This window comes from Coffea arabica, chromosome 7c (assembly GCF_036785885.1).
Source record: "Coffea arabica cultivar ET-39 chromosome 7c, Coffea Arabica ET-39 HiFi, whole genome shotgun sequence".
Lineage (NCBI taxonomy): Eukaryota > Viridiplantae > Streptophyta > Magnoliopsida > Gentianales > Rubiaceae > Coffea > Coffea arabica.
This window is the reverse complement of record NC_092322.1, coordinates 26,391,279-26,679,636: the sequence shown is the minus strand read 5'-3', so window position 1 is coordinate 26,679,636 and position 288,358 is coordinate 26,391,279. Positions and strand designations below refer to the sequence as shown.

Here is a 288,358-nt window from a genome sequence, read left to right as displayed (position 1 = left end):
GGACGTATGAAGGGTTGAGAACCTTTGTATATTCGATCTTTATACTCCCTTTTGGGATGGCAATGTATATAAGTTCCGCTTTAAGTTTGGATCGCTGCCCTATTTATTCTTGTGATTTATTCCGATTTTAATTGAGAACTGTAGTGAATGACTGAGTCCCGGCGAGAGCTGGGCAGGCGACCCGCCGAACCCTGGGGTACACCCTAGGGGGAGGTGGGGCCGTTACAGAGTTTCTCACACCTAAATACATACAGGCTGGAGTAGATAGAAAGCTGCATTCACTTTCCTGTTTTTACTGTTTCCTTTCCCGTAACAGCCCACCAAGTGGGTCTCATTACCTACTTGATGAGAGAAAATGGGATGAGTGAGTTGAGTTTGCATGTATGGGTCTAAAACACTTGAAGCACGTTTGAATACTTGCTGGAAAAATAAACAACCAGGTTGCCAAACTATTCTTTGCATGTTTTTTCCAGAATTTTGCATGATAATCTTTCTAAGTTTTTCTGCTTGTCTGGATGGTGGTGATTATGTAGTTGGTTGCTTAGTCTAAAATTGTGATGTTGGGTTGAAAAATATCTAATCAAAGTTGTGATTTAAAAATCTGAGTTTGAAAGAAAATGTAGCAGGTCTTGTTGCCAAAATCTTATGCTCATATGTTGCATGAAACTTGCATGAAATTCTTTTAAGGATTGCTTTGTTAAGAAGTGTTTTAGGCATATTTCAATTAGAGTTAGCTCAAAAGTTTTGTTTGTCGAAGGATTATGGATGAAGCCGTGGTTGGAAATTGTAAAGGATCACTTTTGGCATGCTGAAAGCTCTTTTGTTGTAGCATAAGCTTGCTCTGTAGCTTTTGCATGAAAAATCTTTCAAGAATTGCACTTTGGCCCCTCAAGTCTCCATTTGTTCCACTGTGGCCCAAATAATTGTAAAAATCAATCAAAATTGATCCCTCAAACTTTCTTTTTTCTTTCAATTGGATCCTAATTTTGTGAATATGGACTGTTTTAGTTATTTAAATGCTTTTAGTGGTTCAATTTCATATTTACGTGTGATTATTTGGGATGCCTTGACCTTTTCTTTTATTTTTGGAGGGTAAATAAGTCATTTCACTCCATTAGGGCCCCAACTCAAGGTAGGTACACTCTATTCTTTATTGCTCACTTTATTTGACCCTATGTGCCTACGTGACTTTACATGTTAAACTGCATGTCCTCTTGAATGTTTTTATTTATTTATTTGCTTTATTGGCTTTAGTTTTTGTATATTTATTTTAGCTCAATTTCAATCATTTGAAAGGCACTTGAATGCCGAGTTGTAATAGTTAGGGATTTATTTATTTATTTATTTATTTTTATTCTTTCCCCTTTTAGATTGTAGTAGGGCCTCCCAAGTGTAATAGTTAGGGCTTTATTCGCGTTATTTGTTTCGAGTGTGCTTGTGCATGCCTATGTGCTATGTGTTTAATTGGTTTCCCTAGGCCTTTGCATCTAGATAAGCATGCTTATGTGCTACGTGCTATGTGAAACTATGTGCTTTGCATGTCTATTTGCTTTAGTTTTATATCTGATCATGTGGATGAATGCATGTCACCGTGGCTAGTCCAATGCTAGTCATGGTCTTCCTGTCAAGCTCTCACAAGTCCAATGCTTGTAAATGAGCGTTAGTAAAGGGTTAGTCCAACGCTAGACCCAATAGGGCCGTCCCTCTTTTCTGCTAGTGTCATATCTGCATGCTTTCACTACATTTCATTCATTTTTCCTTTTAGTATTTCTCATTTTGCATGCTCCCCTAACCTTTTCCCTACACATTTAGGGCTACATTCTCATTTTAGACTAGCTCATTTGCTTGCACAGGATAGGGAGTTACCCCTTGGATATGGGATATGGACGAGTTTGGCTTTTCTAGTCTTAGCACGCTCGTATTCCCTCTATTAAGGGGAACATTGAAAGTCACGAGTATAAGTCCCCCGCACCTATTATGATGCATTCCTTTAGGTCATACACATTTGTATATTATTATTTTCTTTACTTTTTCTTTCTTTCGAGTCTCATGACTTGCATTATTCGTGACTTCTTCAAAGAGTCTTTATTGGGCGTCACAATTAATGTGATTGGTACCAAGTAAGTTTTGAAGATACATTTCGACCCCTCGACACCCTCCTAGGTCTAGGGTATGCATTCATATAGTACATCCAAATGTGATAAATCTTAAGGGTAAAATAAGAAAATCTTTGACTAAATCGCGCAACTAGCCTTGGTTAGGTTGAAAGGGTGCCTTGGATTCTTATCCTTGCCTTCCCTTTCTTCAAATGTGACTCCCGAATCTTTTTCTCTGATTTTCGTAGACTTGGAGTCGCTTAAAAAGGGTTTTCTACTTTTTTCTTTAAAAATTCATTTTTTGGTCTTAACTCTATACCAAGTGGCGACTCCATTTTTTCATTTAAAAAAAACCTTTTTAAACTATATTTTGGGTCAAATCGTCGCATTTTCAAGTCCCATTTAGACCCATATTTTTCATTTTCTTTTTAAATCAAAAATTCATTTTCCAATAAAAAAAATTGAATCAAAAGCCATTTTTCAAAACTCGTCCTTTATTTTTCTTATTAAAAAATGGGGCGCGACATTTAGGTGATAAAACCCTTCTATGAAATCCATTCAAACCTCTCTCTGGTATCATCATCGATGAACTTGGGCAATGTGATTGGCTGTTCCTCAGTTCGTTCAGTGGGTTTCTCTCTGGCAGTACGTTTCATTTTTCTACCGCGATTCTTAGTCCCTCGAGGTGATTTTTTAGTGGAAGGCTCCATAGGTTCTTCATCCCCCTGAGTCTAGTGGTGCGTCCGACACTAGCAAAGCGACCTCTCAATCATACCATGATGAAATGTAGGATGATTTTGTTGCAAAATGTGATGAAAATGTGTGTGAAATGGACTAAGTTTGCAATTTAGACTAGAATGAATGCTCGAATCTATCACAAATGGGTGAGTTTTTGAAGTTAGGGTTTCTGAAGAAATTTGGGATCAGTTGGGTTGTTGATAGTTAGAAAGGAGTTTAAATGATTATCAGTTCGTAAAAGGGTAGTGATGGTATTGGTGAAGTCAATTTCTTGGAACTTGTTCTGAGAAGAGGCGAATTTGAATTTTAAAAATAAGGAAAGGGGAAAGGGTGCATCTGAGACAACGGTTGGATTTGAACTAAATGAAGGAGAATGCTTCTTTATAACACTCCTCTTTTGAGTGTCGGATAGCTGAACGAAGAAAAGCGTCCAACACTACCGTCCGATACAAATTTTTCTGAAAAATGGCTTAGAACACTGTCGGACATCTGTTCATCTGGTATCGGACGTCCGATAAAATTTGACCAGAGAATTTTTAGAAATTCTTTTCCAAAATGCCCAATTTTGTTCTAAAAAATACAAACTGACCTAGTGGTAGGGCTTTTGTAAGAATATTAGTAATTTGATCTTTTGAACAAACATATTATACACAAATTTCACCCTTTTGGACAAGATCACGAATGAAATGATGATTTATGTCTATATGATTTGTCCTAGAATGTTGAATGGAATTTTTTATCATATTTATGGCACTTGTATTATCACAATACATAGGCGCACAGTCATACACTAATCCAAAATCATTCAAAGTACTTTTCATCCACAACAATTGAGCACAACATGCATCGGCGGCAACATATTCCGCTTCGACCATAGACAAGGAGATAGCATTTTGTTTCTTACTAAACTATGACACCAAGCAATTACCATGAAAGTGACATGTACCACTTGTGCTTTTTATATCTATTCTACATTCACCAAAATCAGCATCCAAAAAGCCACATAAGCTAATTTCATGACACTTAGGATACTAAAGACCATAGTTCAAGGTTTTCTTCAAATATCTAAAGATTCTTTTCACAGCAATTAAGTGAGATTCCTTTGGACAAAATTGGAAACGAGCACACAAGCAAACAGCAAACATAATTTCAGGTCTACTTGTAGTTAAATAAAGTAAACTATCAATCATATCCCTATATTTCTTCTCATCAATTTTTATATTTTCTTCATCCTTGTCAAGTTTGGTAGATGTGCACATAGGCATTCCAATTTACTTTGAATCTTCCATTCCAAATCTTTTGAGCAATTCCTTGGTGTACTTAGCTTGATTGATGAATGTACCTTCTTGAATTTGAACTACTTGGAGCCCGAGAAAGAAATTCAACTCTCTCATCGTACTCATCTCAAACTCATTTTGCATAATAGTGGAAAAATCCTTGCACAAACACTCATTAGTAGCACCAAAGATAATATCATCAACATATATTTGTACAATTAGAAAATCATAGAAATTTTGTTTAGTGAAAAGAATGGTATCCACAATTCCCCTTTTAAAATCATTCTCAACCAAAAAACCACTTAAACGTTCATACTATGCTCTTGAAACTTTTTTTAATCCATACAAAGCTTTTGAATGTTTAAACACATGATTTGGATATGTCTCATTTTCAAAATCGGGAGGTTGGTCAACATAAACCTCTTGATCGATAAAACCATTTAAGAAAGCACTTTTAACACCCATTTGAAACAATTTAAAATCCTTGAAACATGCAAATGTCAAGAACATTTTAATTGATTCTAGTTTAGTTACGAGAGCAAATGTTTCATCAAAATATATTTCTTCTTCTTGAGCATACCCTTTAACTACAAGTCTAGCCTTATTTCTCACAATTTCACCTTTGTCATTCATTTATTTCTAAAAACCTATTTTACGCGAATAATAGGATGATTTTGAAGCCTTTCAACTAGTGCCCAAATTTTGTTTTTTTCAAATTGATTTAGTTCATCTTCCATGACTAAAATCCAGTTTTCATCTCTCAAAGTATCAACAACATTTTTAGGTTCAAAATGTAAGACTAAGGCAAAATTATCCATCAATTGTTTAGAGGAGGAATGAGTTCTTATCTTTTTGGATGGATCACTAATAATAAACTCCTTGTGTGACAGCCCCACCTTACCCTAAGGCGAACCAAAGGGTTCGGCGGACCGCCTGCCCAACTCTCGCCAGGACTAACAGTTCGGTATAGAACGAGCTAATACATCCCGAAACTTACCAACGCGGGTAAAAAATAAAAAATAAAAAATAAAATCGAAGTCGGCTATGAATAGTAACCGACCCGTCAGAACCCAACCAAATACCAAGCAAACATTCCCATCTTGAAACTTAACATTTACAAGCCAAAGTGGCATACAAAAGTATTCAAAAGTGGATACATGTCTGGTTTGCCAAATCAAAAGGAAAACAGTTCCCAAAAGTACATTTAGGATTTTAATACATGAGCTATACAAAAGATATGTTCAACTAGCTCAATTTGGCAGCCATTTGTCAAATCCAGTCCAAAAGTATTTATTGAGCTTGCGCTCAATGAGGTACCAAACATATAGCAGAAAAATCATGGCATTTCACATTTAACAAATCAGATACACATGCCAGATGTAAAGTAAAGTAACTAATGATTCACATAGGAAGGATACAGGTGGCTCTCAGGAGCCAAATTTCCAGCGCAGTACTTGATCCAAACCGGTTGACTCTCCGTCAACGTATATAGAACCAATGCGTCCGTAGACCCACTTCGCACCGAATTCCGTCCACCAAACACCCCTTTACTGGGCTCGCTCACCTCAAACGAACAAAAATGGTAATACTCGAGTATACCCGGAATCAAGGGTCTCAATACCCAAAGATCCCAAAACAGACTACCGTGGTTCGTTATCTAATCGTCCAGGCCCTTGCCGGCCCGACTCGAATACCTTAGCCACAGGATTTGAGCTCATAGGTCACAGAAATCCGAACAGATGCAGACACAGATAACAGATTCAAATTTTGCATAGTAAATTGGCATATGAACAGACAAGAGAACGAGTGTGATAAAGTACACCCTCGTCTCAAACAAATAAACAGATTTCAGAGCAGAAATCAAGTTAAACAGCAATGGAGGGGAGTGGTACACTCACCGGCTCAACTTCAAAAGTTTTTACTTCAGATTGGCCTTAATCGCCAAGAAACCCTAAAATAATCAAAATAAACCAATTGAAGGTTTCATATCCAAAATCGAGTAAACGGAATGCACAATTGAGGCTCGACTACACGTCGTACGCCTTGCCAAATAAATACTAGTGCAAGGGTGGAAAACATGATTTTCTTGGAACAAAAAGATAACATGAAGACCTAGGTGCCAAACAACCCAAAAGCCTTTCATTTCTATCAAAAGGCAAATCCAACTTAAAGAACCAAATGGCCTAGAAAATCGGGCAGCACTTCCCCTAAATTTCTTACTTTTCCATCCATTAAGACTTCATTATTTCCTCAAATCAGCCCCAACATCTCACACAAAAGTCATCTCATTTCCCAAAGCCATTCACTAGGCTCAAAGTAAAAGTTAACTAGGAAATGACCGGAATAAAAGTAAGCCTTAAAACATACAAACAAGTACAATGAGACTCGATAACTGATCATAAATCAATGCCAAATATGACCCCAATAGGGTTCCATAAACATATACAAACATTAGAGAAAACCAGAAAATTCGGAAATGCAATTAGCTTTGGCCTTGAAAAAACAGTTTTTGACCTCTTTTTGCGGTAATGGCACCAAATGCCCTACGATTATCGGATGAAGGTGTAAGACCCACCATTTCGAAGCTAAAAGACAGGGTTACAACATCACAGAAGGTCAGTCAACCCAGTTTTGAGTGCAAATAGGTCAAAAATGCAGGATACCACATCAAAAACGTAAAACAGATTCACCAAAACGCATTCTAGCGGAAACATCATAACTCAGGCTCTACAAGTCCAAATCCAGAAATTCCAAAACCAGCTGAAAGCTAAGAAACAGGGCTAAATTTCATCAGAAGGCTTCAACAACCAATTCGGAAGAAATCCGGACCAAAACACCCAATTACAGTCGCAAATCCCAATTTCAGGTAAAACCAGAACAGCAATAGTAATTTCGACTTATCTCACTCTACGCTACTCCGATTGACCTAAACTTTTGTAGACACATATAAAATATCATTCCCTACAACTTTCATGTTTTGAGCTAAGGCCAATTCGGCCTCTATCTATGACCTAAAATTTCGGACAGAATGTTTATCACAAAACCCTCACTTTTCAATTTTTGGTCCAAAACAGAAGTTTGTTGCAATTAATCACTTTTCCCACCTCCTAGAGTCATTAAACATCATTTCCAATCATCATACATGACCACATAATCATGTTCATATTAAAACAGAAAAATTCCCAAAATAATAAAACTTCATCATTTCAACCACAAATCAAGAAATAATCCATAAACTTGCATCTTCTACTTTCACTAAGCATGATTTAAGCATCAATTAAAGGAGGGGGGTGGTTCTTCACAATTTACCTTTAAAACAAGAGAGAGAGAGCTATGGGTCACCTTAACCTTCCAAATAACTTCACCAATCACCTCAAAATCACTAAGTGGAGGAGTTTTATGGAGCAATTGAAAGATTAATCGGTTGATTTGAGAGATTGAGCAAGGTTGGAGACCAAAATTGTGGAGAGTTTTCTTTCGTTTTTACTTGAAGAAAATCGGCCAAGAGAGGAGAAAATAAGAGGATATTTTGGCCAATTTTTGATATTTATTTGGTAAAGGTAAAGTTATGAATTGTGGTCAAATGGCAAGACTAAATCTTATGGTGACACTTGTCACATTTTTAAAGCAAGTCTATCACTTTGTTCCCTCTCACATCAATCCAAATAGCTTCCTCTAATTATCTCTTAACACCCGATAAAATAATTCCAGTATCCAAAACTTAATCTAGTTGGCCGAAATTTTCCGAACTTTTCACACTAGTGGGTCCCACGTCCAGTACACGCTCTTAATTTCTCAAAATCTATTTGATACTAGAAAAATCATCTAAAAATTATATTTACTCATAAAATTTATCTAGAAAATTTTCCGGATACAGAAAGTGCAGAAAACAAGCCATGAAAATGCGAAAACCTAGAAAATGCAAATTACGGGTTCTCACACCTTGGAATGATTTTGAACAAACTTTCAAGCTCTTGGAAGATTCCTAAGTATACCAACATCTTTGTCATTTTCTTCTAATGCTTGATTCTCTTGAAGATCATTTTCCTTTGAATTTTCTTCTAATGAAGTATTGTCTTGATCATGAATTGTGAAGTTCTTAAATCCTTCTTGAACACCTACATCATTATCCTCACAATAACTCTTGTAAATATCATCATTAGATTCATCAAATGTAACATGTATGACTTCTTCTATAACAAGAGTCCTTCTATTATAGACCCTAAATCCTCTTTTGTTTTCACAATATCCCAAGAATATACCTTTATCGAATTTCTAATCAAATTTCCCAAGATGTTTTTTGATATTTAAAATAAAACATTTGCAACAAAAAATTTTGAAATATCCTACAATTAGCTTTTTACCAAAAAATAACTCATAAGAGAACTCTATTCAAAATTTTCCTAAGAAGTTTTGTTCAAAATTGGTTTCAAGACAACTCTACTCATTGCATAGCAAGCCGTATTTATGGTTTTGGCCCAAAACTATTTTGACAAGTTGCATTCACTTAACGTGGTTCTTGTGGCTTTTTGAATAGTTCTATTCTTTCTTTCGACAACACCATTTTGTTGACGAGTTCTTACAATTGAAAATTCATGTGTAATACCATTGTGATCACAATATTTCGAAAAATCACAAACTTTAAATTTCGAGCCTTTATCACTCCTAATCTTAACAATTTTTAAACTTTTGCAAATAGGGAAACAAAATTTTGTGAAAATTTATTCAAAATTTTCAATTTATTTTTACAAAATTTTCCCATTGTCACAAAATTTATTTTTACCAAAAAATAACTCATAAGAGAACTCTATTCAAAATTTCCTGTTAGAAGAATATCAGTATTCTTGTAGATAATATTAGTAAGGGTATTCTTGTAAATGGTTGGCTAGGTTTGTATTTCTATAAATACTACTTGGTCACTCATAATACAGTGACTAGATGTTTTCCTCGCAAGATACCTGTTAACATGGTATCAGAGTTAAAGTCTTAGGGTTAGGGTTAAACATCTAGCAAAAGCATTGTTCATCGCGGCACCGTTCATGCGTTACTGTTCACCGGGGGCACTGCTCACGCCGTTACTGTTCACGGCGTACTTGTGAGAACCCTGAAAAATAGATATATAAATTAGTGCATATTTCATTTGCATTGTTCGATAACTTCTAGCATTACTTTTAATTGTTCACAATTAAGTGTGTAAAAATAGATTTAGGTGAAAAATAATACACTTTTCCAAAGTCATGAAATTTCTTGGTTTTATTTGACTAAATTAATATCTTTAGGGTTGGATTAAATTTTCGCCTTAAAATCAAATGTTAGATTTTTATTACAAGGTCAAACTTGATTTTAATAAGAAACTAATAAAGTAAGAATGTTGGGAACCTTAATACTAATTTGTAATCTATAAAAATTCGATAAAACGGTTTAAGGTATACCAAAGTATAGTTAGGCCATTAAATCATACTTGAGGAAAATCGTTGATACTAAGTTCGAATCTAGATTCAAGAAGAGGTTAGAGGGCAAAGTGAAAAGACCAAAATGACCCTCACGATCCCCAAAATCTCCACTCCACCACAACCTCATCATGCACGGCCAAACACTCCCTCTTACAACCTGTCATTGCCGCCCACTTAGCCAATCAAAAACTCCCTAACTCCACAACTCTTCTCCACTGCAGCACACAAAGCTCGGCCACACTCCAACTGAGCCAACACCATACAACCCTTTCCATTCACAGCCCCAAACTGAACAGACAACCAAGGCAGCACCGCAACATCCACCAATCAAGACCATCACCACTTCTACAAGCAAAACAATTCGCACACTCCACAAATTCTGTCCACATATATTTCAATAACCACGGCAATACTTCACTCAGTCCATTCCACATACCAAAACACCCCACCTTCACTTGGTTATCATCGACCGAGAGTGAAGAGAAAAGCTTGAGCTGCACCATATAGCCGAGAGTGAGGGAGGAAGTTGAGAGCTGCAAATTCCAATTCTGGTGCTGTCCGCGAGTTGCATTTCCCCTTGTCTTGTCCGTAAGCTGAGGGAGAAACCAGAGAACCATCACCACCTTCGATAACCTCAGACCAACATCACAACTGCAACCTTAACCACTCTGCACCTCGCCAATTCCAGCCGCAACTCACTGAACCAGGACCACTACCCTGTCGCGTGCTTGTGAGCCGAGAGGAGGAAAACATTTTCCAGATTTTCGTGTGAAAGCTTGACTAGTTGTGAGGTAATTTCTGGATCATTTTAGGACTAATCTGAGGTAGTTGGAGTTATCTAGTAATATGTACGTGATGTTTGAGCATTCCGAAGTTGAATGGAATCATTAGAAAATTCTGTTTTGAATGATGAGGTACCATCCGAAAGCTGAGATGATAACGCACTCCAATTCTGATTTCCTGTGGTGATTTGAGCACTTAAGTGGATTTAGTCAAATGAAAATGTGATGATTTCTATTTTGCATGCTGATTGTACCTTCGGATGGCATAGTGAAGGCCTACAAAGAAAAAAAAATTTGGTTAGCTATAAAGCTCCTGCCGTGAGCCTGATGCACTGTTTTATTTTGGCTGCTGAATGGGTCTGAATTTGGACAATCTGAGCATGAATGATGTTTATCTAACTGGATCTAGGATGATTATTATGATTAGGGTCATGCATAAATTTAATTAGCCTGGATTACTTTGGAAATAAAAATGAAATAGAACTTTTCACATGCAAACTCATTCGAGTGTAGTCTCACCTAGTTCTGGATTTATGAATGTGTTTTGCTGTTGCCGAGCTGATTTTCTGGTCTGGATGTTAGCTAATTAACTCAGCAATTGTGCATGTGAGACCTTAAGGGCAATAAAAGGCTTTAATTAAAGAGATATTGGATGATGAACTAAGGAGCTTAGAAAAATTCTGTTTGGTTGGGGAATGATTCTGCCGAGAGAATGGTTTGGAAATGCAACTGAAATTCTGTTTTAACCAAAGAAAATCCTGTTTTAGAACCATTGTTATTGCTGGAAATTTTGTTGATAACCGAGTGGTATCAACCAGAATTTCAGTTGTCTTTGGAAATTTTAATAGCCAGCTAAGTGTTTGATTGCTGAAATTGAGTCCCTAGCACCATGTTTAAACTAAGGAAAGCTTGGATTTTTGTAAAACTTTAGCTGCTGGAAATTTTGTTGATAACCGAGTGGTATCAACCAGAATTTCAGTTGTCTTTGGAAATTGTAATCAGTTTCTGGAATTTTATTTTATTTCCCTTGAATCATAATGGGTCAAAACTGCATGAGAGATGCAAATTTTAAGAGATACAAGTTGGGTAGCAATGTGATATTTAATATATGGGATGGTCTAACCAAAGATATTTGCATACCAATGCTGGAAATTTTCCTTGTGATTGCCAAAGTTTGAGTACGAATTTCCAACTTAAATTGTGAAGTTATTTCTTGAAGCTTAATGCTTGGAAACACATGGAAAATGTTGATGTAATGTCTGTGACCCGATCCTATTGTGATATTGGAAGTGAATTGTTGAAATTTATTTATTTTTTTTCCTTGAGAAAACAATGTGTTAGAATTGCTGACAGTGGGCTCTATGAATTCCCACCTTTGAACTATTGGTCAATCTATTGGAAAACTGTTGATAGTGGGCTCTATGAATTCCCACTTGAATAGATGACTGAATTGCTGAAATTGTTTAGAAATCTGTGCTACTATTTTGTGAAACTGTGAGTTGATATAAGTATTGATTACCAAGTGCTAAGTATTGACGAAGCCTTGGTAAATTCTCCTGCTTATGTTTAGATATAAAATTGTTGGAACACAGGGCTAAGAATTGACGAGCTCTAGTGTTATTACTGTTTAAATTCTAATTGTGCAATATTGAGGAAATGTGATTTTGGATTGGAATCGAAAATGTGAGGAGTTGTACCGACCTTGTGACTCCAAGTAAACGCTTGACTAAGTAAATGAAAAATATTTTGCTTTAAGTCTCGAACGGTACAGATTTAGCATCGTATTGCTAAACATAGTGTCTACTATTTTTGCCTTAGAAACTTGGGCAACATGACTTTTACCCTTAAGTTAGACTAGCCTTATTAATTTGGGAAAATGATTTTTCCAGACTCAAAACCTTAGTTTTGTTTCAAATTCCTTCCTTCTTTATAAATCATCTAAGACTAGTTGTAACTAAGGAAAAGTTTAAAGGGTGAGTCTTGATCACCTTAGCTATATGCATAGAAAACTCGCTCGGCAAGAAAGACCTTATTTCCTTTTAACAAACAGCTTTAGCAACAATTGTATAAGAAACCTTACCCTGAAGCCTTAACAATAAATTTTGCAAGCACCGCCACTCAAAGGAACTTTTTCTCAAGGTATACTCTTAGCCTCGATAGTACATAGCTTGCCGACTTATTTTAAGAAAATAATCATAGTATTTTCTTCAAGAAAAAGTATTCCAGAAATATTATAAGAAATATTGTACGGTTCTCACAAGTTCGATTCCAAGTAAAATATTTTGAGAAAAAGTAAACTAGCATCATGCTAGAAAACTCTACATGTGCAAGCCAAAAGTTTCAATAGAAAACTTATGGCTTAAATTCTGATATTCTAGGATTTTACGAGGACGCGGAACTCGATCCTCAATCCAATATCTGAACTTCACTCGTGGTGAGTGTCCCTGCTTGTTCTATGTTATGTGGTTAAGCGCTTTATCAATCCGCTATGTGATAATTGTCAACATGCAATAAATGATTTTGATCCATCGAAGTGAGCAGTGTGTACTTTATCGCACTAGCCGTTCGAGTGGTGATGTGTGTGAAATATTTTCTATGAATCTAAATGTAGTTACGTTGTTGGGTGAATCCCTCGACGCATGAATCTGACTACTATGAATCTAAAAGTAGTTACATCGTTGGGTGAATCCCTCGATGCGTGAATCTCACTACTACAACTAAATTCTTAAACATAAACGCAGCTACGTTGATGGGTGAATCCCTCGACGCGTGAATCTGACTGCAATCTAAAAGTAGTTACATCGTTGGGTGAATCCCTCGATGCATGAATCTGACTACTACAACTAAATTCTTAAACATAAACGCAGTTACGTTGATGGGTGAATCCCTCGACGCGTGAATCTGACTGCAATCTAAATGTAGTTACGTTGTTGGGTGAATCCCTCGACGCATGAATCAAACTACAATTACGTCGTTGGGTGAATCCCTCGACAAATTTATTACGGGTATATCTCGAGTATACTGCGTCGGTAGATGAAGTTTGGGCCCAAAGCAGAGGTATGAACGGTGACGGGTTAGGATTAAAATAAGTGTATCTACATGGAAATTAAGTAGGGAAAGTTGACGGAGGGTCAACTACGATGGTACCGGATCAAGCGTGGAAAATGGCTCCTGAGAGCCCTTGTATCCTACCTTGTGCTGTTACACGCTTTCCTAACTGTTTCAATTTGATTTAAATTATTAACCGCTGTTTAATTTATGTGATTGCATGTTTTGGGGCACCACTGAGCTTTAGCTCACCCCACGTTTATTGTTTTCCTTAACAGGTCCTGGAAACTGAAAGCTGGATGCTTACTCATGTTTTCCTTTTGGATTGTATTTGAGTATTACAACTTATTATGTGGACTGTAATGTGTTATTTGAGATAATGCACTTTTCCTTTGGATTGCCACTTGAAGCTGGAAAACGTGTAACCTTAATTTGATTACTTAGCTTGTAAGCTGTATTATGGAATTATGCATTTTATCCATACAGATTGCGATGACTTTGTACTTTGGTAAGTAGCACGTAGGACGTTTAAGGGCCTCGACTGGCGATTTTATCATCGCTATCTTTGAAGATAATGTGGCTTTAAGGATGACTCCATTCGAGAAAACTTGTTTTTGGTAATAGATTAAGTTATCCTTTGAAAGGATTTGGGCTAGAATGCTTGCGTGAGTCCTGGCGAGAGCTGGGCAGACGGCCCGCCAACCCTTTGGTTCGCCTTAGGGGGAAGTGGGGTCGCCACAGTACTGTTCATGCCGTTACTGTTCACGGCACACGGTTCACGCGTTCATCTCGAGTTTTGACCCGTTCTTTGGTTTGACGTGTTATTCACTATGGTTGAAAGGTTTGTTAATACGGTTACCACTGACCAAGTTGAATCAAATTCTTCAACACATGGGTCCCAAAAGACTGTTACTATATCCGAGGAAGATTATGTTAAATTCCTACAGTATCAAGTTTCAAATCACGCATCTCTTCCCTCTGCTTCTTTAGCACAAAAAGGTAATGACTCATGGATTATTGACTCCGGGGCTACTGACCATATGTCAGGTACCTCTAAAAATTTTTCTAATTTTTAAAAGTCTACTTCCTTTTCTTATGTTACTTTAACTGATGGATGTGCCACTAAAGTTAAAGGATTAGGCACTGTAGAAGTTAACCCATCTCTTCCGCTGTCTTCTGTTCTTTACATACCCAATTTGCTCTTTAATTTAATGTCTGTTAGTAAACTCACTAAATCTCTACAGTGTTCAGTTATTTTTTCTCCTGATTTTGTTGTCATTCAGGATTTGAAGACAAAGAGGATGATTGGTGGAAAGTATGAGCATAATGGTCTTTATTTTCTCAACTTCAATGGTCCGATTGCATGTCCTACTACTGTTTCTCCTCTTGAAATTCAATGTCGTTTGGGTCATCCGTCTTTACAAAATTTGAAAAAGTTGGTTCCTACTTTGAGTCAGTTGTCTTCGTTAGAATGTGAGTCTTGTCAGTTAGGAAAGCATCATCGCGTTTCTTTTGCACCTAGAGTCAATAAACGGGTTTCTGAACCCTTTATGCTAGTTCATTATGATGTTTGGGGTCCTAGTCGAGTCGCTTCCAAGTTAGGTTTTAAATATTTTGTAATCTTTGTTGATGATTTTTCAAGAGTTACTTGGTTTTATTTAATGAAAGATCGTTCAGAACTATATTCCATTTTTTGTACATTTGTTATAGAAATAAAGAATCAATTTGGTGTGCCTGTACGTATACTTCACAGTGATAATGCGAAAGAATATTTTTTTCACTCCTTTTAATACCTTCATGACTAAGTTCGGTATTATTCATCAGTTCTCTTGTCCTCACACTCCACAACAGAATGGAGTTGCTGAAAGAAAAATTGGACACTTAATCGAGGTTGCTTGGACACTTATGCTGCACATGAATGTGCCCAAATAATTTTGGAGTGATGCAGTTCTAACTGCATGTTATTTAATTAATCGCATGCCATCTAATATTTTTGGAGGCCAATTACCTCACTCCGTTCTTTTTCCTTATGAATCTGTGTTTAAATTACCTCCTCATATTTTTGGGTGTGTGTGTTTTGTTCATCAGCTTGCTCTTGGGGTGGATAAATTAGATTTTGTGACGACCCCACTTCTCCCAAGGGCGAACCCAAGGGTATCGGCGGGCCGCCTGCCTACCTCGCGCCAGGACTCAAAACTTAAAACAATAAAAGCCAGAAACTTCAAAAGAGTTCTACATACAATCCCAAAAGAGTTATAATTACATTCTCAAAAGTACCTGCTCACACTATTACATCCTTATAATTACCACCAAAACCAAAATGTAGACCCTAAGGAGGGTCCTTATACAACCACCAAAACTAAAACAAAAACAAACATACTATAAGTCCAACTATTACAATCAAACCTAACTATGCTAGTGTGTGTGCCAAAAGTCCCCGCGTCGGTCCCTGCTAAGGAAAACAAAAGGAATGCGGTAAGGTATATGCTTAGTAAGTAAACAGGGGCAAAAGCGTAAATTTCACGTAACAACAGTGACATAGTTGTAGACACCAAATTTTTGGTGTAATTTCATTTACTGTTTATTTTTTAATTTTTATTTATCATGTTAGTTTTATTCGATTGTTAGTTTTTAGTTCTAGTTTTATTTTTATTTTTAAGTTTTAGCATAGAATTTCTTGAAAAAAAGAGGAAAAAAGAAAGAAAATTAGCATTTTGTTAGCATTTCTGCATTTATTTTTTATTATTTATTATTAGGTAATTAGTTATCTATATTAATTAGTTATTTAAAAAAAAAAAGAAAGAAAATATGTCGCGGCATGCACGCTGCAATTTTTTGCAGCGTGCAAAGGACAGCCACGGATGCCCTTTGGAAGGCTGGATGTGAAGGCAAGGGTAAGCCTTCATCCTCACCATTCGGGAGAGGGTTTAGTGGCCTTGAGTTCCATATAAAAGGCAAGAAGAAAACATCAGCCGCAAGGGGACAGTAAGAAAAAAACAGCGGCTGCAACTCTAAGAAAAAAGAAAGAGAAACTCAAGAAAAGGGGAGGTTTTAGGAGGTTGGGGAGTGGCGAGCAAGAAGGGATCGAAAGAAACGAAAAAAAACTGGGTAGAGGGCTGGAAGGAAGATTGGCGACGGCGGAGGAAGACAGAAAAACATCTGGAAAAAGGGCCGAACCAAGAGAGAAAAGGGCCGAACCAAGAAGGAAGCTACGGGCAGAAGAAAAGGGAAAGCCAGACGGGCTGAACTGGGAGAGAAATCCACCGAAAGGAAAAAGAAGGAAATCCACGAGCGGGTTCTGGGCTGTGAAAGCAGGAGAAGCTAGTGGCGGCTGAGTTAGAGAAAGAATACAAAAGGAAGGCTACGGGAGAAAAGGAGGAGGCTGCGGACCTGAAGATTGGAGCTTCACAGCCTTCCATCAGAACTTGGAAGTTGGATTCGGTGAATCTTTACTCATCCCAGTGTATCCACGATGGTTTGATTCCAAAAGACAGCAAAGGAGGTAATCCTAGACCCTTCTCTCGTTCGTTTCTTCTCAACTAGAACATGGGTTCCTTACTTGTTATCATGGTTGCTATCGGCTTGGCAGGCTGCATTTGTTAAATAATCATAACTGTGGTTTGACAAGTTCCCTATTTGATTGTTAAAAAAAAAAAAGGAAAAGGAAATGAAAAGTTGGAAACTTTCACGGCTAAGCTCACTTTTGGTGCAGTTGGTGTTTGTATTTTTCTTTTAAAAGAAAAGTCCTTTGCCGTTTCTTTGTTCATGTCGGACAGATGCATTCATTCTGTCCTGCTGATTTCCTTTTTGTTTGCGTGATTCATCCAGTAACCTGTTGAAGATTTTTGGGTGCAATTTGTTTGAACTCAAAATATTTTTGTCAAACCCAGTTTAGCTTTGTTTTGTTGCAACGATTCTGCTCATGACAGAATGTCCAAGTTTAGATGGGCCCTAGTATTAAACGAGCGGAAATCTGGTTCCTAGCCTGTGTCTTTCTGTCATCTAATGGTGCATGATCGAATCTGATTAGTTAGTGTTTGTGTGGGTCCTTGATATATTTCATTAACTGAATCTGAAACGCTGGAGTTCGAATGAAAAATGGCTAAATGAAGTTGCCGTCTTTGCTCTACTGAAGGTAGCCGAACCATTTGCATGAACCAAGAAGATTGCATCAGTTCCTGTCATGTTTTTTGCTTGTTTGATGTTAAAAGTTTTGGCCTGGTGGTTTAGTTTCACATTATGATTTTGGTTAACATTTTCTGTTTTGAACAAAGCCGTGTTTTTGGGCTTAATTCTGCATTTGGAAAACGCATTTACATCAGCCTTCTTGTTTGGTTGAAGAAGTTTGTTCCTTGATTAAATTTGTTCATTCGTAACTTACATGTAAAATCAAGAGCTTTGTCCAGATTATGCTAACTAAGCGATTTTGAGACATTTATTGGTTTTGAGTTAATGAATCCGTGAGCTTGTTGCATTTGTTGGGTGAATTCGCGTGAGTAGAGCTGCAAAATTGCAGCAGGGAAATTTCAGAAGTAAAGAAAGCTGTTTCAGCCGTTTGCATGCATGAAAATTTCAGGAAAATTACACTTTGGTCCCTGAAGTCTCTTTTGTTTCACTTAGGCCCATAAGATTGGGAAATTTCTTCAATTTTGTCCCTTTACCATGCTAGTTTTCCTTGGCCTGTTTTTGTTTGATTCATGGATAGACCTTTGGTGAATTTTAGAATGAAGTAAGAAGATTTTAGTAGTTTTGGGAGCTCATAGTTTGATTTTTCGTTCGATTAAGATCATGACTAATTTTCTCGTTTAACTCTAATGAATTGTGTCTCCATGTCATTTTTGAGAAGTTTAGTGATTACTTTGATAGATTTTACTCTTGAGTCACCATTTTAGTTTAGAACTCGTATTTCCAATTGGATTTTGTCCACTCTAATCTCTTTAGTTTCAATGTGCTTTTTATGGAAGAAATTCATCAAAAATGATTTTTCAATCTTTCTTTTCTCTTTCAATGGGATTCTAATTTTATGATTCATGGGTTGTTTAATTGTTTAAATGCTCTCAATGTGTCAATTTCGTGTTTTAGGTTGGTTATTTGAGGTGCCTTGATCCATCTTGTTCCTTCTCCCTTCCAGTTAGGTCCTAAGGTGTTTGCATTTGAATCATTAATTGATCTTTATTATTTTGGGGACCTTTGAAGCTCTTTGATGATTCATTTTGACGTTGATTGTGATTGATTAGTGGTCGTTATTGGGTCCTGGAAATGCAAGTTTAAACCATTCATGGACCTTCATTCACTCTTGGATCCTTGAAATATGATGTTTGCTTGGACTTTGTTTTTTTTATTACTTGGGGATCTTTTAGTTCTTAAATGTTTCAATTAGGTTCAAGTGTTTGAGTAATGCTTGCTTTTGGGATTTTAGTAGATGTTATGCTTGGAGATTGGATGATCATGCCTTTATTTTGGGCTTTAATTAGCTTTTGGCATTCATTGAGTTGCAATTGAGGGAAGATTTGATGATTTGGTGGATTCAAACTGTTTTGTTCATATCTTATCACTAGATTGGTGCATTAACCCCTTTGTTTTGATAGTTTTTGTCCAAGTTATCCCGTTCGTTAGCACAAGTTAAGCCTTGTCTACTTTATTAGCACCACAAAGGGGGGAGGTATCATCTCTTTTATCTTTTTGACTCTCCAATGTGATCCAACTTGTTAAGTGTGAATCGCATGCCTAATTTGCTTTCATTACCATTCTTTAGTTCCATTATTTCATTCATTCTTGCTTTTATTAAATTATTCTTTTAAATAGGGTATGTGTACACCTCTTGGCTTGTAATAGATAGGGCTTGGAGGAGCATTCAATGAAGACCTATCGAAGTCATGTGCCTAGCTAGCAAATGTAATAGTTAGGGCTTTAATTGTCTTATGTGTCCTGCATGCTTAGTTGCTACGTGTTAATTCGCTTTGTTAGGGCCTTGCATCTAGTCGAGCATGCTAAATGTTATGTGCTATGTGTTTATGAGTGTTTGGCATGTCTACTCGCTTTCCATAACCATGAATGAATGTGATGGATGAATGTACGTTTCCGCTAGTCCAACGCTAGTCGGAATTCATAGAATGGGCTAGTCCAACGCTAGACCCTTAGGGATTTTTCCCGTGAGTCCATACTTGCATGTGTCACCTCATCTCATGCATTTTTTCTTAGTTTTATCATTTGGCATGCTCCTCTAACCCTTTCCCTTTCATTTTAGGTTTTGCATCTCATGCTAGTTATAGGGACATTTGTTTGACGAGTCCCCTTTCGATGAGGGAAACGAGCGAGTGTGGCTACAAAAATAGCCTTAGCACGCTAGTTATCCTTTCTAATCAAAGGGAAAATTAAAGTCACAAAATTAGGAGACCCCGTACCCGACTTGATGCATTCCTCTAGGTTCATACATTTTCATACCATTTTCTCACCTTTTCATCCATTTTTTACTACTTATACCTTTTTCAATTCAAATGACATGTCTCACACATTGCACTTATTTACTACTATCATACCCTATTTTCATCTATTTGCACACAAACACTCTTACTTTCTCACTTGGCACACGTACACTTTCTTGCATATGCACACATGCACTTTTATGACATTTGCACACTTCCACTTACACACTCTTGTTTTTATCATTTTTTCACTTCACACAAACTCACATTTTCACATGGCATGCATTCATTTCACTCATTTTTTACGTCATTTAGGATTACGTGTGACCTCTCCAAAAGGGTCATTATTGGGCTTCACAATTAATGTGATTGACACCACTCAACCTTTGAAGAGAAATTTCCCTCATGTCCCCTAGGTCTAGGTTTTTGCATTCATGTAGTACATCCAAATGTAATAAATTCTTTGGTTAAAACAAGAAAATCTTTGATTAAATCACGCAACTAGCCTTGGCTAGGTCGAAGGGGTTTGCCTTCCCCTTCGTCAAATGTGACTCCCGAACCTTTTTCGTTGGTTTACGTGGACTCGGAGTCGTTTAAAAGGGGTTTCTTACTACTTTTTCCTATTTTTCTTTAAAAATTCATTTTTAGGTGACTTGGTACACCTTAACTCATTACCAAGTGGCGACTCCGATTTTTATTTTCAAAAACCCTTTTTAAACTATAATTTTGGGTCAAATCGTCGCATTCTCAAACCCCCATTTAGACCCATTTTTCTTTTAAATCACAATTCATTTTCCAATCACAAATTGAATCAAAAAATACATTTTTTAAAACCATTTATTTATTTATTCAAAAAATGGGGCGCGACAATAGTAAGAGTAAAGCAAAAGCAGAAAAGTAACATCACATAATAAGGATACAGGTGGCTCCAAAGCCAATCATATGCCATGCGTGATCTCCTGCCGACACTCCGTCGACCACATTTAATGGTCCGTAGACTTCACTTGTACACCCACCGACACCTTATCACCCTCACTGGCCAGTCACCTCACAAACTTGCCCGGGCGAACGAAATCACAAACTTGAGCTTAAGTCACAAGTTCGGGTCACAAACTTGGTCCACATACTCGGTGAACCGGATTCACAAACTTGGTGACCTCCAACCAGGTTGGACTGAATTCGACCAAGCCCTAACCGGCTCGAATAGTCCATCTAGGTCAAGAGCTCGCCCCAAACTCACAAACTTCACAAAATTATTCAAAATCACCCCGAGCCACAAGCTCAAGGGTTTTAGTTCCAAAATTGCTCATATACACAAACCATGTACAGATATGTGCGCAAATTAGGGTCTAGGTCGAGTGCGATAAAGTACACCCTCGCCTAGGTACCCTCTTCATACAAATCGAAACACATAAGCAACGAACACACAAAAGCGGCCTGAATACTTACTCAAAATACAACAGTAGTACTAAAGCAAAATCGCTTCCCGCGTGTTCGCTAGTAGTGGGCCCCACCGGCTCCGCCTAGCTCACCACTGTCTGAAATAGAAGATTGTGTCATAATATATCACAAACGGCCACTAACGTACTTAAAACAAGCAAAACGACAAAATTGGCACACGCAAGTGCGGAAACGACAAAAAGGGGCACACGCGCGCGCGCGGAACGGCAAACGGGACGGCCAAATCTGCCATCTCAAACCGTCTTGGTCAAATGTTAGGCTAGGAGTGTCGGATCAAGGTGGGTGAGACACCGTTTCGAAGCTAAGAGGAAGAGCTACAACTTTAATTTAGACATCTCAACCCAGATCTCAATAGGTATAGGTCAAAAATGCACGAAATAGTGCCAGCTGTTTCATTACGGTTACCAAACAGGCCCTGTTTGCAAGGCCGTAACTCACGGCTCCGAAATCGAAATCAAGAAATTCCAGAGGCGTTAGAAAGCTGAGACATAAGGCTAAAACTTTAATGTTTTGGTCAAGACCTGAATCCACTCAGAACAGAACAAAAATTGAGTGTCAAGATACCCGTCAGAACTGTCCAGAAACAAGGTAGTTCTGACGATCAATCTTGTTTGGGTCATAATGGAAGCTACGGAACTCGGATTTCGACGCACTTTATACCGTTTCGAAGCCAAAACCAAGATATACATTTCTTATGAAGGGATCAGCACCCAGTTCGTACATGATCAACACGGAAAACCCCACGATCAGAAACTAAAATTCAAAACGTACACAAACTAATGTCTAAAACAGGCCTGAGGGTTTTGTCCATAACTCAGGATACTCTAATCCGTTTAACCTGAGATTTTACAGGCATATTCAGGACTTAAGGGTATACAATGTTGAAGAAGGCTACTCAGTTCAATTTTGTGAGAACCCGTAAATTCCCTAATAATTTTCTAGGGTTTATTCCTTTAATGGCATGTTTTCTGCATTTTCTGGTTTAGGAAAATTCTCCTGATGCATTTTATGAGTAATTATAGTTTTTATATGAATTTTCTAGTATTGGAGAGTTTTCGAAAAATTAAGGATGGATAACGGACGTGGGACCCACTAGTGCGATAAGTTCGGAAAAATTCGGCCAATAAGTTTAAGTTACGGATACTGGTTGAAATTTATCGGGTGTTAAGAGATAAGTAGAGGATGTCATTTGGATTGGTTTGAGGGGGAACAAAGAGATAGAGATTCATTAATTAGGTGACAAGTGTCACCATTTGATTGGATGGACACTATTCACTTTTTGACTTTTTTACCAAGTGATTAAATATCTTAAAATTTCACAAAAATCACCATTTCTTCTCTCTCTCATGGCCGAACCTCTTGCAAGGAAAAGGAAGAAAACTTCTCCAAGTTTCAAGCTTCAAACTAGCTCAATCTTCCATTCCAACCGATTAAACTTAGAATTGTTCCGTAAAATCCCTCTAGTTGGTGCTAGTAATTGATTTGGTGAAGTTTTTTTGAAGAGCTAAGGTGGTCTACATCTCTCCCTCTCTTGTTTACTTGGTAAGTGGTATATGAACTTCCTCCTACACTTAATGATGTTTAATTTGTGCCTAATGGGAGCTAAAGTGATGGATTATGTGATTTATTTCTTGGTTTGTGATGAATTGGTGAAGTTTTTATTTTTTTGAGGAATTTTCTGGTTTAATATGATCATGGTGTTGTGGTTGTTTATGATGGTTGATAATGAGGGGTAATGACTATGGTAGGTGTGAATGATAGATAATTGCAACCAATTTTGGATTTGGAAGGAAAAGTGAAAGTTAGGGTTCTATCATCCCCAATTTCTGTCCGGTTTTATATCATGTGGTTAGATGCCGAATTAGACTTTACTCAAAACATGAAAGTTGTAGGTATTGATGAGTTTGAAGTGCCTGCAAAATTTCAGGTCATTTGGATGAGTGTAGAGTGAGTTATGCCGTTTTTACTGTAGCTGTTCTGTTTTGATCAGAATGCGAAAACTGCGATAGTAATTGGCCCTTTTTACTGGAATTGGTTTGGATTTTAAAGTTGGTGTCTTCTGATGAAATGTATCTGAATGTCTTAGCTAACATATGCCTTTGGAATTTCGGCATTTGGACTTGTATGGACTGAGATATACCGATTACAGTTTTCTGTGTTTTGCAAACCTGTTTTGGGAATTCTGGGTTAGTATTTGGCATATTTGACCTAGTTGTGTTAGGAATTGGATTGAGTGACCTTCTACATTGTTGTAGCCCTGTTTCATAGCTTCGAAACGGTGGGTCTTACACCCCCATCCGATAACCGTAGAGAATTTTACACCATTACCGCATAATAAGGGCAAAACAGTTTTTCTATTCGGGGCCAAGACTAATGCTATTCCTAATTTCTGGTTTGCTATCATGCTTATTTATGCATATGAGACCCTATTGGGGTTGTGTTCAGCATTGTTTTATGACTCCTCGTCGAGTCTCTTTTAGGGCTTGTTTTCATTTCGGTTGTTTCCTAGTTAACTTTTGTACTTGTACCACTTTGAGCCTAGTGAACGGCTTTTGGGAAATGAGATGAATTTTGTGTGAGATGTTGGGACTGATTTGAGGATAGAATGAAGCCTTAATGGCTGGAAAAGTAAGAAATTTAGGGGAAGTGCTGCCCGATTTTCTAGGCCGTTTGGTTCTTTTAAGTTGGGTTTACCTTTTGGTAGAATGAAAGGCTTTTGGGTTGTTTGCGCCTAGGTCTTCATGCTACCTTTTCGTTTCCAAGAAAATCATGTTTTGCACCCTTGCACTAGTATTTATTTGGCAAGGCGTACGACGTGTAGTCGAGCCTCACATGTGCATTCTGTTTACTCGATTCTGGAAGTAAAACCTTCAATTGGTTTATTTTGATTATTTTAGGGTTTCTTGGCGATTAAGGCCAATCTGAAGTGAAAACTTTTGAAGTTGAGCCGGTGAGTGTACCACTCCCCTCCATTGCTGTTTAACTTGATTTCTGCTCTGAAATCTGTTTAATTGTTCGAGACGAGGGTGTACTTTATCACACTCGTTCTCTAGTCTGTTCATATGCCAATTTACTATGTAAAATTTGAATCTGTTATCTGTGTCTGCATCTGTTCGGATTTCTATGACTTATGAGCTCAATCCTGTGGCTAATTTATTCGAGTCGGGCCGGCAAGGGCCTGGACGATTAGATAACGAACCACGGTAGTCTGTTCGGGGATTTTTGGGTATTGAGACCCTTGATTCCGGTATACTCGAGTATTACCATTTCTGTTCGGTTACGGTGAGCGGGCCCGGTAAAGGGGTGTTTGGTGGACGGAATTCGGTGTAAAGAGGGGTCTACGGACGCGTTGGTTCTATATGCGTTGACGGAGAGTCAACCGGTTTGGATCAAGTACTGCACTGGAAATTTGGCTCCTGAGAGCCACCCGTATCCTTCTGATTTGAATCATTAGTTCCTTTGCTTTACATCTGACATGTGTATCTGATTTGTTAAATGTGAAATGCCATGACTTTATTGCTATCTGTTTGGTACCTCATTGAGCGCAAGCTCACCCCGTTCTGTTCCTTTTGTTTTCCTTACAGGAAAAATAAATACTTTTGGACTGGATTTGATAATCGGTTGCCGACTTGAGCTAGTTGGACATATCTTTTGTATAGCTCATGTATTAAAACCCTAAATGTACTTTTGGTCCGTTTATCTTTTGGATTTGGCAAACCGTACATGTATCCACTTTTGAATCACTTTGGTATGCCCCTTTTGGGAAGTATATGCTAACTTGTGAGATGTAAATATTTGCTTGACGTTTGGTTGGGTTTTGACGTGTCGGTTCCTCTTCATGGCCGACTCCGACTTTGTTTTTTCTTATTTTGTGGATTCGACTGGTTTTCACGCGGTTGTATGACCCGAAAAGTATTAGATCGCGCTAATCTGATCCGTAGTCCTGGCGAGAGCTGGGCAGGCAGTCCGCCAACCCCTTTGGTTCGCCTTAGGGGAAAGTGGGGCTGTCACAAATTTCTTGTGTAACTACGTCAAAAATGTCACATACTACACCAGAATCGCAAAACAGGTTCACAAACCGTATTCTAGTACAAACATCATAAAACAGCCTACATAAGTCCAAATCCAGAAATTCCAAAGCCATATGAAAGCTTAGAAACAGGGCTACATTTCATTAGAAGACCATAACAACCAATTCTGAAGCAATTCTAGCCAAAACAACCAATTACAATCGCAGTTCTCAGGTTCGGGTAATAACAGGACAACAAGGGTAATTTCGACTTTTCTCATTCTACGCTACTCCGATTGACCTGAAATTTTGCAGGCACCTCTAAAATAACATTCCCTATAACTTTCATGTTTTAAGCCAAGGCCAATTCTGTGAGAACCCGTAAAACCCTAATTATTTTCCTAGGGTTTATTTTTCCCTTAATTGCATGTTTTCTGCATTCTCGGGCTTAGAAATATTTTCCTGGTAGATTTTATGCGTAATTATAGTTTTTAGATAATTTTCCTAGTATTGGTGAGTTTTTAGAAAATTAAGAATATATATTGGACGTGGGACCCACTAGTGCGAAAAGTTCTGAAAAATTCGGCCAATAAGGCTAAGTTTCGGATACTGTGTAAAATTTATCGGGTGCTAAGAGATAAGTAGAGTGTGTGAAATGATTGATGTGAGAGAGAAAAGAAAGGATAGGAATGCATTTATGGTGGTGACAAGTGTCACATAGCCATTGGATTTGACATAAGAAGTATTATTCACCTTTTGATTTTTTTTTTGACTTTTGACCCAATTAAGTAAATATCTCAAAAATTCACAAAATTTCCATTTTCTTACCTTGTGTTGGCCGGCCCTCCAAGCTCCAAAAGGAAGACAAAACTGTTCAACATTCAAGCTTCTAACAAGTCCAAATCCACCAAATCAAGTGTTTAACTTAGTTTTTGCTCCATAAAATCTTACCTTCTAGTGATAGTGAGTGCTTTAGTGAAGTGGTTTTGAAGAGCTAAGGTGTCCACAATCCCTATCTCTCTTGATTTCTTGGTAAGTGATGCTTGAACACCCTACTACATCTAATGATAGCTATTTTGTGCTTAATGGTGGCTTGAGTAGTGGAATGTGTGATTTATTTCTTGATTTGAAGCATTTTGGTGAAGTTTTCAATATTATGATGAATTTTCTGGTTTAATGTGAATGGGATGTTGTGGCTATCTTTGATGATTGGGAATGGACTATAATGGCTCAAGTAGGTGTGTTTGATAAGAAATTGCAATTAATTTTGGATTGGGAGTGAAATTTGAAAAGTTAGGGTTCATAGACCCCTAATTCTGTCCGGTTTTAGATCATAGGGTTAGAGGCCGAATTGGACTTTGCTCAAAACATGAAAGTTGTAGGTATTGATGTCTTTGAGGTGCCTGTAAAAGTTCAGGTCATTTGGATTAGTGTAGAGTGAGTTATGTCGAAATTACTATAGCTGTTCTGCTTTGGACAGAATGCGAAAACTGCGTAGGTATTTGGCTATTTTGGCTGGAATTGGTTTGGATTTTGAAGTTGGTGTCTTCTGATGAAATGTATCTGGATGTCTTAGCTACCATATGCCTTTGGAATTTCGGCATTTGGACCTATATAGACTGAGTTATAGTAATTACAGTTTTGTGTGATTTGCAAACCTGTTTTGGTCATTCTGGTTTAGTATTTGGCATTTTTGACCTAGTTAAGCTAGGAACTGGATTGAGTGACCTTCTACATTGTTGTAGCCCTGTTTCTTGGATTCGAAACGGTGGGTCTTACACCCCCATCCGATAATCGTAGTGAAATTGACGCCATTACCGCAAAGTAAGGACAAAACAGTTTTATTTTCAGGGCCAAGGCTAAAGCCATTGTTTGAATTTCTGGTTTGCTATAATGCTTGTATATGCTTATGAAACCCTATTGGGGTTGTGATTGGCATTGTTTTGTGACTCGCTATCGAGTCTCATTGCATTTGTTTACGTGTTCTAGGGTGTGACGGTGGTTCACGACATTCTCCTGACGGAAGTGCATGAAATAGCACTTAATTGATTGGTGAGTATACTACTCACTTAAATGTTATTATGTGGCTTTGCTAAATGTATCTGTGATGCCTTGAAGGCTTACTTGGATATTGGAATTGATTAAGGTGAGGGTGTACTTGACCGCCCTCACCCCTTTTGATAGTATCACTGATTGTCCACTGTTTCACTGTCTTACTGAACTTGATATATGAGTTATTGCATTCCATTTTATGGAAACTGATTTGGTGTTGTTTGGACGATGTCCAACGACCTTACTGTATTACTGAGCTCAACCCCGTTTGGTAGTCAATTGGATCGAGCCGGCGAGGGCTTGGTCGTGAAGATTGAATTGCCACGGGGACTGTACTGGGGAACCTTGTGGTATTGAAACCCTTGGTTCCGGTATACTCGAGTATTACCAAAATGACTGAATGGAGTGCGGGCCCGGTTGGGGTATGATGGGTGGAAGGATTGGAAGTAAAGGGTGGTCTACGGTTTGGTACTTTTAACATTGACGGAGGGTCAATGAGGTTGGGTCAAGATTGCAAGCGTGGAAATAGGCTCTTGAGAGCCGACCGTATCCTTTCACTGATTTGCTTTACTTCGAAATTGCATACTTGAATTGAATGGTTATGCTTATGTGATCTTAACTGTTACTGTGGTAGTTGCTCACTGGGCTTTAGCTCATTCCGTTCCATTTGTTTTCCTTACAGGGATATAACTACTTTTGAGAATGGATTGGATAGTCAATTGCCAAGTTGAGCATGTAAATGTCTTTTGTATAGCTCACGAAATGAAACCCTAATATGTATCGGGTTCATTTCCTTTTGATAGGCAAACCGAATATGTACTTCCATGATGAATGATTTTGGTAGGCCGTTTTGGCTTGTAAATGTTGAATTGATGTATATATATGTTTGGTTGATGTTTGGTTTGACTTCGGATCAAAACGCATTTCAAACGGAAAAGGAAAAAAAATTGGCGAGGATGAACAGTGTCGAATCCGGCCAGGAATCCGGCCAGAAACTGGCCGGATTGAAGGCCGGATTGCTTGGAAAAAAAAGAAATCCGGCCAGTTGCTCTCTGGCCGGTATCCGGCCAGACAATCCGGCCGGAATCTTGGCCGGATTGCCGGCCGGATTGAGTGGGAAGTTTGAAAAATTTTTGAATGCTCTCGGCCTTGTATCCGGCCGAAAATCCGGCCAGATTCTGACGTGTCCTGCACTATTCATTCCGGCTTCGATTTTCGTTTTTTTTATTTAGTGATTTTGACTTGTTTGCGCGCTTTGGTATGTTTCGGAACGTAATAGAACGACGTAAACTGTACCGTTAGTCCTGGCGAGAGCTGGGCAGGCAGTCCGCTAACCCCTTTGGTTCGCCTTAGGGGAAGGTGGGGCTGTTACAAATTCGGCCTCTATATAGGACCAAAATTTTCGGACAGAATGAAGAACCAAGGAACCCTAATTTTCCAGATTTCTTCCAAAACAGAAATTACTTGCAATCTTCCACTTTTTCCACCCTCTAGAATCATTATATACCATTTCCAATCATCATATATAGCCATACCATCATGTTCATATTAAAACAGAAAAATCCCCAAAAATAATAAAACTTCATCATTTCAACCACAAATCAAGAAATAACCCATAAATTTGCATCTCATACAACCACTAAGCATGATTTAAGCATCAAGTAAGGGAGGAGGGTGGTTCTTCATGACTTACCTTTAAAACAAGAGAGAGAGAGCTATAGGTCCTTCTACCTTTCCAAATCACTCCACCAATCAACTTACTAACACTAATAGGAGAGGTTTTATGGAGTAAGTTCAAGTTTCAATGGTTGGTTTTGATGATTTGGAGCAAAATGGAAGCAAAACTTGAAGAGTTTCTTCCTTTCTTCTTGAGAGAGAGAGCAGGCCAAGCTTGAAGAAAAATGGAAGATATTTGGTAAATTTTTGGTTTTATTTAGTAATTGGTAAAAGGTTGAATAGTGGTCTTATGTAAGAAACAATACTATGGTGACACTTGTCACCTCATTTAATGACTTGCCTAACTTTTTTCTCTCTCTTCCACCTATCCACTTGATACCTCTAAATATCTCATAACACTCGGTAAATTAAATCCAGTATCCGAAACTTAACCTAATCGGCCGAATTTTACCGAACTTTCCGGACTAGTGGGTCCCACATCCGATATACGTTCTTAATTTCTCAAAAACTAACCGATACTAGAAAAATCATCTAAAAACTATATTTACTCAATAAAAATTATCTGGGGAATTTTCTAATAAAGAAAATGTAGAAAAAAAAATGGGCGATTAAATAGAATAAACCCTAGAAAATTTAAAAAAATTCTTGGGTTCTCGCACTCATTCTTTCGGGGCATCACAGATTTTCGTGCCATTAAGTGTATTTTCTTAGGATACGCACGAGCGCAAAAGGGGTATAGATGTTACAGTCCAATTTTAAATCATTTTTTCACTTGTGCTGATGTTACTTTTTTTTAATCCACTCCTTATTTTATGAAGCAAGGTATGTCTTGTGAGTTAGACCAGTGTTCCTCTTTTTCTTCTCCTGTTTTGTCAGTCCCTTCACCTTTATTACCTGAGTTATCTAGTTCACCAGATTCCAGAACTCGATTATCTCATCCTAATCTTCAAGTTTATTCTCGTCGTTCCATGGTTGAGAAAACTCCTGATATGCTACGCACTTCACCAATTAACTCTCAATCTTCAAATCCAAGTATTACGCCCTCCTGTGAGTCAGATCTTCCTATTGCTTTACGTAAAGGTAAGAAACATTGTACTTCTCATCCTATTTCTAATTTTGTCTCTTATTCTCGTCTCTCTCTGTCATATTTTTCTTTTGTTGCTTCCCTTGATTCGGTATCCATTCCTATAAGTCTATTACCCATGCTCTCAATGATCCTGGTTGGAGATTAGCTATGCAAGAAGAGATGTTTGCTTTGGAGAAAAATGGTACTTGGGATCTTGTTCCTCTTCCTCTGGTAAGCCGATTGTTGGTTGTAAATAGGTGTACACTATAAAAGTACAATCTAATGGTTCTATTGATAGATTGAAGGCTCGTCTGGTAGCTAAAGGATTTGCTCAGGTGCATGGAATCAACTATTTCGAAACATTTTCTCTTGTTGCAAAGATTACCTCTATTCGTCTTCTTATCTCTTTGGCAGCCACTTATAATTGGTCATTGCATCAGTTGGATGTGAAAAATACATTTTTACATGGAGATTTGGAAGAAGAGGTATATATGGAACAACCTCCTGGATTTGTTGTTCAGGGGGAGAATCCACGGTTGGTTTGTCATTTGAAAAAATCCTTACATGGATTGAAACAGTCTCCAAGGGCTTGGTTTGGCCGGTTTAGTAGTGTTGTCATGAAGTTCGATCTGACAAGATGTGGAGTAGATCACTTTGTATTTTATCGGCATTTTAATTCTAGTAAAATTTTATTAATTGTTTATGTGGATGATATTGTGATTACAGGTGATGATGTTGTGGGGATCCAAAAACTTAAATCCAATCTGCAGGCAAACTTTCAGACAAAAGATTTAGGTCATCTACAGTATGCTGTTGGTTATTGAGGTAACTCGGTCTAAATATGGAATTTATTTATGTCAAAGAAAATATGTACTCGATATGTTGAGTGAAGTTGAGATGTTAGGTTGCTGACCTGTGGATACTCCTATGGATCCCAATGTGAAATTAGTAGGAGATCAAGGTGCATTACTTGATGATTCTAGGCAATATCGAAAAATTGTGGGTAAATTAAATTATCTCACTGTAACGAGACCTGACATTTCGTTTGCAGTGAGTGTTGTGATTCAATTTCTTGATACCCCTCGTACTAGTCATTGGGATGCTGTTATACGAATTTTCAGGTATCTTAAGAGTGCTCCTGGAAAAGGGTTGCTATATCAAAATCATGGACACACTGATATTGAAGGATATAGTGATGCAGATTGAGTTGGTTCTGCCTCAGATTGAAGATCGACCACAGGATATTGTGTGTTTGTTGGGGGTAATCTAGTGTCATGGAAGAGTAAGAAGCAAACAGTTGTGATGAGGGGCTCAAGGCTGGTCAAACACAAGTTGCACAAGCCATTCAAGTACCAAGTGGTCCAGTCACAAGAGATCGTGCCAAGAAGATGCGTGAATCTTTACAAGCCCTTGTGAGTACAATCCAAGGCCGCATTGGAGATGATTTAAAGATTATTGAAGGCTTGGAGAATGAAGATTCAAAACTTTACACATTGCTCCAAGTAGAAGACCCTCCAGCGCCTGTTGCTAGTTAGGCGTGCCTCACCTAGTGGTCACGCTTAAGGAAGAGTTAAGCTAGTTCTATTAATTATCTTTTTATAGTTAAATATTAGTTAAAGTCAGTCCATTAAACTCTTAAGGCTGGCCGAATCCTTGTCATTAATTAGTAGGGTTAGTTTAGTCAATTTTGGGATTAGGGTTAATGCTTGTAAAGGCTATAAATAGCCTTACTTCCTCCTTGTTAAAGGGGGCCCGAAATTACATTATATTTGTGAGTTTATTCACTTTTCTCTTCCAAGAGAGCTTTGCTTGAATACTTGAGAGTTTCTCTTGAGTTATTCAACTTGAACTTATCAACCAAGTATACACCTTGATTGTGGCGTTCTTCTATCCAGATCGTTGGTTCACTAAATCGTTAGTTGTTGGGTTGAGATTCATCTTAGTTCATCAATTCGGGGTTTAGAGGGGTCATACGTGCCGCCTTTCCAACTTGATTGTTCGTCTAGATCCGCGCATTCATATCAGTTGGTATCAGAGCTAGTCGACGACATCAAGTATATCCCATTGCATCTTGTAAGTTTTCCTTAAAAAAAGAAAATTTTTTTTTTCCGTTTCTTATAGTGTCAAATTCTGGTCGTTTAGGAATTCCATAAGCGGCTAGGGTTTCGTCTTGGTTCTTGTTGTTTATCCTTGTTTTCGTTGATTGTCTTGAATTTTCGTGTTTGTTGTTGTCCGCAATTCATCCATCGTGTGTCTTGATTTCGTGGGTCTTGTGTCTTGTATCTTGAAGTCTTGAATTCATATAGAGTCATCCAAAAACAACAACCAAAAAAAAAAAAAAAGGGTACTGTTCATCGGGTACTATTCACCCGAAAACACTGTTCATCCGAAAAAGAGAGGAAAAAACCTATTTTCTGGTTGTGTCTTGATGAAACCATGGCTGACCTTGAAATTTCCTAGCGTCCTTGATATTGTGGGGATTGAGTCTTGAAGTTCTTGGGCTGCAAAATTGATATCTTGAATTTCTTGAAGTTAGGGTTTTGTAGTTTCTTGAATTTTCGTGGGCTGCCATCAAGTTTTTTGTTGGATATTGTTGTTCAAACTCCTGAAATCTGGAAATCTTGATTGAATCTTGAAGTTCTTGGGTGGGAAAACAAGGGTTCTTGAAAATCTTGTTCTCAACCTTTTCCAAATCTTGAACCTTCAAAACAAAACCAAAGTTCTTGGCTCAAACTTGCGGCTGCCTTGCTCAAATTTGTCACAAAAAAAAATTTTTTGTTTCTTGTGTGCATCTTGATCCGAATTGAAAAGGAAAGAAAGATCCATCTTGCAAAAAAAAAAAAAAAAAAAACGACGCAAGAAAGAAAAAAACAAAACAAAACAAAAACCCCAAATCGGATTTCAAGAACAAGAAATAGTTTGCTTGGGTGGCCTAGCCGAACTTGGGTTGAAAGAACAAACCTTGTTGCCTTCAATCTTGAACTATTGGTCGCATCTCTTTGTCCACGAAATACCAGAAAACCAGCAGCCATTAACACCCCAAAACAACCAAGAAACCTTGCTATTAAATAGCCACAAAAGGTGGGAAGATAAGATAGGGTTTCCTACTTTGTAGCCGCCTCTTGCTTTTGTTTCTTGATTGTGGTTTGTGCCAACTGCCCAGCCGACCTTTGGTGCCTATTTTATAGCATTTCCAGCCAATAAAAACGTGGTTTACGAGGCCCAAGAGTCCTAATCAGTTTTGGATTCCACTTGGTAGTTAACTCCTAAAATTAGCTACAACTTTCTTTTTTTCTTGTTTTTGTGGTTTCTTTTCTTTTAGGCGGACAGCTTAGAGTTTTTTTTTTCCAGCATATTATACATTTCCTTTTGTGTCTTAGAATCAGTCAAATAACCTTCAAAAAAATCACAGCCTTCATCCGCCACACTTGGGTATAATTTGGTTCAAGTTTGATTGAATTTCTTCAAGAAAATTCTGATTTCTTCAAGAAAAGCAATCTAGTGACTTGAGAAGTGATTGGTGAGATCATTAGAGTGTTTTCATACACTTGAGTGAAACACGAGTGTGAGTGATATACTAAGGGAGTGAGTGAGGTATTATTTCCACTAACCCTATTTTTGCAGGAATACCTCAACATGTCCGAAGGGAAGGAAACTACTCCTTTTGATATTAAACTTGTGATGGAAGCTATGACTGATAAATTGCTCAAGCTAATGAAACAGGAATTAGAACCATTGCATGAGAGGATGGATAGTCTCGAACACTCCCAAACCAATTCTAAGTCCAGGAGACACAAAGCACCAACCCGTTACTATGAAAGTTCCAACTCCGAGGAGGAATATGGGTCGAGGACATGGAAGAATAAACACCGTAAAGCTGGTGTGGATCCAATCAAAGGCGTTAAAATGCAATTGCCTACTTTCCAAGGCAAATCCGACCCCGATGTCTATTTGGAATGGGAGAAACGAGTGGAGTTGATCTTTGATTGCAATGATTACACCGAGGAGCAGCAAATGAGACTTGCAGTCATGCAATTCACCGACTACGCCATAGTGTGGTGGGATCAAATCACTACTGGTAGAAGACGAAGTGGTGAATACCCTATCACTACATGGACCGAATTGAAGGGTGTCATGAAAAAACGCTTTGTTCCTAGTCACTACCACCGTGACTTGTACCTCAAACTTCAAAATTTGACACAAGGAGCCAAAAGCGTGGAGGACTACCATAAGGAGATGGAGATAGCCATGTTAAGGGCCGACATTGTCGAGGACCGGGAAGCTACTATGGCACGATTTTTAAGTGGATTGAGGCCTGAAATAGCGGATCAAGTGGAGATGCACCATTATGTGGACCTCCATGATATGCTAGACAAGGCTATTAAGATTGAAAGGAGGCTCAAGAGGAGGGGTCCAATTCGACACAATTCCAACTTTCAAGCTGGAAATTGGAGGAATCAACCCTTCAAGAGGGAAGTCAGCCCCTCTAGTGCATTCCCCTTGGCCAAACAAGGTGGGACAACCAAGGAGTCTCTAAGGCCGAATGCACCTTCCTCAAAAACACCCTCGAGGGGCGATGGTAGGCCTACTCATGAGGTAAGCAAAGTTCGATACTGAGATACTAAGTGTTTTAAGTGTCAAGGATTTGGACATATTGCTTCCCAATGCCCAAATCAAAGGGTTATGCTTATACTACCAAATGGGGAAGTACAAACGGATGAGGAGGATGAGTGTGAGGACATGCCTCCCTTGGTTGAGGATGAAGAGGAATTTGAGGAGATACCAGCTCATGGTAAAGTTGGTATGGTTGCAAGGCGAGCTCTAACTACTCAAGCTTGTAGAGATGACCTTCAACGAGAAAACATATTTTACTCAAGGTGCCATGTGATGGACAAGCTTTGTAGCTTGGTAATTGACCCAGGGAGCTGTACCAATGTTGCTAGTGCACTCATGGTGGAACGATTGACCTTGCCAACTAGTGATCACCCCCGACCTTACAAACTACAATGGCTGAATAATAGTGGTGAGGTACGTGTTCATAAGCAAGTTTTAATTAATTTTGCCATTGGTAGATATAAAGATGATGTTTTATGTGATGTTGTGCCTATGCAAGCTACTCATATTATTTTGGGTCGCCCGTGGCAGTTTGATAAAAGGGTCATTTTTGATGGATTCTTGAATAAGTATTCCTTTGTGCATAATACTAAAAAGATCACACTTGCACCTCTTACACCTCAACAAGTGCACGAGGACCAAATTGGGTTGCAAAAGGAATATGACATGCATTGTGACAATAAAAAGAAAAATTTGCATGATACAAAGAGCAAAATGGCCGAACCATCTTCTCATAAAATTGACACTTCACATTCGGCCATTGAAGGGAAAAAGGAGAGAAAATCCATCATGCTTGCTAGAACTAGAGATGTGCGAAAGGCTTTGCACTCTAACCAGATTTTACTTATCTTGTTTTGTAAAGAGTCTTTGCTCTCTAATGAACTTGGTGCTTCTTTGTGTGACGCCCCACATCTCCCTAAGGCGGACCAAAGGGTATCCGCGGACGCCTGCCTAGCTCACGCCAGGACTCAAGCAATTCCATTCAATTTCAAACCGAACTAATCTCTTCGATGAGAACAATATGAATACAATAATGCGGAAGCGTTCAAGCTTGAGAAGTCACCTAAGGTATAACCAGTACATCGGTAAATCATGCAACGACTTAAATTCAAAGTACACATCAGGGCCCAAATCTTTCAAGTTTACAATTTCCAAAAGTACAACCCAAACCAGGGCCTAGTCAAAATATATAACAGGAGTCTTAACAAAATTACAACGGATGGTTTCTCCATATTTCTCCAAGAGTCGGTCCTGTTAAGGAAAACAAAACTATAGGGTGAGCTAACGCTCGTGAGGCCAAGAACACACATGCAAGCACTTAGTCAAATAACAAACCCAAATTTAATGAATAAAACCATGTCTTTTCAATAATCAATTATTCAAACAGGAAAAGTAATCAGAAACAATTCAAGGATATAGTAGCTCTCAGGAGCTAAGTTCCACTCGATCTGCCGTTGTCATTCGTATACCTTCCCGCATTGACCCTCCTGTCAACCGGGTCGGTATTTCCATTTCCGTAGATCACCACTTACTTCCCTCCGTCCACCGTACACCTCAAGGGCCCACAAGTCTATTATTGGGCGATACTCTACAAGTATGCCAAGCAAGACCTCTTATTAGGTCGAGCTTATAATCTCATGGCTCGTTCGAATCCCCGACCAAGCCCATTGCTGGCTCGAGTCTAAGGACGGCCTATGAGTTTGGGCGTCCCCCATTCATTTGAAAGTCGAGGAGGTTCACTCCAACGACACAAGCATTCATGACATAACATTGCATTTCATTCATTCATTCAAGACATTCCATTCATTCATTTGAAATTAGAACGAGTGCGATAAAGTACACACCCGCCCTTATTTTTAAAACTTTCAACAAATATCACAATAAGCAAGTATCAAATTCATACACTTGACACTCACCGAGCAATTCAACAAGAATTATTTTCCGGAAGTTCAAGTGTCCACGGTGAGATCCTCTTGAAGGTCTCCTTGTGTGCCTGGCAAATTAGTAGTGGATAATCACACAATTAACCCACTTATCAAGAAAGATTGTACACTAGTACAATCTAAGAATTATTTTGCAAAAAGGAACCTCAATTACACGTAAATCGAGGTTCAACTTGCCTTTTATCATGTACAATATTATTTGAGTTTTGATCATGAAAATCGTAAACAAAACGTTTAAGAACATCAAAAGAATAAAGAGTTTTTGAAAACTCTATTTCTTTGAAATTGGAAAATTTTCCAGTTTTATGATGAATCTTTGAAAAATCATAACTCGCTCGGTATAAGTCGAGAATTGGAAAACTTTATACCGTTAGAAACCTCTTAGAGAGTACTATAAGTTCCTAGAAGACACTTTTCCATGAATCGAAGTGGAAAGTGATCAAAAATGGGCTTGAAGACGCAGCTTCAGGTTACAAGGCAGAATTAAGTTGGATTTCGGCCAACTTTGAAAATTCGGCACGATTCGCACGTTGCAAACCGGCCTCTGAAATTTTCAGCTCAATTAGTGTTGCAAGTGAAGTGTAGGACAAAACAAGAGGATCAAAAATCGGAGTTTCGAGCACCGAGATACGGTAGCCCGAAGTTGAGCAAATTCAAGACTGGATGAGGATTTTCCAGATTTGAACCTCTAACTTTAGTAATTCAATTGGGTATCGAAACGAACTTGAATCGGCACCAAAATTGGCAGTATTTCAATACTATATGGAAAGTATCTCTCTATCGAATTTCGGGGAAAAATACCTTCGGCAAGGTAGTTAATGAGCCAACCGAAGTTCAAGAAAATTCCTAAGGCATTCTGCCTTTGACTTTCATTTTCCAAATTTCCAATCGTTTAACCAAGAAGGTTATCCAACCATGGTTCATTTGTAAAATAAGGGTCTAAGATACACCCATAATAACTTTGGTAAGTGTTTAATATCAAAAACATCAACTAACAAGTTCACTCCAAGATTTGGTTCCAAACCAGTCCAACATTAGGGTTTTTCCAAAACAGAGCAGTCCACATGTTTCAGTCACAACTCAGTCATTATAGCTCGAAATCGAGCATGGCTTACGCCGTTGGAAAATACATTCATAGGACTAAAATATCACAGAAGAAATCATTTCCAAATTCGGCGCCCATCTGGTTCAAATTTGGGCATCAAGTTGCTGCCTGAACACTTCATTCCAGATGAACAGAGCAACAGGACAGCGAGCTTAAAACATTTGGTTCGGCTTGGTCACAAAGAATCAGAACGTACATTATATACCAAATTAAAGCTAGGAATGTCTAGTTTCAAACGCCACCGACGGCACATGATTTCGACATCCGAGGACAGAGTTATAGCCAAAATACTACTGCTGGTCAGAGGCATACGCGAGACAGTTTCCAGATTTGCTGGTTTCGAACAAAAATTCATTTGCCCATTCAAACCTCATTATTTTTCAATGAAATTTTTCACACATCTAATACATCCTACAAACATCCAATTCAAGCAATTAAACCATTAAAAATTGGTCTGGAAATGGCCGAACATGGCAGGGGCAAAATCGGAAGTTTTAGCTTCTTACACCCAATGAAGTTCCTACTAATTACCCACCACTAATGCATCATTATAACCACTAAACCAACAATATAATCACCATCAATCATCACATCAGCAACAACAACCCAAGTGTGGGAATTCCAAGAGCCCACAATCACATTTTTACACCATAATCAAGTAACTAAGTGCATGCATGAGCTTAATCTTGCTATATAACCTCCAAAAGACAAGAATTCATGGGTTGATCATTACCTCTTCCTTAGGTGTGCAAGACCAGAAAATTTCGGCCCTCTTGAAGCTCCAAGAAACCGTGAAGATGCAGCCTTTTGTTAGCTAAATGTAGTCTCCAAGTGGTTTGCTAAGAGATCTCCAAGTTTGGTGTGATTTGGAGGTGATTTGGGGTGGTTTTGAGTGAGGTTAGTGTGCAGAATTTTTTGTTGCAAATGAGTTAGAGAGAAGGGAGAGCTTGGCCGGCTGTGAGGAGAGAGAAGAGAGAGTGTAATTCTGATCTAAGTTAGCTTCTCCAAGAAGATTAAATGTGTGGTGAAAAATTGCTCCAAAGTCAACTCTTGTGAGGCTCGTTTGGCACGTTTTTAGGCTCGATTTTCTCGCGCGTTTGGTTCACTAGTGCACTAAACCTCTAATGCACTCATGTTAATATAAATATTATTCACTCTTAATTGTCTCGAAACAAGGGTCTAAAGTTCCTCAAATAAAGTCGCGCGTGTGAAAACGCGCACCGCCCATTTTACCGCTATAACGCGAAACTTTCGAAAAATTCTTATAACGATTGCACTACTAACTATCACTTGAATATTTATGCTTAAAATTACCTATTTTAGGACCATGGTACAAGTCTCCAATATTCCAAGCTTATTGTGCTAATACGCGGATAAAATCTCCAAGTACTATTTACTATTTTTACTAAACGCGCTCTAGGAAATTAATTTTCGAAACGAATCATTTTAAAAATATAACGAAGTTATATTACCATGTATTTAGGTCTAATAAGACTAGAAAATATTCCTTGGAAATAAAATCCAGTTAAATAATTTATTAAGCCATAAATTAGGCATAAAATAATAGTTTTTGCGAGTCCTCACACTTTGCCTAGTGCTATTGCTAACCTTTTACAGGAGTACCAAGACGTATTTCCTGAGGATATACCTAATGGGTTGCCACCTTTGAGGGGAATAGAACATCAAATTGATTTCATTCCTGGCTCTTCCCTTCCTAATAAGGCACCATATAGGACTAATCTGGAGGAAACTAAGGAGCAACAAAGGCAAGTAGAGGACTTTCTTGGTAAGGGCTGGATTCAAGAGAGTCTAAGTCCTTGTGCTGTACCTGTCCTACTTGTGCCAAAGAAAGATGGAGGATGGAGGATGTGCACCGATTGTAGAGCCATAAATGCCATAACGGTAAAGTATCGCCATCCCATACCTCGATTAGATGACATGCTTGATGAGTTACATGGTGCTATTATATTTACTAAGATTGACTTGAAAAGTGGTTATCACCAAATACGCATGAAAGAAGGGGATGAGTGGAAAACAGCATTTAAGACAAAACATGGTCTGTATGAGTGGTTGGTCATGCCTTTTGGCTTAACTAATGCACCTAGTACCTTCATGAGGTTAATGAACCATGTTTTGCGTTCTTTTATTGGTATATTTGTGGTAGTCTACTTTGATGACATATTGATCTATAGTAAGAGTACAGAAGAGCATGTTGTGCATGTACGAATGGTCTTAGATGCACTTCGAAAGGCGAGCCTCTATGCTAACCTTAAGAAGTGTACTTTTTGCACTAATCAACTTGTCTTCCTAGGTTATGTTGTGAGTGACCAGGGAATACGAGTTGACCAAGAAAAGGTGAAGGCCATAAATGAATGGCCAATACCAACCAGTGTAAGTGAGGTAAGGAGTTTCCATGGCTTGGCAAGCTTCTATAGACGCTTTGTCAAGGATTTCAGCACCATTGCTGCCCCACTTACAGCCATTATCAAGAAAAATGTGCCATTCCAATGGGAAGAAGAACAAGCTAAGTCTTTCCAATTACTTAAACACAAGCTCACACATGCACCTGTATTAAGCTTACCTAATTTTGACAAGGCTTTTGAAGTAGAGTGTGATGCTTCTGGTATAGGTATTGGAGCTGTGCTCATTCAAGAGGGGAAACCAGTGGCCTACTTTAGTGAGAAGTTGAATGGTGCCTCGTTGAACTACTCAACTTATGACAAGGAATTGATGGCCTTGGTGCGCGCTCTCCAAACTTGGCAACACTACCTCCGACCTCGGGAATTCGTACTCCACACTGATCATGAATCGCTCAAACACATCAAATCACAAACCAAATTGAGCAAAAGGCATGCGAGGTGGGTGGCTTTCATTGATAGTTTTGTGTTTGTCATCCAATATAAGGTTGGAAAGACTAATGTAGTGGCTGATGCACTTTCTAGAAGGTATACACTAATCACTACACTAGACACTAAGTTGCTTGGCTTTGAATTCATTAAGGATTTATATGCAGCTGACCTAGACTTTGGTGAGATTTTCACAACCTTGCCACGAGTTACTCGTGAGCATTATTCTATGTCGCAGGGGTTCTTATACTACAAAGGTAAACTATGTATTCCCCTGTGCTCCATGCGACTTTTGCTGGTTAGAGAGGCTCATGGTGGAGGCCTCATGGGACATTTTGGGGTGGCCAAGACCTTGTCAATTCTCCAAGAACATTTCTACTGGCCTCGCATGAAGAGGGACGTCGAGAGGCATACACAAAGGTGTGTCACTTGTCACCAAGCAAAATCAAAGGTACATCCTTATGGACTCTACACTCCTTTACCCATCCCACATGAACCTTGGGTAGATTTGTCTATGGACTTTGTCCTTGGATTACCTAGAACTAGACAAGGGCATGATTCCATTTATGTGGTAGTTGATCGTTTCTCAAAGATGGCTCACTTCATTCCTTGCCATAAAACTGATGATGCTAAACATGTGGCTGATTTATTCTTTAGAGACATAGTGCGTTTACATGGGGTACCTCGTACCATTGTTTCTGATAGGGATGTAAGGTTCCTTAGCTACTTTTGGAAAACTTTGTGGTGTAAACTAGGGACTAAATTGCTTTTTTCTACTTCTAGTCACCCACAAACCGATGGACAAACTGAAGTGGTTAATCGGACTTTATCTACATTGTTGCGAGCAATTATTAAAAAGAACATTAAATCTTGGGAAGATTGCTTGCCTCATGTTGAATTTGCATATAATCGCACTGTGCATACTTCTACTCAATTTTCACCTTTTGAAATTGTTTATGGATTTAACCCTCTCACGCCTTTAGACTTGTCTCCTTTACCTATTTCTGAGAGAGTTAACCTAGATGGTAAGAAAAAGGCTGAGATTGTGCGGGATTTGCATACCAAAGCTAGAGCTAATATTGAGAAACGTACCCTTCAATACATTCAAAGTGCCAACAAGGGACGTCGCCAGATGGTGTTTGAACCAGGTGATTGGGTTTGGATACACATGAGAAAGGAGCGTTTTCCAAACCAAAGGCGCAACAAACTACTTCCACGGGGTGATGGACCATTTCAAGTTGTGGAGCGCATCAATGACAATGCCTACAAACTTGACCTTCCAGGTGAGTATGGAGTACATGCTACATTCAATGTGGCTGACTTGAGTCCTTTTCATGCAGACGACGAGCTTGATTTGGGGACAAATCGCCTACAAGAGGAGGGGATTGATGAGGGGCTCAAGGCTGGTCAAACACAAGTTGCACAAGCCATTCAAGTACCAAGTGGTCCAGTCACAAGAGATCGTGCCAAGAAGATGCGTGAATCTTTACAAGCCCTTGTGAGTACAATCCAAGGCCGCATTGGAGATGATTTAAAGATTATTGAAGGCTTGGAGAATGAAGATTCAAAACTTTACACATTGCTCCAAGTAGAAGACCCTCCAGCGCCTGTTGCTAGTTAGGCGTGCCTCACCTAGTGGTCACGCTTAAGGAAGAGTTAAGCTAGTTCTATTAATTATCTTTTTATAGTTAAATATTAGTTAAAGTCAGTCCATTAAACTCTTAAGGCTGGCCGAATCCTTGTCATTAATTAGTAGGGTTAGTTTAGTCAATTTTGGGATTAGGGTTAATGCTTGTAAAGGCTATAAATAGCCTTACTTCCTCCTTGTTAAAGGGGGCTGGAAATTACATTATATTTGTGAGTTTATTCACTTTTCTCTTCCAAGAGAGCTTTGCTTGAATACTTGAGAGTTTCTCTTGAGTTATTCTGTGAGAACCCGTAAAACCCTAATTATTTTCCTAGGGTTTATTTCCCCTTAATTGCATGTTTTCTGCATTTTCTGGCTTAGAAATATTTTCTTAGTGAATTTTATGAGCAATTATAGTTTTAAGATGATTTTCCTAGCATTGGAGAAATTTTAGAAAATTAAGAGTAAATAATGGACGTGGGACCCACTAGTGCGAAAAGTTCGAAAAAATTCGGCCAATAAGGTTAAGTTTCGGATACTGTGTGAAATTTATCGGGTGTTAAGAGATAAGTAGAATGTGTGAAGTGATTGATGTGAGAGGGAAAAAGAAAGATAAGAATGCATTAATGAGTGTGACAAGTGTCACAATATGGTTGGTTGTGACTTAAGAAACACTATTCACCTTTTGACAATTTTTTGACTTTTGACCACTTAAGTAAATATTCCAAAAATTCACAAAAAAACACCATTTTCTTACCTTGTGTTGGCCGGCCCTTCTAGCAAGAAGAAAGAAGAAACTTCATCAACTTCAAGCTTCCAATTGGTCCAAAATCCACCAAATCAAGTGTTTAGTTAGATTTCACTCCATAAAACCTTACCTTCTAGTGCTAGTAAGGGATGTAGTGAAGTTTGTTTGAAGAGCAAAGGTGTCCACAATCCCTCTCTCTCTTGATTTCTTGGTAAGTGTTGCTTGAACACCCTACTACCTCTAATAATGGTTATATGATGCTTAGAAGTGGCTTGAGTGTTTGAAAATGTGATTTATCTCTTGATTTGGCTTGTTTTGGTGAAGTTTTTATTTTATTGGGAATTTTTCTGGTTTAATATGATCTTGATGTTGGGGGCTTGTATGATGAATTGTAATGGTTGGAAATGACTCTAGTGAGTGTGAATTGTGGTTAAATGCAATCAATTTTGGATTTGGTGTGAAAAATGGAAAGTTAGGGTTCATAAAATTCCAATTCTGTCCGGTTTTAGATCACTGGGTTAGAGGCCGAATTAGACTTTGAATTAGACTTTGTTCAAAACATGAAAGTTGTAGGTATTGATGTGTTTGAGATTCCTGTAAAATTTCAGGTCATTTGGATGAGTGTAGAGTGAGTTATGCCGTTTTTACTGTAGCTGTTCTGTTTTGATCAGAATGCGAAAACTGCGATAGTAATTGGCCCTTTTGACTGGAATTGGTTTGGATTTTGAAGTTGGTGTCTTCTGATGAAATGTAGCTGGATGTCTTAGCTAACTTATGCCTTTGGAATTTCGGCATTTGGACTTGTATGGACTGAGATATACCGATTACAGTTTTCTGTGTTTTGCAAACCTGTTTTGGTGATTCTGGTTTAGTGTTTGGCATTTTTGACCTAGTTGGGCCAGGAACTGGATTGAGTGACCTTCTACGTTGTTGTAGCCCTGTTTCATAGCTTCGAAACGGTGGGTCTTGCACCCCCATCCGATAACCGTAGTGAAAGTGGTGTCATTACCGCATTATGAGGTCAAATACGTTTTTTGTTAAGGCCTAAGTTAAAGCCATTTCTTAATTTCTGGTTACCTATGATGCTTATATATGCATATGAAACCTTATTGGGGTTGTGGTTGGCATTGGTTTATGACTCGTTATCGAGTCTCTTTTAGGGCTTGCTTTCATTTCGGTTGTTTCCTAGTTAACTTTTGTACTTGTACCACTTTGAGCCTAGTGAACGGCTTTTGGGAAATGAGATGAATTTTGTGTGAGATGTTGGGACTGATTTGAGGATAGAATGAAGCCTTAATGGCTGGAAAAGTAAGAAATTTAGGGGAAGTGCTGCCCGATTTTCTAGGCCGTTTGGTTCCTTTAAGTTGGGTTTGCCTTTTGGTAGAATGAAAGGCTTTTGGGTTGTTTGCGCCTAGGTCTTCATGCTACCTTTTCGTTTCCAAGAAAATCATGTTTTGCACCCTTGCATTAGTAATTATTTGGCGAGGCATACGACTAGTAGTCGAGCCTCACATGTGCATTCTGTTTACTCGATTCTGGAAGTAAAACCTTCAATTGGTTTATTTTGATTATTTTAGGGTTTCTTGGCGATTAAGGCCAATCTGAAGTGAAAACTTTTGAAGTTGAGCCGGTGAGTGTACCACTCCCCTCCATTGCTGTTTAACTTGATTTTTGCTCTGCAATCTGTTTAATTGTTGGAGACGAGGGTGTACTTTATCACACTCGTTCTCTTGTCTGTCCATATGCCAATTTTGAGTGCCTATCTGAATCTGCTATCTGAATCTGCTATTCTGTATATGTATCTGAATCTATTATCTGTGTCTACATCTGTTCGGATTTCTATGACCTATGAGCTCAATCTTATGGCTAAGTTATTCGAGTCGGGCCGGCAAGGGCCTGGACGATTAGATAACGAACCACGGTAGTCTGTTCGGGGATTTTGGGTATTGAGACCCTTGATTCCGAGTATACTCGAGTATTACCATTTCTGTTCGGTTACGTGAGCGGGCCCGGTAAAGGGGTGTTTGGTGGACGGAATTCGGTGTAAAGAGGGGTCTACGGACGCATTGGTTCTATATACGTTGACGGAGAGTCAACCGATTTGGATCAAGTACGGCGCTGGAAATTTGGCTCCTGAGAGCCACCCGTATCCTTCTGATTTGAATCCTTGGTTCCTTTGCTTTACATCTAGCATGTGTATCTGATTTTGTAAAATGTGAAATGCCATGATTTTTCTGCTATATGTTTGGTACCTCATTGAGCGCAAGCTCACCCCTTTCTGTTCCTTTTGTTTTCCTTACAGGAAAATAAACCCCTTTTGGTCTGGATTTGACAAATGGCTGCCAAATTGAGCTAGTCGAACATATCTTTTGTATAGTTCATGTATTAAAACCCTAAGTGTACTTTTGGGGGCGTTTTCTCTTTTGATTTGGCAAACCATGTGTATATATTAACTTTTGAAAACTTTTGTATGTCATTTTGATTTGTAAACGCTAAAGTTCAGATGTGAATGGTTGTTAGCTATTTCGGTTGGGTTCTGACGGGTCGGTTACTATTCATGGCCGACTGCGGATTTCATTTTTTTATTTTGGGTTATTTTACCATTTTGACTTGTTTACGCTCGTTTGTAAGTTCCGGATCGCTATAGATAGTTCTGGTCTGCATCGTTAGTCCTGGCGAGAGCTGGGCAGGCAGTCTGCTCACCCCTTTGGTTCGCCTTAGGGGAAAGTGGGGCTGTTACATATTCAACTTGAACTTATCAACCAAGTATACACCTTGATTGTGGCGTTCTTCTATCCAGATCGTTGGTTCACTAAATCGTTAGTTGTTGGGTTGAGATTCATCTTAGTTCATCAATTCGGGGTTTAGAGGGGTCATACGTGCCGCCTTTCCAACTTGATTGTTCGTCTAGATCCGCGTATTCATATCAAGTTGTCTCCAAATCAAGTGCAAAATCTGAAAACCGCGTTATGGCTCACACTGTGTGTGAGTTGGTTTGGTTGAAGAGCATGCTACTTGAAATTGGGTTTGAGCATAAACAGCCTATGAATTTAGTGTATGATAATCAGGCGGCTGTCCATATTGCGTCTAATCCAGTGTTTCATGAAAGGACAAAACATATTGAAGTTGATTGTCACTTCATTCAAGAGAAATTGCTTGACGGAGTTATCAAGACATCTCATGTACCGTCTGTAGATCAATTGGCTGATTTGTTTACCAAGAGTTTAAGGGGCTCTAGGGTGAAATACATTTGTAACAAGTTGGGTGCTTATGATATATATGCTCCAACTTGAGGGGGAGTGTTAGAAGAATATCAGTATTCTTGTAAATAATATTAGTAAGGGTATTCTTGTAAATGGTTGGTTAGGTTTGTACTTCTATAAATACTAGTTGGTCACTCATAATACAGTGACTAGATGTTTTCCTCCCAAGATACCTGTTGACATTTCCCAAGATATTTTGTTCAAAATTGATTTCAAGAGAATTCTATTCATTGCATAACAAGTCATATTTACGGTTTCGACCCAAAAATATTTTGGCAAGTTGTATTCACTTAACATAGTACTTGCGACTTATTGAAGAGTTCTATTTTTTCTTTCGACAACACCATTTTGTTGAGGAGTTCTTGCAATTGAAAATTCATGTGTAATACCATTGTGATCACAAAATTTCAAAAAATCATAAAATTTAAATTTCGAGTCATTGTCACTCCTAATTTAAATAATTTTCAATCTAATCAAATTTTGAACTTTTACAAAGAGGGAAACAAAATTTTTGAAAGTATCATCCTTGTGAGCAAGAAACATCACCCAAGTGTATCTAAAATTATCTTCAACAATGACTAAATAATATCTTTTACCACCCAAACTAGTAATTTGTGTAGGACCAAACAAATCAAAATGTAAAAGCTCCAAAGGTCTTGAAGTAGAAACACATTTCTTAGGTTTAAAAGAAACTTTGACTTACTTTCCAAATTGACAAGCATCACAAACTTTGTCCTTTTCAAACTTAATTTTTAGCAAACCTCTAACAAGTTCCTTTTTGAAAATTTCTTTTAACAAATCCATGTTAAAATGACAACTTCTATGCCACAATCAAGGGTTTTCATTTGAAACTTTAAGGCATTTAAAGTTAGAAAAATCAACATTTTCAAGAATAACTAAATAGATGTCATTTATTCTTTTTCTTTTGAAAATGATATTAAACTTTGAGTCAAGAACATGCTTTTTGAACAACACAAATAAATTTCTATCACATAATTGACTAATGCTTAGCAAATTATAACTCAAATTAACAACTAAAAGAACATTGTGAACAAAGGTTTGACCATTCTTACCAACATCTCCTACTCCAATTGTTTTGGCTTTGTTATCATCTCCAAATGTCACTTTTTCACTTGATTTTGGATTGAGAACTTGATGAATTGTGATGGATCACCGGTCATGTGCCTTGAACATCCACTATCTATGAACCATTTTGATTCCTTAATGATATTCACCAAGTTCACCTACACAAAAGTTCACAAGATAACATTTGGTACCCTTTATGTAATGATTGAAGACAACCTAAGAGGGGGGTGAATTAGGTTTTCTAAAGTCAGCTAAGATATAGGTCACTCTTTTTCAAACCTACCATTCTTTTCTCAAAGACCACACAAAGGATCAGTTTACAAGAAAGCACAGGTGTTCGTGTGATGAAGAAGTGAACAGTTTATATAGTAAGCTGTAGACGAAAGTAGAGAAACAAACCAGGGTTCAAACTCCACTGAGTTTGAACAACACTTTTTATAACAAGCTACTTCAAGTTGAACAATATTGCAACCAATTTCTTGTGTACAAGGGAAGGATCACTTCCTTCTTACTCCAAACCTCACTTGGTCAAGCAAGGAAGTTTTATAAACACTCGGATAACCTTCACAATGCTACACTATTGAAGAAGTTGTGTCACACTTGAAATGCTACAAGAAAATTGCACATGCTAAGAATACAAATGTTCCTTTGGAGTATTCTAACACTTGAAACACTCACGATCTGATGTAGACTTGATGTGCAAAGTTATTTTGAGGTGGTTGACTTTGTTCCTTTTATAGGAGACCAAGAAATTCTTCAATTAATGCTGTCAACGGATAGAAGGCATCTGAAAAGTCAACTAGCCGTTGGTGCTGTCGGACGTCCGGTAGTCAGTATTTATGCATCCGAGCGAGGTCAGTGAGTTCGAGAAATTTCTTGAACCTCTTAGGACGTCCGATCCCCTCTCACCATGCGTCCGAGGGTAAGATGAAGACTTGGAGGTTCCTCTTCAATTTCTTTGGACGACCGATGTGTCCAATGTGTTGCGTCTGAAGTGCAGCAACGCTTGTCGGACGTCCGATGCTCAGGTGTTGAGTGTCCGATCGTGATCAGTAATCGTAGAAGCCCTGGCTTGTCTTCTTTGAACGTCCGAGTCTGAGTTCTTCATACGTCCGAAGTTACTCAATGGATGTCAGACGTCCGATATTCTCCTTTTGTGCGTCCGACATCTTCCTCAGCACTTTTTACCCTTTTTTATCTTCTTTTTGCTCTAAGTCCTCAGACCTGTTTAGTGCCATTTCTGAAAAGAGTCTCTACAAAAAGTATTAGTAACATCCGTTTATTTTGTAATCATCAAAAGATATGAATTGAGATAAACAATCTCCCTCTTTTTTATGATGACAAAACACTTGGATAGAGCAAAAAGAAAAATAGACACACGAGCTGGGATTACAACTCCCCCTAACGAAGTGCATAAGTATACGAAAAGAAATGCAACTCCCCCTAAAATTGACTTCCCCTAACTAGTTTCTTTACACCATCAGTGCTAATCCAATTCTCCTCTTTTTTTTCATCACAAAAGCAGGTATGCCATGTATGATCGATTTTGATACCAGCAACATCAGATAACATCAGCACGATCCATCAGAAACATTAGCAACAAAAAATTTGACAACAAAAATTTTTCAATCAGATAATATCAGCAAAATCCATTCATGCTCAGCACAATCTGGAATCATCAGAAACATTCATTCATAACAAACACATCCATTCACAGCAGATAACATCAGAAACACTTAGTCATAACATCCATAAACATTAGAAAACATCCAGTTGTACAGACCAGAAGTACAACTCTTAGTACATAGCATACGAAAAGTTTGCAATGCAAAAGATGAATTATAGTCCTAAAATAAAGTGCAGTGACCTAGCAGTGCCTAGATAGTGATTTTAGATGATCCAGGCCTCCTCCTGGCCAGACGAAACTGTTCAGGGTCCACTTCTTCCTCAGTTTCTTCATCGTCTTCTTCATATGCCTCCTCAGTTGCTGGAGTATTGCTTTTATCCTTGGGCTGAGAGCTGGAAGCTGGTGTGACCTCAGTACCAGTACTTGACCCTGTGGGCTCAGGTCTTGGCTCTTTCTGATGAGCATTTTCATTATTTTCAGGTATTGGAGGCACAAGAAGGTTCCTTTTTTCAATGAAAGAAGATTGTTTGGCAGGGCTCATGGTCATCATGAGACCATCTTCAATAAGCATAACATGCTGTTTGAGGTCTTCAAGCAAGGAGATGAACTCAGAATTGGAAGAGAAGGACTTGTTGGCAGACTTTCTAGGATGAATGGTGAAAGGAGAGACATAGTTTGACTGATTACGAGGAGTCCTAGGAGTGACAGGGGTTTCATGAAAGTTTTTCCTTTTAGACTCAGCCACAGTCTCCTTATAGCATCAATGGCCATAAAAAAATCTCAAGTTCTTCCTTTCAAAATAAGTTTTTGAAAAAACTGTTGAAGCACTGTCTTTGGGTGATTTTCAAGAAAAAGGTATTTCAAAATGGGCAAAGATAGGGGTCAGAAATTTGCCATAAGATAGTTTCCTACGACTGTCTGTGCTAATTTTGAGCAAAAACTTGCACATCACAAATCCAAAGTCAATGTGGATTTTTTCAACAAAATAGTAGAAAAGATAGAGTTCCATTTTGTTTGCATCTGTTCTATGGGCATCTGTTGGCACCAACAGATTTGAAATGATGGTGAAAATGATTAGATTCTGAGGACTGAGATCATCTAATCTTGCCTCAGCAGGAGTATTGAATTTGGTTTGAAAATACGTCATGAGTTTAGCATTGTAAAAATGATGGTAAGCAGAAGGAAATTCCTCATACGAAAAGAAATTTGCAATTTTTCCTTTGTAACCATCTTCAATTTTTGTTTTCAAAATGGAATTTACAATGTCAGGTGTTAATGTGATGTTCACAGAGTTGACCCTAGAGATGAGTTCTGTGTGTGAGTTACTCTTTCTAAGATTAGCAAAGAATTGATAAAGCATGTCAGGGTAAAAGGTATTAGGAATGGTCAGAATATGAACCCATTTTTGGAATTCAAACAGCTTAATAACAGGGTTCAAGATCAAGCTTACGAAATTCATAGGGAAGGATGAGCCGTTGAGTGATGAACCCCTTTTGAGAGACCAACTCAAATCTGTCTCTGGCTTCATCATCAATGAATTTTTGGAGAGGAGTAGGTTCAATTACGGGCTGAGATACTGGATCCTTCCCAGAACGTTTCCTTTGCGAGGTTTGTGTGGCAGATGACCCAACATTTTGGGCCTCAGTTCTTGTCCTTAGAGATTTCCTGGTGGAGGGTTCAGGTGTTTTCTGATGATCAGCAGATTACTTTTTCTTGGATTGGGGAGTGCTCTTCCTTTTTGCAGTTCTTTTTCTTTTTCCAGATGATCTTGTGACAGTTTCATCATCCTGGGTAGCCCGTTCTGGTTCCTCATTTCCACCAACTGTGTTTCCTTCAGAGTTCTGCTTTTCCATCTGCTCATCAGATGGTTCAGCAGTTGGAGAAACCATTTTTCTTTAGGCAGTTTGCTTTACTTTACCACCACGGGTCACAATCTTCTTTTTAGGTGCTTTGGTAGACGGTTCCACAATTTCAATGTCCTCATCTCTAAGCCTAAAAGACCGTCCGACACTAGTAGATCCTCCTCTGATTCTAACCATGATGCAATGTGGATGTGTTTTTTGATGCAAAACGTGGTGTATAGAGGAAGAATGCAGTATGAGCAAGCGAGAATGCACTGAAATGCCGCAAGGAGAGAGTTATGAGAAGTTAGGGTATCGCATGTGAATTGGGAATAATGGGGTAGTTGGGGGTTAGGAGTGATTTTTATGGGTGGTTAACAGGCAATAGAGGTGTAATGGCGTTGGTTGAGTCAATTTCTTGGAACTTGATTTGAGGAGAGAGGAATTTGAATTTTAAATATGAGAGAAAACTGAAAGGTTGCATCCGAGACCGTGGAGGAAAATGAACTGAGGAAGATGGGTAACTGCCTTATAAGGCTCAATTTTTTGAGTGTCGAACGTCCGAACGAAGTGAAGCGTCCGACACAACAGTCCGAACCAGTGTTTTTCTGAAACGGGACGAAGAACACTGTTGGACGTCCGTTCCAATTCATCGGATGTCCGATAAAGATTGACCAAAAACGAAACTTAGAATATTTTTTCTGAAACGCCCAGTTTTGTTCTCAAGAACACAAATTGATCCAGTGGAAGAGCTTTTGTGAGAATATAGCGATTTGATCTTTAGAACAAACAAACTGAACACAGATTACCCCCTTGGAAGCAAGATCGCGAATGAAATGATGCTTTATATCTATGTGCTTAGTCCTAGAGTGTTGAATGGGATTTTTTGTCAGATTAATCGCACTAGTATTATCACAGTATATAGGTACACATTCATATACTAAATCAAAATCATTCAATGTGTTTTTCATCTATAACAATTGAGCACAACAAGCACCAGCAGCAACATATTCAGCTTTAGTAGTGGACAATGAAATAGTATTTTGTTTTTTACTAAACCAAGATACTAAGCAATTTCCAAGAAAGTTGCATATACCAGTAGTACTTTTTCTTTCTATTTTACAACCACCGAAGTCAGCATCAGAGAATCCACATAAAGGAAGTTCATGACATTTTGGATACCACAAGCCAAAGTTTAAGGTTCCTTTAAGATATCTAAAAATTCTTTTTACCGCATTCAAGTGTGATTCCTTTGGAGAGGATTGAAATCGAGCACATAAGCATACAGCAAACATGATATCAGGCCTACTGGCAGTTAAATAGAGTAAACTTCCAATCATACCTCTATACTTCTTTTCCTCAACTTTTGTACCTTCTTCATCTTTGTCAAGTTTGGTAGATGTGCACATAGGTGTTCCAACAGGCTTTGAGTTCTCCATTCCGAATCTTTTCAGCAGCTCCTTGGTGTATTTTGTTTGATTTATAAACGTTCCATCTCGGGTTTGAACCACTTGGAGTCCAAGAAAGAAGTTTAATTCTCCCATCATTCTCATTTCAAATTCTTTTTGCATGATGTTGGAAAAGTCCTTGCACAAGCTCTCATTAGTAGCACCAAATATGATATCATCCACATATATTTGCACAATTAAAAGATCTCGTGAGCTTTGTTTTGTGAAAAGTGTAGTATCTACAATGCCCCTTTTAAAACCATTTTCAATCAAAAACCCACTCAAATGTTCATACCATGCTCTAGGAGTTTGTTGTAATCCGTATAAAGCTTTTGAAAGTTTAAAAACATGATCTGGATAAGATTCATTTTCAAAGCCAGGAGGTTGGTCAACATAGACTTCTTGATCTATAAAGCCATTTAAGAAGGCACTTTTAACATCCATTTGAAATAATTTAAAATTCTTGAAACATGCAAATGCTAGGAACATTCTAATGGACTCCAGCCTAGCTACAGGTGTAAAGGACTCATCAAAGTCTATTCTCTCTTCTTGAGTGTATCCCTTAGCCACCAGCCTGGCCTTATTTCTAACAACCTCCCCTTTATCATTCATTTTGTTTCTAAAAACCCACTTTGTGCCAATGATAGGATGGTCTTGTAGTCTAGCAACTAGGGTCCAAACCTTTTTTCTTTCAAATTGGATTAACTCTTCCTCCATAGCTAAAATCTAGTGCTCATCATTCAATGCATCAACAACATTTCTAGGTTCAAAGTGTGATACTAAAGCAAGATTATCTACTGGGTGTCTAGAAGAATGAGTTCCAACCTTTTCAGATGGATCACCAATTATAAGCTCCCTGGGATGGTTCTGGACAAATTTTCAGGTTCTTGGAAGATCATTAGGAGTAGTGGTATCACTGTCATTCACTTCTCCAGCTGGACTGTCTTGAGTATCAGCATTCTTTAAATCAATTTCTGGTGAAGCAGAGCCATGATCATTGATTGCTAACTTCTTTAATTCTTCTTGTACACCTGTATCATCATCTTCACCACAACTCATGGAAATGTCATCATTAGATTCATTAAAAGTAATGTGCATCGCCTCCTCTATAACCAGTGTTCTACGATTATAGACTCTGAAACTTTTGTTTTCACAATATCCCAAGAAAATTTTCTCATCAGATTTCTTGTCAAACTTTCCAAGATGTTCCTTGATGTTCAAAATGAAACATTTACAGCCAAAGACTTTAAAATAACCAACAACCGGCTTTTTGTCAAACATGAGCTCATATGAAGTTTTGTTCAAAATTGGTCTTAAGAGAACTCTGTTCATGGTATAACAGTCTATGTTTATGGCTTCAACCCAAAAATACTTTGGTAAATTGCATTCACTAAGTATGGTTCTAACTGCCTCTTGGAGAGTTCTATTTTTTCTTTCTACAACTCCATTTTGTTGGGGGACTCTAGCAATAGAGAATTCATGTGTAATGCCATTGTTATCACAAAAATCTGGAAAGCCACAAAAATGAAATTCAGTGCCATTATCACTTCTAATTTTGATAATTTTCAAGCCAATTAAATTTTGAACTTTAGCAAACAGTGATACGAAGTTCTTGAAAGCATAATCTTTATGTGCAAGAAACATCACCCATGTATATCCGGAATAATCATCAACAACAACAAAACAAAATCTCTTACCACCAAGGCTTGTAGTTTGTGTAGGACCAAACAGATCAAGGTGTAAAAGTTCTAGTAGCTTTGAAGTAGAAACACATTTTTTTGGTTTAAAAGATACATTGACTTGTTTTCCAAATTGGCAAGCATCACATATCCGGTCCTTTTCTAATCTGATTTTTTGGAGGCCTCTAACAAGATCCTTTTTAGAAATTTCTTTTAGCAAATCCATATTGAAGTGACAAAGCCTTCTATGCCATAACCATGGGTCCTCATTTGCTACTTTGAGACATTTGAGATAGGATGAATCAATTTTTTCAAGAACAACTACATAGATATCATTAACTTTTTTTCCTTTGAAAACAGTGTTGAACTTTGAGTCAAATATGAGACATTCATACTTCTTGAACAATGCAAACAGATTCCTATCACACAATTGGCTAACACTTAGTAAATTGTAGCTCAGATTGTCAACAAGAAGGACATTGTGGATAAAGGTTTGACCATTCTTACCAACATCACCAATACCAACAGTTTTGGCTTTGTTATCATCTCCAAACGTTACCTTTCCACTTGATTTTTGCTTGAGTTTAATGAATTGTGATGCATCACCAGTCATATGTTTTGAACATCCACTATCAATGAACCATTTTGATTCTTTGGCAATGTTATCCAGGTTCACCTACACAGAAGTCCACAATATAATGTTTGATACCCATTACTTTTTGGGTCCTTCATGGTTAGTATTATGTCTAACAATCCACTAGCATCTCATTCCATTTCTCATGTTTTTCTTAACATAGCAGTTGCTATTCATGTGACCAAATTGACAACAAAAATTGCATACAGTTATTGGATCAATCAAATGAACAAGTTTAATGAATCTGACTTGCCTTCTCTTGTAGATATTAAACTCATTTTTACTATAATTCAATCTTGTCTGATGAGTGTGTTATCTAGGTTCACCTACATAGAAGTCCACAATACAATGTTTGATACCCATTACTTTTTGGGTCCTTCATGGTTAGCATTATGTCTAACAATCCACTAGCATCTCATTCCATTTCTCATGTTTTTCTTAACATAACAGTTGCTATTCATGTGACCAAATTGACAACAAAAATTACATACAGTTATTGGATCAATCAAATGAACAAGTTTAATGAATCTGACTTGCCTTCTCTTGTAGATATTAAACTCATTTTTACTATAATTCAATCTTGTCTAATGAGTGTTAAGATGAGGTTTAGTGTTATTCTTTTGAAGACGGTTCTGTTTCATATGTTGTAACAATTGGCATATGTCATCCATCCTCCTTTTTAGGTTGCATTGTTCACTTCTGAATGTGTCACAGAGATTTGTCTTTTTGTTAAGTTCAGCAAGCACATCAGCTTCAATCCTTTTCAGGTTCTCATTTTCGTGCTTAAGACCTTTGTTTTGTCGAAAAAGATTTGCATTATCTTGTATTAAAAAGCTAATTTTCTGTTTTAGTTCCTTGTTTCTAACATAGGATTCTTTTAAGCTATTATGCATTTTTTCTAGAAAGGAATTAACATCAACATCAGATTCACTATCACTATCAGTTTGATAATTGCATTGTGTTACCTCTTCATCTCCAATGGCCATGAAAGCCACTTGAGCAGATTCCTCTTCTTCCTCAACTTCACCTTCTGAGTTGCAATCATTCCAGGTGATCTGGAAATTATTGAACTTTGGTTTTCGTTCAACATTGTTTTCCTTCTTTTTCTTCATTGGACACTCATTTGCATAGTGTCCTAGTTGGCCACATTCGAAACACTTATCAGTCTGCTTCTTGTTGAACTCCAGTTTCCCTTTGTTTCTAAAGTCATTAGACTGATTTGGGAAAGAATTGCTGGATCCGTCTTTCCTGAATCTTCTCTTGTTGAGTATTCTTTTGAAGCCTCGTGTGATGAGTACAATATCACTGTCATCACCTTCCTGTCGCGCCCCATTTTTTTATAAATAAAATAAATGGTTTTAAAAATGTATTTTTTGATTCAAGTTGTAATTGGAAAATGAATTGTGGTTTAAAAGAAAAAATGGGTCTAAATGGGGATTTGAGAATGCGACGATTTGACCCAAAAATTATAGTTTAAAAAGGGTTTTTTTGAAATGAAAATTGGAGTCGCCACTTGGTAATGAGTTAAGGTGTACCAAGTCACCAAAAATGAATTTTTAAAGAAAAAATAAGAAAAAGTAGTAAGAAACCCCTTTTAAACGACTCATAGTCCACGTAAACCAAAGAAAAAGGTTCGGGAGTCACTTTTGACAAAGGGGAAGGCAAGGATAAAATCCAAGGCACCCCTTTGACCTAGCCAAGGCTAGTTGCATGATTTACTCAAAGATTTTCTTGTTTCAACCAAATAATTTATTACATTTGGATGCACTACATGAATGCAAACCCTAGACCTAGGGGGATTGGGGGAAATTTCCCTTCAAAGGTTGAGTGGTGCCAATCACATTAATCGTGAAAGCCCAATAACGATCTTTTGAAGAAGTCACGAATAATGCGAGTGCGATGTAAATGAATGGAATGCATGTATGCAATGTGAGGACATGAGTTTGAAAAAATAATAAAAGAACAATAAATATGTAAATGAAAATGTGCACGTGAGTGGGCAAGGTACGGTATGTGAAATGATAATATGAAGTGCATGTGTGCAAGTGATGATAAAAGTGTTCGGGTGCAAGTGAAGGGATAAAGAGATGCCCGTGTGCAAATGGGAGGGAAAGTGAAAATGTAATGATAGAGTGGATTTAGAATGTATGAGCCTAGGGAATTCATGCATATTGGGTACGGGGAGACCTAAATCGTGACTCAATTTGCCCTTTTATAGAGGGAATACAAGCGTGCTAAGGCTTAGAAAAAGCCACACTCGTCTATATCCCATATTTAAGGGGACTCTCAAGCAAATGAACCCTATAAATAGCATGAAATGCAAAAATCCTAAAATGGAGGGAAATGGGGTTCGAGGGGCATGCAAAATGATAAAACTAAAAAGAATGCATGACATGTAATGAACACGCAAATATGTACTAACGAGGGGAAATCCCTAAGGGTCTAGCGTTGGACTAGCCCATTCTATGAATTCCGACTAGCGTTGGACTAGCGGAAACGTACATTCATCCATCACATTCATTCATGGCTAAGGAAAGCGAGTAGACATGCCAAATACTCATAAACACATAGCACATAACATTTAGCATGCTCGACTAGATGCAAGGCCCTAACAAAGCAAATTAACACTTAACACGTAGGCATGCAACCAAGCTAATGAACCTATTACATTCACTAACTAAAACAAAAGGGGAAAGGGAAAAAGGACCAAATTGCTCGCCACAGCCCTATCTATTACAAGCCAAGAGGTGTACACATACCCCATTAAAAGAATAACTTAATGAAAACAAAAAGTAAATGACACAAGTAAAAGGAATTAAAGAAAAGCTAGGAAAGCAAAGTGGACATGCAATTCACTTAGCACGTTGAGCCACATAGGAGAGACACAAAAAGGGATAAAAGAAATTATACCGTCCCCTTTGAATTGATGCCCTAAATGGAATGAAATCACTTATTTATCCTCCAAAATAAAAGAAATGGTCAAGGTACCAATTTATTTGGGAAAATTAAAGAAAACATGCAAACACGGGCTCACATGGTCATAAAGCTCTTAAATTCATGCATGAGGTGCAATTTAAACAAAGCATAGTAGTTAATTGAAGCAAACAAGCAATGAAGTTGTAAAATTAAAAAACTACCAAGGACCAAATTGAGAAAACATTCAATTGGTTGGGTCATGGTGGAACAAGGGGGAGACTTGGGGGGCCAAAGTGCAAATCTTAAAAGCCATTTGCATGCATCTACGTATGAAAAGACTTTGTTCTAATTTCTGCAACATGAACTACCCGACTATCCCTTTTCCATTTTATATTTGTGAACTTCCTCAAGCTTTAGTGTGACGCCCCGAAAAAAAAGAGTTTGAGAACCCGTAAAAACCCTAATCTTTTCCGAGGGTTTTATTTCCTTTAATAGCATGTTTTCTGCATTTCCTGGCTTAGGAAATTTTCCTGAGGAATTTTTATGAGTAATTTTAGTTTTTAGATGATTTTTCTAGCCTTGGAGAGTTTTTGGAAAATTAAGAGTATATAATGGACGTGGGACCCACTAGTGCGAAAAGTTCGGAAAAATTCGGCCAATAAGGTTAAGTTTCGGATACTGTGTAAAATTTATCGGGTGTTAAGAGATAAGTAGAGTGGGTGAAATGATTGATGTGAGAGGTAAAAGAAAAGATAAGATTGCATTTATGGTAGTGACAAGTGTCACAATATCATTGGTTTTGACTTAAGAACACTATTCACTATTTTGACTTTTGACCCAATTAAGTAAATATCTCAAAAATTCACAAAAATTACCATTTTCTTACCTTGTGTTGGCTGGCTCTCTCTCTTGCAAGAAGGAAGGAAGTTCTTCAACATTTCAAGCTTCCAAGTGGCTCAAATCAACCAAACCAAGGGTTTGAATTAGTTTTTACTCCATACAATCTTTCCTTTTAGTGATAGTGAGTGCTTTAGTGAAGTTTTTTGGAAGAGCTAAGGTGTCCAACATCTTCCCCTCTCTTGTTTACTTGGTAAGTGAAGCTTAAACTTCCACCTACACCTATTGATGCTTAAGATATGATTAGTAGTGATTAAAGTGCTGAAATTTCTGGTTTTATCTTGGTTTGAAGTGATTTGGTGAAGTTTTGATTTTATTGATGATTTTTCTGGTTTAATTGGATTATGGTGTTGTGGTTGTTTATGATGATTGATAATGAGGGGTTATGACTCTAGTGGATGGAAATGATTGATATTTGCAACCAATTTTGGATTTGGAATAAATTTTGGAAAGTTAGGGTTCATGAAGCTACATTCTGCCCGAATTTATTGCACCATGTTAGAGGCCGAATTGGAATTGGCTTAAAACATGAAAGTTGTAGGTATTGATGAGTTTGAAGTGCCTGCAAAATTTCAGGTCATTTGGATTAGTGTAGAGTGAGATATGGCGTTTTTACTGTTGCTGTTCTGGGTTGCTCAGAATGTGAAAACTGCACTTGTAATTGGCCATTTTGACTGGAATTGCTTTGGATTTGGATGTTGGTGTCTTCTGATGAAATGTAGCTGGATGTCTTAGCTTCCATATGCCTTTGGAATCAATGCATTTGGACCTGTACAGACCGAGTTATACCAATTACAGCATAGTGAGATTTGTGAACCTGTTTTAGTGGTTCTGGTTTGGTATTTTTGGCATATTTGACCTAGTTGTGCTAGGAACTGGACTGAGTGACCTTCTACATTGTTGTAGCCCTGTTTCTTAGCTTCGAAATGGTGGGTCTTACACACCCATCCGATAATCATAGTGAAATTGACACCATTACCGCAAAATGACGTCAAAACTGTTTTCCTGGTTTTGAGCTTAACCTTCATTTCCGGACTTTTCCCTAGCTTGACTTGGCTTTGTACTACTTGGAGCTTGCTGAATGGATATTAGATGAACTTATTTGTGTGACTTTGGGACTGGCTGAAGTAATAATGAAGCCATGATGGCTGGAAAAGTTAGCAAATGTAGGGGAAGTGCTGTCCGAACTTTGAAGGGACTTGTTTGCATTGGGTTTGTGATCTAAGGCTTGGATTTGAGCAAGGCAATGTTATATGATGGATGGTTTCTGAGCCGTGGAGGTGAGTGACCCCAAACTATTGTTAAAGCTTCTTATAAACCGTTTCTTACACTATTTACTTGATTGCATATCATGAGTGCTTGCATGTGGCCCATGACATGTTTTGGCTTAAATGAGTGCTTGGAATTCGTGTGCTGAACACCAACGTCTCCATCTCTGTGTACTGTTCATCTGGAGCAAATGGCTCCCCACTGACTGTTTACTGTGTAATGTTTGTTTGGAGCGTTGGGTGTTTAAGTACAACGATTTCGCTGGCTCACGAGAGCAATAAATGTACATTTGATCTTGAAATCATGACATCACTGAAATGAACGACTGTGAAACTGAATTGATTACTGTTTTAATGGTTACTCGCTGAGCTTCTAGCTCACCCCAAAAATGTTTTATTTCCCCCCCCACAGGGCTCAAGGCGAAGAAAAGCTTGGAGTGCTTATTCACGTGACTGGATGGCTTATATCATGTATAGTTTAAGTTTGGATCTATTTTATGTACGAGTTGGTCTTGTATAAATATTTGAAATTGATATGGATGTAAGTATACGTTCCACGATTGGAATCAGTTTCCGCTGCATTTGTAATATGTAACCATTGGAGAATTTGATGTAATTTTGAGATTTATATTGTAATTGGGTTGAGGACTGTAGTGAGCGACTGAGTCCCGGCGAGAGCTGGGCAGGCGGCCCGCCGAACCCTCTGGTTCGCCTTAGGGGGAGGTGGGGTCGTCACAGTTGGTATCAGAGCTTAGGCTTCAGATCTCTGTAGTGTATCCTAGACTTGAAGTTTAGGATGCCGGACTGTGGGTTTGGTTTGAAATATTTGTGATTCTTGCGGGTTGACTTGACTTGATTAGTACAAGAGGGAATGTCGAGGACGACATTCTTTTAAGGAGGGGAGATTGTGACGCCCCGAAAAAAAAGAGTTTGAGAACCCGTAAAAACCCTAATCTTTTCCGAGGGTTTTATTTCCTTTAATAGCATGTTTTCTGCATTTCCTGGCTTAGGAAATTTTCCTGAGGAATTTTTATGAGTAATTTTAGTTTTTAGATGATTTTTCTAGCCTTGGAGAGTTTTTGGAAAATTAAGAGTATATAATGGACGTGGGACCCACTAGTGCGAAAAGTTCGGAAAAATTCGGCCAATAAGGTTAAGTTTCGGATACTGTGTAAAATTTATCGGGTGTTAAGAGATAAGTAGAGTGGGTGAAATGATTGATGTGAGAGGTAAAAGAAAAGATAAGATTGCATTTATGGTAGTGACAAGTGTCACAATATCATTGGTTTTGACTTAAGAACACTATTCACTATTTTGACTTTTGACCCAATTAAGTAAATATCTCAAAAATTCACAAAAATTACCATTTTCTTACCTTGTGTTGGCTGGCTCTCTCTCTTGCAAGAAGGAAGGAAGTTCTTCAACATTTCAAGCTTCCAAGTGGCTCAAATCAACCAAACCAAGGGTTTGAATTAGTTTTTACTCCATACAATCTTTCCTTTTAGTGATAGTGAGTGCTTTAGTGAAGTTTTTTGGAAGAGCTAAGGTGTCCAACATCTTCCCCTCTCTTGTTTACTTGGTAAGTGAAGCTTAAACTTCCACCTACACCTATTGATGCTTAAGATATGATTAGTAGTGATTAAAGTGCTGAAATTTCTGGTTTTATCTTGGTTTGAAGTGATTTGGTGAAGTTTTGATTTTATTGATGATTTTTCTGGTTTAATTGGATTATGGTGTTGTGGTTGTTTATGATGATTGATAATGAGGGGTTATGACTCTAGTGGATGGAAATGATTGATATTTGCAACCAATTTTGGATTTGGAATAAATTTTGGAAAGTTAGGGTTCATGAAGCTACATTCTGCCCGAATTTATTGCACCATGTTAGAGGCCGAATTGGAATTGGCTTAAAACATGAAAGTTGTAGGTATTGATGAGTTTGAAGTGCCTGCAAAATTTCAGGTCATTTGGATTAGTGTAGAGTGAGATATGGCGTTTTTACTGTTGCTGTTCTGGGTTGCTCAGAATGTGAAAACTGCACTTGTAATTGGCCATTTTGACTGGAATTGCTTTGGATTTGGATGTTGGTGTCTTCTGATGAAATGTAGCTGGATGTCTTAGCTTCCATATGCCTTTGGAATCAATGCATTTGAACCTGTACAGACCGAGTTATACCAATTACAGCATAGTGAGATTTGTGAACCTGTTTTAGTGGTTCTGGTTTGGTATTTTTGGCATATTTGACCTAGTTGTGCTAGGAACTGGACTGAGTGACCTTCTACATTGTTGTAGCCCTGTTTCTTAGCTTCGAAACGGTGGGTCTTACACACCCATCCGATAATCATAGTGAAATTGACACCATTACCGCAAAATGACGTCAAAACTGTTTTTCTGGTTTTGAGCTTAACCTTCATTTCCGGACTTTTCCCTAGCTTGACTTGGTTTTGTACTACTTGGAGCTTGCTGAATGGATATTAGATGAACTTATTTGTGTGACTTTGGGACTGGCTGAAGTAATAATGAAGCCATGATGGCTGGAAAAGTTAGCAAATGTAGGGGAAGTGCTGTCCGAACTTTGAAGGGACTTGTTTGCATTGGGTTTGTGATCTAAGGCTTGGATTTGAGCAAGGCAATGTTATATGATGGATGGTTTCTGAGCCGTGGAGGTGAGTGACCCCAAACTATTATTAAAGCTTCTTATAAACCGTTTCTTGCACTATTTACTTGATTGCATATCATGAGTGCTTGCATGTGGCCCATGACATGTTTTGGCTTAAATGAGTGCTTGGAATTCGTGTGCTGAACACCAACGTCTCCACCTCTGTGTACTGTTCATCTGGAGCAAATGGCTCCCCACTGACTGTTTACTGTGTAATGTTTGTTTGGAGCGTTGGGTGTTTAAGTACAACGATTTCGCTGGCTCACGAGAGCAATAAATGTACATTTGATCTTGAAATCATGACATCACTGAAATGAACGACTGTGAAACTGAATTGATTACTGTTTTAATGGTTACTCGCTGAGCTTCTAGCTCACCCCAAAAATGTTTTATTTCCCCCCCCACAGGGCTCAAGGCGAAGAAAAGCTTGGAGTGCTTATTCACGTGACTGGATGGCTTATATCGTGTATAGTTTAAGTTTGGATCTATTTTATGTACGAGTTGGTCTTGTATAAATATTTGAAATTGATATGGATGTAAGTATACGTTCCACGATTGGAATCAGTTTCCGCTGCATTTGTAATATGTAACCATTTGAGAATTTGATGTAATTTTGAGATTTATATTGTAATTGGGTTGAGGACTGTAGTGAGCGACTGAGTCCCGGCGAGAGTTGGGCAGGCGGCCCGCCGAACCCTCTGGTTCGCCTTAGGGGGAGGTGGGGTCGTCACATTTAGGACCAAATCAAATGCAGTTCGCACCCAACAACAAACCACTGCTTGATCTACTCACTTTACAATGCAACAAAAGAAACAATCAAGCCAAAGGAGCCTGCTAAACAACGAAGGAAATTTTCTGCTGCAACATTCATCCAGAATTTTTCCAACTTTAAGCTTTCAAATGCATGTTTCATAGAAGATTTCAAACAAAAACCAGCAAAAATCATCACTCAATCACCATTTAACAACTAAACACTTTGATTAGCACAATCCAATCGTGAACATCAAAGCATTAAAGATCCAGTGAGGAAACAGAAAGACAACAGATGCGGCAAAAAACCAGCTTTCTAAATTTCTTAAAGGGAACTTCATCATCAAAAACAATTATCGATCCCTAAAGGAACTCATCACAGCACTTAGCCATAAAATGCAGCAAAGATAGAAAGCAACTTGCGTCAATTTTCCAGCCATGGCTCTAGGCAAAACTACTGCAACAAGCAGTTTCATTTCTTTCTTAACCTTGTTCAGAAAAATTCATGCAAAATAACACAGGTCTAGATATGTTTAGCTTAGACATTACCGCAACATGTAACGAAACAACACAACGAAACACCATGAATGCTTGCTGCAATTTCAAAATCCAGCTTTTCAAGACATCAGACCCAACCATAACAAACAAACAAATGAGCACCGAATGATCCAACTTCCCAAACCTATCACCAAGATATAATACTAATCTCTGAAGAGAGAAAAATCTAGCAGAGGAGAAGTTGGCCAGACCCCATATTCGTTCATTAGCTTCAAGTTACTGGGTTTTCATCAACAAAGATACAACTGACAAGCACTCACAATTCTAATCAAATGGAAACAAATTATGCAGCTTGGAATTTAACCAAGATTCACCATTTGATCATCATATCAAACACATACGGCGACGAACATACACATGAGATACCGTGAAGCAAACAACAAGAGCCCAGGAGATAGTTTAAGCCATTCTGGAAATCTTTTACTCAAACCAAAAGATTGATTTTTCCCAGAAATTTCTATAACTAAAACAGAATTTCGGAAAAAACTGTTGCTGCAGATATTCAAACACAAATATAACCAAAACCTGGCTCAAATAAACCTCATGGGTTTGTCAAGAAAAACTATAGAAAGACTCCCTACCACCTTATCAGGATTCAACACTAAGTATGCAAACAAAAGGCAAATCTAAATGGGAAGAAAAGCTAGCAACAAAAACAGATTTGTTCATGCCACCTTTACAAATTTCTGACCTCCAAATTTGTGGCATATCAGACCCAACCGACAACTTGGAGCAACAATTTTCACTAAAAAACTTTAACCATCAGATTTATTTCCTCAAAGCAAGATTAAACAAACAGATTTGCAACAAAACTCAAACCCTTCGGCTGCCATAAGAAACAAAATAGCAAAACATGTTCATAACCAAACATAACCAGATCTTTGGCATATTTAGAGCTCAACCTAAACTTGTATGAGAAGTAGAGAGCAAAAAGAGATTACCTCTTGACGCCTTGCAGGGTCAGCTGGACAGAGAATCGGTTAACAAGATTACGCCTGGATGCAGATTTCAGAGTGGTGGATTTTCTGGTGAAGATTGTCCAAGAGCTCTTCTAGCCGCCGCCCTCCTGTTTTCTTGTTGCCCTCCTTTGATTTTTCTGGTTTTTCCTTTTCCGTTGCTTTTGCTTGCTATCCGTCACTCTCTCCTCGTAAAAAAAAATCTCCCCTTTCTCTCCTTCTGAAATTCTCTCTTCCCTAGCCACCGAACTCTCCCCGTTTCCCTTTCTGTTTTTCTTTTTTTCGTCCCAGAACAGCCGCCTCTCTTTTTCTGGTTCCTTCTCTTTGCTTTTGCCGTATCTCCCTCTTTCTCTCCCGTCTCCCTTTCGTAGTCCTCCTCTCTGCGGCTGTCTTTCTTTTTTTTTTTTTTTATATGAGAGCCCTTCAACCCTAAAACCCCAGCAATCCTTCTGTATTTGTAGCTTCAGGAGCCGCCCCAGGTTTCTTTGCAAACGGCGCAAGTCCGCAGCTTTCATGCTGCGGCAACAATTTTTCCTTTTTTTTTTTTTTTTTTTTTTGCTAATAATGAAAATTCAACAAAACAAAATATAAAGACAAATAACTAATTAAGAAAAATCGAATAAATTGAACGGAACTAAGCATAAAAAGATAAAAATGAAATGCTAATTTCCTTTCTTTTTTTTCATTTTTCATTTTCATTCTCATTTTTTCATTTTTCCAAGAAAACATTGAATTTAAATCAAAACAATTAAAACATATTTTTTTGAATGCTTTTCTTTTCTTTTCGAGAAATTCTATGTTAAAACTTAACAATAAAACTATAAACTAAAAACTAAAAATCGAATAAAACTAACACGACAAATAAAAAACTAAAAATAAATAGTAAATGAAATTACACCAAAAATTTGGTGTCTACAGTTTGCCCCTCTTTGTCTGAGTTTTGAAAAAACTTGAGACAAAGAAGTAGACACCAAATACTTACCTGTGTTATTCGGCTGCAGAATGATCCGAACGGACAGGAATTCTAAAGCAGGACTGACACGAACATGAAATTTAAAATTGGGATAGACCCGCGGGATAGATCCGGACAGAAATGTAAAATTGGGATAGACCCACGGGATAGACCCGAACAGAAATTTAAAATTGTGATAGACCCACGGGATAGACCCGAACAGAAACTTAAATTGGGATAGACCCACGGGATAGACCCTAACAGAAATTTAAAATTGGGATAGACCCACGGGATAGACCCGAACAGAAAATGTAAAATGAAGAACTGTATAAGACTTGTTTGAAAAATTATCTAAAAATTTGCCCCAGTGTGATGAATTGGTCGATGGGATAACATCTGAGCCTGATGGGGTGTGGACGGTCAGCGGGATAGAACCCGGTCCTGCCGAGGTTGGCGGGATAAAACCCGGTCCCAACGTGATAAAACGGTCAGCGGGATAGAACCCGGTCCTGCCGAGTTAAGCGGTCAGCGGGATAAAACCCGGTCCTGCCGAGGTAAGCGGTCAGCGGGATAGAACCCGATCCTGCCGAGGTAAGCGGTCAGCGGGATAAAACCCGGTCCTGTCGAAATAAGCGGTCAGCGGGATAAAACCCGGTCCTGCCGAAAGAATTGGCGGGATGAAACCCGGTCCCAACAAAATAAGCGGTCAGCGGGATAAAACCCGGTCCTGCCGAGGTAAGCGGTCAGCGGGATAAAACCCGATCCTGCCGAAAGAATTGGCGGGATGAAACCCGGTCCCAACAAAATAAGCGGTCAGCGGGATAAAACCCGATCCTGCCGAGGTAAGCGGTCAGCGGGATAAAACCCGGTCCTGCCGAAAGAATTGGCGGGATGAAACCCGGTCCCAACAAAATAAGCGATCAGCGGGATAAAACCCGGTCCTGCCGAGGTAAGCGGTCAGCGGGATAAAACCCGGTCCTGCCAAAGTAAGCGGTCAGCGGGATAAAACCCGGTCCTGCCGAAAGAATTGGCGGGATGAAACCCGGTCCCAACAAAATAAGCGGTCAGCGGGATAAAACCCGGTCCTGCCGAAAGAATTGGCGGGAAGAAACCCGGTCCCAACAAAATAAGCGGTCAGCGGGATAAAACCCGGTCCTGCCGAGGTAAGCGGTCAGCGGGATAAAACCCGGTCCTGCCGAAAGAATTGGCGGGATGAAACCCGGTCCCAACAAAATAAGCGATCAGCGGGATAAAACCCGGTCCTGCCGAGGTAAGCGGTCAGCGGGATAAAACCCGGTCCTGCCGAAGCAAGCGGTCAGCGGGATAAAACCCGGTCCTGCCGAAAGAATTGGCGGGATGAAATCCGGTCCCAACAAAATAAGCGGTCAGCGGGATAAAACCCGGTCCTGCCGAGGTAAGCGGTCAGCGGGATAAAACCCGGTCCTGCCGAAAGAATTGGCGGGATGAAACCCGGTCCCAACAAAATAAGCGGTCAGCGGGATAAAACCCGATCCTGCTGAAGTAAGCGGTCAGCGGGATAAAACCCGATCCTGCCGTCTAATTGGTCAAGAAATTAAGTGTGATTGTCAAAAGGGGAAGATAGAAGAGAGCGCGGCGGGCGCTGAGATATCGCCAACAAGAATTCAATGTGATTTTTCAAAAAACAAGAAATTTAATTTAATTTTTTCAGAAATCCTGATTGAGAGAATCTTGTCAAAATAATTTGCCCCAGTCTCCCCCAATTTGTGCAACCAATCAATTGATTTGTATTATGGTTGGTCCTCCTTGAGACCTTGATTCGTAAGATTCTGGCTTCACGAAATCCCAAAAATTTGCCCCAGTATGGTGAATTTTCTGCAATTTTGGGTCCATAGTTGATGTTGTTGCACCTTTTGATCAGATTTGCTTGCAATATTTTTGATCTGCCTTTGTTCACCGGAGGACTTTTCCGACACCGATTCCAGTGCGAGGTGTGACTACTTTCATCTGTGCATGCAATTTTCCTACAAAAGAGAAAAACAAAGAAATTGCCACTACCATTTGATCCGTTTTCCTTTGAGAATCGTGTAAACATGAGCCTTTCGACGCTTTTATCAACTTTTGCTGCGGCAGCCGATTGAGTTGGATTTCTCACCCTAAGGCTTTTCTGATTTTCAAACTGACCAGGTATGTGCTTTGCTATATTGTGAAGTCTGTGTAGCTGGCTTGGCTGAATTTCAACTGTTCTCAAAAGATGACTGAATCCCAGCATACTTTTTGCAATAAACCACGGGGATTGTCATTCACCACAATTCAATGATAAAGAATGAGATATGCAAGAAAATTCACATGTCATGTAAAAATGAATATACACGAGAATGTACACCTAACCATTTGTGCTTAAATTCTACAAAAATGCCATGAATGCAAGTAATTTGGAAAAAATGAGTTTCCTAAGAATGTATTTGCAAAAGAATGTTTTACAAAATAACAGCTTTGGCCAACAGATGTCATATTCAAATCTCTGGATATCTTAGCTCCGGAATTCAACGTTGCCAGAGGTATGACAAAAATGAGAAGAAATCTAAATGGACCAAACCCCCAGTTGTTCTTCTTTGTGCTTGCTCATTGCAGAAACCTACTTCGGCGCCCATTCGGGTTTTCACCAAGGTTGCGCCCCACCCTTTTTGTTGGTTTTTCTTTTCTTTTCCTCTTCTTTCTCTTTTTTTTCTCTCTTGAGGTGCCCTTGTGGGTTTTCACCTAATGAAATAATGGAAGAGCTCAACCATAGTCGACTCAGGAACGTAAGTTGAAGATTGCTGGCATCAGTAAAAATGCGCTTCCCTTATAGACTTAACGAAGGCATTATGGACATCACGTGCCAGTTGATTAACAAAATCCCTAATAGAAATGTAGCAAGTGACGAAAGCCAGGACTTTTGGGCTTTTGTAATGAGGTCAGGTGGGGTGTTTTTCAAGAAAAGTTGAGGCTTGAAAGCAGGTCTGATGAAAGGTGTGAAATAACCTGAAATTGCATCATTTTGAAATTATCTCCAATTTTTTGAACGAAACCGAGGAAAATTTGCCCCAGTTTGATTGGATTTTTCTTTCTTTGTATTTTTCATTGCATTTTCTTCTCTTTTGTATTTTTCTTCAAAAACTAAATTTGCCCCAGTGTGGGGTTCTTTCTTTTTCCCATATCTCTTTCAAAGATACATTTGCCCCAGTGTGGGGTTTTTCTTTCCTTTCTGATCATTTTTCAAAATGAATTTGCCCCAGTGTGGGGTTTGCAATTCTCAGGGGCTGCCAAACGAAAATTATTGTTCTGATAGCTCAAAGGGGATGACTAGAGATGAAATGTTTTGATTGAAAAGGAAGATGGCCTGACTTTTGCCTCGCCCTTTGCATGATTTCCTAAAAGAAACTTTGCATAATCAAATAAAGAACATCTTACACATGTCCGAGTTGATAGGTTGAGGGAATGTCTGTCCTTCCATCTCTCCTTTGAACACCCAGTCAATTTGAAGCAAATTTGCCTTCGACTTCGTCTTTCATCGCTTTAGCACTTTGTTTTCTTTTCAGAAGATCGGTGACGGATCCATAGGTCATGCGCTTTGACAACGTTGGTCATGGCACATAGCATTCAACTGCTTTTCATTAATCAGAATCAATCGTTAATGACACTGCTTTAACCAATCAGCTTACAACCTGGCAGGAAAGGGATTTTCTCAATGAAGGAATTTCTCAATGAAGGCTCTTTTTTTTTTTTTTTTTTATGAAGGCTTTCTCCATGAAGGGGTCTCTCAAAGAAAAGATTTCTCAATGAAGGGATTTTTAATGGAGGGGTTTTCAATGAAGGGCTACATCAGATTCCAGAACAGTGATATTCAAAGGATCAAATAATTTCATCTTTGGCCATCTCAAAGAATTAACAAAAATTCAGGACAATAAAACAAATAAAACAAATTGTGCATTTCATGAAACTCCAAATCAAAGCAGAAACAAGACAAAACTCAATTGCAAAAGATGTTTTCGTTAAGTTATTCACATATGCAAGAAAAAGTTTTTGTGAATTTTAGTAAATGACAACCCCTAGATTCATCGAAATTCCCTTCGAGAGGGAGGATAATCAGCCATCCAAATTGTGCAGAGCTCCTTCAGGATTTTCAAATTTCGTCATTGGTGGTGGATGCCTCAAAGGTGTCCTTGTGTCTGGGAAAGGGGTTTGTACTTATACTTGGTCCTTGTTCTTCTCTCCCTCTCAAAATTATGTCTCCGGCCTCAATCATGTCCTGAATTTTGTGTTTAAGTACCCAACAATTGGTGGTAGAATGCCCAGGAGCTCCAGAATGATAAGCACAAAAAGATTGAGGATTATAACCGGGGGGAACTCCTTTAGTATAGACTTTAGGAGGTATTGTACCAATTTTCCCCGCGGCCTTGAGCTGCTCATATAGTTGATCGAGGGGCCGACCTAGATTGGTAAAAGTTCTATATCGGGCCGGGTCTTGGGTGCCAGCGGTCTGTTGATAGTTGTAGTTATGGTTGGCGGGTAAGGTGGGTCTTGCATGATAAAGAGAGCGAGGTCTAGTTTGAAAGCTATGTGGAGAAATATGAAATGGTGTCGTAGATGTGTTTGGGTAATTTGGTCGAGGTCAAGGGTGGTTACCAGTGGTATGGTGCACAGGTTGAAAGTGTGATTGGTATGGGTAACGGGGTAAATAGGTGGAGTTCTGTCGGTATCTCGGTTGGGGAGCTGGGCCTCGATTCGAGACAAATGAAGCCTCCTCTTCTCTCTTTTTGAATGGGGATTTCTTGTTACCGCTGCCTTGATTTTGCATCGCTTCCAATTGCGATTTCAGAGCCGACACGTTAATAATCTTTCCTGCCCTTATAAACTCATCATATTCTTCTAATTTATTAACGATCTCGGCAAAGGAACACCCAGTCATTCGAAAAATTTCTTCAAAGTATGGCGGATCATGTGCCTTAATGAAGGTGTGTATGATTTCATCCTCAGTCATTGGTGGCTCGACTTTTGCGGCTATTTTCCTCCATCTCTTAGCATAGGTCTTGTGATCCTCGGAGGATTTTCTTTTTGTTCCTTCCAGTGTAGTCCGTGTTGGAGCTAGCTCACAATTATACTCGTATTGCCTTACAAAAGCGTTGGACAAGTCAAGCCAGGTTTTCGTTTCTTCGGGTTTCAGCTTGGAATACCAGTCGAGTGCATCCCCCTCCAGACTTTCTGGGAATAGCCTCAAAGGCAGATTTTCATCATCTGTTGGCCTACCCAACTTGTTGGCGAACAATCGGAGGTGCGTCTTGGGATTGCCTGTCCCATCATATTTGTTAAACTTCGGAGTTTTGAATCCCTCCGGCAATTGTACATTTGGAAAGAGGCAAAGCTCGTCATAGTCCAGCACTCCTTGCTTGTTTAAACCCTGATTTTTCCTTATAAATTCATCAAAACGGTCAAGGCGTTTGAGCAGCTTTATATCAACGGGAGCGGAAGATTTCCCCATCTCTGGCTTGGTTTGAGCAGTATGGTCTGGTAGGAATGGCTCAGCAGCAGTATGATAAAAAGTATGTGGCTTGGGGGGTATATTCGAAATGATTTGGGTTTGTGGGCCTTGCATGTAAGTAGGGGAAAATGAAAGATCAGGAGGGTAAGTGTATGGCAAATGTATCGTAGGATATGTGAAAGTTCCTTCAGGTGGAATAGGGAAAGATGGAGTAACAGTGACTTGAGTTAAAGGGATGACAAATGGCTCAGATTCCGATTGTTTGATGGTGGGCGCAAGTTCGGGCTGCACTCCGCTACTAACGAGCTCGTCGATTAACTTCTTTTGCGCTGCCATTTCAGATGCCATTTCACCAAACTTAGTAAGCATCTCAGTCAACTGAACCCCCAAACTCGCAGTCTCGGGTTGAGCGGTAGTAGTAGACCTATCTGCTTGTTCCGGTTGTGAACTCATGTTTACACGACTCTTCTGAGCTTGACTACGGGATCGTGTTATGATGGGGCTTCGACGAGAAGCTATGTTTAAATATTACCTGAGAATTTTTGAAAAGATTGCCTTTAGATTTAACCCTTGCTTAGTTATTACAATAAAAATAAAGAAAAGAAAAAAGAAAAAGGCAAGAGTTAGTAGATATCCAGGAAATTCGGATGCATGTCCTATGGGGGAACCCTTTTTGTGCCAAGGGTAGGCCTAGCATGAAAATGCAATCCTCTGAGGTACGCACTATACCATACCTGATGGATCTGATCAACTCATTGAGTGAAAAATAATTTTGAAAAATTTGGTCAATTGGAGTGGCGAGGGACACTTTGTCAAAATGAGGTCAACGTCCGAATGGATTGATCACTTTTGATCGATACAAGAGTTTGCAAAAACGCACGGGTTTGACTTTGACGAATTTCCTATCGAAGAGATTGGAATTCGTTGACCAAATTGTTTCAGTGAAAAACCCCAACTGATCAAATGGCTGGATGCAATGGATGATTTTCTCAAAAATCGACTAAGTTTTGAAATCCGACATTGAAACCCTAATTGGTCAAATGAAATTGACAATTTGTTAAAAATCAACCGGATTACCTTAAAAAAAAAGGAAACGGGTCAAATGAATTGAGTGAAATTTAAAACTTACTCAAAATTGACCGAATCATCCTAAAAGAAGAAATTGGTCAAATGAGTTGAACGAAACTTGATTTATTCAAAATCGGCTCGGTTGCCCTAAAAATGGGTAAATTGACCAAATGAATGAAATTGAATTAGTGATTTATTCAAAAATCGGCCGAATGACCCTAAAAAGGGTAAATTGGTCAAATGATCCTAAAAAGGGTAAATTGGTCAAATGAATTGACGATTTATTCAAAATTGACCGGATGACCCTAAAAAGGGTAAATTGGTCAAATGAATCGACGATTTATTCAAAATCGACCGGATGACCCTAAAAAGGGTAAATTGGTCAAATGACCCTAAAAAGGGTAAATTGGTCAAATGAATTGACGATTTATTCAAAATTGATTATAAATTGACAAAATGGATCGATTGAATCGGCCGGCCATTAGTGGTTTCAGAAAAGTAGTCTATGAGCCTTCTAAAATCACGATTTGGCCTCAATTTATTTATCGTCTCAATAGGAGGAATCATTTGTGAATTTCTTCAAATTAATGTCCTTCACGCAAGGGATTTTTACCAATTTTTGATAAAATGGCCAAAAAGCGATTATTAGATGCTCATATTCCAAAGATCACTCTATGAAAATGATCGGATCCTACCTTACCTTGTGCACTACCCCTTTGGATGGTATAAAATGTAAACGTGCAAGTCTCACTGGATTAAGTATCCGAGACACAAGGTGGCTTATCCCTAACACGGGATCCCCTAAATGGCATTCCCTTTCTAGGGTTTAATGCATGATGCCAGTTATTAAAGCGATAAAATGTGCAATTCGAAATGAAACGTGACCTAAGGAACCCTTTATTTGCCAGGGTAGGCCTAAAATGCTATGCAATTACCAAAATCTATGAATGCAATATACCAAAATCCTTAAACGTGCAATAACCTATCTACGAGGGTAGGTTCTAAAAGAAGGTCATGCCAGACCTCTTATTTGATAGGGTTTGTGAATGCAATGGGGACATAAAACCAAGAAAAGTTAGTTCAGCCAGATAAATACACATAACACATTGTAACAACGAAATCAATACAAAGAAATAAAGCAATAAAAGGGAGAAAGGGGTTGGACCCCTCCCCTCGTGAATAGTGTCCCTAGCTCAGGATAAGGCCGACTCTACCCTAGGCAATTCTAATATGGATGCATGAGGTTGGGGTTCGCTAATGCATCTAGACTCGATAAGCTCAGGTCCCCGAGCCTTCAGACTTAGAAACCAAGGGTCATCAATCCCAAGGTTCTTTGTCGGTGGCTCGAGCGATTCCCCAAACACCGCTACGCACACATCGTGTCACGGCTACGTGTTTGAGTGAATCTATCAAAATCCTCAACCTTCGACCAAAAGCTAAAGGCTATCAACCCATAGCTTAAAGCGGAAGATTGAGTGACCCATCGGATCGTGCTACACACACATCGTGTCGTGATCACACGTCCAAGTGGGTCACCTAATCCTAATAGGGTGGAGTGGCGTGACAAGCCACTAAAAGAAAAATAAATGGGGGGTAAAAATAATTAAAGCGTATGCACGTATGCTAGTGCTCGTTTGGAGGGGAGGGATCAAGAACCAACGCGAGGCTCTAAGGTGATGTCCCCCACCCAAATGCAATGCAAGCGCGAGATAAGCAAGTAAACATACATCCAATCAACCAAACATACATTCGCAAGCGAGGGAGTAGTTGGATACGCGTGAAATGCAAAATCCTAAAAAAGGGAAAAATGCAACCCTAAACATCCAATGTGATAAATGAAAAGGTTAAAAAGAGAAAAAGGTTGATTAAATCAAATTTGCTCGGACTCTCGAATTTCCCCAGTGGAGTCGCCAACTGTCGCGCCCCATTTTTTGATAAATAAAATAAATGGTTTTAAAAATGTATTTTTTGATTCAAGTTGTAATTGGAAAATGAATTGTGGTTTAAAAGAAAAAATGGGTCTAAATGGGGATTTGAGAATGCGACGATTTGACCCAAAAATTATAGTTTAAAAAGGGTTTTTTTGAAATGAAAATTGGAGTCGCCACTTGGTAATGAGTTAAGGTGTACCAAGTCACCAAAAATGAATTTTTAAAGAAAAAATAAGAAAAAGTAGTAAGAAACCCCTTTTAAACGACTCCTAGTCCACGTAAACCAAAGAAAAAGGTTCGGGAGTCACTTTTGACAAAGGGGAAGGCAAGGATAAAATCCAAGGCACCCCTTTGACCTAGCCAAGGCTAGTTGCATGATTTAATCAAAGATTTTCTTGTTTCAACCAAATAATTTATTACATTTGGATGCACTACATGAATGCAAACCCTAGACCTAGGGGGATTGGGGGAAATTTCCCTTCAAAGGTTGAGTGGTGCCAATCACATTAATCGTGAAAGCCCAATAACGATCTTTTGAAGAAGTCACGAATAATGCGAGTGCGATGTAAATGAATGGAATGCATGTATGCAATGTGAGGACATGAGTTTGAAAAAATAATAAAAGAACAATAAATATGTAAATGAAAATGTGCACGTGAGTGGGCAAGGTACGGTATGTGAAATGATAATATGAAGTGCATGTGTGCAAGTGATGATAAAAGTGTTCGGGTGCAAGTGAAGGGATAAAGAGATGCCCGTGTGCAAATGGGAGGGAAAGTGAAAATGTAATGATAGAGTGGATTTAGAATGTATGAGCCTAGGGAATTCATGCATATTGGGTACGGGGAGACCTAAATCGTGACTCAATTTGCCCTTTTATAGAGGGAATACAAGCGTGCTAAGGCTTAGAAAAAGCCACACTCGTCTATATCCCATATTTAAGGGGACTCTCAAGCAAATGAACCCTATAAATAGCATGAAATGCAAAAATCCTAAAATGGAGGGAAATGGGGTTCGAGGGGCATGCAAAATGATAAAACTGAAAAGAATGCATGACATGTAATGAACACGCAAATATGTACTAACGAGGGGAAATCCCTAAGGGTCTAGCGTTGGACTAGCCCATTCTATGAATTCCGACTAGCGTTGGACTAGCGGAAACGTACATTCATCCATCACATTCATTCATGGCTAAGGAAAGCGAGTAGACATGCCAAATACTCATAAACACATAGCACATAACATTTAGCATGCTCGACTAGATGCAAGGCCCTAACAAAGCAAATTAACACTTAACACGTAGGCATGCAACCAAGCTAATGAACCTATTACATTCACTAACTAAAACAAAAGGGGAAAGGGAAAAAGGACCAAATTGCTCGCCACAGCCCTATCTATTACAAGCCAAGAGGTGTACACATACCCCATTAAAAGAATAACTTAATGAAAACAAAAAGTAAATGACACAAGTAAAAGGAATTAAAGAAAAGCTAGGAAAGCAAAGTGGACATGCAATTCACTTAGCACGTTGAGCCACATAGGAGAGACACAAAAAGGGATAAAAGAAATTATACCGTCCCCTTTGAATTGATGCCCTAAATGGAATGAAATCACTTATTTATCCTCCAAAATAAAAGAAATGGTCAAGGTACCAATTTATTTGGGAAAATTAAAGAAAACATGCAAACACGGGCTCACATGGTCATAAAGCTCTTAAATTCATGCATGAGGTGCAATTTAAACAAAGCATAGTAGTTAATTGAAGCAAACAAGCAATGAAGTTGTAAAATTAAAAAACTACCAAGGACCAAATTGAGAAAACATTCAATTGGTTGGGTCATGGTGGAACAAGGGGGAGACTTGGGGGGCCAAAGTGCAAATCTTAAAAGCCATTTGCATGCATCTACGTATGAAAAGACTTTGTTCTAATTTCTGCAACATGAACTACCCGACTATCCCTTTTCCATTTTATATTTGTGAACTTCCTCAAGCTTTAGGACCAAATCAAATGCAGTTCGCACCCAACAACAAACCACTGCCTGATCTACTCACTTTACAATGCAACAAAAGAAACAATCAAGCCAAAGGAGCCTGCTAAACAACGAAGGAAATTTTCTGCTGCAACATTCATCCAGAATTTTTCCAACTTTAAGCTTTCAAATGCATGTTTCATAGAAGATTTCAAACAAAAACCAGCAAAAATCATCACTCAATCACCATTTAACAACTAAACACTTTGATTAGCACAATCCAATCGTGAACATCAAAGCATTAAAGATCCAGTGAGGAAACAGAAAGACAACAGATGCGGCAAAAAACCAGCTTTCTAAATTTCTTAAAGGGAACTTCATCATCAAAAACAATTATCGATCCCTAAAGGAACTCATCACAGCACTTAGCCATAAAATGCAGCAAAGATAGAAAGCAACTTGCGTCAATTTTCCAGCCATGGCTCTAGGCAAAACTACTGCAACAAGCAGTTTCATTTCTTTCTTAACCTTGTTCAGAAAAATTCATGCAAAATAACACAGGTCTAGTTATGTTTAGCTTAGACATTACCGCAACATGTAACGAAACAACACAACGAAACACCATGAATGCTTGCTGCAATTTCAAAATCCAGCTTTTCAAGACATCAGACCCAACCATAACAAACAAACAAATGAGCACCGAATGATCCAACTTCCCAAACCTATCACCAAGATATAATACTAATCTCTGAAGAGAGAAAAATCTAGCAGAGGAGAAGTTGGCCAGACCCCATATTCGTTCATTAGCTTCAAGTTACTGGGTTTTCATCAACAAAGATACAACTGACAAGCACTCACAATTCTAATCAAATGGAAACAAATTATGCAGCTTGGAATTTAACCAAGATTCACCATTTGATCATCATATCAAACACATACGGCGACGAACATACACATGAGATACCGTGAAGCAAACAACAAGAGCCCAGGAGATAGTTTAAGCCATTCTGGAAATCTTTTACTCAAACCAAAAGATTGATTTTTCCCAGAAATTTCTATAACTAAAACAGAATTTCGGAAAAAACTGTTGCTGCAGATATTCAAACACAAATATAACCAAAACCTGGCTCAAATAAACCTCATGGGTTTGTCAAGAAAAACTATAGAAAGACTCCCTACCACCTTATCAGGATTCAACACTAAGTATGCAAACAAAAGGCAAATCTAAATGGGAAGAAAAGCTAGCAACAAAAACAGATTTGTTCATGCCACCTTTACAAATTTCTGACCTCCAAATTTGTGGCATATCAGACCCAACCGACAACTTGGAGCAACAATTTTCACTAAAAAACCTTAACCATCAGATTTATTTCCTCAAAGCAAGATTAAACAAACAGATTTGCAACAAAACTCAAACCCTTCGGCTGCCATAAGAAACAAAATAGCAAAACATGTTCATAACCAAACATAACCAGATCTTTGGCATATTTAGAGCTCAACCTAAACTTGTATGAGAAGTAGAGAGCAAAAAGAGATTACCTCTTGACGCCTTGCAGGGTCAGCTGGACAGAGAATCGGTTAACAAGATTACGCCTGGATGCAGATTTCAGAGTGGTGGATTTTCTGGTGAAGATTGTCCAAGAGCTCTTCTAGCCGCCGCCCTCCTGTTTTCTTGTTGCCCTCCTTTGATTTTTCTGGTTTTTCCTTTGCCGTTGCTTTTGCTTGCTATCCGTCACTCTCTCCTCGTAAAAAAAAATCTCCCCTTTCTCTCCTTCTGAAATTCTCTCTTCCCTAGCCACCGAACTCTCCCCGTTTCCCTTTCTGTTTTTCTTTTTTTTGTCCCAGAACAGCCGCCTCTCTTTTTCTGGTTCCTTCTCTTTGCTTTTGCCGTATCTCCCTCTTTCTCTCCCGTCTCCCTTTCGTAGTCCTCCTCTCTGCGGCTGTCTTTCTTTTTTTTTTTTATATGAGAGCCCTTCAACCCTAAAACCCCAGCAATCCTTCTGTATTTGCAGCTTCAGGAGCCGCCCCAGGTTTCTTTGCAAACGGCGCAAGTCCGCAGCTTTCATGCTGCGGCAACAATTTTTCCTTTTTTTTTTTTTTTTTTTTGCTAATAATGAAAATTCAACAAAACAAAATATAAAGACAAATAACTAATTAAGAAAAATCGAATAAATTGAACGGAACTAAGCATAAAAAGATAAAAATGAAATGCTAATTTCCTTTCTTTTTTTTTCATTTTTCATTTTCATTCTCATTTTTTCATTTTTCCAAGAAAACATTGAATTTAAATCAAAACAATTAAAACATATTTTTTTGAATGCTTTTCTTTTCTTTTCGAGAAATTCTATGTTAAAACTTAACAATAAAACTATAAACTAAAAACTAAAAATCGAATAAAACTAACACGACAAATAAAAAACTAAAAATAAATAGTAAATGAAATTACACCAAAAATTTGGTGTCTACACTTCCAAATCATTTCCATCCTGCGAGGCTGTTTCATCTTCGTCTTGTGACACTTTCAGAGCAATACTCTTTCTTACGTTGGTATCTTCTTCATCCTGCATCTTAGATTTAAGTTTCAGTTCGTAAGAAGTTAGAGAGTTAATCAGAGATTCAATGGGTAAAAGTATTCAGATCCTTGGCTTCCTCAATGGCAGTTACTTTGCTTTCCCAGTCCTTTGATAGAGCATTCAGGATTTTTCTGTTCTTCTCACCTAGAGAGTACTCCTTCTCAAGCACCTCTAAATCCTTGATCAGATCATTAAATCTACAATACATTTTGTCAACGTTTTCATGAGACTCCATCTTAAAAGATTCATACTTAGTGACCAGAATGGATTTCTTTTACTCTCTCACATTCTCGCTTCCCTCATGGATCTGTCTAAGTTTATCCCAAATTTCTTTTGCAGATCTGCAGCCTTTGACTCTAATGGACTCATTTGAGTCTAATACACTGTATAGAACATTCATAACCTTGGCATTTAGAATGAGATGAGTTCTATCTTCAGCAGTCAACTCACTTCTTGTTTTTGTCTCAGCCTATGAGTAGTTTCATCAACAATAGTCGCATCATATGGACCTTCACTAACAATAAACCACAACTCAATATCAATGGATTGTAAGAATATAATCATCATTTCCTTCCAGCTCATATAGTTTGATCCATTGAACATTGGAGGTCTAGTGACAGATTGTCCCTCAAAGAACATGGCATTGTTGGTTGTCATATTTACTCCCAAGCCGATTGAGCTTAATCTCTAGGAGACCAAGCTCTGATACCAATTGTAAGGATCGAAAACAACCTAAGAGGGGGTGAATTAGGTTTTCTAAAGCCAGCTAAGATATAGGTCACTCTTTTTCAAGCCTACCATTCTTTTCTCAAAGTAGTTCCTTGCCAAAAATATCTTCAATTCCTAAGGAGAGTTTCAAATCACAACTTTCTTCTCCAAAGTTACACCACGCCAAGCTCCTTCCTTCCTTGTTGCAACCTTCTATGGATGGATTTAGGGTTTGAGGTTGATTTTCCCACAAAACTTGCCAGAAATCAAGATGAAGCTCGAAGGAGTTTTTTCTCTCTTCCTCTCCTCTCTCTCTCGGCCAAGCTTAGCAAGAAAATGAAGTGTTTTTGGTTCAATTTTTACAAGATGAAGACTAAGAATAGTCCTGGTCAAAGGGTCTTGGTCAAGACCTTGGATGGATTTTTAACAAATGGCAAGATTACTAATATTTCCACCAAAATATCTTTCTTTTCCTCAAGTATTTTGTGAGAACCCGTAAATTGCATTTTCTAGGTTTTCGCATTTTTCATGACTTGTTTTCTGCACTTTCTGTATCCGGAAATTTTCCTAGATAAATTTTATGAGTAAATATAATTTTCAGATGATTTTTCGAGTATCAAATAGATTTTGAGAAATTAAGAGCGTATACCGGACGTGGGACCCACTAGTGTGAAAAGTTCAGAAATTTCGGCCAACTAGATTAAGTTTTGGATACTGGAATTATTTTATCGGGTGTTAAGAGATAATTAGAGGAAGCTATTTGGATTGATGTGAGAGGGAACAAAGTGATAGACTTGCATTAAAAAGGTGACAAGTGTCACCATAAGATTTAGTCTTGCCATTTGACCACAATTCATAACTTTACCTTTACCAAATAAATATAAAAAATTGGCCAAAATGTCCTCTTATTTTCTCCTCTCTTGGCCGACTTTCTTCAAGTAAAAAGGAAAGAAAACTCTCCACAATTTTGGTCTCCAATCTTGCTCAATCTTTCAAATCAACCGATTAATCTTTCAACTGCTCCATAAAACTCCTCCACTTAGTGATTTTGAGGTGATTGGTGAAGTTATTTGGAAGGTTAAGGTGACCCATAGCTCTCTCTCTCTTGTTTTAAAGGTAAGTCATGAAGAACCACCCTCCTCCCTCTAATGATGCTTAATTGATGCTTAGTGGTGGTATAAGGTGCCACTTTATGGATTATAATGTGATTTTTGGTTGAATTGGTGAACTTTTATTATTTTTGGGGATTTTTCTGTTTTAATATGAACACGATTATGTGGTCATGTATGATGATTGGAAATGATGTTTAATGACTCTAGGAGGTGGGAAAAGTGATTAATTGCAACCAACTTCTGTTTTGGACCAAAAATTGAAAAGTGAGGGTTTTGTGATGAACATTCTGTCCGAATTTTTAGGTCATAGATAGAGGCCAAATTGGCCTTAACGCAAAACATGAAAGTTGTAGGGAATGATATTTTAGAAGTTCCTACAAAATTTCAGGTCAATCGGAGTAGCATAGAATGAAAAAAGTCAAAATTACTATTGCTATTCTGGTTTTACCCGAAATTGGGATTTGTGACAGTTATTGGTTGTTTTGGTCTGGATTGCTTCTGAATTAGTTGTTGTGGCCTTCTGAATAAATTTAGCTCTGTTTCTTAGCTTTCAGCTGGTTTTGGAATTTCTGGATTTGGACTTGTAGAGCCTGAGTTATGATATTTCCGCTAGAATGCATTTTGGTGAATCTGTTTTACATTTTTGATGTAGTATTTTGCATTTTTGACCTGTTTTCACTCAAAACTGGGCTGAGTGACCTTCTGTGATGTTGTAGCCCTGTCTTTTAGCTTCGAAATGGTGGGTCTTATACCTTCATCCGATAATCATAGGGCATTTGGTGCCATTACCGCAAAAAGAAGTAAAAAACTATTTTTTTCAGGGCCAAAGCTAATTGCATTTCCGAATTTTCTGGTTTTCTCTAATGTTTGTATATGTTCATGGAACCCTATTGGGGTCATATTTGGCATTGATTTATGATCAGTTATCGAGTCTCATTGTACTTGTTTGTATGTTTTAAGGCTTACTTTTATTCCGGTCATTTCCTAGGTAACTTTTACTTTGAGCCTAGTGAATGGCTTTGGGAAATGAGATGACTTTTGTGTGAGATGTTGGAACTGATTTGAGGAAATAATGAAGCTTTAATGGCTGGAAAAGTAAGAAATTTAGGGGAAGTGCTGCCCGATTTTCTAGGCCGTTTGGTTCTTTAAGTTGGATTTGCCTTTTGGTGGAAATGAAAGGCTTTGGGTTGTTTGCGCCTAAGTCTTCATGTTACCTTTTCGTTTCCAAGAAAATCATGTTTTCCACCCTTGCATTAGTATTTCTTTGGCAAGGCGTACGACGTGTAGCCGAGCCTCATTTGTGCATTCCGTTTATTCGATTATGGATGTGAAACCTTCAATTGGTTTATTTTGATTATTTTAGGGTTTCTTGGCGATTAAGGCCAATCTGAAGTAAAAACTTTGAAGTTGAGCCAGTGAGTATACCACTCCCCTCCATTGCTGTTTAACTTGATTTCTGCTCTGCAAACTGTTTATTTGTTTGAGACGAGGGTGTACTTTATCACACTCGTTCTCTTGTCTGTTCATATGCCAATTTACTATGCAAAATTTGAATCTATTATTTGTGTCTGCATCTGTTCGGATTTCTATGACCTATGAGCTCAGTCCTGTGGCTAAGTTATTCGAGTCGGGCCGGAAAGGGCCTGGACGATTAGATAACGAACCATGGTAGTCTGTTCGGGGATTTTGGGTATTGAGACCCTTGATTCCGGGTATACTCGAGTATTACCATTTTTGTTCGTTTGCGGTGAGCGGGCCCGGTAAAGGGGTGTTTGGTGGACAGAATTCGGTGCGAAGTGGGTCTACGGACGCGTTGGTTCTATATACGTTGACGGAGAGTCAACCGGTTTGGATCAAGTACTGCGCTGGAAATTTGGCTCCTGAGAGCCACCTGTATCCTTCCTATGTGAATCATTAGTTACTTTACTTTACATCTGGCATGTGTATCTGATTTGTTAAATGTGAAATGCCATGATTTTTCTGCTATATGTTTGGTACCTCATTGAGCGCAAGCTCACCCCTTTCTGTTCCTTTTTGTTTTCCTTACAGGAAAATAAATACTTTTGGACTGGATTTGACAAATGGCTGCCAAATTGAGCTAGTTGAACATATCTTTTGTATAGCTCATGTATTAAAATCCTAAATGTACTTTTGGGAACTGTTTCCCTTTGGATTTGGCAAACCAGACATGTATCCACTTTTGAATACTTTTGTATGCCACTTTGGCTTGTAAATGCTAAGTTTCAAGATGGGAATGTTTTGCTTGGTATTTGGTTGGGTTCTGACGGGTCGGTTACTATTCATAGCCGACTTCGATTTTATTTTTATTTATTTTTGTTACCCGCGTTGGTAAGCTTCGGGATGTATTAGCTCGTTCTATACCGAACCGTTAGTCCTGGCGAGAGCTGGGCAGGCGGTCCGCCGAACCCTTTGGTTCGCCTTAGGGTAAGGTGGGGCTGTCACAGGTGGTATCAGAGCCTGCTTCGCGTGGTCTCTGCGCGGAGTGAGGTTGGACTAAGTGGTGAATAGGTATGAAGGAATAAGTGCTCGTTTGAGCCTAAGCTCTGAATTGTGAACGTTATAGGCCTTAAAACTTTTCCGTGGTAATTGAGGACCATAGTTAGGTACGTCTGGTAGGAATTTCGATTGTAGATGGTTTACTCTTGGGACTGGCCAGCTCGAGAGATGAATTGTCTTATTTCGGATTCTTGTGCATGAGTACTCCAGAGTTGAGGCGGTGTTACGTAGGTGAGAGTTGCATTTTGGGAACATGAATAGGCTTTGTTCGACTGGAATGAGTACAAGAGGTTAGTGGATATTTCATTTGGGTAATAGGTGATGTAAGGGATCGGACGGGGTTATTTTAATTGGGTCTGGGACTATATCGCCTTTACTCTTGATTTGCTTTGATACCGCTATGACATAACAGTGGTTCGAGTATTGTGCATAGGATTATCTGTCTAATTTGGCATGTATTGGTGTATTTGATTAACCGTTTTCGTGAGACATGGTGTGTTATATGTGCATATGTCATTGGTGTAATTGGTGTGTTAGAATTTGATTACTTTTGTCACTTTACTGTATTTATGCGTTGAATTACCTTGGGGAAAGGGGAAAAGAAAAGAGAGAAAAAAAATATATATATATTATAATAAAATAATATATATATATCATATGAAAGGAAGATGTAGTCGTGGTCATGGTGGTGGCCGTGGAACTGAGCGAGGTCAAGAATTAAGAGCAGAAAGGGAAACAACTGTTGAACAAAGACCATGACCGAGAGTACCACACCTACTTAAGAATTTATTATGACCCATTGATTTGCCTGGCAGGCTATTATTTGAGTTTCAGCGATTCTGTGAAATGGCACATTGGGTTAATATGTATCAGGAGATCGTGGTACTTCGTGATGAAATAGAGGTTCAAAGAAGACTAGCCGAATACTGGGAAGGGCGATGGAGGCACGAGTATTCCGAAAAGATTGAGCTCTTGCACCAGAACTTAGAGCTAAAAAGGGAATACGAAGGGAGTTCCGAAGAGGCTTTAGCGATGGCACAAAGCACTGCTGCTATGGGGGCTCCAGAGGAAGCTCAAAGGGCAGGAATTGTAAGGCCACAGGGGACGGTCTTCCATGCCAAGAAAAGGGGCAAGAAAAGGGGTAAATTGCCAGAACAGGGTGAGCAAGGTAGGCCCTTAGCGAAGAAGGGTCGTGGAGCAAGGGGTGTGACAATTCTGGAGACACTTAAGGAGGATACGCCGGGAGGAAACTCAAGGGGAAAAGGACCACTGAGGGATATCTCACAAGGAGATCAGACCCCAATTCCTGTCCCATATTGTGGCTATTGTAGAAAATCCAATCATTTTGAAGAGAATTGTTGGAAAAGAGGAGGGAGATGTCTGTGCTGTGGGAGCGCCGAGCATCGAATTGCTCATTGCCCGAGTAAAGCGCGTGAAAAGAAAGGAACCCAGCAACCAACCAAGACCGACCCTGGACCATCAAGTGGAAAAGGGACTGGAATGAAGAATCTCGTTTCTTCTGACTCTGAAGACGAAGAAGGTACAGGCCATTGGTTACTTTAAATTTGGTGAGAAAATTTCGATGGCGAAATTTCTTTAAGGGGGAGAGAGTGTGAGAACCCGTAAATTGCATTTTCTAGGTTTTCGCATTTTTCATGACTTGTTTTCTGCACTTTCTGTATCCGGAAATTTTCCTAGATAAATTTTATGAGTAAATATAATTTTCAGATGATTTTTCGAGTATCAAATAGATTTTGAGAAATTAAGAGCGTATACCGGACGTGGGACCCACTAGTGTGAAAAGTTCAGAAATTTCGGCCAACTAGATTAAGTTTTGGATACTGGAATTATTTTATCGGGAGTTAAGAGATAATTAAAGGAATCTATTTGGATTGATGTGAGAGGGAACAAAGTGATAGACTTGCATTAAAAAGGTGACAAGTGTCACCATAAGATTTAGTCTTGCCATTTGACCACAATTCATAACTTTACCTTTACCAAATAAATATCAAAAATTGGCCAAAATGTCCTCTTATTTTCTCCTCTCTTGGCCGACTTTCTTCAAGTAAAAAGGAAAGAAAACTCTCCACAATTTTGGTCTCCAATCTTGCTCAATCTTTCAAATCAACCGATTAATCTTTCAACTGCTCCATAAAACTCCTCCACTTAGTGATTTTGAGGTGATTGGTGAAGTTATTTGGAAGGTTAAGGTGACCCATAGCTCTCTCTCTCTTGTTTTAAAGGTAAGTCATGAAGAACCACCCTCCTCCCTCTAATGATGCTTAATTGATGCTTAGTGGTGGTATAAGGTGCCACTTTATGGATTATAATGTGATTTTTGGTTGAATTGATGAACTTTTATTATTTTTGGGGATTTTTCTGTTTTAATATGAACACGATTATGTGGTCATGTATGATGATTGGAAATGATGTTTAATGACCCTAGGAGGTGGGAAAAGTGATTAATTGTGTGACGGCCCCACCTCCCCCTAGGGCGTACGCCAGGGTTCGGCGGACCGCCTGCCTAGCTCTCGCCGGGACTCACTCAAGCACTACAGTCCTCAAATAAATTACAAGATAAAACTCAAATGTACATCTTACTAGTCAACTAAAACAAGTACAAGTTCACTCGTCTATAATCGAACCACTAAACACCTTCCCGAGCGATCCCCGCGTCGGCCCCTGCTAAGGAAAACAAAAGGGAAGGGGTAAGCGATATGCTTAGTAAGTAAACAGGGGTAAAAGCGTAAATTTCACGTAACAACAGTTACTCAGTAAGAGTAAAGCAAAAGCAGAAAAGTAACATCACATAATAAGGATACGGGTGGCTCCAAAGCCAATTCATGTGCCGTGTATGATCTCCTGCCGACACTCCGTCGACCACAATAAGGTCCGTAGAGCTCCACTTGTACACCCACCGAACACCTTATCACCCTCACTTGCCAGTCACCTCACAAACTTACCCAGGTGAACGAAATCACAAACTTGAGCTTGAGTCACAAGCTCGGGTCACAAACTCGGTCCACCTACTCTGTGAACCGGATTCACAAACTTGGTGACCTCCGACCAGGTTGGACTGATTTCGACCAAGCCCTAACCGGCTCGAATAGTCCATCTAGGTCAAGAGATCGCCCCAAACTCACAAACTTCACAAAATTATTCAAAATCACCCCGAGCCACAAGCTCAAGGGTTTTAGTTCCAAAATTGCTCATATACACAAGCCATGTACAGATATGTGCGCAAATTAGGGTCTAGGTCGAGTGCGATAAAGTACACCCTCACCTAGGTACCCTCTTCATACAAATCGAAACACATAAGCAACGAACACACAAGAGCGGCCTGGATACTTACACAACGAACAAGGATAACAAAATGACAAAATTCACGTCGCGCAAAGTAGCTAGTAGGCCCCACCGGCTCCACCTAACTCACCACCGTCTGAAATAGAAGATTGTGTGACAATATATCACAAACGGCTACTAACATACTTAAAACAAGCAAAACGGCAAAATCCGACACAATCAAGTACGGAAACGGCAAAAGGAAACGGCCAAATCTGCCATCTCAAACCGTTTTGATCAAAGATTAGGCTAGAAATGTCGAATCAAAGTGAGCAAGATACTGTTTCGAAGCTATGAGAAAGAGATACAAATCTCATGAAGACACTTTAATCTAGATCTGAATGGAAGCAGGTCGAAATTGTGGAAAACAGTACCAGAAATTTACGTCTTAGGGTGACAAACAGGGTTGTTCGCTGGACCATAGCTCCCAGTTCACAAATCCAAATCAGGAAATTCTAAAGGCATTAGAAAGCTGAGACATAAGGCTAAAACTTTGATGTTTTGGCTAAGACCTGAATCTATTCAGAATAGAACGAAAATGGAGTGCCAAAGTACCCGTCAGAACTGTCCAGATTCAAAGGCAGTTCTGACGATAAATCTTGTTTCGGTCATAACGGGAGCTACGAAACTCAGATTTCGACGCACTTTATACCAATTCAAAGCTAAAACCAAGATCTACATTTCTTATAAAGGAGTCAACACCCAGATCGTACGGTATCAAAACCGAAAAAGTCACGGGCAGAAGCTAAACTAAAAACGCACAGAATCTGATGTTCAGAACAGGCTTGAGTATTTCATCTATAACTCATGATACACTAATCCGTTTGACCTGAAATTTTACAGGCATATATAGAACTTAAGGGGCTACAATATTTAAGAAGGCCAGTCAGTCCAATTTCGAGTGTAACTACGTGAAACATGTAATATACTACACTAGAATCGCAAAACAGGTTCACAAACCGTATTCTAGTACAAACATCATAAAACAGCCTACATAAGTCCAAATCCAGAAATTCCCAAGCCATACAAAAGCTTAGAAACACATCTATAATTCATCAGAAGACCTCAAAAACCAGTTCCGAAGTATTCCCAACCAAAATAATCCAATTACAGACGCAATTATCAAATTCGGGTAGAAACAGGGCAGCAGGGGTAATTTAGTCTTTGAATAGGCTACATTGCTCCGATTGAGCTGAAATTTTGCAGGCACCTCTAAAATGTCATTCCCTACAACTTTCATGTTTTAAGCCAAGGCCAATTCGGCCTCTAACATAGGGCTACAAAACCGGACAGAAAGGGGAACAAATTTTCCAGATTCTGGAATTTTTGGTCTTCAATGAAACTTTCTCAAATTTCTTGTTCTAATCACTACCAAAACACCTTATACAACCTTAATTGCAACATACAAGCATCATACAACAAATTGGGCAGAAATTCCTCAAGCCCTAGTTCATCATATAAAAGGGGAAAACCTCCAAATTCATCACACCCACTTGCATAATCATGAAATCAAGCCAAAACTTAAGCTAAAAACACATCTTAAAGCAAAATTCAAAGCAACCAAGATCATGTTCAGATGTTGGTACCTCAAAAGCAAGGCTTGGTAGAGTGATAGTTCACTCCCTTTGAAATTTCTTGGTTCCTCAAGCTTCCCAACTCACAACCTACCCTTTAATCGGTTTGGAATTGGAATTCCTCACTTAGTTGAAGCAAATCAAGAAGATGGAATTGTTTTCTTGCTCTCACTTTCTCCCTCTCTTTTGGTCGGCAGCTACTGGAAAAATGAAGGGGAAAGTGCAGAAAATTGGTTAAGTAAGAAGGCAAAGTGTCGCCACCACCACCTTTCTTTTTTTTTCTTTCATTCTTGCATTTTCTAGCCTCAATTTCGGTCAAAGCTGCTGCAATTTAAGAAGATATTTTGTGCAAAAGTCAATAAACTTGTTTGGTAAGAAAAATGGTGGTCAAGTGGTGCGTTCAATCGGTAGTGCGCTGGACCTGCCGGTTCGCGCCGTTTTTCTTAAAAACACACGTACTAGGGTTTTTACTTCCTATTCACTAACCTTATCCCATTGCTCCTAATCACATATTATTTCCCACTTAAAAGTCACTTTTAATCACCAAATTTGATCCTTGCTCCATACCGAAAATTTATCCGGCGGAAAAATTGCGAAAACCCTAATTTTGCTCCAATCTTGAAAACGAAGAGTGAAACCCTACTTTCTAGGTTTATCTGCACTTATTGTGGAATAATTGGGTAGGAGGCTTTAATAAATAATAATTTTCAAATAAAAGGCAATTTTGAGGAAAAACATAAGAAATTTGCGGGTCCTCACACTCTCCCCCCCTTAAAGAAATTTCGTCCTCGAAATTTTTTTTTTTTTTCAAAAGGGTATTTTAATGAATGAATGCAGTAAAGCGACAAAAGCAATCGAATTCTAGCACACCAATTACACAAAAGACATATACACACATAATACACCATATATCAAGAAGGCAGATAATCAAATACACCCATACATGTCAAATTAGACAAATAATCATATGCACAAATACTCAAACCAATGTCATGTCATAACGGGATAAAAGCAAATCAAAAGTAAGGGCGATATCATCCCTGTCCCAGTTAAATAACCTCGTCCGGTCTCTCACGTCACTTATCATTCAAACTAGATGTCCATTGACCTCTTATACTCTTTCCAGTCGAACAAAGCCTGTTCATGTTTCCCCAAAGTACAAGTCTTAGGTACTTAATACCACTTCAACTTTGGAGTACTCAGGCACAAGAATCCGAAATAAGACGATTCACGTCTCGAGCTGGCCAGTCCCAAGAGTAAAACATCTACAATCAAAATTCCTACCCGACGTACCTATCTATGATCCTCAAATACCATGGAAAAGATTAAAGCCCTATAACATTCGCAATTCATAGCTTATGCTCGAACGGGCACTTAGTCCCTCATACTTATTCACCACTTAGTCCAGGGTCACTCCGCGCAGAGACCACGCAAAGCAGCTATAGGTTTTATCCCTCAATCGCTTAACTTTCAAGTCAAATCGAATCCCACAGTCCGGCATCCTAAACTTCAAGCCTAGGATACACTACAGAGATCTGAAGCCTAAGCTCTGATACCAACTGTGACGGCCCCACCTCCCCCTAGGGCGTACCCCAGGGTTCGGCGGGCCGCCTGCCTAGCTCTCGCCGGGACTCACTCAAGCACTACAGTCCTCAAATAAATTACAAGATAAAACTCAAATATACATCTTACTAGTCAACTAAAACAAGTACAAGTTCACTCGTCTATAATCGAAACACTAAACACCTTCCCGAGCGATCCCCGCGTCGGCCCCTGCTAAGGAAAACAAAAGGGAAGGGGTAAGCGATATGCTTAGTAAGTAAACAGGGGTAAAAGCGTAAATTTCACGTAACAACAGTTACTCAGTAAGAGTAAAGCAAAAGCAGAAAAGTAACATCACATAATAAGGATACGGGTGGCTCCAAAGCCAATTCATGTGCCGTGTATGATCTCCTGCCGACACTCCGTCGACCACAATAAGGTCCGTAGAGCTCCACTTGTACACCCACCGAACACCTTATCACCCTCACTGGCCAGTCACCTCACAAACTTGCCCAGGCGAACGAAATCACAAACTTGAGCTTGAGTCACAAGCTCGGGTCACAAACTCGGTCCACCTACTCTGTGAACCGGATTCACAAACTTGGTGACCTCCGACCAGGTTGGACTGACTTCGACCAAGCCCTAACCGGCTCGAATAGTCCATCTAGGTCAAGAGATCGCCCCAAACTCACAAACTTCACAAAATTATTCAAAATCACCCCGAGCCACAAGCTCAAGGGTTTTAGTTCCAAAATTGCTCATATACACAAGCCATGTACAGATATGTGTGCAAATTAGGGTCTAGGTCGAGTGCGATAAAGTACACCCTCGCCTAGGTACCCTCTTCATACAAATCGAAACACATAAGCAACGAACACACAAGAGCGGCCTGGATACTTACACAACGAACAAGGATAACAAAATGACAAAATTCACGTCGCCAAAAGTAGCTAGTAGGCCCCACCGGCTCCATGTAACAGCCCCACCTTCCCCTAAGGCGAACCAAAGGGGTTAGCGGACTGCCTGCCCAGCTCTCGCCAGGACTAACGGTACAGTTTACGTCGGTCTATTACGTTCCGGAACATAACAATGCGCGCAAACAAGTCAAAAACACAAAATAAAGAAAAATGAAAATTGAAGCCGAAATGAACAGTAGAAGACACGTCAGAATCCGGCCGGAATCTGGCCGGATTTCCGGCCGGATTCTCAGCCGGATACAAGGCCGAGAGCAAACTCCAAAATTTCATTTTTTCCCAGGCAATCCGGCCTGCAATCCGGCCAGTTTCTGGCCGGATTCCTGGCCGGATTCGGCACTGTTCATCTTCGCCAAAATTTTTCCTTTTCCGTTTGAAAGCCGTGGTGATCCGAAATCCATCCAAACATTTACCAAACATATATATACATAGAAAACCAACCTTTACAAGCCAAACGGCCTACCAAAGTATCCATTTAGTTCATACATATACAAGTAGCCATTTACACACCAAACATTGGTGGAATCAAAGCACTTAGGGTTTTCACCCTCAAGGAGCTTATACAAAAATACATATACATGAGCTCAACTTGCATTCAATTATCACAACCTTTCCCAAAAGTGTTCAATTGCCTGTAAGGAAAACAAATGGAACGGAATGAGCTAAAGCTCAGTGAGCAACTATCACGTAAGCATCTAAAATCACATAAGTGTAACCTTTCAGTTCAAGTATACAATTAAGAGTAAATCACACCAGTAAAAGGATACGGAGGGCTCTCAGGAGCCCGTTTCCTCGCTTGTAGTCTTGTTTCAACCTCATTGACCCTCCGTCAATGTTAAAGAATAACCAACCGTAGACAACTCTTTACTTCCATTCCTTCCACCCAACATCCCCCAACCGGGCCCGCACTCCATTCAGTCATTTTGGTAATACTCGAGTATACCGGAACCAAGGGTCTCATTACCACAAGGTTCCCCAGTACAGTCCCCGTGGCAATTCAATCTTCACGACCAAGCCCTCGCCGGCTCGATTCAATTGACCACCGAACGGGGTTGAGCTCAGTAATTCAGTAAAGCAGTCGGACAATCGTCCAAACAATACCAATTCAGTTTCCATGCATAGAATTCAGTATCTCATACATCACATGCAGTATTTCAGCAAAACGGTGAATAGCCATGAATAAAATCACAAGGGGTGAGGGCGGTCAAGTACACCCTCACCTCAATCATTTCCAATAACCAATTAAGCCTTCAAGGCATCAAATACACATATCACAAAGCCACATTATAACAGGTAAGTGAGTAGTATACTCACAAAGCAATTAAGTACTATGTCATGCACTTCCGTCAGGGGAAAGTCGTGAACCACCGTCACGCCCTAGAACACGTAAGCAAGTACTATGAGACTCGATACCGAGCCATAAAACAATGCCAATCACAACCCCAATAGGGTTTTATAAACATATATAAGCATCATAGGCAACCAGAAATTAGGAAATGGCTTTAGCTTAGGCCTTGATAAGAAAACCGGATTTGACCTCATAATGCGGTAATGGCACAACTCTCACTACAATTATCGGTTGGGGGGTGTAAGACCCACCGTTTCGAAGCTAAGAAACAGGGCTACAACATTGTAGAAGACCACGCAATCCATTTCCTAACACAACTAGGTCCAATATGCAAAATACTATACCAGAATTCCCAAAACAGGTTTGCAAAACGCAGAAAACTGTAATCGGTATATCTCAGTCCATACAAGTCCAAATGCCGAAATTCCAAAGGCATATGATAGCTAAGACATTCAGATACATTTCATCAGAAGACACCAACTTCAAAATCCAAACCAATTCCAGTCAAAATGGCCAAATACAAACGCAGTTTTCGCATTCTGTCCAAAGCAGAACAGCTACAGTAATTTTGTCATAACTCACTCTACACTAATCCAAATGCCCTGAAATTTTACAGGCACCTCAAACACATCAATACCTACAACTTTCATGTTTTGAGCAAAGTCAAATTCGGCCTCTAACCCTATGATCCAAAACCGGACAGAATTGGGGATTTAAGAACCCTAACTTTCCAAATTTCACTCTCAATCCAAAATCAATTGCATTTATCATCAATTCACACCTACAAGAGTCATTATAGTCCATTGCCAATCATCACAAACAACCACACCATCATAATCCAATTAAACCAGAAAAATCATCATAAAATGGAAAACTTCACCAAATCACTTCAAACCAAGATTAAAACCAGAAATTTCAGCACTCTTATCATTAATAAGCACAACATAAGCATCATTAGGTGTAGTAGGGTGTTTCAAGCTTCACTTACCAAGAACCAAGAGAGAGGAAGATGTTGGGCACCTTAATCCTTCAAACAAAGTTCACCAAACAACTTACTAGATCTAGAAGATAGGATTTTATGGAGTGAAATGGATGGAAGCAAATGTTTTTGGTTGATTTGCACCAAGTAGAAGCTTGAAAATTGAAGAAATCTCCTTCCTTTCTTGCTCAAGGTGGCCGGCCAACAAGGAGAGAAAAATGGTGAATTTTGTGCAATTTTTGATATTTAATCCTTTGGTCAAAAAAGTCAAGAAAGTGAATAGTATTTCTTAAAGTCCAACCAATCATATTGTGACACTTGTCACACTCATTAATGCATTCTTATCTTTCTTTTTCCCCCTCACATCAATCACTTCACACATTCTACTTATCTCTTAACACCCGATAAATTTTACACAGTATCCGAAACTTAATCTAATTGGCCGAATTTTTCCGAACTTTTCGCACTAGTGGGTCCCACGTCCAATATATATTCTTAATTTTCTAAAAATTCTCCAATACTAGAAAAATCATCTAAAAACTATAATTGCTCATAAAATCCACTAAGAAAATATTTCTAAGCCAGAAAATGCAAAATTTATGCAATTAAGGGAAAATAAACCCTAGGAAAACTATTAGGGCAATACGGGTTCTCACACTCCACCTAACTCACCACCGTCTGAAATAGAAGATTGTGTCACAATATATCACAAACGGCTTCTAACATACTTAAAACAAGCAAAACGGCAAAATCCGACACACTCAAGTACGGAAACGGCAAAAGGAAACGGCCAAATCTGCCATCTCAAACCATTTTGATCAAAGATTAGGCTAGAAATGTCGAATCAAAGTGAGCAAGATACCGTTTCGAAGCTATGATAAAGATCTACAAATCTCATGAAGACACTTTAATCTAGATCTGAATGGAAGCAGGTCGAAATTGTGGAAAACAGTACCAGAAATTTACGTCTTACGGTGACAAACAGGGTTGTTCGCTGGACCATAGCTCCCAGTTCACAAATCCAAATCAGGAAATTCTAAAGGCATAAGAAAGCTGAGACATAAGGCTAAAACTTTGATGTTTTGGCTAAGACCTGAATCTATTCAGAATAGAACGAAAATGGAGTGCCAAAGTACCCGTCAGAACTGTCCAGATTCAAAGGCAGTTCTGACGATAAATCTTGTTTCGGTCATAACGGGAGCTACGAAACTCAGATTTCGACGCACTTTATACCAATTCGAAGCTAAAACCAAGATCTACATTTCTTATGAAGGAGTCAACACCCAGATCGTACGGTATCAAAACCGAAAAAGTCACGGGCAGAAGCTAAACTAAAAACGCACAGAATCTGATGTTCAGAACAGGCTTGAGTATTTCATCTATAACTCATGATACACTAATCCGTTTGACCTGAAATTTTACAGGCATATACAAGACTTAAGGGGATACAATATTTAAGAAGGCCACTCAGTCCAATTTCAAGTGTAACTACGTGAAACATGTAATATACTACACTAGAATCGCAAAACAGGTTCACAAACCGTATTCTAGTACAAACATCATAAAACAGCCTACATAAGTCCAAATCCAGAAATTCCAAAGCCATACGAAAGCTTAGAAACACAGCTACAATTCATCAGAAGACCTCAAAAACCAGTTCCGAAGTATTCCCAACCAAAATAATCCAATTACAGACGCAATTATCAAATTCGGGTAGAAACAGGGCAGCAGGGGTAATTTAGTCTTTGAATAGGCTACATTGCTCCGATTGAGCTGAAATTTTGCAGGCACCTCTAAAATGTCATTCCCTACAACTTTCATGTTTTAAGCCAAGGCCAATTCGGCCTCTAACATAGGGCTACAAAACCGGACAGAAAGGGGAACAAATTTTCCAGATTCTGGAATTTTTGGTCTTCAATGAAACTTTCTCAAATTTCTTGTTCTAATCACTACCAAAACACCTTATACAACCTTAATTGCAACATACAAGCATCATACAACAAATTGGGCAGAAATTCCTCAAGCCCTAGTTCATCATATAAAAGGGGAAAACCTCCAAATTCATCACACCCACTTGCATAATCATGAAATCAAGCCAAAACTTAAGCTAAAAACACATCTTAAAGCAAAATTCAAAGCAACCAAGATCATGTTCAGATGTTGGTACCTCAAAAGCAAGGCTTGGTAGAGTGATAGTTCACTCCCTTTGAAATTTCTTGGTTCCTCAAGCTTCCCAACTCACAACCTACCCTTTAATCGGTTTGGAATTGGAATTCCTCACTTAGTTGAAGCAAATCAAGAAGATAGAATTGTTTTCTTGCTCTCACTTTCTCCCTCTCTTTTGGTCGGCAGCTACTGGAAAAATGAAGGGGAAAGTGCAGAAAATTGGTTAAGTAAGAAGGCAAAGTGTCTTGGTCAAGATGCTCTTAGGTGGCGACACTTGTCGCCACCACCACCTTTCTTTTTTTTTTTCTTTCATTCTTGCATTTTCTAGCCTCAATTTCGGTCAAAGCTGCTGCAATTTAAGAAGATATTTTGTGCAAAAGTCAATAAACTTGTTTGGTAAGAAAAATGGTGGTCAAGTGGTGCATTCAATCGGTAGTGCGCGGGACCCGCCGGTTCGCGCCGTTTTTCTTAAAACACACGTACTAGGGTTTTTACTTCCTATTCACTAACCTTATCTCATTGCTCCTAATCACATATTATTTCCCACTTAAAAGTTACTTTTAATCACCAAATTTGATCCTTGCTCCATACCGAAAATTCATCTGGCGGAAAAATTGCGAAAACCCTAATTTTGCTCCAATCTTGAAAACGAAGAGTGAAACCCTACTTTCTAGGTTTATCTGCACTTATTGTGGAATAATTGGGTAGGAGGCTTTAATAAATAATAATTTTCAAATAAAAGGCATTTTTTAGGAAAAACATAATAAATTTGCGGGTCCTCACAAATTGCAACCAACTTCTGTTTTGGACCAAAAATTGAAAAGTGAGGGTTTTGTGATGAACATTCTGTCCGAATTTTTAGGTCATAGATAGAAGCCGAATTGGCCTTAACTCAAAACATGAAAGTTGTAGGGAATGATATTTTAGAGGTACCTACAAAATTTCAGGTCAATCGGAGTAGCGTAGAATGAGAAAAGTCGAAATTACTATTGCTGTTCTGGTTTTACCCGAAATTGGGATTTGCGACTGTTATTGGTTGTTTTGGTCTGGATTGCTTCCGAATTAGTTGTTGAGGCCTTCTGAAGAAATTTAGCCCTGTTTCTTAGCTTTCAGCTGGTTTTGGAATTTCTGGATTTGGACTTGTAGAGCCTGAGTTATGATATTTCCGCTAGAATGCATTTTGGTGAATCTGTTTTACGTTTTTGATGTAGTATTTTGCATTTTTGACCTGTTTGCACTCAAAACTGGGCTGAGTGACCTTCTGTGATGTTGTAGCCCTGTCTTTTAGCTTCGAAATGGTGGGTCTTATACCTTCATCCGATAATCATAGGGCATTTGGTGCCATTACCGCAAAAAGAAGTAAAAAACTATTTTTTTCAGGGCCAAAGCTAATTGCATTTCCGAATTTTCTGGTTTTCTCTAATGTTTGTATATGTTCATGGAACCCTATTGGGGTCATATTTGGCATTGATTTATGATCAGTTATCGAGTCTCATTGTACTTGTTTGTATGTTTTAAGGCTTACTTTTATTCCGGTCATTTCCTAGTTAACTTTTACTTTGAGCCTAGTGAATGGCTTTGGAAAATGAGATGACTTTTGTGTGAGATGTTGGGACTGATTTGAGGAAATAATGAAGCTTTAATGGCTGGAAAAGTAAGAAATTTAGGGGAAGTGCTGCCCGATTTTCTAGGCCGTTTGGTTCTTTAAGTTGGATTTGCCTTTTGGTGGAAATGAAAGGCTTTTGGGTTGTTTGCACCTAAGTCTTCATGTTACCTTTTCGTTTCCAAGAAAATCATGTTTTCCACCCTTGCATTAGTATTTATTTGGCAAGGCGTACGACGTGTAGCCGAGCCTCATTTGTGCATTCCGTTTATTCGATTATGGATGTGAAACCTTCAATTGGTTTATTTTGATTATTTTAGGGTTTCTTGGCGATTAAGGCCAATCTGAAGTAAAAACTTTTGAAGTTGAGCCGGTGAGTGTACCACTCCCCTCCATTGCTGTTTAACTTGATTTCTGCTCTGCAATCTGTTTATTTGTTTGAGACGAGGGTGTACTTTATCACACTCGTTCTCTTGTCTGTTCATATGCCAATTTACTATGCAAAATTTGAATCTGTTATTTGTGTCTGCATCTGTTCGGATTTCTATGACCTATGAGCTCAGTCTTGTGGCTAAGTTATTCGAGTCGGGCCGGCAAGGGCCTGGACGATTAGATAACGAACCACGGTAGTCTGTTCAGGGATTTTGGGTATTGAGACCCTTGATTCCGGGTATACTCGAGTATTACCATTTTTGTTCGTTTGCGGTGAGTGGGCCCGGTAAAGGGGTGTTTGGTGGACGGAATTCGGTGCGAAGTAGGTCTACGGACGCGTTGGTTCTATATACGTTGACGGAGAGTCAACCGGTTTGGATCAAGTACTGCGCTGGAAATTTGGCTCCTGAGAGCCACCTGTATCCTTCCTATGTGAATCATTAGTTACTTTACTTTACATCTGGCATGTGTATCTGATTTGTTAAATGTGAAATGCCATGATTTTTCTGCTATATGTTTGGTACCTCATTGAGCGCAAGCTCACCCCTTTCTGTTCCTTTTTGTTTTCCTTACAGGAAAATAAATACTTTTGGACTGGATTTGACAAATGGCTGCCAAATTGAGCTAGTTGAACATATCTTTTGTATAGCTCATGTATTAAAATCCTAAATGTACTTTTGGGAACTGTTTCCCTTTGGATTTGGCAAACCAGACATGTATCCACTTTTGAATACTTTTGTATGCCACTTTGGCTTGTAAATGCTAAGTTTCAAGATGGGAATGTTTTGCTTGGTATTTGGTTGGGTTCTGACGGGTCGGTTACTATTCATAGCCGACTTCGATTTTATTTTTATTTATTTTTTTTACCCGCGTTGGTAAGCTTCGGGATGTATTAGCTCGTTCTATACCGAACCGTTAGTCCTGGCGAGAGCTGGGCAGGCGGTCCGCCGAACCCTTTGGTTCGCCTTAGGGTAAGGTGGGGCTGTCACATATTTCCTAATACTCCTTTTTACAAAATCCTCTTTGTACAAACTCCCTCATTTCCTCACAATTTATACCACACATCCCACTAGTTAATCACACTACCAAAATATAACAAAACCCTAACTTACTCTAATTTGAAAAGTAAAAGTAAAACTCTTGGCTCAACTAATGAAAGCACTATGAAATTTAGGGCTAGTAAATAGTTAAATAATCAAGTAAAAAAACATAGAAGGAAATATAAATTATTTTTTTCAAAAATGGGAGGAAATTCTAAAGGAATTTTCGGGTCCTCACACCTTCTATGTGTTTGATGCATGGTTAGGTGTATTAGGTGAGGTTTTCTTGGTTGTGTTAGTATGAGAATTATGGTTAAAGTAAACTTAGTTAACTTGGTGCACATGAAGTAAAAATTTAACATCCACAAGTTGGAATTTATGCTTGGGCTGGCCGAATTTTTAGCTTCAATTTTGTGAGGATTTTTGTGTTCTTTTCGTGAGAAGGAGCTTGGTTTAACCTTACCTTAGAAGTAGATGTTATGTATGTGTGTTTAAGTAGTAGTTTTGTTGGAGTAAAGTTAAGAAAATAAGAGGAAGTGTTGTTGAAAATTTTCGTGCAAGAGACTCTAACCAGTTTTGGTAAATCTATTATATCTTGGTGTTGAAAAATCCAAATTAAGTTTTGCTTATTGCGTTTGAAACTAGATTCAGAGTACATTCTACCATGAAAATTTCAGAATTTTTCTCAATTTCTTTGAATATCTGTGATTTTCCAAAGTTGACTGAATTTCCATTCCTAATCTGTCTCTCTACTGGATAAAGTAGTCGCTTGAGATTGGATTTTAACTGACTTGTGGACTGAATCTTGTAAAGGTGTCTTCTGAAAAATTGTAACTCTTTGAATCTATTTTCCAATGGTATGAAGTTTATAAATTTTGGACTTAAGAACCTTGCGATATGATTTTTCAAACAATGTCGCGTAAAACTGGAGAAAATTCTGTTTCCAAATGTATGCATGCTGACCGGTTTTCTTGAGTTTATTTCTCTTCACTTTTTGGTTTATTTTGATAAAAGTTTAGCTCAATCTTGTGCTATAAACTTAATAGAACTCTTGTGAACTGATTTGTAGCAAAAACCATGCATTTAATTTGAAGAAACTTGAGTTTTGATTGGCTTTTGAGTTGAATTTCCTAATTTCTGGGTATGGAACAGGGCTGCTATTTTGGCCTTGTTTCGCCTTCGATTCATGATAGTTTGGACTTGAAATCGCTTTTACTATTTCCAACACATAATACTAGAGTTGTGCGTCTATTTGGTCGTAAACCGATTACTCAAAGGGAGCGAAAATTAGCTATTTTTCACTGCCATAAAACTGGAAAATTTCCAGTATTTGTACCCTTTTCATGTATTTATTGTTGTTCTTAGTTTTTTATCCGAGAAACATTCTTTTCACGCCAAACCTTGCTTGCATCATAAACCTAACGTGTATTGGTGACTTCCTTGAACTTGCACCTTCGCGTAGGTTAAAAACTTATGTCCTTTTGAAATCTCCTTTGGGTCATTTGTCGCTTCGAAGTCGAGTCGCTCTAGTAGCTCTCTCGATCATTCCTTCTTTTGTTCAGTTGCTCTAGTTGAAATCTTAAAGTTTCGTACTTGCTTGAATATAGGTTTTGGTGTGGAAAATGAGAACCTTGGTGGGACTATTTGATTTGCTCTACCTTGTCGGTGAGTGTTCCAATGCATGTTATTTGATTATGCACGACTTGAGAAAATATTATTATTTGCTTAAGTACTCTCCTTTGAATGACATGCAAATAAGTGAATGACTATTGTGATTTTATTGTCTTGTTAATTTGCTAGGAGAGCATGTGTACATTGCATGAATGAGTGATAAATGTGTACAAGAATGTAGGCCGATGTGTACTTTATCATATCGGCTGAACTGAGCTAATCCTATGCTGGCACCCTATCCAAGACCTGCCTTTTGCAAGGTCGGATCAGCTGAACAGCTTTGGATTTATAACTTACCAATGTTAAGTGCAAAGCTCACAACTCTTTGCCGAAAGGCCTTGAGTACAATGTTTAATGTTTAATATTAAATGAGGGGATTGTTGATTTTTCGGAGGGCATAAGGTGAATGTTAAATGAGGAGATTGTTGATCTTTCGGAGGACATAAGGTGGGAGTTTGGAGGTTATAAGGTGGTAAAATATAGGGGATTATTAATTAGCAGTTATAAGGTGAATGTTGCTCCATGTGAGCCCCATATCCTTTTAATTTTTAAAGTATTGTTCATCCTTATATTTACTTGAACGAATGATTGAATGCACACATGAATGTTATTGTTTATCAAGTATTTTACATTGAAGGATTCCTATTACAATTAATTGCTCCACTACCAGTTCTTAAAGTTGAGTATCAATTTACTTGAACCTATATTACTTGGAAAAACATGTATACATGTTAAATTGTGTTACTCTCTTATTTTGCCTGTTTACCTGGAATGCTCACTGGGTGTAAGGTCATCCCATGTTTTGTTTTCCTTAACAAGATTCGGATCCGAGAGTGCTCAAGAATACCATTAGAATTTTTGAGGGACTTTAAGTTTTATTTTAGTAGAAATGACTGTAGTGTATATATTTTTGGGTTGTAATTAAGATAGGTGCCGAATGATGAGTCTTTTGTACGCGAACCTATGTAATAACTTTTAGAGGTGTGTAAATGTTATTTTGAGGTGTAATGAATATTATTTTGGTTAGTTTAGAAATTTCAAGTAATTCTTGTTATAGATGGTAGTGAGTCCTGACGAGAGTTGGGCAGGCGGTCCGCTGACCCCTCCAGTTCGCCTTTGGGGAAAGTGGGGTTGTCACACAATTCTATGGCTTCTCTCTTTTCCACTCTCTATTCCTCAACAACATACACGATCCTCAACAAAACACACAACCACTCCAACAAAACTCCCCCAAAAAATCTCCTTCACTCTATCAGCTCCCCCATTCTCAATTTCTCAACAACACACACTTGCATACACAAAAAACACTCCCTTTCCTTCTTTTGGACACTCACACACACTAACACAAAAGAAAAATCACTCTCAACTCTCGGTTTCCTTTTCCCTCTCCCTCTCTCAATTTTACACACTACACGCGCAAGACAAGAAAACGAAGAAAAGAAGAAACTGCTGTTGAAGCCATCATTTGCCGGAGAATAGTCACAAGATTTTTCAAATAAATTTGTTTCATTCAAATTCAAAGGCTTTCAAGCTAGTTAAGGTACTTTTCTGATTTTCCCTTACGTAAACATGGATGTTTTCTGTGATTAAAAGTTGAATAATGATGGCTTTTATGAACAAGAAATAGATTGTTAACATTTCCCTATCCTTTCTTTTTTCATTTTTCTTTCTTTGTGGTAATGGTTATACTGGTTGTAGGTAAAATTTGGGAGTTAAAACCTACCTAAGATTCATGGGATATATGAGTTAAAGTCATGCACATCATGTGTTTGAAAAAATGCCAAAAGGAAAAAATGAATTAAAGTTGGGTTGTTCCTTATCCATTTAAGGCCATAGTTGCACTCTAGAATCTATAAGGGTTGTTTTGGTATAGATTTTGTGAATTTTGGTGAAACTTTGGGTGAATTAGAAAAATGGAAACCCGGCTATAAATTGTTCTTTTGGGTACCTTTCCTGCATTTTTGTGAAAAACCAAGTTTCAAAACAGATTCTACATGAAAAATCGAGTGGGAAGGTATATTTTAGTGAGTTTTTGTGACCGAAAATATTGTCGATGATTGGCCATGATCGCCAGCTGCTGAAGCTTTCAGTCCACCAGAGAAGAAGAAGAGAGAAAGGAAGAAGAAGGAAAAAAAAAAAAGAAACAAAAAACATTGGGCTTGTTTCATTTTTTCTGGTGGGCTTGCACTTTTTTTCATTGGGCTTGTGACTGGGCTTTTGTTCTTTAAGCCCAATATTTTCACTCTTTTTAATTTTTACAAGTTTTCTTTGGGCTTGTTTTTTATGGAATTAGCCTACATTTTTCTTTTGGGCTAGAGTAGCTTGGCCCAATGTATTGAAAGTGTTGGCCCAATTTTGCTTCTAGACATTTTGCCCACATCAGAAGACAAATTTTACAATTTGGTCCCTAATCTTTTAAGTAATTTTCCTGTAGCCCTAAAATTTTGGATTTTTCACTTAGGTCTTTAATTTAATTGTATTTTGGTTCTTAAGCTTTATTTTACTTAAATTTGACACCAATATTTTAAGAAGTATAATTTGACCCCAAAAACTTTTTAATTTTTACAATTTAGTCCCTAATTTTTAATATTTCTCAATCACAATTGTCTCTCTTCTTTAATTGCTAATTGTGCTTCATTTAAATGCATTTAGTTTGTAAATTTTATTTGTTTTATTTACATTTTTCACAATAATAGAGGGAATTTAGTATATGTTTACATTTTTTTAATTATCAATTAAATTGGTGCATTGACAAGTTTGTTAATTTCTTGAAAAGTGACAACTTTCCATCCTTCTCATTTAGCCAGTACTTCAAGAGAGGTACCCTCTATTATTTTTATAACTCTTTTTATGTGCTCCTATATATTTTTATGTGTGATTGCATGTTTTAAATACTTTTTCTTTTATTTACTTGTTTTATTCATTTCAAGTTTCATTTATTTTATTTAATTTTGATGTTTGTTTGGAAGGCATTTAAATGCCAAATTGTAATAGATAGGTTGCATCTTCTTGTCCAAAAAATGTATTTAACTAGATAAATGTAATAGATAGGTTAGATAAGTTTATTATCGTATAGTCCCCTTTTAGAATGTAGTTAGGGCTTCCAATGTAATAGTTAGGTCAATTGCTTACATGTTTTGTGTTTATGTGCTCGCATGTTTACTTGCTTTCTTCTAGGATTCTGTATATAGATATTATGCCTATGTGTTATTTAATCTATGTGTTCTACGCGTTGATTTGTTTTATTTTCGATAACAACAATAGATATTCAAAAATGATTTAGAACAAACAGTTGTACGGAATCAACTGAACCCAGCAATAATATATAAAGGAAATCACATGTGCAATTTCTACTATGATGTTGCAACAAAACAACAGATCTCAGTGTGATAGCCCCACCTCTTCTTAGGGCGAACCCTAAGTTATCAGCGGACTACCTACCCAACTCTCGGTAGGGCTCGGTCGATCAAAGAACTAGCAACTCAATATAACCGGTGAAATAACTTCAAATTAAAGCGTACGAACCCTAATGGCAACTTTCCAAACTTAAAATGTCAAGCTAAATGTAACACTTACCACTCCATACAATAATTACATAACATAAGTCGAGCTTATGAATTCAAACTTACAAGAGTCAAAAGTAAAGTCAACTATGCAAAAGGTTACAATTTCGAAGTACAAGTTCAAGCAAAAGATAAAGCTAAGAAAGCTCTTGACCACAAGTCCATCCCCGATCTGTTAAGGAAAACAAAAGGAGTGGGGTGAGCTAAAACTTAGTGAGCTTCCAAGTAAAACAAGTAAGCACATAGCCAAATAAGGGCATAATATAACCAAGTAAACACTGTAAAGTACAATAACAATTTAATCACAGATCAATTCAAGGATACGGGTGGCTTCCAAAAGCCAAATCCCCTTGAGCTTGATCATACCGTGGTCCGTTGACTCTCCGTCAACGTTTGCATTTAAAGAATATGAAGTTCGTAGTGTGACAGCCCCACTTTCCCCTAAGGCGAACCAAAGGGTTCGGCGGACTGCCTGCCCAGCTCTCGCAGGACTCAGTCGTTCACTAAAGTTCTCAATTAAATTACAAGATATATCTCAAATTTACATCAAATTCTCCAAGAATTACATATCACAAACGCAGCGAAAACTAATTCCCAAGCGTGGAACGTACACGTACATCCATTCAAGTCCAAACATTCATACAAACCCAACTATTACACAAGAGAAATCTAAAACTCAAACTATACAGGAGATAATCATTCAGTCACATGAATAAGTACTACAAGCACTTCCTTCGCCTCGAGCCCTGTTGAGGGGAATAAAATATTTTGGGGTGAGCTAATTCTAAGCGAGTAACCAGTAAAATCAGTAATCAAATATATTTCACAATAATGCATTTCGATGATGTCATGATTCCAAGATCAAATGTACGTATTTTTGCTCTGGTGAGCCAGTGAAATCATTGCACTTAAACATCCAACGCTCAAATAGATCATTTAACATTGAACAGTAAGAGGGAGCCCCTTTTTGAGCTCCAGATAAACATAAACAAGTGGTGGAGATGTTGATGTTCAGTACAAGACTTCCCAAGAACTCATTGAAGTCAAAACATGAACTCCCATGCAAGCACGCATGATATGCAATTGAATAAAGAATGAAGGAAACAATTCATAAGTAGCTTTGGAAATAGTTTAGGGTCACTCACCAACCATGGCTCATAATCCTCATCCATCATAGACAGTTTCCTCGATCAAGTCCAAAGCCTTCAACTCAAACTCAAAGCAATCAAATGTTTTCAAAGATCGGACAGCATTTCCCCTTAATTTCCTTACTTTTCCATCCTACAAGCAACACCAATTCATCTCAAATTAACCACATACACATCATTAACTATCAAATACACCTTTCGGCACAATATCCATAACTGAAGCTACACTTATCGGATTGAAACGAATCTTATGGCGTTTCGAAGCCAAGACATAACCCTAAATTTCTTATGAAGACCTCCAAAGCCAAATCATGCATTTTCATGGTCAAAAATGAAAATTTCCACGAAAACAGAAATTTGGGCGTGAAACAGGGCTCATGGGCATTCAAGGGTATTTCGGTCATTACACATGTTACAGTGCTCCAATTGAGCTGAAATTTTACAGGAAGCTATTTAACACCATTATCAACAACTTTCATGTTTTGGGAAAAGGCTGATTTGGTCTCTAATATGCCCAAATAAATCCGGTCAGAACAGGCAAATTTGAAACCCTAAACCTGGAATTTCCGCACAAAGCTGAAATTTTCCGCATCCAACTACAACTAACATGTAAAAGCCTCATTTTACACCATATCAAACCATTATACATGGCCAACCACTAATGATCATATAAAATCAGAAAAATTCCCAATAAAATCTGAAATTTATCTAATTCCACCTCAAACCACAAAATCTTCCATAAAATAACATGTTTAGCCACTACAAACTACTAATTGATCATTATTAGGAACAAAAGTAAGTTTCCAAGAAAAATACCTTAACCCCTCAAGAAAGGTAGTAGCTTAGTGGTTTTTCTTCCAAAACAACTCCACTAAGACCTTCAAACTCCCTTAGCAAGTCACCTTTGTGGACAAATTCAAGATTTAATCGGTTGGTTTGCAAGATCTAAGCAAGAAATGGAAGATGAAGTTGGGGTTTTCTCTCTCCCTTTTCTAGCTAAGGAAGTCGGCCAAGAGAAAGAAAGAAATGAAGAATTTTGTCCAATTTTTTTTCCAAGATAAAGATAAAAAAGTCTTGGTCAAAAGTCAAGGTCCAATGGTTATGTGACAAATTGTCCTCTAAGGTTTTAATCTTATCCTTTTGTCTCTCCAAGATTAAACCATCTAAGAAATCTCTAATTATCTCTTAACACCTAGTATATTAATTCCGATATACAAAACATAACCTAATTGGTCGAATTTATCGCACTCAACACCACTAGCGGGTCCCACGTCCAATATACACTCTTTATTTCTCAGGAACTAATTTATACTAGAAAAATGATTGAAAAACTATATTCACTTATAAAAGTCTCTGGAAAATTTTGATAATAAAATAAAGTAAGAAAAATGCACGCGAAAAAATAAATAAATAAAGAAAATTTCCCTTTTCTTTTCCTTCGGGCGTCATACGTAGAACACCACTTCCTTCTATCTCCGTCCACCAGTCAACCCCCTACCGGGCCCGCACTCCATAAACTGTAGTTAGGTAATACTCGAGTATACCGATTTCTAGTGTTCAGTAAATAGTCCCCAAGATTTATCGGCCTTCTCGACCAAATCCTTGCTGGCTCGATACAAACAGCTCACCTATGAGATTGGGTACTCAAACGGTAGCAGTAGTTGATGGGGTATCACCCAAACAACTCAAGTACAGTCACACATAGAGAAATCACATCTCATAATAGCAGTATACAGAGCCTCAGTGGAAAATGAGGGAGGCCGAGTGCGATAAAGTACACGCTTATCTCCATTTTATCAAAACAAGGTTTGGCTTAAACAGTCGTAAATCAAGTATTTAAATATTTCACATAAGCAAGTAGCAGGTAGTGGAACACTCATCTGTCAAGCAATGCAGTGATCAAATGTCAAGTATCTCGATTACGATCACCTCCGTTTCCCAATCCTAGGGCAACGAGTAAAATCATTAACATTCTAGATTAATTTCCCACTCAAATGTAGGCTCATTAAGAGACCAAGTGAGTGGTTAAAGCTACTCAATTCATCATGTAAATTTAGCCCAAAATGCAGTAAAAGTTCATGAGAAAAAAAGTTTGATAAGTGCATGAAAGTTGGGCACAAGAAAAGTTTCATTCAAACTCAAAATGTTCTTCACAGGTAAAACAGTCGTGCCCGCGCAGTTTTGGGAAATGGCTATATCTCACTGTGGAAAGGTCGGAATCAGGTGCCGTCAGTGGTGTTGGAACTAGACTCAAAGGGCTTTCCAATGGTATCAAATACACACTTTATTTTGTATCCTATCAGTGCCAGTAGCTCGGACAAGATGGCTGATTTTTCAGTTCTGGATCAGCCCTAAACCCTAGCAAAGATACACTAGATCTTGATGCTATCTTCATTTGTTTTGGTTCAAATTCATCCAATTTGATCCTTTAGGGTTCATAAACAGGGGAGTAGGTTAACTAGTACCATTGGAGCTCAAAATGCAACACATAAACATGATTTAAAAGGCCATAACAGTTTAGCCAACAAGAGAAACCAAAACAGCCCACTAGTGGTCCAAACAACCACTTTACTTGCTTCATTTCTACTTCAACTCACACATAAGCTCAACCAATGTCATAGCCAAGTGTCTTAGGCTTAATTTAAGGTGCAAAAGAACCACAAAATCAAGGAGAAACTTCTCCTTCCAAAACTAGTCAGCCAAGAAGAAAGAAAATAGTCCACAAGTTCACTTATTTAACCAACCTTCATCCTTTCATGGTTTTCACTTAAACAACATGTCAAGTGTTAAATCTAACTCAAAAGGGTCTAAAACATGTTAATACTTCAAAACCACCATGAATAAAGTTCAAACATTTCATCAAACACATGGTAGGCAAACTAACTAACCCTACTACCACTTGTTTAGTTCAAGAAGATTAACTACAAATCTCATTCAAATAACTTGTAGTTTGCCATTAAAACTTAAAGTACATGATATAACACCATAAAACCAAGATTTAAAGATTATTTACCTCTCTTGTAAGAAGCTTGAGTCGCCCAAAACAACCACCAAACCAAGAGCTTCAAGCTTGAAAATCACACACTAGGTTGGAAGTAGTTTGCTCACTAACTTAAGTTCTTCACTTTTGATTTTTCTCCCAAGATCAAACTAGGTTTAGAAAGCAAGGAAAATGGAGTTTTCTTCCTTCCCTTGGAAGCTTCAAGGTGGCCGAAATTTTGGAGGAAAAATATGAAGAAATGTTCGTTAAAATTCCTCTAATCCTTTGGTCAAACAAGATATATGGCTAGGGTTTGGCCACTTGGCCCAATTCTTGTCCATTTCTTCCTTAATCTTTGACTAATGATGTTTCAAGCCATCCATATGTTTCAATACCTATTTAACACCTCTAAACTATCATATAAAGTCCTAACCACAATAAAAGAATATTTGGTAAAAATGCAAGTGGTGAAATAAACTAAAACCAACTCAAAGAAATGTTTTAATTCAATTAAGAGAAAATGAAATGAAATACAAGGGAATTGTTGTAACACATGTAGAATATAATGCAAGGGCATATAATAAGTGATTTAAATTCTAGGGCAAGGCAAGTAATTTGGGGAAATTGTATTTTAAAGTGAGGGTTCTCACACTCTCTCCCCCTTAAAGAATTTCATCCTCGAAATTCTCACCTTGATCACTAAATAGTTCAGGGTACTTGGCACGAATGTCCTCTTCAATTTCCCAAGTAGCTTCCTCCACCTCATGATTCCTCCACAAAACTTTAACTAAAGGTATCTGTTTAGTTCTCAATTCCTTCACCTTTCGATCTAAGATCCGTACCGGCCTTTCTTCATAGATTAGAGATTCTTCAATGTCAATTTCTTCTGGCTTCAGTACATGAGTGGGATCTGGATGATACTTCTTCAACATAGACATGTGAAATACGTCATGAACCCTGGTTAGACTTGCCGGTAACTCCAATCGATGTGCTACATTTCCAACTCGTTGGAGAATTTTAAATGGTCCCACGTATCTCGGTTAAAGCTTCTTTCCTTTTCCTGCCGTGAGACTTCGAAGTGGTATAACCTTCAAGAATATCATGTCCCCAACTTCAAACTCCAAGTCATTTTGTCGATTATCAGCATAACTCTTCTGTCGACTTTGAGCTGTCCGAAGTCTTTGACGTATCACCTTTACCTTTTCATAAGCATCTTTGATCCATGGTATGGCAGTTGGGTCTAAAACTCTTCTTTCCCCTACTTCATTCCAGAATATTGGTGATCGGCATTTCCTTCCATAGAGAGTTTCATACGGTGCCATTTGTATGGAAGAATGATAGCTATTATTATATGCAAATTCAACTAAAGCCATGTATTGTCCCCAACTTCCACCAAAATCCAAAATACTTGTCCTCAAGTGTTTGGATAGTCCTCTCCGACTGTCCATCAGTTTGAGGATGATAAGTAGTACTAAAATTCAACTTGGTTCCCAAGGCTCCTTGTAATTGTTGCCAGAAGCGAGACAGAAATCGCGGATCTCTATCAGAAATAATACTTACGGGGATCCCATGCAACCTCACGATCTCATCTATGTACAATTGGGCCAATTTCTCCAAAGAGTATCTCATATTTATAGGTAAGAAATGAGCAGACTTGGTTAAACCTGTCTACTATTACCCAAACGGCGTCATGCCCTTTCTGAGTACGGGGTAACCCTGATTTAAAATCCATAGTAATATGTTCCCATTTCCATTTAGGGATTTCAAGAGGTGGCAAAAGACCTGAGAGTTTCTGATGTTCAGTTTTCACTTGTTGGCACACTAAATATTTTTGGACAAACTGAGCAATTTCCTTCTTCACTTTATCCCACCAATATATTCTCCTCAAATCTTGGTACATTTTACTGTTTCCAGGATGTACTATATATTTGGATCAATGTGCCTCTTCTAAAATATCCCTTTTTATCACTTCATCTCGCGGTACCACTATCCGGTCGGGAAATTTTAAGATACCCTCGGAACTCACATTAAAGTCTGAGATTTCCCCTTTCTGCACTTTTTGTGTCCACTTTTGCATCATCTGGTCATTCTTTTGAGCTTCTTTAATTCAGTCCAACAAATCAGATCTCACCGCAATATTGCTTAAAATCACCCTCTATCGGTCCAATCGTGGGTTCCATTTACTCACCACTTCCAATAAATTCCACTCCTTAACCATTAATCCAGCTACTTACACTTTTTGACTTAAAGCATCCGCTACAACATTGGCCTTGCTCAGGTGGTAGTTAATTGTCCAATCATAATCCTCAAGAAATTCCACCCACCGACGTTGTCTCAAGTTTAACTCCTTCTGAGAGAATAGGTATTTCAAGCTCTTATGGTCGGTATACACCTCAAAAGTCATCCCATATAAGTAATGTTTCCACTACAGCGGCCAATTCTAAGTTATGAGTGGGGTAATTTCGCTCATGGGGTTTTAATTTCCTAGAGGCATAGGCAATCACACTTCCATTCTTTATTAGGACACATCCCAAACCTTCCATTGAGGCATCCGTATAAACAGTGAAGCTATCTTCCCTATTTGGTAAAGCTAAAACGGGTGCCGACGTTAACCATTTCTTTAATTCTCGAAAACTAGCTTCACACTTAGAATCCCAGACAAATTGACCATGCTTTTTCATCAGGTCGGTTAAAGGACTGGCTAACTTGGAGAATTTTTGATGAACCAACGGTAATACCCAGATAAACCTAGGAAACTACGAAACTCAGTTGGGTTTCCAGTCGTTTCTACTCAGATACGGCCTCTACTTTGGTTAGATCCACAGAGATGCCATTTTTGGAAATCACATGTCCTAGAAAAGAAATTTGCTCCAACCAAAACTCACACTTGCTAAACTTAGCATATAATTGATGTTCTCTTAAAGTTTGTAAAACTATTCTCAAATACTGTTCGTGCTCTTCTTGAGTCTTAGAATACACCAAGATATCATCGATAAAACATTACGACAAATTGATCCAAATAGGGTTTAAAGACTCGATGCACCAAATCCATAAATGTGGCAGGAGCGTTTGTTAAACCAAAAGGCATCACGGCGAACTCAAAATGTCCATATTTGGAATTAAAAGCAGTCTTAGGTATATCCTCTTGCCTAATTCGTAACTGATAATAACCTTGCCTCAAATCCAACTTAGAGAAAATCACTGCTCCTTGCAGCTGGTCAAACAACTCATCAATGTGTGGCAAAGGATATTTATTTTTCACCGTGACATCATTTAGGGCGTGATAATTGTGACGCCCCGAAAGGTTGAGTGTGAGGAATCGCGAATTCCTTATATTTTCTCAAAAAATGCCCTTTTATTTGGAAATTATTCTTTTACTATGACCCTACTACTCAATCATTCCTCAATAAGTGCAAATGAACCTGGAAAGTAGGGTTTCACTCTTCGTTTTCAAGATTGGTGCGAAATTAGGGTTTTCGCGATTTTTCGCCGGATGAATTTTCGGAACGGAGCAAGGATCAAATTTGGTGATTAAAAGTGACTTTTAAGTGAGAAATAATATGTGATTAGAAGCAATGATATAAGGTTAGTGAATAGAAAGTAAAAACCCTAGTACGTGTGTTTTTAAGAAAAACGGCGCGAACCGGCGGGTCCCGCGCATTACCGATTAAACGCACCAATTGACCACCACTTTCTTACCATATAAGTTTATTGATATTTGAGCAAAATATCTCCTCTCTCATGATGACTTCTTGACCAAAATTTGTGGCCAAAATGCAAGGAGAAGAAAGAGAAATTCTTGTGGTTGTAATTAAACCAAGTGTTGGCCAAACTTGTGGCTTAGATTAATCCTAATCTCTTGTCTTCTTAACTCCTTAAGAACAGCCTTTCTTCTTCATTTTTCTGCCTCATAACCGAAATTAGAGAGAGAGAGAAAGACAAAGAGAGTTCATCTTGTTCTTCTCCAAATCTTGAAAAGTTTCTTCTATTCGCGCAAATCTACTCCGATTAAGTTGTTATCTAGCACAAAGGCTACCTACCGGTGTAATTTTCTTGAAGAACAAAGGCCTTGAACACTTGTTTCTAGTTTCCTTGGAAAGGTATACATGCTAGAACCTTGATTCTCCGATTAAATGCATGATTAGTTGCTAAATATGTCACATATGGTTGAATTATTGATGTATGTGGTGAAATAGAGGCTTGGATCATGTTTTTCCATTTTATTGGAATTTTTACAGTTTCCCTATGATTCTTCTAGTGCTTACAATTTGGGGCTTTGATGTTTAAAGTTTAATATGGGAAGTTAAGATGGTGAAGCAAGCCAAAAATAAAGAAATTAGCAATTGATTTCAAGAATTTCCAGATTTCAGGAACTTGAAAATTCAGTTCTGCCCGTTTCTGTATCACCTAGTTAGAGGCCGAATTTGGCTTGGCATAAAACATGAAAGTTGTAGAGAATGATGTTTTCTAGTTGCCTGTAAATTTTCATCTCAATCTGAGCTCGGTAGCCTGTGAAAAGACCGAAATACCCCTGCTACCCTGTTTCTATCCGAGAATAGTAATCAGCTTTGGTAATTGGGTAGTTTGACTGGGAATACTACTGATTTGGTTGTTGATGTCTTCTTAAGAATTATATTCTTGTATCCTAGATTTCAAATGGCTTTGGAATCACTTGAATTGGAGTTGTATATGCTGAGATACGTCGGAAATACCTAGACTGGTCCAGGAAAGGGTTCTGCGAACAGGGTTGCCTTTTTACCCAGTTTGACTGTGACTTTTCACCATGATCCTTACTGAATTCGATTTGGTCCAAAACATGAAAGTTGTAACCAATGGTATAAACTACTTTCCTGCAAAATTTCAGCTTGATCCGATCACTGTAGCATGTGAAATGACCGAAATAACCTTGACTGTCTGTGAAACCTGTTTCGCACCCAGAATTCTGTTTTCGTGTAGTTTTCCATTTTTGATCATGAAAATACATGATTTGGCCTTGGAGGTCTTCATAAGAAATGTACCCTGGACTCTTAGCTTTCGGATGGCTTTGGAATCACTTGATTTGGACTTAGGTAGCCTGAATTATAGTTCGTTAACCAGAATGTGGTTTGTCCACCTGTTTCTGCGGTTCTGGTCTAGTATCTTGCATTTTTGACCTAGTTGTGCTATGAACTGAACTGAGTGACCTTCTGCAATATTGTAGCCCTATCTTTTAGCTTCGAAACAGTGTATCTTACACCTCCATCCGATAATCGTAGTGCCAATGGTGCCAAAACCGCTAAATGACATCAAATCTGTTTTTGGGTTTAGGACTTGGATTCGGACAAGATAATGGTATATGACGGATGGGTTCTGAGCCGTGGAGGTGAGTGACCTCAAACTACTTCTAAAGTTATTTATGAACCGTTTCTTACATTATTTACTTTTGAACTGTTTCCAAAGTTACTTTTGAAATGTTTTCTTGCATATCATGTGTGCTGGCATTTGAGTGTGCCTTGTTTGCTATATTTTTTTGACTTCATGACTTGTATTTTGGTTGATAATGTGTTAAGCGCTTATAATGATTTCCAAAACGAGTTTTCGAGGCGAGTGTGTACTTTATCGCACTCGACCTCGATAAATGTGAAATTTTCCATTGAAATGTTACTTGCGCATGAATGTAAGCCTTTTGGGCTGAACTGGCCATTGCCCCTTGTTACCGGTCGTCTTGAGCCAGAAGCGGACTCGGTCAGGCGATTAGGAACTTGGGTGAACGTTTGGTATACTCGAGTATTACCTATGTAGGTTGGTGGAGCCTGGCCAAAAGCCAGGGACGGGGTGAATGAAATGAAATGAATGACCAAATGAGCGAGGAAATGTCAGGAGAATGAATGTATCCTTTCATGAATGTTACTATCGCTTTCCATTGTAAATGTTTCTTGAATTATTGATAATCCATATTTACTGTTTTGCAAATGATGTAGTTGTTTCCGGATTTATCATTTAATTTATGACATCATTGAAATGAACTATTGTGAAACCGCTTTGATTAATGATTTTCTAGTTACTCGCTGAGCTTTTAGCTCACCCCAAAAACTATTTTATTCCCCTCCACAGGGCTCAAAGCGAAGGAAGGCTTGTAGTACTTGTTCACGTGGCTGGATGGCATATATTTTGTACAATTTGAATTTGGAATCATTTTATGTATAGTTGAGAATCGTTTCCGCTTCGCTTATGACATGTAATTATTGGAGACTTGGATGTGTAATTGTGGGAACATTTGATGTAATATATGAGATTTATATTGTAATATATTTGAGGATTGTAGTGATCGACTGAGTCCCGGCGAGAGTTGGGCAGGCGGCCCGCCGAACCCTCTGGTTCGCCTTAGGGGGAGGTGGGGCCGTCACAGTTGGTATCAGAGCTTAGGCTTCAGATCTCTGTAGTGTATCCTAAGCTTGAAGTTTAGGATGCCGGACTGTGGGTCTAGTTTGAACTGTAAGTGCTCTCTTGTGGAAATGGAAAATCCGACAAGTGGGATTAGAGTAACTCTTAATGCTTGATTGGAAATGCTCAAGTGACTCTTGAGGAATATTTGATCTGATTGGTACAAGATGGAATGTCGAGGACAACATTCTTTTAAGGAGGGGAGTTTGTGATGCCCCGAAAGGTTGAGTGTGAGGACTCGCGAATTCCTTATATTTTCTCAAAAAATGCCCTTTTATTTGGAAATTATTCTTTTACTATGACACTACTACTCAATCATTCCTCAATAAGTGCAAATGAACCTGGAAAGTAGGGTTTCACTCTTCGTTTTCAAGATTGGTGCGAAATTAGGGTTTTCGCGATTTTTCGCCGGATGAATTTTCGGAACGGAGCAAGGATCAAATTTGGTGATTAAAAGTGACTTTTAAGTGAGAAATAATATGTGATTAGAAGCAATGATATAAGGTTAGTGAATAGAAAGTAAAAACCCTAGTACGTGTGTTTTTATGAAAAACGGCGCGAACCGGCGGGTCCCGCGCATTACCGATTAAACGCACCAATTGACCACCACTTTCTTACCATATAAGTTTATTGATATTTGAGCAAAATATCTCCTCTCTCATGATGACTTCTTGACCAAAATTTGTGGCCAAAATGCAAGGAGAAGAAAGAGAAATTCTTGTGGTTGTAATTAAACCAAGTGTTGGCCAAACTTGTGGCTTAGATTAATCCTAATCTCTTGTCTTCTTAACTCCTTAAGAACAACCTTTCTTCTTCATTTTTCTGCCCCATAACCGAAATTAGAGAGAGAGAGAAAGACAAAGAGAGTTCATCTTGTTCTTCTCCAAATCTTGAAAAGTTTCTTCTATTCGCGCAAATCTACTCCGATTAAGTTGTTATCTAGCACAAAGGCTACCTACCGGTGTAATTTTCTTGAAGAACAAAGGCCTTGAACACTTGTTTCTAGTTTCCTTGGAAAGGTATACATGCTAGAACCTTGATTCTCCGATTAAATGCGTGATTAGTTGCTAAATATGTCACATATGGTTGAATTATTGATGTATGTGGTGAAATAGAGGCTTGGATCATGTTTTTCCATTTTATTGGAATTTTTACAGTTTCCCTATGATTCTTCTAGTGCTTACAATTTGGGGCTTTGATGTTTAAAGTTTAATATGCGAAGTTAAGATGGTGAAGCAAGCCAAAAATAAAGAAATTAGCAATTGATTTCAAGAATTTCCAGATTTCAGGAACTTGAAAATTCAGTTCTGCCCATTTCTGTATCACCTAGTTAGAGGCCGAATTTGGCTTGGCATAAAACATGAACGTTGTAGAGAATGATGTTTTCTAGTTTCCTGTAAATTTTCAGCTCAATCTGAGCTCGGTAGCCTGTGAAAAGACCGAAATACCCCTGCTACCCTGTTTCTATCCGAGAATAGTAATCAGCTTTGGTAATTGGGTAGTTTGACTGGGAATACTACTGATTTGGTTGTTGATGTCTTCTTAAGAATTATAGTCTTGTATCTTAGCTTTCAAATGGCTTTGGAATCACTTGAATTGGAGTTGTATATGCTGAGATACGTCGGAAATACCTAGACTGGTCCAGGAAAGGGTTCTGCGAACAGGGTTGCCTTTTTACCCAGTTTGACTGTGACTTTTCACCATGATCCTTACTGAATTCGATTTGGTCCAAAACATGAAAGTTGTAACCAATGGTATAAACTACTTTCCTGCAAAATTTCAGCTTGATCCGATCACTGTAGCATGTGAAATGACCGAAATAACCTTGACTGTCTGTGAAACCTGTTTCGCACCCAGAATTCTGTTTTCGTGTAGTTTTCCATTTTTGATCATGAAAATACATGATTTGGCCTTGGAGGTCTTCATAAGAAATGTACCCTGGACTCTTAGCTTTCGGATGGCTTTGGAATCACTTGATTTGGACTTAGGTAGCCTGAATTATAGTTCGTTAACCAGAATGTGGTTTGTCCACCTGTTTCTGCGGTTCTGGTCTAGTATCTTGCATTTTTGACCTAGTTGTGCTATGAACTGGACTGAGTGACCTTCTTCAATATTGTAGCCCTATCTTTTAGCTTCGAAACAGTGTATCTTACACCTCCATCCGATAATTGTAGTGCCAATGGTGCCAAAACCGCTAAATGACATCAAATCTGTTTTTGGGTTTAGGACTTGGATTCGGACAAGATAATGGTATATGACGGATGGGTTCTGAGCCGTGGAGGTGAGTGACCTCAAACTACTTCTAAAGTTATTTATGAACCGTTTCTTACATTATTTACTTTTGAACTGTTTCCAAAGTTACTTTTGAAATGTTTTCTTGCATATCATGTGTGCTGGCATTTGAGTGTGCCTTGTTTGCTATATTTTTTTGACTTCATGACTTGTATTTTGGTTGATAATGTGTTAAGTGCTTATAATGATTTCCAAAACGAGTTTTCGAGGCGAGTGTGTACTTTATCGCACTCGACCTCGATAAATGTGAAATTTTCCATTGAAATGTTACTTGCGCATGAATGTAAGCCTTTTGGGCTGAACTGGCCATTGCCCCTTGTTACCGGTCGTCTTGAGCCAGAAGCGGACTCGGTCAGGCGATTAGGAACTTGGGTGAACGTTTGGTATACTCGAGTATTACCTATGTAGGTTGGTGGAGCCTGGCCAAAAGCCAGGGACGGGGTGAATGAAATGAAATGAATGACCAAATGAGCGAGGAAATGTCAGGAGAATGAATGTATCCTTTCATGAATGTTACTATCGCTTTCCATTGTAAATGTTTCTTGAATTATTGATAATCCATATTTACTGTTTTGCAAATGATGTAGTTGTTTCCGGATTTATCATTTAATTTATGACATCATTGAAATGAACTATTGTGAAACCGCTTTGATTAATGATTTTCTGGTTACTCGCTGAGCTTTTAGCTCACCCCAAAAACTATTTTATTCCCCTCCACAGGGCTCAAAGCGAAGGAAGGCTTGTAGTACTTGTTCACGTGGTTGGATGGCATATATTTTGTACAATTTGAATTTGGAATCATTTTATGTATACTTGAGAATCGTTTCCGCTTCGCTTATGACATGTAATTATTGGAGACTTGGATGTGTAATTGTGGGAACATTTGATGTAATATATGAGATTTATATTGTAATATATTTGAGGATTGTAGTGATCGACTGAGTCCCGGCGAGAGTTGGGCAGGCGGCCCGCCAAACCCTCTGGTTCGCCTTAGGGGGAGGTGGGGCCGTCACAATAATCTATACAAAGTCTCAAACTACCATTCTTTTTTTTTAACAAATAAAACAGGTGCTCCCCACAGTAACTCACTTTCTCGAATAAACTCTCGCTTTAATAGATCCTGTAACTGCAGTCTCAATTCCTTAAGTTCGGCTGGGGCCATTCGGTATGGTGTTTCTGCATTAGGAGTGATTCCAGGCACCAAATCGATCTTAAATTCTATTTCCCTCTCTAGTGGCATCAACTTCAACTCGTCAGGGAAGACATCGAAAAATTCATTTACTACTAACACATCCTCCAGTTTCACCTTATCTCCAGGGGTATTAATTAAGAAGGCTAAGTAATCTTGCGCCCCTATACTTAATAACTTTCTAGCTCGAATTCCCGAAACAAGTGCAGACGAGGCTAACCTACCCCTCACATCCAACCTTAGGGTTGCCTCTCTAGGTATAGAGAACTCCACGACTTTAGTCTTGCAATTCAATTGATACCTGGAAGATTGCATTTGAATGACCAGCTCCCAAGTTTTTTTCTGTTTATTAGTTTTTGAAGTTTCATCGAGAGTCCTTTAGTTTGTCAGGTTAAGCGTTTCTTTCCTTATTGAGATTTTATGCTAAACTTAAATGTATGGCCCCAAAATCTCTTTATATGTCTGCCTGTGTTTTCATTACTTCCAAAATTATCGTTGTCATGTCTGCTGTAAATTCGGAGATCTAATTCACAGTAACTATGCAGGAGAACAACTGGTATCTGGTACTGATGGTATGAATAAGATTCTGGAATCAGTTTTTCATACTCAATTGTTGTTAGTTATATCCTTTCTTTTATTACCTGCCTTGGTATCTACATCTGTGATGTCAATTTCTAAGCTTAACTTTTTCTAGTATAGGTGGTGAACTTGTCCTATGGAAGTTACATTCTAATGATGCTGGAGAAACATGGAAGTTCTTGAAGATATTATCGTAAGCTATCACTGATGTCATGTTTATTCCGATAGTTGACTAACTCTTGTTTCTCTTATGGATTATTTCCTTTCTATTGCTATCTCTTTTTGTGTAAAACCCACGATTTTTGGGCTCATTTTATCTTGCCCAATTTAATTAAATGGTAATTTATTATGGGTAAAAGCAAAAATAATTGCAGGTTAGGTTAAATGGTTAATTAAGGGGTAAGATGAGATAAAATAGAGTGAAAGTTCACTATAGTTAAAACTCCTATTTAAACTACCTACTAGTGGGTGGTTATTAGGATTTAGCATACTTATCAAAACAACAAAGAAAAAAAAAACCTATTCCCTACCTTTCATTGTGTGACAGCCCCACCTCCCCCTAAGGCGAACCAAAGGGTTCGGCGGACCGCCTGCCCAGCTCTCACCGGAACTACGGATCTGGAACAAACGTAAACCCTACCAACCGCTCAAAAGAACTTCAAGAAGATAACATTCACTGTCCGAAAACCCAAACAAGCACAACAACTTTATATAACCCTAGAAAAGAACATTTCCAAACCAAATCAACGCATCAACATGGCTAAACACTTTTATATACACATGGTTGCAAATTTACAATTCAAAAGGGAATTGTTTGATTAAAATACATTTATGGTTTTCCAACCATTGAGGAGCTATACAAAAAAATATTAAAACTAACTCAACTCATGTTTCAAAACATCATAGTCTCCAAAAGGTGATTCCCTGTAAGGAAAACAAGGATAACAGAACGGGGTGAGCTAGAAGCTCGATGAGGTACCAAAAGTATAACAGTAGAAATCATTAGAAAACACTTATAGGACACATATACACATCACGTAAAAGAAATGAACGAACATCACAATTTAAAGGATACAGGTGGCTCTCAGGAGCCAAATCCCCGTTGCAATATTTGATCCAGTCTCGTTGACCCTCCGTCAACGTTCAAATAAAGAAACCAGTCCAGTAGAACACCACTTTAACGCCAAAATCCCATTCACCAAACATACTCCTTACCGGGCCCGAACACCAAACAGGAACAGGAATGGTAATACTCGAGTATACCGAAATCAAGAGTTTCAATACCCAAAGATTTCCCAGGAACAGGTACCCATGGATTGTCAATTATCTCGACCAAGCCCTTGTTGGCTCGATTTAATTAACTCCCCATGAGATTGAGCTCAAGTTTAACAGGAAGATCGTTGGACACACTTCCAAACGATCTCATAACAAGTGCAAGTAACAAGTTCAAGTACATAACAAGTACAAGTAATAGATTCCAGTTCGTTCAGTACAGGCAAGAGAACGAGTGTGATAAAGTATACCCTCGTCTCATACAAGATAAACAGTCAGGAAAGACATTCAAATAGCAATTTGCAAGTATAGAAAACCAGTTTAGCAATAATTCAGGGGAGTGGTGCACTCACCAGTTAAAGCAAGGATACGTCAAAAGTTTCAACCAAGGTAGGGCTCTAATCACCAAGAAACCCTAGAATAACCAAGGTAAACAATTATGGTTCCCACAGTCACAAATCCAGTAAATGGAATGTATAAATGAGGCTCGACTACATGTCATACGCCTTTCCAGGTTAAGTACTACTACAAAAGAATAAAATATGACTTTTGAGCAAAAAGGATAACAGTTGGTCCTAGGGTTACAAACAACTCCCAAAACCCATCATTTTTACTAAGATCAGCTCAACTTGAAAGAATCACGTAGCCCTAAAATTTTGGGCAGCATGCCCTCTGTATTTACCTATTTTTCAGCCATTTATGGCTTCATTGTTTTCCTCAATCAACTCCAAAATCACACACAAAATAATCTCATTTCAATAGCCGTTCAATAGGCTCAAAGTGGTACAAGTACAAATTCAAGCTAGGACAATGTCCGGAAATGAAGTTTAAGTCAGAAAACAAAAGACAGATTTGACATTGTTATGCGTAACGGACACACCTGAGGCTACACTTATCGAATTGGAATGAAATTTATACCGTTTTGAAGCTCAGACAAAGGCCTACAACTTTGATGAAGACCACTCAGTCTAGTGTATAGTGTAGCTAGGTCAAAATTGCAATATACCAAACCAGAATCGCACAAATAGGTTAGCTAACTGCATTATGGTCAAACGACCATAACACAGGCTACCAAAGTCCAATTGAGGTCTATCTTATGGCGTTTTGAAGCCAAGACATATACCTACATTTCTTATGAAGACCTCCAAAGCCAAATCATGCATTTTCAGGGTCAAAAATGGAAAACTCCAAGAAAATAGAAATCTGGGCGCGAAATAGGGCTCACGGGCAATCAAGGGTATTTCTGCCATTTCACATGATACAATGCTCTGATCTAGCTGAAATTTTACAGAAACCTACTTAACACCATTTTATACAACTTTCATGTTTTAACCTAAGGCTAATTCGGCTTCTAACCTTGCCGAACAGAATCGGGCAGAACATGGGTTAATTGAAACCCTAATCTGGAATTTCGTATCAAACCAGAAATTTTGCACAACCAATCATTTCCAACGTATACCAACTCCATTTTACACTATAACAAACCATCAATCCATGACTAACCAAAACTAAACATATTAAATCAGAAAAATCATGTAAAAATCAGAAATTCATCAATCTCTACCAAAAAACATGAAATCTTCCACAAAATCACCTCTTAAGCCAACACAAGTCACTAATAAACCATTATTACGAACAAAGAATGGATTGTTAGACATGATACCTTAAAATCTCAAGAAAGGTGATGACTTAGTCCTTTCCCTTCTCTAATCACTCCACCACTACCTTCAATCTTCCTAAGCAAGTGACTTTTATGGAGGAATTTGGAATTTTAACGGTTGATTCACAAGATTGAGCAAGAAAATGGAGTTGGAGTTGAAGGCTTTCTTCTTGTTTTTCCTCCTCAAGAATTCAGCCAAGATGCTAGAAGAATGAAGATGATTTTGGTCAATTTTTGGTATTTAGTAAAGGTGATGAATAGTAGGTTAAAGTCATCCTCCAATAGTTACTTGACACTTGTCCATTCCTATGCTTGATCTCATCCTTTTCTCTCTCCTTTCAAATTAATTTAACTAACCTCCAATTATCTCCTAACACGTGGTAAATGAATCCCTTAATGCAAAACTTAACCTAATTGGCCGAATTAACCGCATTTAACGCACTAGTGGGTCCCACATCCGGTATATACTCTTAAAACCGCATGAACTAACTTATACTAGAAAGATAATTTAAAAACCCTATTTATTCATAAAATTATTTAGAAAATTTTTTTCCTAAAAAAGAAAATGCATAAAAGACGTGTAATCAGATAAAATAAAGCCCAGAAAATAAGAAAATTCACGGGTTCTCACACATTGTCTGCCTCCCCTTAGAGCAAGAGCCGTCAGAGAGGAGAGAAGGAGAAGCAGGCAACACCGGCAATCGATCCGATGATTAGACACCTAAACCTGTAAGTCTCGAATTCACGCAAGAAAACTTCTCTTTTAAGTTTTAGTAGTTGTATTAAGTGTTCTAGGAATTTTATGGACATATATTGTTGCTATATATATGTAGATATATATATGTTTTGATAAGATTCGTATCTGGATTAATAGAAATAGAGGGGTTGATTTTAATCTTGAGATTAGAGGGTGTTTGAATTTGTTTAAAAAATAAAAATAAAAATAATATATAAGGGAAAAGAAGAGCAGCGGCCGATGCCGCTGCTCTGTTTTGGCTAGGCGTTGCTTCTGCAACGCCACACATGTAACGACCCCATTTTCCCCTAAGGCGAACCAGAGGGGTCAACGGGCCGCCTGCCCAGCTCTCGCCAGGACTCAGTCAATCACTACAGTTCTCCAATAAATTACAATATGAGATTCAAATAAATACATCACATTCTCCAAGAATTACATATCACACACACAGCGGAATGTACATGTACGTCCATTCAAGTCCAATCAATTAATACAAACCCTAATACTAAGCTATTACACAAGAGGCAATCCAAATTCAAACAATCACCCTAGATCAACTATTATACAAAACAAATCCAAACCTAAGCTATACAAGATACATGCCATCCCGGCACACAGATAATGTAATACAAGCTCTCCTTTTGTCTCGATTCCTGTGGGGAGAAGAAAAACATTTGGAGTGAGCTAGAAGCTCAGCGAGTGAACAGGAAAAGCAGTAATTAAATAAACTTATCAGTATTGTATTTCAATGCTATCATGGATTAACGGTCCAATGTGCAAACAATGCTCTTTAGAGCCAGTGAAAATCCTTGTACTTAAAATCCAATACTCCCTTAGACCAAGTAAGCAAATAAACAGAAACAAGGAGCCATCGTGCTCCAATAATGCATAAACTGTAGTGGAAACGTTGGTTCTAAGCACAAGATTTTCCCAAGAACTCAATAAAGCCAAAATGTTATGGCACACACACATACACAATGATATGCAATCGTGTAAGCAATGCAAAATTATTTCAACAGTAACTTTTGGAGAAATAGTTAAGGTTCACTCACCAACCACGGCACACGAACCTTTTCCAGCATACATCATTGACTTGCTCAAGTCGGAGCCCTAAATTACAAATATCAAGTCAAGCAAATGAATTCTAAACTTCACAAGTTCCTGCCACCTTTTGGCATTTTAATCACATTTGAAACTACGCTTAGCCGATTGAAACGATTCTTATGGCGTTACGAAGCTAAGTCATAAACCAATATTTCCTATGAAGACTTCCAAAGTCAAAACGTACAATTTCAGGGTCAAATATCGAAATCTAGGAGAGGACAGAAAACTGTCCGCAAAACAGAGTCTATGAACAGTCAGGGGTATTTCGGTCAATTCGCAGGCTACAGTGGTCCAAACGATCTGAAATTTTGCAGGTAGATAGCTAACTCATATACGCACAACTCTCATGTTTTGAGCAAAAGCTGATTCGGTCCACAGTACAGAGAAAATGACAGTCCAAGTTCAGTCCAGAAACAGGGAAAAACTGAAATTACCCTTCTTGAACCAACCTTTACATATAACCCTCACTAATCACAATTATAGACTAGAAATCCCCACTTAACATGAGATTAGCCTATACTAATCATGTAGGGGCCAAAACAAGGATGAATTAACTTTGAACAAAATTTAGAAACGTCACTAATATGGAACTTAATCCTCCCAATGTCCAAATCACAAGAATTTCCATAAAATGAAGTAAGATCAATTCAAATGCAAAACAAACACATATTCTCACGAATTGGGCGGCATAACCCCTTAATTTTACACATTTCCAACCTACCATTCAAATACCAATTCTCATACCAATTAACCACAGTCACCCATTTTATTCATAATCAATATCATACATTCAATTAAGCCATAATTTCCTTCAACCAAAGCCAATCAAAAGCTTAAAGCCAACCTTGGAAAAAAATCCCCAATTTGAAACCCTAGAAACCGGAAATCACACTACAAGCATAAATTTTCTGCAATCGATCACAAATAACGTACAAGAGCTCCATTTAACATCGTTTCAATCCATCAATCCAACATTAATCATAACTTTCATATAAAATCAGAAAAATACCCAATAAATCAACAATTCACCACAAATTCCTTAAACCCATGAAATACTCCACAATATAACATATTCAAACATCATAAACCCTAGATTAACCAATATTAGAACCAAAAAGACATTGTTTATTCAACTTACCTCCAATTCAAGAGAGTAACCAAACCAAAGCTTCCCCTTCAAAACCAATCCATCAAAAGCTTTAGACCACCATAGTGCACCCTTGTGTGGAGTAGCTTCCAAAACCATTGGTGAAAACTCAAGATTTGAGACAAATTTGAAGATGGAAAATGAAGAGGCTTCTTCCTCTCAAAGCTCACGGAAGAACCAGGGAAGAAATGAGATATTTTGGTTGCAAAAGTGGAATAAAAAGGGAGGAAACAGCCGGTCAAAGCTTCTGACCGGCTGTGCCACGTCAGAATCCGGCCAGAATCTGGCCGGATTTTCGGCCGGATTCTTGGCCGGATTTGAGGCAGAGGCGGATTCAATTTTTTTTCAAAATGGCAGGACAATCCGGCCAGAATCTGGCCGGATTTCCGGCCGGATTTGGCCCCTGGCTGTTTTTCAAAATTTTCTTTTCTTTTTCCGAGTTGAAAAGCTGTGCTACTCCGCTCATCCAACGAAAAGATCCATAAAATAAACACCCTAATTTCCGGGGCGTCACAATCTCCCCTCCTTAAAAGAATGTCGTCCTCGACATTCCCACTCATATATCTATCCGGTGAAGATATCGCTCAGAAACCAATCAAGCATTAGGATTCAATCTACTTCAACTTGTATTCACCAGGTCCAATTTGTTTTCCTCCAAAGTCAGTCAAATACGGAGAATCATTCTAATCTCACTTATCGCAATTCATGATCCAGTAAAGCATGGCTTATCAAATAATCACTTATCAAATTCAAGTACTAAATATCACGCCAATCCAACTTATGAAATAGTCATGGTTCAGTAGGGAGTTAAACACGTACCCAGATAAACAGGCAAAAGGCTTGAAATCGGACGTAAAGTCCCAGGTATTTGGAAGAAATTCAGGATATAACAAAGCTTTAGATCGAAAATTCATCATTGGTGGTGCTGGACAACACAACAAGCTAGCATAACGGCTACGCTTCACCAAAGAATTTCAGTTCAGTAAGTTGGCCCTGGTGGTGCTGGACAACACAACAAGCTAGCTCAACGGCTATGCTTCACCAAAAGCCTCAGTTCAAGTATTTGTCCCTGGCGGTGCTGGACAACACAACAAGTTAGCACATCGGCTAAACTTCGCCAGAGAACCTCAGTTCATGTATTCGTCCCTGGTGGTGCTGGACAACACAACAAGTTAGCACATCGGCTAAACTTCGCCAGAGAACCTCAGTTCATGTATTCGTCCCTGGCGGTGCTGGACAACACAACAAGTTAGCACATCAGCTAAACTTCGCCAGAGAACCTCAGTTCATAATTCCATCTCTGGTGGTGATGGACAACACAACAGGCATGCCTCGCCAGAAGAATGGCGGTGCTGGACAACACAACAGGCAATGCCCCACCAGAGAGGTTCAGTTCAACCGCTACAGAAGAGTAGTAGCCGGTCTACAACCATATGAGTACGAGTAAGTTCACGAGTAGGGTAACAGTAGAGTTCAAACTAATAGGTTCAAAACAGGACGGAATATTTCAGGTTCATGAAGCACGAATAGAAAGAGGTTCAAAAGCAGGGTCAAATGCTTTAGGTTCATGAAGCACCAGTACAATTAAGAACTCACTCGTCTAACTTATGCCCAGCAAATCACATTCTTAAGCAGTCACAAATTCAAGTCCACATTAGGTATGTAAGGCCACACTAGCCTAAACAGGTTCAAGTCCCAAGTAAACTCAGTCTAATCGGTTTCAGACAGTTCAAGTCCTCTTACCACCCCAATACAATACTTGCGGAGTTCAACTTCCTAAGATTGCAATATGATCACTGAGCTAATCAAAGTATACATTGTACACAGGAAAAATCTCACTAAGTTCCCCACTAGATCAAACACTGGTAAATCTAATCTTTTGGTTAAATCTCGATTCATATGCAGTATTAGGAACCTATCAAATGATATGAAACTCTCCATCAATTTGTCTCACGAGTACAGAGTTGTCTAAACCCTCGGCCACGATCCCCTTCTCCTAGTCCTGCTGCCCTACTTAATAGAAGTCGATAAGCACAGGAAAAACATAATTAAGCATAACAGAGCTTAATGCATATACAAAGTATACAAATTTTAAAAAAATCAGGACATGATTCTTTACAGGTATCAAAAGTTATAGAATGACTTAAAAGTTACAAAATAAGGCCAATGAGTTATATATGACATATAGGCATTTAAGTGCCACCAAAACCACCAGCCAGAGTACTATCATCTCCAAGAATAACCCGTCTTAGGGTTTTATAGGTAAAAGCCCTATTTCCCAGTTCAAACCCAAGAAACAAGTACAACTTGCCAACTTACGTGTCAAATAGGAATCCAGTCACTTTACCTTAACCTCGTGCTCTTAAATGCGATTACTCTATATAAGTCCCTCAGTCCTTACACTTAAAGATAGGCTTACCCAGTCAAGAATTTTAAACCATAAGTAGAGTATATGAAATAACCCGAAACTTATCAAGTTCAAAATTTGCATTATCAACCGTAAGCTCGCCATAATTTCGAAAACACAAGATTTTTCCATCTATATATATATCTATTTCCGTACAAAGCAGAGACAATTCAAGTGTGAGCATATGCCAATTTACAATCAAGGGAAAAACTTAGTATAGAAAATTTTAACCTTGTCACCACTGACCAGATACAAAATTCAATCACTCATCGGGTATTCATAAATTTTCAAATTTGAAATTTAAGCAAAATTCACATTTTTACTCAAATCGGCAAATTACATATACTTAAAGCATATACATCTTTTTTTTCCATCATTGTTTGCAAATAAAACTAGTACATCCTAGTTTTCTTTAAAGTCCCAAAGCAGAATTTCTTTAAAAGGTATGTGGGCGGAAAAATGCATTTTACTTCTTTGGTACCTCTTATCTTGGTTCAAAATCATCACCCATGGAATTTAACTATCAAATCTCGGTCTCTTATCCTCCATAGCCCGTACAATAAGTACCTCAACTCTTTCCACACTTAGAAGTATCAGGATAATTCAAATTCGTCCAATCTTTCACTAGTCATCAAATTTCTCAATTTTTTTCCTACAAGTCCCAAATAGGAAATTTCAAATAATCATTTTCTTTAACCCCTAAGATCCAATAGTCCTTGTTCACATAATATTCAAATTAATCCCATAGTCAGGCATCCTAAATTTCAAACTTAGGATACACTACAGAGATCGGAAACCTAGGCTCTGATACCAATTGTAACGACCCCATTTTCCCCTAAGGCGAACCAGAGGGGTCAACGGGCCGCCTGCCCAGCTCTCGCCAGGACTCAGTCGATCACTACAGTTCTCCAATAAATTACAATATGAGATTCAAATAAATACATCACATTCTCCAAGAATTACATATCACACACACAACGGAATGTACATGTACGTCCATTCAAGTCCAATCAATTAATACAAACCCTAATACTAAGCTATTACACAAGAGGCAATCCAAATTCAAACAATCACCCTAGATCAACTATTATACAAAACAAATCCAAACCTAAGCTATACAAGATACATGCCATCCCGGCACACAGATAATGTAATACAAGCTCTCCTTTTGTCTCGATTCCTGTGGGGAGAAGAAAAACATTTGGAGTGAGCTAGAAGCTCAGCGAGTGAACAGGAAAAGCAGTAATTAAATAAACTTATCAGTATTGTATTTCAATGCTATCATGGATTAACGGTCCAATGTGCAAACAATGCTCTTTAGAGCCAGTGAAAATCCTTGTACTTAAAATCCAATACTCCCTTAGACCAAGTAAGCAAATAAACAGAAACAAGGAGCCATCGTGCTCCAATAATGCATAAACTGTAGTGGAAACGTTGGTTCTAAGCACAAGATTTTCCCAAGAACTCAATAAAGCCAAAATGTTATGGCACACACACATACACAATGATATGCAATCGTGTAAGCAATGCAAAATTATTTCAACAGTAACTTTTGGAGAAATAGTTAAGGTTCACTCACCAACCACGGCACACGAACCTTTTCCAGCATACATCATTGACTTGCTCAAGTCGGAGCCCTAAATTACAAATATCAAGTCAAGCAAATGAATTCTAAACTTCACAAGTTCCTGCCACCTTTTGGCATTTTAATCACATTTGAAACTACGCTTAGCCGATTGAAACGATTCTTATGGCGTTACGAAGCTAAGTCATAAACCAATATTTCCTATGAAGACTTCCAAAGTCAAAACGTACAATTTCAGGGTCAAATATCGAAATCTAGGAGAGGACAGAAAACTGTCCGCAAAACAGAGTCTATGAACAGTCAGGGGTATTTCGGTCAATTCGCAGGCTACAGTGGTCCAAACGATCTGAAATTTTGCAGGTAGATAGCTAACTCATATACGCACAACTCTCATGTTTTGAGCAAAAGCTGATTCGGTCCACAGTACAGAGAAAATGACAGTCCAAGTTCAGTCCAGAAACAGGGAAAAACTGAAATTACCCTTCTTGAACCAACCTTTACATATAACCCTCACTAATCACAATTATAGACTAGAAATCCCCACTTAACATGAGATTAGCCTATACTAATCATGTAGGGGCCAAAACAAGGATGAATTAACTTTGAACAAAATTTAGAAACGTCACTAATATGGAACTTAATCCTCCCAATGTCCAAATCACAAGAATTTCCATAAAATGAAGTAAGATCAATTCAAATGCAAAACAAACACATATTCTCACGAATTGGGCGGCATAACCCCTTAATTTTACACATTTCCAACCTACCATTCAAATACCAATTCTCATACCAATTAACCACAGTCACCCATTTTATTCATAATCAATATCATACATTCAATTAAGCCATAATTTCCTTCAACCAAAGCCAATCAAAAGCTTAAAGCCAACCTTGGAAAAAAATCCCCAATTTGAAACCCTAGAAACCGGAAATCACACTACAAGCATAAATTTTCTGCAATCGATCACAAATAACGTACAAGAGCTCCATTTAACATCGTTTCAATCCATCAATCCAACATTAATCATAACTTTCATATAAAATCAGAAAAATACCCAATAAATCAACAATTCACCACAAATTCCTTAAACCCATGAAATACTCCACAATATAACATATTCAAACATCATAAACCCTAGATTAACCAATATTAGAACCAAAAAGACATTGTTTATTCAACTTACCTCCAATTCAAGAGAGTAACCAAACCAAAGCTTCCCCTTCAAAACCAATCCATCAAAAGCTTTAGACCACCATAGTGCACCCTTGTGTGGAGTAGCTTCCAAAACCATTGGTGAAAACTCAAGATTTGAGACAAAATTGAAGATGGAAAATGAAGAGGCTTCTTCCTCTCAAAGCTCACGGAAGAACCAGGGAAGAAATGAGATATTTTGGTTGCAAAAGTGGAATAAAAAGGGAGGAAACAGCCGGTCAAAGCTTCTGACCGGCTGTGCCACGACAGAATCCGGCCAGAATCTGGCCGGATTTTCGGCCGGATTCTTGGCCGGATTTGAGGCAGAGGCGGATTCAATTTTTTTTCAAAATGGCAGGACAATCCGGCCAGCTATCCGGCCAGAATCTGGCCGGATTTCCGGCCGGATTTGGCCCCTGGCTGTTTTTCAAAATTTTCTTTTCTTTTTCCGAGTTGAAAAGCTGTGCTACTCCGCTCATCCAACGAAAAGATCCATAAAATAAACACCCTAATTTCCGGGGCATCACAACACACACAAAAAGGAAGAGTGAGTGAGCCGCCGTCACTAGCAGTAGAGAAAGGAAATGCAAGGTTGGCCGAAACAAGACCCAAACGAAAAAAAAAAAAAGAAGATGTCGCCAGCACCTGCTGGCGACAACAAGCAAAGGCAATGGTTGGCCTTTACGGCCAACCAATGAAGAACAAGGGGTCGCCAAAAAGTCTGGTGACCATGGTCAAAGATGGTTGGCCTTCTGGCCAACCATGGGTCCCCGAGGAAGAAAAGACAGAAATAAAAAAAATGGAGAAAAATAGTGAGAATGTGGACCAAAAATGTAATATAAAAATTTATAAGTGTCTAATAAATAAATTTTTAACTACAACTAGTCCATTTTTATAGTATATCGTGAATATTAAAAATCAAGACCCAATTTAAGGCAATTGTTAGAATTGAAGGGTTGGTCATGTAAAACTTATATTTAGTTAATTACGTCTAAGATAATAAAAGAAAATTTAGGATATCTTAATTTAGCCTATGAGGCTAATGTAGACGAGGTGAGATAAATTTATCATAGTCATAATAATAATAATAATAATAATGCTAATAATAATACTAATAATAACAACAATGATAATAATCATAGTAGTAAATAATAATGTTGACGATAACACTAATAATAATGATAAGAATAATAATAGTAAATAATAAATAATAGACAATAATAGTAAGGATATTAACAATATGGACATGGAGGAAATAAATTGAGGATATGAACGAAGATAAAAATATAAATACTAGTGGGATAAACTAAGATAATAATAATTGTAATAAGCCGATATATATATATATGTGTGTACATGTGTACATAAATAATAATAACGTTTACACGCGCATAAAAGTAGAAATAAAAGGAAAGGTAATAGTAACTAATTAACACATATGTATATAAGTGGTAATAAAGTAAATTAGCGACGACGATGATGATAATAATAATAATGAATAACTATATATTATAAATAGATAAAATAAGATAGTAGGCAAGATAATAAGCATGATTATGAATAATTATTTTCTGTTAAATTAGGAAACTTTACAAAATGAACACTTTCCAAATTAAGAAACTTTCTAAAAATAGAAACTTTCCAAAAATGGAAATCGTCCAATTTGAGGGAAATGCTAACAAGGTCCATATAATGGTTTAGATATGAATCTTGTACTTATTTAGAGGTTGTATATTTATGCATTTATAGGAAGTAGCAACTAATTAGGGAACCTATACATTTGATAGGTGCGATACAAGGACCTAAGATAGTTCCACTCGAGCAGCCAAACAGAGGCAGGTGGTACTTACCGTTCTGAGATTTAAAATGTGCAAAGTGAAATTCTTGTTTAAATCCTATTTTGTTGTATTGACTCGAAAGGTGTTTGATTAAATGTTTTGCTTGCATATTTATGAAAGTTATATTTTACTATAAAAAAATGGACCATGTGACTTATTTGAAATGCTTTGATATGTTTCTTATATACAAAATGAGCTGAATCTTTTATGAAAGCAAAGATTTATGTATACGATATATGAAATGAATTTTGACAAGTAAAGCTCAGAGCAGTCATGGAATAGGCGGTAGAGGCTATAGTCCTGTCTAATCGCCATGGTAGCCTGGTATAAAACCTGATCGATTGGTGAGGTCATGGTAGCTTGGTATAGAGCCCAGCCGATTGACCGATTAATAAAGTCATGGTAGCCTGGTATAAAGCCCAGTCAATTGACCAATTGATAAAGTCATGGTAGTCTGGTATAAAACCCAGCCGATTGACCCAAGAATGAAATGAGACCAATCGGTAGTCATGAAACCTATTGGTTGCCCACCTAGAAGGGGTAAAATCTCTAGGTTGAGTACTCAATAGCCGGTCATTACATGTACTTGTTATGAGTTAAGCTGAAAGAAGGTTTATGAACGGATATGAAATGATTTATGAACTGTTTTCAAATTATCTATGAACGGATACGTGACGTTTTATGGGATGATTCATGAATGGATATGAAGAGACTTATGAATTGTTGCAAAGTGATTTATGACATTGCGATTTCTCATGTATGGTTGTCAATAAAGTGGTTTTAAATTCCTTGTCATTCTTTACTACTGATTGTTTTATAAATGTCGTTACTTTCAAAATTATAGAGGTGATTTATGTGCAAAGAATTTAATATTTACCTATAAAGTTACGAGTACATGGTCCAACAGAGGGGTAAATATTACCTACTGAGCGATTTGTCGCTCAACCCACTTCTTACCATTTTTGCAGATTTTGAAGAGTATGAATTGGTTTACGTAGAAGACCTTGAGGATGACTTTTATTAGTTTTAAATGAATAGAAGTTGGCAAACTAGCTACTTCTAGTTGTTAGTCTTGTTTACTTTTGTTTCTGCTGTTTCAATTGGAGAATAAATGTATGAACGTCTTGAATATTCGTAAACTTTCTCTTATATGTAATTCATACCGCACTTTATTTAGTTGAATTATTTAGTACTGCTAAAGTTAAATTAGTTAATGTAGCCTTGTATTCTTGAGTGAGACTTGGGAGTACGGCGGATGTCATGTGACGGGCGCGTGCGGGCTAGAGGCGTGACATTTTTAGTGGTATCAGAGCTTAGGTTATATGGTTCGAAAGTATGTGAAATGGTTTTTGAGGTATTAGGGGTTTTGAGGATTGAAATGAGATGAAAGGAAAAAGAGGATTAAAGGAAATAAGAGATTCATGTGATTTTTAATGTTATCAAAGTTTAGGTTACGCGATCTAGATGTATATTGAATGATATTGGTAATATTAGTGATTTTAGGAAATGGGAATGAGGTTGGATAGAAGATTGTGAAATAAGAGATTTTCATAATATTTAGTGATAACAAAGCCTGAGGTATGATTTACTCTTTAGAGGAAATATACCCTAGGAAATGATTAATTGTGACTAAATAAATAGGCTTGAAAATTTGCATGTGTGAATAGTTAAAATGGTACGATTGGTGTTTTTGACGTCCTTTAATTGCATGTAATTTTGGTAGTACACTCTAAATTTAAGATGTCGGACGTGTAGGAAATATTATGTGTATTTGAAGTATTGTCTGTTGGAAATTGAAAGGGGATGGGAAAAATAGATCAAAAGAAATAAGAGATTGCTATGACTTTTTAGTAGTATCAAAGCTCAAGTTGTGATAGTTGGAAGTAGTTGTAAAGATACTGAAGATATTTGTGATTTTGAGAATTGGAATGAAATGGATAAGGGATTAAAAGAAAATAAGTGACTCTATAACCTTTAATGGTATTAGAATTTTAGGTTACGAATTTACTGGAATGACTTCAGGTATTGAGATGATGATTATTTGTAGTAAGTAAGTGGTGATATATATGCATATGTTAAGTTGAAAAGGTAACTAAGCCCATCTGCCAGATATGATTGACACTTACAAAAAAAAAATAATAAAAGGGTATTTAGGGTGTTCTTTTTGTAAGTTTTGATCTCTATAGTACATTTCAAGTTTATCATTTAGGATGTCAGATTTATGGATAATCTTATGTCTAGTTGAAGTCTAGTATAGAGATAACTGAAAATATTGAGATAATTAGAGTGCACAACGAAAGTATGAATGATCAACAATATGATGTCATCGGAGGCAAGCAATACACGTTGGATCTTGGAATTTTGTTGACTTATTTTGAGATTTACGATAATTAGATCTTGCTCAAGCCATTTATTAAACTAGCTGATATTATTAGTTCTGGTATTATTACATCACGATCAGACAATAAATATTTTATAAATTTCTTACAATGTGCAATCTTACATACTTTTTACCTAAAAATGAATAAATGGTGAAACCAAAATTTTATTTGCACAAATAGTTTTTAATCATAATTTTGAATATGTACCTTTACCTTACAGTTGTTTGATAAATATAGTTTCTAAATATATATGTATATATCTATATAAAAAAAGAATTAATACATTGAATAATTATATCCTACAATCTTGTGCAAAATGTTCTTGTTTTTTTTTATACTCATCCAATCTCAGAAAGAACTTTAGATAAAAGTATTCTACAAAAAAAGAATTTTTTTCTTATCGTATAGAAAAATCTAACAATAATTCTTGATAAATTCTCTTTGTACTCTAAATTCTAATGCTGTAAAAAGTATACTTAGTTGACTTATGTATTTCAAAACATTTTCAGTTTCTAAACCTGTATGAGTTTGAAATTCTACACATAGATAAATATTTTACCAAAGTTATGATAAAGTTATTAATTTCCTATATGGGAATTTGGTGATAATTTGTGTATAAAATTTTATATATTTTTGTATCATCAAGAAGTTTGTGAAATGATATTTGAGATATTAATATTTTCGAAAATTGAATTGAGCTAGGAAAAAAAATGACCAAAGGAAAAAAGATTCCCATGACATTTTTAGGTTATAAGATCTGAAAATAGGAGTGATGCTATTTGAGGTACTATTGATCTCTTTGGAATTTGAAATGAGATAGATATGAAATTTGTGGGAAATAAGGGATTTCCATCATCAATTACAAATACAGTGGGTAGGAACCCATATATCGAGATAAGGATTATTTTGTAATAGTTGATAAGTAAGTTGTGGTAAAATGTGTGACAAAAGAAGAAATGGTAATGTTAGAGTCTCTGGTATCTTTTCTATAGGTTGATAATTATAGAACATTATAAGCCGATATTTAGAATGCCGGATTTGTGAGAGATATTATGTTCATCTGAGCTATATAAATATGAAGATGGAAGGTGTTGAGAAAAATAAGAGTGCGCAGCAGAAGTTTGATGGAATTAAATAAGGAAATCCAATTTAGGCATTATAAGAATAATCCCAAGATGTTTTGCAAGAGCATTGAAAATTTTGTTAACTTATTTTAATGTTTATGTCTTTTAGGTTTCGAGGACGAAACCTTTAAAGGGGGAGAGAATGTGATATCCAGTCTAAAAATGAATTGTGAAAATAGTGTCGAATTGGGATCCTAAATTCACGTCTAGATTTTGATCGACCTATCAAGATATTATAGGGACTGACCTGAAATTAAGTATTGCCTTCCACCCCCAAAAGGATAGATAGTCGGAAAGGACCCTACAGACACTGGAGGACATGCTAAGAGCTTGTGTTCTAGACTTCTCGGATAATTAGAATAGGTTAGTAAAACTAATGGAATTCTCATATAACAATAGCTATCATAGCGAGATCGGCATGGCACCATTCGAGGCGTTGTATGGACGAAAGTGTGAATTTCCCTTATATTAGGATGAAATAGGTGAGAAGTTGGTCACAGGCCTCGATTTGGTGGAACGAACTTTGGAGAGAATTAAGATTATTCGAGAAAGACTAAAAGTAGCTCAGGTCCAAAATAAGAGTTGGGCGGATTCAAAAAGGAGACCTTTGGAGTTCCAACCGGGAGAAAAGGTATATTTGAAGGTGTCCCCTACCAAGGGGGTGATGAGATTTGGACGAAATGGCAAGTTAAGTCCGAGATATATGGGACCTTACGAGGTACTAGATAGAGTTAGACCTCTGGCGTATCGACTGGCTCTCCCACCTGCTTTGTCAAGGATATATAATGTGTTCCATGTCTCCCAACTGAGAAAGTATGTATCAGACTCGAGTCGTATTTTGGAGGACCAACCCATCGAGATGAAGGAGAACTTGTCAGTGGAGGAAGTTCCTTTTAAAATCATGGATCATAAGGATTAAGTTCCAAGGAGAAGGACTATACCCTACGTGAAGGTGCAATGGACGAACCATACACCACGAGAGGCAATGTAGGAGTTAGAAGAAAACATGTGAAATAGACATCCCTATCTTTTTATCAAGGTACATAAGTTTCGATGACGAAACTTTTTGTAAGGAGGGTAGAATGTAAAATCCACAATTTTTGGGCTCATTTTATCTTGCCCAATTTAATTAAATGGTAATTTATTATGGGTAAAAGCAAAAATAATTGCAGGTTAGGTTAAATGGTTAATTAAGGGGTCAGATGAGATAAAATAGAGTGAAAGTTCACTATAGTTAAAACTCCTATCTAAACTACCTACTAGTGGGTGGTTAGTAGGGTTTAGCATACTTATCAAAACAACAAAGAAAAAAAAAACCTGTTTCCTACCTTTCATTGTCTACCTCCCCTTAGAGCAAGAACCGTCAGAGAGGAGAGAAGGAGAAGCAGGCGACACCGTCAATCGATCCGACAACTAGACACCTAAACCTGTAAGTCTCGAGTTCACGCAAGAAAACTTCCCTTTTAAGTTTTAGTAGTTATATTAAGTGTTCTAGGAATTTTATGGACATATATTGTTGTTATATAGGTGTAGATATATATGTTCTGATAAGATTCGTATCTGGATTAATAGAAATAGAGTGGTTGATTTTAATCTTGAGATTAGAGGGTGTTTGAATTTGTTTAAAAAATAAAAATAAAAATAATATATAAGGGAAAAGAAGAGCAGCGGCCGCTGCCGCTGCTCTGTTTTGGCTAGGCGTTGCTTCTGCAACGCCACACACACACACACAAAGGAAGAGTGAGTGAGCCGCCGTCACTAGCAGCAGAGAAAGGAATTGCAAGGTTGGCCAAAACAAGACCCAAATGAAAAAAAAAAAAAAAAAAAGATGTCGCCAGCAAGTGGTCAAAGATGGTTGGCCTTCTAGCCAACCATGGGTCCCCATGGAAGAAAAGACAGAAACAAAAAAAAAAGGGAGAAAAACAATGAGGATGTGGACTAAAATGTAATAACAAAATTTATAAGTGTCTAATAAATAAATTTTTAACTACAACTACTCCATTTTTATAGTATATTGTGAATATTAAAAATCAAGACCCAATTTAAGGCAATTGTTAGAATTGAAGGGTTGGTCATGTAAAACTTATATGTAGTTAATTACGTCTAAGATAATAAAAGAAAATTTAGGATATCTTAATTTAGCCTATGAGGCTAATGTAGACAAGGTGAGATAAATTTATCATAGTCATAATAATAATAATAATAATGCTAATAATAATACTAATAATAACAACAATGATAATAATCATAGTAGTAAATAATAATGTTGACGATAACACTAATAATAATAATAATAATAATAATAGTAAATAATAAATAATAGAAAATAATAGTAAGGATATTAACGATATGGACATGGAGGAAATAAACTGAGGATATGAACGAAGATAAAAATATAAATACTAGTGGGATAAACTAAGACAATAATAATTGTAATAAGCCGATATATATATATATATATATATATATATGTGTGTGTGTGTACATGTGTACATAAATAATAATAACGTTTACACGCGCATAAAAGTAGAAATAAAAGGAAAGGTAATAGTAACTAATTAACACATATGTATATAAGTGGTAATAAAGTAAATTAGCGACGACGATGACGATAATAATAATAATGAATAACTATATATTATAAATAGATAAAATAAGATAGTAGGCAAGATAATAAGCATCATTATTAATAATTATTTTCTGTTAAATTAGGAAACTTTACAAAATGAACACTTTCCAAATTAAGAAACTTTCTAAAAATAGAAACTTTCAAAATTAGGAAACTTTCCAAAAATGGAAATAATCCAATTTGAGGGAAATGCTATTAGGGTCCATATAATGGTTTAGATATGAATCTTGTGACAGCCCCACCTCCCCCTAAGGCGAACCAAAGGGTTCGGCGGACCGCCTGCCCAACTCTCGCCGGGACTACGGATTCGGAACGAGGGTAAACCCTACCAACCGCTCAAAAGAACTTCGAGAAGATAACATTCACTATCCGAAACCCAAACAAGCACAACAACTTTAGATAACCCTAGAAAAGAACATTTCCAAACCCAATCAACTTAGGAACATGGTTAAATACTTTTATATACACATGGTTGCAAATTTACAATTCAAAAGGGAATTGTTTAGTTAAAAATACAGTTAAGGTGTTCCAACCATCGAGGAGCTATACAAAAGAATACTAAAACTAGCTCAACTCATGCTTCAAAATATCAGAGTCTCCAAAAGGTGGTTTCCTGTAAGGAAAACAAGGATAACGAAACGGGGTGAGCTAAAAGCTCAATGAGGTACCAACAGTAGAATCAGTAGAATTCATGAGAAAGCACTTTGGAGGCACATATCCACGTCAAATACGAGAAATGAATGAACATCACAATGTAAAGGATACAGGTGGCTCTCAGGAGCCAAATCCCCGTTGCTATACTTGATCCAGTCTCGTTGACCCTTCGTCAACGTTCGAATAAAAAAACCAGTCCAGTAGAACACCACTTTAACGCCAAAACTCCGTTCACCAAACATACCCCTTACCGGGCCCGAACTCCAAACAGGAACAGGAATGGTAATACTCGAGTATACCGGAATCAAGAGTCTCAATACCCAAAGATTCCCCAGGAACAGGTACCCATAGCTTGTCAATTATCTCGACCAAGCCCTTGCTGGCTCGATTTAATTAACTCCCCATGAGATTGAGCTCAAGTTTAACAGGACAATCGTTGGACACACTTCCAAATGATCTCATAACAAGTGCAAGTAACAAGCTCAAGTTCATAACAAGTACAAGTAATAGATTTCAGTTGGTACAACACAGGCAAGAGAACGAGTGTGATAAAGTACACCCTCGTCTCAATCAAACTAAACAGGATTCATAGTCATTCATGTCATAGATTTCAAGTACAGATAACTCAAATAGCAACAATGAAAGGGAGTGGTACACTCACCAGTTCAAATAAGGATAACTTCAAAAGTTTCCTTCCCAAGTGTGGCTTTAATCGTCGGCACCTCCTAGAACAATCAAGGCAAACACTTAAGACTCGACTCCAAGACCTAGTACGGAATTCGCAAGTGAGACTGGTTACGAGCCATATGCCTAGTCAAAAGAGCCATTAATGCAAAGCAAAGAGGTGACCTCGGAGTGAAGAGGTAACAATTAGTCTTAAAGGCATGAACAACCTCAAAGCCCTACCTACAATGACTGACCAACTCCAAATTTGAAGTAGAAAATGAAAGTGAAGTCGATACTAGGAAAACAGGATTTTCCAGTTTCGTGCAACCCTATATGAAAAATCATATCTCAAGTTTTGTAAATCCAAAATTACTAAAAGTTATACCATTGGAAAATACATTCAAAGGGCTATAACTTTCCAGAGAACACCCTCATAAAGATAGAACAGATACAATATTTCAGTCAATTTTGAAAAATCACCATAAATGGTACAGACATAAAAAGGGTCTGAAATTTATATGTCTTATAGCCCTATGAATCTAGTTTAAAACGCAACAAACGGAACTCAATTCTGACATTTCTACATCAAGATATAGCAAATTTCCCAAGACTGTGCAGAAGCTCCGCGAAAATTTTGACAGCATTTCCCTTGTCTTTCTTTACTTTTCCAACCAAACCTCAACACCCAATCACAAACTATCAAACACCTTTAATTAGAGCCACAATACCCTTCAAAACAACCAAATGGTAGCTCAATAAAGAAACTCTAGAAAAGCCCCAATTATAAACCCTAAAACCAAAAGACAGTTTTGACGTCATTTAGCGGAACGGACACAACTGGAGCTACACTTATTGGATTGTGGTGAAATTTACACTATTTTGAATCTAAGACATAGAGCTATAACTTTCATGAAGACCACTCAGTCCCGTTCTCACCCTAACTAGGTCAAATTTACCAAAACAACTCCAGAATTTCCAATTCGAAGTTTATTGTGGCAGTCCTGATTCATTCAGTCATATCTCAGCATATACAACTCCAATTCAAGTGATTCCAAAGCCATTTGAAAGGTAAGATACAAGGCTTTAAGTCTTAAGAAGACATCGACAACCAAATCAGTAGTATTCCTGGTCACAACAACCAATTACAGAAGCTGATTAGCATGTTCGGATAGAAACATGGCAGCAGGGGTATTTCGGTCTTTTCATAGGCTACATTACTCCGATTGAGCCAACATTTTGCAGGAAACTATAAAACATCATCGTCTACAACTTTCATGTTTTAACCTAAGGCTAATTTGGCCTCTAACTATGGGTAACAGTACCGGGCAGAAGGGAAAAAAAATGGAAACCCTAATCTGGAAATTTTTGCTTCAAACCAAAAATTTTCCACTAATCATTACAATTATCATACCAAAGCTTCATTCTAACCCATACTAGACCATCATCCATGGGCACACAATATTAATCATATGAAAACAGAAAAATCATGAATAAATATGAAAATTCACCAATTTCTACCACAAGGCATGAAACAACACCTAAAACCATCTATTTAACTCTCATAAGCCATCAATTGAACATTAACAAGATTAAAGGAAAGGTTCCTTGGTCACTTACCTTGCAAACCCAAGAAAAGAAGCAACTTGGTACCTTAGCCTTCCAAACCACTTCGCAACCAACCTTAATACCACTAAACTAAGAGGTTTTATGGAGTAATTTGAAGATTAACCGGTTGGAATGAAAGATTGAGCAAGATTGAGTAGAAGAAATTTGATAGCTTTTCTTTCTTTTGCTCTCCAAGAAATTTGGCCAAGAGAGGGAAAAATAAGAGGATTTTTGGCCAATTTTTGGTATTTATTTGGTAAAGGTGATAAGATGGTCTTATGGTCAAAATGTAAGAATTAATCAACAAGTGACACTTGTCACTTCAATTAATACATGGTTATCCTTTTGTCTCTCCACTCTCATCCATATAACAACTTCTAATTATCTCTTAGCACCTGATAAAATAAACCCGATATCCAAAACTTAACCTAACTGGCCAAATTTTTCCGAACTTTCTGCACTAGCGGGTCCCACGTCCAGTATATGCTCTTAATTTCTCAAAAACCAACCGATACTAGAAAAATCAACTATATTTACTCATAAAAATTATTTAGAAAATTTTCCTAATAAAGAAAATGCATAAAAGGCATACAATTAAATAAAATAAGCCTAGAAAATTGGAAAATTTACGAGTTCTCACAAATCTTGTACTTACTTAGAGGTTGTATATTTATGCATTTATAGGAAGTGGCAACTAATTAGGAAACCTATACATTTGATAGGTGCGATACAAGGACCTAAGGTAGTTCCACTCGAGCAACCAAACAGAGGTAGGTGGTACTTACCCTTCTGAGATTTTAAATGTGCAAAGTGAAATTCTTGTTTAAATCCTATTTTGTTGTGTTGACTCGAAAGGTGTTTGATTAAATGCTTTGCTTGGATATTTATGAAAGTTATATTTTACTATACAAAAATGGACCATGTGACTTATTTGAAATGTTTTGATATGTTTCTTATATACAAAATGAGATGAATCTTTTATGAAAGCAAAAATTTATGTATACGATATATGAAATGAATTTGGACAAGTAAAGCTCAGAGCAGTTGTCGCGCCCCATTTTTTTGATAAATAAAAATAAATGGTTTGAAAAATGTATTTTATTCAATTGTGATTGAAAAATGAATTTTGATTTAAAAGAAAAGTGGGTCTAAATGGGGGTTTAAGAATGCGACGATTTGACCCAAAATGTAGTTTTAAAAGGGTTTTTGAAACAATTGGAGTCGCCACTTGGTAATGAGTTAAGGTGTACCAAGTCACCTAAAAAAAATGAATTTTTAGAGAAAATATGAAAAAGTAGTAAGAAACCCCTTTTAAACGACTCCTAGTCCACGTAAACCAACGAAAAAGGTTCGGGAGTCACATTTGACGAAGGGGAAGGCAAGGATAAAGTGTTTGTGTGCGAATGTGTAAAGAAAGTGCATGTGTGAATTTGTATGAAAATCAAAGTGTTTGTGTGTGCAAATGAATGAAGATAGAATAGTACATATATAAGTGAAACTTGAATTTCATTTGTGAAGTAAAGTAAATAAATGATAAAGATGTAGTGAAAAATATGGATTGAGAAATGTAAGAAAAATGTGATTAAAAGAGTATGGAAGTGATAAAAATGAAAGTATGACCCTAGGGGAATGCAACAAGTCGGGTACGGGGGTTGACTTCTAACTTTTCGACTTCGATTTTCCCTTTGATTAGAAGGCGAAACTAGCGTGCTAAGGCTATCGAGTAGCCACACTCGCTCGTTTCCCTTATCAGAAGGGGATTTTCACGCAAATGAACCCTAACTAGCATGAGATGCAAGTCCTAAAGTGAAGGGGAAGGGGTTTGAGGAACATGCCAAATGATAAACTAAGAAATGCATGATATGTAATGAACATGCAAACATGTACTATCGAGGGGAAATCCCTAAGGGTCTAGCGTTGGACTAGCCCATGCTATGAATTCCGACTAGCGTTGGACTAGCGGAAACGTATATTCATCCATTCACATTCATTCATGGCTATGGAAAGCGAGTAGACATGCCAAACACTTGTAAACACATAGCACATAACACTTAGCATACTCGACTACATGCAAGGCCCTAACGAAGCAAATTAACACGTAGCAAATAAGCATGCAAGACACATAAGACAATCAAAGCCCTAACTATTACATTTGCTAGCTAGGCACACGTCTTCAACAGCTCTTCATCGAAAGCTCCTCCAAACCCTATCTATTACAAGCCAAGAGGTGTACACATACCCCATAAAGAATAACTTAAATAAAAGGCAAAAGTAAATGACATAAATAAAAGAAATTAAGGAAAGGCTAAGAAAGCAAAGTAGACATGTATTTCTCACGTAGCACGTTGGATCACATAGGAGAGACAAGAAAGATAAAAGAAATTATACCTCCCTTGAATTGATGCCTTAAATGGAGTGAAATCACTTATTTATCCTCCAAAATAAAAGAAATGTCAAGGTACCAATTTATTTGGCAAATAATCACCAAGGATAAAAGTAAACATGAAATTGAATCAATTAAATCATGTAAGCAACCCACATTCCAGAAGTCAAAAGAAGAAAGGACTTGATTGCAAAGATTGACAAAGCTTTGGGGTCAAACCCGAAGAAAAATAAAGTTCAGGGACTCAATTGCAATTAAAGTAAGGACCCAATTGAAGCAATTAAAGAAGTTAAAGGGCCAATTTGATTGATTCTTCTAATTTTCTGGTCCATAGTAGAACAAGGTGAAACTTGAGGGATTAAAGTACAATCTTTTCAACATGCATGCAACTACGTAGACAAACAACTTGGCTCTTATTTCTGCAAAGAAAAACTACTCCAGCCGCAGCTTCCTTCTGTTTCATTATGGAAGTGAAAGTGCTATGGATATCTAGATTTTTTAAAGCAAACACAGCAAGTCTTAATCAACCATTCAACCGAGCATTACATTTTGTTCGCAGCAAAAATCCAAGCTGGGGGCCTGAGTTTACCAATCAGCAATAGAAAAGAAAGGGAAAACAATGCAGCGTGGGATGCAACAAATTGCATGTAGTAAGAAACTTTATAGGCATCAGCAACTCTAAACTACTTGAGTGTTTGCACCACAACAAAACACCACAGCAACGAAAGAAAGGAATCCGATGACAGCATGCATGCAAACTATACAAGAAAAAGAAAAAAAAACTGTTCTGCAATTTTCTCATGCAAACAGAAATAGAATCAGGAAGCTTATGGATTTATCCATCGAACCACCCTCTCCATTCCTGTACACACCCATTTCCAAATGAACACAACAGTCATCACCACATGACAACCAAAATCTGGCCTGCCCAACCACAAAGGAAAGAACGAAAATGCAGCAAGAGTTTCTCTGCAACTTCGCACCTTTTGCTGCGAAATTGCAGCTTATCAGAACACAACCAATATGCAGCAAGAAATCTTATTATTTTTGCTTGAAAACATTAAGTTACAACATTCAAGAAATCATCCCAATCCTAAGCCAAACCCTGAGCTCCTCATGAGTGTATAATGTTGACACACAAAGACAGCTTGGAACAAACATTTGCGGCTGGAAAAAACACTCACACAAACAGCCATCAGAAACAGTCATCAACCTGGTGACAGACTTCAATACAAATATAAGCGAACCAGGGGAACCAAAACAGAAATAAAGGTCATGCAAATCAAGGAGTCTTTTTGCCATTTGTTTAAACATAAATTCAGATAAAAGGAATGCATGCAAATCTGGACAAAATCCACAACTTCCTACTTTCGGATTTCAGCTATTACACTCGGCAATCTTAACAAGAAACCCTTCTCAAGTACTTGTCAAACACTCTAAACCCTTCATCAAGATGCAATGACACACAAAATCACATACAACATGGCAGACATCTTCCAAACCATATACTAGCAAACAACACAGCGAATGACTCAAAATCTCTGGTTTACTAAGCTTGAAGCTTCAGGGGAATTGTATAAGACTAACAAAAAGAAAGGATAGAGTTACCTGAGGATGCTAGCGTAATCAAACGAAGGTGAGGTGTTTCAAGGAAGTCATGGGGACTGCTGGAACGAAACCCAGAAATTCTGCTGCAGCAATTTCCAGCAATGGAGAAGCCGTGACTTCAGGCTTCAATCTATTGGCTTTGGGGATGATTTCAGTCGCCTATTGTTGAACAAAACTTGTTCCTTCTTGATTTCTTTTTCCTTTCGAAAGATCTCCCTCACTCTTTCTAGTTTCTGGTTCCCCTTTTTCTTTGTTTCTCGCTTGCTTAGTTCTCCTTCCCCAGCCCGTCACTTTTCCTTTTGTTCTCAAATCTCTTTTGAAGCTCTCTCAATCTCACGGTTCTCTATTCTCTCCCTCAGATTTATAGCTTTCCAAAAACTTAGACCCTCAGCTCTCGTTTTGTTTTCAGTTTCTTCCTTAGCCGTCTCACAGAAGCTTTCTCAGTTTTCTCTCCTCGGCAGTAGTCACCAAAAACTCCCCTCCTCCAAGATCGAAGCTTTCTCCCAAACTTTCTCCCAAAACCTAGCCTTCACTCCAGAGTTTAGTGTCATCCCCCTTCTCTTCTCTGTTTACTGTTTTCTTTTTCTTTTCCCAAACTTACAGCCGTCATACTCTCTCTCTGTCTTTTCTCTTTCGCCCTCAATCTCTCCCCAGATCTGTTTTTGCCGTCACCTCCGATCTTCCTCCGTTGCTCTCGACTGCGTTTTTTCTTTTCTTTCGCTCCACTCCAGCCGTCCAGCCCTCTCTATTTTCCCACTTCCTTTCTTCTTTTTCCTCTGTGTATCGATCCTTTTTGCCGTTTTTCTTTTCTCTGTGTTATTTTTTTCAGTTTGCAGCCGTCCCCTCTCTTTTTGTTTGTCCCTCTCGCTGTGTTTGTTTTCTTTTCCTTTTCCTTTCCCGATTTGCGGCCCCAACCTCTCCCTCAGCTTTCTCCGTAGCTTTTCTTTTCCTTTGCTATTGTCGACCTTCACTCCCCCAGCTCTCTCTCTCTCCTCCTTTGCGGCTGTCCACCCTTTTTTATTTATATGGAAACCTCACAACCCTAAACACTCCCAGCCCTCTTCTGTATTTGCAGCCAAAGGAGCCGTCCCAAACTTTCCTTGCAAGCTGCTACAAATGCAGCTTGCCGCGGCTATCCTTCCTTTTTTTTTTTTTTTTTAAAAAAAAACAACTTGATAATTACAAAAATGATAAAATAAAAATAAAAATAATAAATTGACAAAAACCAGGTAATAATAATAATAATGAAAATAATTTAAAAACTAAACAACTAGAAACAACAAAAATGGCCATTTTTCCATCTTTTTTCTACATTTTTCTTTTTCATAGTTTTTTCATTTTTCACCTTTTCTCTTTTTTTCTTTTTTCTCTAAAAATTCTACGCTAAACTTACAAAATAAAAACTACAAAAACAACTAAAAACTAAAAAGGGAATAAAACTAAAATAAAATAAACCTAAAAGGGCTAGACAAACAAATAATGAACTAAAACGCAACACAAAGCATTAATTCAAAATTTGGTGTCTTGACCCCTCTTGACATGGGGACTGACCCCTCTTGACTGAGGTTAAAAGCGGGACTGGCCCGAACAAAAATTAAAGATGGGACTGGCCCGAACAGGAATTAAACGGGACTGACCCGAACGGAAATTTAAACGGGACTGACCCGAACAGAAATTTAAAACGGGACTGACCCGAACATAAATTAAACGGGACTGACCCGAACAGAAATTAAACGGGACTGACCCGAACAGAAATTTAAACGGGACTGACCCGAACCAGAATTAAAACGGGACTGACCCGAACAAAAATTAAAACGGGACTGACCCGAACTGGAATTTTAAAACGGGACTGACCCGAACAGAATTTTAAACGGGACTGACCCGAACAGAATTTAAACGGGACTGACCCGAACAGAATTTTAAACGGGACTGACCCGAACAAGAATTTAAACGGGACTGACCCGAACAGAAATTTAAACGGGACTGACACGAACAGAATTTAAACGGGACTGACCCGAACAAGAATTTAAACGGGACTGACCCGAACAGAATTTAAAACGGGACTGACCCGAACAGAATTTAAATGGGACTGACCCGAACAGAATTTTAAACGGGACTGACCCGAACAGAATTTTAAACGGGACTGACCCGAACAGAATTTAAAACGGGACTGACCCGAAAATGCTTTTGATCGTGGGACTGACCCGAAAATGCTTTGAATCATGGGACTGACCCGAAAATGTCTTGATAATCGGTCAGTGGGATTAAGCCTAAACCTGCCATGATGAAACTTGATTTGATTTTGATTTTGATTCTTTTCTTTCCTGATTTTTCTGATTTTTTTGGATTTTTGATTTTTGAATTCTTTATTTTTTTTTTTTTTTTTTTTTTTGATTTTTTTTGATTTTTGAAAAACTTCCCAAAATAATTTGCCCCAGTATGATGAATTGATTAGTGGGATTACACCCAAGCCTGCCTTGATTGCACTGGCGGCACAAATTTCAAACTCAATAGGATGTCGGCGGCACAAAATCCAGGCCCGACGTGATTTGTGATGTTGGCGGCATGAAATCCCGGCCCAACGTGATTTTTGGAGGGTTGGCGGCACGAAGTCCAGGCCCAACTTGATTTTTGGAAGGTTGGCGGCACGAAGTCCAGGTCCAATGTGATATTTGTGAATGGCCAGTGGGATAAGACCCAGTCCTGCCACCCAATTGGTCAAGAAATTGAATTTGATTTGTCAAGAAACAAGAAATTTGATTTTCCAAGAAACAAGAATTTGAACTTGATTTTTGATTTTTGAATTTTGAATTTTTCTGATTTTTCGAGAGAATCTTTTTCAAAATAATTTGCCCTCAGTGTAGGGCCCTTTTTCCCTTCTTTCTTTTCTTTCTTCGGCGTCTGCTTTCCGCATCACCAGATGCTCCTTCGTCGATTTCAACTATGAATACCTGCACAGGGGCTTACCAAAATATGACATGCACTTGAATTTCATGAAAAGAAACAGCGTGATTGATTTGAAAAATGCATTATTTGATTCTTGGACGAAATCCTCAAATGAACTATAAAAATTTTGCCCCAGTGTGGGCTTATTCTGTGAAATCCCATGAATAAAAATTTGCCCCAGTGTGAGCACAATTTGCGAAATCTTGTAAATGAAAATTTGCCCCATTATGGGCCTATTTTGCAAAATCCCTCAAATGAAAATTTGCCCCAGCGTGGGCTTATTTAATTGCAAAAAATTTGTTTGGATGACACTCCCTTTATTTGAACAATGTAAGAAACTGTGTTTCCTAACAGAAAATTTGATGATGAATCTTTCGAAATAATTCCAAATTACAAAAGATTTCTTTCCCACTTTAGCATAAATGCTTAGGGTAATGGATTACCACTTCTCATCTTTCAGGACCAATCAAGTGGGTGTTATTTTTGATTTTGAGGTGGCTAAGGAAAATGAGAAATCAAGATTTGTCTTGTTTTTGTGCCCCCAATCGTATGTAATCCATTCAATATCACATCTTAGTGAAAGCAAATAGTTTGTCACCCCTATTTCTTAAGAAAATTTAGTCAACATATAAGCTTTAAACTTGTACCAAAATGGGTAGAAGCGATAGCTAAACCTGTGAAAACTGGTTATACCCCCATGATCACGAATGATTGATGGATTCCTTACGAGCATAATCCTCACTTTGGATTGTCATGAAGGAATAAGTCAACGATGGACTTTATTAACTTGTAATGTGGCTTGAAACGATAGCTGAAGGATAAGTCTTTCAAGGACATTGCACCGAAGATCGCATTTTTCCAAAACTGCCCCTATTCTGAACTCAAAGATCTCAGAATTTGTTTGTATTCTTCTCATCATTCACCAGGGACTTCAACGTCGAATTTTTCTGCTTTTCTTGCATTTACTTTTCTTACTTTGCTTTTTGCCTCTTTTCCCTTTCCCTCAACTTGATGGGTTTTCACATGGTGAGTAGTGTCAACCCCATACCCAAACAATTCAGAAATACAGCTAAAATTTTCGGCATCAGAAATTTTCTTGACAGGGCCATTGCAAAGAACAGAAGTCAGGACTTTTCAGCTTTTGTAATGGGGTCTGGTGGGGTGCTTAGAAAAGTTTAAGGCTTGAAAGCGGATTTCAAAAGTGGTTTGAATAATCTGAGATCGCATTGCTGCGCCAACCCTATTTTAGGGCTAAATCAGAATTTGCCCCAGTTTATGCTCAATTGAGGCTTTTTCTCTTTCATTTTGTTTTTCCCTCGGCCTTTTGCCATTCCTTTGAAATTTTTAAAAAATTTGCCCCAGTTTATTTTGAACTGAGGTTCTCTTTTCTTTTGCTTTTGTTGTTGCCTTAGCACTTTTCACCTCTTGGGACTTTTCTTTCCTTTTCCAACTCAAAGTTACCCCAGTGTGGGGTTTGCGATTCTCAGGGGTTGCCAAACGAAGTAATTTATTCTGAAAGCTCAAAAGGGATAATTAGGGATAGAATGTTCGATTGGAAAAGAAGAGGGCCTGACTTTTAATCCGTTCCTTACATTAACCCTGAAAGGAAAATTTTCATTAATGCGAAATTTTTGCATGCACCTGAATCAACTGACTGAGGAAGACCCTTGGTCATCCATATCTGTGAAATATAGAGGATCCGCCAGACAACTTTTCTTTCTTTTCTTTTCACTCTTCTTTTTCTCACAATTGAAGCTCAGGTAGAATCAAATTTCCCCAATTTGCGGTTCCCCCTTTTTAGTTTTAGCATTTTTTGCTTTTCTTTCTTTTTTTTGGAAAAATCTCCAATCTCCCTCCCCAATGTGGGGTGCGATCATAGGTGCTTTGAAAAGAACCATCAATTTAGCTCAAATGAGAATGCAAGGGGTAAATTGTGTTTAGATTGTAGAAACGACGGCCAAAGCATCATTCTTACGCTCCATGACAATTAAGGTGATGAAACGCTCATTGAGAATCCATTCCCCTTTTGATATGTGAAAATTTTCCAATGTAGGGTAGTGAGCTTTAAGACTCTTATTTGAAACGAAATTATTCTTTTAAAGGCTCAAATGGGAGAGCAAATGATAAAAACTGTATGGATAGAGAAACGAATACTTAAAGTATCATTCCAAATTTTCAAAACAAACAAGAATAATGCACATTTTTGCTTTCATTGAGATGTGAATTGAATCTAATTAGACGCTATGGACATTTTTCCAAGCAAAGATTGCCCCAATTTGCAATTTATCAATCAATGTGACTGATTTTATTTTGGGGTCAATAGGAGTGGGCAAAATATAAATTGTACAGTAAAGGAAAAAAAAGGTATCTCATTGGGTCTTTTGAGTGACTTCTTTTAACTTTGAGCACTCTTATTGGATAGCTCGGATCACCAATCTAGTGTACGCAAGAATTTTAGAAAGCATACACTTGTGAATTTTCAGACTGGAGGTTGAGGAAATCTCAATTTAGCCTTATTTTCTTAAAATTCATCATGAAATTTCCAATGAGCAAAAAGAATGAAATGTACATGGATATACAAAACAATAATTGTCCAAAAATTTTATTGCTGAAAGAGTTTGAAACAAAATGCTCATTCAATTATAATACAAATGAGAAGAGAAAAACTTCTAAGAACTCCCCATATACACATTTCTGCCTCTTTTGGGAACAAGAATGTATTAACAAATCCAATATACAGAGTCTTCTTTGAAAAACAATTATGAAATCTCTTAGAAGCTCTTAGTCTAGAACTTTCAGATGGATCTTTCACGTTTCCATTGTAGGATCTGCCCAAGAATCAAATAATACTTGTAATTTTCACACTTTATTAGATCAGAAATGTTATCAAATGTAGAAAAATATTTTTGCCTTATTGAAACATTTTTTATGAATGCAGGGGAGGGGGAAAAACAAAAGAAAAATAACCCGAGTTAGTAAACAAGACTGCAAAATCGGTATGCATGTCCTATGGGGGAACCCTTTTTGTACCAAAGGTAGGCCTAGCATGAAAATGCAATCCTCTAGGGTAGGCACCATACAATACCTGATGAATCCGATCAGTTGATTGGGTGAAAGAAAAGAAAAAAAAATGATTTGAAAAATTTGGCCTCCAATTGGAGTGAAAAGACACATTTGTCCTAAAAATTAGGACAAAGTCCGAATGGATTGCTTGCCTTGATTGACACAAAAAATGACGTGTAAAAGAGATTGCAATGTTTAGACTAGGTCATTCAGTGAACCTTAGACCGAAACCCTAAGAGAGGGAAATCTGGTCAAATGCATAGGATGAAATTGATGGTTTATTCAAAAAATTGACTAGATTACCTTAAGAAGGGTAAAATGGTCAAATGCATTGAATGAAATTTGATTATTTATTCAAAATCGAATGGATAACCCTAAAAAAAATGAATTAAATGAATCAAATGAACCAAATGAAATCAATTGATCAAACGCATTGAGTGAAATGATGATTTATTCAAAATCGACCGTATGACCCTAAAAAGGGTAAATTGGTCAAATGAATTGAATGAAATTGATGAATTGACCGAACGACCCTAAAAAGGGTAAATTGGTCAGATGAATTGAATGAAATTGATTTATTCAAAAATTGACCGAATGACCCTAGAAAGGGTAAATTGGTCAGATGAAATTGATTTATTCAAAAATTGACCGAATAACCCTAGAAAGGGTAAATTGGTCAGATGAATTGAATGAAATTGATTTATTCAAAAATTGATCGAATCACCCTAAAAAGGGGTAGATTGGACAAATGGACTAAATGAAAACTTGATTTATTCAAAATTGGTTGATTGCCCTACCAATGGGTGAATTAGCCAAATGAATGAAATGGAGATTGATAACTTATGCAAAAATCGACCAAATCACCCTAAAAGGGTAAATTGGTCCAATGAATTGATGACTTATCCAAAGATCGGCTGGATGACCCTAAAAAGGGTAAATTGGTCAAATGAATGAATGATTTTTCAAAAATTGACCGGATGACCCTAAAAAGGGTAAATTGGTCAAATGAATGGATGATTTTTCAAAAATCGACCTGATGACCCTAAAAAGGGTAAATTGGTCAAATGAATGAATTGGTCAAATGATGAATGAATTGACAAAATGGATTGGATAAAATGGATGATTTATTCAAAAATCGACCGAATCGCCTTCAAAAAGGGTAAAATGGTCAAATGCATTTATTCAAAATTGAATGGATAACCCTAAGAATGAATTAAACTAATCAAATGAATTGAATGAAGTCAATTGATCAAACAGATCGAGTGAAATGATGATTTGACCAACTCGCCCTAAAACTAGGCAAACCGGTCCAATGGATCGAATGATTGATTCAAAATTGACTAGATCACCCTAAAAAGGGTAAACTAGTCGAATGAAATCGGATGACTTATTCAAAATTGATTGAATTGACCTAAGAAATGAGTAAATTGGTCCAATGAATAAAATGGAGATTGATGATTTATGCAAAAATCGACCAAATCACCCTAAAAGGGTAAATTGGTCAAATGAATTGATTTATTCAAAATTGATTAGGAATTGACAAAATGGATCGATTGAATCGTTCCGCCATTGATGGTTTCAAAAAAATAGTCTATGAGCCTTCTAAAATCACGATTTGGCTTCAGTTTATTTATCGTCTCAAAAAGGAGGAATCATTTGTGAATTTCTTCAAATTAATGTCCTTTTACGCAAGGGAATTTTACCAATTTTGATAAAATGGCCAAAAAGTGATTATTAGACGCTCATATACCAAAAAATCACTCTTATGAAGATGATCGGATCCTACCTTACCTTGTGCACTACCCCTTTAGATGGTACAAAATGTAAACGTGCAAGTCTCACTGGATTAAGTATCCGAGACACAAGGTGGCTTATTCCTAAACACGGGATTCCCTATGTGGCATGCCCTTTCTATGGTTTATGCATGATGCCAGTTTATTAAAGCGATAAAATGTGCAATTCGAAATGAAACGTGACCTAAGGAACCCTTTATTTGCCAGGGTAGGCCTAAAATGCTATGCAATTACCAAAATCTATGAATGCAATATACCAAAATCTTTAAACGTGCAATAACCTATCTACAATGGTAGGTTCTAAAAGAAGGTCATGCCAGACCTCTTATTTGATAGGGTTTGTGAATGCAATGGGGACATAAAACCAAGAAAAGTTAGTTCAGCCAGATAAATACACATAACACATTGTAGCAACGAAATCAATATAAAGCAAGAAAAGGGAGAAAGGGGTTGGACCCCTCTCCTCGTGAATAGTGTCCCTAGCTCAGGATAAGGCCGACTCTACCCTAAGGCAATTCTAATATGGATGCATGAGACTGGGGTTCGCTAATGCATCTAGACTCGATAAGCTCAGGTCCCCGAGCCTTCAGACTTAGAAACCAAGGGTCATCAATCCCAAGGTTCTTTGTCGGTGGCTCGAGCGATTCCCCAAACACCGCTACGCACACATCGTGTCACGGCTACGTGTTTGAGTGAATCTATCAAAATCCTCAACCTTCGACTAAAAGCTAAAGGCTATCAACCCATAGCTTAAAGCGGAAGATTGAGTGACCCATCGGATCGTGCTACACACACATCGTGTCGTGATCACACGTCCAAGTGGGCCACCTAATCCTAATAGGGTGGAGTGGCGTGACAAGCCACTAAAAGAAAAATAAATGGGGGGGTAAAATAATTAAAACGTATGCACGTATGCTAGTGCTCGTTTGGAGGGGAGGGATCAAGAACCAACGCGAGGCTCTAAGGTGATGTCCCCCACCCAAATGCAATGCAAGCGCGAGATAAGCAAGTAAACATACATCCAATCAACCAAACATACATTCGCAAGCGAGGGAGTAGTTGGATACGCGTGAAATGCAAAATCCTAAAAAAAGGGAAAAATGCAACCCTAAACATCCAATGTGATAAATGAAAAGGTTAAAAAGAGAAAAAGGTTGATTAAATCAAATTTGCTCGGACTCTCAAACGTCCCCAGTGGAGTCGCCAACTGTCGCGCCCCATTTTTTTGATAAATAAAAATAAATGGTTTGAAAAATGTATTTTATTCAATTGTGATTGAAAAATGAATTTTGATTTAAAAGAAAAGTGGGTCTAAATGGGGGTTTAAGAATGCGACGATTTGACCCAAAATGTAGTTTTAAAAGGGTTTTTGAAACAATTGGAGTCGCCACTTGGTAATGAGTTAAGGTGTACCAAGTCACCTAAAAAAAATGAATTTTTAGAGAAAATATGAAAAAGTAGTAAGAAACCCCTTTTAAACGACTCTTAGTCCACGTAAACCAACGAAAAAGGTTCGGGAGTCACATTTGACGAAGGGGAAGGCAAGGATAAAAATCCAAGGCACCCCTTCGACCTAGCCAAGGCTAGTTGCGTTGATTTAATCAAAGATTTTCTTGTTTTAACCAAAGAATTTATTACATTTGGATGCACTACATGAATGCAAACCCTAGATTCTAGGATGTCTCTTGTAAGGTTCTTGGTCCCAACCACATGAGTTGTGACGGCCAATGAAAGAAAACCTTATAGAGGTCGATTAATGCAAATGATGATTCAAGTGCAAGTGTGCAAGTGTATGAAAAGATTCATGTATGAAATGATGTAAAAAAAACAAAGTGTTTGTGTGCGAATGTGTAAAGAAAGTGCATGTGTGAATTTGTATGAAAATCAAAGTGTTTGTGTGTGCAAATGAATGAAGATAGAATAGTACATATATAAGTGAAACTTGAATTTCATTTGTGAAGTAAAGTAAATAAATGATAAAGATGTAGTGAAAAATATGGATTGAGAAATGTAAGAAAAATGTGATTAAAAGAGTATGGAAGTGATAAAAATGAAAGTATGACCCTAGGGGAATGCAACAAGTCGGGTACGGGGGTTGACTTCTAACTTTTCGACTTCGATTTTCCCTTTGATTAGAAGGCGAAACTAGCGTGCTAAGGCTATCGAGTAGCCACACTCGCTCGTTTCCCTTATCAGAAGGGGATTTTCACGCAAATGAACCCTAACTAGCATGAGATGCAAGTCCTAAAGTGAAGGGGAAGGGGTTTGAGGAACATGCCAAATGATAAACTAAGAAATGCATGATATGTAATGAACATGCAAACATGTACTATCGAGGGGAAATCCCTAAGGGTCTAGCGTTGGACTAGCCCATGCTATGAATTCCGACTAGCGTTGGACTAGCGGAAACGTATATTCATCCATTCACATTCATTCATGGCTATGGAAAGCGAGTAGACATGCCAAACACTTGTAAACACTTAGCATGCTCGACTACATGCAAGGCCCTAACGAAGCAAATTAACACGTAGCAAATAAGCATGCAAGACACATAAGACAATCAAAGCCCTAACTATTACATTTGCTAGCTAGGCACACGTCTTCAACAGCTCTTCATCGAAAGCTCCTCCAAACCCTATCTATTACAAGCCAAGAGGTGTACACATACCCCACAAAGAATAACTTAAATAAAAGGCAAAAGTAAATGACATAAATAAAAGAAATTAAGGAAAGGCTAAGAAAGCAAAGTAGACATGTATTTCTCACGTAGCACGTTGGATCACATAGGAGAGACAAGAAAGATAAAAGAAATTATACCTCCCTTGAATTGATGCCTTAAATGGAGTGAAATCACTTATTTATCCTCCAAAATAAAAGAAATGTCAAGGTACCAATTTATTTGGCAAATAATCACCAAGGATAAAAGTAAACATGAAATTGAATCAATTAAATCATGTAAGCAACCCACATTCCAGAAGTCAAAAGAAGAAAGGACTTGATTGCAAAGATTGACAAAGCTTTGGGGTCAAACCCGAAGAAAAATAAAGTTCAGGGACTCAATTGCAATTAAAGTAAGGACCCAATTGAAGCAATTAAAGAAGTTAAAGGGCCAATTTGATTGATTCTTCTAATTTTCTGGTCCATAGTAGAACAAGGTGAAACTTGAGGGATTAAAGTACAATCTTTTCAACATGCATGCAACTACGTAGACAAACAACTTGGCTCTTATTTCTGCAAAGAAAAACTACTCCAGCCGCAGCTTCCTTCTGTTTCATTATGGAAGTGAAAGTGCTATGGATATCTAGATTTTTTAAAGCAAACACAGCAAGTCTTAATCAACCATTCAACCGAGCATTACATTTTGTTCGCAGCAAAAATCCAAGCTGGGGGCCTGAGTTTACCAATCAGCAATAGAAAAGAAAGGGAAAACAATGCAGCGTGGGATGCAACAAATTGCATGTAGTAAGAAACTTTATAGGCATCAGCAACTCTAAACTACTTGAGTGTTTGCACCACAACAAAACACCACAGCAACGAAAGAAAGGAATCCGATGACAGCATGCATGCAAACTATACAAGAAAAAGAAAAAAAAACTGTTCTGCAATTTTCTCATGCAAACAGAAATAGAATCAGGAAGCTTATGGATTTATCCATCGAACCACCCTCTCCATTCCTGTACACACCCATTTCCAAATGAACACAACAGTCATCACCACATGACAACCAAAATCTGGCCTGCCCAACCACAAAGGAAAGAACGAAAATGCAGCAAGAGTTTCTCTGCAACTTCGCACCTTTTGCTGCGAAATTGCAGCTTATCAGAACACAACCAATATGCAGCAAGAAATCTTATTATTTTTGCTTGAAAACATTAAGTTACAACATTCAAGAAATCATCCCAATCCTAAGCCAAACCCTGAGCTCCTCATGAGTGTATAATGTTGACACACAAAGACAGCTTGGAACAAACATTTGCGGCTGGAAAAAACACTCACACAAACAGCCATCAGAAACAGTCATCAACCTGGTGACAGACTTCAATACAAATATAAGCGAACCAGGGGAACCAAAACAGAAATAAAGGTCATGCAAATCAAGGAGTCTTTTTGCCATTTGTTTAAACATAAATTCAGATAAAAGGAATGCATGCAAATCTGGACAAAATCCACAACTTCCTACTTTCGGATTTCAGCTATTACACTCGGCAATCTTAACAAGAAACCCTTCTCAAGTACTTGTCAAACACTCTAAACCCTTCATCAAGATGCAATGACACACAAAATCACATACAACATGGCAGACATCTTCCAAACCATATACTAGCAAACAACACAGCGAATGACTCAAAATCTCTGGTTTACTAAGCTTGAAGCTTCAGGGGAATTGTATAAGACTAACAAAAAGAAAGGATAGAGTTACCTGAGGATGCTAGCGTAATCAAACGAAGGTGAGGTGTTTCAAGGAAGTCATGGGGACTGCTGGAACGAAACCCAGAAATTCTGCTGCAGCAATTTCCAGCAATGGAGAAGCCGTGACTTCAGGCTTCAATCTATTGGCTTTGGGGATGATTTCAGTCGCCTATTGTTGAACAAAACTTGTTCCTTCTTGATTTCTTTTTCCTTTCGAAAGATCTCCCTCACTCTTTCTAGTTTCTGGTTCCCCTTTTTCTTTGTTTCTCGCTTGCTTAGTTCTCCTTCCCCAGCCCGTCACTTTTCCTTTTGTTCTCAAATCTCTTTTGAAGCTCTCTCAATCTCACGGTTCTCTATTCTCTCCCTCAGATTTATAGCTTTCCAAAAACTTAGACCCTCAGCTCTCGTTTTGTTTTCAGTTTCTTCCTTAGCCGTCTCACAGAAGCTTTCTCAGTTTTCTCTCCTCGGCAGTAGTCACCAAAAACTCCCCTCCTCCAAGATCGAAGCTTTCTCCCAAACTTTCTCCCAAAACCTAGCCTTCACTCCAGAGTTTAGTGTCATCCCCCTTCTCTTCTCTGTTTACTGTTTTCTTTTTCTTTTCCCAAACTTACAGCCGTCATACTCTCTCTCTGTCTTTTCTCTTTCGCCCTCAATCTCTCCCCAGATCTGTTTTTGCCGTCACCTCCGATCTTCCTCCGTTGCTCTCGACTGCGTTTTTTCTTTTCTTTCGCTCCACTCCAGCCGTCCAGCCCTCTCTATTTTCCCACTTCCTTTCTTCTTTTTCCTCTGTGTATCGATCCTTTTTGCCGTTTTTCTTTTCTCTGTGTTATTTTTTTCAGTTTGCAGCCGTCCCCTCTCTTTTTGTTTGTCCCTCTCGCTGTGTTTGTTTTCTTTTCCTTTTCCTTTCCCGATTTGCGGCCCCAACCTCTCCCTCAGCTTTCTCCGTAGCTTTTCTTTTCCTTTGCTATTGTCGACCTTCACTCCCCCAGCTCTCTCTCTCTCCTCCTTTGCGGCTGTCCACCCTTTTTTATTTATATGGAAACCTCACAACCCTAAACACTCCCAGCCCTCTTCTGTATTTGCAGCCAAAGGAGCCGTCCCAAACTTTCCTTGCAAGCTGCTACAAATGCAGCTTGCCGCGGCTATCCTTCCTTTTTTTTTTTTTTTATAAAAAAAAACAACTTGATAATTACAAAAATGATAAAATAAAAATAAAAATAATAAATTGACAAAAACCAGGTAATAATAATAATAATGAAAATAATTTAAAAACTAAACAACTAGAAACAACAAAAATGGCCATTTTTCCATCTTTTTTCTACATTTTTCTTTTTCATAGTTTTTTCATTTTTCACCTTTTCTCTTTTTTTCTTTTTTCTCTAAAAATTCTACGCTAAACTTACAAAATAAAAACTACAAAAACAACTAAAAACTAAAAAGGGAATAAAACTAAAATAAAATAAACCTAAAAGGGCTAGACAAACAAATAATGAACTAAAACGCAACACAAAGCATTAATTCAAAATTTGGTGTCTTGACCCCTCTTGACATGGGGACTGACCCCTCTTGACTGAGGTTAAAAGCGGGACTGGCCCGAACAAAAATTAAAGATGGGACTGGCCCGAACAGGAATTAAACGGGACTGACCCGAACGGAAATTTAAACGGGACTGACCCGAACAGAAATTTAAAACGGGACTGACCCGAACATAAATTAAACGGGACTGACCCGAACAGAAATTAAACGGGACTGACCCGAACAGAAATTTAAACGGGACTGACCCGAACCAGAATTAAAACGGGACTGACCCGAACAAAAATTAAAACGGGACTGACCCGAACTGGAATTTTAAAACGGGACTGACCCGAACAGAATTTTAAACGGGACTGACCCGAACAGAATTTAAACGGGACTGACCCGAACAGAATTTAAACGGGACTGACCCGAACAAGAATTTAAACGGGACGAACAGAAATTTAAACGGGACTGACACGAACAGAATTTAAACGGGACTGACCCGAACAAGAATTTAAACGGGACTGACCCGAACAGAATTTAAAACGGGACTGACCCGAACAGAATTTAAATGGGACTGACCCGAACAGAATTTTAAACGGGACTGACCCGAACAGAATTTTAAACGGGACTGACCCGAACAGAATTTAAAACGGGACTGACCCGAAAATGCTTTTGATCGTGGGACTGACCCGAAAATGCTTTGAATCATGGGACTGACCCGAAAATGTCTTGATAATCGGTCAGTGGGATTAAGCCTAAACCTGCCATGATGAAACTTGATTTGATTTTGATTTTGATTCTTTTCTTTCCTGATTTTTCTGATTTTTTTGGATTTTTGATTTTTGAATTCTTTACTTTTTTTTTTTTTTTGATTTTTTTTTTTTTTTGATTTTTGAAAAACTTCCCAAAATAATTTGCCCCAGTATGATGAATTGATTAGTGGGATTACACCCAAGCCTGCCTTGATTGCACTGGCGGCACAAATTTCAAACTCAATAGGATGTCGGCGGCACAAAATCCAGGCCCGACGTGATTTGTGATGTTGGCGGCATGAAATCCCGGCCCAACGTGATTTTTGGAGGGTTGGCGGCACGAAGTCCAGGCCCAACTTGATTTTTGGAAGGTTGGCGGCACGAAGTCCAGGTCCAATGTGATATTTGTGAATGGCCAGTGGGATAAGACCCAGTCCTGCCACCCAATTGGTCAAGAAATTGAATTTGATTTGTCAAGAAACAAGAAATTTGATTTTCCAAGAAACAAGAATTTGAACTTGATTTTTGATTTTTGAATTTTGAATTTTTCTGATTTTTCGAGAGAATCTTTTTCAAAATAATTTGCCCTCAGTGTAGGGCCCTTTTTCCCTTCTTTCTTTTCTTTCTTCGGCGTCTGCTTTCCGCATCACCAGATGCTCCTTCGTCGATTTCAACTATGAATACCTGCACAGGGGCTTACCAAAATATGACATGCACTTGAATTTCATGAAAAGAAACAGCGTGATTGATTTGAAAAATGCATTATTTGATTCTTGGACGAAATCCTCAAATGAACTATAAAAATTTTGCCCCAGTGTGGGCTTATTCTGTGAAATCCCATGAATAAAAATTTGCCCCAGTGTGAGCACAATTTGCGAAATCTTGTAAATGAAAATTTGCCCCATTATGGGCCTATTTTGCAAAATCCCTCAAATGAAAATTTGCCCCAGCGTGGGCTTATTTAATTGCAAAAAATTTGTTTGGATGACACTCCCTTTATTTGAACAATGTAAGAAACTGTGTTTCCTAACAGAAAATTTGATGATGAATCTTTCGAAATAATTCCAAATTACAAAAGATTTCTTTCCCACTTTAGCATAAATGCTTAGGGTAATGGATTACCACTTCTCATCTTTCAGGACCAATCAAGTGGGTGTTATTTTTGATTTTGAGGTGGCTAAGGAAAATGAGAAATCAAGATTTGTCTTGTTTTTGTGCCCCCAATCGTATGTAATCCATTCAATATCACATCTTAGTGAAAGCAAATAGTTTGTCACCCCTATTTCTTAAGAAAATTTAGTCAACATATAAGCTTTAAACTTGTACCAAAATGGGTAGAAGCGATAGCTAAACCTGTGAAAACTGGTTATACCCCCATGATCACGAATGATTGATGGATTCCTTACGAGCATAATCCTCACTTTGGATTGTCATGAAGGAATAAGTCAACGATGGACTTTATTAACTTGTAATGTGGCTTGAAACGATAGCTGAAGGATAAGTCTTTCAAGGACATTGCACCGAAGATCGCATTTTTCCAAAACTGCCCCTATTCTGAACTCAAAGATCTCAGAATTTGTTTGTATTCTTCTCATCATTCACCAGGGACTTCAACGTCGAATTTTTCTGCTTTTCTTGCATTTACTTTTCTTACTTTGCTTTTTGCCTCTTTTCCCTTTCCCTCAACTTGATGGGTTTTCACATGGTGAGTAGTGTCAACCCCATACCCAAACAATTCAGAAATACAGCTAAAATTTTCGGCATCAGAAATTTTCTTGACAGGGCCATTGCAAAGAACAGAAGTCAGGACTTTTCAGCTTTTGTAATGGGGTCTGGTGGGGTGCTTAGAAAAGTTTAAGGCTTGAAAGCGGATTTCAAAAGTGGTTTGAATAATCTGAGATCGCATTGCTGCGCCAACCCTATTTTAGGGCTAAATCAGAATTTGCCCCAGTTTATGCTCAATTGAGGCTTTTTCTCTTTCATTTTGTTTTTCCCTCGGCCTTTTGCCATTCCTTTGAAATTTTTAAAAAATTTGCCCCAGTTTATTTTGAACTGAGGTTCTCTTTTCTTTTGCTTTTGTTGTTGCCTTAGCACTTTTCACCTCTTGGGACTTTTCTTTCCTTTTCCAACTCAAAGTTACCCCAGTGTGGGGTTTGCGATTCTCAGGGGTTGCCAAACGAAGTAATTTATTCTGAAAGCTCAAAAGGGATAATTAGGGATAGAATGTTCGATTGGAAAAGAAGAGGGCCTGACTTTTAATCCGTTCCTTACATTAACCCTGAAAGGAAAATTTTCATTAATGCGAAATTTTTGCATGCACCTGAATCAACTGACTGAGGAAGACCCTTGGTCATCCATATCTGTGAAATATAGAGGATCCGCCAGACAACTTTTCTTTCTTTTCTTTTCACTCTTCTTTTTCTCACAATTGAAGCTCAGGTAGAATCAAATTTCCCCAATTTGCGGTTCCCCCTTTTTAGTTTTAGCATTTTTTGCTTTTCTTTCTTTTTTTTGGAAAAATCTCCAATCTCCCTCCCCAATGTGGGGTGCGATCATAGGTGCTTTGAAAAGAACCATCAATTTAGCTCAAATGAGAATGCAAGGGGTAAATTGTGTTTAGATTGTAGAAACGACGGCCAAAGCATCATTCTTACGCTCCATGACAATTAAGGTGATGAAACGCTCATTGAGAATCCATTCCCCTTTTGATATGTGAAAATTTTCCAATGTAGGGTAGTGAGCTTTAAGACTCTTATTTGAAACGAAATTATTCTTTTAAAGGCTCAAATGGGAGAGCAAATGATAAAAACTGTATGGATAGAGAAACGAATACTTAAAGTATCATTCCAAATTTTCAAAACAAACAAGAATAATGCACATTTTTGCTTTCATTGAGATGTGAATTGAATCTAATTAGACGCTATGGACATTTTTCCAAGCAAAGATTGCCCCAATTTGCAATTTATCAATCAATGTGACTGATTTTATTTTGGGGTCAATAGGAGTGGGCAAAATATAAATTGTACAGTAAAGGAAAAAAAAGGTATCTCATTGGGTCTTTTGAGTGACTTCTTTTAACTTTGAGCACTCTTATTGGATAGCTCGGATCACCAATCTAGTGTACGCAAGAATTTTAGAAAGCATACACTTGTGAATTTTCAGACTGGAGGTTGAGGAAATCTCAATTTAGCCTTATTTTCTTAAAATTCATCATGAAATTTCCAATGAGCAAAAAGAATGAAATGTACATGGATATACAAAACAATAATTGTCCAAAAATTTTATTGCTGAAAGAGTTTGAAACAAAATGCTCATTCAATTATAATACAAATGAGAAGAGAAAAACTTCTAAGAACTCCCCATATACACATTTCTGCCTCTTTTGGGAACAAGAATGTATTAACAAATCCAATATACAGAGTCTTCTTTGAAAAACAATTATGAAATCTCTTAGAAGCTCTTAGTCTAGAACTTTCAGATGGATCTTTCACGTTTCCATTGTAGGATCTGCCCAAGAATCAAATAATACTTGTAATTTTCACACTTTATTAGATCAGAAATGTTATCAAATGTAGAAAAATATTTTTGCCTTATTGAAACATTTTTTATGAATGCAGGGGAGGGGGAAAAACAAAAGAAAAATAACCCGAGTTAGTAAACAAGACTGCAAAATCGGTATGCATGTCCTATGGGGGAACCCTTTTTGTACCAAAGGTAGGCCTAGCATGAAAATGCAATCCTCTAGGGTAGGCACCATACAATACCTGATGAATCCGATCAGTTGATTGGGTGAAAGAAAAGAAAAAAAAATGATTTGAAAAATTTGGCCTCCAATTGGAGTGAAAAGACACATTTGTCCTAAAAATTAGGACAAAGTCCGAATGGATTGCTTGCCTTGATTGACACAAAAAATGACGTGTAAAAGAGATTGCAATGTTTAGACTAGGTCATTCAGTGAACCTTAGACCGAAACCCTAAGAGAGGGAAATCTGGTCAAATGCATAGGATGAAATTGATGGTTTATTCAAAAAATTGACTAGATTACCTTAAGAAGGGTAAAATGGTCAAATGCATTGAATGAAATTTGATTATTTATTCAAAATCGAATGGATAACCCTAAAAAAAATGAATTAAATGAATCAAATGAACCAAATGAAATCAATTGATCAAACGCATTGAGTGAAATGATGATTTATTCAAAATCGACCGTATGACCCTAAAAAGGGTAAATTGGTCAAATGAATTGAATGAAATTGATGAATTGACCGAACGACCCTAAAAAGGGTAAATTGGTCAGATGAATTGAATGAAATTGATTTATTCAAAAATTGACCGAATGACCCTAGAAAGGGTAAATTGGTCAGATGAAATTGATTTATTCAAAAATTGACCGAATAACCCTAGAAAGGGTAAATTGGTCAGATGAATTGAATGAAATTGATTTATTCAAAAATTGATCGAATCACCCTAAAAAGGGGTAGATTGGACAAATGGACTAAATGAAAACTTGATTTATTCAAAATTGGTTGATTGCCCTACCAATGGGTGAATTAGCCAAATGAATGAAATGGAGATTGATAACTTATGCAAAAATCGACCAAATCACCCTAAAAGGGTAAATTGGTCCAATGAATTGATGACTTATCCAAAGATCGGCTGGATGACCCTAAAAAGGGTAAATTGGTCAAATGAATGAATGATTTTTCAAAAATTGACCGGATGACCCTAAAAAGGGTAAATTGGTCAAATGAATGGATGATTTTTCAAAAATCGACCTGATGACCCTAAAAAGGGTAAATTGGTCAAATGAATGAATTGGTCAAATGATGAATGAATTGACAAAATGGATTGGATAAAATGGATGATTTATTCAAAAATCGACCGAATCGCCTTCAAAAAGGGTAAAATGGTCAAATGCATTTATTCAAAATTGAATGGATAACCCTAAGAATGAATTAAACTAATCAAATGAATTGAATGAAGTCAATTGATCAAACAGATCGAGTGAAATGATGATTTGACCAACTCGCCCTAAAACTAGGCAAACCGGTCCAATGGATCGAATGATTGATTCAAAATTGACTAGATCACCCTAAAAAGGGTAAACTAGTCGAATGAAATCGGATGACTTATTCAAAATTGATTGAATTGACCTAAGAAATGAGTAAATTGGTCCAATGAATAAAATGGAGATTGATGATTTATGCAAAAATCGACCAAATCACCCTAAAAGGGTAAATTGGTCAAATGAATTGATTTATTCAAAATTGATTAGGAATTGACAAAATGGATCGATTGAATCGTTCCGCCATTGATGGTTTCAAAAAAATAGTCTATGAGCCTTCTAAAATCACGATTTGGCTTCAGTTTATTTATCGTCTCAAAAAGGAGGAATCATTTGTGAATTTCTTCAAATTAATGTCCTTTTACGCAAGGGAATTTTACCAATTTTGATAAAATGGCCAAAAAGTGATTATTAGACGCTCATATACCAAAAAATCACTCTTATGAAGATGATCGGATCCTACCTTACCTTGTGCACTACCCCTTTAGATGGTACAAAATGTAAACGTGCAAGTCTCACTGGATTAAGTATCCGAGACACAAGGTGGCTTATTCCTAAACACGGGATTCCCTATGTGGCATGCCCTTTCTATGGTTTATGCATGATGCCAGTTTATTAAAGCGATAAAATGTGCAATTCGAAATGAAACGTGACCTAAGGAACCCTTTATTTGCCAGGGTAGGCCTAAAATGCTATGCAATTACCAAAATCTATGAATGCAATATACCAAAATCTTTAAACGTGCAATAACCTATCTACAATGGTAGGTTCTAAAAGAAGGTCATGCCAGACCTCTTATTTGATAGGGTTTGTGAATGCAATGGGGACATAAAACCAAGAAAAGTTAGTTCAGCCAGATAAATACACATAACACATTGTAGCAACGAAATCAATATAAAGCAAGAAAAGGGAGAAAGGGGTTGGACCCCTCTCCTCGTGAATAGTGTCCCTAGCTCAGGATAAGGCCGACTCTACCCTAAGGCAATTCTAATATGGATGCATGAGACTGGGGTTCGCTAATGCATCTAGACTCGATAAGCTCAGGTCCCCGAGCCTTCAGACTTAGAAACCAAGGGTCATCAATCCCAAGGTTCTTTGTCGGTGGCTCGAGCGATTCCCCAAACACCGCTACGCACACATCGTGTCACGGCTACGTGTTTGAGTGAATCTATCAAAATCCTCAACCTTCGACTAAAAGCTAAAGGCTATCAACCCATAGCTTAAAGCGGAAGATTGAGTGACCCATCGGATCGTGCTACACACACATCGTGTCGTGATCACACGTCCAAGTGGGCCACCTAATCCTAATAGGGTGGAGTGGCGTGACAAGCCACTAAAAGAAAAATAAATGGGGGGGTAAAATAATTAAAACGTATGCACGTATGCTAGTGCTCGTTTGGAGGGGAGGGATCAAGAACCAACGCGAGGCTCTAAGGTGATGTCCCCCACCCAAATGCAATGCAAGCGCGAGATAAGCAAGTAAACATACATCCAATCAACCAAACATACATTCGCAAGCGAGGGAGTAGTTGGATACGCGTGAAATGCAAAATCCTAAAAAAAGGGAAAAATGCAACCCTAAACATCCAATGTGATAAATGAAAAGGTTAAAAAGAGAAAAAGGTTGATTAAATCAAATTTGCTCGGACTCTCAAACGTCCCCAGTGGAGTCGCCAACTGTCGCGCCCCATTTTTTTGATAAATAAAAATAAATGGTTTGAAAAATGTATTTTATTCAATTGTGATTGAAAAATGAATTTTGATTTAAAAGAAAAGTGGGTCTAAATGGGGGTTTAAGAATGCGACGATTTGACCCAAAATGTAGTTTTAAAAGGGTTTTTGAAACAATTGGAGTCGCCACTTGGTAATGAGTTAAGGTGTACCAAGTCACCTAAAAAAAATGAATTTTTAGAGAAAATATGAAAAAGTAGTAAGAAACCCCTTTTAAACGACTCTTAGTCCACGTAAACCAACGAAAAAGGTTCGGGAGTCACATTTGACGAAGGGGAAGGCAAGGATAAAAATCCAAGGCACCCCTTCGACCTAGCCAAGGCTAGTTGCGTTGATTTAATCAAAGATTTTCTTGTTTTAACCAAAGAATTTATTACATTTGGATGCACTACATGAATGCAAACCCTAGATTCTAGGATGTCTCTTGTAAGGTTCTTGGTCCCAACCACATGAGTTGTGACGGCCAATGAAAGAAAACCTTATAGAGGTCGATTAATGCAAATGATGATTCAAGTGCAAGTGTGCAAGTGTATGAAAAGATTCATGTATGAAATGATGTAAAAAAAACAAAGTGTTTGTGTGCGAATGTGTAAAGAAAGTGCATGTGTGAATTTGTATGAAAATCAAAGTGTTTGTGTGTGCAAATGAATGAAGATAGAATAGTACATATATAAGTGAAACTTGAATTTCATTTGTGAAGTAAAGTAAATAAATGATAAAGATGTAGTGAAAAATATGGATTGAGAAATGTAAGAAAAATGTGATTAAAAGAGTATGGAAGTGATAAAAATGAAAGTATGACCCTAGGGGAATGCAACAAGTCGGGTACGGGGGTTGACTTCTAACTTTTCGACTTCGATTTTCCCTTTGATTAGAAGGCGAAACTAGCGTGCTAAGGCTATCGAGTAGCCACACTCGCTCGTTTCCCTTATCAGAAGGGGATTTTCACGCAAATGAACCCTAACTAGCATGAGATGCAAGTCCTAAAGTGAAGGGGAAGGGGTTTGAGGAACATGCCAAATGATAAACTAAGAAATGCATGATATGTAATGAACATGCAAACATGTACTATCGAGGGGAAATCCCTAAGGGTCTAGCGTTGGACTAGCCCATGCTATGAATTCCGACTAGCGTTGGACTAGCGGAAACGTATATTCATCCATTCACATTCATTCATGGCTATGGAAAGCGAGTAGACATGCCAAACACTTGTAAACACTTAGCATGCTCGACTACATGCAAGGCCCTAACGAAGCAAATTAACACGTAGCAAATAAGCATGCAAGACACATAAGACAATCAAAGCCCTAACTATTACATTTGCTAGCTAGGCACACGTCTTCAACAGCTCTTCATCGAAAGCTCCTCCAAACCCTATCTATTACAAGCCAAGAGGTGTACACATACCCCACAAAGAATAACTTAAATAAAAGGCAAAAGTAAATGACATAAATAAAAGAAATTAAGGAAAGGCTAAGAAAGCAAAGTAGACATGTATTTCTCACGTAGCACGTTGGATCACATAGGAGAGACAAGAAAGATAAAAGAAATTATACCTCCCTTGAATTGATGCCTTAAATGGAGTGAAATCACTTATTTATCCTCCAAAATAAAAGAAATGTCAAGGTACCAATTTATTTGGCAAATAATCACCAAGGATAAAAGTAAACATGAAATTGAATCAATTAAATCATGTAAGCAACCCACATTCCAGAAGTCAAAAGAAGAAAGGACTTGATTGCAAAGATTGACAAAGCTTTGGGGTCAAACCCGAAGAAAAATAAAGTTCAGGGACTCAATTGCAATTAAAGTAAGGACCCAATTGAAGCAATTAAAGAAGTTAAAGGGCCAATTTGATTGATTCTTCTAATTTTCTGGTCCATAGTAGAACAAGGTGAAACTTGAGGGATTAAAGTACAATCTTTTCAACATGCATGCAACTACGTAGACAAACAACTTGGCTCTTATTTCTGCAAAGAAAAACTACTCCAGCCGCAGCTTCCTTCTGTTTCATTATGGAAGTGAAAGTGCTATGGATATCTAGATTTTTTAAGCAAACACAGCAAGTCTTAATCAACCATTCAACCGAGCATTACATTTTGTTCGCAGCAAAAATCCAAGCTGGGGGCCTGAGTTTACCAATCAGCAATAGAAAAGAAAGGGAAAACAATGCAGCGTGGGATGCAACAAATTGCATGTAGTAAGAAACTTTATAGGCATCAGCAACTCTAAACTACTTGAGTGTTTGCACCACAACAAAACACCACAGCAACGAAAGAAAGGAATCCGATGACAGCATGCATGCAAACTATACAAGAAAAAGAAAAAAAAACTGTTCTGCAATTTTCTCATGCAAACAGAAATAGAATCAGGAAGCTTATGGATTTATCCATCGAACCACCCTCTCCATTCCTGTACACACCCATTTCCAAATGAACACAACAGTCATCACCACATGACAACCAAAATCTGGCCTGCCCAACCACAAAGGAAAGAACGAAAATGCAGCAAGAGTTTCTCTGCAACTTCGCACCTTTTGCTGCGAAATTGCAGCTTATCAGAACACAACCAATATGCAGCAAGAAATCTTATTATTTTTGCTTGAAAACATTAAGTTACAACATTCAAGAAATCATCCCAATCCTAAGCCAAACCCTGAGCTCCTCATGAGTGTATAATGTTGACACACAAAGACAGCTTGGAACAAACATTTGCGGCTGGAAAAAACACTCACACAAACAGCCATCAGAAACAGTCATCAACCTGGTGACAGACTTCAATACAAATATAAGCGAACCAGGGGAACCAAAACAGAAATAAAGGTCATGCAAATCAAGGAGTCTTTTTGCCATTTGTTTAAACATAAATTCAGATAAAAGGAATGCATGCAAATCTGGACAAAATCCACAACTTCCTACTTTCGGATTTCAGCTATTACACTCGGCAATCTTAACAAGAAACCCTTCTCAAGTACTTGTCAAACACTCTAAACCCTTCATCAAGATGCAATGACACACAAAATCACATACAACATGGCAGACATCTTCCAAACCATATACTAGCAAACAACACAGCGAATGACTCAAAATCTCTGGTTTACTAAGCTTGAAGCTTCAGGGGAATTGTATAAGACTAACAAAAAGAAAGGATAGAGTTACCTGAGGATGCTAGCGTAATCAAACGAAGGTGAGGTGTTTCAAGGAAGTCATGGGGACTGCTGGAACGAAACCCAGAAATTCTGCTGCAGCAATTTCCAGCAATGGAGAAGCCGTGACTTCAGGCTTCAATCTATTGGCTTTGGGGATGATTTCAGTCGCCTATTGTTGAACAAAACTTGTTCCTTCTTGATTTCTTTTTCCTTTCGAAAGATCTCCCTCACTCTTTCTAGTTTCTGGTTCCCCTTTTTCTTTGTTTCTCGCTTGCTTAGTTCTCCTTCCCCAGCCCGTCACTTTTCCTTTTGTTCTCAAATCTCTTTTGAAGCTCTCTCAATCTCACGGTTCTCTATTCTCTCCCTCAGATTTATAGCTTTCCAAAAACTTAGACCCTCAGCTCTCGTTTTGTTTTCAGTTTCTTCCTTAGCCGTCTCACAGAAGCTTTCTCAGTTTTCTCTCCTCGGCAGTAGTCACCAAAAACTCCCCTCCTCCAAGATCGAAGCTTTCTCCCAAACTTTCTCCCAAAACCTAGCCTTCACTCCAGAGTTTAGTGTCATCCCCCTTCTCTTCTCTGTTTACTGTTTTCTTTTTCTTTTCCCAAACTTACAGCCGTCATACTCTCTCTCTGTCTTTTCTCTTTCGCCCTCAATCTCTCCCCAGATCTGTTTTTGCCGTCACCTCCGATCTTCCTCCGTTGCTCTCGACTGCGTTTTTTCTTTTCTTTCGCTCCACTCCAGCCGTCCAGCCCTCTCTATTTTCCCACTTCCTTTCTTCTTTTTCCTCTGTGTATCGATCCTTTTTGCCGTTTTTCTTTTCTCTGTGTTATTTTTTTCAGTTTGCAGCCGTCCCCTCTCTTTTTGTTTGTCCCTCTCGCTGTGTTTGTTTTCTTTTCCTTTTCCTTTCCCGATTTGCGGCCCCAACCTCTCCCTCAGCTTTCTCCGTAGCTTTTCTTTTCCTTTGCTATTGTCGACCTTCACTCCCCCAGCTCTCTCTCTCTCCTCCTTTGCGGCTGTCCACCCTTTTTTATTTATATGGAAACCTCACAACCCTAAACACTCCCAGCCCTCTTCTGTATTTGCAGCCAAAGGAGCCGTCCCAAACTTTCCTTGCAAGCTGCTACAAATGCAGCTTGCCGCGGCTATCCTTCCTTTTTTTTTTTTTTTATAAAAAAAAACAACTTGATAATTACAAAAATGATAAAATAAAAATAAAAATAATAAATTGACAAAAACCAGGTAATAATAATAATAATGAAAATAATTTAAAAACTAAACAACTAGAAACAACAAAAATGGCCATTTTTCCATCTTTTTTCTACATTTTTCTTTTTCATAGTTTTTTCATTTTTCACCTTTTCTCTTTTTTTCTTTTTTCTCTAAAAATTCTACGCTAAACTTACAAAATAAAAACTACAAAAACAACTAAAAACTAAAAAGGGAATAAAACTAAAATAAAATAAACCTAAAAGGGCTAGACAAACAAATAATGAACTAAAACGCAACACAAAGCATTAATTCAAAATTTGGTGTCTTGACCCCTCTTGACATGGGGACTGACCCCTCTTGACTGAGGTTAAAAGCGGGACTGGCCCGAACAAAAATTAAAGATGGGACTGGCCCGAACAGGAATTAAACGGGACTGACCCGAACGGAAATTTAAACGGGACTGACCCGAACAGAAATTTAAAACGGGACTGACCCGAACATAAATTAAACGGGACTGACCCGAACAGAAATTAAACGGGACTGACCCGAACAGAAATTTAAACGGGACTGACCCGAACCAGAATTAAAACGGGACTGACCCAAAAATTAAAACGGGACTGACCCGAACTGGAATTTTAAAACGGGACTGACCCGAACAGAATTTTGACCCGAACAGAATTTAAACGGGACTGACCCGAACAGAATTTTAAACGGGACTGACCCGAACAAGAATTTAAACGGGACGGACCCGAACAGAAATTTAAACGGGACTGACACGAACAGAATTTAAACGGGACTGACCCGAACAAGAATTTAAACGGGACTGACCCGAACAGAATTTAAAACGGGACTGACCCGAACAGAATTTAAATGGGACTGACCCGAACAGAATTTTAAACGGGACTGACCCGAACAGAATTTTAAACGGGACTGACCCGAACAGAATTTAAAACGGGACTGGGACTGACCCGAAAATGCTTTTGATCGTGGGACTGACCCGAAAATGCTTTGAATCATGGGACTGACCCGAAAATGTCTTGATAATCGGTCAGTGGGATTAAGCCTAAACCTGCCATGATGAAACTTGATTTGATTTTGATTTTGATTCTTTTCTTTCCTGATTTTTCTGATTTTTTTGGATTTTTGATTTTTGAATTCTTTATTTTTTTTTTTGACTTTTTTTTTTTTTTTGATATTTGATTTTTTTTGATTTTTGAAAAACTTCCCAAAATAATTTGCCCCAGTATGATGAATTGATTAGTGGGATTACACCCAAGCCTGCCTTGATTGCACTGGCGGCACAAATTTCAAACTCAATAGGATGTCGGCGGCACAAAATCCAGGCCCGACGTGATTTGTGATGTTGGCGGCATGAAATCCCGGCCCAACGTGATTTTTGGAGGGTTGGCGGCACGAAGTCCAGGCCCAACTTGATTTTTGGAAGGTTGGCGGCACGAAGTCCAGGTCCAATGTGATATTTGTGAATGGCCAGTGGGATAAGACCCAGTCCTGCCACCCAATTGGTCAAGAAATTGAATTTGATTTGTCAAGAAACAAGAAATTTGATTTTCCAAGAAACAAGAATTTGAACTTGATTTTTGATTTTTGAATTTTGAATTTTTCTGATTTTTCGAGAGAATCTTTTTCAAAATAATTTGCCCTCAGTGTAGGGCCCTTTTTCCCTTCTTTCTTTTCTTTCTTCGGCGTCTGCTTTCCGCATCACCAGATGCTCCTTCGTCGATTTCAACTATGAATACCTGCACAGGGGCTTACCAAAATATGACATGCACTTGAATTTCATGAAAAGAAACAGCGTGATTGATTTGAAAAATGCATTATTTGATTCTTGGACGAAATCCTCAAATGAACTATAAAAATTTTGCCCCAGTGTGGGCTTATTCTGTGAAATCCCATGAATAAAAATTTGCCCCAGTGTGAGCACAATTTGCGAAATCTTGTAAATGAAAATTTGCCCCATTATGGGCCTATTTTGCAAAATCCCTCAAATGAAAATTTGCCCCAGCGTGGGCTTATTTAATTGCAAAAAATTTGTTTGGATGACACTCCCTTTATTTGAACAATGTAAGAAACTGTGTTTCCTAACAGAAAATTTGATGATGAATCTTTCGAAATAATTCCAAATTACAAAAGATTTCTTTCCCACTTTAGCATAAATGCTTAGGGTAATGGATTACCACTTCTCATCTTTCAGGACCAATCAAGTGGGTGTTATTTTTGATTTTGAGGTGGCTAAGGAAAATGAGAAATCAAGATTTGTCTTGTTTTTGTGCCCCCAATCGTATGTAATCCATTCAATATCACATCTTAGTGAAAGCAAATAGTTTGTCACCCCTATTTCTTAAGAAAATTTAGTCAACATATAAGCTTTAAACTTGTACCAAAATGGGTAGAAGCGATAGCTAAACCTGTGAAAACTGGTTATACCCCCATGATCACGAATGATTGATGGATTCCTTACGAGCATAATCCTCACTTTGGATTGTCATGAAGGAATAAGTCAACGATGGACTTTATTAACTTGTAATGTGGCTTGAAACGATAGCTGAAGGATAAGTCTTTCAAGGACATTGCACCGAAGATCGCATTTTTCCAAAACTGCCCCTATTCTGAACTCAAAGATCTCAGAATTTGTTTGTATTCTTCTCATCATTCACCAGGGACTTCAACGTCGAATTTTTCTGCTTTTCTTGCATTTACTTTTCTTACTTTGCTTTTTGCCTCTTTTCCCTTTCCCTCAACTTGATGGGTTTTCACATGGTGAGTAGTGTCAACCCCATACCCAAACAATTCAGAAATACAGCTAAAATTTTCGGCATCAGAAATTTTCTTGACAGGGCCATTGCAAAGAACAGAAGTCAGGACTTTTCAGCTTTTGTAATGGGGTCTGGTGGGGTGCTTAGAAAAGTTTAAGGCTTGAAAGCGGATTTCAAAAGTGGTTTGAATAATCTGAGATCGCATTGCTGCGCCAACCCTATTTTAGGGCTAAATCAGAATTTGCCCCAGTTTATGCTCAATTGAGGCTTTTTCTCTTTCATTTTGTTTTTCCCTCGGCCTTTTGCCATTCCTTTGAAATTTTTAAAAAATTTGCCCCAGTTTATTTTGAACTGAGGTTCTCTTTTCTTTTGCTTTTGTTGTTGCCTTAGCACTTTTCACCTCTTGGGACTTTTCTTTCCTTTTCCAACTCAAAGTTACCCCAGTGTGGGGTTTGCGATTCTCAGGGGTTGCCAAACGAAGTAATTTATTCTGAAAGCTCAAAAGGGATAATTAGGGATAGAATGTTCGATTGGAAAAGAAGAGGGCCTGACTTTTAATCCGTTCCTTACATTAACCCTGAAAGGAAAATTTTCATTAATGCGAAATTTTTGCATGCACCTGAATCAACTGACTGAGGAAGACCCTTGGTCATCCATATCTGTGAAATATAGAGGATCCGCCAGACAACTTTTCTTTCTTTTCTTTTCACTCTTCTTTTTCTCACAATTGAAGCTCAGGTAGAATCAAATTTCCCCAATTTGCGGTTCCCCCTTTTTAGTTTTAGCATTTTTTGCTTTTCTTTCTTTTTTTTGGAAAAATCTCCAATCTCCCTCCCCAATGTGGGGTGCGATCATAGGTGCTTTGAAAAGAACCATCAATTTAGCTCAAATGAGAATGCAAGGGGTAAATTGTGTTTAGATTGTAGAAACGACGGCCAAAGCATCATTCTTACGCTCCATGACAATTAAGGTGATGAAACGCTCATTGAGAATCCATTCCCCTTTTGATATGTGAAAATTTTCCAATGTAGGGTAGTGAGCTTTAAGACTCTTATTTGAAACGAAATTATTCTTTTAAAGGCTCAAATGGGAGAGCAAATGATAAAAACTGTATGGATAGAGAAACGAATACTTAAAGTATCATTCCAAATTTTCAAAACAAACAAGAATAATGCACATTTTTGCTTTCATTGAGATGTGAATTGAATCTAATTAGACGCTATGGACATTTTTCCAAGCAAAGATTGCCCCAATTTGCAATTTATCAATCAATGTGACTGATTTTATTTTGGGGTCAATAGGAGTGGGCAAAATATAAATTGTACAGTAAAGGAAAAAAAAGGTATCTCATTGGGTCTTTTGAGTGACTTCTTTTAACTTTGAGCACTCTTATTGGATAGCTCGGATCACCAATCTAGTGTACGCAAGAATTTTAGAAAGCATACACTTGTGAATTTTCAGACTGGAGGTTGAGGAAATCTCAATTTAGCCTTATTTTCTTAAAATTCATCATGAAATTTCCAATGAGCAAAAAGAATGAAATGTACATGGATATACAAAACAATAATTGTCCAAAAATTTTATTGCTGAAAGAGTTTGAAACAAAATGCTCATTCAATTATAATACAAATGAGAAGAGAAAAACTTCTAAGAACTCCCCATATACACATTTCTGCCTCTTTTGGGAACAAGAATGTATTAACAAATCCAATATACAGAGTCTTCTTTGAAAAACAATTATGAAATCTCTTAGAAGCTCTTAGTCTAGAACTTTCAGATGGATCTTTCACGTTTCCATTGTAGGATCTGCCCAAGAATCAAATAATACTTGTAATTTTCACACTTTATTAGATCAGAAATGTTATCAAATGTAGAAAAATATTTTTGCCTTATTGAAACATTTTTTATGAATGCAGGGGAGGGGGAAAAACAAAAGAAAAATAACCCGAGTTAGTAAACAAGACTGCAAAATCGGTATGCATGTCCTATGGGGGAACCCTTTTTGTACCAAAGGTAGGCCTAGCATGAAAATGCAATCCTCTAGGGTAGGCACCATACAATACCTGATGAATCCGATCAGTTGATTGGGTGAAAGAAAAGAAAAAAAAATGATTTGAAAAATTTGGCCTCCAATTGGAGTGAAAAGACACATTTGTCCTAAAAATTAGGACAAAGTCCGAATGGATTGCTTGCCTTGATTGACACAAAAAATGACGTGTAAAAGAGATTGCAATGTTTAGACTAGGTCATTCAGTGAACCTTAGACCGAAACCCTAAGAGAGGGAAATCTGGTCAAATGCATAGGATGAAATTGATGGTTTATTCAAAAAATTGACTAGATTACCTTAAGAAGGGTAAAATGGTCAAATGCATTGAATGAAATTTGATTATTTATTCAAAATCGAATGGATAACCCTAAAAAAAATGAATTAAATGAATCAAATGAACCAAATGAAATCAATTGATCAAACGCATTGAGTGAAATGATGATTTATTCAAAATCGACCGTATGACCCTAAAAAGGGTAAATTGGTCAAATGAATTGAATGAAATTGATGAATTGACCGAACGACCCTAAAAAGGGTAAATTGGTCAGATGAATTGAATGAAATTGATTTATTCAAAAATTGACCGAATGACCCTAGAAAGGGTAAATTGGTCAGATGAAATTGATTTATTCAAAAATTGACCGAATAACCCTAGAAAGGGTAAATTGGTCAGATGAATTGAATGAAATTGATTTATTCAAAAATTGATCGAATCACCCTAAAAAGGGGTAGATTGGACAAATGGACTAAATGAAAACTTGATTTATTCAAAATTGGTTGATTGCCCTACCAATGGGTGAATTAGCCAAATGAATGAAATGGAGATTGATAACTTATGCAAAAATCGACCAAATCACCCTAAAAGGGTAAATTGGTCCAATGAATTGATGACTTATCCAAAGATCGGCTGGATGACCCTAAAAAGGGTAAATTGGTCAAATGAATGAATGATTTTTCAAAAATTGACCGGATGACCCTAAAAAGGGTAAATTGGTCAAATGAATGGATGATTTTTCAAAAATCGACCTGATGACCCTAAAAAGGGTAAATTGGTCAAATGAATGAATTGGTCAAATGATGAATGAATTGACAAAATGGATTGGATAAAATGGATGATTTATTCAAAAATCGACCGAATCGCCTTCAAAAAGGGTAAAATGGTCAAATGCATTTATTCAAAATTGAATGGATAACCCTAAGAATGAATTAAACTAATCAAATGAATTGAATGAAGTCAATTGATCAAACAGATCGAGTGAAATGATGATTTGACCAACTCGCCCTAAAACTAGGCAAACCGGTCCAATGGATCGAATGATTGATTCAAAATTGACTAGATCACCCTAAAAAGGGTAAACTAGTCGAATGAAATCGGATGACTTATTCAAAATTGATTGAATTGACCTAAGAAATGAGTAAATTGGTCCAATGAATAAAATGGAGATTGATGATTTATGCAAAAATCGACCAAATCACCCTAAAAGGGTAAATTGGTCAAATGAATTGATTTATTCAAAATTGATTAGGAATTGACAAAATGGATCGATTGAATCGTTCCGCCATTGATGGTTTCAAAAAAATAGTCTATGAGCCTTCTAAAATCACGATTTGGCTTCAGTTTATTTATCGTCTCAAAAAGGAGGAATCATTTGTGAATTTCTTCAAATTAATGTCCTTTTACGCAAGGGAATTTTACCAATTTTGATAAAATGGCCAAAAAGTGATTATTAGACGCTCATATACCAAAAAATCACTCTTATGAAGATGATCGGATCCTACCTTACCTTGTGCACTACCCCTTTAGATGGTACAAAATGTAAACGTGCAAGTCTCACTGGATTAAGTATCCGAGACACAAGGTGGCTTATTCCTAAACACGGGATTCCCTATGTGGCATGCCCTTTCTATGGTTTATGCATGATGCCAGTTTATTAAAGCGATAAAATGTGCAATTCGAAATGAAACGTGACCTAAGGAACCCTTTATTTGCCAGGGTAGGCCTAAAATGCTATGCAATTACCAAAATCTATGAATGCAATATACCAAAATCTTTAAACGTGCAATAACCTATCTACAATGGTAGGTTCTAAAAGAAGGTCATGCCAGACCTCTTATTTGATAGGGTTTGTGAATGCAATGGGGACATAAAACCAAGAAAAGTTAGTTCAGCCAGATAAATACACATAACACATTGTAGCAACGAAATCAATATAAAGCAAGAAAAGGGAGAAAGGGGTTGGACCCCTCTCCTCGTGAATAGTGTCCCTAGCTCAGGATAAGGCCGACTCTACCCTAAGGCAATTCTAATATGGATGCATGAGACTGGGGTTCGCTAATGCATCTAGACTCGATAAGCTCAGGTCCCCGAGCCTTCAGACTTAGAAACCAAGGGTCATCAATCCCAAGGTTCTTTGTCGGTGGCTCGAGCGATTCCCCAAACACCGCTACGCACACATCGTGTCACGGCTACGTGTTTGAGTGAATCTATCAAAATCCTCAACCTTCGACTAAAAGCTAAAGGCTATCAACCCATAGCTTAAAGCGGAAGATTGAGTGACCCATCGGATCGTGCTACACACACATCGTGTCGTGATCACACGTCCAAGTGGGCCACCTAATCCTAATAGGGTGGAGTGGCGTGACAAGCCACTAAAAGAAAAATAAATGGGGGGGTAAAATAATTAAAACGTATGCACGTATGCTAGTGCTCGTTTGGAGGGGAGGGATCAAGAACCAACGCGAGGCTCTAAGGTGATGTCCCCCACCCAAATGCAATGCAAGCGCGAGATAAGCAAGTAAACATACATCCAATCAACCAAACATACATTCGCAAGCGAGGGAGTAGTTGGATACGCGTGAAATGCAAAATCCTAAAAAAAGGGAAAAATGCAACCCTAAACATCCAATGTGATAAATGAAAAGGTTAAAAAGAGAAAAAGGTTGATTAAATCAAATTTGCTCGGACTCTCAAACGTCCCCAGTGGAGTCGCCAACTGTCGCGCCCCATTTTTTTGATAAATAAAAATAAATGGTTTGAAAAATGTATTTTATTCAATTGTGATTGAAAAATGAATTTTGATTTAAAAGAAAAGTGGGTCTAAATGGGGGTTTAAGAATGCGACGATTTGACCCAAAATGTAGTTTTAAAAGGGTTTTTGAAACAATTGGAGTCGCCACTTGGTAATGAGTTAAGGTGTACCAAGTCACCTAAAAAAAATGAATTTTTAGAGAAAATATGAAAAAGTAGTAAGAAACCCCTTTTAAACGACTCTTAGTCCACGTAAACCAACGAAAAAGGTTCGGGAGTCACATTTGACGAAGGGGAAGGCAAGGATAAAAATCCAAGGCACCCCTTCGACCTAGCCAAGGCTAGTTGCGTTGATTTAATCAAAGATTTTCTTGTTTTAACCAAAGAATTTATTACATTTGGATGCACTACATGAATGCAAACCCTAGATTCTAGGATGTCTCTTGTAAGGTTCTTGGTCCCAACCACATGAGTTGTGACGGCCAATGAAAGAAAACCTTATAGAGGTCGATTAATGCAAATGATGATTCAAGTGCAAGTGTGCAAGTGTATGAAAAGATTCATGTATGAAATGATGTAAAAAAAACAAAGTGTTTGTGTGCGAATGTGTAAAGAAAGTGCATGTGTGAATTTGTATGAAAATCAAAGTGTTTGTGTGTGCAAATGAATGAAGATAGAATAGTACATATATAAGTGAAACTTGAATTTCATTTGTGAAGTAAAGTAAATAAATGATAAAGATGTAGTGAAAAATATGGATTGAGAAATGTAAGAAAAATGTGATTAAAAGAGTATGGAAGTGATAAAAATGAAAGTATGACCCTAGGGGAATGCAACAAGTCGGGTACGGGGGTTGACTTCTAACTTTTCGACTTCGATTTTCCCTTTGATTAGAAGGCGAAACTAGCGTGCTAAGGCTATCGAGTAGCCACACTCGCTCGTTTCCCTTATCAGAAGGGGATTTTCACGCAAATGAACCCTAACTAGCATGAGATGCAAGTCCTAAAGTGAAGGGGAAGGGGTTTGAGGAACATGCCAAATGATAAACTAAGAAATGCATGATATGTAATGAACATGCAAACATGTACTATCGAGGGGAAATCCCTAAGGGTCTAGCGTTGGACTAGCCCATGCTATGAATTCCGACTAGCGTTGGACTAGCGGAAACGTATATTCATCCATTCACATTCATTCATGGCTATGGAAAGCGAGTAGACATGCCAAACACTTGTAAACACTTAGCATGCTCGACTACATGCAAGGCCCTAACGAAGCAAATTAACACGTAGCAAATAAGCATGCAAGACACATAAGACAATCAAAGCCCTAACTATTACATTTGCTAGCTAGGCACACGTCTTCAACAGCTCTTCATCGAAAGCTCCTCCAAACCCTATCTATTACAAGCCAAGAGGTGTACACATACCCCACAAAGAATAACTTAAATAAAAGGCAAAAGTAAATGACATAAATAAAAGAAATTAAGGAAAGGCTAAGAAAGCAAAGTAGACATGTATTTCTCACGTAGCACGTTGGATCACATAGGAGAGACAAGAAAGATAAAAGAAATTATACCTCCCTTGAATTGATGCCTTAAATGGAATGAAATCACTTATTTATCCTCCAAAATAAAAGAAATGTCAAGGTACCAATTTATTTGGCAAATAATCACCAAGGATAAAAGTAAACATGAAATTGAATCAATTAAATCATGTAAGCAACCCACATTCCAGAAGTCAAAAGAAGAAAGGACTTGATTGCAAAGATTGACAAAGCTTTGGGGTCAAACCCGAAGAAAAATAAAGTTCAGGGACTCAATTGCAATTAAAGTAAGGACCCAATTGAAGCAATTAAAGAAGTTAAAGGGCCAATTTGATTGATTCTTCTAATTTTCTGGTCCATAGTAGAACAAGGTGAAACTTGAGGGATTAAAGTACAATCTTTTCAACATGCATGCAACTACGTAGACAAACAACTTGGCTCTTATTTCTGCAAAGAAAAACTACTCCAGCCGCAGCTTCCTTCTGTTTCATTATGGAAGTGAAAGTGCTATGGATATCTAGATTTTTTGAAGCAAACACAGCAAGTCTTAATCAACCATTCAACCGAGCATTACATTTTGTTCGCAGCAAAAATCCAAGCTGGGGGCCTGAGTTTACCAATCAGCAATAGAAAAGAAAGGGAAAACAATGCAGCGTGGGATGCAACAAATTGCATGTAGTAAGAAACTTTATAGGCATCAGCAACTCTAAACTACTTGAGTGTTTGCACCACAACAAAACACCACAGCAACGAAAGAAAGGAATCCGATGACAGCATGCATGCAAACTATACAAGAAAAAGAAAAAAAAACTGTTCTGCAATTTTCTCATGCAAACAGAAATAGAATCAGGAAGCTTATGGATTTATCCATCGAACCACCCTCTCCATTCCTGTACACACCCATTTCCAAATGAACACAACAGTCATCACCACATGACAACCAAAATCTGGCCTGCCCAACCACAAAGGAAAGAACGAAAATGCAGCAAGAGTTTCTCTGCAACTTCGCACCTTTTGCTGCGAAATTGCAGCTTATCAGAACACAACCAATATGCAGCAAGAAATCTTATTATTTTTGCTTGAAAACATTAAGTTACAACATTCAAGAAATCATCCCAATCCTAAGCCAAACCCTGAGCTCCTCATGAGTGTATAATGTTGACACACAAAGACAGCTTGGAACAAACATTTGCGGCTGGAAAAAACACTCACACAAACAGCCATCAGAAACAGTCATCAACCTGGTGACAGACTTCAATACAAATATAAGCGAACCAGGGGAACCAAAACAGAAATAAAGGTCATGCAAATCAAGGAGTCTTTTTGCCATTTGTTTAAACATAAATTCAGATAAAAGGAATGCATGCAAATCTGGACAAAATCCACAACTTCCTACTTTCGGATTTCAGCTATTACACTCGGCAATCTTAACAAGAAACCCTTCTCAAGTACTTGTCAAACACTCTAAACCCTTCATCAAGATGCAATGACACACAAAATCACATACAACATGGCAGACATCTTCCAAACCATATACTAGCAAACAACACAGCGAATGACTCAAAATCTCTGGTTTACTAAGCTTGAAGCTTCAGGGGAATTGTATAAGACTAACAAAAAGAAAGGATAGAGTTACCTGAGGATGCTAGCGTAATCAAACGAAGGTGAGGTGTTTCAAGGAAGTCATGGGGACTGCTGGAACGAAACCCAGAAATTCTGCTGCAGCAATTTCCAGCAATGGAGAAGCCGTGACTTCAGGCTTCAATCTATTGGCTTTGGGGATGATTTCAGTCGCCTATTGTTGAACAAAACTTGTTCCTTCTTGATTTCTTTTTCCTTTCGAAAGATCTCCCTCACTCTTTCTAGTTTCTGGTTCCCCTTTTTCTTTGTTTCTCGCTTGCTTAGTTCTCCTTCCCCAGCCCGTCACTTTTCCTTTTGTTCTCAAATCTCTTTTGAAGCTCTCTCAATCTCACGGTTCTCTATTCTCTCCCTCAGATTTATAGCTTTCCAAAAACTTAGACCCTCAGCTCTCGTTTTGTTTTCAGTTTCTTCCTTAGCCGTCTCACAGAAGCTTTCTCAGTTTTCTCTCCTCGGCAGTAGTCACCAAAAACTCCCCTCCTCCAAGATCGAAGCTTTCTCCCAAACTTTCTCCCAAAACCTAGCCTTCACTCCAGAGTTTAGTGTCATCCCCCTTCTCTTCTCTGTTTACTGTTTTCTTTTTCTTTTCCCAAACTTACAGCCGTCATACTCTCTCTCTGTCTTTTCTCTTTCGCCCTCAATCTCTCCCCAGATCTGTTTTTGCCGTCACCTCCGATCTTCCTCCGTTGCTCTCGACTGCGTTTTTTCTTTTCTTTCGCTCCACTCCAGCCGTCCAGCCCTCTCTATTTTCCCACTTCCTTTCTTCTTTTTCCTCTGTGTATCGATCCTTTTTGCCGTTTTTCTTTTCTCTGTGTTATTTTTTTCAGTTTGCAGCCGTCCCCTCTCTTTTTGTTTGTCCCTCTCGCTGTGTTTGTTTTCTTTTCCTTTTCCTTTCCCGATTTGCGGCCCCAACCTCTCCCTCAGCTTTCTCCGTAGCTTTTCTTTTCCTTTGCTATTGTCGACCTTCACTCCCCCAGCTCTCTCTCTCTCCTCCTTTGCGGCTGTCCACCCTTTTTTATTTATATGGAAACCTCACAACCCTAAACACTCCCAGCCCTCTTCTGTATTTGCAGCCAAAGGAGCCGTCCCAAACTTTCCTTGCAAGCTGCTACAAATGCAGCTTGCAGCGGCTATCCTTCCTTTTTTTTTTTTTTTAAAAAAAAACAACTTGATAATTACAAAAATGATAAAATAAAAATAAAAATAATAAATTGACAAAAACCAGGTAATAATAATAATAATGAAAATAATTTAAAAACTAAACAACTAGAAACAACAAAAATGGCCATTTTTCCATCTTTTTTCTACATTTTTCTTTTTCATAGTTTTTTCATTTTTCACCTTTTCTCTTTTTTTCTTTTTTCTCTAAAAATTCTACGCTAAACTTACAAAATAAAAACTACAAAAACAACTAAAAACTAAAAAGGGAATAAAACTAAAATAAAATAAACCTAAAAGGGCTAGACAAACAAATAATGAACTAAAACGCAACACAAAGCATTAATTCAAAATTTGGTGTCTACAGTTAATTTGAACCCTTCAGGGTGTATAATGGGTGTTGGGAGAATGGGAGTGTTCAATTTTATGTTTGACCTTACATTAGCCAGTTTGACGAATGCTTGGGTGCAATGTGTTAAACTAACTATGTACATGTGAATGTACTATGCAGCGGAAATTTAAATATACTTACCTCTAACCATTGTTGTCGAGCACAAGTTGATCTCTTCTTGTATCTTTGATTTCTTCTTGTCTATTCTAACAATATAAAATATGTCGAAGAAGGAAAAGTAGAAAGAGAATTTAGATTAAGGATCTTCTAGCCTATGTCTAACCCAAAAGTGTACAATTGATGGAATACCACAGGCTATTTATAGGATAGGCTAGGGACCCTTACTGGCAAATACAAAAATCCCTAGGGTTTCCTTCCATCAAGGAAATCTTGCCAAAATTCATAACTGAAATTAATATTTTCTGACCAATTGGTTGATTAACTGATTGAATAAGATATTAATTAACAATAGATATCAATCAATCACTAACAAATGGAATATACTAATTAATTATTGACAAAATGTCAATCAATTAATCAGGATACCAATCACCAATCATTGCCTAATGGGAGATACCAATTAATTGTCAATCAATTAATTAGAATATCAATCAATCATGTGGGTCATAATTTGCCTCTAAAGGAAGTAAGTCTTACATTCTCCCACTTGACCCACATGCCATGGTCAGATAACTTATGAGTGACTAACTAGTTAAAAATTGCCGTAAATCTTGTTTGTCACTCACCAAATTCAGCAGTTATGTAACAATTGCTTAATTAGAAAATAATAATACACGAATCATGGCGGTTATGCTCTCATGGCAAACACTTCCTTCCATGTATTACAATGTATTATACTTCCTAATCAAGTGCTTTTAAAAAAACTTTATGAATAACTTCATATAAGTTATTCAGGGTCTAACTTTATGGATCACATGATCCTTACTTTATACATGAACAACAATGTGCACAAAATCATATAAATATCTCGAGTGTCTAGACAATAACAATAGTTTGAGAATAAAAGCAAAATACGAAATGAACTATTGAGTTCCATGTGAGTTATTTGATCATTAACAATTCAGCCGGCAATCTTTAGTTGTTTGATCAATAATAATAACTCTTTACTGTATACTCAATAGTTACTTTTTGCTTTTCAAATAATTATTGTATACTTTATGTCGACTTGCCTATATTGACTCCTACTCTTTCATGTATACATAATGAAAGGGTATAGTCAAATCAAATAACCATAATGGCTATAATACAATATCGACAAACTTTATGCCAAATAGTAGATGCCTGTGGTATAAGTTCATAGCATCTTTGGTGAATTCATATTCATTCCAATGCATGCTGTGAACATTATGCAATTGTTCACTATTATTACTTAAAAGTAATCAAAGAATTCTTGCATGAACGTCTTAAGATAGATTAACTATCTTTTACATTCTATTTTGTGAATATCAATGATAGAAGGATTTCACAAATATCATGATTGAGAAAAACTCTCATAGTATTACTCCCACTAACCTTAATGTATATTAATTTACTAGAAAAAATTCTTCTAAGATCAAATGAAGAATACTATTGGGAAAAAAATTTAAATTGTATTCTCTACAAATGTATTATGGTGACACATGTGTACACCTAATTATCAAGAGTCACGTTAAGGATATTTGTTTTCATATTTAATGTAACTCTAATAGTGAGTTATTAGTGTCATAATTACCCTAAATAAAATCTCTCAAACTTGGTAGAGATTTTGTGGTAATTTGTGACATTATTCCTGACTATGGAGATTTCTCCATTTGCACCTTATGAAAACATTACCCAATTCATCCTTAAACTCTTGTAGGTATACAACATAGTAACCAGAGAACTTCAATTCTCTATAGAGAACATTTTGCCTCCCACTGCGTCAAAGATAACTTAACCAGTAGGTTAAAAGTGGATTTATCTTTATGTGTTTGTTTGACAAGGAGTTTTTCAGTTGATTGCTTATCTAAAATAATTAAATAATTATTTTGAGAAAAGCTATCAATTTTTCATATGCAAAGGAGTCAATATGAATCCTTACCATTTCAAAACCCCATTCGAGAGTCAAAACACTCCCACTTACTTCATGTTCTTAAGAAATTTAAATCTCCAGTTCTAATAATTCTTGAAGTGTAAAGGAATCTAAATTTCTTGAAGTAAAATAGCCTTATTTCCTTTGTACAGTTTATTTATGTGTAGGTTGATTAGCCTCACAAAACTGAACATAATATTTTAAACTTAATTTCCATCCATACCAAAATCAAAGTGGTGTTTAAACAACATTGGAGGGAATTGTTTAAGTATATACTTCAATTTCCAGGCATTACTCACAAGATATAAAGATTGTCAAAATACTATATCCACAACTATCTCATTATTTCCTTAAGATACATCATTTTGGATGTAACTAATCAAGCATTGTTTTACTCATTAGCAATGCTTCATAATTAAGGAATTTGTAAAATGAGCACATATAGGATTGTCCTCTAATTTTGTGTGCCTTCATTTTCTATCTCTCAAATTTCAAATTTCCTTTCTCGTTTGAACACTTACAAAGGTGTCAAATATTGATCCTTTATCAAATAAGAAAGGAACTTTATATTTGATGAATGGTTACCTAATAATGAGATAAATATCTCTCACCAATCAAAAATGATAGAAAATAATTCACAAAATTTTAGTGTTATAAAGAAACTCTTATGGCATCCATAATGGTTGAATAGTCTGCTTTACTTATGCAGTCTACCTGAAATATTATAGTCAATAAATCTAAAATCTTTAAAGATTTATGATTTATCAACTCTTTTATTTCCTTATAGAGATGTATCTCAATTTCTTATGCCAAAATTTAAGGAGTTTCTCTAGTGATAAACATACTTGCTGCCAATATAATTATTATGATCAAGTGCAGTTTATTACTCAATTCAAAGGATAGTACTAGAAACTTTAGAATTAATAACTTTACTATTTTCAAAATCTACTACTGGATAATGAGATTTATAATCATACCCAATAGTAATTAATTTGAAAATAGAAATTCTAAAGTAACAAGAAAATAATGTTTTTGAAAAAACAAATTTTCTTAAATGAGCAATAACACATCACTTATCTTTATGTGAACATTTTTTTTTAGTTTCTATAAAGAAACTTTTGTTCACTTTTCATATAATCAGAAATTTATGATACTGGCAGCGTAAATTGACAGTTTTAGTCAATTCACCAAATATATCACAATTTATAACACTCAACAATTGAGATTTTCTTTTGAGTTACTTTCTCTCAAAGTAGAGTATCAAATATCATTCTCTTACAAACAACGTTGGTCTTTATCGCTGTTTGATTTAATGAGAACAAAAATACCTTTCTTTCAATTCCTTCTTTCATGAAGGTTAAGTTTCTCTTATTTCTTAACATCTTTATCCTTTCTTAATACACATGGTTAAAACAAGTAATTAACCATATAGCTTTATGTGTATTATAAAGGTTTGAATGGTTAAGAAATTCTGCATGAAAGAATCAAGATTGAAATGCGATAGAAATTACTCAATCTCAATTTGAGGGGACTTTAATTAATGATATAGCAAAATTCTCAACTCTAAGAAATGAGCTAAAATACACTTCAATATTTAAGTGTCACAAAAGAAAGCCTTCTAATGGTGCTAGTTAAAACTTGCAACAATTTCTTTTATGGCTTTCATGCAAGATTTAACTATAAATAATTACGGTTTGAACCCTATTTTATATGAATATGAGACAAAATGAGCAAACTATTAAATTGCTTCTAATTCTCATACTCAACCTCTATATTAGCAAATATATTCACATTATGAGAATGGTTTGTTCATTCTCATGGAAGTGCTAATTTAAAACTTGCACCAAAACAAAAGAGAATGAATTTAAAAATCAAGCTAATGAGAACCATAAAATCATTGGAATGAAACACTGAATTAACAATCAATAACTATATCAAAAAAAAAAGCTATGAAATTTGTACCTTGATTTTGAATCAACCTTATGTCAATTCAAATAGTAAATTCAAACCTTTCTGTGGACAAAGGTTGCAAATATGCATAGAATTTATGTGAGGCCCCAGTTCGTTCTACGATGATATATTCATTAATTGGGTGGTAACGTTTGGTTTTGGGAGTATCTCGAAAACCCTAAGTAGGGATTAAGATTTAAACCCTAAGTTCCGGTTAAGATTGAAAACCCGTTTTTTCTACATTTTCTTTATTAGAAAATTCCCCAGATAATTTTTATGAGTAAATATAGTTTTTAGATGATTTTTCTAGTATTGGTTAGATTTTGAGAAATTAAGAACGTATATTGGACGTGGGACCCACTAGTGCGAAAAGTTCGGAAAAATTCGGCCAATTAGATTAAATTCCGGATACTGTGTAAAATTTATCGGGTGTTAAGAGATAAGTAGAGAGTGAGATATGATTGATGTGAGAGAGAAAAGAAAGGATAGGAATGCATTAATGGTGGTGACAAGTGTCACCATTTCATTGGAGAAGACTTAAGAATTACTATTCACTTTCTTGACTTTTTTGACCAAAAGATTAAATATCCAAAAATTGCTCAAAAATCACCATTTTCTACCTTGTGTTGGCCGGCCATCCCAAGCTCAAGAAGGAGGAGAACTTCATCATTTTTCAAGCTTCCAATTGGTCCAAAATCCACCAAATCAAGTGTTTAAGTTAGTTTTACTCCATACAATCTTTTCTTTTGGTGATATTGGTTGGTTTATTGAAACTTTTTGGAAGAGCTAAGGTGCCCATCATCTTCCTCTCTCTTGTTATTAGGTGAGTGATGCTTCAACCTCTCCCCTATAGTTAATGATGGTTACTTTGTGCTTAATGGTGGCATGAGTGTTGAAATATATGATTTGTTTCTTGATTTGAAGAGTTTTGGAGAAGTTTTTATTTTATTGGGAATTCTTCTGGTTTAATATGAATGGGATGTTGTGGCCTTGTATGATGAATTTTAATGGTTGAAAATGACTCTAGTGAGTGTGAATTGATGATAAATGCAATCAATTTTGGATTGAGAGTGAAATTTGGAAAGTTAGGGTTCTTAAATCCCCAATTCTGTCCGGTTTTGGATCATAGGATTAGAGGCCGAATTTGACTTTGCTCAAAACATAAAAGTTGTAGGTATTGATGTGTGTGAGGTGCCTGTAAAAGTTTAGGTCATTTGGATTAATGTAGAATGAGTTATGACGAAAGTACTGTAGCTGTTCTGCTTTGGACAGAATGCGAAAACTGCGATAGTAATTGGCTATTTTGACTGGAATTGGTTTGGATTTTGGAGTTGGTGTCTTCTGATGAAATGTAGCTGGATGACTTAGCTAACTTATGCCTTTGGAATTTCGGCATTTGGACTTGTATAGACTAAGTTATAGTCATTACAGTTTTATGTGATTTGCAAACCTGTTTTGGTAATTCTGGATTTGTATTTTGCATATTTGACCTAGTTGTGCTAGGATTTGGACTGAGTGGCCTTCTACATTGTTGTACTCCTGTTTCTTAGCTTCAAAACGGTGGGTCTTATACCCCCATCCGATAACGGTAGTGAATTTGGTGCCATTACCGCATATTGAGGTCAAATACGGTTTGTGATTCTGGTACGTTTTTGGAAAGTTTATGGCTGGAACTTTGGCTTCACATTTGACTGAGTTACAAGCTGTTTGGGCTTCCGACCAAAACACCAAACTTATAGCCCTATATCAGAGCTTTCTAACGCCCTTGGAATTTCATGAATCGGATTTATAAAACCTGAGATATAGCCGAGCAAACAAGGCCTGCCCGTGAAAATGACCAGAAATCTGTTTTGGTCCTGATGACCAATTTCCGTTCCGAATTTGGATTGCCGACCTTCATGAAAGTTGTTCCATTTGGAATGAGCTATCTAACTGCCAATTTTCAGCTCTTTTGACCATGTGTAACATAGAAAACAGTTTGCACTCAAAACTGACCATTTGTGCATTAGCCAGATTTCGTAAGTGATTGTGTTTGGTTCATTTGGGACTAAACCCTCCAGTTTCAGTTCTGGATGTCTTCATAACAGTTGTTGTTCATCCTTTAAGCTTCGATATGGCGTCTCATACGCCTTAATCCGATATTCGTAGCTCAACTTATGAGTAAACTAGAAACGAGTGTCAAATCTGCCGTTTCCGCTAACGGCCGTCTCCGTTTCCGTTCGTCATATTTACGTGCGCACGTGCCGTTTTTGCCGTTTTGCTTGTTTTAGGCACGATAGTAGTCGTTTGCGATATTATGTGACACAATCTTCTATTTCAGACGGTGGTGAGTTGGGCGGAATTGGTGGGGCCCACTACTAGCTGTTCATTTCGATCCGACTTCGTACTTTTGCTATTTCAGTTTCTGGGTAAGTATTCAAGCCGCTTTTGTGTGTTCGTTGCTTATGTGTTTCGATTTGTATGAAGAGGGTACCTAGGCGAGGGTGTACTTTATCGCACTCGACCTAGACCCTAATTTGCGCACATATCTGTACATGGCATATGTATATGAACCTTTTGGAACCAAAACCCTTGAGCTTGTGGCTCGGGGCGACTTTCGAATAAAGTTTGTGAAGTTTGCAGAGTTTGTGATTTTGAATAATTTTGTGAAGTTTGTGAGTTTGGGGCGAACTCTTGACCTGGTTGGACTATTCGAGCCGGTTAGGGCTTGGTCGAAGGCAGTCCAACTTAGTCTGAGGTCACCAGGTTTGTAGGTTCATGTTATGAACCAATTTTGTGAATCCGGTTCACCGAGAAGGTGACCAAGTTTGTGACCCGAGCTTGTGACTCAAGCTCAAGTTTGTGATTTCGTTCGCCCGGGCAAGTTTGTGAGGTGACTGGCCAGTGAGGGTGATAAGGTGTCGGTGGGTGTACAAGTGAAGTTCTACGGACTATTATTTGTGGTCGACGGAGTGTCGGCAGGAGATCACGCATGGCACAGGAGTTGGCTTTGGAGCCACCTGTATCCTTATTATGTGATGTTACTTTTCTGCTTTTGCTTTACTCTTATTGTGTAACTGTTACGTGAAATTTATGCTTTCGCCCCTGTTTACTTACTAAGCATATAGCTTACCCCATTCCTTTTGTTTTCCTTAGCAGGGGCCGACGCGGGGACTTTTGGCTCGTATACTAGTATAGTAAGATTGGCTTGTAATAGTTGAACAGTTAGGATGTTTGTTTTTTGTTTTGGTGGTTTGACTCGATACTTTTGGAGAATGTAATTATAACTCTTTTGGGGTTGTATATAGTACTCTTTTGAATTTTCTGGCTTTGATTGTTTTAAGTTTTGAGTCCTGGCGCGAGCTAGGCAGGCGGCCCGCCGATACCCTTGGGTTCGCCCTTGGGAGAAGTGGGGTCGTCACAGTTGGTATCAGAGCTTAGGCTTCAGATTCCTGTAGTGTATCCTAGGCTTGAAGTTTAGGATGCCGGACTGTGGGATTCGATTTGATTTGAAAGTCAAGCAATTGAGGGATAAAACCTAGAGCCTGCTTCGCGTGGTCTCCGCGCGGAGTGAGCTTGGGTTGAGTGGTGAATAGGTATGAAGGATTAAGTGCTCGTTCGAGCATAAGCTATGAACCCTGAAGTATTATAGGTCTTCAATCTTTCTCATGGTATCTAAGAACCATAGATAGGTATGTCGGGTAGGAAGTTCGATTTGTAGATGGTTTACTCTTGGGACTGGCCAGCTCGAGATGTGAACTATCTTATTTCGGATTCTTGTGCCCGAATACTCCAGAATTGAGGCGATGCAAGCTACTAGGTACTTGAGACTTGTATTTTGGAAACATGAACAGGCTTTGCCTGACTAGAATGCGTACAAAAGGTCAACGGACATCTAGTTTGGATAGTAAGGGACGTGAGAGATCAGACGGTCTGATACTGGGACGACTTCACCTTTTCCTTTTGGTTCGCCCGTATATTACGACCACCTAAAGTTAGTATATGTGTTTGTGTACATGCTTATCTGTCCAACTTGATATGTATTTGTATACTTGCTTGTCCGTCTTTTGATATGGCGTGTTATGTGTGATATGTTATTTGTGTAATTGGTATGTTGGATTTTGTTATTGTAGTCAATTTACTGCATTCATTCATTAAAGTACCTTTTTGGAAAGAAAAGAGAGAGAAGGGAAAACTATATATATATATATGTGGAAGGAAGACATAGTCGCGGACATGGTCATAACTGTGGAACAAAACGAGGCCGAGAGTCAAGAGAAGAAAGGGAAGAAACAATAGCTGAACAAAACATGGACCGAGAATGCCACTTGTGTTCAAAAATTGATTATGACCCATTGTTTTGCCCGACAGGCTACCATCTGAGTTCCAGCAATTTTGTGAGATGGCACATTGGGTTGAGGTGTATAAGGAAATTACGGTTCTTCGAGACGAAATAGAAGTCCAAAAGAAACTAGTCGCATACTGGGAAGGGCGATGGAAGCACGAGTATTCAGAGAAAATTGAGCTCTTGCACAAGAACTTAGAGCTAAAAAGGAAATACGAAGGGATTTCCGGGGAGGCCTTAGCAATGGCACAGAGCACTACTTCTATGGGGGTTCCAGAGAAAACTCAAAGGACAGAAATTTCAAGGCCGCAAGTGAAGACCTTCCATGCAAAGAAAAGGAGCGCATCTCTTGAGAATCAAAGGCCAGAACCGAGTAAGCGAGGTAGGTCATCTGCTAAGAAGGGTCGTGGAGCGGGTGGTGTGACAATTTGTGGTTATTGTAGAAAATCCAATCACATTGAAGTGAATTGTTGGAGAAAGGGGAGGAGATGTCTGCGCTGTGGGAACGCCAAGCACCAAATTGCTAATTGCCCGGGTTTGTTGCACGAAAAGAAAGGAACTCAGCAACTAACCCAGACCGACCCTGGACCGTCAACTAGAGAAGGGACTGGAATGAAGAGCCTCGTTTCTTTTAAGAACGTGGAAGGTACAGGCTACTGGTTACTTTAGATTTGATAGATTCCGTTCATAGAAATTTCGAGGACGAAATTGTCCTAAGTGGGGGAGATTGTGAGGCCCCAGTTCGTTCTACGTTGATATATTCATTAATTGGGTGGTAACGTTTGGTTTTGGGAGTATCTCGAAAACCCTAAGTAGGGATTAAGATTTAAACCCTAAGTTCCGGTTAAGATTGAAAACCCGTTTTTTCTACATTTTCTTTATTAGAAAATTCCCCAGATAATTTTTATGAGTAAATATAGTTTTTAGATGATTTTTCTAGTATTGGTTAGATTTTGAGAAATTAAGAACGTATATCGGACGTGGGACCCACTAGTGCGAAAAGTTCGGAAAAATTCGGCCAATTAGATTAAATTCCGGATACTGTGTAAAATTTATCGGGTGTTAAGAGATAAGTAGAGAGTGAGATATGATTGATGTGAGAGAGAAAAGAAAGGATAGGAATGCATTAATGGTGGTGACAAGTGTCACCATTTCATTGGAGAAGACTTAAGAATTACTATTCACTTTCTTGACTTTTTTGACCAAAAGATTAAATATCCAAAAATTGCTCAAAAATCACCATTTTCTACCTTGTGTTGGCCGGCCATCCCAAGCTCAAGAAGGAGGAGAACTTCATCATTTTTCAAGCTTCCAATTGGTCCAAAATCCACCAAATCAAGTGTTTAAGTTAGTTTTACTCCATACAATCTTTTCTTTTGGTGATATTGGTTGGTTTATTGAAACTTTTTGGAAGAGCTAAGGTGCCCATCATCTTCCTCTCTCTTGTTATTAGGTGAGTGATGCTTCAACCTCTCCCCTATAGTTAATGATGGTTACTTTGTGCTTAATGGTGGCATGAGTGTTGAAATATATGATTTGTTTCTTGATTTGAAGAGTTTTGGAGAAGTTTTTTATTTTATTGGGAATTCTTCTGGTTTAATATGAATGGGATGTTGTGGCCTTGTATGATGAATTTTAATGGTTGAAAATGACTCTAGTGAGTGTGAATTGATGATAAATGCAATCAATTTTGGATTGAGAGTGAAATTTGGAAAGTTAGGGTTCTTAAATCCCCAATTCTGTCCGGTTTTGGATCATAGGATTAGAGGCCGAATTTGACTTTGCTCAAAACATAAAAGTTGTAGGTATTGATGTGTGTGAGGTGCCTGTAAAAGTTTAGGTCATTTGGATTAATGTAGAATGAGTTATGACGAAAGTACTGTAGCTGTTCTGCTTTGGACAGAATGCGAAAACTGCGATAGTAATTGGCTATTTTGACTGGAATTGGTTTGGATTTTGGAGTTGGTGTCTTCTGATGAAATGTAGCTGGATGACTTAGCTAACTTATGCCTTTGGAATTTTGGCATTTGGACTTGTACAGACTAAGTTATAGTCATTACAGTTTTATGTGATTTGCAAACCTGTTTTGGTAATTCTGGATTTGTATTTTGCATATTTGACCTAGTTGTGCTAGGATTTGGACTGAGTGGCCTTCTACATTGTTGTACTCCTGTTTCTTAGCTTCAAAACGGTGGGTCTTATACCCCCATCCGATAACCGTAGTGAATTTGGTGCCATTACCGCATATTGAGGTCAAATACGGTTTGTGATTCTGGTACGTTTTTGGAAAGTTTATGGCTGGAACTTTGGCTTCACATTTGACTGAGTTACAAGCTGTTTGGGCTTCTGACCAAAACACCAAACTTATAGCCCTATATCAAAGCTTTCTAACGCCCTTGGAATTTCATGAATCGGATTTATAAAACCTGAGATATAGCCGAGCAAACAAGGCCTGCCCGTGAAAATGACCAGAAATCTGTTTTGGTCCTGATGACCAATTTCCGCTCCGAATTTGGATTGCCGACCTTCATGAAAGTTGTTCCATTTGGAATGAACTATCTAACTGCCAATTTTCAGCTCTTTTGACCATGTGTAACATAGAAAACAGTTTGCACTCAAAACTGACCATTTGTGCATTAGCCAGATTTCGTAAGTGATTGTGTTTGGTTCATTTGGGACTAAAGCCTCCAGTTTCTGTGAGAACCCAGACAAAAAAAAAAAAAATATATATATATATATATATATATTTATTTATTATTTTATTCCTGTGCACCGTTTTCTTGTATTTCCTTTATTATATTACTTTTATCAACATTTTATCAGTAAATATAGTTTGTAAATCATTTTTCTAGTATAAGGTAGTTCGTGAGAAATTTGGAACGTATTTTGGACGTGGGACCCGCTAGTGCATTTAGTGAGAGAAATTCGGCCGATTCGGTTAAATTTTGCATAAAGGGACTTTATTACTAGGTGTTAGGAGATGATTAGAGGTTGCCTAGATGGTTTAGCCATGAGGGACAAGAAGATAGCTCTAGCAAAATAATGCGCCAAGTGTCAAATTGTTGTTGGACTAAACTTGCCTAACTTTGCCTAACTTTCTTTAACTTTAATAAAAGACCAAAAAATTGACTAAATCATCTTCATTTCAGCCTTGTCTTGGCCGAACCTCTCCAGCAAGCTAAGGAAAAAATTCTTCAACCTTCCATCTTCTAATCTTGCTTCAATCTTGAAAATCAACCGATTTCTTCTTGAATTAGTCCATAAAATCATCTTGCTAGGAGTGTTTGAAGACCTTGGTGGTGTTGTTTTGGAAGAAAACTCTCTAAGCTTCAACCTTTCTTGAAGATCTAAGGTATCTTGCTTGGAACTCATCTTTTGTTTCTACTTTTGGCCAAGTGGTGCCTTATAGTAGCTATATGCGTGATTGTACGGAAGATTTGGTGGATTGGAGTGAAGTTTCCTAATTTTCTGATTTTTCTTGGAATTTTCTGGTTTCATATGAATGTGATGTTGTGGTCATCTATGTTGGTTGATAATAAGGGGGAATGACTCTAGTAGGTGTGAATTAGTGATGATTGCAACCAATTTTGAAGTTGGATTGAAAAATGAAAAGTTAGGGTTTCCAAACCCCTAATTCTGTCCGGTTTTGTATCTCAGGCTTAGAGGCCGAATTTGACTTTGCTCAAAACATGAAAGTTGTAGGTATTGATGTGTTTGAGGTTCCTGTAAAATTTCAGGTCATTTGGATTAATGTAGAATGAGTTATGACGAAATTACTGTAGCTGTTCTGCTTTGGACAGAATGCGAAAACTGCGATAGTAATTGGCTATTTTGACTGGAATTGGTTTGGATTTTGGAGTTGGTGTCTTCTGATGAAATGTAGCTGGATGTCTTAGCTATCATATGCCTTTGGAATCACTGCATTTGGACTTGTGTAGACTGAAATGGACTCATTACAGTGTTGTGCAATTTGTGAACCTGCAATTTCGGTTCTGGTTTGGTAATCTGCATTTTTGATCTAGTTGTGCTAGGATTTGGACCGAGTGGCCTTCTACATTGTTGTAGCCCTGGTTCTTAGCTTCGAAACGGTGGGTCTTACACCCTAATCCGATACGCGTAACGGAATTTGTGCCATTACCGCATTAGGAGGTCAAAACTGTTTTTTTGTTGTTGGAACAAATGAGTTACATTTCCTGATTTTCTGGTTTGCTTTTATGCTTAAAATGCATATGAAGCCCTATTGGGGTTGTGATTGGTATTGCTTTATGACTCGTGTTTGAGTCTTAATTGTACTTTCTTGATACTATAGGGCGTGCCGGTGATCCGAGGCTCACGTCGGGCGAAAACTTGTGAAATTACTTTGTTTGACTTGGTGAGTGTACTACTCACATGTTTGTTATTCCGTGGCTTTCTTGTACTTGAATTCTGTGATTTGGTCTAGCTGTGATTATTGCTTGGACTAGGTGAGGCGAGGGTGTACTTTACCACTCTCGTACTCTCTGGTCTCTTGACTGTTTATTATATCACTTGAATACTCGTGAATGTACTTGATTTGGTGTCGATTGGATACCATTGCTTACTGTATCTCTGAACCTTTACTGTTCACTCTGAGCACTACCTCATTGGAAGTCAATGGACTCGAGCCAGTAAGGACTTGGTCGGGGACATTTGACAAGCCATGGGGACTGTATTTGGGAATATTTGGGTTGAGACCCTTGATTCCGGTATACTCGAGTAATACCAATTCTGTACTGTGTGGTGTTCGGGCCCGGTAAGGGGAAAGTGAGGTGGACGGATAATTGGAGTAAAGAGGAGTCTACGGTTATGATTACCTGATATACATTGACGGAGGGTCAATGAAATGAGATCAAGTATGGCAAAGCGGAAAAGGGCTCTTGAGAGCCATCCGTATCCTTTTATTCCTTACACTTGGGTGTTATTGCTTTTACTTACTTGACATGTGTATTTGGATTGAATATTTCTTGTGTTTACGTGCTCTTGGTATATGTACGTGATAGTACCTCATTGGGCTAAAGCTCACTCCGTAAATTTTGTTTTCCTTACAGGGAAGTATCTTTTGGACTTTTGATTTTGAAGAATGAGTTGAGTAGAGCTAGTCAAGAGATTTTGTATAGCTCCTCAATAGTTGGAACCTTAATTGTACTTGGATTTAATACTTCCTTTCGGCTTGTAAACATACGAATGTGGGTTGTAATAGTGAGTGTACTCTTGTCCAATGTATTATATTTGGCTTGTATATATTCTTTTCAGTGATTGTTGGATTACCTGTATTCGATTGGGTCTTGGCGGATGGTGACGTGGCAATCACTATTCACCCTACGTTTTGACTTTTGTTTTCCGTTTTACGATTGTTGGGTTGGCTAAGCGCGCTAATAGTTTTCCCGAACGACTTGAGCTAGGATTTGACATTTTAGTAGTCCTGGCGAGAGCTGGGCAGGCAGTCCGCTAACTCCTTTGGTACGCCTTAGGGGGAGGTGGGGCTGTCACAAGTGGTATCAGAGCCTAGGTTAGAAATAACCTGGGCGAACCTGAAACCTGTTTCTTAGAACTCTTGGGGATTGTGTTTAGACACCATTAAGTGTGAATATATTGTTTAAGCTATAAACCTTTGCTATCTTTGTAGGTTATGGCCGGTACCAGTGGAGCAGGCGGAGGTGAGCCACCTCAGAGGCGCCCCCGAGTCATCGACTATCAGGAGAGACCGGGAGGTCCGATCCGACTGTGGCATACAGCTAGCCGGACCCGCCGCTGTAGGCGTTGCCAGTTTTACTCCTACGCGGACCACGTGGTGGTGGCGGTACTTGCCGAGCGTCAGAGGCTTAGATGTGACGCCGCCAGAGAGCGTACTGAGACCCTTAGGCTTAGGGGCATCATGCGGATGCAGGCAGATAGGATTGGAGAGCTCCAGGGGGACGTGGCCATGGAGCAGGAGAGGACGGACGCTCTGAGAGAGCAGTTGCAGGTGGTTAACGACCGCCTTGTTCGAGTAGTCCGGGAGGTGAGAGACCGATCCGGTGCTATTATCGATGAGTGCGGGGCGCTGATCCAGGAGGTGATTGGCGCCAATGCGCCAAGGGGAGCTCCAGGTGGCGGAGCTCCAGGTCAGGGAGGCGCCCCTAGCTCTAGCTCTGGGGGGGAGTCGGTTGGCTCCGTCGAGGACTAGATTAGGGTTTTTGGGCCTAGTTTTGATCCCGTGTGAGGGATACCTAGGAAAACCTTTTGGTTAGTTGTTTTGTACTTTTGAGACCTAGGTTGTACAGTGTATTTTGGCAGACCCTCTTTTGGCTTCACGGGAGTACTTTGTATATATTTGCTTGACTGCTTATGTATGACTGTTTGACACAGTTATGTGTTCCATGTATAAATGTGCTATGTGTATACGTGCCTTATGTGGTGTTTACTTCTAATTTTTGTTCATGCTTATATGACTATATTGATATGCCTTTTGATATTATTTTGTGCCTCGATTTTTGAGTGACCTAGAGAATGGAAGGCACTCGTAGCGGACGAGGCCGCGGGCGTGGGGTTAGGCAACCCACAATTGACGAGGGTATTAGGAATACCACGACTGAATCAAACCCTGAACCTAGGGTTGACCCTAATGCCCAGATAGCCGCTGCTATGCAGCAAATGACTGACCTGTTAGCCCACGTAGTGCAACAGCAGGGCCAACCTCCTGTCCAGCAACCTGGGAACCCTGGCCACGTAGTGGAGAGTGAAGATCGGGCCCTAGAGCGATTTCAGAAGTTCTCTCCACCAAAATTTCTGGGCGGGCCAGATCCGGACGTGGCCGAAAAGTGGTTAGAGAAAATGATAGATATTTTTGCCGCCCTACACTACTCAGAGGAGAGACAGGTTACTTTTGCTGTCTTTCAATTGGAAGGAGCCGCGCGTTCTTGGTGGAACGTGATACGAATGAAGTGGGACCGGGAACAAACCCCAAGAACGTGGGTGAATTTTGTGAGGGACTTCAATGCGAAATATTTTCCCCCTCTCGTCCAGGAAAAGAAGGAGGACGAGTTTATTAGGCTCCGTCAGGGGACTCAATCGGTGGCTGAGTACGAGAGCCAGTTCACGCGTCTATCGAAATTTGCCCCTGAACTCATTCTAACGGAACAAAGGAGAGTTCGGCGTTTTATTCAGGGGCTCAATGTGGAAATTCAAAAGGATCTGGCGGTAGCCCAGATCCATACTTTTAGTGACGCCGTGGAGAAAGCTTTGCGAGTTGAAAATGCAAGGCTTCAAGTGAGGAATTTTCAGGTGAAAAAACGGGGGTTCTCTGCGAGTAGTTCGACCCAAGGGGATAAAGGGACCCCTCCCAAGTTTGGAAGAGGAGCCGGTGGAGGAAGGCAACCGGGGATGACACGAGGGACTCCGCCAAGGGGTGGTCACAATGGACGGGGCCCACAGAAAAGCACCTCACAAGGAAGTTCGGCCTCAGTTGCACGTGGACCCTGTGGATTTTGTGGAAAACCAAACCATACTGAGGACAACTGTTGGAGGAAGGAGAGAAGGTGCTTGCGCTGCGGGAGTGCAGAGCATCAAATAGCTAATTGCCCAGTGTTACCTCGGGAGGCGAGAACAACCACCCAATTGTCAAAAGCCAACTCAGGACAGTCCAAGGTAGAAGGGACAAAGCCAAAGGTGCCAGCTCGGGTTTACTCCCTTGAGCAACAACAAGTCCCTGATCCCTCTGGGGTTGTAGAAGGTACGATCCCTATTTTCCATCGTCTAGCTAGGATTTTGATAGACCCTGGTGCTACCCATTCCTTTGTTAACCCCAATTTTATGTGCGGCATTGACATAACCCCTGTTATCTTGCCTTATGACTTAGAAGTTAGTACTCCTACGGGGGACCAACGTTTGATTACTGGTTTGATGTATTCAAATTGTGAAATTTGGGTAGGAGAGAGGAAGCTTTTGGGGAATCTTATAAGTTTAGCTATAAAGGGGTACGACGTTATATTGGGTATGGACTGGCTAGCTAAGTACGATGCACAGCTCGATTGTAAGAGAAAGGTAGTGGAATTTCGTATACCGGGGGAGGCGACCTTAAGGCTAGATGTAAGAGGTAGTTTAGCCTCATCTGCATTGATCTCGGGTATTAGGGCTAGGAAATTTCTGTATAGAGGGGCCCAAGGGTTTCTAGCTTTTCTGATAAACACTCCCACTGATAAGTTGAGGGTGGAAGATGTGCCTATTGTACGTGAATATCCGGATGTGTTTCCTGATGAATTAGTAACTTTACCTTCGGAGAGAGAGATAGAGTTTAAGATTGACCTATTGCCAGGAGCGTCACCTATCTCTAAGACCCCCTATCGAATGGCACCTGCTGAACTCAAGGAGCTGAAGTTGCAGTTGCAAGACCTGTTGGGGCGTGGGTTTATTCGTGAGAGTGGATCTCCTTGGGGGGCTCCGGTACTATTTGTTAAGAAGAAGGATGGAACTTTAAGACTGTGTATCGACTATCGGGGACTAAACAACTTGACCATTAAGAACAAATACCCACTTCCCCATATCGATGAACTGTTTGACCAGCTGCAAGGCGCAGTGGTCTTTTCAAAGTTAGATCTCCGACAGGGTTACTATCAGTTGCTAATTAAGAAAGAAGATGTACCCAAAACTGCTTTCAATTCTAGATATGGGCATTTTGAATTTGCGGTCATGCCCTTTGGGTTGACCAATGCCCCTGCCGCCTTTATGGATTTGATGCATCGGGTTTTCAAACCCTATCTGGACCGATTTGTTGTCGTGTTTATTGACGACATTTTGGTCTATTCTAAAACCCGTGAGGAACATGAGCAGCATTTGAAGTTAGTGTTACAAACCCTGAGAGATCATCAGCTATACGCCAAATTTAGTAAGTGTGAATTTTGGCTGGAGAAAATCTCTTTCTTGGGGCATGTGATTTCAAGAGAAGGTATCACAGTAGACCCCGCGAAAGTAGAGGCGGTGGCTGAATGGAAGAGGCCAGAAAATCCCACTGAAATTCGCAGTTTCTTAGGGTTGGCTGGGTACTATAGACGCTTTATTAAAGACTTTTCCAAGTTGGCCGGTCCTTTAACCGACCTGACGAAGAAAAACGGTCGTTTTGTGTGGGATACAAGGTGTGAAACCAGTTTTCAGGAGTTGAAGCGAAGGTTAACCAGAGCTCCTGTTTTGGCCTTACCTAGTGGGAAGGACAGTTTCACTGTTTATACTGATGCTTCGAAGGAAGGTTTGGGGTGTGTGTTAATGCAAAATAAGAACGTGATTGCCTTTGCCTCTAGGAAATTAAAAACCCATGAACAAAACTACCCTACCCATGACTTGGAGTTAGCTGCTGTGGTCTTTGCTCTGAAAAAGTGGAGACACTATCTTTACGGGGTTACCTTTGAGGTTTATTCCGACCATAAGAGTCTTAAGTACCTGTTCTCCCAAAAAGAGTTGAACATGAGGCAACGTCGGTGGATGGAACTCTTAGAAGATTATGACTGCACGATTAACTACCACCCCGGTAAGGCTAACGTAGTAGCGGACGCCCTAAGTCGGAAGGCTCAAGTAGCCGGGTTGATGGTCAAGGAGTGGGAGATGTTAGGAGCAGCTAGTGAGTGGAACCCTAGCTTGGGATGCGAGAGAATAACTTTTGGAAATATTCGGGTAACATCTGCTATTCTTGATCGAATTAAAGAAGCCCAGGAGAAGGACCCGATGGTACAAAAGTGGAAGGAAAAGGTAGAAAAGGAAGCACTACCAGATTTCAATTTGGGTCCTGAAGGAATTTTGAGGTATAGGAACCGAGTAGTGGTGGCCAATGATGAAAACCTGAGGGGGGAAATTTTAGAGGAAGCCCATCGATCGAAATATACGATCCATCCTGGTAGTAATAAGATGTACCAAGACCTGCGACGGTTGTACTGGTGGGATAAGATGAAAAGAGAGATTGCTCAATATGTCCAAACCTGTCTGATTTGCCAGCAAGTCAAGGCGGAACACCAAAAACCCTCTGGACTGTTACAACCTCTTGAAATACCTGAATGGAAGTGGGAAAATATCACGATGGACTTTGTTTCTGGACTGCCAAGAACTCAAAGAGGACATGATGCCGTTTGGGTGATCGTTGATCGGTTGACCAAATCGGCCCATTTCTTACCTGTGAATGTGAAAGATTCCCTGGATAAACTGGCTCGGTTGTACCTGAATGAAATTGTGAGGTTACATGGGGTTCCAGTGAGTATAGTTTCAGACCGAGATCCTCGTTTTGTATCAAGGTTTTGGCAAAAGTTTCAGGAGCACTTAGGGACCAAACTTAACCTTAGTACCACTTATCACCCCCAGACGGATGGACAGTCGGAGCGAACGATTCAAACCCTCGAGGATATGTTACGAACGTGTATTCTAGATTTTGGGGATAATTGGGGCCAACATATGACTTTAGTAGAGTTCGCCTACAATAATAGTTTCCACTCGTCCATTCAAATGGCACCATATGAAGCTCTCTACGGACGGAAGTGTCGTTCACCCATTTACTGGGATGAAGTAGGGGAAAAGAAAGTTCTAGATCCAACAACCATTCCCTGGATGGAGGATGCGCAAGAAAAGGTTAAATTGATTCGTCAAAGACTTCAAACAGCTCAAAGCCGACAAAAGAGCTACGCAGATAACCGAAGGAAAGATTTGGAGTTCGAAGTTGGAGACCGTGTCTTCCTTAAAATCACGCCACTACGAAGCGTCACTGCGGGTAGAGGAAAGAAACTTCAACCACGATTTGTGGGACCTTACAAAATTCTCCAACGAATTGGGAAAGTAGCGTACCGACTCGAGTTGCCGCCAAGTTTATCTCGGATTCATGACGTCTTCCATGTTTCGATGCTGAAAAGTATTATCCTGATCCAACCCACATTGTGCGACCAGAGGAGATTGAGTTAGATGAGGCACTCACTTACGAAGAGAGACCTGTCCAAGTACTCGATCGAAGGATTAAGGAACTGAGGAATAAGCAAATTCCATTAGTGAAGGTTTTGTGGAGGAATCATGGAATAGAAGAGGCAACTTGGGAATTGGAGGAAGAGATGCAAAAGAAATATCCTGAGCTGTTTAGTAACCCAGGTGAGCAATTTCGAGGGCGAAATTTCTTAAGGGGGAGAGGATGTGAGAACCCAGACAAAAAAAAAAAAAAAAAAAATATATTTATTTATTATTTTATTCCTGTGCACCGTTTTCTTGTATTTCCTTTATTATATTACTTTTATCAACATTTTATCAGTAAATATAGTTTGTAAATCATTTTTCTAGTATAAGGTAGTTCGTGAGAAATTTGGAACGTATTTTGGACGTGGGACCCGCTAGTGCATTTAGTGAGAGAAATTCGGCCGATTCGGTTAAATTTTGCATAAAGGGACTTTATTACTAGGTGTTAGGAGATGATTAGAGGTTGCCTAGATGGTTTAGCCATGAGGGACAAGAAGATAGCTCTAGCAAAATAATGCGCCAAGTGTCAAATTGTTGTTGGACTAAACTTGCCTAACTTTGCCTAACTTTCTTTAACTTTAATAAAAGACCAAAAAATTGACTAAATCATCTTCATTTCAGCCTTGTCTTGGCCGAACCTCTCCAGCAAGCTAAGGAAAAAATTCTTCAACCTTCCATCTTCTAATCTTGCTTCAATCTTGAAAATCAACCGATTTCTTCTTGAATTAGTCCATAAAATCATCTTGCTAGGAGTGTTTGAAGACCTTGGTGGTGTTGTTTTGGAAGAAAACTCTCTAAGCTTCAACCTTTCTTGAAGATCTAAGGTATCTTGCTTGGAACTCATCTTTTGTTTCTACTTTTGGCCAAGTGGTGCCTTATAGTAGCTATATGCGTGATTGTACGGAAGATTTGGTGGATTGGAGTGAAGTTTCCTAATTTTCTGATTTTTCTTGGAATTTTCTGGTTTCATATGAATGTGATGTTGTGGTCATCTATGTTGGTTGATAATAAGGGGGAATGACTCTAGTAGGTGTGAATTAGTGATGATTGCAACCAATTTTGAAGTTGGATTGAAAAATGAAAAGTTAGGGTTTCCAAACCCCTAATTCTGTCCGGTTTTGTATCTCAGGCTTAGAGGCCGAATTTGACTTTGCTCAAAACATGAAAGTTGTAGGTATTGATGTGTTTGAGGTTCCTGTAAAATTTCAGGTCATTTGGATTAATGTAGAATGAGTTATGACGAAATTACTGTAGCTGTTCTGCTTTGGACAGAATGCGAAAACTGCGATAGTAATTGGCTATTTTGACTGGAATTGGTTTGGATTTTGGAGTTGGTGTCTTCTGATGAAATGTAGCTGGATGTCTTAGCTATCATATGCCTTTGGAATCACTGCATTTGGACTTGTGTAGACTGAAATGGACTCATTACAGTGTTGTGCAATTTGTGAACCTGCAATTTCGGTTCTGGTTTGGTAATCTGCATTTTTGATCTAGTTGTGCTAGGATTTGGACCGAGTGGCCTTCTACATTGTTGTAGCCCTGGTTCTTAGCTTCGAAACGGTGGGTCTTACACCCTAATCCGATACGCGTAACGGAATTTGTGCCATTACCGCATTAGGAGGTCAAAACTGTTTTTTTGTTGTTGGAACAAATGAGTTACATTTCCTGATTTTCTGGTTTGCTTTTATGCTTAAAATGCATATGAAGCCCTATTGGGGTTGTGATTGGTATTGCTTTATGACTCGTGTTTGAGTCTTAATTGTACTTTCTTGATACTATAGGGCGTGCCGGTGATCCGAGGCTCACGTCGGGCGAAAACTTGTGAAATTACTTTGTTTGACTTGGTGAGTGTACTACTCACATATTTGTTATTCCGTGGCTTTCTTGTACTTGAATTCTGTGATTTGGTCTAGCTGTGATTATTGCTTGGACTAGGTGAGGCGAGGGTGTACTTTACCACTCTCGTACTCTCTGGTCTCTTGACTGTTTATTATATCACTTGAATACTCGTGAATGTACTTGATTTGGTGTCGATTGGATACCATTGCTTACTGTATCTCTGAACCTTTACTGTTCACTCTGAGCACTACCTCATTGGAAGTCAATGGACTCGAGCCAGTAAGGACTTGGTCGGGGACATTTGACAAGCCATGGGGACTGTATTTGGGAATATTTGGGTTGAGACCCTTGATTCCGGTATACTCGAGTAATACCAATTCTGTACTGTGTGGTGTTCGGGCCCGGTAAGGGGAAAGTGAGGTGGACGGATAATTGGAGTAAAGAGGAGTCTACGGTTATGATTACCTGATATACATTGACGGAGGGTCAATGAAATGAGATCAAGTATGGCAAAGCGGAAAAGGGCTCTTGAGAGCCATCCGTATCCTTTTATTCCTTACACTTGGGTGTTATTGCTTTTACTTACTTGACATGTGTATTTGGATTGAATATTTCTTGTGTTTACGTGCTCTTGGTATATGTACGTGATAGTACCTCATTGGGCTAAAGCTCACTCCGTAAATTTTGTTTTCCTTACAGGGAAGTATCTTTTGGACTTTTGATTTTGAAGAATGAGTTGAGTAGAGCTAGTCAAGAGATTTTGTATAGCTCCTCAATAGTTGGAACCTTAATTGTACTTGGATTTAATACTTCCTTTCGGCTTGTAAACATACGAATGTGGGTTGTAATAGTGAGTGTACTCTTGTCCAATGTATTATATTTGGCTTGTATATATTCTTTTCAGTGATTGTTGGATTACCTGTATTCGATTGGGTCTTGGCGGATGGTGACGTGGCAATCACTATTCACCCTACGTTTTGACTTTTGTTTTCCGTTTTACGATTGTTGGGTTGGCTAAGCGCGCTAATAGTTTTCCCGAACGACTTGAGCTAGGATTTGACATTTTAGTAGTCCTGGCGAGAGCTGGGCAGGCAGTCCGCTAACTCCTTTGGTACGCCTTAGGGGGAGGTGGGGCTGTCACAAGTGGTATCAGAGCCTAGGTTAGAAATAACCTGGGCGAACCTGAAACCTGTTTCTTAGAACTCTTGGGGATTGTGTTTAGACACCATTAAGTGTGAATATATTGTTTAAGCTATAAACCTTTGCTATCTTTGTAGGTTATGGCCGGTACCAGTGGAGCAGGCGGAGGTGAGCCACCTCAGAGGCGCCCCCGAGTCATCGACTATCAGGAGAGACCGGGAGGTCCGATCCGACTGTGGCATACAGCTAGCCGGACCCGCCGCTGTAGGCGTTGGCAGTTTTACTCCTACGCGGACCACGTGGTGGTGGCGGTACTTGCCGAGCGTCAGAGGCTTAGATGTGACGCCGCCAGAGAGCGTACTGAGACCCTTAGGCTTAGGGGCATCATGCGGATGCAGGCAGATAGGATTGGAGAGCTCCAGGGGGACGTGGCCATGGAGCAGGAGAGGACGGACGCTCTGAGAGAGCAGTTGCAGGTGGTTAACGACCGCCTTGTTCGAGTAGTCCGGGAGGTGAGAGACCGATCCGGTGCTATTATCGATGAGTGCGGGGCGCTGATCCAGGAGGTGATTGGCGCCAATGCGCCAAGGGGAGCTCCAGGTGGCGGAGCTCCAGGTCAGGGAGGCGCCCCTAGCTCTAGCTCTGGGGGGGAGTCGGTTGGCTCCGTCGAGGACTAGATTAGGGTTTTTGGGCCTAGTTTTGATCCCGTGTGAGGGATACCTAGGAAAACCTTTTGGTTAGTTGTTTTGTACTTTTGAGACCTAGGTTGTACAGTGTATTTTGGCAGACCCTCTTTTGGCTTCACGGGAGTACTTTGTATATATTTGCTTGACTGCTTATGTATGACTGTTTGACACAGTTATGTGTTCCATGTATAAATGTGCTATGTGTATACGTGCCTTATGTGGTGTTTACTTCTAATTTTTGTTCATGCTTATATGACTATATTGATATGCCTTTTGATATTATTTTGTGCCTCGATTTTTGAGTGACCTAGAGAATGGAAGGCACTCGTAGCGGACGAGGCCGCGGGCGTGGGGTTAGGCAACCCACAATTGACGAGGGTATTAGGAATACCACGACTGAATCAAACCCTGAACCTAGGGTTGACCCTAATGCCCAGATAGCCGCTGCTATGCAGCAAATGACTGACCTGTTAGCCCACGTAGTGCAACAGCAGGGCCAACCTCCTGTCCAGCAACCTGGGAACCCTGGCCACGTAGTGGAGAGTGAAGATCGGGCCCTAGAGCGATTTCAGAAGTTCTCTCCACCAAAATTTCTGGGCGGGCCAGATCCGGACGTGGCCGAAAAGTGGTTAGAGAAAATGATAGATATTTTTGCCGCCCTACACTACTCAGAGGAGAGACAGGTTACTTTTGCTGTCTTTCAATTGGAAGGAGCCGCGCGTTCTTGGTGGAACGTGATACGAATGAAGTGGGACCGGGAACAAACCCCAAGAACGTGGGTGAATTTTGTGAGGGACTTCAATGCGAAATATTTTCCCCCTCTCGTCCAGGAAAAGAAGGAGGACGAGTTTATTAGGCTCCGTCAGGGGACTCAATCGGTGGCTGAGTACGAGAGCCAGTTCACGCGTCTATCGAAATTTGCCCCTGAACTCATTCTAACGGAACAAAGGAGAGTTCGGCGTTTTATTCAGGGGCTCAATGTGGAAATTCAAAAGGATCTGGCGGTAGCCCAGATCCATACTTTTAGTGACGCCGTGGAGAAAGCTTTGCGAGTTGAAAATGCAAGGCTTCAAGTGAGGAATTTTCAGGTGAAAAAACGGGGGTTCTCTGCGAGTAGTTCGACCCAAGGGGATAAAGGGACCCCTCCCAAGTTTGGAAGAGGAGCCGGTGGAGGAAGGCAACCGGGGATGACACGAGGGACTCCGCCAAGGGGTGGTCACAATGGACGGGGCCCACAGAAAAGCACCTCACAAGGAAGTTCGGCCTCAGTTGCACGTGGACCCTGTGGATTTTGTGGAAAACCAAACCATACTGAGGACAACTGTTGGAGGAAGGAGAGAAGGTGCTTGCGCTGCGGGAGTGCAGAGCATCAAATAGCTAATTGCCCAGTGTTACCTCGGGAGGCGAGAACAACCACCCAATTGTCAAAAGCCAACTCAGGACAGTCCAAGGTAGAAGGGACAAAGCCAAAGGTGCCAGCTCGGGTTTACTCCCTTGAGCAACAACAAGTCCCTGATCCCTCTGGGGTTGTAGAAGGTACGATCCCTATTTTCCATCGTCTAGCTAGGATTTTGATAGACCCTGGTGCTACCCATTCCTTTGTTAACCCCAATTTTATGTGCGGCATTGACATAACCCCTGTTATCTTGCCTTATGACTTAGAAGTTAGTACTCCTACGGGGGACCAACGTTTGATTACTGGTTTGATGTATTCAAATTGTGAAATTTGGGTAGGAGAGAGGAAGCTTTTGGGGAATCTTATAAGTTTAGCTATAAAGGGGTACGACGTTATATTGGGTATGGACTGGCTAGCTAAGTACGATGCACAGCTCGATTGTAAGAGAAAGGTAGTGGAATTTCGTATACCGGGGGAGGCGACCTTAAGGCTAGATGTAAGAGGTAGTTTAGCCTCATCTGCATTGATCTCGGGTATTAGGGCTAGGAAATTTCTGTATAGAGGGGCCCAAGGGTTTCTAGCTTTTCTGATAAACACTCCCACTGATAAGTTGAGGGTGGAAGATGTGCCTATTGTACGTGAATATCCGGATGTGTTTCCTGATGAATTAGTAACTTTACCTTCGGAGAGAGAGATAGAGTTTAAGATTGACCTATTGCCAGGAGCGTCACCTATCTCTAAGACCCCCTATCGAATGGCACCTGCTGAACTCAAGGAGCTGAAGTTGCAGTTGCAAGACCTGTTGGGGCGTGGGTTTATTCGTGAGAGTGGATCTCCTTGGGGGGCTCCGGTACTATTTGTTAAGAAGAAGGATGGAACTTTAAGACTGTGTATCGACTATCGGGGACTAAACAACTTGACCATTAAGAACAAATACCCACTTCCCCATATCGATGAACTGTTTGACCAGCTGCAAGGCGCAGTGGTCTTTTCAAAGTTAGATCTCCGACAGGGTTACTATCAGTTGCTAATTAAGAAAGAAGATGTACCCAAAACTGCTTTCAATTCTAGATATGGGCATTTTGAATTTGCGGTCATGCCCTTTGGGTTGACCAATGCCCCTGCCGCCTTTATGGATTTGATGCATCGGGTTTTCAAACCCTATCTGGACCGATTTGTTGTCGTGTTTATTGACGACATTTTGGTCTATTCTAAAACCCGTGAGGAACATGAGCAGCATTTGAAGTTAGTGTTACAAACCCTGAGAGATCATCAGCTATACGCCAAATTTAGTAAGTGTGAATTTTGGCTGGAGAAAATCTCTTTCTTGGGGCATGTGATTTCAAGAGAAGGTATCACAGTAGACCCCGCGAAAGTAGAGGCGGTGGCTGAATGGAAGAGGCCAGAAAATCCCACTGAAATTCGCAGTTTCTTAGGGTTGGCTGGGTACTATAGACGCTTTATTAAAGACTTTTCCAAGTTGGCCGGTCCTTTAACCGACCTGACGAAGAAAAACGGTCGTTTTGTGTGGGATACAAGGTGTGAAACCAGTTTTCAGGAGTTGAAGCGAAGGTTAACCAGAGCTCCTGTTTTGGCCTTACCTAGTGGGAAGGACAGTTTCACTGTTTATACTGATGCTTCGAAGGAAGGTTTGGGGTGTGTGTTAATGCAAAATAAGAACGTGATTGCCTTTGCCTCTAGGAAATTAAAAACCCATGAACAAAACTACCCTACCCATGACTTGGAGTTAGCTGCTGTGGTCTTTGCTCTGAAAAAGTGGAGACACTATCTTTACGGGGTTACCTTTGAGGTTTATTCCGACCATAAGAGTCTTAAGTACCTGTTCTCCCAAAAAGAGTTGAACATGAGGCAACGTCGGTGGATGGAACTCTTAGAAGATTATGACTGCACGATTAACTACCACCCCGGTAAGGCTAACGTAGTAGCGGACGCCCTAAGTCGGAAGGCTCAAGTAGCCGGGTTGATGGTCAAGGAGTGGGAGATGTTAGGAGCAGCTAGTGAGTGGAACCCTAGCTTGGGATGCGAGAGAATAACTTTTGGAAATATTCGGGTAACATCTGCTATTCTTGATCGAATTAAAGAAGCCCAGGAGAAGGACCCGATGGTACAAAAGTGGAAGGAAAAGGTAGAAAAGGAAGCACTACCAGATTTCAATTTGGGTCCTGAAGGAATTTTGAGGTATAGGAACCGAGTAGTGGTGGCCAATGATGAAAACCTGAGGGGGGAAATTTTAGAGGAAGCCCATCGATCGAAATATACGATCCATCCTGGTAGTAATAAGATGTACCAAGACCTGCGACGGTTGTACTGGTGGGATAAGATGAAAAGAGAGATTGCTCAATATGTCCAAACCTGTCTGATTTGCCAGCAAGTCAAGGCGGAACACCAAAAACCCTCTGGACTGTTACAACCTCTTGAAATACCTGAATGGAAGTGGGAAAATATCACGATGGACTTTGTTTCTGGACTGCCAAGAACTCAAAGAGGACATGATGCCGTTTGGGTGATCGTTGATCGGTTGACCAAATCGGCCCATTTCTTACCTGTGAATGTGAAAGATTCCCTGGATAAACTGGCTCGGTTGTACCTGAATGAAATTGTGAGGTTACATGGGGTTCCAGTGAGTATAGTTTCAGACCGAGATCCTCGTTTTGTATCAAGGTTTTGGCAAAAGTTTCAGGAGCACTTAGGGACCAAACTTAACCTTAGTACCACTTATCACCCCCAGACGGATGGACAGTCGGAGCGAACGATTCAAACCCTCGAGGATATGTTACGAACGTGTATTCTAGATTTTGGGGATAATTGGGGCCAACATATGACTTTAGTAGAGTTCGCCTACAATAATAGTTTCCACTCGTCCATTCAAATGGCACCATATGAAGCTCTCTACGGACGGAAGTGTCGTTCACCCATTTACTGGGATGAAGTAGGGGAAAAGAAAGTTCTAGATCCAACAACCATTCCCTGGATGGAGGATGCGCAAGAAAAGGTTAAATTGATTCGTCAAAGACTTCAAACAGCTCAAAGCCGACAAAAGAGCTACGCAGATAACCGAAGGAAAGATTTGGAGTTCGAAGTTGGAGACCGTGTCTTCCTTAAAATCACGCCACTACGAAGCGTCACTGCGGGTAGAGGAAAGAAACTTCAACCACGATTTGTGGGACCTTACAAAATTCTCCAACGAATTGGGAAAGTAGCGTACCGACTCGAGTTGCCGCCAAGTTTATCTCGGATTCATGACGTCTTCCATGTTTCGATGCTGAAAAGTATTATCCTGATCCAACCCACATTGTGCGACCAGAGGAGATTGAGTTAGATGAGGCACTCACTTACGAAGAGAGACCTGTCCAAGTACTCGATCGAAGGATTAAGGAACTGAGGAATAAGCAAATTCCATTAGTGAAGGTTTTGTGGAGGAATCATGGAATAGAAGAGGCAACTTGGGAATTGGAGGAAGAGATGCAAAAGAAATATCCTGAGCTGTTTAGTAACCCAGGTGAGCAATTTCGAGGGCGAAATTTCTTAAGGGGGAGAGGATGTGAGAACCCAGACAAAAAAAAAAAAAAAAAAAATATTTATTTATTATTTTATTCCTGTGCACCGTTTTCTTGTATTTCCTTTATTATATTACTTTTATCAACATTTTATCAGTAAATATAGTTTGTAAATCATTTTTCTAGTATAAGGTAGTTCGTGAGAAATTTGGAACGTATTTTGGACGTGGGACCCGCTAGTGCATTTAGTGAGAGAAATTCGGCCGATTCGGTTAAATTTTGCATAAAGGGACTTTATTACTAGGTGTTAGGAGATGATTAGAGGTTGCCTAGATGGTTTAGCCATGAGGGACAAGAAGATAGCTCTAGCAAAATAATGCGCCAAGTGTCAAATTGTTGTTGGACTAAACTTGCCTAACTTTGCCTAACTTTCTTTAACTTTAATAAAAGACCAAAAAATTGACTAAATCATCTTCATTTCAGCCTTGTCTTGGCCGAACCTCTCCAGCAAGCTAAGGAAAAAATTCTTCAACCTTCCATCTTCTAATCTTGCTTCAATCTTGAAAATCAACCGATTTCTTCTTGAATTAGTCCATAAAATCATCTTGCTAGGAGTGTTTGAAGACCTTGGTGGTGTTGTTTTGGAAGAAAACTCTCTAAGCTTCAACCTTTCTTGAAGATCTAAGGTATCTTGCTTGGAACTCATCTTTTGTTTCTACTTTTGGCCAAGTGGTGCCTTATAGTAGCTATATGCGTGATTGTACGGAAGATTTGGTGGATTGGAGTGAAGTTTCCTAATTTTCTGATTTTTCTTGGAATTTTCTGGTTTCATATGAATGTGATGTTGTGGTCATCTATGTTGGTTGATAATAAGGGGGAATGACTCTAGTAGGTGTGAATTAGTGATGATTGCAACCAATTTTGAAGTTGGATTGAAAAATGAAAAGTTAGGGTTTCCAAACCCCTAATTCTGTCCGGTTTTGTATCTCAGGCTTAGAGGCCGAATTTGACTTTGCTCAAAACATGAAAGTTGTAGGTATTGATGTGTTTGAGGTTCCTGCAAAATTTCAGGTCATTTGGATTAATGTAGAATGAGTTATGACGAAATTACTGTAGCTGTTCTGCTTTGGACAGAATGCGAAAACTGCGATAGTAATTGGCTATTTTGACTGGAATTGGTTTGGATTTTGGAGTTGGTGTCTTCTGATGAAATGTAGCTGGATGTCTTAGCTATCATATGCCTTTGGAATCACTGCATTTGGACTTGTGTAGACTGAAATGGACTCATTACAGTGTTGTGCAATTTGTGAACCTGCAATTTCGGTTCTGGTTTGGTAATCTGCATTTTTGATCTAGTTGTGCTAGGATTTGGACCGAGTGGCCTTCTACATTGTTGTAGCCCTGGTTCTTAGCTTCGAAACGGTGGGTCTTACACCCTAATCCGATACGCGTAACGGAATTTGTGCCATTACCGCATTAGGAGGTCAAAACTGTTTTTTTGTTGTTGGAACAAATGAGTTACATTTCCTGATTTTCTGGTTTGCTTTTATGCTTAAAATGCATATGAAGCCCTATTGGGGTTGTGATTGGTATTGCTTTATGACTCGTGTTTGAGTCTTAATTGTACTTTCTTGATACTATAGGGCGTGCCGGTGATCCGAGGCTCACGTCGGGCGAAAACTTGTGAAATTACTTTGTTTGACTTGGTGAGTGTACTACTCACATGTTTGTTATTCCGTGGCTTTCTTGTACTTGAATTCTGTGATTTGGTCTAGCTGTGATTATTGCTTGGACTAGGTGAGGCGAGGGTGTACTTTACCACTCTCGTACTCTCTGGTCTCTTGACTGTTTATTATATCACTTGAATACTCGTGAATGTACTTGATTTGGTGTCGATTGGATACCATTGCTTACTGTATCTCTGAACCTTTACTGTTCACTCTGAGCACTACCTCATTGGAAGTCAATGGACTCGAGCCAGTAAGGACTTGGTCGGGGACATTTGACAAGCCATGGGGACTGTATTTGGGAATATTTGGGTTGAGACCCTTGATTCCGGTATACTCGAGTAATACCAATTCTGTACTGTGTGGTGTTCGGGCCCGGTAAGGGGAAAGTGAGGTGGACGGATAATTGGAGTAAAGAGGAGTCTACGGTTATGATTACCTGATATACATTGACGGAGGGTCAATGAAATGAGATCAAGTATGGCAAAGCGGAAAAGGGCTCTTGAGAGCCATCCGTATCCTTTTATTCCTTACACTTGGGTGTTATTGCTTTTACTTACTTGACATGTGTATTTGGATTGAATATTTCTTGTGTTTACGTGCTCTTGGTATATGTACGTGATAGTACCTCATTGGGCTAAAGCTCACTCCGTAAATTTTGTTTTCCTTACAGGGAAGTATCTTTTGGACTTTTGATTTTGAAGAATGAGTTGAGTAGAGCTAGTCAAGAGATTTTGTATAGCTCCTCAATAGTTGGAACCTTAATTGTACTTGGATTTAATACTTCCTTTCGGCTTGTAAACATACGAATGTGGGTTGTAATAGTGAGTTTACTCTTGTCCAATGTATTATATTTGGCTTTTATATATTCTTTTCTGTTAGGATCGAGGACAACCTAAGAGGGGGGGTGAATTAGGTTTTCAAAAACCTGCTTGTAAATATTCAACCTTTTTTGACAGACAGCCCTTCTTTTTCAAGATACTTCTCAATGAACAAGATAATATAGTAGCACAGGTATTAGTGAGATGAGGAGAAAAGCAGTTTATATAGAAAAGCAGTAAATGAGAGTAAAGAGCCAAACCAAGCTTCAAACACAACTGATGTTTGAAACCCTCTATTATATACCAAGTTACTTCAAGCTGAATAGACTTGCAACCAATCTTATGTGTACAAGGAAGGGATCACTTCCTTCTTGCCCCAAAATACACTTGGTCAAGCAAGGAAGTTTTACAAACAGTCGCAAACCCTCTCTTTGCTACACTATTGAAGAAGCTATGTCACACTTGAAAAACAGCTACACGAAGATTGCACATACAAGGAATACAAATGTTTCTTTTGAGTATTCTAGCACTTGAATCACTCACAATCTGATGTAGGCTTGATGTACAAAGTTCCCTGAGGTGGCTGACTTAGTTCCTTTTATAGGAGATCAGAGAATTCTTCAATTAATGCTGTCAACGGGTAGAAGGCAGCTGAAGAGTCAACTAGCCGTTGGTGCTGTCGGACGTCCGATGCTTGGTTTTTATGCGTCCGAATGATATAAATGAGTTCTGGAAGTTTTCTCGAGTCTCTTAGGACGTCCGATCATGCGTCCGAGGATAGGATGAATACTTGGACTTTTCTTCTTCAATTCCTTCGGACGGCCGATGCATCCAAAGTGTTGTGTCCGAAGATCAGCAACATTTGTCGGACGTCCGATACACAGGTTTTGAGCGTCCGAACCAAATTAGTAATAGAGTAACTCCTGGCTTGTCTTCTTCGGACGTCCGAGTCTGAGTTCTCTACTCGTCCGAAGATACTCAAAGAATATCGGACGTCCGATACTTTCCTTTTGTGCGTCCGACATCATCCTCAGCATACTTCATTCCTTTCTGGTCTTCTTTTTCTGCTTTAACTCCACATACCTGTTTGGTTTATTTCTGAAAAGGATCTTTACAAAAAGTATTAGAAACATCCAATTGTTTTGTAATCATCAAAAGATATGAATTGAGATAAACAATCTCCCCCTTTTTGATGATGACAAAACAATTGGATACAACACAAAATATAGCAGCTCCCCCTGACGAAGTGCATGAGTAGTATATTACTCCCCCTAAAACTGACTCCCCCTAACTAGATACTTTATACCATCAGTTATAAACCAAATCCAATTCCAATTCTCCCCCTTTTTGTCATCACAACCAACAAATCAGTATAAATATTCATCACAGTTTGGAGGTAATCATCGTGCAGATGTCAATCAGACACATTCATTCAACCAGCACACATACATACCAATCATATTAAAAAAAACATCCATAACACAATACTTAGTTAAAGCATTCATAAACAGTAAAGAAACTATCCAGTTTTACAGACCATGTGTCCAGCACTTAAAACAAAAGATAAACTATAGTCCTAGATTTTGGTGCAGTGACCTAGAAGTGCCTAGATAGTGATTTTAGATGATCCAGGCCTCCTCCTGGTCAGACGATACTGTTCAGGATCCTCCTCTTCCTCAGTTTCTTCATCATCATCTTCAACTTCTTCCTCAGTAATTGGAGCCTTGCCTTTGTCCTTGGGCTGAGAACTAGAAGCTAGAGTAGTCTCATCACCAGTGGTTGGCCTTGTGGGCTCAGATCTTGGTTCTTTCTGATGAGCAGCTTCATTTGTTTCAGGTATAGGGGGCACAAGAAGATTCCTTTTTTCAAGAAAGGAGGATTGTTGGGCAGAGGTCATGGTCATCATGAGACCATCTTCAAGAAGCATAACATGCTGTTTGAGGTCTTCAAGCAGGGAGATGACCTCAGAATTGGAAGGGAAGGACTTACTGGCAGACTTTCTGGGATGAATGGTGAAAGGAGACACATATCCTGACTGATCATGGGGAGTTCTAGGAGTGACAGGGGTTTCATGCAAATTTTTTCTTCTAGACTCGGCCACAGTTTCCTTGTAGCACCAATGACCCTCAAAAAATTTTAGATTCTTTCTTTCAAAATAAGTTTTGGAGAAAACTGAAGAAGCACTTTCTTTTGGAGATTTGCCAGAAAAGGGTATGTCAAAATGAGCAAAAATGGGAGTCAGAAATCTGCCATAGGAAAGCTTCCTACGACTGTCAGTGCTGATTTTGAGTAGAAATTTGCACATTACAAATCCAAAGTCAATGCGAATTTTTTCAACAAAGCAGTAGAAAAGATATAGTTCCATTTTATTTGCATCTGTTCTGTGGCCATCAGTTGGCACCAACAGATTCGAGATGATAGTGAAGATGATCAGATTTTGAGGACTGAGATCATCCAATCTTGCCTCAGTAGGGGTGTTGAATTTGGATTGAAAATAAGTCATGAGTTTAGCATTGTAAAAGTGATGATAGGCAGAAGGAAATTCCTCATATGAAAAGAAGTTTGCAATTTTTCCTTTGAAACTGGGTTCAATGCTAGTTTTCAAAATGGAGTTCACAATGTCAGGAGTTAACATGATGTCCACAGAATTGACCCTAGAGATGAGTTCAGTGTGTGATTTACCCTTTCTAAGATTAGCAAAGAATTGATATAGCATGTCAGGGTAAAAGACATTAGGAATGGTTAGAATATGGGTCCATTTCTGGAACTCAAACAGTTTGACAACAGATTCAAGATCAAGTTTACGGAATTCATAGGGAATGATAAGTCTTTGGGTGATAAAACCTTTTTGGGAGACCAACTCAAATCTGTCTCTGGCTTCACCATCAATGAATTTCGGAAGAGGAGTGGGTTCTTCAACTGGTTGAGACACAGGATCCCTTCCAGAGCGTTTCTTGCTTGAAGTTTGTGTGGCAGATGCTTCCACATTTTGAGCCTCAGATCTAGTCCTTGGAGACTTCCTGGTGGAAGGTTCAGGAGTCGTCTTATTCCCAGTAGTGTTCTCTTCATTCTGCTGATCATCAGTGGGATCAGCAGACTGTTTTTTCTTGGATTGAGGAGTGCTCTTCCTCTTAGCGGACCTCTTTCTTTTAGCAGAGGATCTTGTGACAGTTTTATCTCCCTGGTCAACCTGTTCTGGTTCCTCATTTCTACCAACAATGTTCTCTTCAGAGTTCTGCCCATCCAACTGCTCATCAGATGATTCAGCAGATTGGATATCCAGTTTTCTTTGGGCAGTCTGCTTCACCTTACCACTACGGGTTGCAGTCTTCTTTTTGGGTGCCACAGGAGGTGGTTCCAAAATTTCAACATCTTCATCCCTAAGCCTAAAGGATCGTCCGACACTAGAAGATCCTCCTCTCATTCTAACCATGATGCAATGTGGATATATTTTTGGATAAGGAGTGTGGTGTACAAAGAAAGAGTGCAGTAGGAACCAACTGATGAATACTGAGAAGCCGCAAGGAGAGGGTTATAGGATTTTAGGGTTTCGTATGTAAATTAGGAATTTTGGGGTTGTTGGGTGTTAGGAGTGTCTTTTATGAATTATTAATGAGCAGGAGAGGTGTAATGGAGTTGGTTGAGTTAATTTCTCGAAACTTGGTTTGAGGAGGGAGGAATTTGAATTTCAAATTTTAGAGAAACTGAAAGGACGCGTCCGAGACTTATGAAGGAAAATGAATTGAGAAGAGTGGATAATTGTCTTATAGGACTCAGTTTTTGAGTGTCGGACGTCCGAACGAAGTGATGCGTCCGACACAACCGTCCGAGCCAGGGATTTTCTGGACCTTGGATGAAGAACACTGTCGGACGTCCGTTCCAATTCATCGGACGTCCGATAAGGATTGTCTGGAAATAAGACTCAGAACATTTTTTTCTATAACACCCAACTTAGTCCTCAAAGACACAAATTGATCTAGCGGAAGAGCTTTTGTGAGTATATCAGCGATCTGTTCTTTAGAACAAACAAACTCAACACGGATTATCCCCTTTGAGACAAGATCGCGAATGAAATGATGCTTAATATCAATGTGCTTAGTCCTAGAGTGTTGAATGGGATTTTTTGTTAGATTAATTGCACTGGTGTTGTCACAGTACATGGGTACACATTCATACACTAAACCGAAATCATTTAGTGTGTTTTTCATCCACAACAATTGAGCACAACAAGCACCAGCAGCAACATACTCAGCTTCAGTAGTGGACAGTGAGATAGCATTTTGTTTTTTACTAAACCAAGAGACCAAGCAATTTCCAAGAAAGTTGCATATACCAGTAGTACTTTTTCTATCTATTTTACAACCTCCAAAATCAGCATCAGAAAATCCACACAAAGGAAGTTCATAACATTTTGGATACCACAGGCCAAAATTTAAGGTTCCTTTAAGATATCTCAAGATTCTTTTTACTGCATTCAAGTGTGATTCCTTTGGACAGGATTGAAATCGAGCACATAAACACACAGCAAACATGATGTCAGGCCTACTAGCAGTTAAATAAAGTAAACTTCCAATCATACCTCTGTACTTCTTCTCCTCAACTTTAATACCTTCCTCATCTTTGTCTAGTTTGGTAGAGGTGCACATAGGTGTTCCAACAGGCTTTGAATCCTCCATTTTGAATCTTTTCAGCAACTCCATGGTGTATTTTGTTTGATTTATAAATGTTCCATCATGGGTTTGAATCACTTGGAGTCCAAGGAAGAAATTCAGTTCTCCCATCATGCTCATTTCAAATTCTTTTTGCATGATGATGGAAAAATCCTTGCACAAATTTTCATTAGTAGCACCAAATATGATATCATCCACATATATTTGCACTATCAAAAGATCTTGTGAGCTTTGTTTTGTAAAAAGTGTAGTGTCTACAATGCCTCTTTTAAAACCATTTTCAATCAGAAATCCACTCAGACGTTCATACCATGCTCTAGGAGCTTGCTTTAATCCATATAAAGCTTTTGAGAGTTTAAACACGTGATTTGGATAAGATACATTTTCAAAGCCAGGTGGTTGGTCAACATAGACTTCTTGATCTATAAATCCATTTAAGAAAGCACTCTTAACATCCATTTGAAATAATTTAAAATTCTTGAAACATGCAAATGCTAAAAACATTCTTATGGATTCCAGCCTGGCTACTGGTGCAAAAGACTCATCAAAGTCTATTCCCTCTTCTTGAGTGTATCCTTTAGCCACCAGTCTAGCCTTGTTTCTAACAATCTCCCCTTTATCATTCAATTTGTTTCTAAACACCCATTTTGTGCCAATGATAGGATGGCCTTGTGGTCTGGCAACCAGAGTCCAGACTTTGTTTCTTTCAAATTGGATTAACTCTTCTTCCATAGCTAAAATCCAGTGCTCATCATTCAAAGCATCAACAACATTTTTTGGTTCAATATGTGATACAAAAGCAAGATTATCTACCAGATGTCTAGAGGAACGAGTCCTGACCTTTTCAGAAGGATCACCAATTATGAGCTCCCTGGGATGATTATGAGCAAATTTCCAGGCTCTTGGAAGATCATTAGGAGTAGTGGTATCTCTATTATTCACTTCTTCAGCTGGACTGATCTGAGCATCATTATCCTTTGAATCAGTTTCTGGTGAAGCAGAGTCATGGTCATTGATTGCTAGTTTCTTTAGTCCTTCTTGAACACCTGTGTCATCATCATCACCACAACTCATAGAAATGTCACCATTAGATTCATCAAAAGTAATGTGTATAGCCTCCTCTATAATCAATGTTCTACGATTATAAACTCTGAAACCTCTTTTGTTTTCACAATATCCCAAGAAAATTCCTTCATCAGATTTTTTGTCAAACTTTCCAAGATGTTCCTTGATATTCAAAATGAAACACTTACAACCAAATACTTTGAAGTAGCTGACTACTGGCTTTTTATCATACATGAGCTCATAGGAAGTTTTGTTCAAAATTGGTTTTAGAAGAATTCTATTCATGGTATAACAAGCTGTGTTTATGGCTTCAGCCCAAAAATATTTTGGTAAATTGCATTCACTAAGCATGGTTCTAGCAGCTTCTTGGAGAGTTCTATTTTTTCTTTCTACAACTCCATTCTGTTGAGGAACTCTAGCAATAGAGAATTCATGGGTAATACCATTGTGATCACAGAATTCTGGAAAACCACAGAACTTAAATTCTGTCCCATTATCACTTCTAATTCTAACAATTTTCAAGCCAAGCAGATTTTGTACTTTAGCAAATAATGAGGTAAAATTCTTAAAGGCATCATCTTTATGAGCAAGGAATATTACCCAAGTATATCGAGAGAAGTCATCAACAATCACAAAACAATATCTCTTACCACCAAGGCTTGCAGTCTGTGTAGGGCCAAATAGATCAAGGTGCAGAAGTTCAAGTGGTTTTGAAGTGGAAACACATTTCTTAGTTTTAAAAGAGACCTTGACTTGTTTTCCAAATTGGCATGCATCACAGATTCTGTCTTTTTCAAATCTGATTTTTGGAAGACCTCTAACAAGTTCCTTTTTAGAAATTTCTTTCAGCAAGTCCATATTGAAGTGACACAACCTTCTATGCCATAACCATGGGTCCTCATTTGCTACTTTGAGACATTTGAGATATGAGGAATCAAAATTTTCAAGATACACAACGTAGACATCATTAACTCTTTTTCCTTTGAAAATAATGTTGAACTTTGAGTCAAATATAAGACATTCAAGCTTTTTGAATAATACAAACAGATTCCTATCACACAATTGGCTAACACTTAACAGATTGTAGCTCAAATTATCAACAAGAAGAACATTGTGAATAAAAGTTTGATCATTCTTACCAACATCGCCAATGCCAACAGTTTTGGCTTTGTTATCATCTCCAAAAGTTACCTTTCCACTTGCTTTTTGCTTGAGTTTAATAAATTGTGATGCATCACCAGTCATATGTCTTGAACATCCACTATCAATGAACCATTTTGATCCTTTAGTACTGTAATCCTGGTTCACCTACACACAAACCCACAAGATAATACTTGGTACCCTTTACATGTTGGGTCCTTGAGAGTTAGTCTTATGTTTGACTATCCACATGCATCTCATCCCATTCCTCATATTTTTCTTAACATGACAGTTGCTGTACATGTGGCCAGATTGATAACAAAAGTTGCACATTGACATAGGATTAATCAAATGAACAGGTTTGATGAATCTGACTTGCCTTCTTCTGTGGATAGCAAACTCATTTGTATTTTGGTTCAGTCTTATTCGATGAGTATTAACATAAGGTACAGTGTCAATTTTTTGAAGATGATTCTGTTTCACATGATGTAACAATTTACATAAATCATCCATCCTTTTTCTCAGGCTGCATTGCTCACTGTTGAGTAAGTCACAGTAATTTTTCTTTTTGTAAAGTTCAGCAATCGCATCAGTTTCAGTCCTTTTCAGGTTATCATTTTCATGCTTAAGGCATTTGTTTTGTCGAAAAAGATTTGCATTGTCTTGTATTAGAAAGCTGATTTTTTGCTTCAGTTCTTTGTTTTTAGCATAGGATTCTTTCAAGCTGTCATGCATTTTTTCTAGAAAAGAATTGACATCATCATCAGATTCACTATCACTATTGATTTGAGAGTTGCATTGTGTTACCTCTTCATCTCCAATGGCCATGAAAGCTACTTGAGCAGATTCCTCTTCTTCTTCAACTTCGCCTTCTGAGTTGCAATCATTCCAGGTAATCTGGAAATTGTTGAACTTTGGTTTTCGTTCAATCTTGTTTTCCTTCTTTTTCTTCATTGGACACTCATTTGCATAGTGTCCAGGTTGGCCACATTCAAAGCATTTATCATTCTGCTTCTTGTTGAACTCTAGTTTCCCTCTGTTCCTGAAGTCATTAGTCTGATTCTGGAAGGAATTGCTGGATCCGCCTTTCCTGAATCTTCTCTTATTAAGAAATCTTTTGAAGCCTCTTGTGATGAGTGCAATGTCACTATCATCACCTTCCAAGTCATTTTCATCCAGTGAGGCTGTTTCATCTTCATCTTGTGACGTTTTCAGAGCAATACTCTTCCTTCCTTTTGTGTCTTCTTCTTCCTGCAACTTAGATTTAAGCTTCAGTTCATAGGAAGTTAGAGAGTTAATCAGAGATTCAATGGATAAGGAATTTAAATCCTTAGCTTCCTCTATAGCAGTTACTTTGCTTTCCCAATCCTTTGATAGAGCATTCAGAATTTTTCTGTTCTTTTCACCTAGAGAGTATTCCTTCTCGAGTACCTCTAAATCCTTGATCAGATCATTGAATCTACAATACATTTTGTCGATGTTCTCATGAGGCTCCATCTTAAAAGATTCATATTTGGTGACCAGAATGGACTTTTTCTGTTCTCTTACGTTGTCGCTGCCCTCATGAATTTCTCTTAACTTATCCCACATTTCTTTGGCAGATTTACACCCTTTTACTCTAATTGACTCATTTGAGTCTAAGGCACTGTAAAGAACATTCATGGCTTTGGCATTCAATGTGAGATTGGTTCTGTCTTGAGCATTCATCTCAGCTCTAGTTTTTGGCCGCAACAAACCTGTTTCTGCATCAAGAAAGTTAGCATCATGCGGTCCTTCATTCACAATAAACCATAGCTCAATATCAATGGATTGCAAGAAGATAATCATTCTTTCTTTCCAGCTAACATAATTGGAACCAGTAAACATGGGAGGCCTAGTAACAGATTGCCCCTCAACAAACATAGCATGACTGGTTGTCATCTTACTCCAAGCCGCTTGAGCTTAATCTCTAGGAGACCAAGCTCTGATACCAATTGTTAGGATCGAGGACAACCTAAGAGGGGGGGTGAATTAGGTTTTCAAAAACCTGCTTGTAAATATTCAACCTTTTTTGACAGACAGCCCTTCTTTTTCAAGATACTTCTCAATGAACAAGATAATATAGTAGCACAGGTATTAGTGAGATGAGGAGAAAAGCAGTTTATATAGAAAAGCAGTAAATGAGAGTAAAGAGCCAAACCAAGCTTCAAACACAACTGATGTTTGAAACCCTCTATTATATACCAAGTTACTTCAAGCTGAATAGACTTGCAACCAATCTTATGTGTACAAGGAAGGGATCACTTCCTTCTTGCCCCAAAATACACTTGGTCAAGCAAGGAAGTTTTACAAACAGTCGCAAACCCTCTCTTTGCTACACTATTGAAGAAGCTATGTCACACTTGAAAAACAGCTACACGAAGATTGCACATACAAGGAATACAAATGTTTCTTTTGAGTATTCTAGCACTTGAATCACTCACAATCTGATGTAGGCTTGATGTACAAAGTTCCCTGAGGTGGCTGACTTAGTTCCTTTTATAGGAGATCAGAGAATTCTTCAATTAATGCTGTCAACGGGTAGAAGGCAGCTGAAGAGTCAACTAGCCGTTGGTGCTGTCGGACGTCCGATGCTTGGTTTTTATGCGTCCGAATGATATAAATGAGTTCTGGAAGTTTTCTCGAGTCTCTTAGGACGTCCGATCATGCGTCCGAGGATAGGATGAATACTTGGACTTTTCTTCTTCAATTCCTTCGGACGGCCGATGCATCCAAAGTGTTGTGTCCGAAGATCAGCAACATTTGTCGGACGTCCGATACACAGGTTTTGAGCGTCCGAACCAAATTAGTAATAGAGTAACTCCTGGCTTGTCTTCTTCGGACGTCCGAGTCTGAGTTCTCTACTCGTTCGAAGATACTCAAAGAATATCGGACGTCCGATACTTTCCTTTTGTGCGTCCGACATCATCCTCAGCATACTTCATTCCTTTCTGGTCTTCTTTTTCTGCTTTAACTCCACATACCTGTTTGGTTTATTTCTGAAAAGGATCTTTACAAAAAGTATTAGAAACATCCAATTGTTTTGTAATCATCAAAAGATATGAATTGAGATAAACATTTTCAGTGATTGTTGGATTACCTGTATTCGATTGGGTCTTGGCGGATGGTGACGTGGCAATCACTATTCACCCTACGTTTTGACTTTTGTTTTCCGTTTTACGATTGTTGGGTTGGCTAAGCGCGCTAATAGTTTTCCCGAACGACTTGAGCTAGGATTTGACATTTTAGTAGTCCTGGCGAGAGCTGGGCAGGCAGTCCGCTAACTCCTTTGGTACGCCTTAGGGGGAGGTGGGGCTGTCACAGTTTCAGTTCTGGATGTCTTCATAACAGTTGTTGTTCATCCTTTAAGCTTCGATATGGCGTCTCATACGCCTTAATCCGATATTCGTAGCTCAACTTATGAGTAAACTAGAAACGAGTGTCAAATCTGCCGTTTCCGCTAACGGCCGTCTCCGTTTCCGTTCGTCATATTTACGTGCGCACGTGCCGTTTTTGCCGTTTTGCTTGTTTTAGGCACGATAGTAGTCGTTTGCGATATTATGTGACACAATCTTCTATTTCAGACGGTGGTGAGCTGGGCGGAATTGGTGGGGCCCACTACTAGCTGTTCATTTCGATCCGACTTCGTACTTTTGCTATTTCAGTTTCTGGGTAAGTATTCAGGCCGCTTTTGTGTGTTCGTTGCTTATGTGTTTCGATTTGTATGAAGAGGGTACCTAGGCGAGGGTGTACTTTATCGCACTCGACCTAGACCCTAATTTGCGCACATATCTGTACATGGCATATGTATATGAACCTTTTGGAACCAAAACCCTTGAGCTTGTGGCTCGGGGCGACTTTCGAATAAAGTTTGTGAAGTTTGCAGAGTTTGTGATTTTGAATAATTTTGTGAAGTTTGTGAGTTTGGGGCGAACTCTTGACCTGGTTGGACTATTCGAGCCGGTTAGGGCTTGGTCGAAGGCAGTCCAACTTAGTCTGAGGTCACCAGGTTTGTAGGTTCATGTTATGAACCAATTTTGTGAATCCGGTTCACCGAGAAGGTGACCAAGTTTGTGACCCGAGCTTGTGACTCAAGCTCAAGTTTGTGATTTCGTTCGCCCGGGCAAGTTTGTGAGGTGACTGGCCAGTGAGGGTGATAAGGTGTCGGTGGGTGTACAAGTGAAGTTCTACGGACTATTATTTGTGGTCGACGGAGTGTCGGCAGGAGATCACGCATGGCACATGAGTTGGCTTTGGAGCCACCTGTATCCTTATTATGTGATGTTACTTTTCTGCTTTTGCTTTACTCTTATTGTGTAACTGTTACGTGAAATTTATGCTTTCGCCCCTGTTTACTTACTAAGCATATAGCTTACCACATTCCTTTTGTTTTCCTTAGCAGGGGCCGACGCGGGGACTTTTGGCTCGTATACTAGTATAGTAAGATTTGCTTGTAATAGTTGAACAGTTAGGATGTTTGTTTTTTGTTTTGGTGGTTTGACTCGATACTTTTGGAGAATGTAATTACCCTTGGGAGAAGTGGGGTCGTCACAATTTACTTTACTTAATCATAAGATTAGTAATCTAGAACAATGAAATAAAGAAATAATTCGTACCTGTGGGCATAGAAATATCTCTTAATTGACTGTGTAATTTACCATCTTATGTCAATTAATCTCATCAAAATAATTACCTCCCTGTGGGGCCGGATAACTATCTCAATGAATTAATTGCAACTTGATATAGATGCCAATTTTTTTTAATTTCTTTAATCACTCAACAATATGTGAAAAAGAAATGCAAAATTTCTCCAAGCACCAATATACTTAAGATGCTGTGGCTACTCCTAAGTATACGGCATTAGAAGAAAAATTGTCAACTAGTCAATATGTTGACTAAAAATTCATAATTTCAATCACCAAACTATATGTGATGAAAAACTTTTCTCATCAAATATTTGAGATGCTGTGGCTATTCCCAAATAGTAATGTAAAAGTGAAATTCTTAACATGGCATTTTGTTATTTATCAATAGTCAAAAAACTTTATATTGACTGAATTTCATTGAATTTTCCTTTCCTTTTATAATCACTCAATCTTGTGTGATTAAAGTTATTTACACCGTATATTTGAGATGCTGTGGCTACTCCCAAATATATGATGTAAGAAAACTTTTAATGAAAATTCATAGAAAATCAGTAGTCAATTTGTTGACCAAAAAATCCTTGATTTTGATCACTAAACCATATGTGATCAAAATTGTCGTACATCAATGTTTGAGATGATATGGCTACTCTCAAACATAAAGTGTACTAGACTTTATAAGGATATCAAAATAGTCAAAAGTCTATATTTTGACAAAAGAATTTCATAATTTCCTTTTTTTTTCTTATATTCATTTTTAACCACCAGCCTTTATGTGATTAAAATACTTCATGTATCAAATAATTGAGATGCAAAACACACTTTATAAAGGAAATTCTCTGAAATTTAAATGTAATCAATCATACTAATGTTGACCTTATAATATGAGATAAATGGACATAAGTGTAGTGCACAAAATACTACATAATTCCAAATAACAATAGAAACATGGAGGCAAACTCATATTGAAATCATACCTTCAGATATTTATATCATAATAAGGTAGCAAAGATTCAATAAACCACTAGATCCATTCATATAAAGTCAACCAATTATCTTGCATAGATTAATATGATATTAATCTTTTGATTGTTGAATATAACAACTCTTTATATGTTTCTCGAATTGTTATATTGTATTGATAATAACAATCAATACATATAACCCTTACAATCACAAATATGTAAGTCCAAGAAACATTCAAATTACTTGCAATCATACCAAATTATTGGAGAAAATCTGGATGAATTGCATAACCAAATAAGGTATCATATGAATGATACATATACATAGGATTAGTCAATAAATTTCAATTATTGAGAAAATAGACCATAGGTCCCATGGCAAATTAAATTCGATTCGTTTAAACTTGATACGAATCTCTAAAACTTTTATCAGATTGCCAATAAACCATGAAATTATAAGCTAAACAACATGGTTAGAGGTTGACTCTAATACCACATGTTACACTAACTATGTACATGTGAATGTACTACGCAGCGGAAATTTAAATATACTTACCTCTAACCATTGTTGTCGAGCACAAGTTGATCTCTTCTTGTATCTTTGATTTCTTCTTGTCTATTCTATCAATATAAAATATGTAGAAGAAGGAAAAGTAGAAAGAGAATTTAGAGTAAGGATCTTCTAACCTATGCCTAACCCAAAAGTGTACAATTAATGGAATACCACAGGCTATTTATAGGATAGGCTAGGGACCCTTACTGGCAAATACAAAAATCCCTAGGGTTTCCTTCCATCAAGGAAATCTTGCCAAAATTCATAACTGAAATTAATATTTTCTGACCAATTGATTGATTAACTGATTGAATAAGATATCAATCAATCACTAACAAATGAAATATACTAATTAATTATTGACAAAATGTCAATCAATTAATCAGGATACCAATCACCAATCATTGCCTAATGGGAGATACCAATTAATTGTCAATCAATTAATTAGAATATCAATCAATCATGTGAGTCATAATTTGCCTCTAAAGGAGGTAAGTCTTACACAGTGATCCCATCAAATTAATTCTGGCCCAAGAATTTAAGACTGACTCCAGAATCAAGACCATGTAATAATACATTTGGTACAAAAACAATCTTTTGTTTTGTAGTCTTAATTAAAAGATCTTGTCTTACTGTTTGAGAATGTGGTGAACTAATCATGGTCTAGTTATATATCATGTCTTGTCATTGCTGCATCAAATGGATTGATGTCAATATGAATTCTCAGCAGCAATGGCAGGCGAATGATTTCAGGACAAGGAGTATTGCATTTGCTTCCGTACTGACTAATGACCTTTTATAGGTTTCATCGTAAGGATGTATTGGACTTGCAGTGGTCCACTGATGGTACATTTCTTATTCCTGGATCTGTTGACAGCACTTGTATCATATGGGATGTGAATAAAGGTAGGGCAGCGAATGTGAGCTGTTATATTATTTGTGCATCAGTTGATAGCTCTTGCGCATATAGTTAGTGAAGAAGCAGAAGAAAATCTGAAGCTGTTAGATGTTCAGACATTGTTCTCAGTAAACCTATTGGTTGATGTTAACCTTTCAGGTTCTGTGCATCAAATTTTAGATGGCCATTCTCATTATGTCCAAGGTGTTGCATGGGATCCATTAGCTAAGTTTTTAGCTTCGCTCAGCTCAGATAGAACCTGTAGGATTTATGTCAACAAGCCATCTAAAACAAAAGGAAATGATAGGATGAACTACATTTGTCAGTATGTCATATCAAGGTTGGAACCACAGACTACAGATGAATCCAAGGTTAGAAATTTCTTCTGCTGGCACATGCCAGAACTAAATCTCTTTTTTTCTTTTCCTTTTTTTAAGAGTCTTATATGTGGTATCAAAATGCAGACAGCTAAAAATCACCTCTTCCATGATGAGACACTGCCATCTTTTTTCCGAAGATTAGCTTGGTCTCCTGATGGATCATTCTTACTTGTGCCTGCAGGTATTGCTTTAATAAGTTGTTATTTTGACATTTCTCTAATAAGTTGCTTTAATAAGTTCTTTTTGTCTCTTGGCATTATCTATCCTCTCCTCTGCACTGCACCTCACCTCTCAGAATTTTTGACATTCTCCTTTATTATTTATTGTTCATTCCCAAACATCAAGGAGAAAGGAGGAATGCCGTACCTTCATTACTTAGTTATATTCAGGAAATATTAGATGGTTTCCTGCATACATGGGGTGCTAGTGAATATTGGACTAAACGTACTTTTATGTTGCTAAATAAACATCTATGCAATCTTTGATCCTTATCTGGAGATATTTTTCATGTGCTTTATGTTAGCAGTGCCGTTGGTGTGGTTGCCATGGAATGAACCATCTTACTCCTGTTCCTATATTTTCTTGTCATTTTTCACTGGAGATTAAGAGGCCAGTTAATGTTTTATGCATTAGAATGCTACTAATGATTTATGTGCTCTATCAGGTTCTTTCAAACATACACCATCTTCTGAATTAGTAAATGCTGCATATATCCTTTCTAGAAATGATCTTGCTAGGTAAGTCTACTCTTCATTTTTATTTTAATCACAAGTATCTTATCAGCTTGTTTCTAGATACGATAGATTAGCATTTTTTCCCCTGTACTCTTGTCCTTCAGATTACATGTGAAATTGCATACTTATTTTGTGAGAACCCCAAACCTTGCATATTTTCTAAGCATTTTGGTTATTTCTCGTTTTCCATTTAAGTGAAGATTTGTTCACTAACCGTTTCAAACGGGAAGGCCTTGTTGTTATGTGCAAATCATGTATGAGATATATATGTAAGTGTATGTGTTAGAAATACGTTTGAGCGCGACAATCGAATTCGGAAAAAAAAAAAAAAGAAAAAATTTTGGAAAAGTGAAGTGGCCAAATCCGGCCGGATTGCCCTACATTTTTGAAAAAAAAAATGTTTCGTCTCGGCCTCATATCCGGCCAGGAATCCGGCCAGAAACTGGCCGGATTCTGACGTGGCACAGCCGGTCAGCACCTTTGACCGGCTGTTTCTTTCCTTCTTATCTTTTTGGTTCACCAAAATATCTCATTTTTCTTCCCTTCTCAACCGTGAGTTTTGAGAGCAAAGAGAGAAAAAAACTCTTCAATCTTCAACTTTGATTTTTGCTTCAATCTTGAAATTTCACCGATAGATTTTGGAACCACTCCATACAAGTGAGCTTCTTGGAAGGTTAAAGCTTTTGGGTGGAGTGATTTTGAGAGGGAAGCTTTGAATTGCTAGTCTTCTTGAGTTTTGAGGTAAGTTGCTAAGAAAGTTGTTATTTTGGTTTACTAATGATATATTAGAGCTTTGTAGTGTTTATATATGCTATATTGTGGAGTATTTCATGGGTTTGAGGAATTTATGATGATTTTCTGATTTATTGAGCATTTTTCTGATTTTATATGATGATCTTGGTTTGGACTTGGACTAGTGGTTTAAATGGTGTTATTGGAAGCTTGTGTACGTTAATTAAGGTTGGTTGCGGAAATTTCCGCTTGTGGGTAAATTTCCGGTTTTTAGGGTTTCAATTTAGGGTTTTCTTGTGGTAGGATTGTGAACTTCTAATTGACTTTAATTGAAGGTTTTGTGACTTAATTGGACTTGTTGTATCGTTTATAAACCGAATTTGTGCTTATGGTTATTGCTTTGTGGCCATGTGTGATGTATGAAATGTATAGAATGAGGCTAGTTAATGTAAATGATGGCTATTGCAAGCAATTTATGGTTTGGAAGGAAGTTTGGCAAACTTAGAGTTTCATTACCCTCAATTCTGCCCGGCCCTATTCACCACAGTTAAAGGCCGAATTAGCTTTGTCTTAAAACATGAAAGTTGTAGGTAATAACATTTTAGAGATGCCTACAAAATTTCGGGTCAATCGGAGTAGTGTAGAGTGAGAAAAGTCGAAAATACCCCTGCTGCCCTGGTTTCATCCGAACTTGGGACTTGCTTCTGTAATTAGCTAATTTGGCTAGGAATACTTCTGAACTGGTTGTTAAGGTCTTCTTATGAAATGTAGCCTGATGTCCTAGCTATCATATGGCTTTGGAATCAATGGATTTGGACCTAGGTATACTGAATTGTAGTTCGTTAACCAGAACGTGGTTTGTCCACCTGTATTTTGCAGTTCTGAACTAGTGTCTTGTATTTTTGACCTAGTTACACTACAAACTGGACTGAGTGACCTCCTACATTGTTGTAGCCCTATCTCTTAGCTTCAAAACGGTGTATTTTGGACCTCTATCCGATAATCGTAGAGCCTTTAGTGCCATTTCCGCAAAATGTTGTCAAGTATTGTTTTATCTAAAAAAAATGTTTCTAGCCTGCTTTTGTATTTATTGTGGTATTTATATGATTGTAAGCCTAGTGAACGGCTTTTGGACATGAGATTATATTATATGACATGTTGGGACTGATTTGAGGAAAATAATGAAGCCATTAATGGCTGGAAAAATAGGTAAACACAAGGGACATGCCGTCCGTTTATTTTCTTGTAAAATGAAAAAGTTAAAGTGATTTTTGGAAATGTATTTTGTATCAAATTGGACGTATGTCCTTGGAAGTATCTTCAGGTCTTTGAATAAGGGTTCAAAGACTAAATTTCTATTCGAACTCGTATATTGTCTTTTGGCAAATAATGGAACCGTTTTATCTTTTGAAAACATGATACCCCTTCCATTTCAAACTTCAAAATGGTCCTTAAGCCTTTCCAACCTATAGAGGTATGAGTTCGAGTTTTATCGGCCATAAGTGCATTGTTTTTAAACAAGATTTTAAATGTGGAAGTTAAAGTATTTTGCCCTCTTTTTCACATGATTTTATCAAGGCTTCGGTCAGTTATTGGCCACTTGAATATATATGCTTTTGAGTCACATAAACAATTCTGAAAGAATGTTTTCTTAGCCTCTCTATCGGAAATTTGAATTGTGTTGAGTTAAGTGTTTCCTCTTAGAGATTTGATAACCTTCTTGGTTTGGGTTGCATTAGGGTTATTCTTGTCTACGGATCCAAGTGCCCTCTTTACACTTTGAAGGTCTTTTATACGTTTACTCGCGAATAGTCGGGTATTTCTTGATTTTATCTAGATCATGTTAGATGGATGGTAATGTGGTCTTTGTGTCATTTTAGGTTTCATTGGTGATTGAGAATTGGGCGTTGTTTTGCGGTTATAGGTGAGTGTTTCTTGTTTGTTATGTTTCCTGATCTTATGGCTTGTTTGAATGATTGATAACGTGTTAAACGCTTTCAATGATTGCTAAAATGATTTTCGAGGCGAGTGTGTACTTTACCGCACTTAGCCTAAATGATTGTGAAATTTTAATGATTGAGCGATTGAAATGTTAATTGTGCATGAATGTAGGCCTTCGGGCTGAACTGGCCATTGCCCCTTGTTACCGGTCGTCTCGAGCCAGTCGGACTCGGTCGAGCGATTAGGAACTTGGGTGAACGATCCGGTATACTCGAGTATTACCCTGTAGGTTGGTGGAGCCTGGCCAAAAGCCAGGGACGGGGTGAATGAAATGAATGAATGAATGAACGAGGGGTTTTACTTATACAAAAATGCATTTTCAAATGATTGAAGGAAGGAGAATGGAAGGAGAATGAATGAATGAATGAATGAACGATTGGCTCCTTGTGAGCCCGTATCCTTTTAATGAATGTGTTTAACGCTTTATTGTACTTGTATCGTGAATTGTTGTTTACATGTATTTGTTTCTCTTGTTGCCTATGTGTACGGAACCTCACTGAGCTTTCCAGCTCATCCCTTTAGTTTTTGTTTTCCTTAGCAGGGGAGGACGTGCGAGGACGGAAGCTACGAATAGATTAGCCGTTTTAGTACTTTGGTTTCTTTTGTAAAGGTTCTCGCCCTAGTGCTTGGCACGGGCTGGTTGTATGGTGAATTGAGAACCTATATTTTGACAGTTGTACTTCCATTGAGACCGTAATGTATATAAATTTACGTTTAAGTTTGGAATTATTGTTATTTCGATTGTTTTGTGGATTTTCTTGCCTTCTCTTATAGCAACTGACTGAGTCCCGGCGAGAGCTGGGCAGACGGTCCGCCGATACCCTGGGGTACGCCCTAGGGAGAAGTGGGGCCGTTACATATTTGGACATTAATCATGGTCATTGATACGTTTTTCATTTAACAGGGCTGTACCTTTTGTTTAACTAAACCTTTTTTTTTTGTCAACGTTTAGACCTGCTTTGACGCTTCCTGGTGCCAGCAAACCTGTTGTGGCAGTGCGGTTCTGCCCTGTGAGATTTAGCTTGCGAGGATTAAAGTCATGTAAATTTTTGTTAAAATCATATTCTAGATCCTTTTCAGTGTACCGTATGGCTTCTATATTTGATGAGAAATCCACTTGGTAATTGTACAGCTGACTTCTTTAGGCTCCCTTATCGCCTTATCTTTGCGCTGGCCACTTTGAACTCTTTATATATCTATGATACGGAGGGTATTGAACCAATAGCAATCCTGGCTGGACTTCATTATGCAGCTATAACTGACATTGCCTGGTACTTTTAGTTGTTCTATTTAGGTTTAGTGCTGCTCTTATCAGCAGCTATGCTGATAGAAGTAAATCCTGAACTTTGGTTGCTTACTGTTTATACTTTTTTGATGTGAACATGTCACGCCCCGAGCCCGCACGTGCCCGTCACACGACATCCGCCGTACTCCCAAGTCCCACTCAGGAATACAAGGCTACATTAACTAATTAAACTTGGCAATACTAAATAATTCAACCAAATAAAGTGCGGCTCGAATTACATATAAAAGGATGTCTACGAATATTCAAGGCGTTCGTACATTTATTCTCCAATTGAAACAACGGAAACAAAAGTAAATAAGATAACACTAGAATTAGCTAGCCTGCCAACTTCTATGCACCTAAACTAATAAAAGTCATCCTCAGGGTCTTCTATGTAGACCAATTCATACTCTTCCGAATCTGCAAAAATGGTAAGAAGTGGGTTGAGCGACACATCGCTCAGTAGGTAATATTTACCCCTCTGTTGGACCATGCACTCTTAATTTTATAGGTACATAAATATATAAGTACAACTCAAATCAAGTGCCTATCATTCCCATCCATAATTTTGGAAGTAACGTTATTTATAAAGCAATCAATAGTAATGAAAGCCAAGCAATTTAAAAGCATTTATCGATAGTTGTACATAAGAAATCGTAAAGTCATACTCATTTCGTCTCAAGTCACAAATCTCTTCATATTCACTCATAAATCAATTCATCCAGATCAGCTCATGACAAGTACATGTAATGACCGGCTACTGAGTACTCAGCCTAGAGATTTTACCCCTTCTAGGTGGGCGACCAATAAGTTCCATGACTACCGATTGGTCTCATTTCATTCTTGGGTCACTCGGCTGGGCTTTATACCAGGCTACCATGACTCTCTCAATTGGTCAATCGGCTGGGCTTTATACCAGGCTACCATGACTTTATTCATTGGTCAATCGGCTGGGCTCTATACCAGGCTACCATGACTTTATTCATTGGTCAATCGGCTGGGCTCTATACCAGGCTACCATGACCTCACCAATCGGCTGGGCTTAATACCAGGCTACCATGGCGATTAAACAGGACTATAGCCCCTACCGTCTATTTCATGACTGCTCTGAGCTTACTTGTCGAAATTCATTTCATATATCGTATACGTAAATCTTTGCTTTCATAAAAGATTCAACTCATTTTGTATATAAGAAACGTATTAAAACATTTCAAATAAGTCACATGGTCCAGTTTTGTATAGTAAAACATAAATATGTAAGCAAAGCATTTAATCAAACCCTTTCGAGTCAACACAACAAAATAGGATTTAAACAAGAATTCCACTTTACACATTTGAAATCTCAGAAGGGTAAGTACCACCTACCTCTGTTTGGCTGCTCGAGTAGAACTACCTTAGGTCCTTGTATTGCACCTATCAAACGCATAGGTTCCCTAATTAGCTGCTATTTCCTATAAATGCACAAATATACAACTTCTAAAAAGAATAAGATTCATACTTAGACCATTAAATGGACCCTAATAGCATCTCCCTCAAGTTGGGCGATTTCTATTTTTGGAAAGTTCCCTAATTTGGGAAGTTTCTAATTGTAGAAAGTTTCTTAATTTGGAAAGTTTCTATTTTTAGAAGTTTCTTAATTTGGAAAGTTCTGCTTTTGTAAAGTTTCCTAATTTTAAAATAAAACAATTATTTATAATCATGCTTATTATTTTGACTGTTATCTTACTATACATATTTATAATTAATGATTATTTATTATTATATTATTATCGTCCTTGTCGCCGCTACTTTATTTTATTACCACTTATATATATATTTATCAGTTATTATTACCTTTTACTTTATTCCTAACTTTTGTGCACGTGTAGGTGTTATTATTATTTATATATGTGCATATATATTTATAAATATATCGATTTATTATTATAATTATTGTCTTAATTTATTACACTTGTATTTACATATTTATATTTTCGTTTACATCCTTTATTTGTTCCATCCATATTATTATTACTATTATTATTATTGTTATTTTAAGCGCTTTGTTCAACAATCTAGAGCTCCTCTTACATTGTATAACTTAATCTAATAAGGCCAGGTTAAAATGTTTTAGATTTCCATTTAAGTACTTTAGACTTAATTACTAAAGTAATAGCTTACATAACTAACCCCCAACTCTAGTAATTATATTAAATTGGGTCCTCGATTTTAATATTCCCAATACACTATAAAAATGGACTAATTATATTTAAAATCTGTTTACTGAGTTTTATATTGTAGTTTGGTCCAAGTTTAAATTGCTCCCTTTCTACTTACTTACTTTTATTTTTATTATTATTATTGTTACTATTATTTTATTTTAATTCTTGGTGGGGCCCATGGTTGGCCCTTTGGCCAACCATGTTTGACCATGGTCGCCAGAGAGCCTGGCGACCCAAGTTCTTCAATTGGTTGGCCCTTGGCCTTACCTGCATCCATTGTCGCCAGCAAGTGCTGGCGACATTGTCTAATATTTTTTTTTTTTTTTTATTCTTAGCCTTGGGTTGGCCTTTCGGCCAACCCTTGTAATTCCTTTTCCCTGCGGCAGTGCTTGTCCAAAACAGAGCAGCCGCCGCTGCTCCTCTTCCTTTTTTTTTTTTCGTTTTCTTTTCCTCAACAAATTTGGGTCATCTACTCACCAACGACCAAGATCTAACACCCTATTTCCACTAATCCAATATGAATCCTTCTAAATTCCGTATAAGAACATATATATCTACATATGTGTAACAACATCACAAATCCATAAATCTCCTAAAATAATCAATACATCTACTAAAACTTAAAAAGAGAAGATTACTTGTGTGAAGTCGGGACTTACAAGTTTAGGTGCCTAGTTGTCGGATCGATTGATGGTGACGCCTTCTTCTCCTTCTCTCCTCTCTGACGGCTCTTGCTCTAGGGCAGACGAAAGAAAGTAAGGCTAGGGTTATTTTTTTTTCTGTCTAGGATCTTAGTAAAATTCTAACCCTAGCAATACTTACTAATAGGTGGCTTGGGCCAGAGTTTTACTTTATTAGAGCCCATTAGCCCATCCTACAGTTACTCCATTTTCTTTTTCCTTTACCCAGCAAATTTTATCTTTTTAATTAATTGAGAAAATAAAATAGAATAATAACATCGGTGCCAAAAATCGTGGGTTTTACATTCTACCCCCCTTACAAAAAGTTTCGTCCCCGAAACTTACGTACCTTGATCGAATAGATATGGATACTTATTCCGCATGTCCTCTTCTAACTCCCATGTTGCCTCTCGTGGTGTATGGTTCGTCCATTGCACCTTGACGTAGGGTATGGTCCTTCTCCTTAGGACTTGATCCTTTCGGTCAACGATCCTTAGAGGAACTTCCTCCACTGATAAGTTCCCTTTCACCTCGACGGGTTGGTCCTCCACAATATGACTCGGGTCTGACACATACTTCCTTAATTGGGAGACATGGAACACGTTATGTATCCTTGACAAAGCAGGTGGGAGAGCTAGTCGGTACGCTAGCGGTCCTACTCTATCCAGTATTTCATAAGGTCCCACATACCTCGGACTTAACTTACCACTTCGTCCAAATCTCATTACTCCCTTGGTAGGGGACACTTTCAAGTACACTTTTTCTCCCGGTCGGAACTCTAAAGGTCTCCTTTTTGAATCTGCCCAACTTTTATTTCGGTCTTGAGCTACTTTCAACCTTTCCCGAATGATCTTAATTTTCTCCAGAGTTCGCTCCACCAAGTCAGGACCAGTGATCTGTTTCTCGCCTACTTCATCCCAATATAAGGGGGATCTACACTTCCGTCCATACAATGCCTCAAATGGTGCCATGCCTATACTACTATGATAGCTATTATTGTACGAGAACTCCATTAGCTTTACCAACCTGTCCCAACTATCCGAGAAGTCTAGGGCACAGGCTCTGAGCATGTCTTCTAGAGTCTGTATGGTTCTCTCCGACTGTCCATCCGTTTGAGGGTGGAAGGCTGTACTTAACCTTAAATCAGTCCCCATAACTTCTTGGTAAGTTGACCAAAATCTGGACGTGAACCTAGGGTCTCGATCAGACACTATACTCACTGGGACCCCATGAAGGCATACGATTTCTTCCATATACATCTCTACCAACCTCTCCATTGATATCCCATTCGACAGTGGTAGAAAATGGGCCGACTTCGTTAATCGATCGACTATAACCCAAATGGCATCATTATTTCTAATGGTGCGGGGCAACCCCACTACAAAATCCATCGTCACATGTTCCCACTTCCATTGGGGAATCTCTAGGGGTTGCAACAAGCCGGCAGGTCTTTGATGCTCGGCCTTCACTTGTTGGCACACCAGACATTTCACCACATAATCGGCTATATCTCGTTTCATCCCATTCCACCAATAATTGCCCTTCAGATCTCGATACATTTTGGTTCCACCAGGGTGGATCGAGAACCTCGAATTATGTGCCTCTTTTAGCAATTCCTGTTTTAATCCCTCATCCCTTGGCACACACAACCTACCATCCTTCCACAAACTCCCATCGTCTCTCAATTTAAACCCATCAAAGGGCTCCAATTCCAGTTTTTCCTTGATTTTTGCGAGCCCGGCATCCGAGTGCTGCGCCTCCTTAATCCTATCTATCAAGATAGGTGCGACTACCAGGGCAGCTAGCACTTGGGCTGTGGAGTCTACCATCTCCACCTCAAAATTTTTCATCTGATCCTCTGCCGTGGGCTCTCTTAACCCTCTCGATTTCCTACTAAGGGCGTCTGCTACCTTATTTGCCTTGCCCGGATGGTAGTTGATTGTCAAATCGTAGTCCTTAATTAATTCTAACCACCTCCTCTGCCTCATGTTCAATTCCCTTTGAGTGAACAAATACTTGAGGCTCTTGTGATCGGTAAACACCTCACATTGTACACCATACAAGTAATGCCTCCATATTTTTAGTGCGAACACTACTGCCGCTAACTCCAAATCATGTGTTGGATAATTCTGCTCATAAGTTTTCAATTGGCGGGAAGCATACGCAATCACTCTACCATTTTGCATCAATACGCATCCTAAACCATTTTTAGAAGCATCACTGTATATCACAAATCCCTCCGGTCCAGATGGCAGGGTGAGTACTGGGGCTGACACTAGTTTCTCCTTTAACTTCTGAAAACTTGATTCACACTTATCTGTCCATTCGAACTTCGCTCTCTTCTGAGTTAACCTAGTGAGAGGCGTAGCAATGGTGGAGAATCCTTCCACAAATTTCTGATAATATCCAGCCAATCCTAAGAAACTCCTCACCTCGGTTACAGTAGTGGGTCGTGGCCAGTCCACAATCGCCTCTACCTTCTTTGGATCGACCGATACCCCTTGACCTGATATCACATGACCTAAAAACGGCACACTTTTCAACCAAAACTCACATTTACTGAATTTAGCATACAGTTTCTCTCTCCTGAGTATCTCTAGGACTTCTCTAAGGTGGGCAGCATGAGTTTCCTCATTTGGAGAGTACACCAAAATGTCATCAATAAATACTACCACAAAACGGTCCAACTGTGGTTTAAATACCCGATTCATCATATCCATAAAGGCCGCCGGAGCGTTAGTTAATCCAAAGGGCATGACCAAAAACTCATAGTGCCCGTACCTTGTACGAAATGCACTTTTTTGGATGTCTTCAGCCTTAATCTTCAATTGATGGTATCCCGACCTCAGATCTATCTTAGAGAATATCTTAGCTCCCTTCAACTGGTCAAAAAGATCATCTATTCTTGGAAGGGGGTATCTGTTCTTTATTGTGACTCGATTCAATTCCCTATAATCGATACACAGTCTTAGACTACCGTCCTTTTTCCTTACAAAGAGTACCGGCGCACCCCACGGAGAAACACTAGGTCTAATGAATTTCTTGTCCAACAATTCTTGTAGTTGTTCCTTGAGTTCCTTTAATTCCGCCGGTGCCATCCTATAAGGGGCCTTGGATATGGGATTCGCCTCAGGCACAACGTTTATTTCAAATTCTATTTCCCTATCCGGAGGTAGACCAGGAAGGTCTTCCGGGAACACGTCAGGGAAGTCTTTCACCACTGGAATTTTTCCTAAAGACATCTCCTCCATCTTCATATCCACGACATAAGCCAAGTAGGCCTCACAACCTTTTCTTATTGCCCTATATGCCTGCATGGCCGACAGGAGAGGTAATCGACGAACCCTCTTATTATCAACATTTCCTTTGTATGAAAAATCCTCCTCATCTGGTTTCATAAATAATACCCTCTTCTTCCTACAATCAATTTGTGCAAAGTGTCTAGCTAACCAATCCATTCCCAGGATAACGTCAAAGTCACTCATGTTTATTTGGATTAGATCCACTTCTAATTTCTTGTCCTCCAATTCTACACTACAGTTCGGATACCTAGTATGAGACACTAAGATTTTATCTCCTGGAGCAGCTACTCGGTAGGGGTGGTCCATCTATTCAGGGGGCATGCGCAAGTATTTTGCAAATTTCTTAGCGACAAAAGAATGACTAGCTCCACAATCAAATAGCACGTATGCAGGTACAGAATTAATTAGAAGAGTACCTGTGACCACATCGCCTGACACTCCCGCCTCAACGTCGGTCATTGCATGCACCCTCGCGTTAATCTTTGGCTTCTTATCCGGGGGATTGTTACCCTTATCTCCTCCTACCTTCTTACTTGGACAATCCACAGCTCTATGGCCCTGCTGTCCACATTCAAAACAAGCTCCAGTCCTCATCCGGCATTCCCCTCGATGTATCTTCCCACACGTCTTACACGGAGGTAAAGTCGTTTTAAATCGGCATTCTCCCCGGTGCATCTTCCCGCAAGTTTTGCATGCAGGAAAGGTATTTCCCCCAGTTGCCTTTGGTGGTGGCCTATGACTTTTCCTAATCAAGCGGAATCGTCCGCCGGGCTTCAGTGCTCCCGACACCGTAAGTTCATTTTCTGTTCTAGGCCTTTTATTCCTACCCTCTTCGTCCAATCTTTTGCAATCAGCCTCCGCCTTAACACTGGCGTCCAGTACATCATTAAACGTAGGGGTATAAGTGGTGTTCACCCTAGTTTGAATCCTACTCAACAACCCCCGTATAAACTTATACTTCTTCAATTCCACATCCGCCATGGTCGACGGCACGAACCTTCCCAGTGCCGTGAACTTATTCGAATATTGCACCACAGACATTCCCGGTGCCTGTTTCAGATTTTCAAACTGATCTATTTTCTGCATCCTCACGGCAGGTGGGAAAAAGTATTTCAGGAACTCCTCTCTAAATTTTGTCCAACTTACTGGTGGGACGATGGTAGGTTCCAGAGTTGCCCACCACTTATTGGCCTCCCCTACCAAAAAGGGTTTGACAATTAGGTGTTTCATCTCTTCCGGCACTTGCAACAGTGCGAAATTATTTTCTATTTCATCTAACCATTTTTCTGCCAAGTCTGGATCAGGGGTTCCATCAAAGGTGGGGACATGGACCCTTTTCATCTTCTCATAGTAGGATTGGGTTCCCCCTTGTCCATGACCCTGGGTTTGGACAGTCTGGACTTGCGCTAGCTGTGATTGGGCTTGTAGTGCTTGGGCTACTCCAGTTTGGGCAGTCACTAATTCTATCGGTAGCATCATGTAGGGTTGCTGCCCGCTTGAACCGGCCCCCTGATAACCAGTATCCTGAACATTATTTTGTTGATACGGTTCTTGGTTGTAACTACCCTGGACGTTCTCGCCATTAGGGCTGCCATAGCGATTCCCGCCGCGCCTAGTTCTTGGTGCCATTTCCTAAATCACACAAATGAGCCCCATACCAAGTGAGTCTTTTACCCCTATATATCATTATGCATACATGTATACACATACATAGATACCCAAGAAAACACTTTTAACGCTGTTAAGACAGTCCGTCTAGGGTTACCTACTCGCATACTTTACGCGTACTACCCTTAAATCAATAGGGCGGAAGATCACATGAACAAGTTATGATGCCAATTAATTTCATAATAACACATAAAAAAAATGTATATATATTTAAATAGGAGGTTTCATTCGCTACTCCGAACGAGAAGAACAATCGACCCCCTTAAACAGCGGTCAAATAATCCAACTATTTCCAAAAGAAAATGTCCTACAACCTAGCGTCCAAACTATCTAGTTATAGCCTACGACCGGCTAGAGGACTAATCTACGCGAACAATCGCTAATCAACCTACCAACGCTTTGGACTAATATTTCATAACACTACTAAAATGAGTGGTTCGCCAAATGAAACCCCTCTCAGACCAACTCCACTACTCATCAACTGGTGGGTCCGCATCCACAATAGCTCCATCTCCCACGCCCTCTCCAGCACCGTCCTGGTCCTCAACTCCATCTTCCCCCTCTTGATTTTCCAGGGGCATGTCCTCAGGGTCCTCCTCGGGGTCATCCTCTATCTCTGCATCACTATCAGGCCACAGGTGATCCCACCCAGGCATCTGCGGTGCAAGGGGCTGGTGGTCAGCTATCCAGTTCATCACGCGTTGCCTTTTCTCTCCATATTTCACCGCTAGGGTTTCGTACGCCTCCTGTCTATGCTGGAGTAGGGAAGCTACTTCTTCAAACCCTTCATTATACATATCAGCTAGTCCCTTCTGTACTTCCATATCTGCTTTCAGCTTAATGACCTCTTCCCGCAGACGGAGGGCCTCTCCCCGCCAGCCTTCCATGTCCTGTCTCATGTGCTCCCTCGACACTATCAGCGACGAGATCTCTTGCCTTTGATCAGCTATTCGGTCACTCAACGCATAAGCCTTCCTAGCTCCGTCCGTGGCTCTCTCTAACTCTTCTAGGAAACTGTCCCTGTAAAATCTCTGTCTCTTCTTAAGACGAGCCACGTCACATCCTGTCAAATGGACTGGGCAATCGCAATGCTCCTGCTCCCCGTGCACTGGTTCGGCCATCTCCTATAATACCAAATGGAATACCATCAGTGCTGCTTCCCCCCTCTTACAGTACACGGATTTTCTCAAACCTACTTCACTACTTACATTACTTAATTTTTGAATTATTTGATCTTATGGTCTTATCTCGAACCTAGGCTTTGATACCACTAAAAATGTCACGCCCCGAGCCCGCACGTGCCCGTCACACGACATCCGCCGTACTCCCAAGTCCCACTCAGGAATACAAGGCTACATTAACTAATTAAACTTGGCAATACTAAATAATTCAACCAAATAAAGTGCGGCTCGAATTACATATAAAAGGATGTCTACGAATATTCAAGGCGTTCGTACATTTATTCTCCAATTGAAACAACGGAAACAAAAGTAAATAAGATAACACTAGAATTAGCTAGCCTGCCAACTTCTATGCACCTAAACTAATAAAAGTCATCCTCAGGGTCTTCTATGTAGACCAATTCATACTCTTCCGAATCTGCAAAAATGGTAAGAAGTGGGTTGAGCGACACATCGCTCAGTAGGTAATATTTACCCCTCTGTTGGACCATGCACTCTTAATTTTATAGGTACATAAATATATAAGTACAACTCAAATCAAGTGCCTATCATTCCCATCCATAATTTTGGAAGTAACGTTATTTATAAAGCAATCAATAGTAATGAAAGCCAAGCAATTTAAAAGCATTTATCGATAGTTGTACATAAGAAATCGTAAAGTCATACTCATTTCGTCTCAAGTCACAAATCTCTTCATATTCACTCATAAATCAATTCATCCAGATCAGCTCATGACAAGTACATGTAATGACCGGCTACTGAGTACTCAGCCTAGAGATTTTACCCCTTCTAGGTGGGCGACCAATAAGTTCCATGACTACCGATTGGTCTCAATTCATTCTTGGGTCACTCGGCTGGGCTTTATACCAGGCTACCATGACTCTCTCAATTGGTCAATCGGCTGGGCTTTATACCAGGCTACCATGACTTTATTCATTGGTCAATCGGCTGGGCTCTATACCAGGCTACCATGACTTTATTCATTGGTCAATCGGCTGGGCTCTATACCAGGCTACCATGACCTCACCAATCGGCTGGGCTTAATACCAGGCTACCATGGCGATTAAACAGGACTATAGCCCCTACCGTCTATTTCATGACTGCTCTGAGCTTACTTGTCGAAATTCATTTCATATATCGTATACGTAAATCTTTGCTTTCATAAAAGATTCAACTCATTTTGTATATAAGAAACGTATTAAAACATTTCAAATAAGTCACATGGTCCAGTTTTGTATAGTAAAACATAAATATGTAAGCAAAGCATTTAATCAAACCCCTTTCGAGTCAACACAACAAAATAGGATTTAAACAAGAATTCCACTTTACACATTTGAAATCTCAGAAGGGTAAGTACCACCTACCTCTGTTTGGCTGCTCGAGTAGAACTACCTTAGGTCCTTGTATTGCACCTATCAAACGCATAGGTTCCCTAATTAGCTGCTATTTCCTATAAATGCACAAATATACAACTTCTAAAAAGAATAAGATTCATACTTAGACCATTAAATGGACCCTAATAGCATCTCCCTCAAGTTGGGCGATTTCTATTTTTGGAAAGTTCCCTAATTTGGGAAGTTTCTAATTGTAGAAAGTTTCTTAATTTGGAAAGTTTCTATTTTTAGAAGTTTCTTAATTTGGAAAGTTCTGCTTTTGTAAAGTTTCCTAATTTTAAAATAAAACAATTATTTATAATCATGCTTATTATTTTGACTGTTATCTTACTATACATATTTATAATTAATGATTATTTATTATTATATTATTATCGTCCTTGTCGCCGCTACTTTATTTTATTACCAATTATATATATATTTATCAGTTATTATTACCTTTTACTTTATTCCTAACTTTTGTGCACGTGTAGGTGTTATTATTATTTATATATGTGCATATATATTTATAAATATATCGATTTATTATTATAATTATTGTCTTAATTTATTACACTTGTATTTACATATTTATATTTTCGTTTACATCCTTTATTTGTTCCATCCATATTATTATTACTATTATTATTATTGTTATTTTAAGCGCTTTGTTCAACAATCTAGAGCTCCTCTTACATTGTATAACTTAATCTAATAAGGCCAGGTTAAAATGTTTTAGATTTCCATTTAAGTACTTTAGACTTAATTACTAAAGTAATAGCTTACATAACTAACCCCCAACTCTAGTAATTATATTAAATTGGGTCCTCGATTTTAATATTCCCAATACACTATAAAAATGGACTAATTATATTTAAAATCTGTTTACTGAGTTTTATATTGTAGTTTGGTCCAAGTTTAAATTGCTCCCTTTCTACTTACTTACTTTTATTTTTATTATTATTATTGTTACTATTATTTTATTTTAATTCTTGGTGGGGCCCATGGTTGGCCCTTTGGCCAACCATGTTTGACCATGGTCGCCAGAGAGCCTGGCGACCCAAGTTCTTCAATTGGTTGGCCCTTGGCCTTACCTGCATCCATTGTCGCCAGCAAGTGCTGGCGACATTGTCTAATATTTTTTTTTTTTTTTATTCTTAGCCTTGGACCCTTGTAATTCCTTTTCCCTGCGGCAGTGCTTGCCCAAAACAGAGCAGCCGCCGCTGCTCCTCTTCCTTTTTTTTTTTTTTCGTTTTCTTTTCCTCAACAAATTTGGGTCATCTACTCACCAACGACCAAGATCTAACACCCTATTTCCACTAATCCAATATGAATCCTTCTAAATTCCGTATAAGAACATATATATCTACATATGTGTAACAACATCACAAATCCATAAATCTCCTAAAATAATCAATACATCTACTAAAACTTAAAAAGAGAAGATTACTTGTGTGAAGTCGGGACTTACAAGTTTAGGTGCCTAGTTGTCGGATCGATTGATGGTGACGCCTTCTTCTCCTTCTCTCCTCTCTGACGGCTCTTGCTCTAGGGCAGACGAAAGAAAGTAAGGCTAGGGTTATTTTTTTTTCTGTCTAGGATCTTAGTAAAATTCTAACCCTAGCAATACTTACTAATAGGTGGCTTGGGCCAGAGTTTTACTTTATTAGAGCCCATTAGCCCATCCTACAGTTACTCCATTTTCTTTTTCCTTTACCCAGCAAATTTTATCTTTTTAATTAATTGAGAAAATAAAATAGAATAATAACATCGGTGCCAAAAATCGTGGGTTTTACAGAACAGGTCACCAAATGGCAAATATTTGGCATTGTCCTCACAAGATGGCTATTGTACTCTCCTAGAATTTCAAAATCAGGAGCTGGGATCATCGGTCCCTGTTTCAGGTTTATTTTTGAACTTATACTGACAAATGCATCTCACAAAGTCTTCCAATCATGATTGTCATTTTCTGATCAGCCATGATTCATCTTGCAGAAGAGAGAAACATCGTGGATGACCGTAAAACTCTGCAGCAGGCGCAAGGGGCTTCTTTCACAAAAACTGAGCCTGACAACAGCCTTGATGGTGCAGAAAGTGAGAAGGCTGAAGCTCATAATGACGAAAAGCAAGCTTCCACAGCTACATTGGCCACTCCCACAGCAAATAAGCCAGCCAAAAGGCGTATAACTCCTATTGTCATTGACTGACTGTAATGTTCCTATCTGTATAGAATGACACCCTTCTTTTCCATTTTTCCTCTTCTGCGTTTTTGGGTGTGGAAGGGTTGTGGATGGGTGGTGAGTGGAAGAGCAAAAGTAGCAATAGTTAATGTAATAGGTATCTAGACAGCTTCTCATGAAGTTAGCCAAATTGCCACTGTTTAAAAAAGAAACAGATTTGCAGTTATGTGGTATATTCCGCTTGTAGCATGTACAGGAGTCATCTACACTTCGCGTTGCGTAATTGAGGACTCCATCATTGTTTGCAAAAGATATGCTACACTTAAACTCTCCCAAGTATTTTGTGCCAGCATGAGTGGGAATTTGATTCATGTGGTAGTTCGTGCTTTTCGAACCTTTGACCTTCTTCTTATACTTTTCTTTTCTCTTACTTTGTTCCAACGTCTTTCTTCTTTTTGACCTGGTTGATTAGAAATTTCAATGAGTTGAATTGTTTATCCCTTTGGTGTGTATTCTTTTTGCAATATCTTGAACACAATAAACCTGTGAAAAATGACAAGAAATTTTTTAGGAAAACAATAATGCCACTCTTTAATTTCGTATTTCTTTTGTACTATTACCCAAAATTTTAGACGAAGAATTGTAACATGTAAATTTACAAGAAGTAAATCCTTGGAATCACCTAACAGCATAAACTGGACTAACTAGGACAAGGGTCTCATTGAGTAGTTCGTCTAAGAAAATTTCGTCAACAAATGAAAAAGGAAATTAGATATTGAACGAAGGAAAAGGAAGTGTGGGAATGGAAACTTGTCCATCGATAGTGGAAATTGAACGAAGGATTCCAAAAACTGCGACAAGATTTCCTTTCCATAGTATGGTAAGTCGGTTCTCCACTTTTTGGCAACCTGCAGTGTCTGCTGCAGTTTCCCATATTGCACCATTCAGATCCCTATATAATCTCAGTTGGAGTCAAGAATCAATCATTCTTCAAGCAAGAGACGATTGAAGTTCAGTTTCTTTGGAAGTCAAGAATCAATCTTCGGGCAAATCCATAATCGAAGTTCACTTTCTTGGATTTCCATCTTCCAGGGGGAAGGAAAGTGCTTCATGGAAGACATGGACTGCAACAACAATCCCAGTTGGAAAGAATCATCTTATGGCCGTGATGATGATGATGATGAAGCAGAAGAATCATGTTATCGTCTTCTCCTGATTGGCTTTTGCATGTTCACAACTTGGATAGCAGTAAACGCTGCGATAATGGGAGCCACCAACTGCATTCAGTTGGCTAGCCAGGAGCCTGTTGGCAGTTCTGGGCGGGCATACCACATTGGCTTTGCCGCTTATATGATTCCCATTGGCGTAATTTATCTTGTTATATGTGCTGCTTTTCTTTTTGTGCTTCTTGCTGATTGCTTGTGCTTCTTGCTGATTGCTTCTCAATGTTAGAGAGAATTTTCATCGGAGGCAAGGCAGTAAAATCATCCCCGTCCTCTTTTTGTCCCGATGAGGACTCCGACATTGAAAAGGGCGTTCAAAGTGAAGAAAACATCAAGAAGCGAAGGTATGGGGTAGTCAAGATATACAACATATGAGTTCGTGATGCACGAATACCAATCATTTTGGAACTCTAATCATGAAATCAAGTACTAATGGTGAAGCTACTCCCTTCTGAAGTTCCAACAATATATTTGTTTGTTTATTTTTGGTTTACAGTTATCAAAGTAGGAAGAGGGATTCCGAGAAAATTATGTTTTGAAAGGGTGGTTTTCTTTAGTAGAATATTTTCTTGCAACGAGGAATTTGAGGATCAAGCAGATTCCTTAGAAAGAAATGTTAAAGGTTTTCTTTAGTTTTAACGTTGGCAACTTCTTATGTTCCATGATATTAACAAGTTAGTCGATGGTTATTTATTGTAATCGTATTCTTCAATCTTTCGCGTTTCCTTTTTGCTTTTCTCTGGGAAATATTCTTGTTTTAGATGATTGATTGCTTTTTCACCTAGTTATATCATATAATATACATATGCGGTGGCGCTTCAGATTTTTTATCTTGAACTTTCTCTGCCACTGAAAAAGGAAAAATAGATATTTGATCCGTAAGTGTTTAATGGGGCCTATCAATTGGGATATATGAGTCAGATTTTGACGCGCTCAAATCTAACTCACACAAAATATCAATCTTTTGAATTCAAACTCAACTCAATTAGACTTATATTTTTTTGTAGCTCATGTTCCACTCACCAAAAAAGTAGGGTATTGAAACGAATTCGGATTGGCCCAAACTCAAGTCATGTATTTTTTCAATTAATAAATGAAATAACCAACCAATCTATAGATGTTTTTCTAATATCTTGAATTTTATGATAAAAAAATAATATAGCTCACCAATCGCTGAAATCGATCTAATGGCTAGAGGAGGGTTTTAGAGTCTTCTCCATTGCTAAATTGAACGTTCGAATTTTGTGCCTCACAGTTAGGGGTGGAATGATTTTGTGCATAACAATTAGGGGTGGAATGTTAAAAAAAAAAAAAAAAGACAAGAAGAAGAAGAAAAACCTTCATAGTTTGTCATCTAAAATTCAACCATTTAACTAGATTTGTTTAGACAAAATATTTCATTCCAAACTCAATTCAATTCATATTGCATAAGGCTCAACCCAATAAATTGTGGGCCGAACAACTAGTGTTCAGGCTAGCTCATCCCAATTGATTGGCCTATGTCGCACCACACCCCCAAAAAAAAACTTGAAATGGGAATTACGCTACAATATATATATTTTTTTTCATCACTGTGGGTATCCGGGTCTACACCCGACTAATCCCACAGCGCTCCAGCAAAGCGGGCTCGACCAATGTTGAAGAAGATAACAACTGGGTTGCTACCCAGGATCGAACCCAGGTGGAACTCACCTAAGGAGGCTACTTCCACCAGCAGACCAATCTAGCGCGGGCGGGAATTGCGCAACAAATGAGCTAATTTTCAATGGATGGGCTATTCATCCTTTGTATAACACTGAAAAATGTGTGTCCCATTGTTGTTATTTTCCTCTTTTAATTGAAACAAAAGATGCGATAGTTTTATCGTTATTTTCATAATCTTTGTCTTTATGTTTTTTTTCTTCACTTGTGTTAATATTGATACCAGATGTTAAATGCAATTTGTCAACATTTATACTTATCATTATTGGGGTGTTTGCAGCTAATGTGTGATTATGTGCGAAAGAGAAAATTTACGTAAAAATAATGGATGAGTGACTATTATTATCACTATATGTGGCTGTCTTCGATAACTTTCTCCAATAGAGTTTCTACTTTCATTGGCTCTCCCTCCCCCTAAATTAGGATATATTAGATTATAGAAATGTTAAGTTGCGACCAAAAAAAAAAAAAAAAGATTGCCATTGTACTAGTGTCTATTGACAATGCGTGGCTTAAGGATTTTGTACGGTTTCCTTCAAAAATTAAAAAAAAATGGATTTTGTTCGGCATTTTAGGTACTCATCGACACACATGAACTTAATATATTTTCTCTACTTTATATTTCTTGAGTTTCACTTTTTGAAAGCAAAATCAATACGTGGAATACTATTTGACTAGTGGCTCTCTGAATATCTGAGACAAATCCAAAAAATAAATGGGTTATAGTTAAATCGCAAATTGGGTTATACTTTCAATTTGATTTTAATTTAAGTTGTCAATTGTAACTATAGATTTAAAGGAGGGGTTCTAGTGCATCTATGCCAATTATATATATATATATATATATATATATATATATGTACACGTGTGTGTTTGCATATATGTATACATATATGTATGTATGTGAGACAGTTTTACACTGTCAGTTTATATGAATTTTTTTTTTTACTTGTTTTGCTGTGTGGTTTAGTAAGCTCTATGCTTATTTATACTTTTATCTTGAATTAGTGCTTAATGATAATATTTAACTTCAAACAATTTAATATCCCTTTTTAGGTCTAGTCAATTTACTTTCCTCACTTTTATCTTGATTTTGAATTTTGGAAGGTCAAATTCTAATCAAAATTATATTTTCACGATTTCTTACCATATGTAAGTCGATTTGATTTGATCTTCTAAATCTCTGTCTTTAGAAATGTTCGAATTCGTCCTTATTTTAAATTTCAACAACTTATCAAGATCATTTTCAGCCAAGATCTTGTCCAAATTCTTCCAAATAGCCACTTGCCTTTTCTAGTCAAACTGACCCTTGCCTTCTTGACTCGGAAGTCCTTTAGGTTTGGCTGTGAATTGAGCTTTTTTTTTTTTTTTTTTTTGTGAAGTTATGATCAGCTCAAACTTAGGCCCAGAAAAAATTTAATTGGTGGGCTTAGATTCGGCTTGCTCGGATTTGAACTATTTTGGCTCTTTTAATTTATTGCACTTCCAGTTTCGGACTTAAAATTAGGCTGACTAAAATTCTAAAATTTTGCCCTTTAAAATTATAGTTTAATAGAAGTATAAAATGTTAAGTAAATAAAAAAATTTAGATAGTTAATAGTATTATAAAATTCTTGAACAATATTGAATATTAGAACAATGAATAATACATAGCATAAATGTTAGTATAATACAACATATATATGTGTGTGTGCGCGCACGCGCGGGGGCTTAAATTACGTTAAGCTTAGTTTTTCTTAAAATGAATGCATTTTAACTTTGTTGCATATTTTAAAAACCCACACTCAACCTAACCTATACTAGCAAGTAAGGTATTTTTTTTTATAACCATGATAGAGTATTTACATTGTCATTTTGTAAGAGATTTTCTATTTATTTTGTGGTGTGTGATTTATTAAGTTCCATCACTTTGTTGTTTATACATTTATCTCTTGCATTAGTACATTATCATCATATCTATTGTTTAGACAATTTAATTTCGTTACATTAAAGAAAGGTAAACTTTTATATATAAAACTATGGAATTTGCAAAACTACCAACCCAAATAAAATTACAAAGGTAAAATCATCAAGACTTTTTAGGTTAAAATTTCTTAACTAATTAAAATAGTTCAAACTATTTTAAATACGCTAATTGCCAATTCTCCCATAGAGAAGAAATAAATAAATAAATGAATATTAGTTTATAAACAGTCTTGGGACAATTTTACATAACATACCGCTTTCTACTTCCTACTTTCCAAATTCTTATTCTTTCCGAATTGTCGTACTTAAACTCAACTGGCCGTTGCTTCAATTCTTCTCCGCAAAACTCATGCCTGCTTCAATTCTCGTATGCAGGCATGGAGAAGAAGGCACTGAAGAGTTCGAAGTCTAAGCAATCCCTGAATTCCAAGGTATCCATCAAAGTCTGCAAGAACAGGCTTGCTGGAATCAAGAAGAAGGCAATGGAGCTCGCATTGCTGTGTGATATACCCGTTTGTGTGGTGATCATTGAGCCTAGTGGCAAAATCCAAACCTGGCCTGAGAATCACAATGATGTTTAATCTGTTCTTGACAAGTATTCTGAAAAAGAACAAGCTCGATCACTATCAGCCAAGAACAGAGAGCACCCTCCGAAGAAGTCGACAGATGGAGAAATTGATCCTGTCGAGTTGGCTAAGATATTGGACAGTAAAATTGAAGCAATCAAGAACAAGATTGAGGAAAGGATGGTCAAGAATGGTGCAGCGGCAATAAATGTTGCTGAAATTGATAAGATGCACCCTCTGAAGAAGTCGACAGATGGAGAAATTGATCGTGTCGAGTTGGTTAAGATACTGGACAGTAAAATTGAAGCAATCAAGAGCAAGATTGAGGAAAGGATCGTCAAGAACGGTGCAGCAGCAATAAATGTTGCTGAAATTGATAAGATGTATAATGTTGTTGATCTTTTCGACTTTGATCAGTATGAGATTGACAATGCTGCAGAGTATCTTGATGCTATTGATTTTCTCGATCAAGAAGAAACTGAAAACCCTGGAAAGGTTCTTGATTTTGTTGATCTTGACCCTGATCAGGATGAAAAAACTTCTACTGCAGGGTATCTTGACGCTATTGATTTTCTCGATCAAGAAGAAACTGAAAACCGAGGAAAGGTTCTTGATTTTGTTGATCTTGATCCTGATCAGGATGAAAAAACTTCTACTTTGATTCAGTCGCCTCATCAGGAGGAAATTTCGCGGAAAAGAAGATTTCTTGGAAGTGGGTTTTCTGATTGGGAGGAGTCTTCTACTGATTTTAGTGATTGGGACCAACTCTGCACTGATTGGGAGAAATTTTCCGGTGATTTTGGTGAAGGGGCTGAAGTTTCTACTAATTTTGAGGTGAGGCGCCAAATCCCAATTGACTCTCATTTTGATATGCTGCCCCAATTGCAGAACAGCGATCCAATTGGTTCCAGTTATGAAAACCCCCTCCTTACAGGGTATGAATTTCCACAAATTCCTTTGGAAACAGACATTGCCATGGATGATCCCATGGCAGAACTTTTGCAATTTGGAGATTTTCTGAGTGGGGATGTTGGAAATTCAGACTTTTCCATTCCTCTTATGGCTGGATTTTGATTATTATTTGGGCAACATAGAATTGAACCATTGTAGCTGCAGGGGAATTTTCCTGTGTCGTGCACCCCTTCTTTTTGGTTTATCCCCATGAAGATTAATCCCATGTTCAAGATTAATCAAGAGGGATCTTTATTATTAATTAAATTTTTATTTTTCTCTTGTAGTAGTTCTTGTATTATATGAGTAAATTGAGCCTTCTTCCTCTTTTGGTGTATTTACCGAAAGGATTGATATCTTGTTTTGCGATGCCCCGAACGAGTGAGTGCGAGAAATCGAAAATTTTTATATATTTTCTAGACATTATTTTGTTTCCTTGTCTATAATTTTATGCCTTTCTTCAATATATTAATTTCCTATACATTTTTATAAGGAAATATAGTTTTCAAATCATTTTCTTGATACAAGTTAGTCCACGTTAAGTTTGAAGTGTATTATGGACATGGGACCCGCTAGTGCGGTAAATGCGATATATTTTTGACAACTTGTTGGAGTTTCGTATTAAGTGATGTTATTTTATAAGGTGCTAAGAGATAATTAGAGGTTACTTAGATGGTTAATCTTGGAGAGACAAAGGGATAAGAATAAACTTAAGAAGGGCCAAGTGTCGCGATCCGATTGGAAGTTGACTTGCCTAACTTTTATTTAACTTTCTTAAACTCCAATTTTGACCAATATTTTCTCATTTCTTTACCCTTCTTGGCTGAGACATGTAGAGAGAAAAGAGAGGAAAAACCTTCATCTTGTTACTTCAATTCTTGTCCAAATCTTGAGTTCCAACCAATTAAATTGCAAACCACTCCATAAAACTTGCTAGCTAGGGAAGGTTAAAGGTGTTGGTGGAGTTGTTTTGGAGGAGAAAAGATTAAGCTCCTACCTTTCTTGTGGTTTTAAGATATTTTGTCAAGAATATCCTCTTTACTTCAATTCATTGCTTATTAGTGGTTTTTAGTTGTTTTAGATGTTGTTTTGTGGAAGATTTGGTGATTTCTACGGTGGTTTGAGAAAATTTCAGATTTTAGGAAATCTTGTTCTGTCCGTTTCTGTTTGCCAATGTTAGACGCCGAATTAGGCTTAGCACAAAATATGAAAGTTGTATAGAATGATGTTTTATAGTTTCCTGCAAAATTTCAGCTCAATCGGAGCATCGTAGCCTGTAAAAAGACCGAAATACCCCTACTGCCCTGTTTCTGTCCGAAACTGATAATCAGCTTATGTAATTGGTTAGTTTGACAAGGAATATTACTGAATTGATTGTTGATGTCTTCTTAAGAATTATATCCTTGTATCTTAGCTTTCAAATGGCTTTAGAATTACCTGAATTGGAGTTGTCTATGCTGAGATATGAGTGAATGAATTAGGACTGCTAGTTGAATTTCACAGTGAGCTACAAACTGGAAAATCTGGAGTTATTTTGGTAAATTTGACCTAGTTAGGGTGAGAACTGGACTGAGTGATCTTCATGAAAGTTGTAGGTCTTTGTCTTAGCTTCGAAATGGTATAAATGGCATTCCAATCTGATAAGTGTAGCTTCACTTATGGATATTGTTCCGAAAGGTGTTAAATGGAACTTTTATACGTTAACTGCGATCGTTGCGGAAAAGTTACGCTTGAGGGAATAAATTCCGGTTTCTAGGGTTTAATTGGGGGTTTTTCTAATGGTGGCTCTTAAGCTTCTAATTAGCTTTGATTGAGGGATATTGTGGCCTAATTGGATATATTTTATTGCTTATTAACCGTATGTGTGATTGGTAATATATTGTAGGTTGGAAATGAAGTATTTATGGGGAAATGCTGTCCGAACTTTGAGAATGTATGATTGCTTTGAGTTTATGATTTAGGGCTTGGACTCGGGCAAGGTAATGATATATGATGGATGGTTTCTGAGCCGTGGAGGTGAATGACCCTAAACTGTTTCCAAAGTTACTTTTGAACGTTTTCTTGCATTATTTACTCGATTTCATATCATGAGTGTTTGCATGTGGTCCATGACATGTTTTGGCTCAAATGAGTGCTTGGAATTCGTGTGCTGGACACCAACGTCTCCACCATTTCAATGAGTTCATGACATTATCTGGAGCACCAATGGTGCTCCCTCTTATTGTTAAACGTTAAAGGATCTATTTGAGCGTTGGGTGTTTAAGTGCAATGATTTCACTGGCTCACGAGAGCAATAAACGGATATTTGATTACTGAATCATGACATCATCGAAATACATTATTGGGAAATATATTTGAGTACTGATTTTACTGATTACTCACTGAGCTTTTAGCTCATCCCAAAACTATTTTATTCCCCTCCACAGGACTAGTGACAAAGGAAGGCTTGTAGTACTTATTCACGTGACTGGATGGCATATATCTTGTACAGTTTGGATTTGGAATCATTTTATGTATAGTTGGGAATTGTTTCCGCTTCGCTTATGACATGTAATTACTGGAGAATTTGATGTATATATTGTAGACACCAAAATTTTCAACTTGTTTATTTCATTTTTGTTTTAATATAGCTATTATCTATTTCTTGTTTTGAGGCACTTTTAGCATTTTATAGCATTTTAGATTATTATTATCTATTATTTTATTTTTAGTTTTTTATTTTGTATTAGTTTTGCCCTCTTGGCCATTTATCTTTATTTTTACGGTTAGATTTTTTAGCGTAAAATTTGTCAAAAAGAGAAAATTATTCTTTAAAAATATGTTTTGTTTCCTTTTACTATTTATTGATTGAAAAAAAAAAGAAAAAAAGAAAAAGAGGAAAAAGAAGAAAAAAAAAGAAAAAAAAGGAAAAAGAAAAAGAAAAGAAAATCATTAACCAAACATAATTTGTTGTTAGGCATTTTATTTTCTATCTTTTCTTCCTGAGTTTTCTTCTTATTTATCTGATTTTTTTAAAAAACATTATTTTTGTTTTATTGTTTTATTATTAAAAATATATATATATATATATATATATATTTTTTTTACATGCAAGCTGCGGAAACGCAGCTTGCAAAGAAAAGTTGCGCATGTCCATCGGAGGGCTGAAAGGAAGGAGAGAAGACTGAGGCTCACGGAGAGCCTTTGATATCAGGTTTTAGGGATTGGCTATTGTGATATAAAAGGGAAAGGAAGAAACCGCAGCTAGGAGGGGAGAAAAATAGTGGTTGGAGTCTGATAGGAGGGAGAGAATCTGAGACTTACGACGGCTGGGAGAAAAACTGGAAAGACAGAAGTCATAAAAAAAAACAGAGCAAGGAGAGGAGAGGGTGATAGCTAGAATCTGGGTTGGAGGCTTAAAGAAAGAAAAACCTACGGGCCAAAGGAAGGAAAAGCTAAGCTAGGAGGGGAGAATCGAGAGGAAAGAAATGAGAACCTGGGAAAATCTAGATTTTTGAGGGTTCTTTATCAAGGGCTGCAGCAAGTCCCGTTAGTTTTCTGTGGAGCATGATCATCTTCCAGGCTTACGGGTTCCACATGTTTTGGTGTTAAAGATCTTCAAGGTAATCTTTTTCTTTTCATCTTTCTCCGCTTGCACATACTTCTCCTCCGTAACCGAAAGCTTCGACTTTTGATTCTGTGATCATGATTTGTCTTCTTTCTTTCGGTTCTTTCATTTTCCATGTGTTGATTGATTCAGATTTGGGCTCCATATCACTGCATCTGAGTTTTGTTTTGTGGCATGTTGGATAAATTTTACTTTTTTTCCTCCTGGTTAATAATGAACTCAAGATTTGTGTATGAATTTGAAGCTGCAAGTCACTCCTTTTCAACTCAGAATTCATTTTCTGTTGTGGGTGCTCAATCCGGTATTTGGGGCAATAGGTTTAGGAAGGCTAGCTTTCATGGTGCTGTTTTCTAAATGCTCAGTTCAGATTCTTGTTAAAAACGTAGTCTTGCTGGTTGGTTCAGATGTGCTGACTTCCTTGTTGGTTGCCGTCATTTTGTTGAGCTATTTCACTTCTTTTGCGGTCTTTTACATCTTGAGATGGTTTAGTGTATGGGTTGGGTCTGTTTTCTTTGGTTACGGGGTTGGGAGTTTTTGTTGTTTTTGGCTCCTGATGATATCGCTTCCAGGTTCCATCCGAAGTTCATTTCATTTTCCTTGCCTTGCGATTCCCATTTTATTGTCTTTTGTAGGTTTTCAAGGGCTGAGGATGTTCACTAGAATGGGTTACGGTTTCTAATGTACCTCAATTGATGTGTTTACTAGTTCTAATTTGATAGGCATGAGACATTTGGGCTGATTGAACCTAAAAAAAAAATTTTTGCAGAAACTTCCTTGTAGTTTGTGAAGTCACGGAAGGTTTCCAGTTTGCGTTTTTGATCTAAATTTCATGCTTAAATTCAAAGGTTTTACGTTTACAAAAGAGGAAGATTGTTGGAGGACTTTGTGGCCTGAATTCAAATGGTGTTTAACTGATACTTGCGCATGAAAATCTGCTGCAACAGGCTCGAAGCTTTCGGCTTGTTGCAGCAGTGTGAATTTTTTCTTTTGGTTACTCAAAGCTCAAGGTTTTCTTCCCTTTGCTATGCTGGTTTTCAAATGATTTTCTTCGCACATGAATCTCTGTTTCAAATTGTCCTGATGGGTTACTAAATGCCGCAAGTTGCAGCAGCTTGCGGGTGAAAATTGCATAGGAATAGCTTGGCTACTGAAATTTCTCTTGTTGCTGGAATGTTTTTTCAGTTTGTCGTATCAAATTTGCATAAAAATCTTCTTCGCTTTGGCTCTTGCATGCATGATGAGTTTGGTAGGAACTTGAGGTTGGGTTTCGGTTTGAGAGTTTGTTTTGTTTTTTTTTTTCTTAAAAATCTGTCATTTAAGGTTGTCAAAGCTTCAAAGCATGAGAAAATATTTGCAGAAAGCTTTCTACGTGGGGTGCATGCTTTTGCATGAAAAAGGTCCAAGGAAATTACCTCTTAACCCCCTCAAGCTTCCCCTTATGTCACTATGACCCAGAAAATTGGAAAAAACTAATCAATTGGGTCCCTGTAATTTTGCAGCAATGCTACAAAGACTCAATTGAGTTCTAATTTCTTGCAAATAGGTCTTAGAATAATTGAATTTTGAGCCATTACTTGACCTTTTCTTTGCCCTTGGACCCTTGAAGTTCCTAAAAATGTTTAATTAGGCTTGAGTGCTTGGTTAATGTTCGCAATTGAGTCCTTGGTAGCCTCAATTTTTCAACTCGATTGCTTGTTTGCTTTCATTAATTACCATGTTTTGTTAAGGTGGTACTTAATGCATGAATTTGTGAACTTCGTGTCTAAATGAGCTTGTGTTTGCCTTTTTTCTTTAATTTTCCTAAATAAATTGGTTACTTGACCTTTTCTTGCTCTTGGACCTTTAAAGTTCCTAAAATGTTCCATTTGGACTTGAATGATCGATTAAGGGTTGTTTTGAGCTCCTAGTAGTTGCTATATTTGGGAATTTGATGAGTTGTTCCACTTTTCCTTGGTCATTATGCATTATTTGGTCATTTTTTAAATTGCAATTGAACAAGGATTCGATGTTTTGGTGGAATCAAATTGGTTTATATATGTTTTACCACTAAATTGGTGCATTAATCCTTTGTTTTGATGGATTTAGCCCAAGTTATCCCTTTCTTTGGTGACTATAGCCCACATTAAGTTTTGTCCACTTTATTAGCGCCACAAAAAGGGGAGGTATAATTTCTTTTATCCTTTTTTGTCTCTCTCCTATGTGATCCAACGTGCTAAGTGAGAATTGCATGTCTATTTTGCTTTTCCTTGTCTCTCCTTAATTCTTTTCATTTATTTCATTTACTTTTGCTTTTATTAAATTATTCTTTTATGGGGTATATGTACACCTCTTGGCTTGTAATAGATAGGGCTTGGAGAGCATTTTTATTCATTTTCCCTCTTCCCCATTTGTCTTAGCTAGCAAATGTAATAGTTAGGGCTTTAATTGCCTTATGTGTCTTGCATGCTTAGTTGCTACGTGTTAATTTCTTTATTAGGCTCTTGCATTTAGTCGAGCATGCTAAGTGTTATGTGCTACGTGTTTATAGGTGATTGGCATGTCTACTTGCTTTCTATATTCGTAAATGAATATGATGGATGAATGCACGTCACCACACTAGTCCAACGCTAGTTGTGGCTCATTGTCCCGTTTTCCACTAGTCCAACGCTAGTAGGAATTCATAGAAAGGGCTAATCCAATGCTAGATCCAATAGGCCGTCCCCTCTCGTTAGTACATACTTGCATGTTTCACTACATTTCATGCATTTTCCTTAGTTTTTCTAGCATTTGGCATGCCCCTCTAACCCTTTCCCCTTCATTTTAGGTTTTTACATCCTCATGCTAGTTATAGGGTACATTTGCTTGAGGGTCCCCTTTCGGTAAGGGAAACAAGCGAGTGTGGCTACACAATAGCCTTAGCACGCTAGTCTTTCCTTCTAATCAAAGGAAAAATTAAAGTCGTGAAATTAGGAGTCATTCCCGTACCCGACGTGATGCATTCCTCTAGGTTCATGCACTATCATTCTTATCATATCACTTCCTCACTCTTTCATCCACATTTTCTCACTACTTATATTTTTCTCAATCCACATGCCATGTTTGCACATTTTTCTTCTTTTATCATTTATTTTCTACCTCACAAATTGCACCCAATTGCACTTATATGTATCTACTATTATATTTTCATCCACTAGCACACAAACACCTTTATTTTCTCAATTGGCACATATGCACTTTTCTTACATTTGCACACATGCACTTTTCTTACATTTGCACACTTGCACTTTTCTTACATTTGCACACCTACACTCATACTTGAGTCTTCATTTGCATTGCCCGTGACCTCTATGAGGACTTTCCTTACTGGCCATCACAATCCATGTGATTGGAACTAAAAAGCCTCATAAGAGACATTTTAGATTTAAGATTGCATTTTTCTTTTTCATATCCATTAGTCACATCCAATATGCAACACATACTTTGGGTAGAAGAATTAGGAAAAGTAGGGCTAAGTCACGCAACTAGCTTTAGCTAGGGTAAGGGAGTGCCTTAGGCTTTGCCTTTGCCTTCTCCCTTATCAAATGTGACCCCCGATCCCTTTCCTTGGTTACATAGACCTAAAAGTTCTTTAAAAGGGTTTGTTTACTTTTTTCTTTCAAAAACAAAAAATCATTTTTGGGTGACTTGGTACACCCTAACTCTATACCAAATGGCGACTCCATTTTTTTTTATCCAAAAAACCCTTTTTGAACTTTATTTGGCCAAACCGTCGCATTTCACAATCCCACGGCCTTCTATTTTCACTTTCACACACGTTCACATACATATCTCACACACTACTCTCACACCATTTCAAAAAGTGGGGCGCGACATATATGATATTTATCTTGTAATTTATTTGAGGAATGTAGTGATCGACTGAGTCCCGGCGAGAGTTGGGCAGACGGTCCGCCGAACCCTCTGGTTCGCTTTAGGGAGAGGTGGGGCTGTCACATGTTTTAATGTGAATTTGTATTCCCTTCATATGAAAACTGTTAATGTTCCTTTACTGGTGTTGTCCTTTCTTTCTATCAAATTGCCTTTTCCCTCAATGTTTTATTTTATCCCTTTTAGTTGGTCCAAGTCTTGATGAAATTCCTATATGTGGGAGTTAGACTTTGGTTTTACGAAATATGCAATCAGGTCATGGGGGAAAAAATACTAATTAAGACTGTCTTTTGAACACAATTTGCCATGACTATATTCGCAGTTCCTATCATTATGCCATTTTTTATTTAAATCCAGGTTTTGTCCGATTTCACTGGTTTCCGGTCAAATCTGGCTTTTAAAAGGTAGTCTTTTAAGATGATTTGGACTGGCTGCCTAGCCGGTTTCCAGTCGGACCAGCCGGTCTAGTTTGAATTTTAAAACATAGCTATAAATTGCAAGCATGGGCAATTCAATCAGAATCAATGAATAGATTGCAAAATGTTTAAGAAAAACTATTGAATAGCATGATTTGTGGAACTGCTAACAGATTGCAATAATTAGTTATTCACTTTGCTATTTTTTAAGCAATAGATAAGTAAAAATACTTGTTATGATTATGATTCTAGGATCTTATCTCTAGCAGATCTTTTTCCAGAGTTTTTCTCTAATTTTGTTTTCTTTATGCTATATAAAAGCATGGCTTATAACTCAATAAAATGTGACTTCTGCAATACAAAGGTTTTCATTCTTGTTCTACTTTCTCTACTCTAATAATCCAATAGAGTGGCACCAGAGCTTTCATCTTGAGGGATCTATGAGGATTGAGAGTTTAAACACCTTCTTTAAAACATTTACCCTTATTACAATGAATCCAGAGGTTTCCTCTACTCATCAACTTGGACCTCCCATATTCGATGGAACAAATTATCAAATGTAGGCTGTCAGAATGGGAGCCTATCTTGGTAGAAATGATTTGTGGAAACCTATAGAAGATGATTATGAAGTACTTCCTCTTCTAAACAATCCAACAATTGCTCAAATGAAACACCATAATGAGAGGAGACAAAGGAAATCAAAAGTCAAAGCAAGTCTATATGCAATTGTCACATCCACAATCTTTTCAAGAATCATGACATTGAAAACGGCGCATGAGATCTGAAATTTCTTGAAGAATGAATATGAAGGAGATGAAAAAATTAAACGGATGCGAGTGTTGAACTTGATTCGAGAATTTGAGATGCAGAACATGAAAGGATCAGAAACTATCAAGGACTATTCTGATAGACTCCTTGACATAGTCAATAAAGTAAGACTTCTTGGTACTAATTTTTCTGATTCTAGAATAGTTCAAAAAATTCTAGTTACAATCCCTGAAAAGTTTGAGGCTACAACCATGGCCTTGGAAAACTCAAAAGATCTGTCATGTATCACCTTGGCAGAATTGTTAAATGCACTACAGGCACAAGATCAAAGAAGGCTGATGAGGCAAGAAGAATCAGTGGAAGGTGCCTTTCAAGCCATATCACAAAACAACAACAGGGGCAAGAACATGAAGAACAACAAAAAAGTGCCTAGAAATAACAAATCTCAAGTACTTCCACTTTGCCTTTATTGTAAAAAAACCAATCATCCACAAAAAAGGTGTTGGTGGAACCCAGATGTAAGATGTCACAAATGTGGTCAGTTAGGGCATGTGGAAAAGATATGCAAGTCTCAACAGCAACAAGGAGAAGCCAAGGCTACGGAGAATTAACTGCAGGAGGAGCAATTGTTTGCAGATTCATGTTTCGCCACTAATAGCTATGTGGAAAGCTGGCTTATAGATAGTGGTTCTACAAAACACATGACTTATGATCAAGAGCTTTTCAAAAAGCTTGATAAAACTACTATTACTAGAGTCCGGATTGGAAATGGAGCTTATCTTGCTATAAAAGGCATAGGAACACCGGCAATTGAAGGGTACACAGGTTTGAAATTAATTTCTGATGTTTTATATGTTCCAGAATTGATCAAAACCTTTTGAGTATTCCTCAATTATTGGAAAAAGATTATATATAAATGTGTGTGTGTGTGTGTGCGCGCGCGCGCGCGCACGGGGGCTTACATTGGGTTAAGCTTAATTTTTCTTAAACTCAATCCATTTTAACTTTGTTGCATATTTTAAAAACCCACACTCAATCTAATCTATACCAGCAAGTAAGATATTTTTTATAACCATGATAGAATATTTGCATTGTCATTTTGAAAGAGATTTTCTATTTATTTTGAGCTGTGTGATTTATTGAGTTCCATTCCTTGGTTGTTTATACCTTTATCTCTTGCATTAGTACTTTATCATCATATCTATTGTTTAGACAATTTAATGTCGTTACATTAAAGAAAGTAAACTTTTATGTATAAAATTATGGAATTTGCAAAACCACCAACCAAATAAAATTACAAAGGTAAAATCATCAAGATTTTTTAAGTTAAAATTTCTTAACTAAAAAAAATGCTTAAAATAAGTTCAAACTATTTTAAATAAGTTCATTGCGAATTCTCCCATAGGGAAGAAATAAATAAATAAATAAACAAATATTAGTTTACAAACAGTCTTGGGACAATATTTTACATCACATACCGCTTTCTAATTCCTACTTTCCAAATTCTTATTCTTTCCGAATTGCCGTACTTAAACTCAACTGGCCATTGCTTCAATTCTCATCCGTAAAACTCACGCCTGCTTCAATTTTCGTATGCAACCATGGAGAAGAAGGCACTGAAGAGTTCGAAGTCTAAGCAATCCCTGAATTCTAAGGTATCCTTCAAAGTCTGCAAGAACAGGGTTGCTGGAATCAAGAAGGCAATGGAGCTCGCGTTGCTGTGTGATATACCAGTTTGTGTGGTGATCATTGAGCCTAGTGGCAAAATCCAAACCTGGCCTGAGAATCACAATGATGTTCAATCTGTTATTGACAAGTATTCTGAAAAAGAACAAGCTCGATCACTGTCAGCCAAGGACAGAGAGCACCCTCTGGAGAAGTCGATAGATGGAGAAATTGATCCTGTCGAGTTGGTTAAGATATTGGACAGTAAAATTGAAAAAATCAAGAACAAGATTGAGGAAGGGATGGTTAAGGATGGTGCAGCGGCAATAAATGTTGCTGAAATTGATAAGATGGATAATGCTGTTGATCTTTTCGACTTTGATCAGTATGAGATTGACAATGCTGCAGAGTATCTTGATGCGATTGATTTTCTCGATCAAGAAGAAACTGAAAACCCTGGAAAGGTTCTTGATTTTGTTGATCTTAACCCTGATCAGGATGAAAAAACTTCTACTGCAGAGTATCTTGATGCTATTGATTTTCTCAATCACGAAGAAATTGAAAACCCTGGAAAGGTTTTGGATTTTGTTGATCTTGACCCTGATAAGGATGAAAAAACTTCTACTTTCATTCAGTCGCCTCATCAGGAGGAAATTTCGCAGAAAAGAAGATTTCTTGGAAGTGGGTTTTCTTATTGGGACGAGTCTTCCACTGATTTTAGTGATTGGGACCAACTCTGCACTGATTGGGAGAAATTTTCCGGTGATTTTGGTGAAGGGGCTGAAATTTCTACTGATTTTGATGTGAGGCGCCTAATCCCAATTGACTCTGATTTTGATATGCTGCCCCAATTGCATAACAGCGATCCAATTGGTTCCAGTTATGAAAACCCCCTCTTTACAGGGTATGAATTTCCACAAATTCCTTTGGAAACAGACATTGCCATGGATGATCCCATGACAGAACTTTTGCAATTTGGAGATTTTCTGAGTGCGGATGTTGGAAATTCAGACTTTTCCATTCCTCTTATGGCTGGATTTTGATTTATTTGGGCAACATAAAATTGAACCATTGTAGCTGCAGGGGAATTTTCTTGTTTCGTGCACCCCTTCTTTTTGGTTTATCCCCATGAAGATTAATCCCATGTTCAAGATTAATCAAGAGGGATCTTTATTATTAATTAGTTTTTTATTTTTCTCTTGTAGTAGTTCTTGTATTATTTGAGTAAATTGAGACTTCTTCCTCTTTCGGTGTATTTACCGAAAGGATTGATATCTTGTTTTAATGTGAATTTGTATTTCCTTCAAATGAAAACTGTTAATGTTTCTTTACTAGTGTTGTCCTTTCCTTTTCTCTCAATGTTTTTTTTTCTTTATTTTATCCCTTTTAGTTGGTCCAAGTCTTGATGAAATTCGTACATGTGGGAGTTAGACTTTGGTTTTACGAAATATGCAATCAAGTCACGGGGAAAAAAAAATACTAACCAGGTTTTGTCCGGTTTCACTGATTTCCAGTCAAATCTGGCTTTTAAAAGGTTTTGTCCGGTTTCACTGGTTCCGGTCAAATCTGCCTTTTAAAAGACAGTCTTTTATGATGATTTGGACCGGATGCCTAGCTGGATCCAGTCGGACCAGCCAGTCTAGTTCGAATTTTAAAACATAGATATAAATTGCAAACATGAGCAATTCAATCACAATCAATGAATAAATTGCAAAATGTTTAAGAAAAATCAATAATGAAGTTACATCTTTTCTGTTCTGTGCACAAATGAATTGAAAAGAATGAACAAATGAAGTCATGATACATGATTTCTCTCTAAAGGTGGCTGGCTATACACTCCTTTAGTTTTACTGATGAAAAATTGTGCTTGACCTCCTTTCTTCAAGGAAAAATATACAGTTGAACAGGTTAGGAAGGATGGTTCATATCCTGTTACGCAGGACCTGCATGCATCACAAAAGCTTATCAGACAGGACACTCCATTTAGAAGCTTCAAGAAATCATCAATTCCATCACTTTGCTTTTGATTAGTCAATTTCCTAAAATATATACAAAGCTAAACTGCGGTCAGTGAGATGACAATGTTTTGAAAGTGATTCCAACATTCATATTATCAGGTTTTATGACAATTATCATCCAGCAGAAGCTTACAAACAGAAAGCATACGGGAAAGCAAAGTTTGGGTGGTAAGAGGAGTATGGAAGTGTAGAACTTAAGTTTTTGCCGGCTAACATTTCAGTGGAAAATGATGTTCATTAGCAATATCTAAGAGAGATTGTAAGCTCCTAACACCAGATTAAGAAAGCAACTAACCGCATAAAGTGAAGGTGAAGGAAAAGAAGCAGATGGCCGAAGAAAACCTATATAGTCCAGCTGTTTGGTTGAGACGATCAATTGTCTATATGAAGATGTCATGGACAAAAATATGTTCAAAGTCACTGACTACTTCAGAAGCTGCCGAGCATTTATCCTCAATAATTCACCTAGAGAACTCTAGAGAATATTTCCTCTCTATTTATCCACATTGTTCAAGAAGAATTCCTCACTGTCATACTTGTTGCAACTTGGTTTAGGCTTAGAATGTTCTATAAACATTACAAAAACCTAAGTCATTCTATAAATAGGGGTAGGAGCTTCATATGCAATGTGAGGTAAGTTCCTTGATTTGAACTTGAGTTATTGCTGATATATTGAGTGAGATTTGATGTCTTGAGTTAATTCGTGTCCCACAGTCAGTATTATTTTAGTGTAACGTGTTTAATGGAGGTTGTGACTGTTATTTATGCGCTTTATTTTGGGCCTACCACTTCAGAAAATCAATAAAATATGGGTGAAATATTAAATGCTTGGTGATGGCAATGCTATAGGTCATGTGAAGTTGTTCTTTTATTCAGATTAAAATTGCTTCGACTGGACACTGAATCACATTTTCAGTTGAACTAGAAGACAACATTGTTGTAGCAGTTGCCATAATTTTATGTTATGCTGTCAACCATTTAATCTTTGGGTGACGTGGTGATCAGTGAAGTTAAGGCAGCCAAACTTACTCTGTTAGCTCACTCCGAGGATGCATCTTTGAAGCCAGGAAGCAGGTAAAAGAGTATTTCGTTCCATACATCAGGTACTCCTGGTAGACACCGGTGGTTGTAGTCCGACATATTTGGTTTGTCGCTCCACATACCCGCATGTGCATCTCTCCTAAAAGCTGACAAGGGAGTTATGTGCAGCACAGTTACTGGAACTGCCATGTTTTTCACCACATCAAATACGGTGTCCGAAAATGGGCTACTGTCTTTCCCTTCGATTTCTGAAAGAGGTTGACTCGTCATATTGCATAAGCGCAGAGTTTCGTTACCACTACAGATAAAAGCAGCTTCATAAGTCACCCCAAAGCAAAACATTGCAACTCAAGGTGAGTTATTCAATTCATGAGAAATGAGAAACTATAGACAAATTAAATGCAACAAATGATGGGCAAAGACTAATTTAGTTAGACAGCGCAACTTGTGAACATGGCCAACCAATCCATGCCTATAATCACGTCATACCCTTTGAGGTCTAGACTTATCAAATCTACCACCAATTTCCGTTCTCCTTCTCAAATCTCACAATTTTTATAGACCATATTGGTAACTAGGTTTTGATCCCTAGTAGGTGTTTTAAATTCCAAGTCATAGGGCAACTTAACAGAACTAATATCAATACCACATATAAAAACAGGATTCACAAATGAATGGGTTGCCCCGGAGTCAATTAAAAGCTTAGCTAAGCGTTGGAATACAGGAATCGTACCTTCTACTACCTCAGAGGACTCAGGGACTCACTGATAGTTCAAAGCAAAAACCCTAGCAGAGGATTTTGGTCTACTCCCACTAGCAGTTGGTTGCTTAGGGTTTGACTTCTCCGGCTGTGCACCCTCATTTCCTTCACGGTGCTTAACAAGACAAGTGGCGATTTGATGTTTGGAACTTTCGCAATGGAGACATTTCTTCAATTTTTGCCAACAAGCGTCCTTGGTGTGGTTTGCCCTACCACAATATCCACAGCTTGCATGAGGAGTGGGTGTAGGAACTCCTTGGGATATAGTCCTATGTTGTCCTTGTCCTTTTCCACTTTGAGCCTCTCTAGATGGAGCTCCTCCTCTCGGTGTCCCAGCAATTCGTACTCCACCCGCGCCTCTTCCAAATTTAGGAGGTGGTATATTCTGATCACTTGCCCAGGAGTAGTACTAGATGCACCACGTTTCTTGGCTTGAAAGGTCCGAACTTGAAGTCGGGCCTGCTCCACTTGTTGAGTTTTGTCAAGAGCATCTTTAAATGTATCGATTTGACCAGCGGCTAATTCCTTTTGAATTTCCATATTCAGACCTTGTATAAACCGCCTTATGCGCTTTTGCTCATTAACTACCAATTCCAGAGCAAACTTGGAGAGTCGGGTGAACTGGGTCTCATATTCCGCCACACTTGAAGTGCCTTGGCGTAGTTTGATAAACTCGTCCTCTCTTTTCTCCTGGATTAAGGGTGGGAGGAACTTCTCATTAAATTCGTTAGTGAAGTGTAACCAAGTACGTGGGGTTTGCTCCCTGTCCACTTTGCCCTTATTACGTTCCACCAAGAACGGGCCGCACCTTCTAACTGAAAAACGGCAAAAGGTACTTGCCTCTCTTCAGTGTAATATAACGCAGCAAATACATCCTTCATTCACTCAAACCAGTTCTCAACAACTTCTGGATCGGGTCCCCCAAGAAATTTTAAAGGAGTGAACTTTTGGAACAGTTCCAGGGCCCTATCTTCACCTACCTCAGGGTCCCTTTGCTGGTTACCAGGTACTTGACCTTGCTGGTCAACCACACGGGCCTGTAAATTAGTCATACGATTGATAGTTGTAGCAACTTGGTCCCCTCCTTCATTTCTGGATCCTTGGTTCTTGTTGGCTACAGACCCTTGTTCCTCCTCTTAGTCCTGGGTCTGCCTGGGTTCAGGCTCACGGCCCTGACCACATAGTCGTCTACCTTCCATTATCACTCATTGGGCTAGGGTTCAAATATTATAACTAATAGGTAAGCAAGTTTTGGGTATGCAATAGATACTTATTCAAGCCAAAAGTCAAAGAAAAGGAAGTAAAAATCACGATAAGCAAGGGAAAACACAAAGCAATTAAATGTCAATTCGAAATAAAGTCAAGTCAAAGTCAAGGTCAAAATCAAAGTCAAAAGTCAAAGTATCATACATTCAAAGGCTCATAGTAGTTGTTTACAAGATAACAAGACCAAAAGTATCAAGTACGAGTCTCAAAAGTACAGATACAGTCGTACAGTCATATCAAGCAAAACCTAGTGTAAGTAGTCAGAAGAAAGCTGTACAACCACTGAGTCACCACATTCCCTATCCTTTCTATGTACAGTACTCAAAATCATCCGCAATAGTAACCTAATAGTGAAGGCCTAATCCGTGGCAAGACTAGCTGACTCCCCCATCCTGGGAGGGTTCAACTCATGCACCATCTCCAATGTGGGAAGCCTCATCGCTCACAACCCCAAGTAGGTCACCACAAACATTCAGGATCGACTTGGCTCTAGTTCTCACCTTCATAGCTCTAGTAACCATGCGCTCCTGAGCTTTCCCTAGCTGTGCGCAAAGATCATCAATCCTCTCCTAGCCCTCGACCATATCATACTCGAGCTCCTTAATCCCCTTGGGTTGCATCTTATTAGTTTTCTTTAGTTGATTCATTTCAACTTCAAGCCTAGCATAACTCCTTCCTTTCCTCTACCACGGCCAAAACTACGATATTGGGGTAGGCATAGGTATGGTGGCACTCGCAACGCCGATGACGGTTAGCCGGACTTCAATGCACGGTGGCTCCTCATGGCCTAATCTGGTACTTAATCATCGGGAGTACTCCACAGGGCGACTCGCCAACCGAGCTATCACTAGGGCCACTATGTCCGTCCATCCTACACAAAGTGTAGACAAACTTAAGTACTCTTAAGGGGAAATAATCAAATATAATTCTCAAGTCGAAAATTTCTAACTCGCTCCGGCCAATTCAAACCTAGGCTCTGATACTACCTGTGACAGTCCCACCTCTCCCTAGGACGAACCTTAGGGTATCAGTGGACTACCTGCCCAACTCTCGCAGGGGCTCGGTCGATCAAAGAACTAGCAACTCAATATAACCGGTGAAATAACTTCAAATTAAAGCATACAAACCCTAATGGCATAAAATCGTCAAGCCAACTTTCCAAATTTAAAATGTCAAGCTAAATGTCACACTTACCACTCCATACTACAATTACCATAACATAAGTCGAGCTTATGAATTCAAACTTACAAGAGTCAAAAGTAAAGTCAACTACGCAAAAGGTTACAATTCGAAGTACAAGTTCAAGCAAAAGATAAAGCTAACAAAGCTCTTGACCACAAGTCCATCCCCGATCTGTTAAGGAAAACAAAGGGAGTGGGGTGAGCTAAAGCTCAGTGAGATTCCAAGTAAAACAAGTAAGCACATAGCCAAATAAGGGCATAATATAACCAAGTAAACACCGTAGAGTACAATAACAATTTAATCACAGTTCAATTCAAGGATACGGGTGGCTTCCAAAAGCCAAATCCCCTTGAGCTTGATCATACCGGGGTCCATTGACTCTCCGTCAACACTTGCATTTAAAGAATATGAAGTTCGTAGAGCATCACTTCCTCCCATCTCCATCCACCAGTCAACCCCCTACAGGGCCCGCACTCCATAAACAGTAGTTAGGTAATACTCGAGTATACCGATTTCCAATATTCAGTAAACAGTCCCTAAGGTTTATCGGCCTTCTCGACCAAACCCTTGCTGGCTCGATACAACCGACTCACCTATGAGGTTGGGTACCCAAACGGTAGCAGTAGTTGATGGGGTATCACCCAAACAACTCAAGTACAGTCACATATAGAGAAATTAGATCTCACAATAGCAGTATATAGAGCCTTAGTGAAAAATGAGGGAGGTCGAGTGCGATAAAGTACACGCTCATCTCCATTTTATCAAAACAAGGTTTGACTCAAACAGTCATAAATCGAATATTCAGATATTTCACATAAGCAGGTAGTAGGTAGCAGGTAGCAGGTAGCAAGTAGTGGAACACTCACTTGTCAAGTAATGCAGTGATCAAATGTCAAGTGTCTCGGTTACGATCACCTCCGTTTCCCAATCCTAGGGCAACGAGTGAAATCGTTAACATTCTAGGTTTATTTCCCACTCAAATATAGGCTTATTAAGAGACCAAATAAGTGGCTAAAGCCACTCAATTCATCATGCAAATTTAGCCCAAAATGCAGTAAAAGTTCATGAGAAAACAAGTTTGATAAGTGCATGAAAGTTGGGCACAAGAAAAGTTTCATTCAAGCTTAAAATGTTCTTCACGGGTAAAACAGTTGCGCCCGTGCAGTTTTGGGAAAACGGCTATATCTCACTGTGGAAAGGTCGGAATCAGGTGCCATCATTGGTGTTGGAAACTAGACTCAAAGGGTTTTCCAACAGTACCAAATACACACACAAACCCAATATAGTACGCGCGAAAGGATCTAAGAAAACGAACAATTGCAGGCCACCAACAGTTACAACAGAGCTTACCAAACCATACGGAAGTACGGAACGTCAGTTAAACACTTATACAATTTTTTTTACATCAGAGTCTTGAACAAGTGAACCAAAATACAAGTCGAAGTATTCATGCTATACAAAATACAATTAGGGTTTCGGTTACAAAGGAGCTTAACAAAATAACATATACATTAGTTTGACCCCTTTTCTTCCAAAATCGTGGTTTCAAAGTTTGTCCCCTGTAAGGAAAACAAACATAACGGGAAGGGGGTGAGCTTACGCTCAATGAGGTACCAAAATAATAGCAAGTAAGAAACGTAGCCTTCATATTCAATTAGTCACATATGCGAATCAAATAAAGAAATGAACAAACACCATAGATAGAAAGGATACGGGTGCCTCTCAGGAGCCAAATTCTCATTTGCTTCACCGAAGCTTGATCGAAATAATAGTTGACACTCCGTCAACGCTAAAGAAGTAACCAATACCATAGACTCCACTTTCTCCGATTCCTTCCACCTCACATACCCCTACCGGGCCCGAACTCCAATCAGTTCAGAAATGGTAATACGCGAGTATACCGGAATCAAGGGACTCAATACCCAAAGATCCCAAAATAGACTACCATGGTTCGTTATCTAATCGACCAGGCCCTTGCCGGCCCGATTCGAGTAACTAAGCCATAGGTGTTGAGCTCAGAGGTCACAGAAAGGTCATTGGATACAAGTTTCCAATCGACGTCCGAACAGATAAAGATACAGATACAGATACAGATAACAAATACAGATGACAGATTCAGATTCGCACCAAAATTGGCATATGAATAGACAGAGAACGAGTGTGATAAAGTACACCCTCGTCTCAAACAAAATAAACAGATAGTTCAATCCTTCATATCACAGATTGCATGTACAGAAACCGAGTTAAACAACAAGTGAGGGGAGTGGTACACTCACAGGTTTAAGTATGGATACTTCAAAAGTTTTCACTTCAGACTGGCTTTAATCGCCAAGAAACCCTAAAATCATCAAAGTAAAACAATTGAAGATTTCACATCCAAAATAGAGTAAACGGAATGTACAAGTGAGGCTCGACTACATGTCGTACGTTTTTCCAGGTTAAGTACTAGTACAAAAGAATAAACTATGACTTTTAAGCAAAAAGATAACAGTTGGTCCTAGGGTTACAAACAACACCCAAAACCCATCATTTTTACCAAGATCAACTCAACTTGAAAGAATCGCGTAGCCCTAAAATTTTGGGCAGCATACCCTCTGTATTTATCTATTTTCTAGCCATTTATGGCTTCATTATTTTCCTCAACCAATCCCAAAGTCACACACAAAAATAACCTCATTGTAATAGCCGTTCAATAGGCTCCAAGTGGTACAAGTACAAATTCAAGCTAGGACAATGGTTCGGAAATGAAGTTTATGCCCTAAACCAAAAGACAGTTTTGACATCATTTAGCGGAACGGACATAACTGGAGCTACACTTATCGGATTGGGGGTGTAATTTATACCATTTCGAAGCTAAGACAGAGAGCTATAACTTTGATGAAGACTACTAAGTCCAGTTCACACCCTAACTAGATCAAATTTACCAAAAAAACTCCAGATTTTCCAGTTCGAAACTCACCGCGGAAATCAACTAGCAGTCCTGCTTTATTCACTCATATCTCAGCACACACAACTCCAATTCAGGTGATTCCAAAGCCATTTGAAATCTAAGATACAAGGATATAATTCTTAAGAAGATATCGACAACCAAATCAGTAGTATTCCTGGTCAAAACAACCAATTACAGAAGCTGATTAACATGTTCGGATAGAAACAGGGTAGCAGGGGTATTTCGGTCTTTTCACAGGCTACGTTGCTCCGATTGAGCTGAAATTTTGCAGGCTACTACAAAACATCATTCTCTACAACTTTCATGTTTGTGCTAAGGCTAAATCGGCCTCTAACTAGGTGTAACAGTACCGGGCAGAAATGGGGAAAAATGAAACCCTAATTTGGAAATTTCCTTTCAAAGCAAAAATTTTCCGCAAATAGCCACAATTTACGCACTATCACTTCATTCTAAACCATTCCCAACCATCATCCATGGCCACACAATAATAAACAGATAAAATCAGAAAAATCATGAATAAATAGAAAAATTCACCAATCTCAACCAAAATCATGAAATAACCCACAAAATCACCTCTTAGGCTACCACAAGCCACTAATTCAACATCATTAGATAGAAAAGAGGGGTTCCTTAGCCACTCACCTTATCAACCCAAGAAAGGAAGCAATTTAGCACCTTAGTCTTCCAAACCACTTCACTAATCACCTCACAACTACTAAGAGAAGGATTTTTATGGAGAACTTTCAAGTTTAATCGGTTGGTTTGTTAGATTGAGCAAGGTTGGAGCAAGAAATTTGAAGAGGTTTTCCTTTCTTTTCCTTCAAGGTGGCTGGCCAAGAAGCTTGGAATTTGGGTGATTTTTGAGTCAATTTTTTGTATTAATTAGTAAAGTAGTAAATAGTGGTCAAAAGGTAAGAATAAATCTCCAAGTGACACTTGTCCCTCTCATTAAATGCAAAGTTATCGTTTTGTCTCTCTCACACTAATCCATTTAGTAACTTCTAATTATCTCTTCACACCTGATAAATTAAACCCGGTATACACAACTTAACCTAATTGGCCAAATTTATATCAAACTTACCGCACTAGTGGGTCCCACATCCGGTATACACTCTTAAAACCTTATAAACTAACTTATACTAGAAAAAATGATTTCAAAACCATCTTTACTCATAAAAATTATTTTCACAATTTTTTGAATAAATAATGTCGCGCCCCATTTTTTAAAATAAGAAAAATAAAAGACGAGTTTAGAAAAATGGCTGTTGATTCAATTTTTGATTTAAAAAGAAAATGAAAAAACACGGGTCTAAATGGGACTTGAAAATGCGACGATTTGACCCAAAATATAGTTTAAAAAGGGTTTTTTGAATGAAAAATGGAGTCGCTACTTGGTATAGAGTTAAGGTGTACCAAGTCACCTAAAAATGAATTTTTAAAGAAAAGAAGTAGAAAACCCTTTTTAAACGACTCCAAATCTACAAAAATCAGAGAAAAAGATTCGGGAGTCACATTTGAAGAAAGGGAAGGCAAGGATAAGAATCCAAGGCACCATTTCAACCTAGCCAAGGCTAGTTGCGCGACTTAGTCAAAGATTTTCTTATTTTAACCTAAAGATTTATCACATTTGGATGTACTATATGAATGCAAACCCTAGACCTAAGAGGGTATCGGGGGGTCGAAATTTCTCTTCAAAGCTCAATTTGGTGCCAATCACATTAATTGTGATGCCCAATAAAGACTCTTTGGAGAGGTCACGAATAATGCAAAAATATGTGACTCTAAGAAAAGAAAAGGAAAATAAAAATAATTGTATAAATATACGTGACCTAAAGGAATGCATCATATCGGGTGCGGGGGACTAATGTTCGTGACTCAATGTTCCCTTTAATAGAGGGAATACGAGCGTGCTAAGGCTAGAGAAGCCAAACTCGTCCATATCCCATATCCAAGGGGTTATCTCTAGTCTAATTAGGCAAAATGCACTAATCTACCCCCTAATTTCCTAAATGAGATGCAATCTAAATGTTATATATACATAGGGGTAAGGGATATTTTATTAGGGGAAATATTAGGTGAAAGTGATAAAGATCCTAAAAAATGGAAAAATATGCATGAAGTGTAATGTAACCATACAAACATGATCTAACGCTCGAAGGGCTCTTAAGGATCTAGCATTGGACTAGCCCTTATCTACAATTTCCCACTAACATTGGACTAGTTGAAAAAAGTTGGAACAAAGGACCACAACTAGCGTTGGACTAGTGTGGATTCGAGAAATTGACCACAACTAGCATTGGACTAGTGTGGTGACGTCACGCATCGGTTACAATCAAATAAATCACGTAAAAGCTAATAAAATCATGTGAACACATAAATCACATATAGCACATAACACATAAGCATGATATCTAGATGCAAGACCCTAAGAAAGCGGTAACACATAGCACATAGACATGCAAATCACACATAAGGCAAATAAAGCAAATAAAGCCCTAACTATTACATTCGGGGGAAGCCTACTACAATCTAAAAGGGGAAATAAATAAATACCTAACTATTACAAATTTGGCATTCAAGTGCCTTTCAAATGATCAAAATTGAACTAAAAATAAATATACAAACTAAAGCCAATAAAGCGAATAAATAAATAAATGAAATAAATAAATCAATCAATAAATAATAAAACATTTAAGAGGCATGCAATTAAGCACGTAACATCACATAAGGCACGTAGAGTCAAATAAAGTAAGAAATGAGGGAAAGGGTGTACCCCCCTTGAATTGGGGCCCTAATGAAATGAAATCACTTATTTGCCCTCCAAAATACAAAGAAAAGGTCAAGGCATCATTTTAATTAACGAATAATCACACAAGATAAAAATGAATCGTGAAATTGAATCAATCAAATCATATAAACAACCCCCATTCAAGAAGTCAAAAGAATAAAAGACTTCATTGCAAACATTAACAAAGTTTTGGGGTCAAAATTAAAGAATAATAAAGTTTAGGGACCTATGTGCAATTACATTAAGGATCCAATTGAAAGAATTGAAAGTCTGTAGGGCCGTAGTGAAATTAAAGAAAAGTACAGGGACTGATCGACAAATTTGGTTACCAGATTCTTAGTCAAACAGGCTATTGGGCCTTTGTATTTATTTGTTTGGGCCAAAACCTTCCCTAGCCCAAATGAAACCCAAGCAAAAAAATGGGCTAGCCTAATTGTTCTTACCAATTGAATCCAACTAAATTAATCACAAATCCGGTCCTAAAAACCCAACCAAAAATGTTGGGCTCTATCTTCCTAAGCCCAAGTCAAAAATTCAACAAAATAAACTAAACCATTTCCTTAAGTCCAAACAAAATAACCTCTTAATCCAAAACACTTATTTCACTAAACCCAACAAGATAAATAAATCAACAAAAATTATTAAGCCACAATTATGACCCACAACCAAGAATTAATCTATCCACAAAATCACAGAAAATATGCAAACAGAGGATTAAACTTAAAAGGACAAAATTAGTTCAATTCTTCCAAGTTTTGGGCCATAGCAGAATAAGGGAAAATGTGAGAGGTTCAAACACAACCAAATTAAAGACCTGATTGAAGGATTTATGATAGTTTTGGGGTCGAATTATGAAATTCTAAAACTCTGGGGTTAAATTACAAAGCAGAGGAAAATGTAAAACTGGCCAAGCAGTCGTCTTCTCCAATGGACTAGCCATCCGCTGCTGTTTTCCTACTATTTTTGCCAACGAAAAAAGAACTAGAAAGTTCAACTCTGGCCACTCCGAATTCAAACTCTTCCTTCACATAAATTCAAGTTCGTACTAGGGGAAGCATACGGGAGTGAAAAAACAGAGAAATGTAAGACACCAATACATTAAAATCTCCCCAATCACAAGGGAACGAAACTTGCTAACTTATCCGGATTCTTCACAGACAAAATTGCAGACAAATCAGCTTTCAATTAGAATTCCCAATCAGGCATTTCATCGAACAGGTTTTAGGTATCAAGATCCCACAAGATTCTTGCTCAAATTGAAATCACAACTAGCCCCAAAAATGATCGAAAATCAAAACATTTAGCTCCATCAATGTACAAAGCACGTATGTTCTCAAAATTATGAATAATCGACATAGAACCTTTGCCATAGCAGCCTACAACAGACATGCTGTAAAGAAATGTAAGGAAAAGAGCAACTTACAGTGGCCTCTTGTGATGAGGATTCGTGGATGACGGGGGATTTCGGTGGTGGCAGTGGCAAATTGTCGAGTATCCGTTCTGGGTTCTTCTCAGTCCGAAGGAGAGAGAGAGCGACCCGAGACTTTCCCTTGCTGGTCAGTGGGGTATTTGAGTTGTGCCTTGGCTATGGAGGCGCTGATGGTAGACGGCTTGATGAAGGTGGCAGTAGAAGCCCCTGCTGCTTCGACGGCTACGGTGGCAGCGGGAGTTGAGATGGTTGCTATGGTGGTTGGAAATTTTTCCTCACCGATCATTGAAGCCGAAGCCTCCCTCCTCTGTTTTCCCCTTGCGTTTTTGCTTTTTTTTTCTTCCTCAGCCGTCCCGTCGTTCTTTCCTTTTTCCCTCAGTCCCCAACCTTCATCCGACTATTTCTCCCTCTGCAGGTGGTTCTCTCCTTGCCTAAAAACCTCACCTTTCCTCTTAGCCCCTCCCCTCTATTTCCAAATCCCAGTCATTACTCTCCTCTCCAACCAAAAAACCAGATTTCCAGCTGTCACTTACTCTCTGCTGCCCTCCTCATTCCCGTGGCTTTTTCTTCTCTCTCTCTCGCTCCCTAGCCGCTTTCCTTCTTCACTCTCCCTCGGCTATCAATTCTCACCCCTAAACCCCTTTCTTTTCCCCCCTGTCCTTCTATTCAGCCCAGCCGTCCTTTGTTCTCCTCTCCTCTGCCCCTTGGATTTTTCTCTCGCCTCTCTTCCAGACCAGAAAACCTCCTCCCTTTTTCCCCTGTGAGCCTTTTCCTTTTTTTCTTTTTCCGTCGGCCATCTCATCCTTTTCCTTTTTTTCTCCATTTCAAAATCCCTATCCTACAAGTGTCTCGGCACCTTGCCATCTAGGTGATGTGTTGTTAAAAAACCAAAGGGACACTTGTCCCCCTGCATGCCCCCTCCACTTGTCATTTTTTTACTTTTTTTCTCTTCTTTTTTTTTTTTACTTTTTTTTTCTGAAATTTAGTATGAAGACAAAAAATATAATAAAATAAATAATAATAATAATAATAAAATAAATCAGAACAAAATAAAATAAAATAAAATAAAGTTAAAGAACCCTAAAATTGAAACAAATAAAACTCAAATTAACGTAATTAAACAAAGCTAAAAAAATAAAAAATTTGGTGTCTACAGTTTGCCCCTCTTTGTCTGAATTTTGGAAAAACTTGAGACAAAAAAGTAGACACCAAATACTCACTTGTGTTATTCGGCTGCAAACTACTCGAACGACTGAAGACTGACCCCTCTAACAAAAATTTTAAAATGGGACTGATCCAGACAAGAAATTTAAAACGGGACTGATCTGAACTAGAAATTTAAAATGGGACTGACCCAAACGTGAAATTTAAAATCGGGACGGATCCGAAACAGGAAATTGAAAATCGGGACTGATCCGAGACAGAAATTTACAATCGGAACTGACCCAAAACAGAAATTTAAAATCGGGACTAACCCGAGACAGAAATTTAAAATCGGGACTGACCCGAGATTTAAAATCGGGACTGGCCCGAGACAGAAATTTTAAAATCGGGACTGACTCGAGACAGAAAATTTAAAATCGGGATTGACCCGAACAGGAAATTTAAAATCGGGACTAACTCGAGATAGAAATTTAAAATTGGGGACTGACCCGAAACAGGAAATTTAAACGGGACTGACCCGGACAGGAAATTGAAAATCGGGATTGACCCGAAACATGAAATTTAAAATCGGGACTGACCTGAACAGGAAATTTAAAATCGGGACTGACCCGAACGGGAAATTGAAAATCGGAATTGACCCGAAACATGAAATTTAAAATCGGGACTGATCCGAAACAGGAAATTTAAACGGGACTGACCCGAATAAGAAGTTTAAAATCGGGACTGACCCGAAACAGGAAATTTAAAATCGGGACTGACCCGAAACAGGAAATTTAAACGGAACTGACCCGAACAGGAAATTGAAAATCGGAATGCACACTAGTGGGACTGACCCACGGCTAATGGCGGTGCAAATGAAATCCTCACTAGTGGGACTGACCCACGGCTAGTGATGATGCAAAATGAAATGATCACTAGTGGGACTGATCCACGGCTAGTGGCAGTGAAAATGAAATTGCTCTGACAATCGGTCAGTGGGATTAAAGCCGAGCCTGCCGTGATGAAACTTGATTTGATTTTTTTTGATTGATTTTGATTTTTTTTTAAAATTTTTTGCTTTTTTTATTTTTTTTAATGATTTGTAATTAATTTTTGATTTTTTTTTTGTTTTTATTGATTTTTTATTTTTTTGATTTTTGATTTTTTTTTATTTTTGGGATACTTTCCAAAAATAATTTGCCCCAGTATGATAAATTGGTCAGTGGGATTACACCCGAGCCTGCCTTGGTTGCATTAGTGGCATAAAGTCCAAGCCCAACAGGATGTTGGCGGCACAAAATCCAGGCCCAACGTGATCTTTCTATGTTGGCGGCACAAAATTCAGGCCCAACGTGATTTTCATTTTTGTTCGACGAGCTATTTTCACAACAAACCACTTTGAGGCTTTCAATTTTTTGCATTCCATTTAAGCAAACTTCTCTGTCTGGAATCAAGATTGTCAACTGTTCGTTGTTCCATTGTGCTTTCCCAAGGATGAACAGATCCAATTGCGCTTTTAGTAAATCAAAAGATTGTCACTTGCCCAAATCCCATAATTATGATCATACACTATGTAAAACCTTTGGTATGAAATGCCAGCCTTGACCCTTTCAAATATCTTTACTCAGGAGTCCGGTGTTGGCGAAATCACTTAGTGCCCTTTCGGGTTTTCGCTAAGGTCGCCTCCACCTCTTTTGTTTTGTCTTATGTTTCTTTCTTTCTTTTCTTTTTTTCTTTTTCTTGAATTTTCCAATCTTTCAATTTGGGAGAAACTTCTCAAAAATAATTTGCCCCAATTTTCACCAATTATTGTGCAGCCGATCATTTGATTTGCGCTACGGCATAGTTGCTCCTCCTTAAGGGCTTGATTCGCAAGATTCTGACTTACGCTTCTTCATCGATTTCAAGCCATGAATTCCTGCACAAGGGGCTTACCAAAGTACAACATGCAATTAAATTAATGCAACTATTACTCATGGAAAGAGCAGCATGATTGATTCGAAAGTGTGTTACTTGACTCTTGGACGAAATCAAAAAATTTGCCCCAATGTGGGCTTATTTTACGAAATCTCATAAACAAAAATTTGCCCCAGTATGTGTTCATTTTGCAAAATCTCTCAAATAAAAATTTGCCCCAGTGTGGGCCCATTTAATTGCAAATATTTGTTTGGATGACTCTCCATTTATTTGAACAACGTAAGAACTATGTTTCCTAACAGAAAATTTCATGATGAATCTCTCGAAATAATATCAAATTACAGAAGATTTCTTCCTCACCTTAGCATCGATACTTAGAGTAATGGGTCACCACTTCTTGTTATCTCGTCTTTCAGGACCAATCAAGTGGGTGTTATTTCTGCTTTTGAGATGGCTAAGGAAAAAGGGAGGTTACGATCTGTTTTATTCTTGTGCCCAAATGGTATGTAATCCATTCAATATCACATCTTAGTGAAAGCAAATAGTTTGTCACCCCTATTTCTTAAGAAAATTTAGTCACATATAAGCTTTTTAGGCTTGTAACATGTGGGCAGAAATGATAGTTAAAACATGTGAAAACTGGTTATACCCTTATGATCACAAATGATTGAGCGATTTCTCAGGAGTATAATCCTCACTTTGAGTTGTCATGAAGGATAAGTCAACGATGGACTTTATGAGTTTGTAATGTGGCTTGAAAACGATAGTTAAAGAATAAGACTTTCAAAAACGTTGCACCGAAAATCACATTTTTCCAAAATTGCCCCTATTTTGAAGTCAAAGATCTTAGATTTGGTGACTTCCATCATCACTTAACGGGGATTTCACCATCAAATCTTTTCATTTCCTTTGCATTTATTTTTGCTTTTTCCTCTTCTTCTTTTTTCTTCTTTTTTTTTCTTCAAAGGTGCCCTTACGGGTTTTTAGATAATGAGTACTGTCGACCTCACAGTTAATCAATTCAGAAATACATCTAAAAAAATTCTTGGCATCAGTATAGGAGAATTACTTGCCAATTAGAAATTTCTTGACAGAAATATTGCAAAGAACAGAAGTCAGGACTTTCGGCTTTTGTAATGGGGTCAGGTGGGGTGCTTTACAAAGGTTAAGGCTTGAAAATGGATTTCAAAAGCGGTTTGAATGACCTAAGATCGCATTATTGCCAACCCTATTTTAGGGTTAAATCAGAACTTACCCCAGTTTATTCTCAATTGAGGCTATTTTCTCTTTCAATTTTTCTTTTCTTTTGTTTTTTGTTTTAGCACTTTTCACCTCTTGGGACTTTTCTTCCCTTTTCAACTCAAACTTGCCCCTGTGTGGGGTTTGCGATTCTCAGGGGTTGCCAAATGAAATATTTTATTCTGAAGGCTCAAAAGAGATAACTAGGGATATAATATTTGATTGGAAAAGAAGAGGGCCTGACTTTTCATTCTGTTCCTTACAACAACTCTGAAAGGAAACTTTCATTAATGCGAAATTTCTTGCATGTATCTGAATTAATTCACTGAGAAAGACCCTTGTTCATCCATATCCGTGAAACATAGGGAATCCGCCGGACAACTTTTCTTTCTTTTTTCTTTCTCTCTTTTCTTTTCTTCTTTTTTTTTTCAAAATTGAAGCCCAGGTAGAATCAAAATTTCTCATTTGGGGTTCTCTCTTTCTTTAATTTTAGCATTTTATTTTTTCTCCTTTTTTGGAAAATTCTCCAATCTCCTTCCCCAATGTGGGGTGCGATCATAAGTGCCTTGTGAAAAGAACCACCGATTTTTGCTCAAATGAGGATGCAAGGGGTAGAACAGTGTTTGGGTTGTAGAAATGATGGCCAAAGCATCATTCTTACACCTCATGACAACCAAAGTAACGAAATGATCATTGAAAATCCACTCTCTTTTTTATATCTAAGCATTTTTCAATGTAGGGTAATGATCATTAAGGCTCTTATTTGAAACGAAATTATTCATTCAAAAGCTCAAATGGGAAAGCAAATGATAAAAATCTGTATGGGTAGAGAAACGAACGCTCGAAGTATCATTCCAAATTTTCAAAACAAACAAGAATAACGCACATTTTGCTTTCACTTAAATGTGAATTGAATATAATTAGACACAATGGGACACTTTGCAATCAAAGATTGCCCCAATTTGCAATTTATTTTGGGGTTAAGTGAATGAGAAAAGATATCTCATTGGGCTTTTAAAGTGACAGTTTTTTTTTTTTTTTACTCTGAGCACTCTTATTGTATAGTTCGGATCACCAATCTAGTGTACGTAAGGATTTTAGAAAGCATACACTTGTGAATTTTCAGGCTCGAGGTTGAGGAAATCTCAATTTAGTTTTATTTCTTAAAATTCATCATAAAATCTCCAATGAGCAAGATACAAAATCAAATATACATGAATATACACAAAACAATAATTGTCCAAAAACTTTATTGTTGAAAAAGTTTAAAACAAAATTTCTCGTTCAATTATAATACAAATGAGAAGAAAAAACTTCTAAAAAACCCCACATATACACTTTTCTGTCTCTTTTTCTTTTGGAAAAAATGTATTAACAAATCAAATAAATAGAATTTTCCTTTGAAAAACAATTATAAAGTCTCTCAGAGACTTTAGCCTAGAGTTTTCAGATGTATCTTTCATGTTTTCATTGCAAGGCCTGCCCAAAAATCAAATAATACTTGTAATTTTGACACTTTATTAGATCAGAATTATCATCAGATATAGAAAAAATTCTTTACCTTATTGAAGCATTTTTATGAATGCAGGGGAGTGGGGAAAAACAAAAGAAAAAAAAATCGCGAGTTAGTAGGCAAGACTACAAAATCGGTATGCATGTCCTATGGGGGAACCCTTTTATGCCAAGAGTAGGCCTAGCATGAAAATGCAATCCTCTAGAGTAGGTACCATACAATACCTGATGAATCCGATCAACTAATTGAGTGAAAAATGATTTGAAAGATTTGGCCACTTGGAGTGAGAAAAGACATTTGCCCTTAAAAATGAGGACGAAGTCCGAATGGATTGCCTGCTTTGATCAACACATAAAATAATGTGTAAAAGAGATTGCAATGTCTCGATTAATTTATTCGGTGAGTCTTAGACTCAAACCCTAAAGGGAAAAAACGGGTCAAATGGATTGGATAAAATTGATGATTTATTCAAAAACGATCGAATTACCCTAAAAATAGGTAAGCTAGTCAAATGAATTGAATGAAATTTGATTTATCCAAAATTAATCGAATCACCCTAAAAAGGGTAGATTGGTCAAATGGATTGAATGAAACTTGATTTATTCAAAATCGGTTCGATCGCCCTAAAAATGGGTGAATTGGCCAGATGAATGAAATGAAATTAATGATTTATTCAAAAATGATTAGATTGTCCTAAATTTGAATGAATTGACAAAATGGATTGGATGAATTTGATGAATAAAATGGTCCAATGGATTGAATGAAATTGATGGTTAATTCAAAAATCGATTGAATTATCTACCCATTGGTGGTTTCAAAAAAAAATCATTGCAATGCTTAGTCTATGAACCTCCTAAAATCAAGATTTGGCCTCTATATTTATCGTCTCAACAATGAGGAATCATTTGTGAATTTCTTCAAATTAACATCCTTCACGCAAAGGATTTTTACCAATTTTGTTTAAAATGACCAAAAAGTGATTATTAGACGCTCATATTCCAAAATCGCTCTATGAAAATGATCAGATCCTACCTTACCTTGTGCACTACCCCTTTGGATGGTACAAAATGTAAACGTGCAAGTCTCCTTGGATTAAGTATCCGAGACACGAGGTAGTTTATTCCTGTCACGGGATCCCATAAATGGCATTCCCTTTCTAGGGTTTATGCATGATGCCATTTTATAAAAGCGTGTAAATATGCAGTACGTGACCCAAAGGGAACCCCTTTTTGTATGCTGGGGTGAGCCTAAAATGAAATGGATTCATGGTGCAAATGCGAAACATTATATTTTAAACATGTCACATCAAATAGGGTAGGCTCCTAGAGAGTACCATGCCAGGACTCTTATTTTCTAAGCTTATGAATGCAATGAAGACAAAAGCCATGAAAAGTTAGTTCAATCAGACAAATACACATAACACATTTGCAGCAAAACAATACAAAGAGATAAAACAATAAAAGGAATAGAGGGGTTGGATCCCTCCCCTCGTGAATAATGTCCCTAATAGGGTAAGGCAGATTCTACCCTAGGCAAACTATCATGGATGCATGAGGTATTGGCTCACTAATGCATCTAGACTCGATAGGTTTTAGGCCCCCGAGCCTTCAGACTTGGAAGCCAAAGGTCATCACTCCCAAAGTTCCTTGTCGGTGGCTCGAACGATTCCCCAGACACTGCTACGCACACATCGTGTCACGGCTACATGTCATGAGTGAATATATCGAAAATTCTCAACTTTCGACTAAAAGCTAAAGGCTATGAACCCAAAGCTTAATGTGACTGCCCCACCTTCCCCTAAGGCGTACCAAAGGGGTTAGCGGACTGCCTGCCCAACTCTCGCCAGGACTATCGAGCAGTTAAATGAAATCGAAAACGTTCAGGAAGGTAATAGCGCGCTCAAACGATTCAAAGTCGCCAAATGGCAAAACGAAAATCGAAACCACAATGAATAGTGGTTGCCACGTCACCATCCAACTAGGAACCAAACAAATACAGATATGGCCATATAACTCGGGAAAACATTCCCAATCCAAATAGGATACATGAATAGGGTAAATAGTTTTATACACATACGTTTGTAATTTACGAAACAAAAAGAAGATAATTAGATCAAAATACATTTAGGGTTTTCCAACTATTGAGGAGCTTTACAAAATATATTAAAACTAGCTCGACTCGTGCTTCAAAACATCTTAGCCTCAAAAGTGGTTCCCTGTAAGGAAAACAAAGATAAAGGGAAGGGGGTGAGCTTACGCTCAATGAGGTACCAAAATAATAGCAAGTAAGAAAAGTGAAACTTCATATTCAATTAGTCACATATGCGAATCAAATAAAGAAGTGAACAAACACCATAGACAGAAAGGATACGGGTGACTCTCAGGAGCCAAATTCCCATTTGCTTCACCGAAACTTGATCGAAATAATAGTTGACACTCCGTCAACGTTAAGAAGTAACCAATACCGTAAACTCCACTTTCTCCGATTCCTTCCACCTCACATACCCTATCGGGCCCGAACTCCAAACAGTAGAAATTTTGATAATACTCGAGTATACAGGAATCAAGAGTCTCACTACTACAAGATTCCATATAACAGTCCCCATGGCTCGTCAATTTTCACGACCAAGCCCTCGCCGGCTCAATTCAACTGATTACCAATGACGTTGAGCTCAGTAGTAACAGTAATGGCCGTTGGATACTCGTCCAAACGACACCAAATCTAGTATATCAGGTATCATTTAAATACCACAGTGAAACAGTAAACAATCGTATATAGTATCAAAAGAGGTGAGGGCGATCAAGTACACCCTCACTTTAATCAGTTTCAATGGCAAATAGGCCCTCAAGGCATCAAGTTCAAGTATAGCAAAGTCACATTGGAAACAAACAAGTGAGTAGTACACTCACCAGGCAAGCAAGTGAAATTTCATAAACTTTCGCCCAAAGAGCGTCTTTAATCACCGTCACGCCCTAAAATATTCAAACAAGCACAATAAGACTCAATTACCGGTCATAAACCAATTCCAAATACCACCAAATAGGGTTCCATAAGAATGTATAAGCACTAGAGTAAACCAAAAAAATCCGGAAATGGAATTAAGCTTTAACAAAAAAAAACAGTTTTTGACATCATTTTGCGGTTTTGGCACCAAAGGCACTACGATTATCGGATGGAGGTGTAAGATACACCATTTCGAAGCTAAGAGATAGGGCTACAAAGTTTCAGAAGGCTACTCCATCCATTTTTGAGTGTAACCAGGTCAAAAATGCAATATACTACACTAGAACCGCAAAACCAGGTTCACAAACCGCATTCTGGTTCAAACATCCTAAGTCAGGCTACCTAAGTCCAAATCAGATGATTCCAAAGCCATCCGAAAGCTCAGATACAAGGCTACAATTCGTAAATAGATATCAACAACCAAATCAGAAGCATTCCCACTCAAATTAACCAATCACAAGCACAATTATCAAATTCGGGTAGAAACAGGGCAGCAGGGGTAATTCAGTCTTTTCATAATCTACATTGCTCCGATTGACCTGAAATTTTGTAGACATCTCTATAATATCATTCTATACAACTTTCATGTTTTAATCCAAGGCCAATTCGGCCTCTAACTATGAGGTACTGTGCCGGGCAGAATGTAAATTAATGAAACCCTAACTTTCCAAATTTCTTTGCAAAGCAGAAATTTCTTGTAATTAACCACCATTTACACCTCCTAGCTTCATTCTAGATCATTTCCCCTATTCATACCAAGCCACAACATATGAATCATATTAAATCAGAAAAATCATCAATAATTATAAAACTTCACCAAATGCAACCAAAATCAAGATATAATCCACAAAATTCCCTCTTAGGCTACCACAATTCATGAATTAAATATCATTAGATGGAGGAGAGGGGTTCCTTCACTATTCACCTTAGTAATACAAGAGAAGGAGCAACTAATCCCTTTAGCCTTCCAAACAACTCCACTAAACACCTCACAAACACTAAGTGAAGAGGTTTTATGGAACAAATGCAAGATCAAATGGTTGATTAGTTGAATTTGAGCAAGATGGAGGCAAGAATTTGAAGAGCTTTTCCCTTTCTCTTTGCTTGAAGTGGCTGGCCAAGATGAGGAGAAAAATGGTGAATTTTTGGTAATTTTTTGATTTATTTGGTCAATTGGTAAGAAAATGAATAGTGGTCATAAAGTACAACCAACCATATGGTAACACTTGTCACCCTATTTAATGCATACATATCTCTTTGTTTTCTCTCACACCAATCCAGATAACAATCTCTAATTATCTCATAATACCCGGTAATTTAAACCCAGTATCCGAAACTTAACCTAGTTGGCTGAATTTTTCCGAACTTTCCGCACTAGCGGGTCTCACGTCCGGTATACGCTCTTAATTTCTCAAAAACTAACCGATACCAGAAAAATCACCTAAAAACTATATTTACTCATAAAAATTATCGGAAAAAATTTTCTAATAAAGAAAATGCAGAAAACATGCCATTAAAGTGAATAAAACCTAGAAAATGAGAAAATTACGGGTTCTCACACTCTCTCCCCCTAAAAGAATTTCGCCCTCGAAATTTCTCACCTTAACTCACGAAAAGTTCAGGGTATTTTGTTTGCATCTCTTCTTCCACTTCCCAGATAGTTTCTTCTATCTCATGATTTCTCTACTTTTCCCCAGTGAAAACAACTACGACTAACTCCAGATCGTGGGTTAATAGTTTTGTTCGTGAGGTTTCAATTTCTTAGAGGCAAAAGATATCACATTCTGGTTTTGCATCAACACACACCCCAAACGTTCCCTCGAAGCATCAGTGTAAACAGTAAAACTGTCCTTACCTTTAGGCAAGGCCAAAATAAGAACCATGGTTAATCTTCGCTTTAATTCTTGAATACTATCCTTTCTCCTACCCAAACGCGGCAATCCTTACAAACCATACTAGTGCTCAAACGATGTTTCCCCATAGATGTACTACTTTCAGGTCATAGGGTAGACGAGCAGGTTTTGTATCTATTCCGTACATAAAATTGGGGTTGACAAATAAATGAGTAACATTGAGATCTACTAAGATTTTCGCAAATCGGTGGAATACCGAAATCGTACCTTCCTCAATTTCAGAAAAATCGGGGACCTGTTGTGGCTCCAGTGAATACACTCGAGCCGCTACCTTAGGTTTGGTTTCTTCCACCTTGGCCGGTTCGGAATTAGTTCTCGTCGATTGCTGACTCCCCTTTCCATCTCGTGATAGGACTGGACAAGTGGCGAGCTGATGGTTTGCACTTCCACAGCACAAACATTTTCCTTCCTTCTTCCAGCAATTGTCCTCCAAGTGGTTTGACTTTCCGCAATAACCGCAGGGTTCGCGTGCTGCAGAAGCCGAGCCTCCTTTCTGGTCTCTCCCCACTTGGCCGCCTCGTGACGGGCCCTCTCGTGATACTCCCGGCATCCTTTCTCCTCTCGTTCCCCGCCCAAATTTGGATGAGGTACTCTCATCCCCCTGCCCCGAATTACTTCCAGAAACTCCTCATTTTTTCGCCTGGAAGTTTCTCACCTGTAGCCTAGCATTCTCTACTTGTTGCGCCTTCTCCACTACGTCGCTGAAGGCGTTAATTTGGGTTACCGCGAGGTCCTTCTAGATTTCTACGTTCAGGCCCTGGACAAATCGCAGTATTCTTCGTTGCTCGGTCATGATGAGTTCGGGTGCAAATTTGGATAGGCGGGTGAATTGGCTCTCGTACTCCGTTACAGATTGGGCCTCCTGATGAAGCCGAATAAATTCATCCTCCTTCCGTTCCTGAACTAGAGGAGGGAAGAATTTAGCATTGAATTCCCGCATAAAATTTACCCAGGTCCTGAGCGTTTGTTCCCGTTCCCATTTTTGGCGAATAACGTTCCACCAGGAACGGGCCACCCCTTCCAGTTGAAAGACGGCGAAGGTCACCTGCCTCTCCTCCATATAATGTAGGGCGGCAAAGATATCCACCATCTTCTCTAACCACCTTTCGGCCACGTCCGGATCGAGCCCCCAATAAACTTTGGTAGGGCAAACTTCTGGAATCTCTCGAGAGCCCTATCCTCGCTCTCCACATGATTACCGGGGTTCCCAGGGTTGGGGTTTGGGTTTTGACCCTGTCGGTGCACCACTTGGGCTAGTAAATTAGTCATTTGCTGCATGGCAACCGCTATTTGCATGTTAGGATCAATCCTAGGTTCAGTGTTAGGTCCAGATGAGGTTTTCCCAGTGCCCCTTTCAGGCGTGGGTCGCCTACCCCCACGTCCACGGCCTCGACCACTACGAGTACCTTCCATCAATCTAAGTCAATCTAGGTCACAAAATAAATATACTGTTAAAGGGCACATAACTCTCCTTTTCGTAGCACTAAACAGGAACAATTAACTAAAACCACTACCTCGTAGAGCATGTAAACAAATAACACATATACGTAGAACACATAACCGGATCAAGCAATTATACAGAACAGTCAGTCAAGAACATACAAAGTCATCCCATGAAACAAAAAGGGGTTCTCCAAAAGTACTATAGACAGACTAGGTCACGAGTACAAAAGAACTCACGAAAAACTTTTCCCCCTCTAGGGTTCCATCCATAATCTACGAGAACAACACCATTTATATCTTAATCAAGGTTGATCACGCTTAACCACACCCGAACAAACCACACGAAGTTCCATAGAATCGCCTTTCTAGTTCGTCCAATCTTTTCTAACCTAGGCTATCATCTCTTTCGTATCCGGGCGCAAGAATCCCATCTAAGATGATTCACAACTCGAGCCGGCCGGTCCCAAGCGTAAATCATCCATATTAAAAATTCCTACCCGACATACATACCTAACTTCCTCAAGTCCCATGGTAATTATCCTTACACTTATGACATGCACGGTTCATAGCTTACGCTTAAAAGAGCACTTATACCTTTTAATGCATTCACGAAAGCAGGACCATAACACCACTTGGCCCAAACTCTCTCCGCGCAGAGACCACGCGAACTTGACTCTGATACCACCTGTGACAGCCCCACCTTCCCCTAAGGCGTACCAAAGGGGTTAGCGGACTGCCTGCCCACCTCTCACCAGGACTATCGAGCAGTTAAATGAAATCGAAAACGTTCAGTAAGGTAATAGCGTGCTCAAACGATTCAAAGTCGCCAAATGGCAAAACAAAAATCGAAACCACAATGAATAGTGGTTGCCACGTCACCATCCAACTAGGAGCCAAACAAATACAGATATGGCCATATAACTCGGGAAAACATTCCCAATCCAAATAGGATACATGAACAGGGTAAATAGTTTTATACACATACGTTTGTAATTTACGAAACAAAAAGAAGATAATTAGATCAAAATACATTTAGGATTTTCCAACTATTGAGGAGCTTTACAAAATATATTAAAACTAGCTCGACTCGTGCTTCAAAACATCTTAGTCTCAAAAGTGGTTCCCTGTAAGGAAAACAAAGATAACGGGAAGGGGGTGAGCTTACACTCAATGAGGTACCAAAATAATAGCAAGTAAGAAAAGTGGAACTTCATATTCAATTAGTCACATATGCGAATCAAATAAAGAAGTGAACAAAAACCATAGACAGAAAGGATACGAGTGGCTCTCAGGAGCCAAATTCCCATTTGCTTCACCGAAATTTGATCGAAATAATAGTTGACACTCCGTCAACGTTAAAGAAGTAACCAATACCGTAGACTCCACTTTCTCCGATTCCTTCCACCTCACATACCCTTACCGGGCCCGAACTCCAAAAGTAGAAATTCGAACTCCAAACAGTAGAAATTTTGGTAATACTCGAGTATACCGGAATCAAGAGTCTCACTACTACAAGATTCCATATAACAGTCCCCATGGCTCGTCAATTTTCACGACCAAGCCCTTGCCGGCTTGGTTCAATTGATTACCAATGAGGTTGAGCTCAGTAGTAACAGTAATGGCCGTTGGATACTCGTCCAAACGACACCAAATCCAGTATACCAGGTATCATTTAAATACCACAGTGAAACAGTAAACAATCGTATATAGTATCAAAAGAGGTGAGGGCGATCAAGTACACCCTCACTTTAATCAGTTTCAATGGCAAATAGGCCCTCAAGGCATCAAGATCAAGTATAGCAAAGCCACATTGAAATCAAATAAGTGGATAGTACACTCACCAGGCAAGCAAGTGAAATTTCATAAACTTTCGCCCAAAGAGCGTCTTTAATTACCGTCACGCCCTAAAATATTCAAACAAGCACAATAAGACTCGATTACCG

The 288,358-nt window shown here is 38.3% G+C and overlaps 2 protein-coding genes across 2 annotated transcripts; one reads left to right on the top strand and one right to left on the bottom strand.

Moving 5' to 3' along the window:
- Window positions 1–108,282: 108,282 nt before the first annotated feature.
- On the bottom strand, window positions 108,283–108,690 carry LOC140010633 (uncharacterized). The gene has a single exon (XM_072057939.1). It carries the CDS (start codon window positions 108,688–108,690, stop codon window positions 108,283–108,285), a length of 408 nt encoding a protein of 135 aa, XP_071914040.1.
- An 8,889-nt stretch (window positions 108,691–117,579) lies between these two features.
- LOC113714015 (chromatin assembly factor 1 subunit FAS2-like) lies at window positions 117,580–244,378 on the top strand. Its single transcript, XM_072057938.1, has 10 exons — window positions 117,580–117,718; window positions 117,846–117,918; window positions 226,230–226,333; window positions 226,485–226,696; window positions 226,790–226,886; window positions 227,370–227,442; window positions 231,125–231,213; window positions 231,305–231,443; window positions 243,666–243,766; window positions 243,858–244,378. The coding sequence occupies exons 1-10, from the start codon at window positions 117,580–117,582 to the stop codon at window positions 244,067–244,069; spliced, it is 1,239 nt and encodes a 412-aa protein (XP_071914039.1). The 3' UTR covers window positions 244,070–244,378.
- The last annotated feature ends 43,980 nt before the right edge of the window (window positions 244,379–288,358 follow it).

What these genes read in the sequence shown, in the direction of transcription:
- LOC140010633 (XM_072057939.1), bottom strand. Translation starts at nt 108,690, where the DNA reads ATGGACAGTCGGAGAGGACTATCCAAACACTTGAGGACAAGTATTTTG.
- LOC113714015 (XM_072057938.1), top strand. Translation starts at nt 117,580, where the DNA reads ATGTATGGCCCCAAAATCTCTTTATATGTCTGCCTGTGTTTTCATTAC. An exon ending in ATTCTTACTTGTGCCTGCAG is followed by an intron (nt 226,887 to 227,369) that starts GTATTGCTTTAA and finishes GTGCTCTATCAG; the next exon opens with GTTCTTTCAAACATACACCA. An exon ending in TCTAGAAATGATCTTGCTAG is followed by an intron (nt 227,443 to 231,124) that starts GTAAGTCTACTC and finishes GTCAACGTTTAG; the next exon opens with ACCTGCTTTGACGCTTCCTG.